The 263,224-nt window shown below is 41.3% G+C and overlaps 18 protein-coding genes and 2 long non-coding RNA genes across 32 annotated transcripts; 12 read left to right on the plus strand and 8 right to left on the minus strand.

Moving 5' to 3' along the window:
• Positions 1-411: 411 nt before the first annotated feature.
• On the minus strand, positions 412-34,803 carry hs2st1a (heparan sulfate 2-O-sulfotransferase 1a). The gene is made up of 7 exons (XM_082513162.1): positions 34,113-34,803; positions 11,314-11,564; positions 11,132-11,217; positions 10,738-10,876; positions 9,862-9,959; positions 7,712-7,869; positions 412-2,209 (listed from the first exon to the last, which is right to left on the minus strand). The coding sequence occupies exons 1-7, from the start codon at positions 34,234-34,236 to the stop codon at positions 1,986-1,988; spliced, it is 1,080 nt and encodes a 359-aa protein (XP_082369288.1). The 5' UTR covers positions 34,237-34,803; the 3' UTR covers positions 412-1,985.
• Positions 34,804-35,006: 203 nt separating this feature from the next.
• Positions 35,007-43,272, plus strand: selenof (selenoprotein F). The gene is made up of 5 exons (XM_082513165.1): positions 35,007-35,131; positions 37,598-37,765; positions 41,494-41,557; positions 41,963-42,012; positions 42,132-43,272. Exons 1-5 carry the CDS (start codon positions 35,084-35,086, stop codon positions 42,261-42,263), a joined length of 462 nt encoding a protein of 153 aa, XP_082369291.1. The 5' UTR covers positions 35,007-35,083; the 3' UTR covers positions 42,264-43,272.
• Positions 43,273-44,137: 865 nt separating this feature from the next.
• On the minus strand, positions 44,138-48,158 carry cldn18 (claudin 18; the record flags this gene model as incomplete). The annotated part of the gene is made up of 5 exons (XM_082513164.1): positions 44,138-44,440; positions 44,599-44,712; positions 44,819-44,957; positions 46,395-46,559; positions 47,939-48,158. The coding sequence occupies 5 exons, from the start codon at positions 48,156-48,158 to the stop codon at positions 44,344-44,346; spliced, it is 735 nt and encodes a 244-aa protein (XP_082369290.1). The 3' UTR covers positions 44,138-44,343.
• Positions 48,159-49,844: 1,686 nt separating this feature from the next.
• Positions 49,845-50,570, minus strand: LOC309694779 (transcription factor Sox-14; the record flags this gene model as incomplete). The annotated part of the gene is made up of 1 exon (XM_082514983.1): positions 49,845-50,570. The coding sequence occupies one exon, from the start codon at positions 50,568-50,570 to the stop codon at positions 49,845-49,847; it is 726 nt and encodes a 241-aa protein (XP_082371109.1).
• A 9,414-nt stretch (positions 50,571-59,984) lies between these two features.
• On the plus strand, positions 59,985-68,912 carry septin2 (septin 2). 2 transcript variants are annotated; one of them, XM_082514205.1, is made up of 13 exons: positions 59,985-60,130; positions 60,918-60,960; positions 61,633-61,747; positions 63,851-63,937; positions 64,033-64,156; positions 64,346-64,480; positions 64,601-64,718; positions 64,979-65,080; positions 65,624-65,769; positions 65,932-66,054; positions 67,126-67,186; positions 67,584-67,678; positions 67,810-68,912. In XM_082514205.1, exons 2-12 carry the CDS (start codon positions 60,937-60,939, stop codon positions 67,668-67,670), a joined length of 1,122 nt encoding a protein of 373 aa, XP_082370331.1. In that variant the 5' UTR covers positions 59,985-60,130; positions 60,918-60,936; the 3' UTR covers positions 67,671-67,678; positions 67,810-68,912. The 2 variants fall into 2 exon arrangements, with proteins under 2 accessions (XP_082370331.1, XP_082370332.1); XM_082514206.1 differs by having other exon boundaries at positions 59,988-60,130; positions 65,932-66,015.
• A 3,719-nt stretch (positions 68,913-72,631) lies between these two features.
• On the minus strand, positions 72,632-78,274 carry stk25b (serine/threonine kinase 25b). The gene is made up of 11 exons (XM_082512774.1): positions 77,857-78,274; positions 76,922-77,152; positions 76,767-76,823; positions 76,542-76,650; positions 75,069-75,226; positions 74,757-74,942; positions 74,195-74,340; positions 73,976-74,081; positions 73,824-73,895; positions 73,062-73,198; positions 72,632-72,967 (listed from the first exon to the last, which is right to left on the minus strand). The coding sequence occupies exons 1-11, from the start codon at positions 77,884-77,886 to the stop codon at positions 72,928-72,930; spliced, it is 1,272 nt and encodes a 423-aa protein (XP_082368900.1). The 5' UTR covers positions 77,887-78,274; the 3' UTR covers positions 72,632-72,927.
• A 749-nt stretch (positions 78,275-79,023) lies between these two features.
• Positions 79,024-90,840, plus strand: LOC309693505 (mitochondrial fission factor homolog A-like). 2 transcript variants are annotated; one of them, XM_082512779.1, is made up of 7 exons: positions 79,024-79,585; positions 80,217-80,399; positions 80,490-80,668; positions 83,156-83,247; positions 83,383-83,553; positions 88,924-88,999; positions 89,442-90,840. In XM_082512779.1, exons 2-7 carry the CDS (start codon positions 80,228-80,230, stop codon positions 89,571-89,573), a joined length of 822 nt encoding a protein of 273 aa, XP_082368905.1. In that variant the 5' UTR covers positions 79,024-79,585; positions 80,217-80,227; the 3' UTR covers positions 89,574-90,840. The 2 variants fall into 2 exon arrangements, with proteins under 2 accessions (XP_082368905.1, XP_082368904.1); XM_082512778.1 differs by having other exon boundaries at positions 79,226-79,585; positions 80,179-80,399.
• A 41-nt stretch (positions 90,841-90,881) lies between these two features.
• On the plus strand, positions 90,882-96,499 carry LOC309693504 (putative flap endonuclease 1 homolog). 3 transcript variants are annotated; one of them, XM_082512775.1, is made up of 11 exons: positions 90,882-91,182; positions 91,911-91,977; positions 92,795-92,897; positions 93,089-93,143; positions 93,254-93,315; positions 93,413-93,549; positions 94,796-94,856; positions 94,982-95,113; positions 95,201-95,346; positions 95,479-95,623; positions 95,733-96,499. In XM_082512775.1, exons 1-11 carry the CDS (start codon positions 91,101-91,103, stop codon positions 95,787-95,789), a joined length of 1,047 nt encoding a protein of 348 aa, XP_082368901.1. In that variant the 5' UTR covers positions 90,882-91,100; the 3' UTR covers positions 95,790-96,499. The 3 variants fall into 3 exon arrangements, with proteins under 3 accessions (XP_082368901.1, XP_082368903.1, XP_082368902.1); XM_082512777.1 differs by having other exon boundaries at positions 95,027-95,113; XM_082512776.1 differs by having other exon boundaries at positions 93,089-93,113.
• Positions 96,500-96,666: 167 nt separating this feature from the next.
• Positions 96,667-120,837, plus strand: agfg1b (ArfGAP with FG repeats 1b). Of its 4 annotated transcripts, none has more exons than XM_082513154.1 (12): positions 96,668-97,027; positions 112,788-112,881; positions 113,147-113,262; positions 113,919-114,057; positions 114,216-114,369; positions 114,563-114,673; positions 117,526-117,670; positions 117,944-118,023; positions 118,128-118,220; positions 118,431-118,589; positions 119,137-119,231; positions 119,351-120,837. In XM_082513154.1, exons 1-12 carry the CDS (start codon positions 96,861-96,863, stop codon positions 119,408-119,410), a joined length of 1,413 nt encoding a protein of 470 aa, XP_082369280.1. In that variant the 5' UTR covers positions 96,668-96,860; the 3' UTR covers positions 119,411-120,837. The 4 variants fall into 4 exon arrangements, with proteins under 4 accessions (XP_082369282.1, XP_082369280.1, XP_082369281.1 ...); XM_082513155.1 differs by having other exon boundaries at positions 114,566-114,673; XM_082513156.1 differs by lacking the exon at positions 114,563-114,673 and having other exon boundaries at positions 96,667-97,027.
• A 255-nt stretch (positions 120,838-121,092) lies between these two features.
• Positions 121,093-124,555, plus strand: fbxo36b (F-box protein 36b). The gene is made up of 4 exons (XM_082512437.1): positions 121,093-121,201; positions 122,160-122,268; positions 122,979-123,151; positions 123,797-124,555. Exons 1-4 carry the CDS (start codon positions 121,106-121,108, stop codon positions 124,289-124,291), a joined length of 873 nt encoding a protein of 290 aa, XP_082368563.1. The 5' UTR covers positions 121,093-121,105; the 3' UTR covers positions 124,292-124,555.
• A 4,270-nt stretch (positions 124,556-128,825) lies between these two features.
• Positions 128,826-135,530, plus strand: grk7a (G protein-coupled receptor kinase 7a). Its single transcript, XM_082514390.1, has 4 exons — positions 128,826-129,581; positions 130,808-131,263; positions 133,507-133,787; positions 133,942-135,530. Exons 1-4 carry the CDS (start codon positions 128,985-128,987, stop codon positions 134,279-134,281), a joined length of 1,674 nt encoding a protein of 557 aa, XP_082370516.1. The 5' UTR covers positions 128,826-128,984; the 3' UTR covers positions 134,282-135,530.
• A 2,537-nt stretch (positions 135,531-138,067) lies between these two features.
• On the minus strand, positions 138,068-147,089 carry atp1b3a (ATPase Na+/K+ transporting subunit beta 3a). Its single transcript, XM_082512309.1, has 8 exons — positions 146,950-147,089; positions 144,252-144,421; positions 142,915-143,043; positions 140,979-141,077; positions 140,630-140,820; positions 140,403-140,453; positions 139,773-139,859; positions 138,068-139,682 (listed from the first exon to the last, which is right to left on the minus strand). The coding sequence occupies exons 2-8, from the start codon at positions 144,361-144,363 to the stop codon at positions 139,515-139,517; spliced, it is 837 nt and encodes a 278-aa protein (XP_082368435.1). The 5' UTR covers positions 144,364-144,421; positions 146,950-147,089; the 3' UTR covers positions 138,068-139,514.
• Positions 147,090-148,475: 1,386 nt separating this feature from the next.
• LOC309694266 lies at positions 148,476-151,539 on the plus strand. 2 transcript variants are annotated; one of them, XR_014272832.1, is made up of 4 exons: positions 148,476-149,299; positions 149,463-149,592; positions 151,085-151,216; positions 151,334-151,539. It is a non-coding gene; the product is annotated as an uncharacterized lncRNA (long non-coding RNA). The 2 variants fall into 2 exon arrangements; XR_014272833.1 differs by having other exon boundaries at positions 148,482-149,592; positions 151,334-151,538.
• Positions 151,540-156,502: 4,963 nt separating this feature from the next.
• Positions 156,503-167,881, minus strand: gk5 (glycerol kinase 5). Of its 2 annotated transcripts, XM_082513159.1 has the most exons (17): positions 167,814-167,881; positions 167,185-167,482; positions 167,005-167,098; positions 166,410-166,485; positions 166,209-166,302; positions 165,887-166,018; positions 163,880-163,955; positions 163,423-163,484; positions 163,259-163,332; positions 162,171-162,231; positions 161,812-161,938; positions 161,637-161,741; positions 161,385-161,479; positions 160,906-161,009; positions 159,392-159,451; positions 158,964-159,097; positions 156,503-158,371 (listed from the first exon to the last, which is right to left on the minus strand). In XM_082513159.1, exons 2-17 carry the CDS (start codon positions 167,308-167,310, stop codon positions 158,199-158,201), a joined length of 1,593 nt encoding a protein of 530 aa, XP_082369285.1. In that variant the 5' UTR covers positions 167,311-167,482; positions 167,814-167,881; the 3' UTR covers positions 156,503-158,198. The 2 variants fall into 2 exon arrangements, with proteins under 2 accessions (XP_082369285.1, XP_082369284.1); XM_082513158.1 differs by lacking the exon at positions 167,814-167,881 and having other exon boundaries at positions 167,185-167,807.
• Positions 167,092-177,050, plus strand: LOC309693695 (nucleolin-like). Of its 2 annotated transcripts, none has more exons than XM_082513160.1 (14): positions 167,092-167,144; positions 168,402-168,459; positions 170,830-170,982; positions 171,653-171,715; positions 171,803-171,926; positions 172,640-172,797; positions 174,282-174,353; positions 174,440-174,563; positions 174,668-174,825; positions 175,129-175,255; positions 175,773-175,933; positions 176,016-176,105; positions 176,223-176,346; positions 176,441-177,050. In XM_082513160.1, the coding sequence occupies exons 1-14, from the start codon at positions 167,124-167,126 to the stop codon at positions 176,574-176,576; spliced, it is 1,569 nt and encodes a 522-aa protein (XP_082369286.1). In that variant the 5' UTR covers positions 167,092-167,123; the 3' UTR covers positions 176,577-177,050. The 2 variants fall into 2 exon arrangements, with proteins under 2 accessions (XP_082369286.1, XP_082369287.1); XM_082513161.1 differs by lacking the exon at positions 167,092-167,144 and adding an exon at positions 167,875-167,996.
• A 1,980-nt stretch (positions 177,051-179,030) lies between these two features.
• On the minus strand, positions 179,031-179,517 carry LOC309693700. Its single transcript, XR_014272692.1, has 2 exons — positions 179,429-179,517; positions 179,031-179,180 (listed from the first exon to the last, which is right to left on the minus strand). It is a non-coding gene; the product is annotated as an uncharacterized lncRNA (long non-coding RNA).
• Positions 179,198-210,878, plus strand: LOC309693691 (polyamine-transporting ATPase 13A3-like). 3 transcript variants are annotated; one of them, XM_082513149.1, is made up of 33 exons: positions 179,198-179,966; positions 182,836-182,905; positions 190,326-190,499; positions 190,633-190,812; positions 190,930-191,000; positions 191,746-191,829; positions 191,948-192,017; positions 192,106-192,240; positions 192,357-192,429; positions 192,538-192,669; positions 197,001-197,168; positions 197,284-197,441; positions 197,515-197,703; positions 198,507-198,568; positions 199,928-200,078; positions 200,230-200,352; positions 200,442-200,459; positions 200,700-200,850; positions 201,011-201,131; positions 201,774-201,898; positions 201,993-202,156; positions 204,954-205,082; positions 205,178-205,257; positions 205,334-205,376; positions 205,822-205,931; positions 206,035-206,131; positions 206,466-206,538; positions 206,643-206,820; positions 207,148-207,329; positions 207,500-207,588; positions 207,764-207,844; positions 208,102-208,197; positions 208,813-210,878. In XM_082513149.1, exons 1-33 carry the CDS (start codon positions 179,908-179,910, stop codon positions 209,050-209,052), a joined length of 3,876 nt encoding a protein of 1,291 aa, XP_082369275.1. In that variant the 5' UTR covers positions 179,198-179,907; the 3' UTR covers positions 209,053-210,878. The 3 variants fall into 3 exon arrangements, with proteins under 3 accessions (XP_082369275.1, XP_082369277.1, XP_082369276.1); XM_082513150.1 differs by lacking the exon at positions 179,198-179,966 and adding an exon at positions 181,585-181,666; XM_082513151.1 differs by lacking the exon at positions 208,102-208,197.
• A 7,756-nt stretch (positions 210,879-218,634) lies between these two features.
• On the plus strand, positions 218,635-220,300 carry LOC309693196 (transcription factor HES-1-B-like). The gene is made up of 4 exons (XM_082512215.1): positions 218,635-219,007; positions 219,099-219,194; positions 219,290-219,377; positions 219,585-220,300. Exons 1-4 carry the CDS (start codon positions 218,900-218,902, stop codon positions 220,034-220,036), a joined length of 744 nt encoding a protein of 247 aa, XP_082368341.1. The 5' UTR covers positions 218,635-218,899; the 3' UTR covers positions 220,037-220,300.
• A 10,835-nt stretch (positions 220,301-231,135) lies between these two features.
• Positions 231,136-232,817, minus strand: LOC309694398 (uncharacterized protein). Its single transcript, XM_082514467.1, has one exon. It carries the CDS (start codon positions 232,735-232,737, stop codon positions 231,178-231,180), a length of 1,560 nt encoding a protein of 519 aa, XP_082370593.1. The 5' UTR covers positions 232,738-232,817; the 3' UTR covers positions 231,136-231,177.
• An 859-nt stretch (positions 232,818-233,676) lies between these two features.
• On the plus strand, positions 233,677-237,104 carry cldn1 (claudin 1). The gene is made up of 4 exons (XM_082514207.1): positions 233,677-234,086; positions 235,327-235,491; positions 235,700-235,784; positions 236,478-237,104. The coding sequence occupies exons 1-4, from the start codon at positions 233,864-233,866 to the stop codon at positions 236,632-236,634; spliced, it is 630 nt and encodes a 209-aa protein (XP_082370333.1). The 5' UTR covers positions 233,677-233,863; the 3' UTR covers positions 236,635-237,104.
• Positions 237,105-263,224: the final 26,120 nt, after the last annotated feature.

The following is a 263,224-nucleotide window of genomic DNA, read 5'->3' on the forward strand; positions in this document are numbered from 1 at the left end:
TGGGTGAATAACGCTGAGTGGCAGCACTGGCTCACATAAACTTTCCCTGGCCTGTGGTGGCTCCTGTTTCAGTGCCCTCCGTTTATGAAGCTCAGCTGCAGGAACTACGAGAAGAGGAGGTGCTGAACACGTGCTGGGAATATAAAGAGGTTGGCACACAACCACATGTCACTGCAATCATCAAACACTGTTTGGAAGAGTCATGTGAAAATGATAAACACACACTCAGAGGCAGGAGTGAACCTGGAGGCTCTTTATCGCCCCCTGCAGGACACCTGAAGTAAGCCAGCTCGACTTTTCCGTTTATGTGTATCACCTCGCAAAATCCTTGCTTTGCTGTACACAGTGATGATGATGATGCAAAAACATTTGGAAAAGAAAAAAAACACAACTAAAAACCAGTCATGAACCTCAGGTAGTTTTTTTTAAAGTCTTCTTTATATTGTTTGTCAATCAAAAGATGAAAACAGACATGGCAGCCGTGTTGTCTTTATGTTCAATCAGAAAAACCTGCAAAACAAGGCGAACTCTAGAGAAGGCACACAAGACAGAGTGGTTAACTACAGTATGTCCTCAGATGGCAAGGGAGCATCCATTCACCTGGATATACAAATACAGACAGTGACAGCACATCCAGGAAGAAGCTGGGGCTCTTTCCCATCATAACAAAGTATACTTTTTAAAATACTTGTAATTTTCATCGTTTCCCTTACACGATTAAAAAAATAAACCCTATCAGAGCCCAAATAAAGCCAATTTATCAAGTAAATGAATGAAGACTGATCTCTTATCAGCCTTTTAAACATACTGTAATGCTGCAGCTGGTTAGGTTAGCTTGGCATAAAAATCAATGAGAAACAGTCTGGCTTTGACTGGGAATGCTCTTCTGAAGCTCCTGAATTAATGCATAATTTCGCCACTTGTAAAAAAAAGAAAAAAAAATGGAAACGTTTGGCTCATAGTGGAGTTAGGGGACACCCAATACAGCAGGGGAACTTCCTCATGTCCACTCTTCATGCTTTAGTTGCTAAAAGTCTTAAATTTACTGGTACAAAAGTCGCATTGAAAACAAGGAAAAGCACATTTCCCCAAACGGATTTTAGCAGCCTCCCGTGTTTAAATGCTTCTACGTGACAAAAATAAAACCAACAACACGTCCAGACTTCTGTAACCTATCTGCCAGGAAATGCAATGGATTTAAAAAGTTGTAAATATTTACAGAAGCAGCAAGTTCACCTCACTTCAATAAAATAAGGTGTAAACGTTTCCTCTGTTACCCTCCAAAGGAAAAGCTGCACATTTACAAGAGTCACACACTTAGTATAGTATAAAACATACACGCGTGCCCCGGGAAACAGTCCGCGTTCACAGGACTTTTACTCATAAAAACCTCAAAAGGCTCCATTCAAGTCCAGCAACACAGCAACGTTTCTTACAGTACCGTCTCTTTAAGTTAGTAGTGGTGATGAGGCGTGAGGCATGTAGTTTCACCGTCAAACGTCTTTACGTACAAACCAAAAACGTAATAAAGAGATAAAATACAACCAAACACAACCAAACAGTACAGAGCCAATGAGAATCTTCTGGATAGAAGAACAGTGAATCCAATCAGGAGTGGAGGGATGATCAGCTGTCGGCCGGTCGCCTTTAAGACGCGAGCCGGGAGAGGCCCTCGGCATGGACGACCTTCGGCGTTGAAGTGAAAGGGAGTGGAGCAGCTGCCGGTAGCGATAGCAACCTGCCGATTGAAACGCGAGCTCCTCGTCCAGCTGGCCGGCACAGCCGCGAGTAGCAACTGCTGCCAGTCCGGTCGCTGCGTCACAGCCGGATTGCTTCTCCAGCTCCGCATCATGCTCTCAAACGAGGCACACGGTCAGCGGTAGTCCTCAAGTCTCACCTCACTCCCACTTCTGTTTGTCTCAAGAGCGCATGACTGAGCATGGACGAAGTGTTCCGTCCTCCTCCAAAGCACTCCGCTCTCTTCTCTAGTTTTTGGGGTAGATTTTTTCATAGAAGAAATTTTGGGCCAGCAGGTAGAGTTCCCCGTCCTTTTCCCGGACAGCATGCGCCCTGACGAACTGGAACTGCTCCAGGGCAAATTCATAGAAGTCGTTCTCCATCTTCCAGATGGTGGACTGCTGCAGCTTGGCAATCGACTCCTTTGTGGGTGGCTTCTTCTCGCTGGTCTTCCTTAGGTGGGACTTCTTACCTGTGATGCGAGTGGGAGGAACAACATGGGATTAAAGGACATGAACTCAATCATTCAGTACTTAGTACACAAGCGGCCTGTTATATTTACTGGTAATGCATTTAAGTGTTACTTTTGCAGAAGCGATTGTTGCAGTTCTTCTGTTAATCCACTGGCATTAACAACAAGCAGCTTCAATCAGAACGACACCTTTTCTTTTTTCCGAGATCTTTGAACAGTTGCCATTTTCACATGAAACAGCAGCAGCTTCTTTTCTGTTTAGGCGCGTGGCCTTCATTAAAGTGACTTCCTGCTGCTTCGTGTCAAAATGGCTGCCGTGACAACAGCAACATTAAAGCATACTTAGTGTGAGCTTTTTCTAATATAAACTACACAACCGACAACAACAAAATCCTACATAACACTGCTATCTGTATGTCCAATAAACAGCTAACACTAAACATGTGTCTCTGTGTGTGGGGGAGGCTGTCTTAAAGGGCCAGTTCACCTAAAAATAGGACTTTTATTCATTTAGATTGTGCTGGTGTGTGACGCACAGAGGTGTGGACTCGAGTCACATGACTTGGACTCGAGTCAGACTCGAGTCATTAATTTTATGACTTTAGACTTGACTTGAAAAAATGTTCTAAGACTTGTGACTTGACTTGGACTTTTACACCAATGACTTGGGACTTGAATTGGACTTGAACCGGTTTACTTGAAAAGACTTGATATTTTACCCCAAATATAAAATTTAACATGCATATTATATAGAGATTGAAAATGTGACGTCATTCACGGGTAGAACCGCAAAGGATTCTGGGAACTCGTGGCAAGCGGTACTAGCGCACGCAGGCTTTCAATTAAAATCAGTTAAACAGCGATAAAAAGAAACACAAAAATGTCAAGAAGCTGTTGTATTATTAACTGCAATAGCCGGTCGCATGACAGCCACGGGAAGCCGACGGGTAAAGAGATCGGTTGTTATCGGATTACGTCGTTGAAGAGAAATTGTTCGAGCCATGTTTCCGAAGTAACAAAGACGCGACGGATGGCCTGGATTGCAGCCATTCAAAGATAAAATATAACGTCCCAGAACCCTCCAGCTCACAGGTTAGTCTGCTCCAAGCATTTACACAAAGGTCAGTCTGCTGTTGTAGTTAACATAATTGGTGATATAGGTTACAAGCAAGTCTGGCACTGAACAGAAATTGTCGCGCTATGCTCCTTTATTTATTGTGCATAAATAGTGAATTGTCCTGACACAATATTGCGTTTCGCTTCTGTTATTATGGTACATTGACAAAAACATATACTTTTATTCACAGGATAAAACAGGTTTTTTGTATCACTAATTGCCCAGTGCGATTACAGACTGCGGTAAAGTGAGCCGTCATTTGTGAGCCGCGGTCAAGCCAGCCGCCTCCTATCCGCGCGGTGATTACAGCATACAATATTGTTGTCACTGCTACATTTCTGTGATGCTACCAGAAATTATTTCCACTACTAATTAATTACCGTTGAGCTCAAAGGTCCTATTAATAAACGGTTAACGAATGTGTATTTATGACGACAATTTGTGAGACTGGTAAACTTATGATAAGTACGATGGTCTTTCGTTCTACACAGTGCATTTCAAGGTCCTGTACCCATCCGTCGGTAAACTGTACCTGGGCTTGTTGCAGTGACCTGAAGTTACTAAACTTCATGAGTGTATGCACTCACTCCAAGAACCGTATGATTATAAATATGCATATAAATATGCTAAGATGAGATAGCTGACTTCATCTAACTAGCAAATGTTGTCCAGGCTACGTTGGTGATACAGTTTTTTTTAATGTGTATGATATTTTTGTCATGCGATTTTAAAGCCGGTCCTACAACCGCATCCAAGAATAACATGCAGCTTATCTCAGAACTGTCGGTGAAAATTATTCTTGGAGCTAGGTTTAATTGAGCTGCATTTTAAAGAGGTGCAATTTCACAATTTGTGTATATTTTCTAAGTTCACTATTTTGTCATGTGTTGAGAAAAACACAGATTTTAAAATTACATGGTCTAATATTTACATTTAGCATAACTGCAACATTATTTTTTCGTTTTTTTTTTTTTAAAGACTCGAAAGGACTTGAAATTCAAAGTTTCAGACTTGTGACTTGACTCGGACTTTTACACCAGTGACTTGAGACTCGACTCTGACTTGCCTGACATTACTTGAGACTTGACTTGAGACTTGAGGATAAAGACTTGAGACTTACTTGAGACTTGCAAAACAATGACTTGGTCCCACCTCTGGTGACGCACAGTTATTTAAGCCTTTTCTTCAGAAATGTAAAAATAAAATACATAAGTGTGGGTGGGGGGGGAAATTGGGGGCCACCTCCTTGTAGGCAACAAAAATTGCTTCGACAAGCAATTGCAGGTAGGCATGGTGACCACTTTCTTTTGCAAAACATCAAATAGGTCACCGGTTGGGAGGCAACTCATCTCCAACCCGTCTCCAAACAAGACTGCAGTCACTTTCAGACCGATCGGCAAACGTTTGAAAACAATTGTTGTGTCAACTGTCAGTCTTTGCAGAAGGGGGACTTGAATTAACTGCTTATATTTTGGTTATATTCCTATATTTAAGCAAAGCATAATCAAGATGGATCAGACTCAGCAGATTTTATAGCCAGTATCTCCAAAACAAGGCAACCTGCACCAAAAAGACACTATATTGCCAAAACTATATGCTCGTCTGCCGTCACAAGCACTTGCGTGAGATCCCAATTTAATCCATTGGCTTTAATATGATAAACCCATTCCACAAAGCTCTCTACATACAGTTCTTGAGCTAATCTGAAGCCCACATGAAGTTTGAAGATCTGTAGCATTGACTCTACAGAAAGTTGTCCACCTCTGCACATTATACATCACAGTATCTTTTATACAGCTGTGGCCATGAAAGTGATTGGAACACCTGAATTAGAAGATTTGGATGGGTGAATGAATACTTCTGGCAATATAGTGTATCTAAAAGGAATAAATAGCCCTACAATAAAGATGAATAATAGATAAATATGACTTTGCAGTTAACTGTCCGTTTAACTCTGGAAACAGGCCACTAAATAGTGTCAAGTTTATTTGCTCTGTATTAAAAAAACCAAACAAACCCAAAACAAAAACCACGCACTGTAAAATAAGTAGTTCTTTAATTAACTGTTAATTGCCTGACACTTGACTAGGCACAGTGACTGTGCATCATCACTGTGCAGTAGTCAGAGAAATAAAAAACAAACAAACAAACAGAAAGAAGCACCACAAACGGTCATGCGTTATCTACAGTCCTCCGGTTTGACCAGATTGAAAGTCACAGATAACTTACTAATGCCAGAAACCTGGCAACCAGGCGCTAGCTGAGTAATTTAGTAAACATTAGCTGTACCCGTGCACAAAGAAATGAGACAGATCAAGACGACGTGACATTTGAATGTGAGACTTAGTCTTCAGATTAATTGTTTAATGCGCTCGGGTATATTGAATCATTGTGCATCGGCGTGATTGTCACACCGGACCCTATTGTGCTGCCCATTATTCATTCTGGCTGCACTCATTATAACTAATCTGTAACTACATCAGTGAAGCAGCACGACTGCATTTTGATCACAGCCGATCACAGGAGAGCGATTCAAAGCGCTAATGAACAACCGCAGCACGTAAACACACAATATTTAGCCCTGAAATTGCAGTGAGAGGATTGAAGCAGCAAATTAATTATATATATATATATATTAGGGGTGCAACGATACACAAAATTCACGGTTCGGTTCGGTTCGATACTTTGGTGTCACGGTTCGATATTTTTTCGATACAAAAAAATGTTCATGCATTTTTAATTTGTCATTTATTAAAATTATAAATATATATTTTAACTCAAAAGTACAGTTTTTAAATTTAACCCTAACCCTTGTGCGTGTTTTTTATTTTGACAGCGAATGCGCACCTGCGGACCACTTATGTGCAGCCCTGGTTATTTAGCTCGTCATATTGCAGCCACAGAAATTCTTTTGTCCATGAAACCATAAAGCTGCACTTTCTTTTTGCCTTATAGTCTGATTTGTCATAACTTCTCCGTTTTGTGGTAAGCTTTTCTTTGGCTGTCACTTCTTCACCCTGACCTGTCTTATTTGGCTCAGCAGAACTGAAATGCTTTTACACGCACTCACATAAGCTCAGCGATTCTCTGCGCGATCAACCTCTCACATGTTTAAGCTGCGGGAGATTTCACTTGTCATGTTTGCATAGTAAGCTAACGATTAATAAGACGATGTCAGAGGAATTGGTGCACAAATTATCATCACTCACAGATCAGTGCTGTCGCTCTCTATACACAGTTCGCACGATTGCAAAGTGAAAGCAAAAAAAACAAGCGCAAATTCAAACGCGACTTCAATATGTCACATATTGACAGTGGCTCACCGATGCCAATGACATAATTACCCAGCTACATTTCCGAAAGAATGCAAAAGCATTGACATATATTTTCCTTCCTACAATAGCCCGACGGGCAGGGAAGAGATAGATTTTGGTAGCCCGACTGAAAAAATCGCTAGCTCTGGGACGTCGGGCTAGCGATATTGCGAGCCCTGTATCTGATTGAGGAATCACTCATCTTTGGAAAAGAGAGTTTATTACAGAGAAATGGCTCTTTCCAAAATAAAAGCTGTACTATCCGCTTCTTCTGGGCTATATTCTCAGCAGCATAAGGAGAATCATGTGCTAACAGCGGTCTAAATGACTCGGCTAAAGTTAGTAGCATGCTTGCTTTTTTTTGTCTGCTTTCACTTGTCTTTGCACTAGGATGATGTCTGCGTAAATGTGCAGTCATATTTGTTGTGTTCCCACTAGTGCTTTCAGGTTAATCTCGTTGAAATGACCTTAACGCCACAACACGGCAAATCTCCGTTAACGAGCTACCGCCGATCGCTCCGTGCATGGGGCTAGACGGCCAACATGTTAACGAGCTAACTGCGCTAACACACTAGTTCACACCAATGTAATTGAGCATTGCATGGCACATCCAACATACTGTTTTACTTTAGTCCATGACTCGCTTACCTTCAGGGTCATACGTCACATGAAAACCAAAATAATTCCAAACGCCAGATCTGAATGAAGTTCAATTTGCCTGTTGCAAGTAGAGCTTAACTTCTGTCTCGCTAGCTTGCCCTGCCGCTCTTCCTTCTGACTATGCTGTCTGTGTTGAGCGCTCAGTGGATCTGCGCTCAACAGTGCAGCCTAGGCGGAGTAGTCGAACACAGATTCACTGAGCGCTCAACACAGACAGCATCGTCAGAAGGAAAATTGATAAAATAAATTACAAATGTTGTATTGTTCAATACATATGCGTACCGAACCGAAAGCACTGTATCGAACGGTTCAATATCGATACGAATATCGTTGCACCCCTAATATATATATATATATATAATTATTATTATTATTATTATTTTTATTTAAACTGTGTGGCAGGAGCAGCACCTGTTTTGTACAGCTCAGTGGCTCCTTTGAAGAAGCGTGGCAGCGCGGCCTCCAGCATCATGACAAAATCTTCCAGCTCTTCTGTTACGCCGACCAACATGTACTCATTCACCAGGTTGTACTTTGCCTGCTCCAGAGCCCACTGACTGCCCACGTTCCTACACACAAAAAAAAGAAAAAAAAAAGTCATGTTTTTCTTTTCGATGTGGATATTTTCTCTTTATTCTCAGGGAGTCGCTGCTCTGCTGGATGGGAAAAAAATATCCCACACAGCTTGGAAAAACTGAGCAGAAATGGAGGGGAAGAATGATGTAAGGCCTGACACGGAGGAAGAGGAGGTGATGGAGAGAAGAGCAGCAGAGAGGAGCTGAAAGACAGACAGGATGAACGATTAGGTGAGCCGTGAGTCCGGAGAGGGTTGAGACAACAGGAGAGCGGAGCAAAAGGAAAAAAAAAAAAAAAGCTTGGTAGTGAAAATAAAATAAGGATTGTTTAAACCTATAAAGTAAATTGTTGGCAAGGCCTTCTTAAACACATCAATCTATGACTGGCTGCACTGACCTCACCTTTTTGTCTTCACTATTTATTTAATGTTTCCAAGGGCCTTTCCATTACTTTAATATACTGCTCTCTAAATCCCAGACACTCAGACCTTCAGTCAGCAAGAGGGTAGATGGATTAGTCAGGGTGAGAGGGAAGAGTAGGGTCAGCGAGAGACTGATAAAAAAGGAAGAAAACACAATGTAGAGAGAACGGCTCAAGGCAGTGAGAGGGCTACTGGAGACCTTGAGGAGAGAGTGTAGCAAAGCAGAGAATGACTGAATGTGGTGCTCTACTGAAGAAGACTGATACATCACGTCTTTTTTAACAATTTCATCTGCATGCACCGAGGAAAAGACAAGGTCAGTGACTTTGCTTGTTTGTGTTGTTGACAACAAACCCAGAGAAAAATATCTCACCGCTGCATTTATTCCTACCCTAACAGTGGTGTTAAATCTGAACCCAACCGAGCATATTTAACATTTGATACTGTGTAAATGCATCGAGCCAATCCTGATTTATTCTTATTTTGCTCCCAAGGAGGCAGAATTATAATGCAGTTTTTTTTAAAGTGCTCTTGAGCAATGGTACTCTGGGCTTTCAGAAGTTTTTCTTCAGACATCGGCTGCTTTTTCGCTCACTTTCAGTCAAGTTCTTGTACCTGACTGTTTTAGGAGGAACCGGTTTTCTTTCGGAGGCCAAGGAGCAGACCCAGGACACGCTGGAGGGATTATGTCTGTCAGCTGCCCTGGGAATGCCTTGGTGTTCCACCGGACAAGCTAGAGGAGGTGGCCACGGAGAGGGAGGTCTGGGCTTTTCTGCTAAGACTGCTGCCCCGCGACCCAGAAAAGCGAAACAAGATGGATAGATGTTTTAATAGTCTGTCTTTAACCACTCTTTTATGAAAACATTAAATCTGCCCTGTCAACCAATTTCTGCAGTTGAATCCGTAGAAAATGCTGAAGATAACACAGTTAAACTGGCATAAAACAGTACTTTTGCACCAACAAGGTGATTCCCAAAAGAACTATTAGCCAAAAACTCAGCATGGTGTGCAGCGTGTCCTTAACCCCCCCAAAAACTGGACATTGGAGGATAAAAGAAATGGCAAGTTTAAAATAAACAACCTCCCTGTGACTGATGAACAGTATCTGAAAAGTCATGTGTTTAAGAAACAGTTAAACACCCAGCACAGGCCTGACACAGGACCTGCAACATTAGTTGATCCATCCACTGATTGCCAACAGCAATAATAAAAGCCTGACATGACTTTGGGATACTTTACTCTCTGCTGTAGTTTTTTCAGGTCTGCTACTTCTTCTTTTGTTCTCATCTTGTCTGCTTTGCTCATTTAAAAAAAATTTTTTTTTTAAAACACACAATGCACACCTCGAAGAAAACAAAACAGTGTATTGATTTATAGCTACACTATTTTATTAGGTACATAAGCTGTATCATTAAGCCTGTTCATTCCTGTTTTTGGTTGCAATATAACCAGATCTCTTCTGTCAACATGCAAATGTATAAAAAAAGGAGACACGTTTGATAATCTCAGACTCAGTGTGGTCTGAATGCGACACAGCAGGAGCAGCAGGTGTTTGAATTCTCACCAGCATTCGGAGTAGTGACCACAGAAAAAGGGAATCTGGAGCCAGAGCTTCTCGGGAGCGCAGTCCGAGCCACCAGCTGATACACATTCATCGAACGTCTGAAACACAGAACATGAAAAACACCAAGAAAGCAGACGAAAAGATAAGTGTTCCTTCATATTAGACCTTCATATCCCTTAATGCACTGAGAAACAAAAGAAAGACGACAACATTCCGAAGTAGCTTTATGCACAAATATAATCCTGAAGCTACACGGAGCCTTTAAAAGGTACTTTAAGTGGTTATTTTCCACAGTTTAGTCAGAACTTCAATTCTCCAGTAATTTTTTCTTCTAGTTCAAAAGAAAAAACAAAACACACATTTGGGAGAAATGAAAGAGAGGGAATTTTGTTTTAACTGGAATTACCACCTCACAGTGGTATGCTAGTTAAGTAGCTGGTAACAACCCAGTCTGGTGACATTTTATGTCACCACTTCATCGGATTTTCCTGTTAGAGGCATTTGTGTGAAATTTAGCGATAATTAAACTGCGAATTCTCGACTTTGGTGAGGTGACACTGATCTTGACTACTAACTTTTAATGAGCTCATCCTTGAGTCCAAATGAACATTTGTGCCAGATGTAATTAGATTGTTTTTGCTAGCATTCCTGATGTTTTTCCATTTATAACCACGGGATTCAACCACGGACACCCCAAAACCACTCAATGCCTTGATGACTGTCGGCAGCACAGAGGCCTCGAAATGCTGAGCTCTGGAAGATAAACGCTCGGTTTGATCACTCAAGCCAAATATTAAGTGAGATTTCATCCACAGATCCCTGTTATTTAAATGAAAATGAATCCATTCTTTAAATAAAAGAATAAAGCTGTTTTACCTTCTTGTCTCCTTGTTTTCTGCGTCTCAAGCCGGGCCTGTAGTCGTCCCCGAAACGTAAAAAGTAATAATAGGACACCAGCCTTTCAATTGGGTCCCTAATCACATTTATGTAGATGGGCTTCTTCTTCACCCCGAACCTGAGGAGAATTACTCGTTTCAGAAAGCTCACCAGGAATGAAATCAAAATGCATGAAACAGAATTTTTGTTTTTATGCAATTTTGTTTTCTTAAACATTCAAATGGCTACAATTTGCTTTTCACTCTGAGAGTGAACAGCTTTAAGTGACCACAAGGTGGAGTCAGCTGATCAAAGCCACAGCAGGGTGGATTAACTGGTTACAGGGCTGTGGAGAAAAAAAAAACAACACTATGTGAAATGAAGGCTTCTTTACTTGGTGAAATCCAGGAAGGAGACGTGTCCGTGGTAGAAAGCCGGCTTCATTTCCCTCCATTCAGTCACATTCTTTACAAACCGCACCTGAACAAACCAAAATCAACATATCACAATAATGACCTCCGTAGCAGACAAAGATGATCAGGTGTAGGAAGATGGAGGAAACGCAGGTCCCCTGACCTGGTCCTGGAGGGACATGACCGGGTTGTTCTTGGTGGTGTTGATGTGCAGGACGTGGTAGTGGTTCTTCCCGCACAGGTCGTAGGCGATGTTGGTGAAGGAAGTGCTGGCTGTCTTGGGCACCCGGTTGTAGATGATGACCACGTCATCCTCGCTGTCGGACAGCGCTGCGGCTGAGTCCCGCTCCCGCAGGCTGTCTTGCGTGTGCCTCTGCTCGATCTCTCGTACCTCGTGTCTGGCGATGGCTCGTTCTGGGGAGACGAACGGAAATTAGAAAAAGGCGAGTTCAAGATGCAGAAGTTAGATTTTTTTTTTTAAAATGAGAGTTGCCTGAAAGGAAAGATTAAAAAAGTCCTTCGGTGAGTTACTGATTACTCAAGCTCCAGGTGAAGCTGTTCTCAAGCTGAACTTGACCTTTGACCTCCCTGTGAAGCAGAATAACAGCAGGAACTTTTCCGTGAAAAAGGTCCAGCTCATTTGTTAAACTACTGATCGATTTAAGAGAAAAATAAGAAGACCACATGCTCCAGTTTGATTTCAGAGCATCCCAAATCCTCAAAGCTTTGTGTTTTTTTCTTACAACTATGATCCAACACTCACTGTACTTGATATGCATGCTACAAATATAGTCTTTGATTCAAATCTGATCCACTTACACCTTAAAATATCGTGTTTCCTTGTCAGAAGCGTCAGCGCTGTGTGAGAGACTAAACTGTAACTTCATTAAAAATGGATTTTCATTTCACCATCTGTCGGGAGATCTTCAAGATCTTTCCCTGCTTCACGCCGAGGATCAAGAGTAATGTCAAACAGGAATATTAGGTAATCATTTTGTGAGCAGCCCATTTCACACTGTGGTACTGCTTCTCTTGTTCGCTAATCAGATTCATCTTTAATATCAGTCCTCTACCTTTACTTTCACTCTCCTCATTTAACTGCAGAGTGGACTGTGTGTTTGCTCATATTTTAGATCAAATAAATGTACCTTCATTTGGACTAGCATGGAGAACAGGCTCAGGGTAATGGCAAATGATTCTTCTGAGAAAGGTGTCACATAAAGGGGAGTGGGAAAGGGAACAGTAAGAGGTGGTTCAGGGTTAGAGGTTGGCAGTTATTTTGTGGCTAACTGGATATTTGCAGGACATCAATGTAGCTTAAATGAGAAGGGTGGAGGGTTTTTTGTGAGGCGTGGGGGGGCTGTTTCCACCTAAACACTGCACGAAGCTGCAGAAAAGCCAGACCCCAGTAGCTCGGTGTGAATAGATTGAACACAAAGAAGGCCTGGCTTTTGTCGTCCTTGGGCTTTTCTTTATCTGAATTCGCCTCAGATTGACGGGTGTTGACAAAGCCTCAGAGTGCTCTGCAGGAAGCATGGAGAGAGAAGAAGGGTGTTTGTACGAGGAGGGGAGGCAGCACAACACTGGAGAACCTAATACCCGTGGGAGCTCCCAGCGGAGCCACTAGGCTCCTAAAAACCTTTCCTAATGCCATGCCTGGCAACTGAGACACAGTTACAGCTTGGACCTGGCCTGGACGTCTTTCCAGGCTGGCATCTGGCACCAAAAGGCCAATTAAGATGTCATCTGCGATTCCAGCAGCCTCCCCTTCATCTGTGTGAATGCGAACATACTCTCAGCCCCTGCTCTTACACCTTCCCGAGCAGCTGTTAATGTTCCACTCATGAAAGCGAGATCTGGTTTCTGACGGTGCCTCGTCGTTTCCGCATGCTCACAACTGGACTGATGGCGTGGAGACGTGCCAGGTGGCTGTAATGGCTGAAGGCTGTCAGCGTGCAGAACAGCTGTAATGGAGATACTCATTCGCATGTCCGTCCAAAGAGCGCCTTGGCCAACAACAACAGAAATAACAGTTGCTATGTTGAAACTTTCCCAACGTGGGATCAAGTGTCGTTTTTGGATTATTTTTAAAATGGAGTACTGCGACTGCAGAGAGAGAATGGCAAAGACAAAAGAAGAGTTTTACGGGTGTGCAGTGCCAGGTGTCTTAAGGACACACTCTTTATTCTCAAAGGTTTTGACAGAGAGTTGACTCATATGAATGATGGGAACCTTAATATAATGGTTATTCCAAATATTATCTTACATTAGGGCTGTTCGATATAACGATATATATCGGATGACGATATAAAAACGTCTATTGTTTCATTTTACGCTATTGTTTGTTTCGTGGTGTCGCAAAATAAACTGTTTACTGTAATATTTTTTTCATCGTTTTGATGGTCACTGTAGTGGCTATATTAATTTCTTAAAGTTCTCTTTTTCTCTTATATTTAATATAACCACACTACGGACGGACACCGCCTGTTTTTATGCGTTGTGGTTAGCAGCAACGATGGTAAAACCATCTCGTGTCCGCTTGTTTATGTTCCACATAAACCTTTCACAATAAAGCTCAAGATCCTGTTGAGACTTTTCAAAATAAACCGAATCACGTGAAAGAGCAGATGGACAGAGTTTACGGATGAGAAGTAAAAAAAGAGCCGTCAGGTGCTAAAAAATAAACCTTAGGCTCAAACGTTAGAACAGGCTTTCCCCCGCAGCACGCCGTGTAATAAATACTCACAAAGAAAACGGCGGGCATTACAACTTATGTCTAAAAATGTCTAGTTTCATGCATCTGTTAAAACACTCGACTCCAGCTACATGATGCGCAGCTGGAAACACTTCCCGCAAGTCGAGCTGCCCGAGATTCACAGAATTTACAGAAAATGTTACATTTTAGTGATTTATATCGTTATCAGGACGATAGAATTCTTATATCGGGATATGAGATTTTGTTCATATGGCACAGCGCTATATTACATCTTAGTTATTTTTCCTATACTTCCCACAATGAGGTCTATATAATTTTGGACAATGACATACTTTTTGTTATTTAAGGGCTGGCAACCACCGACCACAAGGGAAAAAGAAATAATCCCTGACTGGTTGCAAGTGGATGAAAGAGGTAGTCACCGTGAAATTGATGACCCATTGGCAACCACCTGCTTCTAGGGAAAAATGTGCATTCTGCCTCCAGCTGGCAAGTGGTTGCTGGAGGTTGCTGGCAGTTGGTGGTGTAAAAGCTGTCACAAAGAAGTATTCGGTGCTGCGACTATTTGGATCACTAACAGGTTGCTGAGGTCGCCAGGATTTTTTTATGGAAGATGCCGACTTGTCTCCAAACACTTGCAAACTAATTACACGATGGCAGTCAAACTCTGCAAACTTAAAACGTGGACCTTTTGAACCTTTTGAAATGTGTCGGTTGCTGTGCAAAGCATAACTTTTATTTCGAAGGTGAATGTTCTCCGTTTCTGGTTCGTGTCACTGAGAGAATCACCTTGTAATTACTTTTAACCTGCAAGGGTTTTTTTTAGACCTGTGTGACCGAGGCCTATATGGACAAAAACAAACAAACAAAATGAAAAAAAGCATAATCACTCTCAAGTTTTATGACAAATATAGACACATGTAATTCCTCAATGGTTAATCTAATATTTTCATTAAACCTGAGAGCTTGCACTTTAGCTCGTGCTCATTATATTTCTGTATTTTCAGTACTGTTTGGAAAATAGCTAAAACAATAAAATAACCTGTTTTGATAGATGGGGTCACATGACTGTTGGGGTTTTCTCTCTGATATTGTAGGGTCTTTGCTTTACAATATAAAGTTCCATAAAACTGGCAATTCATAAATCAAAATTAATTAACCTGTAAATTTGTGTTTGATTTGTGCTATTCTTACTGATTATTCAGAAAACGTTCATCATCTGAACTTAAAAGCAGCTTTAATCCACATATCTACCTCACTTCTCACATGCCAAATATATTATGAATGAAAACGTGTTTCCAGTGCTTACAGCTTAAAGAAAGAAAAAGAAACATCTGAAATATTCAACAGCAACTTTTTCCAGTGCTCCAGTTACTCTAAATAATCCACAGGCCTCACTGTCAGGAGTGTTTTACTGGGACTACTTTCCATTAAATAAAATACTCCCAGTGAGAACTGTTGACAGCGAGGTCTGTGGATTATCCAGAGCAAGGAGTAAGTGCTTCGACTGCAGCTGCATATTTAAAACAACACGGTTTGAAACTGTGTGCGCATGGCAAACAAAACCCCGTTCAAAGTAGAACCAAATTAGCCCACATGGTTAAAATACAAACACAAATAAATGGAGGTAACTGTTAAAATGTGTTCCCACAGGCTTCAGCTCTGTCCGCCTCGAACCGCAGACATCAGAGAGAGAAGAGAAAGAAAGAGAAGAGCGTGCAATTTGCTTTGCCGTGGAATAAACACACTAATGGAAGAGTATGTGCAGCTTCAGCTTGCAGGGAAGTCTTTCAGTGTCTTGCTTTTAAAACTGAAGGATAGAATAGTGAGAAAACACCGGGGGCTACCGTGTCCCTAACTACAGTGTCTTGAACTATGTGAAGGGGCTGTGAGCCACTTGTTAAAGACACGGCGTTTTGTGCCAAATTTCCAACAGTTAACAAGGAGGCGAAGGGGACACGGAGAGGGCTTCTTGGGCTTTGTAGTAGACGCCCTATTCATTGCAAGATTGAACACACTTGGCGCAAACCTCCTTATCAGAGGGCGCCCCACACACAAACTTAAGCTTAGCGCTCCCTTCTGAGGTCATTTAATTAGAGAACAAAAGCCTGAATTACTATGGCCACACAGCAGGCCTCTTTTCATTCCACATTTCCGTCGATTTCCTCCCCTCAAGCCGACTATGTGCATTAAAAGCTAATTATGAACCGTGACGCCAACACGGGTCTTAAACATTGTGACAACTACAAGCCTATTACTCTGAGCTTCATTCAAAGTCAGAGACAGGAGGAAGACAGAGTGCTGGTAGCTGAACATATTTACTAAAGCAATTTAACGCCGATTAGACCCAGGCATTTGAAATCATCATTCATATTCGCCGCCAGATCTGCAGAATGTGACAGGCCGTCATGTATTATTGCTATCACGTCAGATCTGATGGGATAATAAAAGTGGGGGAGAGAAGATGATCCGTTCTCCAAGCAGCTCATAAATTTACCGTCGCTCCGTTACGCCAGTTGGAGCTCTCTGCCTCTTCCCCTGAGAAGTTTAGCCCCTCGAACCGAAGCCTTGAGCTAGGTGGGTAATAGAGATCGGCTATCAGCGGCAGACTGAGGTCTATGGGCTTGTATGGTTCTGCTTGGATGCCGCTGGATTGCAAAATCAATGAAGGATGACAGGCAGGAGATCTAGGTTGCTGCTGTATATATAAAAAAATTGAGTTAGTCTACTGCTGCTGTTTCTCCTCGTCCCCCTCTATATAGACTTGGATGCATGCTACTGTTTTGCAGTGCCAGGTTTCCAGGGGGACAGTTATGTCACCACTGCAGCACTCACGAACATTTGGATAAATTGTGCACTTCTGAATTTCTAATATAATTCAGCCTTTGGACACATTTAGCAGAGGGTGGATTATCAGAGGAAAAAGGAGTAAAGTCAGACCGACAGGGAGAGATTCAGGGATGACCAAACGGAGCAGAACCTGCATTGGCACTGTTAGTTAAGCGATGACAAGGAAAATGAAACATGCTGTGAGAGGAATCGGTTGGTGCAGCTTTTCAGCGCTGCTGGCAGCCGCAGAGAACCGAACACAGAGACAGATAAACAAGGCCGCTTGCACTAAGTGGCTGTGAAAGGTGTTGGGTGCATTCAAACGAGATCAGAATGACAGACAGGAACAGAGACGTGCAAAACCCACGCACACTGCAGCGCATTATAAAAAAAGGAGAAAAAAAAAGCAACCTTCCTTTAAACTTTAAAACCACACATGAAAACTTTTATTTAATTGCACATTACTTCAGTGGGAAAGAAACCAAAACAAAAACAGAGAAGTCTCCAGCAGACTGAAGTGCTAAGGAAATGGGGGTAATTGCTAATGCCGTGGAACTTTTTCTCCGCTAGATTTGACACATAAGTGCAACATTGACGCTCAAAGAAAGGTTTCATTCACTCGTCGCTTCTCCGCAGTAGCGTACAGCTGGGGGAGACAGAAGGAGGCGGGGGCTTTGTGGAGAAGGAGGGAGGCCAGGACGAACCAGGTCTGAGATGGAGACAGACAAAAATGTGGCCAGAGAATCTGCTCACTGTTTATTATGAGGCAGAGCTGGAGTAGCAGGGATGCCACCAGCCTTTGGTCTCCTCAGCATTATTAGATAAAAGAACCGATATTATCCCAATGAGCTGGTGGAGCCCAACTAGAGGTAAAAGAAAAACGACTTGGATTTCCATTTTCCATGTGGCCAGATACATGATTTTATTTCTGATTGCTAAGATGTATCTGCTGGCTGACAACCTGTCAGTGGTGTGTGAACAGAATAATGAAGGCACTATAATAAATTAACAAGTAGCTTTTATGAGACAGAGCACTAACAGAGTTTCCCAAAGTGTGGGGAGCAGAGCCATTGCGGGGGCATGAAAATAAAAAAAAAATGTTTACAAATATTCTTGTAAAACAAAGCGGGGCCTAGCAAAAAGAAGTTTGCAATCACAATTAGCTAATCCAGTGGTTCCCAAACTGGCAAAAACTGCAGTTCCTCGACTGGCCACATGAGGAACTGCATGGGACCGACTTTAAGCGAGTCGGTCCCTGCAGAAACTAAAATGTTTACATCCTTGAGCAAATAACGGGTTTGCTCTTCAACTCTTACTTTTCCATTACAATTTATATAAGAGGAGTGCTCTAAGTGACAGCTAGGTGTAATTTATGTGTTAGCACTAATTAGCAGCTACAGCAGTGTGAAAAACTAAGTACACCTTTACTACTTCCATAGAAATTAAGGCGATAAATTGCAGATCTGTTCTTTTAATCCAGTGCACTTGATTAAGTGTGAGCATCTCTATAAAAGCAGGCGTGGAGCATTCAGGAGGGTTAAGAAAACACCATAATCTTCCGAGGTGTGAACATCCCAGCAAATTTAGACCATGCAATGTTCAGAGAAACTAAAAAAATGAAGACCTAGATTTCAGACTCTACAGGTCTGTTAACATGTTACAAATTAAAATTCACGACAGTACGATTAGAAGAAAAAAAAAATGACTGAACTAATTTAAAGTTTGTTTGGAAAGATTTCCAGGAATAGCCTTTTCCCTCTTACAAAGTATCATCTGACCAAACCTGAAGACTTCTGGAACGATGTCCTCTGTAGTCATATCTAGAGTCAAATCTCAATCATCTGTGTGACAGCTAAAGCTTGGCACAAACTGGCTCATAAGACAGGACAATTAAGCCATGCACAGCAACAAATCAACAACAGAAAATCAAGCTGCTGCAAAGGTCCGGTGAAAGTCTGGACCTTAACTGAAATGCTGTGGTGCAAACCTCAATGAACTGAAGCAACGTTATAAAGACGAGTAGGGCGAAACAAGAGTCGCACAGTAAACGATAACTTTAAATTTTTGTTGCAGAAATTGTATTTAGTCCAAGCTTAAAACTTGCTAAAGCAGCAGCTTGCTAATGGCAGAACATTAACCACAGGATAGCTGCATGGTAGCTAATCTATACATCTACAGTCCCAGTATGAGCGATGATTTACTGGTATGTGTTTAGCCAGGAGAATTCAAGTCAACATTTGAGGGGATGTCAGTGACAGCAGCAGCACAGAAACACACAAAAATTTATTGTCTACAAGAAGATGTAATGAGCCTCCGTTTGGTCTGTTGTCTAGATTGATCGTAAAAGGAGGGGAAGTTTGATTAAGAATGCTTTAAATGATGGCGAACAATGCATCAAAGTCAGATTTTAATATAAGTAACAGGAAGGCTCCACTATTTCAAACCAGCCAGGGAGGTGACGTGTGAAAATAAAACGTCTGGCTACACTGCAGATCCTAATAAATAACAAGTTTCACAGTGACGCGATATTTCCCGCCCAGGACCTGGCACTGCTGCTTTGCGAGGCTCTATAAATGCTCACCAAAGAGAGTTTCTCTGTTTAATTGTTTGTTCTGCTTTTACTAGAAGGTGCAGAGACGCACTGTTAAGGTCAGATTTCCACCTATAACGACCCGAGGGCGATGGAAGCGCCCTCTCTGCTGCTTCTGCGTCGGCTCTGGAATTGAATTAATCAAAAACAGTCCACGTAAAGGTCACGTATCCTCCTGTAAAGCTTCAAAACGACATTTTTTCCCCGCTTCCCAACAAAAGTAGCTGAAAACAAGGGTATCTCTGTCATGAAAATACCCACAAAGCATCCCTCAGATGGGGAGACGACAACAAAACGCACCCTTGTCAGCGCAGACAGTGGTTAGGTGGTATGGGTCTCGAGTCCACAATTACTCCATTGAATGTCATTTAGGAGGAAGACGTTCAGACTACAAACTACAAAAGTGCCCTTTTTTTGGCAGAAAATGCTTTGAAAGTGTCGGCTTTAACTGGGGAGTTGAAATACAGATGATGATGATGAAGAAGCAGGATCAAATTCAAATAGTACACCGAGTCAGCCGCAAACACATGCGGGCCGTTTTTATCTTCTAGTCTAAATGCGAAACATGTCTCCACACTAATGATAACAATCCAGGATAGATGGAGGTGATAATCATCATGGTTCAACCTGCCATTTCCCACCCTAATATGTCTTTGGCGCGATCGAAGCCAGTAGTGCTGTCTGACAGGTGAGCCAATAATGTCTGGGAAAAACCGAAAGAGTAAAGGCGGCCACGTTCTGTCTGCTTCATCAGAAAACAACCAGTCAGATGAGATTATGGAGCAATTTACACAGATGGCAGATCCCATCATTCCCCTGCCTTGTTAAGTAAAGGCGGTTCGACAAGTTGCAAAGGAGTGGGGTGGGGGGCGATTGATTGGAACAGATCTCATCTTGGCACAGATTGTCAGTGACTAAGCAGTGGGAATTAGCCAACATTTTCAGAGGCAGCTGCGCTTCAAAGGGAAGGAGAATAATATGTGGGTAACTCGTGTGTTGTCGAGAGGATGAGCCAGTAAATGCATTTGCTAAAAGGAGAAAAAAAAACCACGGCAGGAAGGTCTCTGTCACTGCTAAATGCTTCCTCCACTCAAAGGCTCACAAACGCTGCAGTCAAATCTGTGCAGAAACCTGAAGCGGCTGAATGCATATAGATTTGCAGTCTTCCTCAGAGCAGTTGTATCTTGATATAACAACGATGTTTGTATAACAGTGCAGATCTGGTTGCAAGCACAACTCAGATATCCTGTGTTGACTGTGCTTCTGCGCCTCTTCGCCCCGTAACACGTAATTAATAATGCATGTATGGGAGTCCGGGGAAAACTCCACACTCTATTAGATGGAGCTGACAACAGCTATTCATAGGTTTAATAATGATAAGTGGGTGGGACAGGTGAACATTTATGTTTGTCTTCTTCTTTCATCTCTTCACGTAAAGCATCTGCAGGCCAAGGATGAAGAACCGAGTTCACCATCAGGAGATCAGGTCCCACTCCGCTCTTCAGCCGCAGGTCTAAACTCAGGATTTTCAGTCAGCATTGAGTCTCTGTTTTCTATTTCCAGTTTGAAGTCTATAAACCTCACCGTGTTGGATCGATATGAAACTTTCCGCTGTGTGTAAGGTCGTCCGAGGATATAAATACACATGACTTCTCAAGATGCTGATAAAATAATCCTGCCCATTTTTCGGGTCTGTCAGAGTTTGGATTGCTCAATAAAATCTTTCGCTCGACAAAACCATAAGCCAGATGGCAGAAACTCGCAATGGACATAAAAGAATAAAAAGTCATTGATCCTTTTGATCAACGTCACCAATTCTTATACAATGTACACATCTGAAAACATCTTTCCAAAGAAAACGTCTTTCCCCAGGTGTAAAAGCATAAAAATGGATTTTCAGGTTAGCAGATGTGCAAACGTTCTGATTTTAATGATGTTTTTGTGTAAAGACTGCAAATGAGGTGAGCTGAAAGAAGCCAGGCTTTCTTTGTGTTGACTGGCTTGACAAAACCTAAAAACCTAGTCGGAGAGAATGAGGATCACGACGATGGTTATTAGCTTTCTCCGTTAACTCGGGCTTTCTGCTTCAGTCTCCGTGCTTCAGGCTGCATAAGAAGGAACCATTTGAAGCTCTTCTTCTTCACAAAACAGATCAATTGAGTGCTGACTACTCCAATCAGAGACCTTACCAGGGGAATGGGTGATCGAGATCTATGCAGAATATTACAGTGTAACAGTAAAATGCAACACTGGTGCTGCAAAAAAGGTGAAAGAGAGTAATGCTGCAGATTAGTCCTGAATTCATGAACATTGCAAGCTCAACCAGTTAGATAAATATAAATTCTTGAGTTAATTAATTCATTTATTTTTACTGCTAGGCGCTGTAGTTTATTTCTAGCTCTGAAACTTTTATCTGTATGCATGCAAATGTTAAATGTCACTCAGTGTGTTCAGATATGACTAATAAAGAAGATGTAAAAAAAAAAACAAAAAAAAAAAACCCCAAACAATAAGAACTGTTGCTTTAGTTTGTCACCAGATCAAAGTAAAATTAAGTTTACTGATTAATAATTACCCTACAAAGATAACTTATAAATTTGGAAATCAAAGCTGTAGATCAGGTCAAAACATTAAAACAAAAATCATTTAAGTATTTTCTGCATCTCCAGCTGAATGACTGCGAATCCTCTGATAAAGAAAACCACAGTTTGCACTGCAGTAACTTCAGTCAGCGGTACCAATAACATCAACAAGTGGTCTATATAAACTGGAATTCCTCAGCAGAGAACGTATATCACACTTGATGCACACTGAGAGTCAATTTTAAACTCAGACTCTGAACGTAGCCTGAACCTATATGTTACCATGACGATCTAACTCCTTTAGCGACTCAGACTTTAAGCTAACGCGCTAATGCCCACCCCTGTAACCCGCTACCCATTTCTGCTAGTTACAACTAGTGCAACACCTGTGTCCTTGGTTAAACCGTCTATGGCCGTGATGCATTGTGGGTAAACTAGGTGAAAATCAACAGTGTGGAAATTAGAGTATCTGAGATGGCCACATGAGGCCAGCTCCAAAAGAAAGTCAATCCTCACAGAGCACCAAAATTACCCAACATCACAGCAGGAATAAACATGTTTACAGTCGGGTACAATAATGGTTTTGGTTTCTCTGAGTCGTTTTCTCATTTGTGCAAATCTGTAGGTTCTGTGGGTGGGACTGGGATATTTAACTCCCCAGTCTGAACTGGACAAACGCTTAAAATTTACATCACCATGGACACAGCAAAGCGTAGTCAGTGAACTGGACCTTTCAGCAGCATTTGGGATGTTGGCGTCTTCTGGACCGTTTTTACTTAAATCAGATATCAAATAAAATAAGAAGGTTAATTATGCTGACAGGTCGTCCAAGAAGTCTGTGCTCAGTTTTCAGCGAGAGTAAGCAGCTGAGCCAGCACTTCACCCTGTCATTCATGCAAAAGTCAAAAATGAAACTAGACTGTAAAATGGGAGCTTCCCAACCAACGAGACCAGCTTCCTTCTAAAACCTATGATGCAGAATTCATATAAAAGAAATAAACAGCTTTAGGTCTACTAGGGTTACTCTTGGTACAGCCTCTCAGGCCACTTGGATGCATTTATAGTCTGATTTACTGATTAAAAAAGGAACAACACACTAGGGCAGAGTGTTAAAATCCCTTTAATGCTGTTTTCAGTGAGGGTTTCACAGGGCTGCATTCCTATTTTATTTAGGCCGCATTAGAATACCAGTTTAATGATGGTATTTGAGAGCAAAATGCAAAAATATGTAAATGGAACCCGAATGAATTAAGAAGCGACTGTGGGTGGCATCCGTAATAAGTGTAAACGTTAATATAGCAACAGGCTTTTGAAGCTCGTGCACATTTTAACCATGTTGTTCACGATTTGAGGCAGCTGTGGTGGCTGGTGGTGTAAAAGCACTGAGTGCTCAGTGAGGGTAGACGAGGGCTGTATAAACAGTAATCCATTTAATTTACATTTTTAAAAACAGTGCAAGGGGAAGGGATTGTCACGTGGAAGCCCCGTGACCTCTGAAGAGGCAACAGGCTGTTGGTTGTTTGGTCACAACAGTCACTTTCCCCACACCGTGCTTGTAATCAGCACAGATTAAAGGTTAAACCCTTTTTATTTATTTGCTTACGTGTTGCTGTCAAGGTTACGCGCAGCTCTGAAGAGAGAGAGGAATATCAAAGTTTTAACTTTTGCTGCTTGAAAGCCTTGAAGAGCAACTCTTGAAGGTATTTTTCTGAACTGAGCGGTTTCTGCGTCGAGAACAAAATGACTGGGTCAGTGAGGTGGCCTCTGTGCAGCTATCATCAAACTGCATCTTTATTGATATACACTTAGGTGTCAAAACACGTCATGGAGGCTGCAAATGAGGTCGTAAAATGATGTCTTTATGGAGGGAAACGGTTAACATTTGGCAGCACGGTGGCTCAGTGGTGCAGGCCCTTCATGTCCTTCATGTTCTCGCGTCTCCTCAAGACTGTACTCTAACCTTTAAACAACCCATCGAACTACTCCATACCCAGCTGGACTCCTTTTACCCAAGTAAGTCAGCTAAGATGCTGCAAGTGTGGCATGAAGGAGATTTGGGAGTTGTTTGGGGGAAGTGTTGAAATGCCTAGTAATGTCTACACTAAAGAAGCTGCACTGATCTGCTCCTGTAAATAAATTTAAAAAAAAAAAAAGAAGGGGGAATGAAAGGACACTTGACCTGCACAACAGGCCCTTTATTACTCGATCCAGGCAATGCTCACATGTAGCATTGAATCAATCGTGTCAAGCCGGCATCCAGTCTGTTTGATAAGGTCACAATTAGCAGGAATCTAATCCGGTGCACTGCTTTAGCACATTAGTATTGGTCAGGAGGAGCAGGGCGCACAGAGACACTACGCTAACGAGAAAAAACAAAAATGCTCGATCAATCAATCTGGTGCGTGGCGTTCACTGCCTGAGCAGACGTTGATGAAAAACAGAAAGGGACGCAGACACACGAATCTACTTATCCTCCGAGTGTCGGACCTGTGCGTCCAGCAGCCCAGATACTTCATTAGTAAGTGTTGCGCACGCACAAACACACATCTCAACCCAGGTGTTTGTACTTATTTGTATTCTGCCTAAAAAAACCCAACCAACCAAAACTTTCTAGCTGAATGTCAGGCGCTCCATCACTGACAGGAAGAAGGGGAAAAGTGCAAAAAAAAGGGAAATAAAGAAATGGATGAGAAGAAGCCTGATTGGAAACAGCGTGGTGGCATGAAATTAGCAGCTCTTCCCCGAGGACGCGCGGTGCTGGACATGTCACAGGTGAACGCGCTGAACGGCTTTGAGCCCACTCTGCGACAATTAGAAGCAAAGATGAACCGGAGGCTGAGGAAGAACAAGGGCAGCGCTGCTCAGCCTTCCTTCCTCCTACATCCCTCTGTGCTCTGATGAAATGGGTTGTAAAAATGCTGCAGGCTTGCTTTCTTCATTCCCCCCCCGCTCCGTAGAGGCTTACGATTTCCACCAGCCATGGCTTTAAATATTTTTGTGTGACAATGAAAATTAAATCATCTCTTGCGTTTCACCCCCCTCCACCTCACTTCCTCTTCCTTTGATGGCGCCTTATTTTCCAAATCCGGCAGCAGATATTCTCATTTCATGCGCTCGTCCAGTGGGGTTCGTAAAACACAAGAGGGATTTGAATATCACAAAAGGGGCTCAGTGAGCAAATGAAGAAGTTGTTTACAAGTATTGATCCAGAAAGAGCTGGATGAGAGCAGTGCCATTATAAGTCATTATCACGGCGGGGTTTTATTAGCCCCTTGCTGTTTCTCCTGTCAGGAGGAGGAGAAAAATGAAGCCCCGCTAAAGGAGAAGCAAGGAAACTGACACCTGCTGTCACGTGTTTACAACCACAGGCTCCGTTGTCTGTCAGAAGCGCACAGGATTAACTAAGTACGCCTCCGGTTTTTACGCCTCCGGTGTAAATTTGTTCATGTAGCATTTAATATCATTAAAAAAAAAAAAAAAAAAAAAAAGTAGAGCGACGAGTAAAGGACAGATTATTTCTGAGATCAGCAGGAGGAAAAGTCACATTAGTACATGTTAGCATGTTAGGGATGTCAGCGTAATTACAGGTGAACAGAAAAAGTTAATGGAAAAGGAGGCAAAGCTCCAAGAAAAATCTCAATATTTCCATGTTGTAAATGTAGTGGGACAAACCTATTCATTGAGATTAAAGTGACAAAGGGGAAAATTGTATATAAACAGATTTTAAAGACAGAGGTACCAGCGAATGTAAACAATGTAGATGTATTTTATTTTATTGAGGAGCTGCAACAGAGTGAAGCCAGGCTGCTTCTGACTAACAAGAATCTGTGTTTATATTTCGGAAAAGTCCCAAAACATGACGTCATCTCAATCGGCATATCCATTAGAGCCCGACTGATTTATTAGTGAACCAATATTATCGACCGATATTAGCTAACTATGTTCATCAAAGAAGAAACCCAAGAAACACCCTTCAGGCATGTTATGGGTGTTGATGTTGCAAAGTTTGGCCACCAGAGGGCACCTTTCCGCTCCAAGCCTGAGTTAATTAATTAAAATCATGCGATAATGATCTAAGGCAGCGGTCCCCAACCCCCGGGCCTCGGACCGGTACCGGTCCGTGAGTCGTTTGGTACCAGGCCACGAGAGTTGAGGCTCAGGTGTGAAATGTATGGTTTTCAGGGTTTTTATCGGTTGTCAGCGTTATTTTGTTATCCTTTTTATTGTTTACTCGGTTGTCCTGGATCTTTTCAATAAATCTTCTTTTTTTCGGTACCGGTACTACTTTTATTTTGTATTTATCCGCGACACCTTAAAGGCCGTTCTGTGAAAATATTGTCGGGCATAAACCGGTCTGTGGTGAAAAAAGGTTGGGCACCGCTGATCTAAGGTATGTGTGTACGACTCCTATGTTAATCAATCTGGATGAAACTTTCTTTGTTAACTGCCTCGGTTTTAGGATGAACAATATCTATAACTATAACCGGATACTTACTAATTATATCAGCAAATATCATTATTGTCATGATCCGGAGTCTGCGACTCCGTGTTTGTTTAGTTTATTAGTATTCTGTGGTTTTGGTTACCTTGGGTGTTTATACTCTTCTGTTTCATGGTTCATGTTCCTATGTTCTGTGTCCCCCCAGTCTGTGTTAAGTTGGTGTGTTATGTCATTGCGTGTATGTGTTTCCTGTTTTATTGTGAAGGTCTGCGTCTTATGTGAGTGTTTCAGTTTGTCTCCCTACTCTCGTCACGTGATCACTCCCAACTGTGTTCCCACCTGTATGTAATCTCCCTGTGTTCTCTGAGTGTATTTAAGTTGTGTCTTCTGTCATAGTAATTGCTGGTTCGTCTGTGTTGTTTCCCCTTGGTCTCCCTGCGTCTTCCCGTATGTATTTCTCCGGACCTCCCTGCATCCTCGTTTCTGGTTTGTCTTATTAGTTTACCCAGTTTAGGTTTCCAGTTTCATGTTTTGTCGCCACCGTTGTTTGTACTTACCCACCTCTGTGAATAAACACTCACCTGCACCAGAGCTGCCGCCTTTTGGTCCCTTTCTACAATTCCACACGGCTTGCCCCGGCAATCCGTGACAGTTATTGGTCTTAAAAGTGCCATATCAGTCAGATAAGGTGACTATGAGCTAAAGAACCAACTATTTTCTTGACACTGTGTCTGATTTACTTACTTAATAAAATAAAAACTGTTTATTTCAAGCTCTTTTTTTGTCAAATCATGATTTTTCTTTTACTAAATTTATACATTTCACCTTAAATGGCCTTAAACACGTCGTTATACATCATCTCTCAGAGTCAGTGTTCACTTCCATTTTAATTAAATAATATCTCAGCAGCTGTCAGTCACACCTCCCGTCGTCAAAATGAGCTTGGCCGATATAACATGACCGGCAGGCTTTCCGCGTCGCGTGATGTTCAAAGCCAATTTTATCACGTTGAGTGAGCTGACACCTTCCCCCGGCAGTGACGCCGGAAAATATGAAGACAGTGAGGAGGGAAGAGCCTGAGAGGAGGTAGGAAGGGAGTACTGGGGACAGGCCAGCCGAGCGGTAGTAGAGTGGGTTGCTCTTCTAGAACAGCTTCCAATTACATCCAGGGTGTGAAACCGTCCATAACACCCCGATTAGCCTGTCTGTCATCCTGCTCCGGCAGCAAAGGCAGAGCCGGCTCCGGTTGCTGCTGCGTGCTCCACTTTGCAGGAACACATTTCCTGTCGCACAAAGTGCACGCCAGGGGCCATAAATCCTCGGCCTCAATCAGAGCCTGCTTCTAACAATACAGCAAAGAGCCCAGTATGACCATTAGTACACTCTGCCTCCCAGTCTCCCATAACAAATCCATCCCTGACACCTATGCCCATCCCTTCAGCGGGCTCCTCTCCATTAGCTGCTCAAATGGCACGTATCAGAGAGTGACTGAGCTGGCAGGTCCGGGCAATAGGCGCTACCGGCTGCTTGGTAGCAGATGCCAAGGTGCAGAGTGAAAGGAAATGACTTATGCACCCTCCCCCCTTTAAACTAAAAACAGAGATGCAGGGTGTCAGGGAGAGTTCAAAGGGAATCTCAGCGGCATAGCCAAAGAAAAGACGAGAAGAGATGAAGAGAAGCTGGAACTGACACGTTCAAGGAGGTTCAGGTTTAAACGGGTCTAGTTGAGCGCTGCCAACGCGTCACCAATTAACTTTAGAAAGGAAGCCACTGTTTGGTGTCGAGTGATTCACAGACACCGGCTGACATCCTCTTGACAAATGTGTAGGAGTAAAGGGAGACATAAAAAGAGTGACATTCAAACACAACTGCAGCTCGATCTCCAACATAAGCAGCAGGAGGAGGAGACAGCGGCAGGCCGGCTCAGAAAGCGATCAGGCCGTCTAATTAAAGTCTGCGAGGGCGTGCGTGAGGACAGGGTAGCGGTGCCTGACCGATGTCCTTCCAAGAGCAAATTCCTGACCATGTCCCCCTGTTCCCCGAGCGCTGGAGTGTGAGGGTGGGCTGTGAGTGCCCGGCATAACAATCAAAGTCAAATTCAAACGCGGGCCCCGCAGCGATGGGCTGCGGCAACAAATGAATGCTTAAACGTCTCACGTCAGCTCTGCAAACACGCCGACAATGAGCGCGAGGCTTCCTTTTTCTGCATTCAACAGCTTCTCTCTTCTCTCTTCAGAGCTCATCACAGAGCCGCTTGTGTCTGGAACTGAATATCACCACGCAACAGATGGAAATTGAATTCCTTTAATCAGGGTGAGTAACGGCCAGTAAAAAAAGAAAAAAGCGATGATGCCGATGGGGGGAGAAAAAAAAAAAGAAGAAAGTCTTTGAGCATGTGCCCTGCTGGGAGACACGCAACCCTCACATGGCCTGCAGGGCAGAGAGCTGAAGAGGTCTTTTTGTTTTTTCTCCAGTTAGAAGGGCCACGAGGTGACACCCTAATAAGAAATGTGTCTGTTTCCACAGCCCTCACTATCTAACCCTAGAATGAAACTGCGACATATAGCTGCGCGGCCACGGCTCGGTTCTGATTGATCTAAAAACCTTTAAAACAGGCACAGAAGCTGCTGAAAAGCCGAGCCTCTCCACGAGGAAAATACGTTTAGCGTGGCTTCAATTTATAAAAGCAAGGTAGCAAGGACAGGCACAAATAATGATGCACTCAGCTATGTAATGAACATGCTTTCAGGCAGAAAAGATGGGAGAAGAAGAAAGTGTTCCTGAAAGTGAAAGGCACCGCTATCCATTCATCGAGACATTTCCAACAAAATAAGGAGGCACTCACAGTTTTGACAAATAAAAATTATTCAGCTGTGTCACGAACCCCAGCAACGATTTACACTTACATCTTTGTCACCATCAGTCATTTTTAGCACGGGATTCTCTCTGGTTTAAGGTGATTTTAAAAAAAAAACTCCAAAAAAACATGTCGTTTGGCTTTTAACCACCTCATTACATTTTGTCAACTTCTGGAGAAGATCCAGTCCCTGCTGAATCAAACTGGGCGCTTGTCTCCTGTTAGGGAAACATTACTCCTGATTTTCAGTCTCAAACCTGAGAACAAAGCAGAGTGATATTCTTCAAGGTCAGGCGTGAACTGAGAGGAAATTAATGACAACTCTGACGGGGCGAGAGAAGCCTTGGATGCTTCTCTGTTTGGCTCTTTATTACAGAAACTTTATTTTCCATCCATCCCTGCACATCCCGTCTGCGTTACCGTCAACCCGCTCGGCAGCCGAGCCGGTGAGAAGCCGGAGAGAGGAATCCTGTCAGAATTATGGATCGGGGCCCACAGCGGGACACGCAGTTGCACCACAGCGTGTTTCTGATGCAGGAAGCTCCTCTAAGTGAAACCTTGGGATGAAGATTAGCTTGGAAACAAATCACAGCTTGTCCGCCCTGCGGGTGGTGTCTAATGGGAGAAATGATTCAACCTGGATGCTGCGTAATTCGATCCCATGCTGTGAGGCGCACGTTTCCGTTACTCAATCCCACAAAAATTTCACAGTGAACAAGTAATAGCGTGACACGGCATGATCACATAGATCTTCATCTTTTCAAACCCCTATCCCCATTTTCAGTTACATTTAGACCCCCACCTTCTTTTTTCATTGTTGCACAGATGCATCTGTAACAGGCGTACCTGGTATTGTAACCGGCCCCCTGGCTGTCTGTCAGCACATGAAGGCATCAGTCACAACTATTTGGCTATGCAGCACATAATTCAGAGCTCCGTTATACAGACGTCCACCGAGTCCAGTCATCCATCAGACTGCTTTTTGCCAAGTCAACAGATTCTCATGGTGGTGGGCGGTCAGGGAAAAGGCCTCTCAGGTTGTGTTTCAGCTTTCGCTGTGTGTGTGTGTTTGGGTTTTCGCTGGGTGTAAAGTATAGCTCTTTACGGCAGCAGTAAACTATGTCACAGACCAATATAGCCATCTATTCCTGCAGGACTCCTGATTGTTCCAACATGGGAAATCTCAGCTTTGTTCAATTAAGATTAAGCCTCCGCTAAGGAGGTCGTGGTTTTTGGTTTGCGTACATGCAAGTCATTCTGCCTGTATACACGATAGCTCCTAAACTTTTGAACAAATTGCATGAAATCTTTGTAGGGGTGTAGAGTGAGCTTATGTTCACAGTCCATTACAAGTTAGCTTAAATTCAACAAGGTATACAAGGTCAACTTATTGATTTATTGGTTAAAAATTGGCAACAAGCATTATAGCTTAGACACTATGATTGAAGAAGTGTGGTGTGTGCTGTCCATATATGGAAAGTACCATATATCATGCCGCATTTGACCTCTGACCTCCCTTTAAGGTCAACAGATATAGTTGAAGGTCAAATTGATTAAAAAGTCCTATAGGAGTATAAAAAAAAAGAGCAAATAACAAACCCTACACATTGCTTTAGTTTTTAACTACACTAAAAACATCTTGGAGCACAAAGAAAACAAAATGAATATATAAAATAGAACACCATTACCTTAAAAGTAAATACTGCACAGGGAGACTCCGCTGCCTTGGCGGATGTTAGCACCCTCTGAGTGCTTCTTGTTTATAACCTGGCCAGAACGCCTTCCAACATCAACTGATCTGATAATATCTAACTATTAATCAGCTGCCCTAAAGGTGGACCTATTACGCCTGCCTTTTTCCCCCCAGACACATAAATACTGCTGCGGTGCTAAACATGTTTAAACACCGAGGTCAGTATATGTGAAAGTAATCCCAGTAAGCCAAAAGCTCAGGCTTCAGAGAGTTTTTATCCTACTCTTTGATCTATATGATGTCAAGGAGAAGACATATCCCTATTATGGTTATCACAGCTCTGGCTGTGATCACAGAAGCTCCACCCACCAGCAAACCTGTTTATGAAGGGCAGCCAATCAGAGGAAAGTTTTCTCAAAGAGGATCTATACAGTTTGTTTCAGACACCAGAAGAGTCTCTTCCACTTACTAGAGCACTTACTCCACTTGGTTTCGTTCTTTTTCCATTATAATTGAGTACCACCAAATGTGCGTGACGCCACATTTTCTACTCAGCTTGCTTGGAACCCCGGCCGAGCAGCTAGTAAAAAAGTACCCGTTACCAGGTACTATCACCTAATGGAAAACCCTAAACACTGAGTCGAGTCGAGCCGACTACATACTAATGGAAAGGGGCTTTAAGAGGCTCCAACACGATTCAATATCAGGTAAATAAGGATTATTTTGAACTGTGAATCATGCAAAGCTACTCTAGTAGAGTCCAGGGTATAAACATAAAATGAAGTAAGTACTTTGATATGCAGGATTTGAGCTGTCAGCATCTAATTAGATTTTTTTTAATCCAAGCAGATTGTTGTGGTCTGCAGCAGATGTCATATAATCTCATTAATAAAGTGAATTCCAAAAAAGTCCCCTAACACACACGTTTCCAAAGACAAATGATATAAATATGAAACTACAATATTTTTTATTTTACACCTTCAGCCTGCCAAGCTAAGGTAGTGCTGATAAAGCTACTTTCAGCTGCTGTTAGTCACCGGGAGTCACCTCCGGGAGATTTGTGTCTCTCCTGGGACTGAACCAGGCATCTCACTCATTAGACAAATGCGTAAACCTCTACACTATAGAAGCACTTAGGTTAGGCTGGTTATGACCAGAAAAAACAACAAAGAAAAATACTGACAGCTTTGACTATCAACAAGGCTGAACTAACATCCTTCCCAGGGTAACAGCTGCATGACGTTCTCTCTCAGAGGACTGTGTTTAAATTCTAAGGTCAGCCTGGGCTGACAAATGGTAAACGTCCTGCTTCTTACATAGCACGTTTCTACTCTGTGTGAGCACTTCTTAAACAACATCACTCATTTACCCACTCACACACTGGAAGAGCCAGAGATCGAACCACCAGCCGTCGGATAAATAGATCACCTCCTCTAGTCCGTAACACAAAGGAGACGTGACCACAGAGCACATGCCATACAACACGTGACCGGGATACACACACAATGATCAGTATATTACTCAGTTTCACAAAGCAAAGGCGACACACTCAAATGATGGTTCTCTGCCCAGAAATCGAAGCAGAAAATATTCAGGTGGCTTCATAAGTCGATCCACTCATCGGTAAACCTGCTGCTCACTAGTGGAATTGGAGCTGACTTCGAAAAACCCACAGATGTTCGAACTGCTGTCACGCAAGTGTTAAAAAAAACAAACAAACAAACAAAAAAAAAACAACTCTCATTTGAGAAGCTGAAATGGAATTTTTGCCTGAAAATACGTTTTCATTTTTAATTTACAACCCTTAAGTGGGGATTTGCTGGTAACCCACAGCTCTGGGATGTTACACGGGCCATATTTTACCTTCTGAACAACTGACTGATGAAGGTTGCAGTTGTGGGACAGGGTCCCTTGTCGTGGGCTAGATTTTCTAAAAAACAGCTCAGAGGAGGTGAGGGAGTCTTGCTCCCTCTCAGACCACTTAAACTTAAAAATAGTGAAAAGTTATTACAGGTTCCTTTGTGTAATGATGCCAAAGAGATTTTTCCTTCACCAGTTTTAACTGTAAGCCGTGCCTGAGCCAGCCCACGCGCCATCAGGACCCCCAAACTGCCTCGCCTGGATTGAATTCATTCCTGCTATCACCTCTGCCACAGAATTACACCTGTGCTTTTCCCTGCTGCCACATGTCAAAAGGTCCCCCGGCTGCCTTCCCTTCAAATAGATGTGGTGTGAACCCCTGAGGTACGCTGGCTGCACTCTCACAGTGTCTGCACGGCTTTAAAAAAAAATCCCCAAAGTGGAAGCACCAGAGAGATAATCCTCCAATGTCCCAGATCTTTACTGGGACTGAGCCCCTGGTGGGAGCCAGCGAGGGGAATTGAAGGCAGCGCCGGCCACGTTTCAATCAGAGGAAAGAGTTTGGTGATGGGGGCATGAGAGGATTTGCAGCAGTGCGGTGTCCCCCATGAATACAAAATATTACTAAGAAGTACTTTAAGCAAAGAGCTGCTTTCTGCCCTGTGAACACTGGGATATATTCCTCACTCACCGCCCTGGCCTTACAGTCTGCGTCCAGCACCATTAAGACCCAGGCACAGTTTACGGTCACATCTTTCTAAATTAGCTGATCATTCCTCTGACAGAGAGCTGGGGGATTTACACATATAAGTCATTTCGCAGGGAGAAGAAATCTCTGATTATCTGTGTGTTATTTAAAAAAAAAAAAAAAAAAAAAAGAGGAATCTTGGATCTCTACCTGGACTTCTGAAAACTCTGAAGGTCAATTTTCATCACTTGCATCAACTCTAACAATGGAAAGGCCAAATCATAAGCACAGAGAATACCTGTCAGGTTAACCTCCAATGAAAACAATACTGTGTAAACACCATTATGCATCAAGTCAGGGACAAAAAGCGCCCCAGTCTTCTGTCTCACACTGGACTGCATAAAATGAGATGAGAGGTTGACTCAATTTGCATGCACTGCTTTTACTGCACATACTCAAATTCGTTCAATATTTTTGCCTCACAGTCATGCAAAGTTCAGCAGGACAGCTCCCAGATACGAAAACACGTCCTTACTGTGAACCTTTGTCTGGACCATGTGAAGCATATGTGCTGGAAGCTCTGATTGACCCAAATGCAAAACAATGGTGATGCCCACATCTATACAGGGACCTCACTCTCACACACAAGCCTGCAGTGGTCCCTGACAGGACGGGATCAGAGGCTCGGAGGGCCCCGTAAACTTACCGAGCTTTCCCCGGGACTCCTCCAGCTTCTGGATCTGGTTCTCCAGGAAGAACATGGCCACTGCGAACGCCAGCAGCGCCAGAAGCTGCAACTTGGGCGGCATCATGACTCTGAGCAGCCCCATCAAATCATCCAGAGAGAGATGATGGTCAGTCCATGCTCAGAGGAAGAGGAGGAGACACCGAAAACACACACACAGCAGCGACGATGGTGGTTACAAAGCGGCTGAGAGTGTGTGCATGGCCCTCTCTCTCTCTCAATCTCTCCCCCTCCGTGTGTGTGGATATCTCCCAGCGTTCAGATCCTGTGGTTACCTCAAACGCGACGTGTTCAAACTCGGCTTGGTTATTTTATTCTGTTAAATCTCGGCAGAGCGGGAGGAGGGGTCGTAGAGCCTTAGAGATTTCTCCAGAGTACGTATTTGTCCCTCCGGGATTTGTTCGCGATGGTACCAGCCGCTGTCGTCTGCGTCCCCCACACAGAGGTGTCCCGTCCCATCCAGTGTGTTCACAGCCGCACCACGGACACACTGTTACTACCACTCAGGCCATTGGGTGTATTAACAGTCCACCACACAGCTGAGATCTCCCATTCGTCGACTCTCTCTGCCTTTTCCTCTCGGATTGGACCGTTTTCCGTTGTGGGACCCAGAATTGGACACCAGGGGTCGCACTTCCATTAGCAACCATGAAATGACCGAGGTGAGGAAGAATTTCTTTAGGCTGGCTTGGTTTATGCCAAAATACAAAAAAGCATAAAATTAAAAAGAAATATTATTTTTTACTTCAAATATTTACACAATATGCTTTCTAAGCTTTTTGTATGTATTTTATCATTAAAGGTTAAAAATGATAAATAAAAGTCAGAAATGATTATCACTAACGTTTATCGGACAGGCGCGACCACGGACCGGCCTTCAGTGGAATAAAGAGGTCCTAATAGTAGTTTTCGCTAACAAAGCAGGCTCCAAAATGTCGGGAGAGGTATATCTCCTGTGGCTCCTGTCGCTGTTACAGACGGTGAGTTTATTAACTGTGAGAAATGGCAGCGCTGGCCGCTGTCACAGCTGCTTACAGTGAGTGTGAGCGGCTGCGGGGCTGTTTTTTGGCGATCTTTAGGTTCAGCTTTTAATGAGCCACATCCTGCTGCACCCGGAGCTTCAAACTGACGTGGCTTATCCTGAAAACAGCTCCGAGTCCCGGGGGAAGTGATACCTTTATAATGTGCTTGTTAGATTTTTGCTACTTATTATGTAGTTACTTTTTCGAGTCTTGTGTATTTTTAGGAGAAAGTCGATAACAAAGAGAAGACTTCCGGTGTACTAAATTTACTGTACCTGAGCGCTTCTCAGTGCCGGTGCCGTGCTGAAAAGTGATTGGTAGAATTTCAACTGTTGTAAATGATTTATTTTCTATCAAACATACATCTTATAAATGATATCCAGTCGTTTTGAGCTACAAGGAATATTTCTGTCACAAGGTAGAATCTGCAAGTTTTTATGTGCCCTTTATTTATTTGGGTACAAAAAAGCTTCATTGACATTAGCTGTCTTTTTCTTTGTAGAGAGTGAGATGTAGCCAAGATGGCAGCACAAATAGCAAGAAATATAACATATTTCTATAACGATATTAAAAATGACTGGATTGGTTATAATGTAGATCATAGAGTGGGTACAATAAAGCCGGGTCATAAAGATGCTTGTGCAACAGGTCATTTTATATAGAACTTCCTTCATAGACCCTGTTGACTGCAGTCTATTGAATAATATAAGCAAAAGCCTTTTACATAAAAAGACACACAGAATCATTGGAAATGACAATCGTTTGCGCTACAACAGTTTAAAATCTTGTAGTTTATTTAGAAGATAACCTTTCATGCTAAAGTTAAAGGGAGACAATCATCAGAATGAGATCTTCCTCGACCCAAATATGAAAGTGTTTGTGGGGTGGTCGAATGTAAGAGGACACTGATGCGAAAGCGAATCACGTTTTCCTGCCGGGGGCGTCTTCAAGGAAAGCTGACAAAGTTGATTAACAAACAGCAGCCCGGTGGTCTGTTATTCACAGGCTGATTTAAGCAATCTAACCCTGAAATCTTCCACGCAGAAGACTTTTGCTACTTCAGGTTATTGTTATGTGTTTTAAACTGGTGTGTTAGGTTCTTTGGAAATCTCGTTCAAAGGCATCTGGCGTATGAAATGCGTGATTTTATGTTTGTTTCTGTTAGAGTAAATATGCATCATTTACAGTTTAAAATGATTCTTATTTTATCTTATACTGGGGGCTTGGTGGAAACCCCAGTTCATCCTTTGATGATAAAAGCCCGTCCTTTAAGCTAGCTTTCTTCTGATTGGCTGCCCCTCATAAACAAAATGTTTAATCAGCTGGTAGGTGAGCTGCTGTGCTGTAGCCAGAGCTGCTTGCCTTAGACGACCATGTTAGGGCATCCTCGCTTTATGACAGCATACCGAGCCAATAATGGAGAAAAAACCAAACAAACTGAGTGTTTGGAGCAGTGTGAAGCCTGAGCTTGAAAGTACCACACACACTGTCAGGTTGGGTGGTACTCTGTCACGTTAAGGAGACACACAGAAATATAGCATGGGGCAAAAATCATGTGACATAATTTTGCACTACGTAGGAGCTGACAGCAGGGTACAAGAGTTTCTAGCAGAGTTTCCAGTCCATTTCAGAATTCAGTTGAATATTTTATTACTCATTTTTAAGAGTCTGACGCCCACTTAAGTGAACTTTTGAGACCCTACACTTCTATCAGAGCACTGAAGTTTACAAACCATCTGCTCTTGGATATTTCTAGATCCAGGTTTAAAAGCAGAGGCGATAGAACCTTTTCACTGTTGGTTCCTAATCTTTCTAACAACTTACCTTTTCACAAAAGAGCTGCCTGCTCTTCCTATCATTTTCAAACACTTTTAAAAACCCATTTGTTCTTGCTTTGTACCCTGGTTTTTATTCTGCAAACAGTCTTGTGTACTTGTTTTATTAGATTTTTAGTGTGTACACATTTTAGTGACTGTTAAGTGTATATTTTGTATAACCTGTACAGCACTGTAGCGTGTAGCATGTTAATGTGTTTCACTATACAAATATTACACAGATAACTCAATGTTCCCTGAGTGACAGTAGTATTAATACCATTTGAGGTACTCATTTAGATTGTACTTTGGATAAAAGCTACAAATTATAATTGGTGAAGTGTATATACTTTGGTTTTACTCAATAATATAATTCAGCTTTGCCTAGAATAATAATTAATAATATATTTTCCAGTTACATTGATATCTAAATTTGTTTTGAGATGGCATAACTGTCCTAGTACTCTAAAATCTTATATGACAAAGTACTTAATTGTTGCTAATTTGAACTTTTTAGTTGTAGTTGTGCCGTTGGAACCTAACACTTCTGTCCTTTATGAAAACATTTGTTTCTTCCTCCCTTTATCGTTGTCCTTGTACCTCCCTACAGCTGTCGGCATACGGTGCCGATCTTTCGTCTGAGGCTTGCAGGGAGCTGGGTTTCTCCAGCAACCTGCTGTGCAGTTCCTGTGACCTGCTCGGGGAGTTCAGCCTCGCCAAGCTCCAGCCTAATTGTCGGCAGTGCTGCCAGCAGGAGGCCCAGATGGACGGGCGCAAGGTAAAGAGAAAAACGGAGGGCTCACAGATCGGGTCGACAGAAAGCAACTGCCTGTCTAGATTAAGGCACAGCGTGCAGTGTGACACAAGGAGATTCAATCAGAGTAGATGAAGTGTAACCACAACTAAGGTTAAATAAAGAGCATATAGTGACATTAAAAAATTCATGTTTCTTAACTGTGGGGGTCTTGAGCTATGAATGAATACTTAGTTTTAAAGAAGACATTTTGTTCTGTTCCTCAGTTGTTTGCAGAAGGGTTTACAGGACCTCTGTCGAAATGTGTCACGTTTACTGACAGGGTCATGTCCCTCAACGCTCGAACTGCTACTAAAAACAGCCGAGCTTTATCCAGCCTTCCGGTTGACACTGTTTGCAGCTGTGCCACACACAGCTTGTTAGTAGCTGTCCGTCTCAATCTTTCTCAGATGTTCAAAGTCGAGGCTCCTTAACCTCAGCTCGGGGTCGGCGTGTCAGGTGTTACCCTGTCTAAGCAGTGAGGGCAAGTTACTGTATGCTCGCTGCCCCGGATATTACAGCTTGCTTGGGAGGACTCTCTGCTGTGCTCTGGCAGATCAACACTGACTTAAGTGATGGTGGAAAAACAATGTAATTTTTCCCTGATTAAGCAGGGCCCCCAGTGCGTGCGTGCGTGCGTGCGTGCGTGCGTGCGTGCGTGCGTGCGTGCGTGCGTGCGTGCGTGTGCGGTATCCTAGCAACAGCACCTTGGAAATGTGCAGCACACACCTCATTACACCTCTTGATGATAACTGTGTTTCAGACAGACACTTAGAGCAGAGATTACTCCTCTTCGGCGTTGGAGTGAAAATGTCACTTAGAAGAGCAGTTGCCCATCTCTCGCTGCACTCAGAGGTCTCCGATGGAAACGACGGCGTCACTAAGCACATTTTTATCCTCAGACGGCGACAATTATCTGCCTTAAGAATTCCTTTCAGCATCTCAATTGCCATCAGCGCCGTATTGTTAAAGCCTTCGGACAAATGGCTTACTGCACAGCCTGGTCGATTAGTAAGATTCACTGAGCACGGAGGGCATTTCGCTTACTCATCTTCGAATGTGCTCTTCTCTGCAGACCACCTGGGTGCAGCAGCACTTCAGCTCCTCTGGGTGTGAATGATGTATTACATCTCTGTAGAACAGCTAAACCTTTATGAGAGTGTCTCAGACCTCTGTGGTGCACAATTGATGATGGTAACACTGGAGGCCTTAGTTTCTTGACTTGTGCTTGTTTCCAGCTCGATTTATTATTAAACTACACTAGACCACCTTTAGGAAATTCTCATTTCAAAATAATCCTCTGTCAGAGATTTACAGTTAACAAACAGTCAGGTGAATAAACAACACTGAGACACTTGATACTGATAATGTGCGGCACGGGTGAAACTCAGACAGAGAGTCACCCCGAGCTGCAGTATTCGTTTATTTTTATAGCAGAAGCAGGGTGGGACAAGCATAGCAGTTTCCTTTAATTCTGCATACGTGGGTGTATGTATCACTAAGTTCGTGTGTGTGTGTGCTAATCTCTTTCAGTAAAAGTCACAGGGTCAGCTTCCTGTTTCTACAGAAAGCTGTGTCTGGTGAAATATGTGAACATAAGCATGACATAACATTTGAAGCATAATCAAATAAAACAGTAAAAACTCCGTGACCTCCTCATTTATATACTGCTCAAAAAAGTAAAGGAACATTTTTTTTAAATCCCTGTATAGCATCAAGTCAGTTAAACCTCTGGGATATTGATCTGCTGTTAAGTTGCTGAGGGGGTTGTTAATCAGTTTCAGCTGCTTTGGTGTTAATGAAATTAAGAGACAGGCAGTTACTCTAGGAGGGCTGGACAGGACGGTTAAAGTCCTTACCCCAGCAGCAGGACAGCGGTCTGCTTCTTTGGGCAAGGAGGAACAGGATAAGCACTGCCAAAGCTCCAAAATGACCTCTGGAGTCAAACAACTAGAAACAGACTTCATGAGGCTGTGTAGTCAAATTGGGATTTGCCATAGAGTACCAGAACTGGCACTGGTGCCCGGTGCTTTTCACAGATGAGAGCAGGTTCACCCAGAGCACATGTGAAAGACCTGAAAGGATCTGGAGAAGCCGAGGAGAAAATTTGGTGGTGGGTCAGTGATGGTCTGGGGAGGTAAATCCATGGAGACGGGCAACAGCACCCTGACTGCCATTAGGTATCTGGATGAAATCCTTGTGCTCGTTGTCAGAACTTACGTTGGTGCAGTGGGTCCTGGATTACTCCTAATGCATGACAGTGCCTGACCTCATGTGGGGAAAGTATGCAGGCAGTTCCTGGAAGATGAAGGAACTGATACCACTGATCAGCCCCGCACTCGCCCGACCTAAATCCACCAAAACACCTCTTGGACGTTTTGTTTTGGTCTGACACCACTAAGTTGCTCCTCAGACTGCCCAGGAGCTCTTTGCCACATCATAGTTTCAGTTAGATTTTTGGGGTGTCTTTGAATCTAGCCCTCTGATTGCTGCATTTGATGGAAATGAAAACAAACACATTAGCCAGTCCATATCCAGCAGTATTTGTTTTCTCATTCAGATCTGATGTTTTCAACTTTTAGCTTTAGTTTTCTTGAGAAGTGTATTTTACTGAGCCTCCCTGCAGCCCCTCAGATCATCATCGGTCTGAAACAAGCTATTTTAGCTGTTTTCTTCATTAAAAATCATACTTTACAATACACTGGCTGATTTTTGAACAAGATTCCTGTTGGCTGGTTACGTAGTGTTTGGGGCCCCCACAAAAAAGCTTTTCTTTGCTGGACAAACAGCAAAATGTTCTGAGATCAGCGACTAACTGATTACTCAAAAAGAAGTGTTAGAATCAGGAACGGTCCTGATCATCGTGGAAAATATGGATTATACGTTGGCTGTATATTCCCTGTAAACTTCTAATGTAATCTGTTCAGATGAGATGATTTTATATTGATCTATCGAAGCTGACCTCTAAGTCAGCTTATTTTGACAGGATAACCATTAGATTAAGACATGCCAGAGGTAAAGTTAAGCTTTTAAAGTCTGATTCTTTCTTTCTTTATTCATTTTTAGCTTTGAAATCACTGATGGAGGGGGTGATTAGTTAATTAACAACACTTTGAAATGTTAAAGTGCTGCAGTAGGTCTGGATAAAGTAATCCATCATTAGCTTTCCCGCTCCCAACCGAGTCGTGACTTTCCACCGATCTTCTGATCTGCCATGTGTGGTAAAATGAAAAGCTTGGAAATTTAATTTAAGCTGTGCCGATGGTTTACAGACACACAGAGGAGGACGGGGAGAGAACAGGAGAGGATCTTAGCCTTGCATGCGTAATTTAATTTGCTGTGCGAACCGGCCAACCAGGCCATTTACCACTCTCCTCCTTGAAAACAACACGCAGAGCGTGGCCTTGAAATACTGCTGTGACACTCCAATTTCCTCTAACTTATTGTGTGTTGGTGCCGGAGGTTTGATTACAAGTGAGCCCTGCACAAACCGCCATCCATCAGCCCCACTCCATATGCACAGGCTCACAGCTTAATGACCCCCAAGGAGTCGCCCGGACACATTTATGAATCAGTCTGCCTGAATCAAATTACTCCTTCGGGCAGACAGTCCATCCCCAGTGGAGCTTCGGTCCTCTCAGACTGTGTGCAGGCGTTAATGTGTTGGGAGGAAATCTCTCGGACTGCCTCATGTTGCGTTTCTCTCTGTGCAGCTCTACGCTGGAGCCATCCTCGAGGTGTGTGGATGAAAACTGGGGAGGTTCCCTCAAGTCCAAGGTGAGTCCTCAGTTGGGGCATCATTACTTTTTTTTGGAACAACAGCTTTAACTGAAACTGATCTTCCTCCGTTGTGTGAGTCTGTGTTTTAATCAGTGGGAGGGACAACAGCACTAAAAAGCCAGCAGGACTGTTTTCAAACAGCCTTTTGAAGCATTTGTTTATCCTTTGTCTCTCCCACATGGAGACGTGTGGTTAAACCTGGTGTCAGGTTGCAGCGGTGTAGACGTCTGGAGCCCCACTTGTGCCATATGCTTGCTTCAGCTGTGTCCCTCCTGTGTTTACAACAGTCTCTTCTGCTGTTAAAAATCTATTTCGGGGATGTTTTGCAGTGGTCACTCATTCCAAACCTCTGAGCTAAAATATAAAGAGTTAACTGACTCATTTGTCTCTTTTTCTCATCAGCTTTTGTTAGGAGTGAGAAGCCAAAGATGTTCAAGGGTCTTCAGATCAAGGTAGCCATGATGAATCGTGTTGCTAATGTACCAGCATTGTTTGCCACAGTAATTATTCTCAGGAGATGTAAACCAGATTATGCTGATCAAATGAGCCTTTCTCGTTCTTCTCCCCGCAGTACGTCAGAGGCTCAGATCCTGTACTAAAGCTTTTGGATGACAACGGGAACATTGCTGAAGAACTCAGCATCCTCAAGTGGAACACAGACAGCGTGGAGGAGTTCCTGAGCGAAAAGTTGGACCGAATATAGACACGAGTTTTATTTTTTTTTGTTTTTGTGTTTTTTATAATTTGGAAGACTCAGTTTCCCCAGATTACAAATAATGATTTATTCACTGCTTGTACTTGACTCTAGCTGTGCAGATAGTTTCGCTGTGAGGTCTGTGCCTCCACCTTCAGGTGAGAGGGATTTTGTTTGTGGTGCTCCGACACATTCGTACAAATAGCCATCCATAACTCGTCTGTGATCAGGCTGCTGCTGTAACAGGTGAACTGTTGAGGCTGTTAATCTGATTTCCCACGTTTTAGTCACGACAAATGAAATCTAGTTCATCTGCGTTTTATTAGCTCGTGGCAGAAAAACTCAGGAGACGTGAAAAATTCATCAAAATCTCTCGCCCTGGTTGGGGATTACTAGAGGAGTGAGCAGATATGATTTGTATTTTGTGTGAACTGAGATGTCTTAGTTATTTACCAATTTGTACACAACTTGGCCTTGATAGATGGTTTCTGAATCTCTGATCTGTACGACTGTTTGTTTTTTGTTTTGTTTTTTTGTATCTGAAAATCACGAGTCATCTGGATTTCACCAAACTGCTCACGTGAGAGTGTTCAACAGGATAATGTGAGCTTCAGTTCAGTTTTACTCATTAAGTACTGATCATACATTTAGGTTTGAAACGACCTTGGACATAATGAACTGTATTGTCTGTATGTGGGACTTCCTGTTCCCGTCTGTTTGATATTCTTGTATCATTTTAAATTTTTTTATTTTTTTTTTTTAATAATGCTCAGCATTGCGACTGATCGCATTTATAGTCGGAGTGAACAAATTCTAGGTCCTCTCCAAATGCAGATGTCTTTGCAGAGGCACACGTTAGTGAAGAGCTCACAGGAAACCAGTTTTGGGATGTGAAATCTGATGTAAATTTGTGTTTTTCTGCACCATCTGCTTTGAACAGAAACTGCATTTGTTTTTGGAAAGCTTTTTATGTCCAGGTGATGGGTCGAAATATGCAACAATAAACAGTCACTGATGATTTTTCTCTCCATGCTCTGTCCTTTCCATTAGACATTTCCATGCCAAGTCATTTGTAGTCACCAAACATCTGACTGTACTGTGGGTGCAGGTTTTAGATTCATAGGTATGACTTTACTGACATCTAGTGGTTATTTATGACATCACATCAGTCCTGTGATGCATTGCCATTTTTAAAAATTTATTTTATCTTTACAAATTGTGTTCTTATTGAATGGCCTTTTTTGTTATTATAAAACTGTAAAAACTTTTTTTTCAGCTGCTAGTTTGGGTTTCAGTAGAGATGTTTCCATGTCAACACCAAAAATAAAGATACAGTTACAGAGCCATTAAAGCTCTGGATACTGGACTGGATCCAGCTGTCTGATGGTTTTTTACAGCAGAACCAGTTGAAGATGGGGCACCAGCACAATGTAGGTGGATTTCAGACAGCCTGAGTCCAGGTGCAGTAAGCTTCTAAGCACTGTTAAAATGAGCTCCAAGATATCTGCCTGGTTGCTTGTGTCAGCTTTAAACTTGGCTGACCTTATTACAGATCTCCCTTTACAACAATACATTTGTTTAGGAAACAGTGATACAGTAGCTGATTTTACCAGGTCTGCCTGTTCCTTGGACTTATCTGCAAAATATACAGCTTTAGTAAAAGTTTCTATACATACGTCATACTTTAAATACCTGCATGTATAGTCAGTAAATGCTTGGAGCGACCACAACCACTTGATGCACATATTTTAGGAATCACTGTTTTATTTTCAGACAGATAATGATTACACAAAACTCAAGTAAAAAAAAGAAGCTTCAGTTACATGCAGCATCTGAGCATCACATAACTACTGTTATGTCCATGTAAAAAAATAAAAATAATAATATAGCCAAAAACTCTTTCCTTGCACCTGCAGCTGGACAGACGTGAGACACTGCTAACTTCTACTATCAGAAAATAAGAATGCACAATTGAATGCGTATATGAAGCAAATGAAAATAAATCCCCTTATAAGGCAAACTGAACGTGTAAAGCTGGAAACACATTTCTATAGTAAAGTCACTACACGTGTTTACGCTGTGGCTGAGGTTACACATACTGGTGCTCTTTCTTGCCTCCCTCTGAGCGGTGGTCCATCACTTCAGTTTTGTTGTTGGACTGAGGTTTGTACACAACCCCTGGGTAACTGCAAAAGAAACAAATGGCAGGAAAAAATCTGTTGTGAAAATGTTTCTCTTGTAAATGTAAATGAAAAATTGAGGGGGGCATTTGTAGAGAACTGCTCCAGATAAAACTGCAGCAGAAAGTAATTTAAAAACATGATACATCTGTGAGGGGACTTACCGTGGTTTCTCATCTTTTATCATCTCTCTGAAAGCGAGAGACTTCAGGATGCCACCAATGAGCAGGACGCCCCCGCCGATCCAGCCAACGAACAGTGCTGGGCCAAATGTGTAACTGGTAAAAAAAAAAGAAGAAGCAGAAAACAAAAAACATTACATTGCACACACACTATAGGAATTATTTGGTGAAATAATTACATGCAAGCAAAACAGCATCATACGTGGTTATTCCTACTCCGCCCATTCCCATGTTCATCCCCTCTCCCATCATTTCTTGTGTGTAGCTGGTGTAGGTGGACGTCCTGAAACTTTCCACAATTTGATTGGCATACACAGAAGCTCCTGCAATGCCACACACACCTGAGAGAAGGAGAAAAACAGGAGCTCAGTGATTTATTTACCTCTGCCACACTCTCAGCTTGGTCAAATACTGCTATAATGACTGCAGTGGATGCTCATATTAAATATGAGGTGTTTTAACTAATGAGGTGCAAATAATTCCTGTGGAGCCCAGACTGATCCAAACTGCATTCTGGGAGCCCATATCAGTTTATTTGACCATTAGATCAAATATACAGTCTGTGCTGTAAATTTCAGATGTCAGATGCAGTTAGCTAGAACTTTAAGAATACTTCCTGCAGTTAAAGTTATCTCCTGGATATGATGAATGTCAATACTTCTTTGCAAATACTGCAGTTTCATGAAAGAAATTATCATAGAAACTGTACAAATTAAAGTAAATACAACAAAAGCACAAGATTACATTAGTGTGAAAGAACCTCAGTAAAATTAAAGCATCACAACATTTGTGCAGCATTGTCCTGTACAAATGTTAAATAAATTACAGCATGGTTGCTTTAAATGTTACAGCAACTTGCTGGCAACACTGTAAGTATTTTACTTACTCTTACAGTGTAGCTCAGTATGGTGTCAGTGGATGGTTTTATATAAAATCAGCCAGGTCTGAGGAAAGTTTACAACCGACCCATTCAGAATCTGCTACTTTTGGTGGTCCCGTAACTTTAACATAATCTAATGAAAGTGTACAAAATTTTAACTTCAGTTCACATATTGTTCCAGTTACAGGCCCTCAAAGTATTTAAGGGTGGGTAGAACTTGGCTCTTTTTAGGTAGCATACATTTTTTCAGTATATTTGAGCCCTCATAACTTCATAAATACACCACATGAATATTTCATGGTTGAAAAAAATCAATAACAAAAACCATTTAAACTCTATTGAAAACTGAAACCAAATGGAAAAAATGTAATTTGGGTCAACTTCAAGGGTGGTTCACACAAGCTATCTCATATGAAAGAGCTCCGTTTGACCTTTTTACCTGTTCAGGCCAGGCTCAGCTTCAAGTTGCAATTACTTCTATGTCAAAATAGTTTTCTGTAACAATGATTTTAAGCCATTTGCATTCCTTGAGGGGCCTGTAACTCTGACAATCCTGTTAAAGTTACTGTATAAAAAACAAAAATGGGATATTTCGACAAAGTTTAGGAGAAACATTCACTGATTTGAATGACACCAGTCACAACGGATGTCCCTAATTGTATGACTTTCAGCACAGAGGCCCCGCCCACCTGCCTGTTTGTGAGGGGCATCCAATCGGGTTTTGCAATGTGCAAGATTAAAAAAAAAAGATGATTTTGAACCATTGGTCATACAAAGATACTCTGGGGGTGTCCAATAATAGACACCCCCCCCCCCCCCCCCCAAAAAAAAAGAAACAAAAAGACAAAAACAATTCAGTTTAGTTTGTACTAGAAAGTTCACAGAGGTAAATAATGACCTGCGATGACGAACATGATGCCAGCAGTGAGGCTCATGTTAGCCTTTGCGCTGTCTGCCATCTTGTTCATTGTGAGGCAGCTCAGGGAAAAGACTGATATCAGCATCCCGAGCACGCTCAGCACCACACCCACTATCATCAGAGCTCGCACCGCCTGGAAGGTACCTGGTGGACAGAAAACACGGAGACCTTAGCGCGTTACATTGACTCTAGTCAACCTAAGACCACTGATGAGTTCAGTTCAAGTCTTATTATGTCAAAAACTGTAGATGGCTTCACAAAAAACACTCAAGGTAGGCTTTTATACTGAAATGACTAATTCTTCAAATACAATGTGTCTAAAGATTTGAAGTGTGTTCTCTTACAGTAGATGTGCTGTTGGGAGGTGCCTTTGCTTGTTGTTTGTTCTGCTTTCTGATAACCGAGTCTGGGCCTGGCCTTTATGATAGAAATGCTAATGCAAACACTAATAGGTGCGGGCCCAACCCTCACAAAAACCAAGGGTTTGATCTCTTTCGGTGACACTTTTTTTGTTTTGTCTTAACTTCCTCTTTACTTAGTTTGAAACGTATCTACATCCTACACGACAGTTCAAAACTTCTACAGACACATTTAAAAACTCAGGTTCATGGCTGATGAACATGGTGAGGTTTTCACCCTATTATTACCAGTAGGGCATTTCACTTCTTAGCACTTTTCCTTTTTTATTTTTCATTTTTGTCCTCACTTCAGTTTGAGTTGGTTTCCAGTTTGGATTTGCTTTTTAAAATGATCATTATTTGTTTGTTTATCCATATGTGTATTTTTTTATTTTAATATTCAGAGTCTTTGTTAAAAGAAAATTTCAAATAAATGTAAAAAATAAGTTTTTACAGACATGATAATATACCTGTGAGTCAGGTTTATCAAGTTTTTATGTTGACCAAAATGAGTTTCCGAAGTGCAAAACATATTTTTTTCCCTACAAGTTCTTCAACCTAATAATTACATTTTACTTTGCAAAGAGTTCAGGGAGGTTTCTAAGTGAGGATGTTAATCAGCCAATGTAGTTCACTTCATTATTTTACAGTTTTGTTTTGTTTGTTTTTTGTTTTTTTTACAAATTTGTTGAATGAAAGAGACGCAGAGAGGAAAGCAATCTTTTTCCAATGCTGTTGCTTTTACATGTTTCATCATGGCCGAAATGTTGATGTGAAACAACCTCCTCCTGGGACATTTGAGAGGAAGCATATGTTGGATCTCGACATACGGCCTTGTCCTGAACGTCTCCTGAGCACTCAAGACATTTTAAAATAACCAAATTACAGAATTGCTTCTATGATCAGTGAAAATGTAACATCTCCTTTTAGAGCAGAGACGGAAGAGTGTTCATTTCCTTGTTAAGAAAAACTCCTGCGGCTGTGGCCTTGTCAGTGAGGGAAAAATAATTCCCAGCCTGAATATGTTCAGTGTTTAAGACAACAATGATTTAGACTAATTTGAAAGCAAACAGTCAGTCACCAGATAGGATGTGAAAATTAAGGCTTGAGAGAGCCTCGCCATACCTGAGTAACCCAGAAGGCCGTAGAGCGGGCGGCACTCTGTGAGTCCGGCGGAGGTCGTCTCACAGTCTTGCCACAGACCCTTGTAGGTATAAACGGAGGTCACGACCTGCTCCTGCCTGTCCTTCACGCTCCAGTTGTTCATGGCTGTGGCCGCAATGAGGGCAGCTGCACCGATGAGACCCAAGATGAATCCACCATTTTGCAGAACTGAAGGCGCCATTGTTGTGTGGTGGTTCGGAAGCTGGAAAATATACACCTCGGAGATGCAGTGTGTGTGTAGATTAATAGATACTACTTAAAGTATAGCTGGACATATAACTGAGTGTAGATTAAGGTGTCACAGGTGTGCCGTGTGATGCAGAGAATCAAAATGTGCAAAGAGGTGCTTTGTAGTCATGGTGGTAGTGTGGTGGGTGGAGGAGACTGGGTGTTACCCCTGGGTGATACGGCAGCATGGGTTGGGCTACCAAGTGGTGTGAACGCAGTGGTGATAGGAACACCTGACACCTGAGAAAGAACGTTACTATTCCTGCGAATTACAAACTGTTTGTCAGTCTAGAATCGTTAGTAACTCCCTCACACCAGAAAAAAGTCTGGAAAAACAACGTACAGATACACACAGGTGAGCGGGAACCGATCAGGGTGGCCAAAGATCACCATCAGCTACACAGGAGGACTTAAGAAGTTTAAGAAGATTGCAGGCTCTCCTCTCTCTTGAGCTGCAGTGTCCCTGCTAAAAGTACAGTGAGGAATATTTGATGCATTTCTACCGTGTAATGCTGAACAAATGCACATTTAGACAATAAAGGACACCTTGTTTTTTTCCATTTACACTTCCAAATACAAGAGATTTGCTTGCTGAGCTTTTGTACATGAAGACCAGAGCTCACTGTGAGTTCTCTTTCTTGTATATTGTAGACGTGAAACAATTTTGTACCTCATACAGTTTCCATGATTCTGCTTATCACTTGGTCAACAAACGGGAGAGGAGATAAGTTCCTATTATTCGCTTATCATCACCCTGGCTCACTTTTGCTTAAACACACACACACTTACACACACGGAGTCATGCAGTAGTCAAACATGACTGGACTGGAAAATGTAATTTTGTAATGTTTGCAATGTTTGTCAGTTGCTGTGAAGTGTCTGTGATGGTTTAGTATCTGTTTGTCTTTAGTGTAAGTCTGTAAAACAGCTTATCAGGAGATATAGGTGGTTAGAGCTTAACACAATCGCAACAGTGAAGTAATTATTACAGCTCATGTGTGATGTAAAATATGATTAACAGGGTTGTGAATCACCCCCAGTGACTACAACTACCAGCTTCTGCTTAATATTATTCATCAAACAGAAACTGACCCACTGCTTTACCTGGTTTAACACAGTCTTAATGCAGTTCTAAACATACATATATAGACAGTCCCTCTGAAAACATTTATTATTCCCAATTCAGAGTACAAATCAATCAATCAAACAAAAACAGTCCCACTTAATGAAGCAGATATTCTGTGGAATAACTGTCCAAGTGTGAGAACTAATGAAAACCTGACTGTTTTGGAAAGGGGGGAGGAGACAAGTCTATAACTTCAGCATGTTGGTCCTATGTTATGCATGTCCACTGTATTTAAACTGAAACGATTTTCCTTACAAAAGAGTAACAAATTAGCATCATCACCACCCTCCCCCTTCTCTAAATACTTTTTTTTACTCTATTTACATGGAATAAGGAGTAATACAGGGACTTTTATAGTTTTTTTTTTTAATCAATCCGTGATTGAAATATCTGCGCTGACACTTTAATATTTAAATGTGGTCATCTAAGCCTGAGTCTCTAAACGACCTCTTCGTCTTTCTGTGCGCAAACTTTCCCCCTCCTGCCCATGCGTCTTTATGTGTATCCAGTCTGTCACACACTGGAGCTGGGTGAAGCGTACGAGTCCATGCCGCTCTTGGTCATCCCTCCAGGAAAGAGGATATATGCCACCTGGGGTTGTAAAGTAGCTGCAGACCAGGCGCCACAGTTACACGGCATCATGTATCCCGGGCCGGAAGGCGATGGGTGAGTGTGGGTGTGCTGTGCGGGGCAGGGCAGACCCCCAAACCCTCCAGTCTGGTATCCAAAGGTGTGCGCGCTGTAGGGCACGGCGCCTGCGGTCAGAGAGTGCGGTATCTCCGCCATCCGCTGGACAGCTCCGGTGCTGAAATGTGCCACCGGCTCCAGGAGAGAGAATGAGGAAGCAGCGGAGGCGGGAGCCAGGAGAGCTCTGGCTTTATCCCCGGGGACGAGAAAAGAGTCGATGGAAAATCCTTTCAAGTGTTCCGCTGCGTCCCCGAGTAAAGACGGCAACGGGAAAACGAACCGGTCCCTCTTCAGGAGACTCTTAGGTTTGCGCCGGGGTCTGTACTTGTAATCCGGGTGCTCCTTCATGTGCTGAGCCCGCAGTCTCTTGGCCTCGTCGATGTAGGGACGCTTCTCAGAGTCAGAGAGCATTTTCCACTCCGCTCCGAGTCTCTTGCTGATTTCAGAGTTGTGCATCTTCGGGTTTTCCCGGGCCATCTTCCTCCTCTGACCTCTGGACCAAACCATGAAGGCGTTCATAGGTCTCTTGATGTGATCTAAAGGTTTTGCCATCGCAGGGACAGACGCATTAATTAAAACACCTACTGACCGCACTTTAAATTCACCTACTCCTTCAAAAAGCTCATGTTTCTCTAGTGAGTAAAATGGAAAAGTGCGAAGAACTCTCGGGAATAGCCAGAGAAATATTTTAAGCTAACACTAAGTCCAAATTGACTGAAGCGTTTACACAAAGTGGAGCTGAAAACTACATAAAGCCAAAAGGCTGGGCGTATGAATGGAACCAAGAGGAAGCTTGTTATGGAAGATGCTGGGCATGTCATCCTCCTCATCATCACACCACTGTCACGGCGGGCCAAGCCAATGGGAATGAGAGAGCGCACTGTAATCCTCTCACAAAAAAACTGACTGTTAAGGCCTACAACATTTGAGGGGCACCCCCTCTTCTCGCTCTCCAACAGTTTTTAGTCTCTTCAAATCTCAACTGAGAGAAGCAGGGATGAAAACCAGCGAAGAAGCTGGACTGCAGAAAACTAGAAGCTAAAAGGATTTGTATGAGGGGGTTGAAAGGTGCGGCTGCTTGTGGCCCTGAATGCCTCATTTGCACAATAATAATCTTCATTTCAAAGGAAGTCAGCTACCCTTATTTTATTTTATTTTATTTTATTTTATTTTATTTTATTTTATTTTATTTTATTTTATTTTATTTTGACAGGTTTTCTGAAACTGTGCCACAGTTAGCACCACAGTTGTTCTTGGCTACAGTGTTTTCTTTTTCTACTCTTAGTTCTGTTCTAAATTTTGTGCTGTCCATTCAAAGTATTCTTGCATACCTCTTTTGTTAATCCACGTTGAACCAGCTCCTATTGTTTTTAAATGCATGGTGGAAAAAACACAGTGTCTAAAACCAATGTAATCAGCCCAAAAAATCCAACTGCAGCTTGTTAATTCCCCTCAAATTGCTAAAACTTCCAGATTCCCCTCCAACACGGATGACACGGCTCTTGAAATATGGCCCTGTGTAAAACTAAATTAAATGGGAATGCCTGCAGGTCTTGGCTGTTGGGCCAAACCCCAACAAGCCCTTGCATAATAAGCTGACACCTTTAAAATGCTTCCACTGGCTTTAGTGAGGAAAGACCAGTACATTTCCAAACAGGTAAGTGCTATTTCATTAGTATGCCTTAAAGATTTCCCCATATTCAGCTTGGCTGACTGTCTTTAGAAAGAAACTTGTCGGCAAGGGTCTTTGCCTCTTTGCCTCAACATCTTACTTTTGCATGCCATGGTTGTAAAACTGACAATGATTCAGACCTCAGTCCGATCTTAACAAAACGCCCCCAAACTCTCACCCTCCCTTTTTCCTGCAGTTTTCCCACTTTGCGATGCCACCCACCATGGCCCGATCTCTGTTCTCTCCAAACTCGCTTCCACATTTGCCGCAAAATCAGTTTTTACTCTTACCTTTTACATCGCTCATTTGAATTCTGTCCAATGACACAATGCAGGTTTATTATATATCAATATGTGCGTGAGTGGCTCACCCCTCCCTCCTTCGTACTCTGTGGGATCAATATTAATCAGAGCTGTAATTCACAGGTCCTGGGTGACTCCATTGATTGTTACAGGTTTTATCATTACTACCTTATCTGATCAAATGTATGCTTCAGCTTTCTCATCTGTTATTGAAATGACATTTTTAGAAACTTAGCAGCAACTTAACTATGATTTATATGTAGTTTATGTGCATATAATTTATTATTGCCTAATATAAAAGGTAACCCTAATGGTTTAATGTATAGAATACATGTACTGTAGAGGCTCAACATATAACAGGGTTTCCAGGCCCAAAAATGACTTCTGCGAAACGGATTATACCCACGACAGAAGCAGGATGTGTTTGTCTGTGAGCAGACCTGCGGTGGTCAGCTGAAGCTCAGGGTTTAGGTTTCGGTTGCAGCGATGAATTCAGATATCAGGGTACCAGCGAGAAGGGGGGGGGGGGCTTTATTTCATTTACCTCCCACAATCAAAGGCGCCGCAGGCCTCTTCAAAGGCGAAATAAATGGACATAAAAGATCCGATAGGGCACAATGCGTCGGTGGTGGAGATGATAAGACGTTTTCGGGGAGTGTTTTTTTCCCTGTGGGTTCCCTCGCAGCAGACGGGCTGGAGGGACAAAGTGATTGGCAGCAGGGGTCAGACAGCTGATCTGTCTCCTCATAGCTGTGCTGTTATCTCCCATGCGGTAGGTTCAGACGGGCCTCGCACGCAGGAGGCACCCGCAGCCACACAGAGACAATTATTGCTTCTGCAGAGGGACCATGTTTTAGAGAGTTTTCCACTGTTTGAGAACAACAACGTGCAAGGTAGACTGCACAAAGGGCAGCGCGGGGAAACTATCTTTGTCACTGGTATATGTCTTTTTTCTTTATCCTGCAGAAAGCTCTCTCTGTTGTTTTAGTTGGGGGGGAAATAAAAATAAATAAAAGAAAAACGTGTATTGTGTCTGTGTTTGGAGTGACTTCTAAGAAAGGGCAGTGTTTCAACTCTGGAGAGATGATGGGGGGGAAATGGGTAATAAGAAAAACTGCCAGCAGCACAAAATGGCTGTCGTAATCCGGTTATCCCCAAGGCTCTAAAGATACCGGTCCTCTCCTTAGGAGTCTATCTTTTCTTCTTATGTCAAAACTGTCCTCTATGCACTCAGGTGGATTAAGGAGTCACACTGTAGAAAGAAATTGACAGGTACAAAAAGACCTGGGGGTGAAAAGGAAATGAAAGACGACACGGAGAGGCAGGCCAGGCACTCGAGCCGGGGAGTGTGCTGGCGTCTGACAAGAAAAGAATCCATCAAGTCAACTTAATGTTGAGGGAAGAGCAGTTTCCTGCTTATTTACCACATTAATTGACTGCATATTTATTGGCAGAGCTGATTAGTAATCACATAAGTCTTTAATCTTATGAAATAGCTTTTTAAAAAGATGAAACACTCATGGGTTTGACAGGTATATTGTTCACTGATGTTCCAACATAGTTTGTGTTGGGCTTAATAGAAGCTCCTCCAGGCTGTCCCTAAGAGAAGATTACATCCCGGATAGGTCATGTCACGGTGCATTGTTAAAATAAAGCCCCCACTTCGAATTCACTGTTTTAACTGGGAGTCAGTTGGCTAAAATCAGCCTGTTTTAATCGTTTAATCATGGTTCAGAGGAACCTTCTTACAGTCATTGTTGGGATGTTCTGGGGATTTTTCCTTTGGGGAAAAGGGTTTATTGGAAAATTGCATGAATGGCTTTAAAATCCTTACTACAATCTGCCCAACCTTGTCTGCTGGGAGGTGGATCAAAGCTGCTGTAAAGGCTTATTAATAGGAGAGTTTGGGCTGCTCTGACAAGGCTTGGAACTACAGCACGGCCTGATTTTACTGACTGGGTAAAGCTCGTGACGTGTAAACAACGGCTCCTTTTCAGCTCGTGAGAGCAAATGAAAAGTTGAGCTGGGGCGGATCACTTTCTTAATGATATGAAAGGTAGTTACAGGAGCCCGTAAAATATGAAGGGAGAAACATTGTTACTTGAATTTATCCATCATCCCCTCCAATCAGCCAATCAGACGACAGCCCCTCGATGCATTTAGGCATGTAGACATTGTCAAGATGACCTGGTAAAGTTCAAACTGAGCATCAGAATGTGGAAGAAAGGTGATTTAAATCTCAATCTCTGCCATGACATTCAGATGGTAGCGTCATAATTTGGTGTAAAGAACATGAATGCATCAACAGCTCAGGCTGCTGGTGGTGTAATGGTGCGGGGAATGTTTTCTTGGCACATTTTGGCTTCCTGTAGTACAAACAGAGTATTGTTAAAACGCCACAGCCTACCTAAATATTGCTGTTGACCACGTCCATTCTTTTATGACCACTGTGTACTCATTTTCTGATGGCTCCTTCTATCAGTGCACCATGTCACAAAGTTCAAATCATCTCAGTCTGGCTTCTTGAACAAGACAGCGAGTTCACTGCACTTAAATGACCTCCACAGTCACCACATCTCCTTTGGTGTTTGGTAGAAAAGGAGATTAATATCATGGATGTGGAGTCCAGCCTAGTACTAGTGTAGCCAGTAAAGTGACTCGTACATGCATTTGGGCAGATGTATGTTTCTCAGTACTTTCAGCCCAAATCCACAAATGAATTAAATAGATTAAGCTGTGAACTCCCCACCCCCGACCTAATTACTTAAATAGTTTGAGTTTCAGTGACTTTTCTACCCTCTCTCTCTCTCTCTCTCTCTTTTTTTTTTTTTTTTTTTTTTTTTTTTTTGCTGATCAACAATTTTAATCAATTTTTTGTCAGTTAATGTTGTAGCTTTCTAAGTGCATGCACCGGGGAAGTACCATTGTTCTCTGTTTGTTGAATTGATTTACAGGTCAGTTCCTCAGCCTGTGATTTTTTTAAAAATACATTAATATAATGAAAGCTGAGACACCATAAGTGCAGTGGGTTGCTGGGTTAATGTGTATCATTGTGTCAGCATAGATGGGTCTGTCTAATGTAATGTTATGTTCACTGTAAACAGATAAGAAGACATCTTAAAGTGATTTACCAATGCTGTTAATACTAATGCTGGTAGTCATGCAGCCTAAAGAGTTTATGCATGAGAAGTCATGAGCAATGGTGTCATTTCAGTAGTGGGAATAATTATTTCTGCCTAACATGGTGGAATTACAGCACTCCACTTTGATGTAATAACTATTTCAAAACCAAAATAAATCTTGGATCAATATCTTAATATTTACGAACATCTACCACAGATATTCTACTTTATGCCCAAGATACAGTAATCGTGGCATCAAATGGATTCAGACTGCAAAACAAATCAAATAAACCTGTCATGAACTTTTCTCTTTTCTGTAGACCAAACAATGAATAAACTCAAAAATACATTAGCAGTTTAATTGATGGTCAAAATGAAATTCCCATAAAAATGGGGAAAGTTTGCGTAATAAATCAAAATGCTGAGCTTGTAATCTCAGTCATCACTTCTATCAACGAACAAACTCAGCAGAGAAGAGTGGGAAAATTACTGATTTATTGACAAAAAGTCCCCTGTTTACTTATTTATTTTTAAGATCTCAGTGAAGGGTCGAAGTAGCAGATAAAGATCATCATATGGAGAAACTGCTCAGGTGCTTTACCACATTAATCTGCCGTGCTTTGCTGCACATCAGTGTGCGTGATCTGAGTGTGCACTGATGGTGTTTGAGAAAAGGTAAGCTGAGTTTATCTAAGGTTCTGTTTTTTTCTGCTGGTGAATTTGTTTCCATCTGATGATGTGGAAAGCTCTGACGCACAGACTTAAAATTTTGTCATTTCAGCTGCAAATAAATACACTGAAATCCCGAAACATTCAAGTCTAACAAGAGTTTCTGACACTTCTGAGCGGCCCATTAGGAAACGTTTCAGCGGGAAAATCCCCAAGATTTTCAGTGCTCCAGGGAGGATTTCACTAAATCTTGTGCTTATTCTCATGATACTTAGGAAAAGTAAAGCGGTTTTAATAGCTTTCCCCTGACACATTGATGGTAGAATATGCTTTGGCTCTGTGGCAGATAGCTTCAATCCGAGGTCGACGGAGAGGGGGGTGGGGGATTGGCTCGTGTCTGCCTGCCAGTACGCTCTCATAAGGCCCCATCTAAACCAAATTAATACACTTCCTCCAACATCTGAGGATAAACCTGAAGGCCACATTACTGTGGCAGCCCCTATCAGCCAGCTTGTAATACAACCGAGTCAGCAGTCAATGAGATACATTTGCAACCAGGCATTTGTCAGCGACTCAGTGCCATGGAGGCAAGAGATTTAAAATGTCCTCCAGTAAATTAAGTGCTGCTTGAAAAGTGAAAGGTGCCGGCTAAGCAGGCAGCTGCTTACTTTAAATAACACTCTGGTTAAAAGGCTGTGGCGACGGTGGAGAGAGGAGAGGAGTGCTTGCCTGGGTTAATATTGTTGACAGAAAATGTTAAACATCTGTAAAATATCTACATATCTGCTGTACATGTGACCAAAAACCAGAGAAGAATTTGTTTCCCTGTTTGTCTCAGATTCTGCTATGAAGTTTGTTTTCCACTGAAAAAACATGATGCTGAGAAAAGAGAAGCTGTGGCTCGTTACATGGATCTCTCTTGTTTGCACTCTCTCACAGGAACTTTTATTCTTATCCAAAGCATAACTTTAGCTTTTTGCCATGTTGTCGAGTCGAGGAAACAAGCACATGAAATATATTTTTTAAAAAACTTCATAAGACGCCTCATCTTATGAAGCCAATACATATGACAGACTGAGCTGCCACTAAGGAGCTTATAGAAATAATGGAAATAGTGTAGTTTCTGTAGCGATGATGTGAGTGCTGTTACAGAAAGGGAAACAGGCTGGTATTTCCCAAGACGTCTTCTGGACTCAGCCTAAGCAGAGGAGTGGCTTTCTTGGGTTACATTAAAAAGGGGAGAGCTGAGGTGTTGGCACAATGTAAGGTTTGACAAGCTGCTACTACTGGCTGAATACAGAAAGACAGCCTTCAATCCACATGAATGTTTTCTAAACTACCTTTATTTATTTATTTATTTTAACCAGGAAGGCATTTAAACTATGTTTCATCTAAATTTGGTTCAAATGTGTATTCATGACATTAAATTTTCTAAATGATGTTTGAGAAATATTTTCAAAAACAGTATTCGGCACACCTACCTGCAGTACTCGCAGTAATCCACAAGAGATCAGTATATCGCTGAGTGATAGCAGACTCAGGAACGTACACACACACAGCCCGTGTCTTTTGAGAAAAAGCCTTATTACTAATATCAGTTACTTTAGAACATTATTAAAAACCAAAAGTTTAACGTAATACACGTCTGTAAGAAACTGTGGAATGGTGCGTCAAAAATAATTGTGATTTACGGCACAAAAACAGTGGGCTCGTCCGGGATTTGAACCCGGGACCTCTCGCACCCAAAGCGAGAATCATACCCCTAGACCAACGAGCCACATGTAAAGGACGGAAGAAGTATAATTTATAAAACTATAACAATCACAGCTGTCAAACTTGGTTTTTACCAAACGTTCTATAAATTCACTATCTAGCATGTAGCATGTAACCTTTGCTTAACATTCATGTAAGAACTAGTTCCTGTTAGGTAACGTTACTTTAGCTCGGTGACCCACAAGCATGTCCAGCTACCAAAGTCATAATTAATTGGATTTGACACATCATTGATTAGGTATGACTTAATTGAACTTCATTACGGAAGCCATCGGTGCATTTTTATTCTACATTTAACATGAACTGGTGTAGCTGTAGCTGTGTGCTGGAATGGGCAATATGCCTTTGACATGATCCTGGACATTTGCAGAAATGTGCAATTAGAGCTATCACATCATTTTCATCAAACCGTGATCTCTCTTTTTTCTTTTTCTCAAAGGTTCCATAAACGAGATGTAATATGGAGTCATCCATTAAAGATATCAGTGCGTGACTGCATCAGGCTGTAAAATTCTGTCAAAAAAAAATGTAACGAATCCCCATTTATAAGCAGGATATGCAGGATATGCAGGATATGATTCTCGCATATTTCATGATAGCCTTACATGTACTGCAAAGACTTTATGTTGTGACTAGTGAGAAACCTCCTTTTAAAGCAAACTGACACAAGATAATCAGCGATGTTTTCCTCTTGAACCTATGATCGGTGTGCTTCACTGTTTATAGGAACAGTTTAGGAATCGTCGGTATAGAAATGTGACCCTTCCCCCTGAGAGTGCACCCACGCTTTACCCAAACACCCAAAGTGCTATCAGGTCCTCTCAGCCTGTAACTGTAGATAGAGAAGTTAGACAACTCAGATAGATAAATCAGACAACAGTTATTTGTGAAAGCCATTTTGTTCAGAAGAAAAAGATCAGGATTGTCCCAGCCTGACTGTGATTGTTTACATTTTTAAGCTACATTCCAGTGTTATTCAGACAGCTCTGCAAGCTGGGACTGGTATTAATGAGTAATTGATTGTAGTGCCATATCAAGTCTGCTTATAACTTACATTATTTACTGATTCCCTTACAAGGACAATCAGCATTGTTTAACACGATCTCTCTCAACACTATCTAATAACAGGAGTTTCTGACTCAGTTGTGCAACAGCTGCATTGCATTAGTTTGGCATCATTGAGGAAAACATACCAGCAATGACAAGTATTTGAAACAGGCTGACACATGGAAATGCTTCTCAGTTTACACCCCTATCTTCAAAATAACCTACATTACCCAGTCTCCTCAGTCTAGAGGGTCTGCTGTTAGGTAACATAACTGAGATAAGGAGATGGGCAGACAATAGCGGCATATTAATCCCATTATTAACATCGGTGGGAATAACTAGAAGTTATGCTGATTCCTTGAAGCTGCTCCCCATTGAGGGAGAACTAGAGTGTGAAAGAATAAATATCTGAAAACATCACAAAAATATATCTTGCTACAAAGCCTGTCTCTCACAAGATCTTCCACCTTCATGAAACCTCAGCTAATGAAATTGTAGATGTTTCACAAAATGTAAAATATTTTATAATTTATTTACGTTGGATTTATTAACTTTGGATGGTTTGGACAAGTGGAGAGGAGGAATAGTAGGTATAGCGGACAAAAGGCCTCAGTTCATGAGTGTAGTCAAGGAGGACCTGCAGACATTGGTGTGACATAAGTGAAGTCTAGAGATAGGGTGAGCTGGAGGCAGATGATCAGCTGTATGGTGACACCCAATATGTGCAGGTGGAAGAAGAAAAAGACTTCCCTATGTTGAACTTACCATAAAGGCTCAATCTGAGCTGCATCACAGACTGGACTATATTAATAATTCAGGGTAGCTCCTACTTATTATATCCCCTTTGGGAGTCTAGTCTGTTAATAACCCCCATGCTCTGTCTGATGGGCTTTTATCTTTTATAATGCATTTCTAATGGCCGATCTTGTACATGACACAGGCTCCTGCTGACTCACAGGGGCAAAGTCTTTTTTTTCTTTTTCTTTTGTCAGTTTCAGACTTCAGTGTTTTCGGTTCAATTAAGTTTTCGTTAGAATCTGTTTATTTTTTCCAGTTTAGTTTCTATAAGTCTGAACATGTTAAACATTCACCGTAGTTTTCATTAATACGAATGTTAGTTTAATCCTGTTATTATATCATAGAGGACATTTTTCAAGGGCAAAATTTAAAAAAAAAAATAGATCAGGTATTACAGCTAAGTCTTGTATTAACCTATTCTTACTGAACATCTGCAGCAATGACTTAACTATATTGACAAACACAAAATAATGTTCCTCTCTGTTTTTATTATTCTGTTTTCTATATTTTCTAAAGTCTAGTTTTTATTTGATTTACCTTTTTGACACCTAGTTTTAGTTAGTTAGCAGTCTCAGTGGCTCGGCTGAGGGCTGAGCCTGCTGCGCTCCTCTCGCCCAGTGCATTGTGGTCTGTGTGCTAAAGGAAGCTGCTGCAGCGGAATCTGAAGAATTTGAGGTGTCCGCCAAGTCTGCTGCTCATCGCTCCCTGTACTTCCATCTACTCTGCAAGGTAACCGTGTACTTTTCAGCATTTAACCAGTTATTTATCACCGAGTGTGTCGGCGCCGTCGCTGTTAAAACGACGAAGCTAACATTAGCTTATTTGATTTCCTGCCCGGCTAGTTAATAGTAATTAAAGCTTAGCTTAACAGTGTCCCGAGCTGCTAGCTCGGGCTGCTAGCTTGTTAAACAGCGTTCAATTGACCGTCGATAATTACCGCTATAGCAAAATTTTAAAATACCCGAAGCTGGTTTATTAAGTAATATCAGTCACATTTAGAAAATCGGAAAATCAGCTGACTTGTAATGCTAACTCAACTAAACTACCTCGGAAACATATTTAGTTAATTAACCGGAAAAGAAATGCTCGGTTATATGCAGAGAAAACGTCTTCTCCCTCGTACTGTCGGTGTGTTTCTCACAGTTTCAGTTCATTCAGGGGGTTTCGAATAACATACAACAGCCTACAACACAACTAGCAAAAGAGACCGATATGATGGTAATTACAGAAAGGTTGGGTTTGAAGGCTTAAGCTTCATCTCTTCCCTCAGATCATAGAGCTGTAGTGGGATGCAGCTGTAATGCAGACACCTAGAGCAGGAAAGCAGTTTTTTCTGTGGTGAGACACATCACTCTCACAAGCCACTCCGAGCAAAAACAGACTTCCTGTCTCTCATACTCTGAAGCCTCTGAGTATGTGACTGCATGAGTCCAACCCCCATTTTAGAAGAAGGGTGAGAAAAGATTTTTTTGTATTGGTTGGTTTATATCTGTCTGTTTTTTGTCTTCTCTTTCAGCCTAAACAAGGAGGAAAACATGTCTCAAGCTGACAAAATGAAGGTAAATCATATCAAACAAACAAACCAACCAGTTTTTCTATCTGAACCAATAGGCATGCTGTAATACTAGATTCCTGCCTGTACTTCAGTGACTGCCTACTCCATTGCAGTAGCTTTAATGGTAGTGAAAAGGAAACACAATATGCCCACTGAGTTGAAACTTCTTGTTTTTTAGGCATTGATATTACCGTCCTGTTAATGGGTACATTGTCTGCGTGCTGCTCATTATCCTCATGACTCACTCATGCAGTTTTCTTTGTACTGAAAGGGCTAAGGGCAGTGTAAAAACACACTGCTTATCAAGCTCGCTCATCTTGACCTTCTTCCTGAAAGGACAAGGAATGGAGGCTTTGTCCACCTTATAAACTGAATAAAGAAGGTGCTGCTTTGTATTACATTTGAATTTTCTGGTATACAGCCTGGCTAGCTGCAGGGATTGGTAAATGGCTTCCTTTTGATGAGCTGCGTGTAGAAAATGCTGGATGAATGGGGTGGTGCGAGATCTTTTGGAAATAGCCTCTTAAATAACCCCGTCACAGTCAAGCCTGCTCAGTGATTTAAGCTCGCTCGCATATAATTAGCTGTCGCCTCACATTTATCCTGCTCAGTTTAATCGGAAGTAATAATCATTTTACACTCCTTTCTTTTTACTTTTCCTCCCTTTTCGCTACAGCAGGGGCAGTTCTCAAACCCCGAGACCCCGGGGTATGTTGGATTCGCCAACCTGCCTAATCAGGTTCATCGAAAATCTGTAAAAAAGGGCTTTGAGTTCACCCTTATGGTTGTAGGTGAGTGCGCTAATGCTTTTCCCACCACATTTTTCATGTTGCTGTGACGTGACGCTGTTTTTTATTTAGTCTGGAAAATGATAATGTATCTCAGTGATAAGAATGTTAAAGCTAGAGTAAACACGGCCACTTTGTGGAATGCATTTTGTCTTTTTTCGCTCATGTTATTGGGTTAAATTCATGTTGGGATCTTGGATGCTCGCTTGAACAATATGCAGTTTTTGCAGTCTGAGCTCTTTTTGACTTCCGTAGATTTTTTTTCGTTTGTGTGTCACGAGCACACCGGTTGTTTTGTGTTCTATAATTCGTAGGCTTGCACTTGACTGTCTTACTGTGCATGAAGTTTTTTTTCTGCGCAGACGTAGTCATCGGTAAAGCTGCTCAGCTGATGTTGGCAGCAGTGTAAACTCTTACTCTGGTTCCTGTGACTGGGTGAACCCCTGTGCTTGCTGGGAATGGGGGAGGGTCGAAGCTCCCCTCAACACTGCTCATCCTTCTTCTTTAAAATAAACCAGAGAGGAATGTAGCCTGTGTGCCTCCAGGGACCCATTCAAACAGTGGACAGCGAGGCCTGCTGGTTCTTGTAATGCAGTAATATACCCTCTGTTTAACCCCCCCCCCGTTATTAAATTAAATCAGTGTTTTCCTGGGTGAGCGGCTAGATGCTGCTCTTCTCCACGTATAGAAATAATAATGTTGCAATGAAAATGAAAAGCATTGATCTCTGTAGTCTCTTCCTTTCCCACATGCACTTGAACTTGCAGTGTGCATAATAAATATGTCAGTTTGCTCCCTTACAAGACCTCCTGGCAAATTGCCACTAAAGAAGACCTCAGTAAATCTTTTGTCACAGCCTGGCGAGAGCAGCTGTTTAAGACTCTGTGTCTGTGCTCGACTTCTGTTTTTAGCTGGATGTAACCAAGAAACTAAACAGTAGTTTCTTGTCTTTACGGTTGCTTTGAATCTTTTTTTCCAGACAGCAGGCAGAGTGTTAGACTGAAGCGATGCGGCAGATCAGATCAGATGTTTGCGTGGTGTGCAGGAGGTTTTTATTGGCCTGATTATCAGACTGAGTTACTATTGTCTTTCACTTGAGGAACACCTACTATTGGTATTTGGATGCATGGTTTAAATTTTGTCCTGTAAAGACATTGATACTGATGTGTAGTTCATTCATAAATTATATCGACTGAAGCATTCAAATAACGTCATTCTCATTAAATACAGTTTGTTTACCCTTTGTTTATTTTATTAAAGAGCTGGACTAATATAGTTTTAGAATCACATCAGTCCTTTCCCCTGTGATAGACTGGATACCTGTCCAGGGTGTACCTTGCCTGTTCCCCATAACAGCTGGGATAGGCTCCAGTTTCCACCTGACCCTGAATTTGAAAAGTCCATAAAGAAAATGGAAAAATGGAAATTTCACCACACAATTGGTGTCATGTTTCCTGTTTAACCTGCTAAATTTGGAATTCTGTAGATTTCTATTTGGCTTTTGAATGTCAGGTCTCTTTTGTGTAACCTCTCTGGTCAATTTGAGGTTCTTACCCTTAACTCATGAACAAACTCGTATCCTTCCCAGCTTCTGACAAGGTTTCAGCCACCTGACGGCTGGGGAAAGATTAATGCTGAAGTCAGATTTAGAGTTTGGTTGATGTGTATTTCTATCTTGTGTGAGATGCAGTGTGTGTTACACACTGCGTTTCCTGCGGCGCACTGAGGACGTCTTTGTTCTTTTGGTTGAAACTGAGCTCTGCATTAGAAGAGCCCTTGCACTAACCAGAGCCTGACTGTGCATTTGTAATTATTAGCATTGTGTTAATGCTAATAATTACGGGCCGTGGTGGTCAGAGGGCCCGGTGGCGCCAGTGTCCGGCAGCCTCGCCTCTGTCAGTGCGCCCCAGTGTGGCTGTGGCTACAATGTAGCTTGCCATCACCAGTGTGTGAATGTGTGTGTGAATCGGTGGATGACTGGTTGTGTAAAGCGCTTTGGGGGCCATAGGGACTAGTAATGCGCTATACAAATACAGGCCATTAACCATTTAACCATTATGCAGCCCTCATTTACTTGTGACAGCTTTACCTTCCTGTTATCTAAAGGTGAATCTGGACTTGGAAAATCCACCTTGATCAACAGCCTCTTCCTCACTGACCTGTACCCTGAGAGAGTCATTCCTGGAGCAGCAGGTAAAACACACACACATTTACACGCTGAAAACACTGATGATTAATTTTTTGTGAAGCAGTTTGAGAAACCTGCATTTGATCTTTCCCTCTCGTAGAAAAAATAGAAAGGACAGTTCAGATCGAGGCATCCACTGTAGAAATCGAGGAGCGAGGAGTGAAGCTCCGCCTCACTGTGGTTGACACACCAGGATACGGAGACGCCATCAACAGCCAAGACTGGTGAGAAATCATTGTAGGGTGGAGGCTGATGAGTAGATGAGGTATTTTTGGATTTGAATTGCTATCTTATTCCTGTGATCTGTGAGTGGTGATGATAGGAGAGGATAGGAGAGAATCTATTATTAGCCAGGCTTTGTGGTTGCCTTTGCTCAGTATAATTTCTAACTTTTTCTTTTTTTGTCCATCCAGTTTCAGCACCATTATCAGCTACATTGATGACCAGTTTGAGCGCTACCTCCACGACGAGAGCGGCCTAAATCGTAGACACATTGTTGACAATAGAGTTCACTGCTGCTTCTATTTCATCTCCCCACTCGGCCACGGGTGCGTCCTGCTATCCCCACTTGCACAAATACTGTATAGGCCTAAGTCATTACAGTGAAGGTCCTCTGTTCACGCAGATTCTTTGTCTCTCGTTGACCCTCTGTTTCCTTTCCCTCCCAGCCTGAAACCACTTGACGTCCAGTTCATGAAGGCCATTCACAACAAGGTCAATGTGGTTCCTGTCATCGCTAAGGCCGACACACTCACCCTCAGAGAGAGGGAGAGGCTCAAGCGCAGGGTGAGGACGCCAGAGTTACCCATTGTTCGGGGACTTTTTCCATTTCCTGACTTGAAGAGTAGTTACAGTATCATGTTATCATACTCACTGCTTTATCCATCGGGTGCATCAGAATTTTGCAGGTACTACTGTATCAGCTGATCCTGAGAAATGATTCTGAGGATCGTTATCTCGTGTCTGGAATCAAAAGAAAGCAGAAGATCATCATCAGTTTAACATAACTGCTAATAACTGTTGTTTTACACTCTCGTGTTATCAAGATTCTCGATGAGATCGACGAGCATGGCATCAAAATCTACCATCTTCCCGATGCTGAGTCAGATGAAGATGAAGATTTCAAAGAGCAGACGAGGATCCTCAAGGTACTGACTTCATTATCTGTGCACGATTTCAACCTTGGAGAAAGGTTTCTTTCTGTCTTCTTCCTACGCAAATAGCGATGGGAGATTTGAACAAAACCCAGTTTCTATCTCAGTGTTTTCTGTGAGTCAACTTGTGAGATGGCACGTGTGCTTACAAACAAACGCATCAAAATAAACTCTGGGTCAAGGTTCAGTGTGTTAGCCGGTGCAGACCACAAAAGCAAAGAGGAAAGCTATCAGACAGCCCTTTCCAACAAATATTAATTTTTTGTAAAAACAGTTAGTTTATATGTCATAAATGCAGGATTTGCTGGTTTAGTTGGTTGGTTAGTTAGGGTGAGGTGGTAGACAACCCAATCCTACTCTCCTGGTCATCTTGTGAAGCTTTGATTATTCACTTTAGAAGCTTTGGTACTCGTTTGGGACAGCTCTGCTTTTGTTAAACTTCCAACTATCAATTTAGGGATTGGTTTTAAGTATCATAATTATCCATGGTGTGTGGTTGAAACATGATAAATATGAGCTACTGCTCCTCTTCTCCAGGCTAGCATCCCATTTGCAGTGGTAGGTTCCAACCAGCAGATTGAGGCCAAAGGGAAAAAGGTCAGAGGTCGTCTGTACCCTTGGGGAGTGGTGGAGGTGGAGAACCCGGAGCACAATGATTTCCTCAAACTGCGGATCATGCTGATGTGAGTGGTGAAGTTTGTGAGTTGACAAAACTGTGTAGATAACGTAGTCTCATTTTGAAACTGCTGTAACCAGACGGCCTCCGCCTGCCTTTGGAGGGAGTATGGCGGTGCCTGAGCTCTCTGCAAATCTGTTTATTGTTTGACTTTTCCTCAATCCCACAGAACCCACATGCAGGATCTCCAGGAAGTAACCCAGGACCTGCACTATGAGAACTTCCGTTCGGAGCGCCTCAAACGGGGTGGCAGGTTGTCCTCCCATGGTTACATTCTGCCTATGTCTCCTGCGTACGTACTTCCCTGTCTGCTTGCTTTTCTGCACCTCCCCCTCCTCAAACAGCAAATCTCTGAGCTGTGTGTACATTTACATCCAGTATTGTGGAAAAAACACACACACACGAGGTGAAACTTAACAAAACCCAGCTAAACCAACCAGAAAAGGAAAAATAAAGAGTTATTCCTGTTCATTGGGTAGTCCGGTCATTCATTTCCTTTTTTCCAGTATCAGTTCTGTAGTACAGTAACTCTAACCCGTGATTTTTGCATGTGAACTGTAATAGGTAGAGGTAGAGGTAGTTGGAGGTGAATTTAGTGCTGTTTGCTTTAGTGGGTTGTTTTATCTTGTGTGTAGCAAATCTGTGCAGGTTAGAAACAAGATTACTGTGTGTGTAGCATTTAACATAGTGTGGGTAGCTCATTATTTAACCCCTAACGTTGACCCAAAGGACTGTTTTTAGACTTTTCTTCTAAAGGCAACACAGAATAAGGGAGTGGTTTTACTGTCTTCATATTTGCCGTGCCATCTGTCCAAAGATGGTGTTTGGTGTTGAATTGCCTTATTCCCAGTGAGTGGACTGATGGAGGTACTGTTTTATTTTTGGATTTTCTTAGTTTGGGGGAGGTCCTGCTCTTCCCCTGACCTTTGCACCCACTGCTTCTCTCTTGAATCTTCATGCTTTCACCTCTGTGTAGTTATTTGTTGTAGCTGCCAACTCTTCGCTGACAAACCTTGTCCCTGCAGACAAACCTTGTCCCTGCAGACAAACCTTGTCCCTGCAGACAAACCTTGTCCCTGCAGACAAAACTAACCCACTGACCCGCTTTTCTACTTCCTCAGTGTGGCTTTTGTCGTGTTTGCTTAACGCTGCTTAAAATGGCAACACTCTCTCATGCAGAGAAAACACAGTTTCTCTGCTGACTAAATAATCATGCTTCAAAAATCACTACAAGAGCATTTATAACCTCTCCAGTTGTGTATTTGCTTTAATGATTATCTTTTTAATTGTGTCCTGCATAATTAAGTCATTGATTTTTGCAGCGCACAGCATTGCAGTAACTATAGTTGTGTCTGTAAAGCAGAAAGGGACCTGAGCCGGAGGAAATGGACAAGGATATGATCCTGCAGGAGAAGGAGGCTGAGGTGAGATATTTCAGACACTAGACTACAAGCGTTGTTTTCAAAGAAATGTGTTGTTTAGGTTTCCTAAAGAAAGTTTTTGGGCCAAGATAAAGATGAGGCACATTTATTGCTTGTGTTTGCGACGGGCAGCCAGTCAGAAGATTTGTTGACTGTTGCGAACAAGGAGGCAGGTTTTAAAGGGAGAGGAGATGAAACGGCATATTTCAGACAGGGGATGGAGTGAGGGTGTGCACCAAGGTCCAGTTTAAAACAAATAAGTAGACAACCTTGCAGAAACAACAAACAATATTATACGATAGACTCTATAGAAAACCCCCCCCCAAAATGCCTTATGTCACTTCAAAGTCGCAGCCATGAGTGTCCTGATTCACACCTTTTGATGTTCTGTGTCGTTCAGCTGAGGCGAATGCAGGAGATGATTGCCAAGATGCAGGCCCAGATGCAGAAACAAGGAGACGGAGAGGGAGAAGGCCAACATGTGTGAAACTGATGGTAAGAGGCAGACCTGTGGAGACCCGAGGGCAATTCTGCTGCAGACGCATTATCAGTTATTTTACAGCGTGCTAGATTTCTTCAGATGTCCAAATATTAATATTCTTACTTTTCTTTTTTTTCCGGATTAGATATTTGAGCCACTGCTCGAGTTTGACCAGAGAGATGGAAAAGGTGTAAAGCTGCCTGGTCATGACTCCTCTTGCTTGCCACTATTTTATTATTATTATTTTTGTAATTTCAGCTCCACATGGGATCTGGAGTCTTTTTTTTCTTTTTTTTTTAAATGCATACAGTAAAGTATATTCAACAGTGTTACATTTATATATTCACACACGGTTCCATTTTTTTTTTTTTTTTTTTATTAATTGTACCACTTTAGAAGAAATCGTTTACTGAAATGAAGTCATATGACCAATATTTTAAAATGCTTGCATATTTTATATTGGGAGATAGTTAATTTTTTTTCCTTTTGTTTGCTGTTCAGAAAACCAAAGTATTGCTGCTTCTATGCGAAGACTTTAGTGCTGAAGCGTCTGTCGGAGCACATGCTAACACATGCTCTGTGAAGGAGTGTCATTGAGAGAGAGAGAACTGTAGTAGCAGACGTAGCTGAAAAACCTCTTTTATTCCATTGTTACATGACTGTTTCAATGTTATTCCTGTCAGGAGAAAACATTATTTAACAATTTATGAGTTCACCATACATGCTTGCCATTAAATGGAACCTGTCCTGCTCAGTATTGATGTTAACCCGCTCATGTGCATGCGATTCTCAACCCATAAAAAAAAATTATGATAAATTTTAGGGCAGCGTTTCATCCATTTGTGCTTTTCTCAGTATGTTCAACTGCCTTCGAGTGTGGTTAAGCTCCTTTTGATATGAATTAAACTGTGATCCAGAACCTTTTATAGTCTTCCCCATACGCCAGACAAATGAGGCGCGAGGCCTCTTTGGTGCTTTCACTTAACTAAATGCATTTAGTCCTTCACGTGTGTCGTCCTCGGTGTAAAGTGAAATCATGTGACAGGAGCAGTGAGCGAATTTATTGGTACAGTGAGATTTAAGAAGTTGAAACTTCTACCAGTTTAAAGGCGACCTGATGAGGTCAGTGTAGCCAACGATCCCCTCACCAGCCGAGATGTGAGTTCTGACATTCCTTTGTGCTGTTTGTACCTGACAGATTTTGTTCTTGATACATATATTGTAATAAAAGTTTTATTAAGTATCAAACGTTTTTTTTAGTCTGCTTTTTTTTTTTTTTTTTTTAACATTTCCCCCCTACCTTTTTTGTTTTTTTGTTTTATTTCTAAGGGAGAACAGTTCAAATAATAAGATTTAAATAACAGAAAGAAATGTGGGTGTTTGTAATCACTGCGTTTGTGTGTATACGGAAAGACAATGGACACAGTTTCAATCATTTTTGTGCAAGATTTAACGTCTGTGAGAATAACTTACCAGGTAAGTTTGCAGTGTTAGGGAAAATCAGGTGACTGCCTGATTACCGTTGGCTGAATTTAAGCTGCTTGTGTTAAAGCATTTTGCCAGATCCCATTTACAGACTATGACTAGACGAAAGCAGCCATGAGCCACAGAGCGATTGGTCATGCAACACTTTGTAAAATTAATTTGTCTAAATTCATAAAGAAAGGTATGCCTCAGAAGCAACACAACTCTGCTGATTACTGATTCTGGGTGTATGATACACTGGATCTTAGACAGGCAACACTTCCCATTGAAACCTAATCAGTGCCTGCTGGTGTTCAGTTAGACCATAAACTTTATAAAATTAGAGGAGCCCGAAGCTGCTCGTCATGCACATCAGGTGATGCTCTGCTACGTGTTTTATTTCAGTGAGATTAATTACCTCTGAAAGAACCACCGTGATTCTGCCCTCACAGTAACAGGGTGTCACTAATTACTGAGATACTGTGAGATATAGAGGTTAATTACCAAACCTTCAAGCTTATATTCCCATGTGCAGCAAGAGGCGTGGAAACTGGATCAAATGATAGTGTAACAACATTTTTTTTTAAATAGAAGATTACTTTTAAAACATTAATGAAGCATCTGCAGCACTGGACTAATGTGAACCTACAGGGAGTGCAGAATTATTAGGCAAGTTGTATTTTTGAGGAATAATTTTATTATTGAACAACAACCATGTTCTCAATGAACCCAAAAAACTCATTAATATCAAAGCTGAATGTTTTTGGAAGTAGTTTTTAGTTTGTTTTTAGTTTTAGCTATTTTAGGGGGATATCTGTGTGTGCAGGTGACTATTACTGTGCATAATTATTAGGCAACTTCACAAAAAACAAATATATACCCATTTCAATTATCTATTTTTACCAGTGAAACCAATATAACATCTCCACATTCACAAATATACATTTCTGACATTCAAAAACAAAACAAAAACAAATCAGCGACCAATATAGCCACCTTTCTTTGCAAGGACACTCAAAAGCCTGCCATCCATGGATTCTGTCAGTGTTTTGATCTGTTCACCATCAACATTGCGTGCAGCAGCAACCACAGCCTCCCAGACACTGTTCAGAGAGGTGTACTGTTTTCCCTCCTTGTAAATCTCACATTTGATGATGGACCACAGGTTCTCAATGGGGTTCAGATCAGGTGAACAAGGAGGCCATGTCATTAGTTTTTCTTCTTTTATACCCTTTCTTGCCAGCCACGCTGTGGAGTACTTGGACGCGTGTGATGGAGCATTGTCCTGCATGAAAATCATGTTTTTCTTGAAGGATGCAGACTTCTTCCTGTACCACTGCTTGAAGAAGGTGTCTTCCAGAAACTGGCAGTAGGACTGGGAGTTGAGCTTGACTCCATCCTCAACCCGAAAAGGCCCCACAAGCTCATCTTTGATGACACCAGCCCAAACCAGTACTCCACCTCCACCTTGCTGGCGTCTGAGTCGGACTGGAGCTCTCTGCCCTTTACCAATCCAGCCACGGGCCCATCCATCTGGCCCATCAAGACTCACTCTCATTTCATCAGTCCATAAAACCTTGGAAAAACCAGTCTTGAGATATTTCTTGGCCCAGTCTTGACGTTTCAGCTTGTGTGTCTTATTCAGTGGTGGTCGTCTTTCAGCCTTTCTTACCTTGGCCATGTCTCTGAGTATTGCACACCTTGTGCTTTTGGGCACTCCAGTGATGTTGCAGCTCTGAAATATGGCCAAACTGGTGGCAAGTGGCATCTTGGCAGCTGCACGCTTGACTTTTCTCAGTTCATGGGCAGTTATTTTGTGCCTTGGTTTTTCCACACGCTTCTTGCGACCCTGTTGACTATTTTGAATGAAACGCTTGATTGTTCGATGATCACGCTTCAGAAGCTTTGCAATTTTGAGACTGCTGCATCCCTCTGCAAGATATCTCACTATTTTTGACTTTTCTGAGCCTGTCAAGTCCTTCTCTTGACCCATTTTGCCAAAGGAAAGGACGTTGCCTAATAATTATGCACACCTGATATAGGGTGTTGATGTCATTAGACCACACCCCTTCTCATTACAGAGATGCACATCACCTAATATGCTTAATTGGTAGTAGGCTTTCAAGCCTATACAGCTTGGAGTAAGACAACATGCATGAAGAGGATGATGTGGACAAAATACTAATTTGCCTAATAATTCTGCACTCCCTGTATAGGCTAGGTTAAAGCTGATACTGATACTTGGCAGAAGTCTTGAGCCACCCCTCATTTCTTCATGGTTTTCTAGGAAAACTAGAAAAAGGTGCAACACATTTTTATTAACACAATAAGGCAAAAAACAGTTCTAGCAAGTCTGAAAGATGAAATGTAATATGTACCTTTATTCTTCTTTATGCTTTTTAGATAGGGTTACATGTTGGAACAAAATCGGACTTTTCCTGGTTTATAATTCCATCATTTATGACACAATCCCATTGCTGCTGGTTGAAATGCAGCCCTTGAATGGTTCATTGGTGCTGGTCGTTAAAAAAAAAAAAAAGAAAACGTTCCACTGGCAATGAACAGGTGCAAGGACTGGACTGAAAAAGCAGCCAAGGTCCAAAATATGTTTTTGAAAGACGTCCTTGAGAACTACTGCTCAATAGCACTTTTGAAATTACAAAAGTCTGGCTCCTTGGGAGCAAAATATAAAGAAAAGAGGGGTGACTCAAGACTTTTGCACTGTATTTAAAATTAACCTATTATGTTTCTAGGTCCATACTTTCATCTTAGACCATTATTCCAATATCTTTGGAAATCATTGTTACAAATAATCCTCAACCATCTTGTATTTGAAACAACCTCTTCGTTTCCTTCACCCTCCCCTAAAACCAGCTTTCCTCTCAATATCGTTCTCATACACAGGCTTGTATGGCACATGGGTGGGGCTTCTGTGCTGACAGCTAAATGTATGTACCTGAAAAGACCATAATAAGGATATCGCAATGCACCATACAGAATCAAGAGTAGGAAAAAAACGTCTGAAACTGATAGCAGTCTTAAGTCTGGGCTCTTTTTAGCTCACTGATGTAATTACACTGCTCAAAACAATGAAGGTAGTAACCTTTAATGATCCCAGTATAACACAGAATAGTACAGGAATGAAATCCCCAGAGCCACTGTTGGACTTTATGCTGGTGAAGCAGCCAAATACTCAAATACTGCCCAGAAGCTCAGCATCACGCTATCATTTTCATTTCTAAAAGCACACAAAATGAATTCACAGTGGTTTGAGGTTCCAGCCTGGCCAGGTTGATACTCCTGACGTGAGTTGGTGTTATACTGCGAGGACTAAGTGTTCCTTTTTGAGCAGTAAACTTAAACTTTGGCCAAGTGTAATCTGAGCATCAAGCGTGTAACAGCATATACATGAGAGAAAATAAAGGAAAGTATTATAGGTCCTCTATAAAAAAGAAACACGAGCCAGTAGTTAAATTAATGACATATGACAGCAAAGATAATGGAACATTTTTCATAGAATTTATTATAGTTGGTTTTTTTTCCACTAACATGGATACACAACGCTCTAACTGTCATGGCTTTTTTGTCTTAAATACTCTCCGCTCATAAAGAAAAACTGTAAAAATATTTAATTATAACTAATTAAAAGATCTCTTCAGGGGCTGGACTTGGAAGGGTGTACAGGTATGAGGGGATGGAGGTGGGTGGGGATTTGTCTGTGGTCCTTATCTGAGAAGCTGTGTGGATTTGGGGGGGACTGAAAAAGGGTCGAAGGGTCACGTTACATCCAGCGAGGCTTTCACCGCGAAGACGGGGTGGTGTTGCCATTTAAAGAAAACCTAAAAGAACGACATGAAGCAGCAGGTCAGAATACGATAAGTGTGTATTTGCTGTTTAATATTAAACAGCCCGGCTGAGACGGCGGTACATCACCTGCACACTCTCTCCATCACATGTGTAACGAGACGGTCAGAGATGCCCGGACAGGACTCCTCTGCCAGGTTGAAGGCATTCTCCAGTTCCTCAATGGCTCCTACTCCGCCGCCACTTGCCCGCCGCTTCTCCTTCAACTGGTGGTAAAGGAAAAATCAAACAGGAACGATTTAGTATGCCGTGCAGTGAGAAACTTAAAAAAAGAAAAAAAAATCCTTCTGTTTAGAGTAAATATAATGAAACAGGTTATGTGGGGGCAAGCTTTTTATTAATATCATAACAAGACCCACTTCACTCTTACCTGTTAATGGTAAAAAACAAGGCAGAGATTCACGGTGTCATGATGTTGGCCCTTTGTCTAAATCAGAGGTCAGCAACCTGTGGCTCGCGTTAGTCACAGGTTACAATTACTATATATATATATTGATTTATCCTCTCCCAATTTCATCCGCCTGTTTGTGCCCCGTTACCCACGTGTGCTTCTTTTTTTATCCAACTGTTTGCTAGCAGGAGCTAAAATGCCTCTTGATGCTGAAGGTTGCCGACGCCCAGTCTAAATGAATCTAAACGCTGCTGTCGGCTGCTTAATTGCCACAAGGGGTCGCCACACTAGGTAATGCTGCGTGTTTGATTTGGCAGTCTTACATTGGATGCCCTTCTTTTTGGACCCTAATGACCTTTCAATTGTCAAGCAAATATTCCGACTACTACATTTTATCTAAATGAATCTGAGATTGTATAAAAAGCAGCAGTATGGCCTACCTCTCTGAAGGTGGGTGTTACCAAAGCAGACAAGCACTGTGACTTTGGTTGCCTTTTCACAGAATCTCCTGACTGCAAAGAGAAAACAGAGCGTAAGAAGAAAGGAAAAAAGATTCGACCTGGTGTTTCCGTCTCTGCTCAGTCTGCCTTACCTCTGAATCTGTGTGCGTGTAGCCCTTCTGTAACTTGTTCATAGAAGTGGGCCTGACTGTGGGGAAGGTCCACATGGGACACTGATCTACATCACCATCAGCATCCCTGAAAGAAGCGGGGACAGGAAGAGGAAGAAGATTGAAAGGACGAGTAAACATACCCCTGACAGATACACCCTGATTGTTAATGCAAATAAGTGTGATGTTCTTGAGACTAACATGTCCGAGTCGTCAGAGCTGGACTCCTCCCCGTGTCCCTCTGATTTCCAGCGGCGGTAGCGGTCAATCAGCTCTGTCAGATAAGCTGTCTTCTTGGTGTAACGTGTGATAAACTTGTGTTTCAGAAGCTCTTTGGCTGTTGGTCTCTGTGCAGAGAAGAAATTCAGTTCGATTCAATTCCATTTATACAGCGTCAAATCACAACAACTGTTGCCTCAAGGTGCTTTATATTGTAGTGAATAAAAACATGAGGAGCATAAAAATGTACAACCAAGGGTAATATCACTCAGCCCATACAAGTTGGAGTGCTGTTGTCTACAAACACATGCTAAAGCAAGCTTCAGTGTCAAATTACTTGGAAAGGTTTTGGCGCCTTTCAAGAGCGCACTTTGGATCATGTTGGAATATTTGAGAAACAACCAGAACAATCTCTAATTCCTATTAAGGACCGGACATGCTAATCCAAAATACTTGGTAGGATAAAGAATTCATGTTCAGTTTCTCTCAGTGCAGCAGTTATTACCAGATGTATGATACTCATGTATGTTGGTGTTTTACTCACAAAACGGGGGTCTTTATTTAGACAAGCCTCTACAAATTCTTTAAAGGGTTTGCTGTAAGGGCCTTCCAATGTGGGTGGAGTGTTTTTGGGGATTAGGAAGAGGACTCTCATGGGGTGTAGATCAGAGTTGGGGGGTTCCCCTTTGGCCAACTCAATGGCGGTGATTCCCAGAGACCAGATATCAGCCTGAGTGGGTAAAGACATAAAGAGCTGTTTAAGGCATCAAAATTCAGTTCCCGTTGGTTAACAACAAAATGATGTCTCTTCATGCTCTCAGTGTACACACAGCTTGTTCACAAACGTTTGCCTCACCTTAAAGTCGTAGGCTGACTGCTTAATGACCTCCGGGGCCATCCAGAAAGGCGTGCCGACAAATGTGTTCCTCTTGATCTGAGTGTCTGTCAGCTGCCCCGCCACCCCAAAATCTGCCAGCTTCACATCACCCTGCTCTGACAAGAGCACATTGGCAGCTGGGAGAAAGGCAGAAAAGACAGACCGTTAAAATACAACCTAAAGTATCTGGGTCTGCTTTTTGTATCTGTTACAGCAGTCTGGTTAATATAACGTGCTAAAAATAAGATGAGGCCAGAACATCTGAGATAATGAGTAACAATGTTGTTACAGCTTATTCAGGCCAACTCTCACTTTTGAAATCCAAAATCATAATAATTAATTTTGGATTTTGGAGACTGGAGTGCTGCATTTAATTTCACAAGCAACTGTAGATAAAAGGAGCACAAGAACACAAATAATACGGAGAATAAATCCACCCCACCGAGTAATACACCAAAGTTTTAAACTCCTTATTTGTGCGATTACTTAATTACAAAGTGTTACACTTTTTTATAACAAGGAAAGAACAGAGCAGAAAAGGCTCCACACACAAAATATGTAAAAGTGTATACAATTCGCACACGCAGCATGTTGTGAGATTTCAAGCTCACAGATGGTGTTAAAAATGTACACAGCTCGTTGGCATATTTCAGTGTGTGCACTTCTTCTCTGCAGCATCTGGTTAAGGCCGGCTGTGCAGCAGCTCTCTATCACAGCGTTCAGTTGTTGACATAAAACGTTGGATCACAGCATTGAGTCTTGTACTCACAACAGCGTACACTACAAAACAGCTCTGAATTATACCTGAGTTTGTACCAGCGCAGAACTTGACAACTATGTTAGCTGTTAGCTGATACCTATGAGACTCTTTGGGTGAGTTCACACCTATAGTTTGTTTTCTCTGGTATAGTTGGTGAGTTTGTAAACTTTGAGTTCTTCCCTATGATTTGGTATCTTTTCACAAAGAGAAAAAAAAAAAACACGTCAGGATGTTCAGTCCGCTCACTGGACAGATGTGTAAATATAGAAAGAAGGTGCTGTGTCCTGGACTATTAGAGAATATACAGAATTTACTTTCATTTCACGGATAGCTGCTAGCCCATACAGACCTTTGCACATCTCTAGTACCTTGCTGTATCTCTGAAAACAAAGCATACGTGCCTACAGGAAGTTTTTTTTTTTTTTTTTTAATCTCAAACTTGTAACCTGGTAGTTTGTTTGGGTCAACTACCAGGAACATATTCACATCATAAATAAACTATTCTGGAGTTCATTTAGAACTGCACCAAGACAACCTCTTCCAAAGGGTCTCTGTGTGGCTGTTTTGGTCTGTGCCCGAGTGTGATAACTGGGTTCACATCTGCACAAACAAACAGCACCAAGGAAGAAAATGAACCAGAGTTTGATTTAAAAGGACCGAACACCGTAAAGATCGAAGTGAGTGCTCATTACCTTTGATATCTCTGTGAATCTTCCTTTCAGAGTGCAGATACTCCAGCCCCTTTAGTATTTCCCTCAGTATAGTAGCAATGTAAGTTTCTTCAAGAGGTCCTGGACGGAGCTAGGATGGTGACAGTGTGACAAAAAGATGAGTTTTCCCTCTCGAGTATGAAAAGTGCACTATTGGAGGAGTTGTCTAAAACTTTGTAAGCTGCATAAAAATAGAAATCTACTTACTAGATCCAGAGCAGATCCTCCACCTAAATACTCCATGATAATCCACAGCTTTGTTCCCTGTGGGAGGAGGAAACAATTGAAGGAACAAACCACTGTATGTGTTTGTATATTTAAGCATCTGGGCAAGTATCACTTCAGTATTTACATTATCTCACCTTCAGATATGAGCCATAATACTTTGTAACATAAGGACTGTCGCACTGGCTCAGCACCGTGATCTCCTGCTGAATGTCTTCTATCTCGTCCTCTGCCTCCTCCAGGTCTATAATTTTAATGGCCACCACCTCCTTTGTGCGGTTGTTGATGCCTTTGTAGACCTCTCCAAACGAACCCTTGCCGATCCGCTCCTGCTTGGTGAAGTACTCCTCAGGGTCCAACCGAGTATTCTGGCCCAGTGAGAGCAAAAGAGGGATTTAAGTACAGAGTATATACCACAGTGACAACCCCCTGTAGTTTAATGTGTGTGCTTATGAGTGGGCGAGTCTCAACACAGAAGCCATGTTCACAGTTGTCCCTTATCTCCATATTATAGTGTTTGCATGCGCTGCCCAAATATAAAATATGATTTAGAATTAACCTTCTTATCTATGTCAGTGCCCATCTATTCAGTCACATCCCTATACAATTAACTAGACTCTAGATCGAGCTTTGTGCCAGGATGTAATTTAAGAAGTGTGACTCCTGAAAGTTCAGTGGTTTTGTCTCTCCATAACAGCAGGAAATGAGCAATGATTTGCGAACAAAAACGCCTTCAAAGAAGTCACTAAGTGCAAAAAATATTATCTTAATAAAGACTTAACTCTAAACGCCCAACTCTGAAAAAATAAAATGTCATTACACACTCATACAAGATCAGAGATTATTATTACATATTTGTCATTTGTTGATGGCAGTCAATTGTACACCTGACTGTGACACCGACAAGAACATTATATATACATAAATTCACATCTGTGCATATTAACACTTGCTTTTATGGCCTAGCCCACCACCCGGGTTATTCATGGAAAGCCTGAAAAGCCATGGGGGTTCGGCTGGTCTTGGTTAAGAAGCAGGGAGGTGACAGTTGAAGAAAAGATCATTTCTTTACCTGGTTCTGCATGTCTCGAAGGTGTGCCATCCCCTCGGCTGGTTGGACGGGACAGGGACGGCCACAGTCCTGTCTTTCAAAAGTCAATAAATTGTCCTTTCGGGTTTTTTCTCCCCTCGTATCTGTCTAGGAAGCTAGCTAGGCTGGCTAGCCAACTAGATAAACAGCCAGTCTGCAGGCTTTAACGGGGCTGTCACTCCGCGCACTGTTTTCGGCCTCCGGGTAAAACGGAGGACTGAGCAGCCGAGCTACTGACCGAGAGACTCCATGAGTGTCGGTGGTCCGAAATAGAGGAGAAAAATAGCTCTTTCCGTGAATTAATAATTAATTCATTTCAAGGAGCGCTTAGCCCGTTGTTCAATTGAAGCTTGAGGAGGACAAAATAATGGCCCAGCTCGAGAACGCATGCGCGTTTTTTTCTTAAATTCGTTGGAATTGTGGGAGTTGTATTTCTCCATGCTTCAGAGACACGCTTCTTCAAACCTTTCAAGTTTTTTTTCTTAACACGGTACACGGCAAAAATTAAAATAAGATAAAACTACATTCACAATTTTAATTTAAAAAACTACAACACGTGATCTCTTGGAAAATGGTTTTACCTACGTTCAGATCTAACCAAAGTCCCATATATATATCTCACATAATACCATACAAGCTGCCAGACAGCATTAGAACACCACTGAGGATTCATTACATACAAAAATAGAAAATGAACAAGTTCAATTCAATTTAAAGCTGAAATAAGTTTAAATTACATTTTGTGGAAATGATTGTGTGTGTTTTCTGCGTATGATTGATAGCAGATGAACTGGAAATTCAAATTAGGGCAAATCAAATTAACCATATGCAGACAAGTGTTATGTGGGAGTAAATCTTTGTGTTTGTCTCTGTGATGAAGATATAATAGTATAAATTTGAGCACAGTGGATAGTGTGGACAAAGACGACAACACACATATTAACAAGACTGAGTAATATCTTTTGAATGGATGAATGTTTATATTTTGTTTTGCTTTTATTTATTTAATCAAACCTTTATGCACGAGCTGTCATACATAGACATCATACCTAAAGACATCATCCAGAAACTGCTGACAATCTACAATATCTATCTACAATACAAAAGGTCCAGCTTCATTAAAATGCAAGTTTCATTTCCATCAGACTTTAAACCTGCACTCGAAGTAAACCATCTAGCCACCAAAACACCCCAGTAACAACTGGCCGGTTGGTGCATTTTTAACCCAGACATTGAAGCAAAGTCCCGCATCTTAATCGGCCCTAGTGTGACCCACACACAGACTATTTACCCCACACACTTTGTTGGGATGTGGTCACCCTGACCACCCTGTTTTCTTTTTTTCCCGTGACGTTGGCTACTTTTATTTGAAATACATTTTATTTTTGCAGTTCAGACAAATTAACTTATGTGACAATAAAAATAAATAAGAGACGACCAACTTACGTAAATAAAGCAGGTTAAACTGCCAATTTTAAATGTCCATTGGTTTTCACCAACTCCTGCGGCTCTCGGTGCACTTCATAGTAACCGCCCCGGCGGTCACGCGGGGTAGCGTTAACAGCTACACCCACACTAACTAGAAGCGTTGAGAGCTTTCGCTGAGTCCGTCTCGGTTGGTCCTTTGAGGAGCCCCTGATGCTATTTGTATGACAGCCCGAACAGCGTGTTGGCGCATGTCAGTTTAAACCCAGGTGGTAAAACCATAACGGTGAGTATTGACAGGACAGACCTCTGGCTAACCAGCATGTCAGTGCAGACAGTCAGCGGCTTACAGCGCAGCGTTTAATAAGCTAAAATCGATAGCGTCGTCTGTTAACGCTTTTCAAGCATAGCGACAAGCTAGATTGCTAACATACAAGCTAGACATGGCGTCTTATGTGGATTTTCACTCAGTGACATTGAAGCGACGTGCCAGCAACAGCTTCACCTCATGTCGCTGTTATGTAACGACGTAACATGAAATGCTATTTCTCGTAGTGTACTCATTAGCTTGGACCTAAACCCACTACCTTACACCGTCTGGAGCAGATGCTTTTTGCACGGGCTAATGATCGTGTTTAAAGTTTAGGTAGCACCATTTGCTACTGAGCTAATTGGCTAAATTCAGGGTTAACTGCAGCATGTGTTTTATTGTAAATTGGCATGTAATAAAAAGGTCAGGCAAGATATGAGCCTTGATGTGTTATTTAAAATGGGACATTAAGTTGAGCTTATATTTTTGAACTCTTAGCTGCAGTCACACCCACACTGTTTGGTTAGTATCTGTGCGTTTCATTTGTTTCCCATTTTGTGGGTTATCAGCTGGATGAGTGGGGCAACTTTCAATACCCCCTCTGCAGAGGTGGCTGAGATGAATCGCATCCATTTTGAGCTGGAGTATACAGAGGGCATCAGCCAGCGCATGCGAATCCCAGAGACCCTCAAAGTGGCCCCAGAGAGCCAAGCGGGATCCATACCACTTCAGCAGCCTTTGCCCACTCACACAGCTCTGATGCAGGTTCCTGAGAGGATTGTTGTTGCAGGTGAGGATGACAGTTGGCAGTCATGTTTGAGGTATTATGTTTAAAACATGTATATGCTGTATAAAAATTTCATGGCCAATTTTTCTGTAGGGGATGAAGGGGATCCTCGATTTGCATGTCCAAGAGACTTGGATCTGATTCAGTCCATTCCTCCTGTGGACCTCCTGAACATGAAGGCCCCTCCACGTGTCCTCACCCTTACCGAGCAGCCTCTGGATTCGCTTGAAACAGACCAAACTGTCAACTCGCAGCGCAATCCCAGCCAAGCGGTACGTTTTCTTTCAGAGTAATCTCAGCTTCCTTCTCAGAATATTGAATTTTCTTCTCTCATTATATTCAAAACTTTAAGTGGATCCATAATGTAGTGGTATACTATATTTGCCTTATGCTGAAATTATGGTTCAGCCGTGTTAGTGCATTGGGACTATGCTGGCACTCCATTGGCTTGTCTACTTGCAGAGAGTGTCTATTGTCGATTGAGGCACTGTACAAAATATGTGGTACAACCGGTCTGCGGGCTACTTTTGCTTGTGCTGTTGTTGGTATGTCAGTCAGCTGCTGAGAAGCGTGAAGTTATAATCTACAAAGAGCTGAAGTGGTACTGAGTGTTAAACAATGTAAAGTATTAACTGCACCCACTGTCTGTACTTCTCATGCGCTATCTTTTGGTCTGTGATTTTTTTTTTTTTTTTTTTTTTTTTTTTTTAATTTTTTTTTTTTTTTCCTCACAATCCTCCCATTCCTAGTGAACTCCATTGCCGCTCCCTTCCCTGTTCCAGCCCACTTGTCAGTCAATCAGCATTTGACTAATGCAATTGGGATTTTGGAAGACGGCACATAAACATGTTTGCACACTATTTATAGCGTAGGGATAGTCCTGGTAACTAATTTCTTAGTCAAATGAACAGGGGATAAAAATGTGATTAACTGACTCGTCTAAAACTCCGATATCAAGTTATATTTGAGAACTGTATAAGGTCTAAAACTCTAAACAAAAGAGTTTTAAATCATAAATCCCATTCTGGATTTATGAATCAGCACGGTGGCACGGTGGTTAGCACTGTTGCCGCACAGCAAGGTGGTCCTGAGTTCAATTCCACCATCAGGCTGGGGTCTTTCTGTGTGGAGTTTGCATGTTCTCCCCGTGTTTGCGTGGGTTCTCTCCGGGTACTCCGGCTTCCTCCCACCGTCCAAAGACATGCAGCTTGTGGGGATAGGTTAATTGGATAATCCAAATTGCCACTAGGTGTGAATGTGAGAGTGAGTGTGAATGGTTGTCTGTCCCTGTGTGTTAGCCCTGCGACAGACTGGCGACCTGTCCAGGGTGTACCCCGCCTTTCGCCCTATGACAGCTGGAATAGGCTCCAGCGCCCCCCGCGACCCTGAAAAGGATAAGTGGAAGCGAATGGGTGGATGGATGGATTTATGAATCATGCTGCTTAATTGTACGGCACCTCGCATCGTGCATTATCAACGTTACATGTTACACTCCAGACTACGAAGAAGGAAAAACACTTAAACCTATGTTAAATATAATATATAAATGCATTACTACAAAAGCAAGTTCACGTATTATTAAAATGTGACAAATTAACAGCAGAAAAACCAATGAGTTAAACAGAAAAATGTGGTGCATTTTGTTGATCATTATGAATGATGCACGCTGTTCAAAAATTCATGACAGTGGTTGTCATGAATTTTAATAAAAGTTAAAATCTAAAATAACAAAACAACAAATAATCCAGCCACCCCCCTCCCAGGCCAGGTGATTAAATATAGTCTGTACAGCAGGTCCTGGTTCTACCCCCGGGCCTCCTCCCATTAGGAAATGACCAGCAGAGCACCTTACCCAGGAGGCGTCCTCCTCAGCTGGATGCTTTTGATGTGGAGGAGCAGCGGCTCTACTCTGAGCCCCTCCCAAATGACTGAACTCCTCATTCTATTGCTAAGGAAGTGCCCACTGACCTTTTGGAGAAGGCACATTTTCACTGCTTGTATCAGCAATCTCATTCTTTTGCCTTTAAAAAAACAGTAATAGTGTTAACAAAGAGATCAGGCCGAGATGAGCAGATTTATGGCCTTTCTCAACAACGATACGCCATCTGATGGCAGGTGGCTGCATAGCAATTTACCTGCATTTGGCTTCAATCAAAATTTAAAACAATTTAGATTACACTACTAGTACGTGTGATAATAGCGAAGAGTAGTTGTCTAGTCAAATAGTCCTGCAAATCCCAACTTTAGGGAAATGTTTATGCAAATGGACATGGTTGCAGTACCATATATTACACATCTAAAGTGAAAGATTCCCCCCCCCCCCACAGCATTATTTCTACTTTATTAGTAATATCAGTTTAGATATTCCTTGATGGTGGTCTTGAAGGTGTTGCTGACATTTTTTTACAAAAACTGCCTGGAGTCGTGGGATTTATGAGACGCAATGAAAACTGAACGTGATTATTTATTTATTTTTTAGCTTTAAGGACTGTCTTTGTGCTATGCTGCACTTCTTCCCATTTTGATTTCTCCATGGAATATGGTTTGTGGTTCTTAAGACACAATAGAAAAATAATGCATTGGTAATTGGTGAAGAGTCATTAATAATCACACATTCTTCTGTAGGAAAAACGTCAATCAGGTGGCCAAAAATTATTTTTCCAGTCAGTTTGGCTGAACTAAGTGTGGTTCATCAATCAGCAATCATGCGTTGCTGCAAACTGAGCTTAATGTTATTTCAAATTTGTATTTAACAACAGGCCAGCTTTCATGGTCGGCCTCGAAGGGAGCGCAGCGCGAGTGAGAACGTATCCGGCCGTCACAGCAGTCAGATCAGCAGAGGCGATGTAAGGTACGACCACAGCCACGTTTGAAACGCTGCTTCCCCACCGCTGCCTTTCCAATGTAAAGCTTTCTTTCACTCTTGGTTGATTTATAAAAATGTCTTCTTTCTTTTAATGTTTCTCCCCACCTATCTCCCTGCCAGTGTAACCCCTTCCCCTTCTGCCCCCCCAGTCCGTTTGTGTCCTCCCCTCTGTTCCCCCGAGGATGCAAACATCAACCTGTTTACAGCTGCTGGGCTCCTGTCGTACATCCAGTCAACAACACGCCGTGCTTACCAGCAGGTCCTTGAGGTCCTCGATGACAGCCATCGCAGGTATGTTTTTTCTTTATTCATTTCTTTTTGGCTGAATTTATTACAAATCTTTGCACTAAGAAAGATTGTTAAAGAAACAGATGATTGTTGTGGGGAAATTCAGGAAAAAGTCATGAGCATGAGTTTCTTATTAAAAGAAGTGACATTTAAAACTCTCATACGTCACACTCCTGACGTCCTGACTTGTGTACATCCCCCTTTGTTCAATGTGTAACTTACATGTTTGACGACTTTAGTTCACAAGAAAGAAATAATAATTATTTTTCCTTAACGTGACTTCAGCAAATAGCAAATACAAGCCCAATTCCAAAAAAGTTGGGTCACTGCTAAATAAATAAATAAATCGAATGCAATGACTTGAAAATCTCAAACATGTGTGTTTAATAGGGGTGCAACGATACACAAAATTCACGGCTCGGTTCGGTTCGATACTTTGGTGTCACGGTTCGATATTTTTTCGATACAAAAAAAATGTTCATGCCTTTTTAATTTGTTATTTATTAAAATTATAAATATATATTTTAACTCAAAAGTACAGTTTTTAAATTTAATGTTGCTGAAACAAAAAAGTAATAAAATAAATATATCTCAGGGCTCGCAAAATTTCAAAATCCCTGGTAGCCCTTCAGGCAGGGACTCTTCAGTTTTTGGTAGCCCAAAATAAATTTAAGTAGCCCAAATAAAAAAGAGAGCAATTTTTTGATTGATGTTTTGTTTCCTGTTTTGTTTCCTTTACAATATTATACATTAAAGTATAATATTGTATAATTATATAATGTTAACTTCTTATCTTGTGCGTGTTTTTTATTTTGATAGCGAATGCGCACCTGCGGACCACTTATGTGCAGCCCTGGTTATTTAGCTTGTCATATTGCAGCCACAGAAATTCTTTTGTCCATGAAACCATAAAGCTGCACTTTCTTTTTGCCTTATAGTCTGATTTGGTAAGCTTTTCTTTGGCTGTCACTTCTTCACCCTGACCTGTCTTATTTGGCTCAGCAGAACTAAAATATATATCCTGCTGCTTTTACACACGCACTCACATAAGCTCAGCGATTCTCTGCGCGATCAACCTCTCACATGTTTAAGCTGCGGGAGATTTCACTTGTCATGCTTGCATAGTAAGCTAACGATTAATAAGACGATGTCAGAGGAATTGGTGCGCAAATTATCATCACTCACCAATCAGTGCTGTTGCTCTCTAACACAGTTCGTGCGATTGCAAAGTGAAAGCAAAAAACAAGCGCAAATTCAAACGCAATTTCAATATGTCACATATTGACAGTGGCTCACCGATGCCAATGACATAATTACCCAGCTACATTTCTGAAAGAATGCAAAAGCATTGACATATATTTTCCTTCCTACAATAGCCTGACGGGCAGGGCAGAGATAGATTTTGGTAGCCCGACTGGGAAAAATCGCTAGCCCCGGGACGTCGGGCTAGCGATTAGGGCTGAACGATATATCGCATTTGCGATAATATCGCGACATGATCAAGTGCAATTTTCTAACCGCAAAGGCTGCGATTATACTCTGGACATGTCCAAATTCATGGGCTGCATCCTCCTGAGGCCGCATTTGTAGACCGATTACGTCACAGCGACGCGCCGAAGGCTGTCCAAATTACTACCATATCCCAGAATTCATAGCGCGGCCCAGCCAAACTCCAGTTTCCAGCAATGGCGGCCGCTACTAAGTTTTAAAATTACTCATACTAATCTTTCTGGGTCACAAAATAAACTTTTAACATATTTTCAGGCGAGAAAGTAGTTGTGTAAACATCAAATATCTGCTCGGTTTATCAAGATATCCCATATTTGCAAAAGTGCTTCGACGTTTTCAGAGGCGTCTGCTACCCACCAGCTCGACAGCTAGCCGGGAGCTCGAGGGTTACTGATGCGGCCGAGAACGGCACAACTCCCGGCACATCATTTTCAGATCACCGCGGAGTTTCGCTGCTCGGGTTAAACGTAATATATAAGTCACTTAGACAACCTAAAAATGTTATTGTTGGGCTTTTTTCAGTGTTTTGTTTGTTCGTGAGTAAATCGGTTTGGCTGAGATTAAAGTTATTAGATTAGATAAAATAAAACTTTATTAATCCCCCGGGTGGGTTCCTCCTTGGTTTTCACACAGCTGACTAAACGTCAAACAGAAAACTTATTAAACAGAAGTATGAGACAGTCGAGAATTTACACCAGTGTCTGGTTATATTTTAGATAGCAAGAAGCAGACGGCCGAGTTTATTAAACTCCACCGAGACAGCGGTGACGCTAATCAGAACTAGACCGTCCAATTTCACGCCTTTAAATTTTAAAGGCGTGTTTGTGTGTGTGTTTATACAATTGCTATTATGTTTGCACTTTATGTGTAATGTTACTGACTGCAGAGATCAGTAAGATGTGTGTATTTTTTATTTATTAGTTTTATTTATTTAATATTATTTTTTAATTGAATGACTGTCTAGTAGTTCACAGATGTCGAAAAACTGAGTGTGGTAAAGCCACTGATTTTTTTTTATGTATATTTCTGCAATCTGCACATTGTACTGACTTTCATTTTAATGTTTACACCAGGGTTCCTTGTCAGCACTTTATGCTCAGATGTTTGTAAGCTAAAAATAAACTATTGTGTATGTTCAAATATACTGTTGTGATTGAAGAAGTTAAATAAAAATGTCAGTCATCAATTCATGCATCACCTCATGTCATCATAACAGAGGTCTGTCTTCCAGGAAAGAACAGTTTAAAATTAATGTAATATAGTATTGGCCATACTATATGATGTATTGCTTGTCTTTGTTTAATAATACAGAAGACAAAGACCTTAAAAAATAATCGCATATCGCATCGCAATCGCAATATTGGGGCAAAAAATCGCAATTAGATTATTTTCCATAATCGTTCAGCCCTACTAGCGATTTTGCGAGCCCTATATCTGATTGAGGAATCACTCATCTTTGGAAAAGAGAGTTTATTACAGAGAAATGGCTCTTTCCAAAATAAAAGCTATACTATACGCTTCTTCTGGGCTATATTCTCAGCAGCATATTAAACATATCAGGTCCCCATAAGGAGAATCATGTGCTAACGGCTGTCTAAATGACTCGGGTAAATTTGTAGCATGCATCCTTGATGTTTTTGTCTGCTTCCACTTGTCTTTGCATTAGGATGATGTCGGAGTAAATGTGCAGTCATATTCGTTGTGTTCCCACTAGTGCTGTCAGCGTAAATCTCGTTGAAATGACGTTAATGCCACAACACGGCAAATCTCCGTTAACGAGCTACCGCGGATCGCCCCGTGCATGGGGCTGGACGGCCAACACGTTAACGAGCTAACTGCGCTAACACACTAGTTCCCACCCATGTAATTGAGCATTGCGTGGCACATCCAACATACTGTTTTACTTTAGTCCATGACGCGCTAACCTTCAGGGTCATACGTCACATGAAAACCAAAATAATTCCAAACGCCAGATCTGAATGAGGGTGGGGGAGGTTGCCATTTTTTTGCCATGTTGCAAGGAGAGCTTAACTTCTGTCTCGCTAGCTTGCCCTGCGCTCAGTGAATGTGCGTTCGACTACTCCGCCTAGGCTGCACTGTCGAGCGCAGATCCACTGAGCGCTCAACACAGACAGCATCGTCAGAAGGAAAGTTGATAAAATAAATTAAAAATTTTGTATTGTTCGATACATATGCGTACCGAACCGAAAGCACTGTATCGAACAGTTCAATATCGATACGAGTATCGTTGCACCCCTAGTGTTTAAGTGTGGCACCAGTGTCTCAGCACGGTCAGCTTTTCACCTGACCTCACACACGCGTCTCTCCTTCTGGTCTTTGACATCACTATAAAGAAGGGAAGATCTCATTAGATTAATAACCTTTACCTGTCCCTCCAACCTCTCTGGTACTGCCCCTTGAGCTCACTGCACCATGCCTTCCCTGCAGCTGAGCCAGGGGGAACCACACCTCCGCCACAATTAGTTCATTTTGAATTTGATGGCAGCAACACGTTAAAAAAAACCAAACGGTTGAGACAGGGTTATGTTTATCACTGTGTAGCATCCCTCTTCTCTTAATAACAGCATGTAAATTTCTGGTGATTGAGGACAGCAGTTACTGCACTTTTGGGAGAGGAAAGTTGTCCCATTCTTGTCTGATAGAGGATTCTAGTTGCTCAGCAGTCCTGGGTCTCCTGTGTCACATTTTTCATTTCATGATGCTCCAAATGTTTCCAGTCAGTTCAACACTGGTTTAGCATCGTCTTGCTGAAGTAAACAAGCATTCTCTGAAAAAGATATTATCTGGATGGGAGCATATGTTGCCCAAATACCTGTATATACCTTTTAGCTGTAACTGTGCCTTTCCACATGTGCAAGCTGCCAGTTCCATAGGCACTGATGCAACTCCATACCATCAGAGATGCAGGCTTGTAAACTGAAAGTTGATGATAAGCCAGTTGGTCCCTCTCCTCTTTAGTCCAGTGGAGGTGGCATCCTTGTTTTCCAAGTGGAATTTCAAGTTTTTCACCTGATCACAGGTTTCCACTTCTGCCTTAAGTTACTTTTGTGAATGTAATGGTGAATTACACACAGTGATTTTAAGTGTTCCTGAGCCCAAGCTGTGATTCCCATGACATGTCTGTTTTTAATGCAGTGCTGCCTGAAATTCTGTATTGATTTTCAGCTGTTTGACTTGATTGGAGATTTTTGTCAGAATGTCAGATTTTTTTAAAATGATAATGAGTAGTTCCTCCAACGGTTTCTGTTTAGTACCACTTACATTTCCAGCCTTTTGTTGATGCTGTCTCAACTTTATTAGGATGTGTTGCTGCCGTCGAACACAAACTGAGCCAGTTTTTTTTTTTTTTTAAATGAGTTTGTTGGAACATTTGACATGTTTTCTATGTTCTGTTGTGAATAAAAAATGGTTTTCTGGGATTTGCAAATCATTGCACTTTGCTTTATATTTTACACAGCGTCCCAGCCTTTTGGAATTGGGGTTAAAGTTTTAATACAAGAACATCTTTGTAATGTGTTCAGTTTCTGAGCTGAGAAAGAAGTCAAATATAAATGTTATTACCAGGGATGAACCAACTTTTAAAAGAACAATTTGATCATAGCTGTTTGTTGTTGTTGTGTGTCATTGTTTCAAAGTCTGTGAGCCCTTTACCACACTGTTTTAAGCACAAATTCAATCAGATTAACATATGAAGCTGAGCACATTCACCTATGGCTGAGGCCAGCAGTCATAGGTGAATGTGATCTGCGGGTATATAGTGAGTAGGCATCAAGTTGAATACTGGTCACAAAATCATCGAATCCCTCATTAAGGGCCTGAATGAAGATGTGTTCATCTCCACAGGACACACCTGGATCTGGCCCTGGATTTAAACCCTGATGAGTCCGGCTTAGTGGATGCCTCCTCACTGAGACGACAGGTAATGTCTCATATGCTTGCTTTCTGCATGAATGAAAAGGGGCAGGTGATGCATAATTTATGTATTGTCCCAATGTATTTATCTTACTTTCAGGTTTACGGTAAACTCTGATATAATGTATAGATATGGCTCCTTTTGAAGGATGCCGACAGAGCTGCACGCAGCAAGTGTTCAGTTACAGTTATTAGACCCTCGACTCTAAATAAACAAAAATAAGGAACACAAATACTAACTGAAGAAGTAAAAAGGTATACAGAGATTTTATTTGAGAGTGGGAGTATTGTTTAATTGTTAGTGGCTATATTTCTCTGTGCACTGCAATGAAACACAGCCAAATGTGGAGATTTCGCTGCGCATGTTTCAGTAAATCTTAGTTAGGCCCAGTACAGGGAGTGTTTCGCCTTTTTTAAAATGTTTTTTAAAAAAAAATGTTTTTTTTCAGATTGTGAAGTTGAATCGGCGTCTGCAGCTGTTGGAGGAAGAAAACAAAGAACGCTCAAAGCGAGAGGTGATCCTGTATTCTGCCACTGTAGCTTTCTGGCTCATTAACACCTGGATCTGGTTCCGTCGCTAGATGGAGTCTCCCAAAACACTGGAAACCAAAGCAGTTCCCTGTTAAAGACGTGATCACTGATTTATAGCAAATTCTGTATGGAGGTTTATCCTAAACAGGTCAGTCTCGGCACTCATGAGGTAAAACATGAGGCAGAAAAACATTGTTTTCTGTTTGTCAAGTCGATGTGACAGAATTTCACAGTAATCGTGGGCCTAGTGTCTCGCAGCACTAAAATTAGAAGTAAATGATTTTTTTATAAACTGCCGAATGACTGGAAAGCTAAAGCACAATGACAATGCAGCTGAACGATTTAGCAGCAACAACAACCACTTCAGTTAAGGTAATGCTATCTCCAGCATGTGTCCTATTTGTGAAGTTTACTCCACTGTCAAACCTATATTTTTGGTTGGTTTGGATCAGCCGTAAATGAAATACGGTACAAATTACACAAACAACTGTCAGCTCCTACTGATAAATAGTTTATGCAAATATTACTGTTTGCACCTCTAAACTTGACAAATCCATTGCACATAATGAACTGGTGTTACAGTTGTGTAAATGAAATCTTTTAACCTGAACAAATTATTAGATAAGTGACAAATGTTTTGGGAACCATAGTTGCAAAACTGAACCTGACTTTTCTGTTGAAAGCAGGTCATAAACTACCATTCTTCCAGAAGTGTCAAACTGAACCGATTGACTCTAAAGATGCCATAACGCTGACCCTTCGTTACTGGAAAAACTTCTTGTGTACATTACAGCATTTGAAAAGCCTGTCTAATCTGTCTTTAATGTTATTTATTTTAACGTTTTTGTCTAGGGGTTGTGTCATCTTGATTATTTGCTAACCAAAGTAACAAGGGTAGGGTACTGTGAAGTGCTGTTTTTCCATGCTGTTAACTCATCTTTGTTCCCACTAAGTCACCTGCAATATTAAAACATGGAATATGACATTTTATACATAATTTAGTGTGATACAAAGAGCCAGTGTGTGTGTGATCGTCCAATGAGAAGAGGTCGATCTGGTTGAAATTATTAAAAAAACAAAAAAAACCCATTTTATTTTGATAGTAATATAAACATGTATTTAACGCAGGTTTATTTATCACATATACTACTGAGGTGTCAGCAAAGAGTTGCTGTTAGTTTTTCTTTGAAGTCTGTACCTACATGTCTCACTTAAAGCTGGATGTTGGAGTTAAAACTTTAAATTATTTTGTAATATAAGAATACACTTGATGTTTGTAAATATGTTTGCTGTAATAAAAGATGGATGTCAGTTTCAGCCGTGTGTGTGTTCAGCGCTGACTCCAACACTCTCCATTAGGTGGCAGGCATGCAGCACCAGGAAGAAGAAGATGATGATGTGTTTTTAACTTGAAAGGCATAACTTGAGAGACGTCTTCAATTAAAACTTTATCGACAATCTACTATCCAAGGGATCCTGCTCTAATTATCTGGGAAACTCGACTTAACTCACTTTAAATCACTTTTTCGCCTTTTTTCCTGGAACACGAAGAGGAAACTGTCGGTGGTGACGGCACAATGGGGATCACTAAACTGGCTGATTTAATACGCTCAGATGCTCCTGATGCCATATCGTATAAGGATATCAGTGACTACACAGGTACAGACACGATCGGTGATGGTTTCAGCAGCAGGTCTGACTCTGTTAAGGAGGTCAGCTGCTAGCCGCTAATGTTAGCACTCTCCCCCTAGCTACTAGCATCGCTAGCTGTAATTATAGCACCTGACATTAAAGAAACGTTTTTTTTAAGTATTACCAGTCCACGTACCACGAATTAAAAGCTACTGCTATAATAATCAGGCTTTCCGAGGTAGTAATTAATAACTTACCCGCGTCCGCACTATTTCTCTTATGTTAATCAGCTAACTCGACAGTCCAATCAAAACATCTGTATCTTAGTATTTATTTTAATTCAATGTAACTTTATTAGTGCCGAAAACACACACAGCATTGCGTGACAACTGTGTTATTAATACTATTCGCCTCACACTTTGAGCACCATGACACAAGGAATCAAATGTTATCTGAACTGTATATGAAGTTGTCCATAGTCCAGCTCTGTTTACTGCTGAGAAAAGCCATAAAAGAATAGGCAAAGCTAATCCTACAAGCAATTTATACAGTACAAATCAGCGCTGCACAAATTCCTGACAAGTAAACGGAGTACAGTATTTGACTTGGCTTAATAGTGTAGATCATTTCAAGTGCGTTTAGGTGAATTTAATCAAGTGTAATTTGAGTGGATGTTACTGAAAAGTAATTAATGTCTAAGGGCAAATTTAAACTGTTGTGTATTCACGCTGCTGTTGTATTACTATACTCCACAGGAAAAGTAATCGCACTCGATACCTTTATTGTTGTAAATCAGTTCCGTGCAGCAATGCCTACACTGAGGTAAGCATGATGTGATGCTGTTCTGTTCTGTTAAACTGAAGTAAACGTTATTTTTTCTATCTCTTTACTGTTTATCATGGTGTATTAATTCCTTATATCAAACCTGGTACACTGGGTGCCTAGAAAAATACAAACACTTGTAGAATAGTAGACATTTGAATTAAAATAATCCTGCAATAACATTTCTAAAGATTTTAATTTTTTTTCTTTCATTCATTTCACTTAATTTGTTCTTTTAAAGGTTGCACTGTGTTATCAGTGCATGAGATTAAAAATATTAGAAAGGGCTTACAAAAATCACCACATCCTGCAACTATACAGCCAATTAGTGTAAACAAGACCTCACTGACACCAGTAAAATACACTCACTGGTCACATTGTTAGGTACACCTTGCCAGTATTGGGTTGAACCCATGTTTATCTTCAGAAAAACCTTAATTCTTTGTTGCATAGATTAAAGAAGGGGCTAGAAACATTCCTCAGAGGCTTGCTGACAGGAGCGGCACCTTGTGTGGTCTTCTGCCTATCTTCTTTAAGGTTCAGCGTGTCATGCTCAGATATGTTCTTCTGCATACCTTGGTTTTAACAAATGATTATTTGAGTTAATGTTGCTTTCCTATGGGAAGCAGTCTGGCCATCCTTCTCTGGCCTCTGGCATAAATAAGGCGTTTTCACCCAGAGAGCTACTGCTTTTTGGATATTTTCTCTTTTTCAGACCATTCTCTATAAACCCTCGAGGTAGCTGTGCAGGAAAAAGTCTTTCTATTCTTATTTGTCTGTGTATATTTGTGAAATGCTCTTGATTTCTCTTCTTCAGCCCCCTCACAGGTCTCTTCTTTCGCACACTCACTTTCCTGGAACATGGCATAAAACCGGTCTTTGTGTTTGATGGAAAGCCTCCTGGAGAAAAGAAGGCTGTTGTAAGACACAAACCTGCATGTATAGTTTTTGACTTAACATGATACTAAACATTTCCTGGCATGTTTAAGAACACTTTAGGTCAGAGAGACTAGTCTACAGTAAATATTTTCAACGTGTAGGTAAATTTGATCACTGCCAGATAACAGAGATACAGACGGCTGTGACTGATTGAAAATTGTTGTTTCTGCAGCTTGAGAAGCGAGCCCAGACAGCAGGTAGGAATTACTCAAACTGGACGGGCACAGGTAGGTCTGTGCAGAAAATGCACAAAGACTTGAGTTTTCAGTGGTTGTAGAACAGGGGTGATCTACTGGGAATATTATTTTGATGTGTTTTTCCTCTGTGCTCACTGCAGCGTCATTACAGACTAAAGAATGTCTTCAGCTCCTGAAGTATCTTGGTGTACCTGTTATCCAGGTACGACCTGCTAAGTAATGAAAATGTTTGTGCAATATTTCATCTCTTCTTCCTCCTCTGCAGATTTCTCTTCATGCATGTCACTTTTGTCTCTCAGGCTCCAGGGGACGCTGAGGCACTGTGCGCTCAGCTGGTGAGAGAGGGAACTGTGCACGCTGTGGCCTCAGAGGACATGGACACGCTGCCGTTTGGAGCCAATATTCTTATTCGTCAGCTGAATGCAAAGAAGGACAGGTAGAAACTGTGCAGCTCACTTTACTAAATTTGTTTATATTTAAAAATAAGAAATATTTCAAAGGTTTGCAATGGTTGTTGCATTAATTTAGTGTTCATGATCAGATCCAAAGCTTTATGAGGCTCTCATACGTGTTTTTACGTAAATTATTATGTCAAATGATTAGAATCTCAAGTTATTGTAATAACCTGCTCACTTGCACTAATTTTCTGTATTTATAGTAGATGAGACGGAGCTCCATAATGACTGTACTTTCTGGCAGCAGGTGGTGAACTATTTTAAACCACAGCCACAAGTCTCACAAGAAAAGAAAAGGAAATCTGCTCCTTACTTTTTCTTGCAGACAGCAGTGGACTGTCAGACAGAAAAGGGCTGCTCGCAGCTCATTAGCAGGTAGTTTACACTCAGTTTCTAAGCCAAGTTGAGATGTGGTGTAAAATATAAATAAAAATAGAAAGAAAACATTTGGAATTCTTATAAGTATGATATTAATTTCAAAATGGGTAAATATATAATGTTGAAACTTCATGCTAGCAAAATCTTTTAGAAAAATTAGCACTGCTGCAGCAAAAGACTGGTTAAAAACAGCTGGTGTAGATGCATAAAACATTATGTAGGAGTAGCCAGTGGATAATGGATTGTTGAAATGACTCCACTCTACACCCCTACATAGTTTTATTCATTCAAGACATTTCGAGTTATCGTTTTTACAGACAGAATATCGCGCACGCAAATGCTACCAAAAACATGACCTTGGCGGAGATAACAAACATTAATCCACTGAATTTGCTACACAAGAAAGCTGAAAGCTTTATAAATGGATGAACTACTACACGTCTTAAGGTTTTCTGATATCGTTGATCACTCACTTTGCTGATAACATACAAAGCACAAAATAATCTACTTTTAAACTGTACTCAGAGAGATACAGTATCAACTGAGAACAAATGGCATGTTTGATAAAAGCAAATATTATTATTTTTTAAAAATCTATATATGTTACATGTATGGAATAGTTGTGTATTTCGCTAAAATGTTTAAAAATATAGGGGTAAAAAATATAAGAGACGTTATCATTGTATATGAAACATTCATTTTCATGTCTTTTGTTTGGTTACTTATTCTTAATGTATTATTTCTGCTCGTCTTTGTTTTGGTTTTAGATTGTGACATCTAGTTGTGAACTAGTTGATCTAGTTGAACTTAATGTTTTATTTACGCTCTTTTTTTTTTTTTTTTTTACAGTGAAGTCATTGAATACTCCTTACCTAAACTATTAGAAAAACTCCAAATTGGTCATAAGGAGGTAAGATTGAAACATTTAGATTTCTCTGAAAGTATGTAATTTATTATAATATATCTGTATTGGACATACTGCTATAGAAATGCACTTTAGCTGTCTTATTCTCTTATTTTGTATTTGTCTGCCAGTTTGTTGACTTGTGTATTTTGCTCGGCTGCGACTACTGTGAAAAGATACCCGGTTTGGGTCCTAAGAGAGCTCTGACCCTGATCCAGAAGCACCGTACCATAGAGGATGTGGTTTTGCATATCAACAGAAAGGTATCAGATGGTCTTTGTAGCTTTGGCTTTACCTCTCTTACAAAAGAACATGTGACGTCTAACAAGCCAGTGATATCTGGCCTTTAGACCCATCCTGTTCCAAATATGTGGAAATACAGAGAAGCAAGGAAGATTTTCTTGGATGGACCACAAAGCTCAGCTCCCGAGCTCATCTGGACCGAGCCAAATGAGGAGGCCTTGGTTGAGTTCCTCTGTCACACCAAACGAATTAAGTACGTTTTTTATTGAGCTTTTCTATTGTTCTTCTTATAGTGTGTGTGTATATATATGTATGTGTATGTGTATATATAGAATGAATGAAACTATACATATGAAAATTGAAAGTCATCTTTGTTTGATTTTAGGGAGGAGAGGATCCGTAATCGAATGGTGAAGTTCCGTATGATGCGGGAAAATAAACGGGAGGAGAGGGAAAAGGAAAAGGCAGAGGGTGGTGGGAAGCAGACTTGCATTAAGGACTTCTTTAGGGTTACCAGAAAGCGAGTGCAGGTGAGCTCAGAAAACAGTGTTGCAAATATAAATCAAAATGTGTGCGTTTTTAGGAATAAAATGGTAAAAATAACTTGAATAAAATTAGCTTTTCTTACTTTACCTCTAGCCTGTGGACAATGCAAGCTCCCCAACCAGCAACAGAAAGAGACCAAAGTCAAAATAAGCATGTGCCAGTTGTCTACGCCACAAGGATGGGAGTGTTCATCTCTCAGTTCATCTCTGTCTGGACATCTCAAAAAATTATGGACCATTTCAACATGCGGCTTATCTGTCATCCCAATCTTGAATATGCACCATAAGAGAAATGTTATTCTGTTCATTTGATCTTGGGTTACGGTAATATTTTTACAAATGTAAATATTTTTATAGGAAAAAAATCTTTTTTTACAGGATTTATCTCATCAAAGTGCCTTTTACTTTTTAAGAAGAACTCAAAATAGGCATCACACAAGACAGCTCCTCTGACAGTACAGTAAAGTGATCTCATGTGAACAGTATGATCCACAACAATGGAAATCACTGGGTAGTTCTTCAGTGTGTCCAGCAGTTTCCTGCAAAGCCACCAAGAAAAGCAGAGCAGGAGGTGGATGGCTATGAAAGGGAACAGTGTGATCACTGTCAGGGAGGCCAAAACTGGAGACAGCGGATGTCTCATCTCTAGATATTCAATGAGCACCTGTTGTGTAAAGTGTGCCAAGGCAGGGACCAAAGACTTGAATATTAAAACATGTACAAGTGGTATCATGTCTAAAAGAGACACTGAAGTGTTTGAATAAATGGAAAAATGTGTAGAATTTATGTTCATGCTCTTTGTTTTGTATTTTTATATCAGTTTCAGTTTGCCTTTTTAAATTAAAGCAATCTTTGACTGTGTTTTGTTGCGCGATGTGCTTATGAGCGGATGGACACTGTAAAAGTGCTGTGTTTTCATAGCACATTATTTTCTGAAGCACTTCCAAAGGCAAGTGTTAATTTTAAACCACAATACGAGGCGTCATTCCAAACCAACAGATGGCGCCGGTGGATGAGGAGCTGCTGGGGCTCACTTTTTTCGCGTGTAGGAGAAGAAGTGTGCCAGTCGGTCCGTAGACCTCTCACAGCAAGGTGTCTCTCAGACCACAGTTACCGCCGTAGTACGCGGCAAGTTTGTCCTGAAGACACCCGTCCTGCCCCGCGTCCCTTGACCAAACTCCCCCCATCCCTAGGTAAAACAAGCCGTTTTAGTTTTTCGGTCATGGCGACGAGTGCGAAGCGTAAGCAGGAGGAGACTCATCTGAAGATGCTCCGGGAAATGACTAGCCTGCCCGCGAATAGGAAATGCTTCGACTGCGACCAACGCGGCCCGACCTATGTCAACATGACAGTGGGCTCCTTCGTCTGTACCACCTGCTCCGGGATCTTGTGAGTGTCCTTTTTGGCCAAAGTGTTGTATTTATTCTTTAGTGTCCCACGGTTGGACGGCGGTGGGGACACCGGCGCTGACTTGGCGGTACCGTTAGCTAGTTAGCTAGTGTTAAAGTGAGGACAGGTAACGCAGACGTTACCTTCGGTTCAGCCCGGAGCTGTCGGGCTGGGATGGGCGGTGTTAGCAGATTAGATTGTTTACATCGCTGCTTTAGTGTGATAACATGTGCTATTACAAAACACACAGGGTGAGTGAGGGGGCTGTGTCAGTGGCTTGATTGTGTGTGTGTGTCTAGGGTAGCACGCCTAACGCTGGGTTCGTAACTTTGGCTGACAGTCAAATATTTGACCACCGGGTTCAAAAACGGCACGTCATGGGGGGGAACCTCCTCTAGTTGAACTTTAGCTGGACCTCTGAGAAGGCTTGTCGCAAGAACACACACACATCCAGATAAGCAGAAGCAGGGTGAGTCTCTGAAGTTGGAAAGTAACTGAAGAGCAGCTGGGCCAGTGGGTCGCCTGCAACTGCGACTGAACCACATCTTCCTCATAATGTCAAATCATTGTGAAATCGCAATTCAGGCAATAAACCGGATCAGCGCAATATGCTGTCCCCCCACACCCATTAAGTTGCTGATACTGAGGAAACATTTCTGCGTATCCTGCTATCAGTATACAGCATGGTAATTACTTAAGACAAGGTGTTGCCAGCCACTGCTTACCCTTTAAATTGGACATGATAGTTTTTAGCCCTGTATTCAATTATTAAATTCTATTAGAGTAGCTCTGCATGATTGACAGTTCAGCATAAAGCTTGTCTGTCTTATGCCAGGCTTCAGTTTATAACAAGTCTGTCTAAAACAAGTTTAAAGCTAATTTTCTTTTAATTGGCAGCTCCTCACAAACAGAAGGTTTGGACAGCAGGTGGGTGGGGCTTCTATACTCACACATTGTCCTGACCATATTACCGTATATCTGGTTTCTCTGACATCATATGCATCCCAAAATGGAAAAAACAAGCAAACAAACAAACAAAATGCAAATGGGATTTTAAATATGTTAAAGTATTAGCACACCAACTAAAAAGTGATATCAAAAGACTGGGGACTTGTATAGGGTGTACTCCCACCTTTTGCCATATGGTAGTTGTGTTAGGGTTAGGGTTAAGCAGCTACAGGAAATGTTCGTTGGAAGTTGTTGCTGCTCGTTATAGAGTTTGTCATGTAATTTTTTTGTACAGTCTGCACTTCAAGTGATGAATCATTGTGTTGAGTAAATATGTGTTCGTGAGTTAATAGTTTAGTCAGATTGTGAGTGTAGATGATTGTGACTCAGAAGAACACAATTTATGAGGAGTCGCTGTAAGAAATCTTGGTATTCACATTTTTTTTTTCTGGCAACTGGAAATAATTAGATGAATAATCAGTTTCTCAAAATGAGCTTTGTTCTATGTGGACAGGTCTATACAATGATTTGGTATGTGCAGACCAAATACTAACTACTGTACTTTTCCCCATGTTTAGACAAAGTGTTGAAGGTCTGTCAAGTTGCAGTTTACATCAATTTTTACATCAATCCTGGTTTCCAATGACAGTGTCTCTTTGTTGACGTGAATTCAGTTTGTTTTAAATGAATTTTGTTTTTCTTCAGCAATAGTTTGGGTTTGAGGACGTTCTGCTTGAGGCAGATTTGGATGTATTTTTTTTAATTAGTGTGAATGCTTGAAAAGCATTCACAGTATTGTTCTTCTAATTAGTGTGAATGCTTGAAAAGCATTCACAGTATTGTTATTCTAATCTTTATTAGTGTGAATGCTTGAAAAGCATTCACAGTATTGTTGTTGTAATCTTTATTATTATTATTATTATTATTATATTTTATTCTGTATTCCGTACGTTTTTTGTAATCCTACTCCTTCAAAACCGTTCAACTTAGAAAAACCATTCCAACACCGTTAGATTCCTATTCTTTTGGACAACACTGCTTCCATTTTTCATATTTTTAACATTTATATTTTTAATTTTATTCAACTTTATTCAACAAAAATTTATAATGTATTTCAATGGGGAGACCCTTCAAATCCTCATTCAACTTACTCATTTTTAAACTCTTACTACTTCCACATACATTGACATAGAGCAACCATTCAAACTTTAAAACGAAGACAAGACATTCAACTATTCAACTTGCATTTATCTTTTCAATATCTATTATACTTTTTCTTCAGTTCCAGTTTAAGTTTCATGATGTTTTTTCACCCGTTTCAGAGTTTATAATGGGTGTGTATGGGACGGAATGTTGGGGCTAGAGTGAGGCAGCTCAACTGCTAGAGTGAGAGGAGCAAAAAAAATAATCTTAAAATCTTTTTTAAAACTGCTGCTGTGTCCGCAGCGTTTGCTCTACAGGTATGATTTTACCCTCAAAACGTAGCCATGGCTGTCCTCTTTCATCCAATGTGTTTACTATTGTACTAGGTGTTATGGTTCTTTCATAAATGTCACCAATGCACAGCCTCCTCCCTCCAACTCTTCCATAGACTCTAATGTTAAAATGGCTCAGAAGGTTCGTTTGAAAATCAGAAGAGCATGGTGTCTTTCCACTGTCACCACGTCCATATAATAAACTCCACAGACATGAAAACTGAGAATTTGGTAGACTAGACATTGCTGTCGCTCACAGTGAAAGAATTTTGTCAATACGACTTTTACTTTTCATTTGGGAACGATTTGTTTCGGCCTGACTTTTCTGTTCATTTTAAGCAGCAAAAGTGAGGTGCATGTCTGTGTACGTGTGTATGGAGCCATTGGGTGCGGTCACTATAGCAACCAGGCTCACACCTGCCTGCTTAACGAGCTCTGCCTGCCACTGTGCCAAGATTCATCTTAAGCACTTCTCTTTCAACTGCTGCTGTGTCCACAGTGTTAAAGCCATCATTTTACCCTCAAAACGTCGCCATCGTTGTTCTTTTTCCAACATCTTGTCTTTCAAAGCTCAGAGATGTAAACTTTTTAAACTGTGTGGGTCCAAGTGGAGGGATCACATTTTAGTCATTCAGTGATTCAAAGAATATGACCTTTTAATATTCTTTCAGATGTTTTCTGACTCTAAATGTTCTTTTCTCATTTCTTAGGTTTTTCTAATTTACAATTAAAACATTTTCAGCTTTTTTCCAACTTCTTCTTCTGTGTAACCTTCAGCTTTTAGCAGTTCAGCACTTTTGTTTTCAGGTTAAATTCGGGTTTTTTTTTTTATCTCATTCAAAATTTTTAACTTAAATTCAGTAATTATTTCATTTCAATGCATACATTCAGATTCAAGCATTCACACTGCAGTTTCTTCAGAAAATGCACTTTCTAGTTATTATTGTGTGGATGCTTAAGCATCCACACTATTGAGTTCCTGTTTCTCTTTATTCTTTATTATTATTCTAGTTGCTTCCGTACACTTTTTGGCACTTAACTACTTCCACAATTTTCAGCCGATTTTCACCGTTCAAATTTTAAACTATTCTGCTATTTCTGCTAATGTGCGCTATGACTTTTGCTATTTTTAACTATTATACTTTTTAAAATATTAAGCTTTTTTCCTTTAATTTGTCCCATTGAAATGAATGGGAAACTTCAGCAATTCTGCTAAAATTTGCTTGTTTTTGAAACTTAACTACTTCCTCATATTTTCACCTAGAACAACCATTCAAACTTTAAAATGTTCACAAATTATTGGGCTATTCAGGTATGATTCAGCTTTTTCAAATCTTTTACTGTTTTACTTTTATGCCTCTTAAAGTTTTGAGTTGCAAAATTGTGATTTTTCACAAAATACATGTGTTGTTATGGTTGCTATGCTCTTGGCTTCCAGTGTGCCACTGAAGGTTTTGCAATTTTCACTTCATGTCCGAACAACTTCCTGCTACTTGCTCAATTTTCACTCAACTTCCACAAATTATACATCAAAACGTAGGTATTTTTGCTGGCTTTCAGAAAATGTCACCATCATTGTTGTGGGATTTATAGAATTTTTGCAAATCTCCTCAGACTAACACAAGGTCAGAAAACTCTCCATATAAAGTGAATGGAGAGCTTGTTCAAAATCACCGCTGGATTTCTGTAATGAGAGGCATATTCGAATCGTCATATCTCCTTAACGAAGCAAAGTTAAGACATGAGGCTTGTCCCCGAATATCTTCAGACACCCCTGACGCTCACAATTCAAGAATTTCTTTCTCACCTATTACCGTTCTGAAATGAGTTGGACTTGTTTGAGGGTAGGAAATTCGTCCTTCGCTCAGATTTCTTCAGATTTCAAACTGTGGAAATGAACCACTTTTTTCTCTCGTCATAACTTTTTGTTGGATTTCCACAGAGACCTGAAAATTTCCATGATTGTTCACCAAAGCCTGCTGTCTCTTACGGTGAAAGAATGATATCGATACTCCAAATAGATTTCGAGTTAGAAAGCGTTGTTTGAGGGCAAGTCAAGGCAGTTTTTGCTTCGCTCTACTCAGTTATGGTGCATTACAAGTCAAATATCTTTAATAATTCATATTTTAATGATAAATTGTAAACACTGGAAGATTCCCCCATCTCTTCTGAACAAAACGGTGTAAGAATGACCGCTCTAGCCCCTACGGTTTGGAAATTATGGTCATTTGTTTGAGGGGAGTCCTCACTATGAGAAATAGGCTGCAATAATCCTGTGCCTCTCTGTGCTGCGTGTGTAAAAAGAGGCACATGTTTTGGCGGGAAAAAGTACACAGCCTCTCTGATTGGTGGATTCAAATTCAGCAGCTCCCAGGCTGACCTAGAAACTTACTTCTCTCTCCCTGTGCATTTTTTTTGCTGATTTTTTCATTTAACAAGTATATTTGAGGGACCCTCAGCATGTTCAGCATTTTTTCAGCTGTCCATTTTGCTTTTCCAATTTTTCTGTTTAACTTATTACTATTGTGCTAAATAATACTATTTCTGCTATTTTATAAGATTTGTGCCTAATATAGTATTTCTGCTAAATTACAATATTTCTGCTTTTTATACTGTTTGTGCTAAAACATAGTATTTCTACTAAATGTAGTATTTATGCTTAATCATACTATTTCTGCTTTTTATGGGATTTGTGCCTAATATAGTATTTCTGCTTTTTATAGGATTTTTGCTCAAACATAGTATTTCTGCTAAATGTAGTGTTTATGCTTAATCATCCTATTTCTGCTTTTTATAAGATTTGTGCTTAATATAGTATTTCTGCTAAATTATAGTATTTCTGCTTTTTATAGTGTTTGTGCTAAAACATAGTATTTCTACTAAATGTAGTATTTATGCTTAATCATAGTATTTCTATATATTTCTGCCAGGTCCCCAGGCAGCCAATCCTCTGTGAGGACTTAGACATTCAAATTTTCAAATCAGGGCCTGCACGGTTTCCCAGCCAATCATATATGTGTCCTGAGGCATTCAAATTTGCATATTGGGGCCTTCATGGCTTCTAAGCCAGCCAATCATATCTGAGGGCTGAGGAATTCAAATCCACAAATCAGGGCCTGCACAGCTTCCCAGCCAGCCAATCATGTATGTGGGCTCCAGGTATTCAAATTTGCATATTGGGGAATTCGTGGCTTCTAAGTCAACAAGTCATCCATGTCATATATCTCTAAAAATTCATATTTTAATGATAAATTGTCAACACTTGAAGATTCCCCCATCTCTTCTGAAAAAAACGGTGTAAGAATTACCGCTCTAGCCCCTATGGTTAGGAAATTATGGTCATTTGTTTGAGGGGAATCCTCACTATGTGAAATAAACTGAAAGAAGCAGGTCTATGTCTCTGTGCTGCGTGTGTAAAAAGATGCACCTGTTTTGGCGGGAAAACGTAAACAGCCTCTCTGATTGGTGGATTCAAATTCAGCAGCTCCCAGGCTGACCTAGAAACTTAGTCCTCTCTCCCTGTGTGTGTGTGTGTGTGTGTGTGTGTGTGTTTAGTGGGAGAGAGAGGACCCTGCCCTTATTTGACAGCATGTCATTGTAGGATTTAAATTGAACATAGTTAGACTGGTTGACTGGATTAGAGCCTGTGTTTGTGTGTCCCTCTGTGCATTTGTGTTTCAATAAGTTATTACTATTCTGCTAAATCATAGTATTTCTGGTACTTTTCGGTACTTGTGCTAAATACAGTATTTCTGCTAAATCATACTATTTCTGCTTTTCATAGGATTTATGCCTAATATAGTATTTCTGCTAAATTATAGTATTTCTGCTATTTTATAGGATTTGTGCCTAACATAGTATTTCTGCTAAATTATAGTATTTCTGCTTTTTATAGGATTTGTGCCTAACATAGTATTTCTGCTAAATTATAGTATTTCTGCTTTTTATACTATTTGTTCTAAATTATAGTATTTCTGCTTTTTATAGGATTTGTGCTTAATATAGTATTTCTGCTAAATTAGTTTTTCTTCTTTTTATAGTATTTGTGCTAAAACATAGTATTTCTACTAAATGTAGTATTTATGCTTAATAATAGTATTTCTATATATTTCTGCCAGGTCCCCAGGCAGCCAATCCTCTGTGAGGACTGAGACATTCAAATTTTCAAATCAGGGCCTGCACAGTTTCCCAGCCAATCAAATAAGTGTCCTGAGGCATTCAAATTTGCATATTGGGGCCTTCGTGGCTTCTAAGCCAGCCAATCATATCTGAGGGCTGAGGAATTCAAATCCACAAATCAGGGCCTGCACGGCTTCCCAGCCAGCCAATCACATATGTGGTCTCAGGCATTCAAATTTGCATATTTGGGAATTCGTGGCTTCTAAGTCAACAAGTCATCCATGTCATATATCTCTAAAAATTCATATTTTAATATTAAATTGTCAACACTTGAAGATTCCCCCATCTCTTCTGAACAAAACGGTGTAAGAATGACCGTTCTAGCCCCTACGGTTAGGAAATTACGGTCATTTGTTTGAGGGGAGTCCTAACTATGAGAAATAGGCTGCAATAATCCTGTGCCTCTCTCTGCTGCGTGTGTAAAAAGATGCACCTGTTTTGGCGGGAAAAAGTACACAGGCTCTCTGATTGGTGGATTCAAATTCAGCAGCTCCCAGGCTGACCTAGAAACTTACTTCTCTCTCCCTGTGTGTGTGTGTGTGTGTGTGTGTGTGTGTGTGTGTGTGTGTGTGTGTGTGTGTGTGACAGAGAGAGAGAGAGAGAGAGAGAGAAAGGCTTTTAATGGGATGATCTCATTCTAAGATTTAAATTCAATATATTTAGACTGGTTGACTGAATTGGATCTTGTGTGTGGGTCTCTCTGTGCATGTGTTTCCTCATGTGTACATATTTGTGATTGTGTGGCTGTAATAAATTTTTTTGCAGATTTTTGTCATTTAACAAGTATATTTGAGGGACCCTCAGCATGTTCAGCATTTTTTCAGCTGTCCATTTTGCTTTTCCAATTTTTCTGTTTAACTTATTACTATTGTGCTAAATCATACTGTTTCTGCTATTTTATAAGATTTGTGCTTAATATACTATTTCTGCTTTTATAGGATTTGTGCTTAATATAGTATTTCTGCTAAATGTAGTATTTATGCTTAATCATACTATTTCTGCTTTTCATAGTATTTGTGCTTAATATAGTATTTCTGCTAAATTTAGTATTTCTGATTAATTATAGTTTTTCTACTAAATCATAGTATAGTATTTCTGCTTTTTATGGGATTTGTGCTAAAACAAAGTATTTCTACTAAATGTAGTATTTGTGCTTAATCATACCATTTCTGCTTTTTATAGGATTTGTGCTTAATATAGTATTTGTGCTAAATTATAGTATTTCTGCCAAATTATAATATTTGTGCTAAAACATAGTCTTAATTTAAAATTACAATATTCATAGTTCATCACAGTGTCTCTGGTAAATCACAATATTTCTGCTCTGTTGTACTATTTTTCTAAATCATAGTGTTTCTGTAATGTTTAAGTATTTTTGGCTAAATATATTCTTTCTGTTATCTTATACTATTTCTCCTAAATTCTTGTATTTTTGAGAAGTTATCATGTTTCTGGTAAGTTACAATATTTCTGCTAAATTCTGCTATGCTATTGTATTTCTGCCAAGTATTATGTTTCCTCTAAGATATTGCAGTTCTGCTAAGTTATTCCATTTTAGCAAACTTCTTTTGCTTCTGCAAAGTTTTTACAATTTCTGCAACTTTTCAGCTTTTTCAGCTAGTTTTTGCATACAGCTTCAGCTTTAAGCATCCACACTGCATTTTCGCAGGAAATGCAAATTTTTCTAGTTATTAGTGTGAATGCTTGAAAAGCATTCACAGTATTGTTATTCTAATCTTTATTAGTGTGAATGCTTGAAAAGCATTCACAGTATTGTTGTTGTAATCTTTATTCTATTTTATTATTATTCTGTATTCCGTACGTTTTTTGTAATCTATCTCCTTCAAAACCGTTCAACTTAGAAAAACCATTCAAACACCGTTAGATTCCTATTCTTTTGGACAACATTGCTTCTATTTTTCTCATTTTTAACATTTATATTTTTAATTTTATTCAACTTTTTTCAACAAAAATTTATAATGTATTTCAATGGGGAGACCCTTCAAATTCTCATTCAACTTCCTCCTCTTTAAACTGTATCTACTTCCACATACATTGACATAGAGCCACCATTCAAACTTTAAAACGAAGACAAGACATTCAACTATTCAACTTGTATTTATCTTTTCAATATCTATTATACTTTTTCTTCAGTTCCAGTTTAAGTTTCATGATGTTTTTTCACCCGTTTCAAAGTTTATAATGGGTGTGTATGGGACGGAATGTTGGGGCTAGAGTGAGACAGCTCAACTGCTAGAGTGAGAGGAGCAAAAAAATTAATCTTAAAATCTTTTTTAAAACTGCTGCTGTGTCCGCAGCGTTTGCTCTACAGGTATGATTTTACCCTCAAAACGTAGCCATCGCTGTCCTCTTTCATCCAATGTGTTTACTATTGTCCTAGGTGTTATGGTTCTTTCGTAAATGTCACCAATGCACAGCCTCCTCCCTCCAACTCTTCCATAGACTCTAATGTTAAAATGGCTCAGAAGGTTCGTTTGAAAATCAGAAGAGCATGGTGTCTTTACACTGTCACCACGTCCATATAATAAACTCCACAGGCATGAAAACTGAGAATTCAGTAGACTAGACATTGCTGTCACTCACGGTGAAAGAATTTTGTCAATACGACTTTTACTTTTCATTTGGGAACGATTTGTTTCGGCCTGACTTTTCTGTTCATTTTAAGCAGCAAAAGTGAGGCGCATGTCTGTGTACGTGTGTATGGAGCCATTGGGTGCGGTCACTATAGCAACCAGGCTCACACCTGCCTGCTTAACGAGCTCTCTCTGCCACTGTACCAAGATTCATCTTAAGCACTTCTCTTTCAACTGCTGCTGTGTCCACAGTGTTACAGCCATCATTTTACCCTCAAATTGTCGCCATTATTGTTCTCTTTCCAACACCGTATCTTTCAAAGCTCAGGCATTTAAACTTTTTAAACTGTGTGGATCAAAGTGGAGGGATCACATTTGAGTCATTCAGTGATTCAAAGAATATGACCTTTTAATATTCATTCAGATGTTTTCTGACTCTAAATGTTCTTTTCTCATTTCTTAGGGTTTTCTAATTTACATTTAAAACATTTTCAGTTTTTTTCCAACTCCTTCTTCTGTGTAACCTTCAGCTTTTAGCAGTTCAGCACCTTTGTTTTCAGGTTAAATTCGTTTTTTTTTTTTGTTTTTTTTTAATCTCATTCAATATTTTTAACTCAAAATTCAGCAATTAATTCATTTCAGTGCATACATTCAGATTCAAGCATTCACACTGCAGTTTCTTCAGAAAATGCACTTTCTAGTTATTATTATATTTTATTCTGTATTCCGTACGTTTTTTGTAATCCTACTCCTTCAAAACCGTTCAACTTAGAAAAACCATTCAAACACCGTTAGATTCCTATTCTTTTGGACAACACTGCTTCTATTTTTCATATTTTTAACATTTATATTTTTAATTTTATTCAACTTTATTCAACAAAAATTTATAATGTATTTCAATGGGGAGACCCTTCAAATCCTCATTCAACTTACTCATTTTTAAACTCTTACTACTTCCACATACATTGACATAGAGCCACCATTCAAACTTTAAAACGAAGACAAGACATTCAACTATTCAACTTGTATTTATCTTTTCAATATCTATTATACTTTTTCTTCAGTTCCAGTTTAAGTTTCATGATGTTTTTTCACCCGTTTCAGAGTTTATAATGGGTGTGTATGGGACGGAATGTTGGGGCTAGAGTGAGGCAGCTCAACTGCTAGAGTGAGAGGAGCAAAAAAATTAATCTTAAAATCTTTTTTAAAACTGCTGCTGTGTCCGCAGCGTTTGCTCTACAGGTATGATTTTACCCTCAAAACGTAGCCATCGCTGTCCTCTTTCATCCAATGTGTTTACTATTGTCCTAGGTGTTATGGTTCTTTCGTAAATGTCACCAATGCACAGCCTCCTCCCTCCAACTCTTCCATAGACTCTAATGTTAAAATGGCTCAGAAGGTTCGTTTGAAAATCAGAAGAGCATGGTGTCTTTACACTGTCACCACGTCCATATAATAAACTCCACAGGCATGAAAACTGAGAATTCAGTAGACTAGACATTGCTGTCACTCACGGTGAAAGAATTTTGTCAATACGACCTATACTTTTCATTTGGGAACGATTTGTTTCGGCCTGACTTTTCTGTTCATTTTAAGCAGCAAAAGTGAGGCGCATGTCTGTGTACGTGTGTATGGAGCCATTGGGTGCGGTCACTATAGCAACCAGGCTCACACCTGCCTGCTTAACGAGCTCTGCCTGCCACTGTACCAAGATTCATCTTAAGTACTTCTCTTTCAACTGCTGCTGTGTCCACAGTGTTACAGCTATCATTTTACCCTCAAATTGTCGCCATTATTGTTCTCTTTCCAACACCGTATCTTTCAAAGCTCAGGCATTTAAACTTTTTAAACTGTGTGGATCAAAGTGGAGGGATCACATTTGAGTCATTCAGTGATTCAAAGAATATGACCTTTTAATATTCATTCAGATGTTTTCTGACTCTAAATGTTCTTTTCTCATTTCTTAGGGTTTTCTAATTTACATTTAAAACATTTTCAGTTTTTTTCCAACTCCTTCTTCTGTGTAACGTTCAGCTTTTAGCAGTTCAGCACCTTTGTTTTCAGGTTAAATTCGTTTTTTTTTTTTGTTTTTTTTTAATCTCATTCAATATTTTTAACTCAAAATTCAGCAATTAATTCATTTCAGTGCATACATTCAGATTCAAGCATTCACACTGCAGTTTCTTCAGAAAATGCACTTTCTAGTTATTATATTTTATTCTGTATTCCGTACGTTTTTTGTAATCCTACTCCTTCAAAACCGTTCAACTTAGAAAAACCATTCAAACACCGTTAGATTCCTATTATTTTGGACAACACTGCTTCTATTTTTCATATTTTTAACATTTATATTTTTAATTTTATTCAACTTTATTCAACAAAAATTTATAATGTATTTCAATGGGGAGACCCTTCAAATCCTCATTCAACTTACTCATTTTTAAACTCTTACTACTTCCACATACATTGACATAGAGCCACCATTCAAACTTTAAAACGAAGACAAGACATTCAACTATTCAACTTGTATTTATCTTTTCAATATCTATTATACTTTTTCTTCAGTTCCAGTTTAAGTTTCATGATGTTTTTTCACCCGTTTCAGAGTTTATAATGGGTGTGTATGGGACGGAATGTTGGGGCTAGAGTGAGACAGCTCAACTGCTAGAGTGAGAGGAGCAAAAAAATTAATCTTAAAATCTTTTTTAAAACTGCTGCTGTGTCCACAGCGTTTGCTCTACAGGTATGATTTTACCCTCAAAACGTAGCCATGGCTGTCCTCTTTCATCCAATGTGTTTACTATTGTACTAGGTGTTATGGTTCTTTCATAAATGTCACCAATGCACAGCCTCCTCCCTCCAACTCTTCCATAGACTCTAATGTTAAAATGGCTCAGAAGGTTCGTTTGAAAATCAGAAGAGCATGGTGTCTTTACACTGTCACCACGTCCATATAATAAACTCCACAGGCATGAAAACTGAGAATTAGGTAGACTAGACATGGCTGTCGCTCACGGTGAAAGAATTTTGTCAATACGACATGTACTTTTCATTTGGGAAGAATTTGTTTGGGCCTGACTTTTCTGTTCATTTTAAGCAGCAAAAGTGAGGTGCATGTCTGTGTACGTGTGTATGGAGCCATTGGGTGCAGTCACTATAGCAACCAGGCTCACACCTGCCTGCTTAACGAGCTCTGCCTGCCACTCTGCCAAGATTCATCTTAAGCACTTCTCTTTCAACTGCTGCTGTGTCCACAGTGTTACAGCCATCATTTTACCCTCAAATTGTCGCCATTATTGTTCTCTTTCCAACACCGTGTCTTTCAAAGCTCAGGCATTTAAACTTTTTAAACTGTGTGGATCAAAGTGGAGGGATCACATTTGAGTCATTCAGTGATTCAAAGAATATGACCTTTTGATATTCATTCAGATGTTTTCTGACTCTAAATGTTCTTTTCTCATTTCTTAGGGTTTTCTAATTTACATTTAAAACATTTTCAGTTTTTTTCCAACTTCTTCTTCTGTGTAACCTTCAGCTTTTAGCAGTTCAGCACTTTTGTTTTCAGGTTAAATTCGGGTTGTTTTTTTTTTATCTCATTCAAAATTTTTAACTTAAATTCAGTAATTATTTCATTTCAATGCATACATTCAGATTCAAGCATTCACACTGCAGTTTCTTCAGAAAATGCACTTTCTAGTCTTTATTCTATTTTATTATTATGGATTCCGTACGTTTTTTGTAATCTATCTCCTTCAAAACCGTTCAACTTAGAAAAACCATTCAAACACCATTAGATTCCTCTTCTTTTGGACATGACTGCTTCTATTTTTCTCATTTTTAACATTTATATTTTTAATTTTATTCAACTTTTTTCAACAAAAATTTCCCATGTATTTCAATGGGGAGACCCTTCAAATTCTCATTCAACTTCCTCCTCTTTAAACTGTATCTACTTCCACATACATTGACATAGAGCCACCATTCAAACTTTAAAACGAAGACAAGACATTCAACTATTCAACTTGTATTTATCTTTTCAATATCTATTATACTTTTTCTTCAGTTCCAGTTTAAGTTTCATGATGTTTTTTCACCCGTTTCAGAGTTTATAATGGGTGTGTATGGGACGGAATGTTGGGGCTAGAGTGAGGCAGCTCAACTGCTAGAGTGAGAGGAGCAAAAAAATTAATCTTAAAATCTTTTTTAAAACTGCTGCTGTGTCCGCAGCGTTTGCTCTACAGGTATGATTTTACCCTCAAAACGTAGCCATCGCTGTCCTCTTTCATCCAATGTGTTTACTATTGTCCTAGGTGTTATGGTTCTTTCGTAAATGTCACCAATGCACAGCCTCCTCCCTCCAACTCTTCCATAGACTCTAATGTTAAAATGGCTCAGAAGGTTCGTTTGAAAATCAGAAGAGCATGGTGTCTTTCCACTGTCACCACGTCCATATAATAAACTCCACAGGCATGAAAACTGAGAATTCAGTAGACTAGAAGCTGCTGTCGCTCACGGTGAAAGAATTTTGTCAATACGACTTTTACTTTTCATTTGGGAACGATTTGTTTCGGCCTGACTTTTCTGTTCATTTTAAGCAGCAAAAGTGAGGCGCATGTCTGTGTACGTGTGTATGGAGCCATTGGGTGCGGTCACTATAGCAACCAGGCTCACACCTGCCTGCTTAACGAGCTCTGCCTGCCACTGTACCAAGATTCATCTTAAGCACTTCTCTTTCAACTGCTGCTGTGTCCACAGTGTTACAGCCATCATTTTACCCTCAAAACGTCGCCATCGTTGTTCTCTTTCCAACATCTTGTCTTTCAAAGCTCAGAGATGTAAACTTTTTAAACTGTGTGGATCCAAGTGGAGGGATCACATTTTAGTCATTCAGTGATTCAAAGAATATGACCTTTTAATATTCTTTCAGATGTTTTTTGACTCTAAATGTTCTTTTCTCATTTCTTAGGTTTTTCTAATTTACAATTAAAACATTTTCAGCTTTTTTCCAACTTCTTCTTCTGTGTAACCTTCAGCTTTTAGCAGTTCAGCACTTTTGTTTTCAGGTTAAATTCGGGTTGTTTTTTTTTTATCTCATTCAAGATTTTTAACTTAAATTCAGTAATTAATTCATTTCAGTGCATACATTCAGATTCAAGCATTCACACTGCAGTTTCTTCAGAAAATGCACTTTCTAGTGTAGCCTTGTTTTACTCCTTTTATGTTGATATTGTGTGTGTGTGTGTGTGTGCATATATTCTCTCTTAGCATTTAAATGTGTGATCTTTGTCCTACACAATCAATCAATAAATCACAACATTTTTTTGGTCATGTTTACTCTTTATGCTAAAGTTCACAAACCAGTTTGTACAAACTTACATTTGGATTTATGTGTCGCAATCCCTGAATACTCACTAGTGTTACTACACAGTTATTTTGCACTGATTTTTGCACTTGATTCAGATCAGCTGATCGAGATTTGTTTGAACTTTTTTTTTTCCATGTGTCCATGGTAAATATGGACAGGGACTTTCTTGTTTCAAAACATTAAACCAAAAGTAAGTTTGGGTTTACAGATTATCCATCCATCAGTTAATTTTTCATCCATCCATCCATATTCTTTCCTTTATACAAATCAGGCTGGCAGGGTGGGCTGGAGCCAGTTCCAGCTGTCATGGGGCGAAAGGTGTGGTGCAACCTAGACAAGTCACCAGTCTGCAACAGAGCTAATACAGAGAGAGAAGCAACCATTCACACTCACATTCACACCTATGGACGGTTTAACATTGCTGATTAACAAACTCCTGCATCACTTCTGACTGTGGGGGGAAGCTGGAGTGATTTCAGAGAGGGAGAACGTGCCGACTACACACAGATTATTTGTTGATATGTTGATATTATTGCGTCTGCTAGAAATCCCTAATAAATATATGTCACGTGTAATTAAACTATGTCAGTAATGTTTAGGATATCAGCGAATTTACAATTACAATCCTAATATTTGAACCTAAAACTATACTAAGTGCAAACATACTTTTTTTGTTGTTGTTCTGTATTTTAGAAATGTCTGTCTGATGTGCTTGGCAGGTCCCAAACAAAGCTGCTTTCTAAAGTTGTCCTTACATGTACCTCCTGTCTCTAAGAAAATCATTTTCAGATGCGTTGGAAATGCTCTTCTTAGAGACAGGAGACACGATGACCACTCTGTCTCCCTGTGATTTCACTGGACATTTTCGCGCAGCTTTTCTCACGCTGGTGTAAATCAGCACTGTGAGAAATCACACAGACTTTGCACAGGGAGCTGAGGGGTTAAAAGGCATTTAATGTCTGGCTCCACGGGACGTGTGTTCTGCATCTATTAATGATATGAAAAGCCCAGGGCTGCTGTTGTGCATGTGTGAAAATGGCTATAAAGTACTCAAGGGTGCGTTCACTCTGACAAGAAGATGTAATGAGGCATCTGTGGTTTGTGTTTCTGTTTGCTTTTTCTTTGTAAACGAACAGCACTGGTTGGCATCCTGCTTCTTTTGTTCTTTAGCTAACAACATATACCTCCTCCACCCACAGGCGAGGACTGAATCCCCCACACAGAGTGAAGTCCATCTCTATGACCACATTCACACAGCAGGAAATCGAGTTCCTACAGAAACACAGCAACGAGGTATCGCGCACACTTTACAGCAAAGCGCTCAGCACTGTCATTTACACTGTCGAGCATTATTTTGATAATCATGTCCTAATTTAGCAGTAGCCTTCTTTATTCAAGTTATTGGCATTCCTTTCTCTTTTTTATATACTCACATTTCTCTCCACCCCTTCCCCCCTTTTCCCTTTACTCTCCCTCACCTCGTTCGTGGCTGTGCCACCACCCCCACCACTATCCTCTCCTTGCCTCCCACTCCCTTCATTCCTGTGCCCCCCTGTAGGTCTGTAAACACATCTGGTTGGGCCTCTATGACGACAGAACATCAGTCGTTCCAGATTTCAGAGAACCGCAGAAAGTAAAAGAGTTCCTCCAGGAAAAATATGAAAAGAAGAGATGGTAACATAACCTTTTATTTGTTTTATCAGGTTTGAGCAGTGATATTTGCATACTTTATTTCACTTTTATATATATCTTTTTTTTAACTGTGTGCAAACATTGGGTAGTAAATACTTTAGAGTGCTAAGAATTCACAAAGTTCTTGTTCAGTCCTTGCTTGTTACTGTCAGCAAAGAAAATGATTGCTGAGCTTTACCTTTGCCAAAAACCATTTTGTTGCTGTGGACTTGGTTAACCATATGTTTGAGTTTGGCAGCACATTCTTCATTGTCTAAGGCTTTCTTTTTCTGTATCATTTTGCTGCTTCTTCTGCAGAATTTTTGGATTTCAAGCACAACTCTCAAATACTCATGTACAAAGCGCGGGGTCAATTTTATCTTCTTTTGAAATACTGTCCTTCTGCCTTTGTCTCAAACACTTACCCAACTTAGTGTCACAAGGGTCATCAACCCTACCATTTATCCAGCACGATAACTAAGTAAATTAAGGTAACAGAAACCATATATGTGAAAATCATCAGACCATATGCTTCGTTTGAGACCTAAAATGATATGTTCCAATAGCTCTTCAGTATGACCATCATGTTATCAAAGCTGTGTGTGCTGGGACTAAACATGGCTTTTGTTTCGTGCTGGTGCTCTTCCCTGGATTTTTAGGTATGTTCCTCCTGACCAGGCAAGGGTAGTAGCAAATGTTCAGGCTTCTGTGTCCGGCTCCTCAGCAAGCAGCACTGGCAGCACACCAGAAGTCCAACCCCTCAAAACCCTGCAGCTCAATAAGACCCCTCTGCGCCAGGTGAGACGAATGCACACAGAGCTTCTTTCAACCCATCGGCCACTCTTTTCCTTTCTCATTCAATTTTCAGCTGAAGAAAAGTCTTGTTTTTTTTGTGTGTGATTTTTTTTTTTTCTTTTTTTTTTTTTTTACAATTTTTTCCTGACTGCACCACCCAGTCTCCAGGGCTAGCTCGTTCCCAAGCTCAGAGCGCTGCTCAGGAGAAGAAATTTGACTTGCTCTCAGACCTGGGTGACATTTTTGCTGCTCCACCCACTCAAACTGCCACCCCTACCAACTTTGCCAACTTTGCACATTTTCCAAACCAGTCAGGTAAGATGTCTTTCATGATTCTCATAACATGTACTGTTATTGTCGTTGTTGTTGTTTTTTTTAATTGACATCCAACTAGTATATACAGATATGCGAACACTGCGTTTTGTCATTGTCCCTTACATTTTTCTCCTGCCATTGTTTTTATTCCCACATTCATTGTCTGTTGTTAATTTTCCCTTGTGTATGGCAGCAGCACCTCAGGGTAATTCAAATACCAACTTTGCCAACTTTGACGCATTTGGAAACACTGCAATTCCATCCCATCAGAGCACATCACCTCCCTCAAAGTCCTTTTCATCAGGTACCACCCTCCCTGCCATTTTCCCCTCCATCTTATCCACATGTATGCACCCTTACTACAGTTTTTCTTTATTCATCTCTCACCTGCTGTGTCCTCTGGGCCAGCCTGCTGTATGCAGGAATGCACTCTGGATGCTCGAGGTTTTTGTTGGTCTTTGTTACTGTTGCTATGGTTATCTCGGATGAGCAGTTGTATTTATTGTACTGCTTTCTGGTCTGCTTGGAGGCCATTTAGAGGATGCGTGCACAGGCAGTGCCCTATAGTGTAACGGTCAGCCTAAACTGGAGGGTACATGACATCTGCACAGAGCTTGCATCCATCCTTTGCTGACAATAGTGCACAACGTGTGGACGCTAGCAGACCATTGCCAGTGTGTAAAGTATAACGCTGGGCTCAGACTGCACAATATTTTTCTCTCCTACCATGGCCATCGTTTCAGCTTAGGGAGTTACAAACTCATAAAATCCTACCTTTCCTTAACCCTTTCTCGTGTCGTGCTTGCTGGACACACTTCACCAAGTGTGTGATATCATCGGGAACCAGGCTGCAGGCTGGCAGGATTCAGAGAATGTAAACAGACGGGCGGGTATGTAAAATACCGTCTGTCTGCTCCATGTGAGCGTTCCAGCCAGAAAAACTGGCAACATCACAGCTGAGGGGCAGAAAAAACTAAACAGTTTGTGGAGAGCTTGTGTTGTTTAACCTCACAGAAGAGACAGAACTGTTGTTGACGAGCTTCTAACATCTTAGTGTTCAGGTTGGTATAATGCGAGGTGTCCCAGAAACAACCTCAGTTTTTATTCAAGATGACATGTTATTAGACAAGAATATAGCCCGTTTTCCCCCCAGACTTAAAACAATGTCCCTTATTGTCCACTAGGACCAAAGTCTCATATCCCAATATGAGACATTTCTCATCCCGATAATGATATATATCACAAAATAGTGCTTTTTCTGTAAATTCTCTGAATCTCGGGCAACTTGACTTGTGTGAAGTGTTTTCAGCTGAGCGTGGCGTACCTGGAGTCGAGTGTTTTGACTGATGCATGAAACTATATATTTTTAGATTTAAGTTGTAACGGACGCACATTTACCGACGAGAAGCAAAAAAGAGCCGTCAGGTGCTAAAAAATAAACCTTAGACTCAAACGTTAGAACAGGCTTTAACCTGCAGCACGCCGCAAAGAAAACGGCGGCCGTTACAACCTATGTCTGAAAATGTGTAGTTTCATGCATCGGTAAAACACTCGACTCCAGATACACGACGCCCAGCTAGAAAGACTTCAGCTACCCGAGATTCACAGAATTTACAGAAAATGTTAAATTTTAGTGATTTATATCGTTATCGGACATAGATGTTTTATATCGGGATATGAGATTTTGGTCATATCGCACAGTGTGCTGTGGGGAAAAGGCTGTTCTAACGTTTGAATCTAAGGTTTATTTTGAGCACATGACAGCTCTTTTTTTGCTTCTCATCCGTAAACTCTGTCCATACTCTTTCATGTGATTCTTGCATAGGTGGTAGTAGGACTGGGCGATATATCGAGTTTTTAAAAAATATCGATATATTTTCATACGAGATATAAGATGTGACAATATCGTTTATATCGATATAGTATATATATGTTACGTTATAATTATACTTGTGGAGCCGCAAGTTTGCCTCGCTTTCGTCCACTTTTGTCTCTATGCAACGTTATTGGGCCTCGCCTCTCCTTCACTGAACACAACTCCCCCTCCCCCATCGCTTCACCTGCAGGCAACGACAAGATGGACACGGCAAATCTCCGTTAACGAGTTACCGCGGATCGCCCCGTGCGTGGGGCTGGACGGCGTCAATGTGTTAACGTGTTAACGAGCTAACCGTGCTAACGACATGACGGCCTAAAATCCTTTCATTTTCTCAAAAATCAACAGTGCGCCTTATGTATGAATTCTGGTTGTGCGTACTGACCGCGAACCGATTTTATGTTGAACACGGCGCTCAGCAATCTGTCAAAAATGTTTTAGTTTGACTTTGGTAAGCTACGGAACTGCACCGCTTGATGGATTGTCGGAGCATTACGGCTACCGTAGTCCGGAGCCTCGCGGAGTGATACGTACTGTGCTTCAACGTAATATTACCATATTGTGTGTGTATAAGGACCATAAATGGCACCTGTTAAGAGACACGGTTACGAAGTGGATTTCAAACTCCAGGCTGTCAGTCACAGCTTTGACTAAGAACTCTCTTTCTGTTCTTACCTTATGGCTTAAAAAAATATATCGAGATATATATCGTATATCGCCATCCAGCTAAAAAATATTGAGATATGAATTTTGGGTCATATCGGCCATCCCTAGGTGGTAGAAGACATTTGTCGTGTTTGAGTCTGTGGTGGGGACCAGTTTGCGGCATAATTTGCATAGTACGGTTTCCTGGTCAGTGTCAGACTTTTCATAACCAAACCAAGGTAGCCCCTCGTTTAGGAATAAGATCCTCGATTTTTTTTGACTGGTCCTTCTGTTTGGAGCTACCTGGTTCTACCTCATCTTCACAAATATTGCTCTAAACCGTGTATTTTGCAACACCACGAAACAAACGATAGTGTCGTTTCGTCATCCGATATATTTCGTCATATCGCACAGCCCTATTGTCCACGTAAGGCCATTTGACAAGTGTTGTGAATACGCATGCACGTCTTTTTAATTTGTGCTCATTTGAAAAAGACTTCCCTTAAGGACAGCGAAGGGAGGTTCCCAGCGAGAGAATTGCTCTTGATCCTTTTAATTATTTGGGTGTGTGTGTTTATGCACGTGGCACTTGATGTTTGATTAGTTCTTTTATTGATGTTAATATTTGTTGAAAGGGGGAGGAGTGCCAATTCCGTCAGTGTCTAGTGCTGCCACTGCCCAGTGTCAGACAGGGAGCCAAAGAGAGGACCGCTATGCTGCTCTGGCTGAGTTAGACAACGAGCTCAGCTTCTCTGCCTCCACAAGCAGCAATGTGCAAGGGTGAGAAAGTGACACACACACACACACACACACACACACACACACACACACACACACACAGTGAGATTTACCAGGAACAGTGAATTTGTTCATGTGGCCTCTCTGCTAAGCTGAAAACACTCTGAAAAGTATTAGAAGAGTATACATTAATTTGATAAGTGTATTTATCAGTGTGATGAACACTTGATGCGGATGCACAAGTGTATGTTAAAAAGGCTGGTAATGCCTCTCGTATCCTTTATTAAACATTCAGTGGCATCATGTTTTTTACAGGAACATATTTGGACCAGCACTGGGTTCATCGCCAGCTCAAAACCCGCCTGTGTTACCCAGTATGCAACCTGGCTTTGGAGGTGCTCATGGTGCTCACTACTACAATGATGCATACAGAAATAAAAAACATTTACCTCTTGTTCATTTAGCTTAAACACTCATTTTATGGCTGTTTTCCATCTAGCCGTCCCATCCACAAATCCTTTCGTTGCTGGAGCCATTCCTCCAGAAATGGCCACCAACCCTTTCCAGACCAATGGCAGAGCTCCAGCTGCAGGTGTGTACGCACTTAGAGTTTAACGTACTTCACTATAAATGTTTCTGTTTTACTTAGACATTTGTGTTACTTTGATGTAACTCAGTTACATTGCCTATTAGCTTTGTGATTTGCCAAAGTATCTAGAATTTACTCCTTGTGTGTGTGTGTGTGTGTGTTGTGGGTATGCGTGTACACTGACCGTGCACACATGCTGTGTGTGTCTCGTAGCCTCGTTTGGTACTGGCTCTATGAGCATGCCTGCAGGCTTTGGGAATGCATCTTCCTACTGCCTCCCCACCAGTTTCAGCGGAAACTTCCAGCAGCAATTCCCTGGTCAGGCCCCCATCCCTTACTCTCAGCCAGGGGCCTATCACCCTCAGTCTAATGGTTAGTGGTCTTCCACATCCCTCCGTCCTCTTACCCTAAGTGTCTGTGCAGTGGCGGCCATTAATTTAAAGGGGTTTTTTTTGCATGCTTTTCTTTTTTTGTTCTTATTTACATAACAGCTCTCTGCATTAAGAATTAAGTTGAAGCCTTGCTGCCTCAAATTAAAGTGCAGCCTAGCAGTGGCAGCTACTGCACAGTGATAAAAGATTGCATTTAGTGTACAAAGCTTTAAGGTCTGCTGTAGTCCAGAATGATGACAATAAATAAAAGTCATAAGGCTCTGTTTACACCTGAATGCAATCCAGCATGCCAGGCCGCGGCTTTCTTTGCAATTTAATTTTTTTAGACTCCCGTAGAATTTTTAAAGGTTTGACTCTTGTCATTAAGTCATTGTAAAGTGGTTGTCTTTATGTCTTTATGTTCTTATCTTTATGGCATGATGATATAACTGTTGTAATAAAATAAAAGGAAAATACTGGCTCTGCAGAGTGCTGGACAGAGCAGTCCCAAACACATTTAAACCCCTTTACCTTTTGTATTCCCCCAGGCCCTGGATACCCAGTCTACGGTCAGAACAAGCCCTCGATCACACCATTTGGGCAGCCCATAGCTGTCCCTGGCATGTCCAATAACCCATTTGTGGTGAGCATGTATTGCGTTCTCAAAAAGCTGTCACACTAATTAAAAATGGCCTGATTGGTTTTTCTGAAAGACTCAATTTTCTCAAATCAGCAATGTTTTTGGACTCTCTCATATTTCAGGCAGGAGCACCAGCCGGGCCATTCCCTTCAGGGGGTTCATCCACCAACCCTTTCCTGTAGCACAGCTCCTGGTCCTCTCCACCAGAGGGCAGCATGCAGCACATATTCAAGGCACCCGTTCAGTCACAAGTGGCAGTACATTTCTAAAAAAGACTTACATTTTTTTTTCTTTATAAAAAAAGTTTACAACACTATGAAGGACTGCAAAGGACTTTATTGAAGACTAAGGGACTGTTATGAGGGCAAATGTACTGTTTGATTATATACATTATATGATTTTATTTTTTTGTTTATAACTGTACGCTCTGTGCATATCACCATTTGTAATCACAATTAAGTACATGTATATGTATAACAAGGACTGAATTAACAAAGGTGAGTATACAGACACCTTGTGGAAAAAAACAAAAAAAAACCCCACTACACACTATCTATGTAGGGTAAGGTAAGGGTATACATTTTAAGACTATTAACAGGGTTCCATTTAAGTCCATGATCTGTACTTGATGCAGGTGCTTCTTTTTCAAAAGGGATATCTCTTTATTCTAGCTTACTGCTACTATACTGGCACTAAGGTGTTTCCTTTTAACATGCAGATCCAGAGTGCAGTCCGTAAGAAACAAATGTTGCCTGTATACCCAGAGCAGCAGCGTCTTTTTAATTTAAAGTAACATCTCACACAGGTTAATGGGGCACAGCAGTGATCCTACACTATTAGTCAAAAGTATGGCCTAAATTTTAGTTTGAAACTAAGTGCAAGTCTTTAGTTAATTGGGCCGGCAGACAACTCAAGATGTTTACAGCTGAAAGGATAAAAAGACAGGCATGTCTGCTAGAGCACAAAAGGCCTTTAATTAAGTACTTCTTGTTTCTGTTACTTTACCTAATTGATAAAATATTTAGTATACTCTCGCAACCTCACTACCGCAGGTGGAATATGTCAGAGGAGATGCTTCAGATATTATATTTTAGGAATATTGTAAAGAGAAAAAGAAAGACTGTTAATGAAAGCTTTGGCGTGTGGGTGTGATCCAGAATGGTTACCTCAAAAAACAAAACAGAGTTGTTCACATGAACATAGATGACTTGTCCTATTGACAGGTTTACCAGAGCCTGCCTAGGCAAACATATACAATATATAAAGTAAAAAAAAACAACCCTGTAAGCTATTCAGCGCACTCCCTCAGTATCTGTCCTCTTCTTTGCCTTGTTTTTTGAAAAGCTTTTGGAGAGAAGGACAGAATAAGGAGATTAATAAGGATATAAGTGACCAAGTTTGCTTTGGAATGAGGCAAAAGAAAAGAACATTAAATCAGGGACTACTACATTACTGGATCATTACTGCGACTCTGGAGGGTCTCAGTTGTACTGCTTATGACTAACAATGAATTTGACAATGTGTTTCTTGTTTTTACAAGACTAGGTAAGTATATGTGTACATATATAAATATATGTATAAATAAATTAAAAAGATTTTTAACTAGAAATTGTGTCTTATTTATTTGATACTAAAACATGTAGGACTGTTTTAATAAGTCTCTGAAACCTTTGATGATTTACTAATTTCTTGTTTGTAGAGTGTAATAAAGACCCGTTTTTAGTTTTTTTGAACAAAAATGTTTAAGCAGCTAAGTTTATACTAAGGTTTCTTTAAGTCATTTAAATTTTGTTTAACATGAAGCGAAACGCTTTTTTGCTCTCGGTTGCTTAGACCGTTTGGCAAAGTTCCGTTGCCATGCCAACATATAAACTGACATGGCGTCCCTTCTAACAGACCCCTTGTTTGAAGTCTCTGGACGGGGACCTGCACCCATTCAGAGCTTTTATCATTTTTCTGTCACTAAGTCAGATGTAAGTAATGTCAGCTTTGATAAGGGCTAATGCTCATTAAAATTTTGCTTAATTTTCTATTTTCTAAGAAGCCGTTTGCGCCCATGTAGCGACTTCGTGGCAAGAATAAACGTTCAGTTAAGGTTATAACGACGGTTAGCTAACTTAGCTGTAGCCAATAAACTGAAATTAACATTAGCAACTCTATCGGTTTAGCATCCTCACCTGTTTGCTACTTATTAACAGCAAGTTACAACCTACAAGGTAAAACAGGGATGTCAAACATAAGGACCGGAGACCAGAATCGGCCAAGACGAAAACTCAAATTAGGCCCACTGGACAGCTTTGGAATAAGTGAAGGGACACATACATGTTGGACTTTTAACTTAATTTGCATACGTTTACAACTTTTTCTATTTCTCCTGATAAAGCCCTTCTAGTCCAACAGCAATGTTCCCGTTTTTTTGTTTTTTTTTTGTTATTTAATTAATTTCTGAAAAAATCTTGTGTTAACCGAGATGTACTGTTGAAATTGCACGTATTCTTCTTGTATTAAGGTATCCCAGGGATTAAATATGAAGTTAAATTTATTTACAATGACTGAAAGGGGAGTTTCACTGGTCCGGCCGATCAAGATCAAAATCAAAGTGCACTGTATGTGGCTCACAATGTAAAACATGACACTCCTGCATTAAAATGTACAGATGTCTGAATAGGTGTTGTTTTTACTGCATTGCTTTGCTTTTCTACTCGGGACATAATAGTATACAGTACAATAGAAAAAGGATTATCCCTCTTTACAGCAGAACTGGCCCATGGGCCCCTCACCTAACTGTTCAGTATGTGTTTCTGAATTGTTTTACTCAAATTGTTTTACTTATTATATGTAAATACCGTAGAGTTGTATGTCTATAAAAATGGAAAAATGGTGGTTGTAAATATCATGATCATAAGTCATACTTTGACCTGCTATTCCCAGGTGATATGGAGATGGTGGAAGATATCTCCAAGAATTGTAGACAGGTACTCCAAGCCAGGGGAGCTGAAGCAATCCCATGAGGACTTCTTGGATGACACTTGGCTGCACAGTAAGGCCTGATCACATAAATCATAAAGTACATCACATAAATATAGCTAACCTATTAGCTTTTTCCTTAAGTAAAGAAAGGTAAACACAATGGAAAATATGCATCTTATGACTGAACTTGGTCATGTTCATTAAAGACTTTTAACAGTGGGAAAAAAAAGACACACACACAGGTGTAAAAAAAAGTTGTTGCCATACTGACAGGTTAGAACTTAAACACAACAGATGGTAATGGTGCTTTTCCTACAGGGAGTTTTTGTAGTTAGGGTTACTAGAGATTTTTTGCGTGTTTGAATTATCATTGCAGGAACAGCACAGGCCAAGCAAATTTGTTAACAATGGCTCAGTCAGTCAGCAACACCAGGATGATGGTGTTGTGCCACAAAAGCGATTGTCTGCCAAAAGAAAAAAAAAGAAAAAAGTCTTGTTTTTTTCAAGAGGGCAGAAGAAATTGCTCATAACAAATAACAGAACAGTTCTAAAAAGATATTTGTGTGAGTGTCCCAAAAGAACTGGATTGATTATAATGTGGAACGCAGAGTAGTTATAAAAACAGGTAATTTCTCTGTTTTATATGTAACCCTTTTGTAAATCCTGTTGTCTATAGCCTGTTTACCAACATAAGCAAATATATATCATACACTGTATTTACTGTATGTGAAAACAACCTTAATGCTTGTATATGGATGACAAATAGAGGCTTCTTTCTAGGTGAGGTCCGCATGGTTTTCGGCCTTCGAATCTTAGAGTACACCACAGCTTTGTGCCGAGGCCATTATGATTATCTGGAGCACTTGTCTGATTCCTTACTTCTGCGGATAATAAATTATCTGGAGCTTGAGGATGTGGGTCAGCTGGGACGAACATCACGCAGGTTCAGAAAGGTGAGTTTAATAAACATGCAAATAAACTTGCTGCCAAAAATAAACTGCATCATTGGATATTAAATGTGACATCTGTTTACCCTTGCACATTTTGTCTTCTGCCGTAATAAATCATCAGGTCTTAAACTGATGTTGCATTTTATTCCTATATTCAGGGGTGCACATAAGTGGTCCGCAGGTGCACATTCGCTGTCAAAATAAAAGACACGCACTAGATAAGAAGTTGCAACGCGCGTTCGTGTACATGTAAAAGGCACTGTTTTTGTCCGCTAGAGTGGGATTTTCACGCCACATTCTGCACCACATCTCTGTGCGTTCATCATTTGTTTGAAGCCAGCTCACCTCCTGCAACCACTTTTCCGAGAATACACGCTTCTTTTCCGGTTCGGACTCCTTCTGACATTTCTTTGGAGGTGGAGGAACACCAAAGTAATTGCTTAAAGGAGTTTGCTTTTTCGACATCTTTAAGAGTACTAAACAAATGTCTGAACATTAAACGCGCGTTGCAACTTCTTATCTGGTGCACGTCTTTTATTTTGACAGGGAATGCGCACCTGCGGACCACTTATGTGCACCCCTGCCTCTATTGTTTTTACTGTCTCTTATGCTCAACACACAACATATTTTGTTATGCCTGGTCTTCAGCTGTGTGGATCAGAGGAGTTTTGGGAACAGGCGGTGCATCGGCATTGCAACACCGTTTCGGCTGAGGTGGCATCTCTGGCAGTAGAAGTGGGGTGGCGTACTATTTTCTTCACCAACAAGTTACAGTTGCAGAAGTTGATCAGCCGCAGGAGGCTCAAGACCAAGGGGCAGACTCCTGACTCAGACACGAAAGAAGAAGAATCTCCTGGCGAAAGCTTGGAGACAAATCAGGCATTCTGTTCTGAGGAGTCTGACCTTGACATCTGCAGTCTTAAACCTGGCACTGGCACTGGCAGTGGCTTGGATTCCAGCTCTCGCTGTGATGTTGACCCTGATCCTGGTTCTGAACCACAGTCTGGCTCTGATTCAAGCAACTCTGTGACTGACCAGTTCTTGGAGGGCACAAGGTATCAGGTTGAAACCCTTACTCAGAGCAGAGTACTGAGCAGTGGAGTAGGAGACTACAGTACAGATCCAGACAAGATACTGAGTTAATCCTTTTATCAGATGTCCCCTAGTCATGTGGTTTAGGTTTACTGTTAAAGTAATATGCTGTCTCTGCATATTCAGCGTCCATAAAATTAGTTGTGTGTAGTTTATCTAAAGATGTTTTCTTTCATTGATAAAATGTAAACTAATTTGTGCTTGTTTTATCATCTGCAGTTTGTTGTTCCATAACTTTTCTCACTTAGCAATTGAGCATAGTCCAAAATTGCTGTAAAATACATTGTGGAAGTGTGTAGCTAATGTAAAACATTGTAGGTTGAAAATAGAAATAAATTTAATCTAAAACATGCAGTTCAATTGTCTGACTGTCATTTAATTTTGAGTCTCAGAATAAACTTGCTGCTTTGTTAGGATAAGGATCAGCTTTGCTCAGAGAGACGTGTTAAGTAATGATGAGGTAATTACACAATTATTCATATCTGGTAATAAAGCAATATGAGTTTTAACTTTAACTGGGGTAGATGCTGTCACTGAGAAAAACTAACACCTTATTTTGTACCATTTTGCAGGTGATTCAAACATTTCTTTGACAATGCAGTTAAGTTAGCAATTATCATAGGTTAGCAGTAATCTAGGAAATAAATGAGCCTGATTTTATCAGCTGACATCAACTGGATTCTGTTGTACTTCAGTTTTACTGTGAACATCACATTATATATTAATGTTTATCCTGTCAGTGTTACATTCTTAACAAGGAAGAGTTGCTTCAGCCCCTGTGAGGTCACGTGGTGTTATCCAGCTAGCCAGGAGATGTTTACTTGTTGCTCTCCTATTGGTTGGGGCCTACAACACTGTAAAAGGGAGGAGCTATGAAATCCTTGTCAGGTACTCAAGTATCTGTCCAATCATGCTAGTCCTTTTTTTTCTTTCTTTTTTAATTAAAGGGACACAGGCTGCTAAAGCTAATGGTCCATTCTGGGTTCATTTTGGGCATTGTTCTTCTCTACCTTGTCATGTAAGGTTGACTAGATTAGTCACATGACAAAACAGGACTGTTTCTGCAGCTTTTGGGTCAAGTTGCAAATGAACCAAAAGCAAGAGGGCAATAATTTAGCAACTTTCCCAAATACATCTGTGCAGATGGATGCCTGTATTTGTAACTAAAACTTGAATTGTTTTTGGGCAGGAAACTGTGGGCAGGGATTAGCCAGAAGGAAGTATCAACCACCTGTGCTTCTGACCTGCAATGTGTCTTCTTAAAGGGACACTACTGTGTCTGTTCTCTTGTCTCTGCTGGTGATTTTCCAAGTCTCTGAGTCCTTTTGACTCTGACTTACAGCTTCTAGAAGTCACGTTCATCATCTTATGGGGTTTTTCCAAGTGACTCTACTGTCTGATGGATGCGTGATTACAGAAGGGAATCTATAACTCATTTTGCTACAATCAAGGTTTCAGGTCATAAAAGTTAGAACTCTTATTTAGTAATCTTCCCATTGAGTCTTGAGTTCATGATGTCATTCAGACAGTTTTGTTTTAAAATTCCTCGGTTTGCAGATGAGCGCTCCTCTGATTGTTTTGCTTTCTTTAGTCTTCCTGATAAAATCATGATAAACAATCAGAATCACAAAGTCACCCGTGTGAGCTGACGCGCTGCCAGATGGTAATCTGGTGGTGAACTCATTTCCTCTCTTCACCAGCAAATTCAAACCTTTGGTTCACATGAAGTGAGTGTGCCTGAGTAGGCAAAATTCTTTGTTAGCTGGTGACTGCCAGGGTCTTTGCAGATGTTTGCATGGCTGTCTGTTTTTGTGACTGCACAGACTTGTGTCAGAGACACTCCAATTCAATGCACTAAATATGGATGGTGGGCGCAGACGTTTAATAGGAAAGACACCTCCTCTGTGATTTTTGCACCTGTCTATCTGTGTCTTTGTTCACAACTGATGATGCAGTTTATGCTGCATTTTTGATAGGGTAGTTATTTGTTTCAGTCACACACATATATATCTATATATTTTGACTGGATCACAGTTGATGTTTTCAAATTTCTGTGAAATCAAAAGGCTTAAGCAAACTTCACCACCATCATCCAAAGTCCGTTCCCTCTTCTATAAGAAGTGGTCACTCTTTATAGGGGCTTTCATGTGCCATTACCTCTACATCAGGCTGCCTATAGAGTCTCCATCTAAAGCATCTACACCTCAGCTTTTGGTTTTTGGTCTTGAAGCTTTCTAAGAAGGAACAGAGAGGACAATAGACCATGAAGTCTTAATATTTTAGGGTTTTCTATATACTTCATGTGTAAGCTGTCCCAGAAAACCACATGTAACCACATAATTTCTTTAGGGATTAATAAAGTATTCTGATTATGAAAATAAATTCCCTCCCCCTGTATAGCATCTTTGTTTTACGGTATTCCAACCTGCTGTTCTGGGAATATTATCTATCCACTTCCTCTTTTTGTGGAGTGGTTTGAAAAGGCGGTAAGAGGATTGAGTCAGACCACGTTAAAAACCACATAATGGACCATGTGGGAGACAGGATGAGAATGCTCTGCCTATCTTAACCTTTACTACCTGAGGCCAGGCTAATCATCCTAAGGTTCAAGGAGCAGGCTGCTCAGAGATTAATTATGTAAACCAGAGAATTTCAAAAGTAGAGTAATGAAAATAGTAAAAATTGTATGTTCAATACAATACAAAACATACAAAATAGAAGAATGTATGTTCTTCTGCTTTATTTTTAATCTCACTTGCATACTTGGTTATGGCTGGTGCCATACATATGTTTGTCTAAATGAGGTCATGAGCTCCGTGACAGTTGGCTGGATCAGGAGAGATCGTTTGTAAAGTAAGTGGGAACCTACAGAGTGGCCGTAGATCTTTCAGCTTACCTTACTCTGACTTCTCTGACCTAGTAAAAGATGAAACCTTTGGTCTCTTTTCATCCCCTCAGGAGGCTTAAAGTACTTCAGTGACACTGATCCATTTACAAGATGATTGACTTTTGACTTGCTGAAGTTGTCTTCAGCAGGTGGATCCCAATATGATTATTTTTAGTTAGAGTTTAGTGAATTACCAGTGAACAAGATCTAAGTTTAATTAAGGTCTTTCCTCATTGTAACTGCATACAAATTTAGATGGCAAATACAGCAAATTGAAATTTCGCTAAGGAAACTACTGTTTTCGCTGTGAGATTTCCTGCCCTGCCACACTGCTTGCTCTTTGTGGTCTTTTTGAAAAACAAAAGTTTAAAGATTGGAGATTTCAAACACTAAGCAAAGCTCTTGATCTTCTGTGGGGCACTGAGAGCTTGAGGCCATTTGAGAAAGGATTAGCTAATATTATCCAAGGTTTATTGTACTGAATTAGCCTGCATTATCATAGCTGGCTGGTAGGACTCCTGCCAACAGTAACAAAAGGAAAATACAAAACTTTTCTTTAATTTCAAGAAAAAGTTGCAACAATTAAATTAAAATGTTGAATTAATACATTTATTATACCATTTATAACATATGCATATTATTTTATGGTATAAATTATATATTCATCTGTGTTGTATATACATATCTATGTGTGTGCACTGGAATGTACCCTAATATAGCAAATTTATCGCAATTAGAAAAATATCAGTGGTTGGCTAATATACATATTTGGCCTTTCCTTTGTTGTCTCTCTGTTAGGCAGTAGCCAAGTCGCTCACACGATTAAGGTCGTATTTGTCAGGCTTTTATAAAGTGATCACTACCGAGCTACTGGAGCCACACTAATCCAATCCTGTATGTTTCTTTGACACGTGTACACTTCCAAAGATGGGACCACTGCTGATGTATGTTTTTCTCTCTGTTGACTTTTACTCATACAAAAAGTAATTTGCATTTTACATTATATACAGCAAATAATGTACATGCTATAATTTCCAAGATTCAAAACTCTAGCCTTCACATGCAACAGATTAATTTATGATGGTCTGCTCCACATGTCTGTTCAACAGCTCCTCAGATCAGTGAGCTATACAATCGTATTGTGGATAAATGATAACACCCTAAACATGAACTAAGTAAACATTTGGCTGTTGTCTAAGAAAATAGAGTCTTGTGGTAAGCGTTCTCTTGAATGTCCTCAGTAGGTGTCATTGTGACGTGCTGATCAGTGATGAATGAGGTGAATCGTGAGAATGAAAGTGTGAGGGCAAAAAAAGAAGCAGACAGATTAGCAGCAAGCTCTCTAATGTATCTGCTCTGTTGAGTCTGGATGAGGGGAAAGAGAAAAAAGTAGGATGCTGATGAACTACATTGCTTGATCGTGACACACTCTTCCCAGAGTACTTTATGCTTATTTCTGATCTTTTACTACCTCAACATTAAATGCATAGTCAACAGAACTCACTGAACTACTCAAAGACTACTGAACACCATGAATAAATATATAGGGCTACAAAGCCTCTTACCACAGAGCCCGCTTACGATTCCCTTTCCGTGCTCAGCATCCTTGAATAGACCACACAAAGATCCTTAAGCCAAAATCCCTCCCTGGTATTTAATTCTAAATGAGTAATTACTGGGTGTGTCAGTGTGTCTTAGGTTTGCAGGTAGACTGGGTAAGGAAGCTCATTTGCACGGTGGCTTTTGAGCAAATTGCGCCATCACACAGACACACATTCTGAAAGTGTCAGGGTATCCATCGGCACCCACTGAAGAACCCAGTTTCTCAGAGGGGACAGACAACATACAGCTGTCAAGATGTGTGACATGGGGGGACTGGATAACCTGGTGGCCAACACGGCCTACCTAAAAGCTCAGGGTGGCGATGACAAGGAGATGAAAAAGCGGCGTCGCAGCTTGTCTCTCCCCAAACCTGAGGCGTGCACGTCAGTACGAGCTACCATTGAAAAGGACTTTACATTGCTTTGTGAAAGGCAGCCTATTGGCAAAAAGTTTTTCCGCGAGTTCCTTGCAAGTAACAATGAGTTTAAGCTTGCCGCAGAGTTCTTGGATGAGTTGTATGACTGGGATCTGGCTGAAGGAGCAACAAAAGACAAGGCACTCCAAAACATCATGACCAAGTATTGTAAGGCTGACTCCAAGAGCTTTCTGACATTTCTTACTGGAGAGGCTGCTGACAAATGCAAATCTGTCACCAATGCCAATTTCGAGGAGGTGATGAAAGGCAAGGTCCAGGACGGTGTAAGAGAATTTCTGAAAGAAAAACCCTTCACAGACTATCAGGCCAGCCCGTTCTTTGACAAATTCCTCCAGTGGAAGGAGTACGAGAAACAGCCCGTCAATGACAAATACTTCTATGAGTTCAGAACTCTAGGAAAAGGAGGCTTTGGAGAGGTAAGCATGCAAATACATCTCAATTAATTTATTTGAGTTGCAAGAGTCATCCCATTATGACCATAGAGTATGGATAAAGCTAAACTAAGCTGTAGAGGTGTGCTCTACACATAATTACACATATAAGTAAATCACATCTTTAAGTTTTAACATGTCTGAGACTGACCATGAAGTCATATACCACACAGGCATTACAGCTTAAATTTTGTCTTGCGTTTCACAAGGTATTACTTTGTTTAATTGGTTTAGGGATTGTGTCTTTTCAAAACACCTGAGGATTAAAGAACATATGAAAGCTTTCAACCCAGTAACTGAAAGTGCACTTTAATTTAAAATATTATATTTTTAAAGAAAAAAAACTGCTGTGTAAGCATATTAACTGAGCAGTAATTATATTAGTGGATTAGTGGAGAGCAGTATGAAATTATGTAAACGGCAAAAATAAAATGTATTGAGAGGCACCAAAAATATATGTGTGTAAAAATGCTTTCATCATGGCTTAGGCTGACAGTGTCTAATGCACTGATAGAGGACCCACAATTGAACCCTGAGGAACTTTTTTACTGTCAACTCAAGCTCTGACAAACAGGCTTAAATAAACAAACATTTAACAATGCAACTTGCTCAGAAAATTAATACAATAGAAGTCCAAAGAGCAATTTAGTCACCAAAAAATTATACTATATCTGTTTAATGTAAATGTGGAGATTTTGGCGATAACCTGGTGAAGATTTGCTGTGACTGTTATTGCTTTGTGCTAAATCAGCATACACAGTGGTTGAGAGTTAAGCAATGAGTTCAGTCTTTTCATTTAGCTAGTAAAGTAGAAATCACCTTTGAATTATAAATAATGATAAGTGAAGTGAGTTTTCAGATAGTGGGCCTTGACTGCAAGAGAGGTGTCAGATTTGTCAAGGCATCACTGGCAAGGGTCAAGCTAGATTATCATCTTAAACATTAAGTCCTGCACCACTCTCTGGATTAAAAATTATTTATGATCATATTTAGTGTGAAATTCTGAAATAGGAACATTTAAGTTTTAAAGGATAAGTCACATCTATTTTCTTGTGTACATTTTGTTAATACTAAAGTAGAGAGTGGGAGCTATCCGATCAGTCAGTAAGCTACCAAGAGACCAGGCTTTTTTTTTGTAGTAAAATAAATTAAAATGATTTGATTAACATCTGGAAGCTAACATTCCTAACAAGTAACGTGTTTTCCTCCAGGTATGTGCTGTTCAGGTCAAGAACACGGGCCAGATGTATGCCTGCAAGAAGTTGTGTAAAAAGCGTCTGAAGAAGAAGGGAGGTGAGAAGATGGCCCTGTTGGAGAAGAAAATCTTAGAGAAGGTTAACAGCCTGTTCCTGGTCAACTTGGCGTATGCTTATGCCAACAAGACCCACCTGTGCCTTGTCATGACCCTGATGAATGGAGGAGACCTCAAGTACCACATTTACAACATAGGCTACGATGGCAAGGGTGTGGACAAGGGCATTGAGATGAAACGCATCATCCACTACACAGCGCAGATCACCACTGGCATTCTACACCTGCACGACATGAATATAATATATCGTGACATGAAACCAGAGAACGTGTTGCTTGATAGCCAAGGCCAGTGCCGACTTTCAGATTTGGGTCTGGCCATAGAAGTCATTCCAGAGAAGACTGTCACCCAGATGGTGAGTAGATGTCCCACACGACAGTGATGTTATAAATTTAGATGGCAGGTTTTTCTTTTCCACTTTTAACAAGATGCAGAACAACAAGTACACTGAGTTTCACTCTTAAGCTCTTAGAAATCTGTTAGCTTTAGAGCCACAGCTATATGATGCCAGGACTGATTATAGGATTTCATAGTAGCTCCACAGTGTAGTGGTTTACACATTTCCCTAACAAGCAAAAGACCCCTGGTTTAATTCCAGGAGGATTGCATCAGGAGCAGCATCCGGTGTAAAAACTCAAACATGTGGAACTACCCACTGTGGTGACTCCTTGTGAATGAGTGGGCAGTCAAAGTACGGTAAAAAATATCTACCATAAATGGGCTGTTAGCATAAGGCATATTTTGCTGCTCGCAAAATATCCTGTGCTGACTCACGCTCTTATAGACATATTTTTGTCAACTCATCATAAACCACACATATACATACACAAGCTTTGATTTCCACTACGTCTTTTTAAATTATCCGAAGACAGGTGGAGGTAAGATACTGGGCAGATGTCAGTCCTGGTTTGGCGTTTACTTTAAATCCGGACAGGGATTACTGGATTCCTTAAGGATCTGTGCGATGAGAGTCTCTGAATCGATTATATAAGTCATTTGATCCTTTAGCGGTCAGATTATAGCTGGGCTATTTATAGCCACCATTTTGTGCTGTGGTTATGTTAGAGATCTTGCAGGTGCAGTGCTTTTAAAAGTACTGCTTGCTAAGTGTAAGAAGGTCTCCCTGAAGAATCTGGTCACAGGGATTTAGTTATTTCTGACACCTTAGCTGTGCTGCACTGTCTTTCAACAGCACATACATAGCATATCAGTCTCTTGCTTTACTCCCAAGAAAAGGAAATAGAGATACAATGTTCTCACTGAGTTCACGATGCCACACCAGTAGTTGCATAATTAATTAAAATGATAATAATAATTGTGATTTCCTGACAAAAACATGTTTTTGACAAACGGTAGGTAATGCTAACACTAAATTATACCCCACTGTACACATCTAAGGACCAGGGTTTCTTTAGGACTTACTTGCTGCAGCAAAGAGTAAGCTCTTGGCTATATGAAAGTCCAGTAAGCTCATTATCATGTACTCTGATGCTCCTCAGCCAGCCAAAGTGACTAGGCTAACCTTTACAGGCAAGGCTGGCTTTGGACCCCTAATCCTCTTAGTGGAATTACACAAGTCTGTCCCAGATTAGATTGACAGATCCAGGTAAAATGTACGCTGAATATGTTTAGATGTGCTAGTTTGCAAACACGTCTGGAATGGTTCTTTAAAAACACTAAAAACACACTAAAACCAGATGAACTTTGATTTCAATTTATGACATGAGTGGTCATACATGTTTTGTTTTTTTAAAGTTGCACAGGGAACAAATTGGAAAATGAATGCATTTTACTAGTTTTGCATGCTTGGTGTCTTGTAATATAAAATACATAAGTAATGTTTAAACAGTATATAGCGTGCCAGTCAGTCACAGGGCCGACATGTAACAGGCAATACTTTAGTTTCCATTCACCTAGTCTTTCTATCTTTGGACTGCAGGTGGAGCACCTGGATATACGTGGAGGACATCCTAGCTCCACACAGAATACTTTCAGTACATAGTAAATGCATTTTTGGTGTCACTATAGCAGGACAGTGAATCCTGTAGTTCCTACTGTTTGCTTGCAGTAGCTTTTTAAGTTTTATATCAGTTTACTGTATATGTCCATTAGTAATTCATGGCTATGTGCTGTCTGGTATTATTTCTGCTGGTAGCTATAGTATCCAAAAATGGCTGTCCCTTATATAAGAGGCCAGACAGCTCTGTCAGTGCATAGACATACACAACTCTTGACAGGTAGTAGGCTTAGCAATAGGATTAAGCTCCTGGTCCGAGGCTACATGTGGGGTCATATAGGGAAAGCAAGGATGACATGGGAGCAGAAGGGCAGGAAGAAAGTAGGGAATAGAGTGACAGGTGAAAGTTAGAGACAAGATGTGAAGACTTTATAAAGATTTTTAGCTCTCTTCTTCTGTTGAGGGGTATGGCCACATGCTGTATAATACTATACCTACTTTTTGCTTGGTGTTAAGTGCTTCCTCCTTAAATGGTCTTACAAGTTTCAAGTTTCGTAATAAATATGAAGCACCTTCCATTAGGTCAGAATATCTAATGAAGTGTTTTTTGTATTTGAATCTCATATTCGTCCTTTATCCAGGCTGGTACTGGAGCCTACATGGCCCCTGAGCTCCTGACCAAAACCCCATACAGGACATCAGTGGACTGGTGGGCCCTGGGCTGCAGTATCTATGAGATGGTGGCTGGCTACACACCTTTTAAAGGCCCTGAGAGCAAAAAGGAGAAGGTTGAGAAGGAAGAGGTGCAGAGGCGCATCCAAAATGAGGAGCCAAAGTGGGAGCACAAGTGCTTTGATGCACTAACCAAGGACATCATCCAGCTGTTCCTCAAGAAGAAAATGGATGAGCGTCTGGGCATGAGGTAAGTGGCTCTTTTATCCAAGAAGTTTATTGCCATTTGTGAACTTAATGCTAGTATAATGGATGTCTAAACGCTGCCCTTGAGTTGCCACATGGATCGGACATTGCAATTCACAAACTCTGATGGAGAAGTGTATTTTTTGTCTTTTCATTAGGAACAACATGGAGGATCCCAGGAAACACGAGTGGTTCAAGACCATCAACTTTCCCCGCCTGGAGGCAGGGCTGATTGACCCTCCATGGGTCCCCAAGCCCAACGTTGTCTATGCCAAGGACACTGGTGACATCGCCGAGTTCTCTGAGATCAAGGGCATCGAGTTCGACGCCAATGACGAGAAATTCTTCAAGGAGTTTAGCACAGGCGCTGTACCCATCCCATGGCAGCAGGAGATGATCGAGACTGGACTATTTGATGAACTCAATGATCCCAACAGGAAAGAAGGTGGAGGAGGTCTCGATGATGACAAGAAGTCTGGCACGTGTACATTGCTGTGAGCAGCCACATTTGATACGAAACAACCGTGTTAACATTCAGTATTTTGTTTTCTAAACTCGTGTAAAAAAGAAAAAAGGTTTTACGAGAGGCGAACACGAGTGTGTCTGTCGAGAAAGGCGCACCGTCCCTCTCTTGTAAGGATGTCCATGGCATAGGGAAGCAGTAAAGTATGAAGGATTTGACAATGTGTTTCGAGCACTGTCGCTCAGGTTCACAGCTTCTTTTTCTTTTCTAATGTTGTAGCTTTGCAACGACTTTGACCATAAATGACTGCTAGGAGAAAGTGTTACTAAAGTTTTCATTAATGACACACATTAGAGGAGTAAGAGGAGCAAGTTAACGCAATATGTTTGTGCCAGAACTACCTTATAAAGTTCCTGTCTAAGAGGTTCAGTGAGTGTGGTTTTACCAGCTGAAGCAGTGTTGTGTTACAAGCAAACAGGAACAACCACACATGTAGACATTCAACAGAATTGGAGGAGGTTCATTGGTAGCAAACTGTAGAATTTCAGAGCACTTTCCTTGCTGTCATCAGATCACGCTGTTTCTACGACGAAAGTGCTTTTTATCTAACACCATGTGGAGGACATAATTGTGTTTTTTTAGTCACCTGTTGTGATCCTAAATCTGACAATTAGGATTGCATTTACACTGAATGTTTTAGTTTTATAAGATCAACTGTTACAATTGTATGTATTGTATATAAAGAAATATATATATATATATATATATCTATGCACAGAGAGAAAGGAAAATATTGTATGTAAGTAATTTATAATATAGAATTAAATGAAAGAGAGTGAAGAATACCAAAAACCTCTTCAGTGAGTCCCTCTGCTGTTGGTGCTGTGAGCCTCTGCTTGTAGTGAGAAATGGAGACTCTCGCTCTGGGATTTTGGGGGAGAGATGAGTGCTGAAAAAGCAGCTCATTGCTGCACATAAAAGATTAAAATTTAGACAGATTGAGCAATAAATTCCTGAACCAGGAATGCACAGGTTGCTTTATACTGGCCCTGAAACGCTAACTCGGGGCTCCTTTCTTAGTTTGAGGTTGTTGGGCTGAGTCTAGAGACTCTAGAGAGTTTTTAAATTTCCAGATCTTGTGCAGAGGTCAGTTTATACAGGTAATTTTAATAAGTACACGATGCATGTAAATATAAAATGAGAGGAATTGCTACACTAGATGAAGTACAGCACAGCAGACGTTTCCTTGAATCGTGACTCATTTGAATAAATTAAAATGTCTTTTAAAAAGTGTCTTTCTTCACTCATGAATATTCATGTGTTTGTCATTTGTTGTCACCTTGAAGCCTGAACATTTCCACCACCAGCGTCAGAGAGCGGCCCAAATCGAGTCATGCCGCGCATGTTCTCTGGGCTAAATATAACCACAGGGAAAGTGCTGCGGAGAACTCTGGAGTAAAACCTAAAAATATCAGTCGCATTAATCCCTTTAGGATGCTGACTACATTCAGGCTGTGCTCCAAACTGGCAGATTTAGCTCATAGCTGATAAGGCGATAACCAGTGTTATCCTTGCGCCTTCTTTGCTCAAATCAGCTTCAAATCCCTTCAAGTTCTGTAGCATCTCAGAACTGTAAAACATTTCACAGCTTCATCACGTTTGGTCTCTCCTTTTTTAGTGAAATATGAATGAAATTAAAAGTCAACCTTTAAATGTATCGGGTGGCTGTGATGGCTAGAAGGGGAAAATATGAAATGATTATGGAAGACACTAACACATGAAACACTCATTTATGTGTGAGTTCTTCATGTCAGAGCGGTTTATTTTACGTTTGCCCACCTCCTTCGTCCATACAGCTGAAGAAGTGTACTTTCTTTTGTCTCCAGTACCAGTTGTTCAGCCCAACTCAAGGACGGTAAGAGCTTAGCAGAACTTAAGGTGGATTCTTGCTGCAGCTAAACCCCGACAGATTATCTCATGTAGCAGGACTTGGGTTCAAACTGCTGTTGACAACGAAAGAACTGAGCTGCTGCAGCCCAGGGGCGCTGCAGGAGCCGGGCAGATGAAGGCGCTGTGAAATTAGAGTGGACAGGTGTGATCCGAATGCCTCTACTGATGTATTCTGACCTCTACAGCCATTTCAGACTCAGTTGCAGGTCTGGCCTTTTGCACAAATACCAGGCTAGACTAGGTTTTTGAGAAATGAGGAAAAGACTGTTGAGGTTATAAAGATGAACAAATCTTTACAGACTAATGATTGTTTAGATTTTATTTAAGCATGTACCTGCTAAGTTCAAATGCCACACCAAGACCTGCTCCCTTGCAGTTCGTCATCCAACAAGCAGCACTGTGTTAGTGCCACGCGCACGCCTAAACTATTCTTGCTTCTGGCTCCCTCGTGTGCCAGCAAATATGTGCTGCAACTGCGGTGAGAGTACTTAGAGGCTGAAGATAAACAATCCCAGGCTTCAATAAACAACTGCGGTCCCTCATTAGCTCTCTTTCCAGTCCCAGAGGTATGAAGCAGAATTGGGAATTTAAACAAGTACAATTATGTAATTTTATGATGCATCCAAAAATACAATTAAACATTCCTTTGTTCAGTCACATGATGGGCGAAATCAAGATGTGCCCTAAAAATGAATTGATACATGTATGAAAACATGTCCTTGTTAAAGATTAAATAAGTGTTTCGAGGCCTTTTGGGGGGGGGGGGGGGTTGTGACCCATTACAACAATGGTGTCTGGGTTTGGCTCTGGGCATCAGGTGTCTGAGTTGTTATCAGTTCCTCCAAACACAGAATCCCCCTCCATCTTTACACATGGCTTCATTTATGTAACTGTCCCTGGACAAAAGAGGTCAGATCATTGTTATTTCACAAGAGGAAGAAAAGCTGCTTCTGTTTTCAAAAATCTCCCATTTCACTGCATCCCAAAGGTGCTCTGTTGGACTGAGATCTGGTGACTATGGCGGTTTGAGTACAGCGAACTCACTGTCATGTTCAAGAGCCCAGTTTGACATCATTTGTGCTTTGTGACATGGTGCACTATCCTGCTGGGTGCAGTCACAAACACAAACTGTGGTCAGCAACAATGCTCGGGTAGGCTGCGGTGTTTAAACGATACTCAGCTGGTAATTTTGACGATCAAAGTGTGGCATTAAGTGCAGCAAGAAAATGCGGCAGGTGGCTGAACTGTTGATACAAGGAAGGATGGATCCATGATTTCATCTCATTTAAATTCTGGCCCTACCATCTGAATGTGACTCAGCAGATTGGACAGCGTTTATCCAAATCTTCTCTTTCTCCAGTTTTGGTGACTCTGTGCAAATATTAGCTTCCGTCTCCTGTTCTCAGGTCTTCTGCTTCAAGGTTTGACATGTTGCACATTCAGAGATGGTCTTCTGCATACACTGGTTGTAATGAGTTATTTAAATAGCTGTTACCTTCTTATTACCTTTAGGAATCTGACAATTCTCTTCTGTCCTCTGGCATCAAAAAGGCATTTTCTTCCAGAGAACTGCTGTTCTCTTATATTTTCTCTTTTTCAGACTATTCTCTGTAAAGAGATGATTCAGAGTAATCAGCTCAAACGAGCACATCTGCCACCAACAACCATGCCTTTCTTCTCCATTCTGACGCTCCGTAATCAGAACTTCAGCAGGTCATCCTCCATGTCTGCACAGAGTTTACTATATTAGATATTGGTGCAAAAAAGCAAGTTGTTGTAAAGAATCAGAATCAGTGAAGTTTGACTTGGATGCTGACAGAATTTAAGGTAGAATTTGAATGAAGGAAAACAAAACACAACACAGGACTCCATTTTTTCTTCAAAATCACTTATCCCACAATTTATTTCATCAGGTCTTAAGGCACCCTGAAGAGATGTTACAAGTTGTTTGTTCAAATGCGGGTTCCTTTTAAGACTGTGTAAACATAGCTTTGAATAAGATATTTTCCTGTAAATCTTTGTTTAAATTATTTCTTTACAGTGCACAGACATTGTGTTTTTGTGACAAAAATACAGTGTGAATTAAGTAAATATGGTAAGATAGTTTATATATATATACATTGAAGAGTAATAGATCGGCAGACAATCAGATCAACAGGCTGAAGAAGAGAGAAAAACTAACAATCTTTGAGACCCAGATAGATATACAGATCACGTATAGATATACAGTACATAGTTACAGTGAACTTTTGAGTTTTGCAACAACGCTTCTTCCAGCGCCTCTCCGCCTTAAAAGCTAATTTTTACACCGTACCTTCTCGCGAGTGAGTGCGCGCCCGTGTCGCCTTGAACCACAGTCGACACGACGGCACCCCCCGCCCCCTGCCCCGCGAGGTGGTCTCAAGTCCCGGAGGGCTCACCCACGTGTTTGCTATTGCAGTGGAGAGGTGAGTAAACAGGAAGACGGGCAGACAGACAGACGGACATGCAGACAGACGGACACACAGCACAAGACTGGGTTGTGGCTACGCGGACCACAAGACAAAGATCTATCTATAATTCCCCTAAATATGTTATAGCATCACAATGTATTTATAGTAGAAAGGGACTTTGTAATTGGCATTTCATATACAGGGATACAGTGGCTATACTTGATTATCACGGTATGTTTCCATGAAGTCTTTGTGATGTGCGACGAATAATACTCTGGAGATGTTCTACTTTCTCAGTTATACTATACAGCAAGATAAAAATCCTCTCCACACTGATGATAATACTGAATCCATACAGTTTAAGAGATGAAAGCAACACTCTCTTCCCTGGCAGCGGGAAGCTCTAAAAACAAATTTAAACAAAATTGTTTCATCAACAATTACACAACAGCTCCAAATGGCTTGGTTGCAATGGCTATAAGTTATCGAATCACGTCAATACAAATAAAGAAAAAAAAACAACAACAACAAACGTAACTGAGCGGAGGATGAACAGTGCAATAGGTGAATGGGGAAGGGGGGGAAGAGGGGGAAAGGGGAGGGAGGGCGTGTGGATGGACGGACTCACGAGCGGAGCCTGTGCTTTGTTATGAGGGTCTTTGAGGAGGTCAGCGAGGAATCGTTAAGAAAAGAAAAGTCAGAAATGTCATGAAAGCAGCATGTGGTACCACTGTCTCGCTGACTGTGTTGTGCCACATCCCAAAATGCCGCCTTTGTGACGTTTTGACGATTCCTTCTTTTTCTTAAAAAAATAAAATAAAATAAAGATAAATCCTTAGTGGGCAGCTTCAATTAGATTTCCTTTCACAGGCTGTATATTTGCCTTTTACTCCACCACCTTAACCCTGAACGTTACGCGGCCCAGGAATTTATCCCGCTCGTCGTTGTTGCGCAGGTTGGTGCCCTCTACCCTGCACTCCACGGCCAGCTCCTTGTTGTAGTCCTCCTTGGTGAGCAGCAGCTTCACAGCCACCAGGGGCTGCATGTAGTTCTCCTGCATCAGGACCGAGGCGATCATTTATTAGTAACACATCACTTATTGGGCAGGTTAGTGGATACTGTCCGGCTGTAGTTAAATACTTACATGGGCTTTCTTGCCGTAGTAGGGGAAATACATCTTATCAATGCGGCCCTCACTTGGGAAGTAGTGCATTTGGACCGGGTGGTCTTTCTGCAAGGCAGGACACGTCTCAGAGTAAAGATTTTACAATGAAGGAATTCATTTAATGTCGAATTAATGAGACATATTCCGAGACCACATGAAACGGGACGGAACAAGACAGAAAAGTGAGGACTCTCTGCTGTCAGCGAGGAGGTTTAAATGAAGTGGAAAACACGATGCGTTCCGCTCAATCCAAAAAAGTGACATTTCTGGCAGAAAACGTACACCGAATAGATTAAAATAGACTTTAGAATGGCACTAAGACTGGTTTAGAGTCACCTGCATAACGGCATGTTACATAATGAAAATGTGTTAACACCCCTACTGGCCTTATCCTGTAAAATTTACATGTTTATCTTACCCTAAAGCCATCAGTGACAGCATGCAGGAAGATATCAGACACAACACAAACAAAAAGAAGGAAGAAATGAAAGCGAGATCAACAGAAAGAAAACAGTGAAACTGTTATGTTTTTGTATGAAAGAAATAAAAAAGACAAAAAATACACATACAAGCCAGCAGGACAAGTGTAATGTAGAGAAAATGCTTTACTTTGACCGTGCAGTTGATGTAGGGATCCCCAATTGGCTTCAGGCCAATAATCTACGAAAGGAGAGAAACAGGAAGAGAGGTTGAAACTGTGCATGGCTGCTGCTTGCGTGGGTCCAGAATTAGAAATCATTTATTTTTGGGAACAAATAAGTGGAGAATAGAGGCTGTGCGGAAAACAGGAAAAGGACGCGTGTTTCCCTGGATCTGTGAGAAATAGCGAGTGTTACCCTGTTCATCTTCAGCAGCACACAGGGTTTTCCTTCTTGATATCCAAAGTCGGTGTCGGAAAGGCCAGAGCACAAACTCAGGGAGGTCCTCCTGAAGGGACAAACTTTCTTTGTCATCTCACCGCCATCCTGCATGTAATACTCTCCCGGAATGCACTCCTCGTTGTTCTCCTGCATCGAATCGTTGTATCCTGATGCAGAGACAGAGATGGATTGAGGTACAGCGTATTCAGATATTTGGCAAGAGTTAGTGGAAAAAGATCGGAGAGAGGGAGAGTGGTATTCATTTTATTACAGCTCGCTTTCAATCTGTTTAATTTATCTGTGCATTAGAGCAAAGTGCACTTACTTTGCAGGAAGGATTCCAGATGGTTGACATAGGTTTTGTAGTTTTTTGAGTCAGATTTGTTGAAAGTAATGTCCAGTGAATTTGGACGAATCACCAACCCTGTAACGAGACATAAGGTAAACGAAGGAAAGCGGTGAACACATACTCACACACGCCCTGAATGCGTTTCAGGTAGGTGGTGCTGTGGGGATGGCACTGTGAGTTGGACAGGCCCTCTCAGCACTTGAGCCAAATAAAAAGCCACTTTCAGCTGCTCCCTTATTCACACGGGGTCGCCACAGCAGGTAGCTCCGCTTATTTGATTTGGCAGATTTTTTTACGCTTGATGCCCTTCCTGACACAACCCCAAAGGGATTTGTGTCCCTCCCGGGATCAAGCTGGGAAGCTTTCACTCGTTAGGCCAATGTGTAAACCACCATACTACGGAGCACTGAAGCCAAAACGACAATAATATTTGCTGCAAAATTGAGATCATTTATGAATGTTTTATAATCTAATATGATTGTGAACTTTTAAATAAAGAATAATGTTGGTCTCTGAAAGCTCTGTTAACTCCTCCAATCCAAGATGAATCACCACAATACAATCAATCATCTAATAAAAATGACTGGAAACACAAACCAGACACAGCCATCAACTCAGAGGAAGCCAGATTTACACATTGAACATCAACACAAAAATCGAAACTATCAACAGCAATCAGCATTGATTACTGTCAGAGATGACACCAAAAACACAGCGCCTGCACCTCAATTTTTATCTTTCAAACACTGTTATGTCCTGCCAAAGCCATCGATGATCTCGTAACAAGTACGCCACATTTTATACAACCACACTGTCCAGCAGCAGGTCTGCATCAGCGGTTATGAATAACAATCACCCTGTTATTAAGTGTCATTTATGCTGACGGTATGTTGGCAGAGCATAAAAAAAAAATTGGTTCTGCGTACAGCTGAGAGTTTAAAAAGTACATTTTCAGGATTCGCCCTGAAGCCCTTCATCATGGCATTGATGTCCATCTGGTAATAAATGTTAGCCTTCTGTTTGTCAGCGAAGAAATAGCAAGTAGCATAGTTGGGCTGTCACCATGAGTACTGTAGTAGAACATTGCTGATTCTGATAATCTATTAAAAGGATTCATTTGGAAATCTGAAATTCACTTCTGCATGGCCATCTTCATGCTGCACTCCTGCTTACAGGTGTGGTGACTGCACTGTGGGCAGGCAGATCAACTGAACCCAAGTAACCTTAGATCCATTACATCTGCTGTTAACTCTTTACCCCAAGCCTACCAGGATTAACCTTTAAAGCTCAGAAGTTAGTGAGGGTGGTCTCTTCCTGTCTACCCTTGGAAAAACCTGGAAACTATTCTAATGGTCATCAAACCACGCCTATGCAGAGTTATCAAAACTCGTCATTAAAGGTGGAGGTGAATGATGTCCTAATACGCAGATATAGAAATAATCATGGTGAATTTATGCTACAAGGTTGTGTCTGTTTGGGTTGGTATTCAGTGTGGAACCATGGGTTCCTGCCAAGCAGTCCTCCAAAATCAACAACACCTAGTTCAAAGTAGATGAAGATGCTGATTGGTTGTGGGGGGGAACAGGGCAGGGAGTTCACTGTGAACGAGAAAGGGGGGAAAAACATTGCGACTTTTGGTTATCTTTGATCATCTGTGGGCTGTAGAACCTCTTTCCCCTCTTTATACGCTCGGAAAGAAAACACTCAGCCAACAGCATCCACTGGTGATATCACACAGGAAGAGTCTTCAAAATAGATCGATGTAAAAAGCAGCTGTTATGCAGCGCTTTATTGTGACAGCACCTTATTGGTGCAGGCATTAATAATGAATGCCTGGATGATTGATGCTGCCAGGAACAGAAAAGGAAAAGTCCAGTTACGCCTGTGTATTTTAATCTTGAGAGATACTAACCTGGCTCTGGAACGCGGTCTCTGTACCTCGGCACATAGTCATCCAGAGTGAGCAGCATCACCCACATGGTCAGAGCGAACATGCCGGCCAAGAAGCAGTAGAAGACCAAGTAGAACAAGAGGATGAGTGCTGGAGGAAACACATGAGAGAAAGAGAAAGAAGACGGTGATGAGATAAAAAGGGATTCACTGCGATTAACTGCACATTTTAGCCATAGCCTTACGCTTGATTGCTTTACATTTCCCCTCGTCTTCAGGTCATTTGAATGAACTGTCCCTTCGAGGGAAACCATTTTGAATATGGGAGGAAATTTCACCGGCTGCTAACAAACGTGAGGCCCCATTTCACTTCTTTTCAGCCCAAACGTGATTCAAAGATTGCTGCAGTTTCTCGGGGCATCTGCTGTCTCATTTATATAACTGCAGGGAGAGAAAAAGCTGCATTTATGGGAACATCTGACTCAAAATGGTTCACCATCATCCAGCCTGCACAGCACGGATGCCCTCTAAGTTGCCAAAAACGGGGGGTGGGGGGTGGACCCCTCAGCTTCCCGCTGTACACCCCCCCCCCCTCCCTCATTCCACTCCAACAGTATCCCACAATGCACCTGCCTGGTGCATAAAAGAGAGAGAAAGAGGAGAGAGGGAATCCCATTTGACCTTGACAGGCATGCTAATGTGGGCGGCCATGCAACTGCAATGGAGCATCCCACTGCACAGCAGCACAGGGGCGCAGGCAGCCTGACAATCTGCGCTAGCCTATAGGAGCCGGCTGCTGGAGGGAGGGTACCCCTGTTACTACCTTACTCTGGAAATAACTGGGGGATTATTACATAAAATGTATGGCCTGATCAGATATTGATTGTGCCTGTGGCACATTCCTCAGCTATGATGAGCATCTTTCTCAGCTGGGCTCTGCTGTGTCAGTGCAGGTCCCGGATAACTCTGTTAATGCAGATGCTGATCATTCATTAAATTATATATATATATTTTTTTTTAAAAATGTACAAGGCTGCTGTGACTGATTATCGCCTGCTTGGCTGTTTTCCCCTATGCAGCAGAGACAGACTGCTGCACACCTCTGATAGCATCATTTATCTTGGCGAGCCTCTTGGTACAGGCTTCTCCTTTAACACCTTCACACAGGCCCGTGATGGCTTCTCAGCCATCTATGTGGCACTCATTTAAATCCATCCACACAAAGACATTTATAGGAGGCTTTATACCGAAGAGACACGTGGCTATAAATGCTTTGAAAATGAATATAAGATTAGGTATAAGCTCCGTGAATGTCAAAGCGCGGCCACTAATTGACTGCTGTGTAACGGGGATCCTTACCCCAGCTGCTGGCAGTACGACCCAACAGCTCCCCGGTTCTCGGGTTGTAGATGGAGTCCTTCCAGCTGGACACGTTCTCCTTGTTGGCCGCTTTATCCTCGGTGCTCGCCATGGTGATGTGTTTTTTCTTTTTCTTTTTTCTTGGTCCCAAAATGTGCCGTTTCTCCTCCCTAAAAAAATGCAGAAAGCGCAGCGGGCGATGTAATGAGGCAAAAGAAGCCGGCGAGGCGGCAGTGAGTGGTCGGATCAATGATTGGGGAAGGAGTGGGCGGTGTAGAAAGAGAGGGAGAGCAGAAGGAGAGAGAGAGAGAGAGAGAGAGAGAGAGAGAGATGCTCTGGTGGAACAGGAAAAAAAGGTGAGGAAAGAGGGGAAAAAAATCTGTGACGTCCACACTGGGCCTAACGTGGCAGCTGATGCAGTACGAGCAGATGGATGCAGATTGGCTAATCACGGGGAGACGCACGGAGACGCAGCGTTACGCGCACTAATTATAAATGGAGCACGCGCCATCATGCTTAATCTCTCGTTTTTATTATGCACCTTAATGGCAGTGCCAACTAAAGAAGAGCCTGGGATCTCCATTTATTAAGTGAGAGATCTTTTATTATAATTATTATTATGATTATTATTATTATTATAGCTAACACGAGAAAAGCGCAAAAAATGGCGCACTGATTACGGATTGTTGGGCACAAAGTGCGTCTGTGGAAACCCTAAAATCACAGTACTGTTAAAAATAACGTGCATCTTTTGCTTTATTACGAAAGTATTCGGACCTATTATAGATGAATTACCACTCTTCTGCATACAAGTCGTACACGGTGAGTCACCAAACCAATAACCAATCGGGATGAGGTGTGTTCGAGCAGCACGGGGCGCGCTGCTAATCACTCAGAAAGCTCTGGACGATCACGCTCGTTCGCATAAATATGTAGGAGCGTGTGAGCGAGTGATCAAAAGACCAGAAGCCGATCGGGATGCGATTTGCGACCAATTCCCCCCTACAGATATTTGCCTCATTTGCTAACCCTTGTTGCTATGGCAAAATAGACTGCGTGTGTGCGTGTATGTGTGAAAAAGCGAAGGAGGAGGACAAGAAGATTCAGAGTGCGTGATTGTAAACAGATGTGCCCTATTTAACAAAGAAACGCTTTTTTCCACCGCAGACTGAGGCAAGGATGCCATCCTATCATAGCTTCAACCATATCTATGGAACGCCAGGACTGCCATAATGAATTAATTAAATACACCATTAAATAATTAATTAAATGTGTCAATAATTAATTAAAATTGGAATTAATTAATTAAATAAATAGTTATGGCACATGTAATTAATTAATTATTGCCACATTTAATTAATTATTTATGTGTTTCACATTTTAATTAATTATTTATGTGTTTCACATTTTAATTAATTATTGACACATTTAATTAATTAATTATTGACACATTTAATTAAATATTTATGTATTTCACATTTTAATTAATTATTGACACATTTAATTAATTATTGACACATTTAATTAATTATTTAATGATATATTTATTTATTTCATTTTGGCAGTCCTGGCGCCTGGCTCTCATCATGAAATAATTTTATCTGTCAGCCTCACCCATCAAACTCAGGGGGCGGGGTTAACGCTGATCGAGTCAAAACCATTGCTTTGGCCTGGTGGCCATTGTTTCTAGTGATGGGATTTCCGGCTCTTTTTAGAGATCCGGCTCTTTCGGTTCGGCTCACTAAAAAGAGCCGGCTCTTTCGGCTCCGAACCGGCTCTTCAGGTTGTTTTGTTGCTTTAATTTATTTATTATTAACAATAATATAAAATTATGCACAAAAGGAATTACTAACGTAAAAACAAGTGGTTTTATTTATATATGTTTATATATAAATATATGCGGTGGCCCCTAGAGACAAAACACGTATAAACTCCAAAACACATTTCTAGCATGAACTGAACTTCCAAAGCAGAGCTACTAGATCACTTAAATCACACAATTGAAAGCATGTGTGTATTGTTTGTGTATTTATACACAGGCACTCATATATATATTCAAATAATTTAAAAAAAAGTTCATTTACCTGTTATTACCACACACCAAATCCGGTCGTTGGTACTTGCTGGCTTGTGTAGCCACAAGATAACAAAGGCTCAACACTGTGCCCAGCATCCTGGAGCACTTCTGTTGTCTTTTGTACGTGTTTTGAGTTTTTATGTGCTTCTGAGCTTTTATATGCTTCTGAGTTTTTACGTGCTTCGGAGTTTGTACGTGTTTTTACGTGTTTTGGAGTTTTTACGTGTTTTGGAGTTTGTACGTGTTTTTACGTGTTTTGGAGTTTGTACGTGCTTCAGAGTTCGTACGTGATTTGAAGTTTGTATGTGCTTTGTCTCTAGGGGCCACCGTAAATATACTTTGATTTATTCACTCCACATAAAATGTAATAAATAAATCATATAATACAAAAATCAACTATTCACATTTCAAGTTTTAACTATTTAAATTTTCAGCTTTTTCCTTTCACAAATTTAAAGTGAAAAGAACACAAAACACTGCAAACCACAACACAATTAAATATAAATTATAATATGAAAACTAAAAGAACATGCATGTTCTCTGTCATATGGACCTGCATGAATAAACTTTCTCAATCCTTTATCATCTGCAACCGAAAATAGTTGTGGATGATTACTATACCTTTCTAATGTTGTTGTCCCTGCCTCTCTTTCTCTCTCTCTGGCTCTGTTCCTGTGCTACTGAGTGTAACTACCGCCCCCCCCCTCTGCCCAGCGTAAAGCACAAGGCTCGCGTGCAGAGTGAAGCGGAAAAAAAGTGCGAGAGAGAGGCTGAGAGAAAGAAAAAAAAAAAACCCACGTGACGGCTCGCGATAAGGAGCCGGCTCGCGTCGTTCACGTCAAAGAGTCGGCTCTAAGAGCCATTTCGTTCGCGAACGACCCATCACTAATTGTTTCTAGCACACAACAACCTGCATGTGGAAGCTAACAGAACTGAGCTTTGAAAAACCCTGTTTGTGTGTCACCAAATACCGTTTTAATATTTTTTTAGCCGAGAATGTAGTGGTTTAATCTTCATGTGTCTGGTCAGTTTGTCAAGATACAGCCTCTTTGCAAAAGTGCTTCGATGATTTCGGAGATGTCTGCCCAGTCTCACGGCAAAGCGTGGGATAGACCCGCTCGCCTCGCAAGCAATCCCACCGACAAAGCGCAGGCCCCGGTACACAGCTGTAGTAACCCCCGCTGACTTCTTTTACTGAGGTTATATTTATCGGTGTTTTATTTCCTGAAGTTCTTATGTGTCCTACGTGTTTCAGTCGCCAATTCTGAATTATGACTAACATTAAAAACATGTTTAAGGAGGAGAGAGAGCAAATAAATCTGTTTAACATCTGATCTTTGGGTTTTTGTTCAGTAATCAGCCTGACCTGTGTATAAACGCATAAAAGAGATAACGTTGGTGTTTCCGTCATGTAGTAACTGCTGGCTTTAACTGTACAAAGGTTGTTCGACACTATGAAACACATACAGACTTAATGATGTTCGGCTAATATTTTTATTGTGAATATTAATCATGAGGGTAAACGGCCCTGTACACCACGGAGCGAGGTCAGCATATCCACGATATCCTCAGCTACATGAGTTAACACAGAGTTTCCCAGCTGACTATCTAACTGCCAACTATTCCAGAGACATGAAAATATACAGCATAAAGAAAAGTGTAAGAGACCCAGCAGCAGATTAGAATAACAGTTATAGATTTAATAAATCACCAAATGAATCCAAGAAACGAGCAAACCTGTTCCGACAATTTGAGTTTGTATTCCCTCAGCTGCAGACTCGCTGCTGTTTAAATGTTTGAAAAGGAAGATTAGATATAAACAAACGTCAAACATAGACTCAGTCTGCCTTCACATTTGATATGAGGCCAGCACGTATAGTGGCTGTGTCCTGTTTTAAGATCATACATGTAAAATTGTTGTCTGACCTCCGTCGATCCAGCCGCTCAGAGTCCGTGGTTACCATGGTTACTGCATAAGCAGCTATAATGTTAACAGCTGGCACTGAGGAAACCTACCGGCAGCATGGGTGTTTATGTTTTTCATTGCAAAAGAACTGTCTGAATGGTTAACTGAAGTTAACTTGGATAAATTATAGTTAAGGAATATCACAGATAACGCCTACACTGTAAAAAAAAGTCAGTAAAATATACAGCAAAACACCGTCAAATTCCAACGGTAATGGAGCGTAAAACCAAAAACTTCCTTTTACTGTATTAAATAGATTGAATAACCGTTAATTGTGAGACTGGATAAAACTTTGTTTTTTACTGTAATAAAATGTTGAAATTATAAATATTTTCTGTGAAAACAAATAAATATGCATACATTTTACAATTACATATTGTAATGTTGAAAATGTCTGAAAAACTTAGATTTTACGGTATTATTTGAGTAAAACTACATCTTTTGGGGTTGTGCACATTGGAATTCACAGTATAAAGCTGTAGATTTTTAAGCAAACAAAAACATTCATTTTTACAGAAACAAGATGTTAAAAAATAGGGTCCACCGTAATAATACAACCAGTACATACCATTAAAAAAAAAAGCAAATATCAGCAGTGAAAGACAATAAAACTGATAGTATTTTTTTATTTTAAAATTCAGATACTGATATACAGATTAAAAGTTAGGCCTGCAGTATATCATTGTTAACCTTCTGATAAAAAAATCAACAGCAAAAGAAGATGTTAAAAATAAAGTTTATGGTTGTGAATAAAATTGATTTCAATAATCTTTTTTAATTATTATTTTAAAACAACTTTATGTTGTTGTGTTTCACGCCATATTATCAGACCACCTTAAGTGGGTCGGCCTTAAATTTTGAATTTGTGTGATCGCTGTTGATTGGTAGCTAAACTGCTGGTAAACTGTGTACAGACGTTTTACGTTCGAATTGCAGAGAAAAAAAATCTGGTAGCAACATTGTGCAGTATGAGCGAACCATTTCACCAAAAAAAGGGGAAGCAAGGTAAGACGTGGCTGCAGCGGTCTGCAGACGTGACTTCTGATCAAATTCGAACCTCCTAAAGAAACAAAGAGCGACGTTACATTGCGGGATGACGTCACCTGAAAATGACCAATAGCGCGGCGCGCTGCTGAGCTGTGTGCCAACCGCTCTTTTTTTCATGCAGGAGACTCAAGTTGGCTTCGCTAACGGACACAGTTTTGAACTCGTATATTAGCGCCATTTATTGCTGCTTGGACCACAGCATCTTCGGAATTTGTAGACATCCTGGCAGCTTACAATTAGTTCGAGGTGAGGTGAGTACATGCAACTTCAAGTTATCTCTGTTATAAAAATCCACCAGCCCAGCGTTTATAGATAATTTTAGCAGTTCGTTTTTTATGAGTGAGGTTGTGAATTTAGTTAGCATTTGTGAGTTGAGTTAGCATTACTGTTGCGAGGGAAGCATTGCTCTGGATTAGTTTCTGTATATGGCGTGCTTAATTCGCTAGGGAGGAATTACCAAAGTACATGGAGTTATGTTAACGTGTAATTTCTGTGGTAAGGTAGTTCAGTCATCAAGGGGCTACGTGCTTCATTGTAAACTGCATCGGAATGAGCCACGTTGTTTCTTTCGGTGTATTGAAGCAGGCTGCAAGCAGACATACACCAGGTATGGCGCGTTTAAGGCTCATTTTTACCGAAGACACTGCCCCCACCCATGTCACTGGTGTGGTGGTGGTTTCTTCGTTTACATGTGCAATGGCGATGTGTGAACGTCAGTGTCAGAACTCTAAAGAGTTAATAGCTCATCTGAAGAGCCATATTGTGGAAGGACACGTGGTCACTTGTCCAGTAAGAGGATGCACAAATACCTTTAGAGTTAAATCATCTTTTACTGCTCACATGTCACGTAAACACAGAGTTTTCAGACAGCAGCATTGGTGATTTATATAGAGAGTCTGCATGTCAATCATCATCTGTTCCAACCACATCAGATGACTTTGTACCCTTGATTTCCGAGCCTGCTGCACAGTCTATTACACATGAAGATAACATGGAAATGCCCCCTGAATTCTGTGATCTTTTTCTGAGAAACGTTTCACTATTCTACTTAAAATTGCAGGGTCAGTTTCTACTGCCTGCTTCAACCATACAGAACATTGTAGAGGAAATGCAGAACATGCATGAGTTGGGACAGACATACAGTTTGGGTAAACTTGCATCACTGTTAAAAGATGACACATCATTATCAGAGGAGGACATCAACAAAGTCTGTGAGTCTGTCAAAAGCTATGATCTTTTTTCTGCATGTCATACCGGGCCATTGAGGACAGTGCACTCCAGAGCTCAGATCTTTAAAAAAGCCTTCAACTATGCGGAACCAAAGAAAATATTTTTAGGGAGAGATGAAAACAGAAAAGATAGGTTTGCCTATTATGTGCCTTTAAGAGAAACTTTGAGATGTCTGCTAGAGTCTGATCTGTGGCAGAAATCAGAAGAGCCCTCTACTGAGCCTCCTGCTGATGTTCTGTGTGACATAAGTGATAGTAAGCTGTTTTAAATAAAATGATTTTTTTGGTCAAAACCCATTGACTTAATTGATTTCTATCCATTAACATCTTACATGAAGTATGGGTACCAAATGGTTCCACTGAAACACAGTGTGCTGTCACAATAATGGTGCTGTTAGTTTGGTACTTACGAAACACTGTATAAAAGTGTAGTATCAAGCAAGATCAGCTTCATATTTTAAGACCAAAGGTACCACTTGGTGTAAATTGACCTTTATTCACACTCTTTTATCAGACATCTTGGAAATGGGGGGCAGCATAAGGAGTTCCATTACTAAGGTGCTGCCGGACCTGTCTGCCTCAATCCTTGAAATTGTACTGGAGGCACTACAATCATTAGGAGTGGAGACATCTGAGAAACAAACCAGTAAGTATTATGATTTCATTGCACAATAGCCATGAAGGACTTTCTGTTTTTTCTATTATGCTTTGGCCAAGGTCCAAAAAGTACAATTAATCTATTGTTTGTGATATTGTTTTACAGCACCAAATATGGAAATTTCAAGCCAGGCCAGCATATCGTCTCCATCTGTTTTAAGGTTTAAGGGTGGTGGCACAGCTAAGACCCAAGAGTCTCTTTCAAGGTTAGTAAAGTAAACAGATTCAAGAAGATATTTTACACATTTCTTTGTCGTCTGTCTCTAAATCTTATTTTGTCTTTATTATGATTAAAAAGGTTTGTTTTGTTCCTGCCCTTTTCAAACACTGAATTTGAGCAGAAACCATAAGGATACTCAAAGGACCTGTGACTCTCAGGAAATGGTGAGATTTCAGGTCATAATCTTTTTTTTTTTCCATTAAATTAATTTCCCTTTTTCCCTTTACAATATTGCTGTTTTGTTTTTGTAAACAGCATCAAATGAGAGAGACAGATGAAACAGTTTCAAGACAATGGCAGGAAAAAAATGCTGAAGATTGAAACAAACCTTGGCTGGAAATATTTGGTATGTGTTTTACCGTAAATCAAATTGTTAAAAAACATTCAGCTACACTGTAACACAGGGAAACTTGATTTGCACTTATTTTGTTACTTTAATTTCTTGTCTCATTATTTTTGTCAGTTATTATTGTTTATGGTGTATGCCCTTCTTGTTTTCCTTCTGAATGCAGAAGGTATCTAGCCAGTCCACAATGAAAGCTTCGTTGCACCCAATGAGTCTTCTGGCAGAAATGATGGCGGCTGTATTCTTTGGTTTCCCTAAACATCACACCCTGCCTGTTTATATGAGGCTCTTCAATTAAGTCTGCACCCAAAGATTCAATAAGAGGTAAGCAGTGGTATTATTCAAGTTTTGCTAAAGAAAGATGGACAGGAGACACTAATCTTAATCAGCCGAGCTCAGGTTCATGTCCAGGTGAGCAGTTTCATACGCTATAAAATGTAGATTGAATGATAGGTCTCATCACCATGCATTCAGCCATTAACTTCAAGTTCTATGATAAATCAATACGAAACTTAAATACGTTTTCCAACAAATTATGATTGTGATTAGGGCTGCGTTGTCTATGTATAACTTTTACATAAGTAGATTTAAAGTATAACTATTGCCAAAACGCAACCTGGGCTGTTTTTTTTTTTTTTTGTTTTTTTTACTGTATCGATTTTGATGTGCTCAAATTTATGCCCCGGCCCCCTAGTATTCCCATTCACTGGCTATTGACCACAAAACAAAATCACGGTCAATCTCAAAAACGGCTTGTTTGTCGTAATTATGCTTTTAGATATATGTTTGTCTCGTTTACAGTAAAAAAAAAACAACTGAAAAAAACAGCCCAGGTTGCATTTTGACAATAGCTATCCTTTAAGAACTGTATATTTTACACTTAAGAAATCATTTATCATTAGATCTGGTTTTGGCAGCACGTTTTGTTCATTTCTGTGCATTTTGCTCAAGCACTGATCAAACTTTGTCCATTTTTTTTGCTGCAGAGGGGATCCTGCCAGTCCAAAGTGAACTCCTGATGGACATTGAAGTACTCCTGCAGAGCTTGTATCTTCAACACCATGCGCATTAGAAACTCCACCGAGTCCTTTCCTTCACCAAGGCAGGACCCAGTGACTCATTACTGTTGATAGGTCAGGGGCAGGTAATATTTTGTTTCATGTTTATTCATTCCTCCATGGATTACCAGCCATATATATGGACACATGCTGTATTCTCAAGATCTATGCTGTTTTGTAGGAATAGAGAAAATAATATGTTTAGTCTGTTTTCAAATGGTATGTCAAATTTTCTCATTGTTTATCAGTAATATTCTCTACCTTGGTTGTATATGAGCATCTTTAGATTTTTCTATATTTAGCGGTTGCAAATGTAAAATGTACGGTAAACCATTTATGTTCCTCATATTGTACTGTATTTTTAGCGGTAAAATACCGGCAGCTGTGGTTGCCAGGAATTTACCGTAAAATGTATCTGGTCAAAATAAAATGCTGTAATTTGTTATACAATTTCACTGTGTTTTTTACTGTCAAAGGTTTTAATAAGGTTTAACATATTTCTGTTGTTTTTACAGTTATTTACAATAATAGGGTCTATCCTATTACTGTTAAATTAACAACAAATTACTGTAAATATTATTATATTACTTTTTTTTTACTGCAAATATCCGTAAAAAGCTATGGAAAGTTGCATTTTTTACATTAAATTGCTGTATAATTGACAAATATATTTGGTTTTTTCTATCATGATTTTGGTAAAATAATACGTTGTCTACCTTAAAAATTAGGGTTACAAAACCAGTATACCGTATTGTCTTTTACAGATTCCACATTTTTTACACGGTACATTCCTGGCAACCACAGCTGCTGGTATTTTACCGTAAATTTGACAGATTTTTTTTTTACAGTGTACGTGAGCTGTGCGACTGTTCACCACTACACTGAAATCAGCAGGCTATTACTGAAATACACATGCTATATCATAAACTATGATATAAACAGGGAGGTCCTATTAACATGTTTAGTTTTAAAGGACACCTTCCTGCCTTTAGTCTCATTCATGAGCAGTATTAGTTTTCTTCTAACATCCAGAAGTCTGCACCATGTGTTTCATAGTTTGTAACAAGCCTTTGACAGGTAAACATAACATGACCGAAAAAGCAAAAAAAAAAAAGAGAGAGAGAGAGTTGACATAAGAAGAGAAAATGCTCTCAATTATGGAGACAGGCAAATGGTTCATTTATGTTTGATGTGTGTTTATTCCTCCCTAAATATCGTAGGTGAAGTTTGCCATGCACGTCAGATTTTCCTGCGCATTTTTATACCTCTGCCAACAGACAGAAAAAAAATCGCATTCTAACAGACAGCTGGTGCTTAGAATACAGTTGAATAACTATTAAAAAACAGATGATATTTAGATGATAGTTCAGTCTAACACATGTGCCAGTGAACCATTAAACGTCTGTGAAACTATGCAGTTATGAAACGTAACTTTAACCTCAGCCAAACCGATTTGCTCAGTTGTAAATAAAACAGCGAAGTAAACGTGACCCGACAGACAGAACCTGAGTGAATGAAGTCCAGCGTTTAACCACTGAGAGCTAAAACTCAGCTGAGGTTTCAAAGCTGTGTGCTGGTGATTGGACATCAGTCGCTGATGAAGCTGGTTCGCCTATAAAGTGCTCTGTAAGGAAACAAGCTCCAGCAGCTCTGCGCTCGGGGAAAACACTATATTGACTTATCTTGTGCAGAAAAATGCGCTGACATTGCGTTATATCGAGTACCGGCTGCCCGGTTAAACTGTGACTATCACCAGGTAACTAGGCGTGTTTCTTGAATTAGCAGCAGGTGTTAAACAGCCGACAGATGAGGAGGAGGATGCATGCAGGTAAACTGAGGGTCTGTTGAGCTGATCGCTGGTTTCGTGAGAAAAATGTCAGCTCGTTCTTCATGTTACAGAAGCACAGAGACACAAGACCAGGCGGAAAGAGACGATCGTTCGGTGAAAATGAGAATCTGCGAATGCAACATGTGGAACACGGAGAGTGGAATATGTAAACAAACCGGTTAACGTACCCCCTGGGTGCGCTCTGCATGCTAACTGTTAGCAGAGCTAGGGAAATCTCTGAAAACATCTGAGCACTTTTGCAAACATGTTCTATGTTGACAACCTGACCAGACATACGGCGCGACATTCGCGGCTAAAACACTGTTAAAAGTGTAGCTGGTGACAGAAAAACGGGGTATTTTAAAACTACACCACCACCATTGCTGCCTGTGATTTGATCTGCATTCGGGGATACCTGGCTGCCCCAAGTCTACACAAGCAATCGATTATCTAGGATCGACCTGTTTTGACTTACTTTGCACTGCAACCAATCAAATGTTAGAGAAGCTGCATGGGCCGCGTTAACCCCGCCCCCTGAGTTTGATGGGTGAGGCTGACAGATAAAATTATTTCATGATGAGAGCCAGGCGCCATGACTGCCAAAATGAAATAAATAAATATATCATTAAATAATTAATTAAATGTGTCAATAATTAATTAAAATGTGAAATACATAAATAATTAATTTAATGTGTCAACAATTAATTAAATACATGTGTCATAACTATTTATTTAATTAATTAATTCCAATTTTAATTAATTATTGACACAATTAATTATTTAATGGTGTATTTAATTAATTCATTATGGCAGTCCTGGCGTTCCATACTCAACCAGTCTCTGTGTCATTAAAAGGAAAATCCTCGCGCCCTGTGGGAGTCCGTGCTTTGCTAGAAGATGACTGAAAGGAGGTTAGATGCCTGTGCATAAGGGGAGAAGTGGGGCTCAAACAAAAATCCGAAAGCTTAACTTCCAGCCCCCCCGACACTCTGCTGAACACTCCCAGTGTGTCACAGGGAGGGAGAGAAAAAGGGAGTTATATAATGACCCTTGATGCAGGGTTCAGTTCACGCGGGGGGAGGGGGACTGGAGTAGTGGTCGCACTACATACAGTTCCTGCTGTCAGCTTGAATTTGTTACAAGGCAAAGGGTGCACCAGGATTTCAGGCACAACACACACACACACACACACACACACACTTTACTGATTAGCGTGAGAGCCACCAGCAGCACTGATTGATGCTAGTCCTCTGTCACACACACACACACATTCGATTGCAAGAAAAGCACAGTGGCAATTAAATTATAAGAATTGAGTGAGAAAGCTGAGCTCGAGTTACAGTAGAAGAAGCATTTGTAGTGCTGTGGTGTTATGCAGACCATGGATCCGCATGATGTACACAAAAACTCACGACTGCTCTTCCTCCTGGCAAACACACACATACACACACAATCCTCCCATTGTTTAGGAAATCCCCCTTGTGCTCACTCAATTAGCACCCCCTTCGCCATACCAGCACCATGAGCACACACACACACACACTCCATTTGTTCTCTCAGTCACTCCATCCCCAAGCTGCCATAGCAACCCTCACAGCGAGGTTGCCCACATCAATGGGACTCAATCCCCAGACTCATCCGGCAGCCTGTGTTTCTGATAAACCCCCCCCCCCAAATCTCAGGCATGAGGCAGCAGCATTTCCCCAGAGTCCTTGTGGAGGTAAACACTTTCGGGCAGCATCTGCTCACTCACTCAACGTGTGTCACAGACACCTGTGCAGCTTGAGTGCGCAAGGCACCCAAATCACCACGACCACAACAGCTGATAATTCAGGTTTTTAATAGAAGCCCATCCCCAGCAACAAAAATGCTAGAGCTTCTCATCCAAATCTTTTTACAATTACACACATTGTATTCATCTGCTAGGCCCTAGCATGTTGGAATGACACGTGCCATTCAGAAACTGAATGAAGTACAAGTCATGTCACACACGTGAACTGGTGTTAACTTTAGGGTTAGGCACAGTATTACACTTTGCAAGAGAACAGATCATCACACGGGGGAGCAGAACAAGTCAGGAAAGACATTCACAGTTTAGATCTAGTTAGTCATTTGGGCTTCATCATAATGCGATCAGAATTTTAAACTATGTCATCAGAGTTCATCAAGTCGAGATCAAGACTCGAGTCAAAACATTATCATATGACATCCCCATGGTTGTACTCCACACTAACAAAGAATAATCATGAGACATGGACTGGTTTGAACCCCTTATGACCTCACTCACAGCAACAAAATAACAGATCAAAGCATCAAACAGTACAAAATTAGACATTTTTGTGTTTATTACAGTTAAATCTAATACTTTTTCCAGCTCTTGTTGCCAATCGAGAGGTATATAATCGACTAATTGGAAGCATAGAATTAACATTAAACACTTAACTCCAGTCAAATTCCCACATACAGAAAAACAAACACATACAATTCGTTTTTTGTTCTAGTCATATTTAAATCTCTGAATACAGCCACTGAATATAATTTGTTGATCACACAGTAATTAATTTAAAAAATAAAATAAAAAAAAAGGCATCATGTATGACTTTACGAGGTCAACGTTCAGATTTAAAATTGGGAGGCAGCTGCTGCAAAAGTGAAACATTAAGCTGCACATATCGGATCTGGGCTTCCTTTTGTGCAGTCTGAGGTGTCATGAACAGAGGCTCATGTGTGAATCTGGGATGAACGCTTTTAACTCTATAGCTGCTGATGAACATTTGGCATGCGGTTGCTATGGCGACCTCATGATTTTTAAAAAGCTGTAAAAGGTGGTCGTCAGCACCCCCATGTGGGAAAATGTAAAAATCTTATTTCCGCTGCGGAAAAAAAAAAAAACCAACCGACTGAAATATGAAGCAGCACCAGTGACGTCCATCCTGGAATGAATGAAATGTGCTTGTAAACCAGCTGCTGTGTGCAAGAAGAGGAAATCAAGTCAGGGAACAGCAACTCCTGTTTGTGGACAGCAATTCAAGGCTGTGGCTGGGGAATCCTTTGGCTTGGATCTGACCTGCACTGCTGTGTGAAGTTAGTACAAGCGTGCCTTCAACTGTATTAATCAGTGCTGCAGCATCATGTCAGTGCATTTGTCCTTTAGCTTTACATTAGAGGGGCACTTGGAGAGTGTATCCTATGACAAGATCAATGCCCTGCTGCGGTCCAGAACGGTTTCCTTCCTTAACTGTGCTACACCTCTTCAACAAGTTTCTAAAAACGAAGCTAGGTAGATTATGTGCAAACTTGCAGACAAACAAGTGGCTGTGAAAACAGATCTTGGAAAAATAAAAAAAAATCTGCTGTCATGTTCCCTAGGACGACTAAGTAACTGCTGGCAACGATGTTTTCCTTACATAAAAAAAAAAAATTAACAAAAATCATCGGTTTACTTTCAAATGTCATCAGATCTGACATCCCCATCCTTCATGGTCACCCCATGGACTCTCCGTGTGTGTGCTTCAAGTGTCAAGGCTTGTTGTACCAATTCATGGAGCGCCGCAGAGCTCTCTCCCAGCTCTGGAGGATGGGGACGTACTCCCCGTTTGGGCTGCCGGTGCACTCCTTGTCTGCACATCGGGGCAAAAACTCATCGTCTGCACTCTGCAGCTTTTTCAGCTCCTCGCGCGTCCTCCAGAAACCTGCGTACAACACCGACACAAATATAAATGCAGAATCTAGCACCGCATAAGGTACGCTGTGGTGCAAAAAGAGCAATAAATGCTGGACAAATGATCTAATTATCTACATCACTGTGGACTGATCCACTTAAAAGCCATGTTCCTCATGATTCATTTTATTTTTCAGTCGTCAGCACCACCTGCTTCTGGCCTGTTATGAAACAGCCACAACAAATCAGCCATATTTTCTGGTTGATTTGATTAAATGCTGACTAATATATAACAATCTAATTACATAATGTGAATAATTAAATGGAAAACAGGTTATGTAACAAACAGCAAGGCTTTTTGCCTCTCCTGCCAGAGTCAGCAGGAATAAAAATAGGACTTTTGATCAAAACTTTTCAAATGGGCCTGTCAGGAGCTGTAATATTTTTAGAGAAAAACCACAGTGAAAGTAAGACCAGAGTGTCAGAGCATGATAGATCACTCCGTTTGTGCTCAACGTCATTTCTAAGACATCTTATCTTCACACGGCCGTGAATCAAATGCTCCTTCAAAACATTCGACTACAGTGCAAATATTTGTTCTGTTTAAATATTTATTTCCATACCGACTTCAAGTCCAGCGACAAAAGCAGCCCCGAGACATGACATCTCATGGTGCTGGGGTCTGGCTATCTTTTTACCAAACAAGTCTGAGGTCAGCTGCATGACGAAGTCATTGGAGGAAACACCACCGTCCACCCTGAGAGAGAAAGGAGCCGAGCACTCAATTAGATTTTCCTTCACTTTACTGTAACAGTATCAGGGAAACATAAAGCCATAATGCAAAGTCAATAAAGAAATGAACTGCATGAGTGGAGGCAGAGAACACAAGAGTCTATTCTGTTACGCCCAGTTTGTTGGCTAAAAGACAAACACTAAAATAAAATATCAAACGGGTGTCTGGTCTCTGTATGAGTTAAATGCCAACACACAGAGTTTTTATTGCATGTACAGTTACTACCTTCAGACTGACGAGTTAAAAGAAGTACTGTACCTTATCTTTGTGATGGGAATACAGGTTTCTCTTAACATTGTCTCATACAGCTGCTTATTTCTGGAACAGAATGTAAATAAGCATGAATGAGAATAAACAGTAAAGCAATAAGGAAACTAGAGTGCTGTGCAATAGTCTTGAGCCACCCTCATTTCACTACGTTGGACTCGAAAACTAGGAAATTGGTGCAATCATACATGAGAATACAGCTCTTAAGGCAAAAGAAGAGTTTGTACAATCCCAGCGTGATTGTAAGTCTGACCACCGTTAATCTTCAACACAATTTTTAATCTCTTTAAACACTCTTCAGGAACAGTTCTCCACAAATAAATAAATGGTAAATGGCCTGTATTTATATAGCACTTTACTAGTCCCTAAGGACCCCAAAGTGCTTTACATATCCAGTCATTCACCCATTCACACACACATTCACACACAGGTGATGGCAAGCTACATTGTAGCCACAGCCACCCTGGGGCAGACTGACAGAGGCGAGGCTGCCGGACGCTGGCGCCACCGAGCCCTCTGACCACCACCAGTAGGCAACGGGTGAAGTGTCTTGCCCAAGGACACAACGACCGAGACTGTCCAAGCCGGGGCTCGAACCGGCAACCTTCCGATTACAAGGCGAACTCCCAAGTGTTAAGGATCATTATCAGGTTAGAAAATGAAGCCACTGAGGCTTTCCAGATTTTTAAAGATCTCTAATTCCACCGTCTGAAATTCAGCCCCAAACCATGACACAGTCTCTCCTGTGTTTTACAGATGGCTGTGGACACTCACCTCTCTCCTGAACTCCTTCATACATTTGGAACCAAAAATGCCAAATTTGCATTCATCACTCCATCGGACCTGTTGTGGCTGATTTTTACTCCAGTACTTGTGTAATTTGGCCTACCTCAGCCTTTCTTCCTTTTTGAAAATACATTTTTTTCTCATGTCTTCAGGACATGACTTTCAGATACACTGTATCTGCTAGATAGTTATTAGGTCGAACATTTCTTATTCTGTCCTCCACTTATCCAGTTTCCTCAACATTTCTAAGGATATACTTGCGCACTCTTCCAAAATATGCCAAGGTTTCAGCTAATAGCTCTTTGGGAGTTATTGTGTGGTGCAAAAATATTTGATGCCAATATAAGAAGTGTGTTATTTAACATTTTCATAGATTCTTCTACAGAAATTGAAAAAGATTACGCGTTTTTGTGACCAGCTGCTACTAACAAAGTTGTCTGCTATGAGTAGACACAACACTGGTTCCTCCCTTGAGTTAGGTGCCTTTTTAATACTTGAATGATTTACAGATCAGTTTTAAGCAGCTTACCAAAAACTCCAAACACGGCTAAAAATGGTCGGGTACAAGGACAGGACTGAGAAGGAGTTAAAAAAAAACAAAGTTTTTCAATAAAAAAAACTTTGAAACTTGCTCTTTGCTCTTGGAAGCAAAAATATTTACCAAATGAGTGATAGCTCAAGTCTTTTGCACAGTATTTAATCTTTTGAAAATGCCTCACCTGAAGGCGACTGACTCCAGAATGGCCCGGACCAGGTGGCGTTTAGTAGTAGATGGTTTTAGGCCCATGAAGGAAGCGCATGCTTTTGGATCATTCAGAGGAGCCTTTAATAAAACATTTACACCAACAGTTAATAAACTGCAGTCGTTAAAGAAAGGATGAAAGAAAAAAAAGGTCTCTAAACGGTCTTTGTGTCTTAAAGTCAAGCTCAAAAATTGTTGGTCAGCAGACGTGCTGTTACGCAGCTCCTGCAGGGTTACTGTCGAAAAGTAGCTTTTGCGTGTCTAACTATAAGCATTTAGCATCCAGCATAAACACTTACAAGGGCGAGTTCACAATGGAGGGCAGCAAAAAAAAAAAAGAGACACCATGTTACAGAGAGATAAATAAAATAAAGAAATGAATGAGTGTTGAGTTAAAAGAAACTACACGTAATAAGAAACACACGCTTACAGCAGAAAAACAAAAAGTGCACAGACCTGCAGGCCGCTGAAGGAAGGAACAAAACACACTCCATCTGAATCACTGACACTGTAAGCCATGGTGCTGGTCTCTCTGACATCAGAGAAGAGCTCTGAAACAGCACACACACAGGTGTCACACACAATCCCTGGTTCTGTCCGTCACTGCCACGCTCAGTGTTCAGTGTGGAAGAGGAAAACCGACTATGATTTAAAGATGGATGAATTAGTCCTGCGTGGTGTTTTCACACAATACGCCTCACTGCTCACCCAGCTTCTGTGCCCATTTGATGGCGGTCCCTGTGTCGGCTGCATTTCCCTCTGCCAGGTACACCACCTCTGAGCCGATCTTCCACCCCACAAGAGGATACAGACCTGTAAAGAGAGGTCAGAGGTTATGATTAGCCTGAATGGGTGAATATGAATGTATGTGTGGACTCTTTACCTGCTACAGATGTATGTGGTTTGCTCCCAGTGTTTATGTCCATGAAGGTGCCTGTTCCCATGGTGATCTTCACATCACCAACATCAAAGCAGCACTCTCCAAACATGGCTGCCTGTTGGTCTGCCATCTAAGGCACATGGACAGAGGAGATAATTGAAAGTTTTGATGACAATGAATGTTGAAAACTTGCAATTAAGGGAAGTGAAGTAGAGTGCAGGGATGACGTGCAATCAGCTGCTGATTAGCTAACTTTGCAAGACATCTTTGTTACAACATAATGGTGGTGAAATCCCAGGTTTAAGCAGTTAGAGGTTTGCAATGCAGACAAGAGATTGTGTGACGGTCAGATGTTGACTCACCACTGACATGATAGGAATGGGCACGCCAAAGATGGATGGGTCTGTGGAACCAAAGTCATGGCTGTGGTGTCAAGACAAGAAACCGGAGAAATCAGACACAATGCATCACGATGCTTCCTTCTCTCACCCCAAGCGGTCGTGGCTGGGGCCGCCCCTCCCTGAGCCTGGCTCTGCTGGAGGTTTCTTCTCGTTAGAAAGGAGTTTTCCCTTCCCACTGTCTCTAAAATGCTTGCTCATGGGGGGAGGGGTCATATGATTGCTGGGGTTTTCTCTCTATGTACTATTGTAGGGTCTACCTTACAATATAAATCACCCTGAGGTGACTGTTGTTGTGATTTAAATCAAATTGAATTGAATCGTCTCACAGTCTCTTTCAGAGCTTTACTCTAAAGGCAAACTGAAGGCAAAGGACATAACGAGATGCTCCGCTTTATGCTTACTGTATATTGCAAAGGTTGGGTTTAATTGAATCTTTAATTATAACTCTCTAACTAACATATTGAAGTGACTGTTGACAGTGTACATTTTCAGTCAGTGCATTTGAACTTTAATGTATACATTTTTCTTATGCACACACATGTTTGCTTCCACCAGCTGCAAGAAAGCAAACATGTGAGTCACATTAAATGTGATCATGTGGGATTGTGGCACACACTCAGTGTTTCTCAAGAAAAATCTTTTAGAGAAAAAACAGAAACAAAATGAACACAATCTCTTTTCCCCCACTTCCTTGCATATTATAACACTGTGCATGGATAAAAGTTGGGACCCATTGATCTATATATAAATAGGTATAAAAAGAAGGACTCTTGGATTCTCTGCCAAAGTCAGCGTCTCATATGGAACCGCATTAAACATTGATAGGTTCTTCCTTTATTGATACTCACTGTCTCCACAAAGTTTCATTAAATTTAGACAGATAGACTTTGAATCAAACAAAAAGACAAACAATAACAAAAACAAGCATGTCTCAGACTCAGCAGGGACATAAAAAAAACATAGAATACAAAGACAAATGTGATCATGTTTATTAATATGAGCGACTTTTGCTAAAACATGAACAAACTGGAAGCGAATGGTCCACTCACCCTGTATTTTCTACTTTGGGGAAAATAGAGAGCGGCAGGGACACAAGAGAGGAAAGAAACCCACTCCAGCACATCTATGAAACAAGTCACATTACAGGGATATAAAAAGACAAACTCAAACCAACCACAGAATAAACAGTAAATAATTATGACTGACACCAGACCTGATAAGAGTCGAAAATCCCTGTTGAACTGGCATTAGAGTAATCGGTGGCATGCAGGTGTCCTGAAACAGATTAGGAGATGCATATAATCATTCTCTAAAAGAAAGGTTAATTAACAAAAAACTCGAGCTGCTTGTCACTTTTCCAAATCTCCTCCCCAGGAGTGAGCCGAAACATTCCTGAGGAATTTCAGCCAATCAGTGACTCAGTAGGATTGATAAGACAAAGGACATTCTGTCTGGGGATTATTATCCTGTTAGGAACTGTACAAAAATCACAGTTCACTGCACAAATCTTATATTACTGAACTTGTTTTAGATGTCACTGAGTTCAAGAGACTAAACGAGAATAGCTAGAAAAAAAAACTCTCCCCTGAAAGGAAAGAAAAAAAGAAAAAGTGTTTTTAGTCTAGGCTTACTCGATGTCTGGGAAACCAAGCTAAACAATGCAAACCCACCTTTTGTGAGTTTAAACAGGAGCCAGCTGTCTATTGTCCCAAAGCAGCAGTAACCTTCATCTATTGCTTGACAAACCTGAAAGAAGAAAGAAACACGACGAGGCTGAAAACAGAAGAATGCTGTGGGCCATCTAATACTGAGGCTTCTCCTTTCCTTTTTTATTAATCAACTCTTTGGTTCATAAGGGCATCAACACAAGTTTATTTTTACATAAATAAAAACCTCCCTCCTGGGGCGTAGCATGTTTGTGTTTCTTAAGAGGGACAAGCTGGGAGCGAGGGTTCTGCGCAGCATCTCAAGCGTAATTTATGTTCCTGTAAATGTGTCAGTCTGCGTACACGTTTCTGTTCGGACAGCGAGACCTGAAGGCTTTTCTCCCATCACAGCCGTGCTCCCATGCAGTCCTCCAAAATCCTAACTGCATGTCGCTGGATGCTGAATGCTGATTGGTTGATAAGTGGGCCAGAGCAGGAAAGCGGAGTACACCGGGAACGGGAGAAGCATAAAAAAAACAACCAAACGAACAAACACAAAAAAACGTAAAAAAAAAATAATAATACAGAAGCTTTGAGAGTGGCTGCAGTGGACTCTTTGTTTGACTTCAGCGCTTTGTATATTTGAACCTTGCTCTTCCCTGCAGGTGGCTGACGGACCACAAACAGCACACAGCAATCAGCCCACAAACCAGTTATACCACATACTTTGTATTCTGCCTCCATTAACAACAGAGTTCTCTGTAGGTAGACGGGCCATCCCCTGATTGGCGGTGGACTGTGAACATGCAAAGCATAAATTCCGCTTTAGCCGAGCTGTCCTCGGACTTTACTCTTCTGGACAGAAATCTCTGATGTGTCCTCAATCTACTGGAGCCACTCATCCACTTTTAGGGTTATAGCTCCTGATGCTGGTGTTACCACTGGGACCATTTTGAACTGTATCTTCCACATCTGGTCCAGTTGTTCCTTCAGCCACTGGCACTTCTCTGTTTATCTCAGAATCTGGTGCTTAGGGTTTGCTCTTCTGCCACCATTATCAGAGCTTCTGTGCTGTCCTTAAAGCCAACATTTTTCTAGCCCCTGCTGGGATTTCTTGATGTCAGCCACTTCCTCTACCTGTCGATGGTACATCCCAATGCAGGCTTTTGGTCTTTTACAATGCTTCTTCCTCCTTTCCCTCACCATCATCTTTCTTCAACTGCCTGAAGTATTCTTCATCTCAAGTGGAACCATCTTCCTAACCTACTCATGCATCCTCCGTCACCGTCTAATCCTTGCCTCACCTCTTTCCGCTACTTGCACAGCCTCAGGGTGTCAGATTTTGGGTGGAGACCTCCGTCCATTGTGAGCAGGTTTTTTGTGTCTTGACATATCAGTGTATCTCCTCCTGTTTAATATTACAGTTGAGTATTAAATGACTTGTCTTAGATCTTCATTGTGGAACCCAAAGGACTGTGGGTACTTGTAGCTGTTCTATGTGCTTGTCATCCTGCATTCTCGAAAACCTTTTGGTGTGGATCACCTTCCCACACTCTGACACCACTGAGTCACACTTATTCAGGCTGAGGATCAATGAGTCAATGTCTCACTCATGCCGGTTGTACAGCTTGATGTTATCCATGCACAGGAGATAGCTGATTATTACTCCACAAATCTACTTTGAATATGTATTAAAAATACATACAGACTAGTGGTTGGAAAATCCTTTACAAATGGTAAATAGTTATTTATTCTCTTATACTGATGGTAACAACTGTAAGAGTCTAACCCTAACCCTTAATAGTAATGAATGATTTGTTATATTCCGTCAAATATGAGGGAACTTCAACTTTTCAGTGCATTCACTGTTCCTGAATTCATCGTTTAGTTGTGATTTTTCACACATAAACAAATTGTTTGATTGCAATTAAACAGTGGCCCACATTGTTCCCAGTTGTTATGCATGCAAATGTGTGCAACTGTGTTACTCTACTTTTGAGCACAAGCCCGTTAGTTAACCCTTCCACGCACCTGTTTGTAATGTGTCAAGACCCAGACGAGGCGAAAAGTGACATGCTGAGTGGAGAAGACGATGAGACTTGCTGCAAGCAACCGTTTCTGCCTGGTAACAAAGTAGAGGACCTTCATTGCACCATGGATTGCCTGAGATTTTTGTAAAAACAAACAAACAAATAAGATGGATAAACAAAAAGCACATCCAGCACTGGTTGAAAAGAATTTTGAGTTTACATGGGAACATCATATTTATTTGAAATTTTTTCCTGCCTTTGCCTTTTAAAGTCCAATCTATTGACTAAAGATCATGAAAGATAGAAATGGGGAGCAGCCTCACTTTCATGGTGCAGGATCTGTTCCAGGACTTCACCAGGTCTGCAGCTCTCTGATCCTGCCAGCTGATGAAGTTGTGGAAAGGAACCCCAGTTCTCCTGTCAAAGCGGAGGAGGAGATGAGAAACAAGCTAGAGGAAAAGCCAGCGTAGGGCATGAATTATTCAAAGATGTGCTAAAGTAGGTATGTGAGCAAAGCTATTCACCTGTCCCATGTTGTGAAGGTACTGCGCTGAGTGGAGATCCCAAGGGCCTCTACCTGGTGCATTTGTATTCCTGCATCTATATGATCAGGACAGCAACACGAGCACAAAACGGTTAGGCAGAGAAAAAGAAGGACAAGGATCGTTTTTCTAAAAAAATTCCAACATAAGACATTCACATTGCAGTAAATGATTAAAAAAAAAAGAACAATTAAAAAAAATCTAAAAGCCAAGTGTGCTTAACTGGAATATCAGTATATGATCTTTCGCACGCAATTTTCTCTTTGACAACAAAACTAAATGAACTATGGGAAACTTCGGTAGTGTTTTTATCTATTATGCTTGTATTACAACATGCCTAGAAATGGTTACAAAGCCATTTCTAAGGCTTTGGGACTCACTGAACCACAGTGATAGCCATTATCCACGAGATTTCCAAGGTACCCTGACCTAGTGCAACAATGGCAAATAAAAGAGTTTATCTTTAGATTCAAGTGTGACCAATATACAAAAAACCTTAGAAATCAGGAAGGGGACAAACACTTTTTCATGGCACATCTCCGGATTGACATAAAAGTAGGAATTGGAGCAGATGTACCTTGCACGGCTCCTTTAACCACAGAGATAAACCCTTTCCACAGGTCATCTGGGTCCATCTCCACATGTCCTACCTCTGGATAGAGGAGCACAACCTGGGGAAAGATCAAGTTTGTGTGGATGCTGCATTTAATTTACCAAGTAGGTGGTGAGGAATTAAAAAGGCAGAACAGATGAATACCTTTGTAGAGCATGATCCTCGGATCTTTGCCTCCTTGTCATAGACGTGGCATCTGATTGACGTTGTGCCCACGTCCACCGACAAAATGTAGCTTTCCTTCTTGAAACCGTTCCTGTGGCTCCCCATTGTGGGAAAGTGTGTCCTATTTTGTCTCAGTGCTGTCCCACGCCATTTGTGATCAACTCATTGTGGTCTTGTGTACAACCTGAATTGCTCGTTTAATCCGATAGTAGCTTATCTGCACCGGGTTTCGTGTTGGGACTGTAACTCCACCTTTGGACTCGGGTTCCAGTTCAGCCTGTCTGAGTCAACAGATTGCTACAGCCTGATTTTCCAGCAGAGCAAACATTCGCATCACAAATTTTTGTAGCTAAAAGTGAAAATGGGTCCAAAGTTTGGCTGGAGCCGAAATGCTTTTCACAAGTTCACCAAACTCAAAAGTTAAGCTAGGGCTAACTGGCTAGAAGACATTTAAATAGTAATTAGCTTCCCCAAATCTGTCTAACCGCTTTATTCTAACCTTCTCTGTTTCCGGGATCTACTCCCCTCACCGTGCGGTAGCGCAAACGGTAGTCTAATTATCAGCAAGGAATAACGAAAGTAGTAGTCGTAAAACCGCGTAAACTTACCCGAAAGCGTGTTTCTGTGCGGGCATCCGTAGAGTACATCGTACGCATGCGCAGTACGGTACTCAAGTCCGGTAGCATGTGGATGTTTTCATCCTAGCACGCGTGTATGGTTCTGACTGACGCTACAATTGTTTCAGCCTGTGATTTTGTGCTATTTAAAGGTTTAATATGGCAAAAACAGACGTAAGAGTTATACCGCATTTGTGCAACTTACACAAACAGGCTTTGATGTGATAATAATGCATTGTGTTAAGCGTTTATATCACGTTGTTTTTTGGGGTCAGTGCGAACTCAGGAGCTAGCAGTCGGTTAACTTGTGAATTATCATAATTAAAATTGTACAAAACATGAGTCTGATTATAGTCGAGTACTCGGATATAATACCGTTATTACATTAGAAAGGCCAGCTATTTAGGGAAGAGTTAATTTTTCTGTCTTTAATGATAAAAATGCTAAAAGTAACACGAACATCTCTGCCGTTAGCACAGTGTTTTGTCAGACATCGCAAAGGAATTTACAGACTTCAAGTTGGGTTTTTGGTAAACGTAAATGGTAAATCGTTCACTGAAACTGTTGTGTTTGTTTCAGGCTACGAGACGGAGAAAAAAACAGAGCAAAGTTGTACAAGAGGACACAGCTGACACTGGCAAGTAAATCCCTATTAATATGTAGAAATTCACAGTAAACATAACTGTTTGAGCTGAATAATGTTAGTAACTATAAGTCCTTCAATCTTTATGATCTCAGCGGACACTTTATAAGGTACAACTGGCGTATAGTTTTGCCTGCACAACTAACTTACTGTTTTGTGGCACAGATCCAACAAGGCGATAGATACATTGCTCAGAGATTTTAGTCCATATTGATATGACAGCATCACGCAGTTGCTGCAGATTTGTTAGTTGCACAGTTGATGTGAATCTCCTGTTCTACAACATCCCAAAGATGCTCTTTTGGATTGAGATCTGGTGACTGTGGAGGCCATTTGGGGAGTGCAATGAAATTACTGTCATGTTTAAGAAAGCAGTTTGAGATGATTTGAGCTTTGTGACATGGTTTGTTATGCTGCTGACAGCAGCCATCAAAAGATGGATACACTGTGGTCATAAAGAGATGGACATGACCAGAACAATATTCAAGTAGGCTGTGGTGTTTAAACAGTCCTCTGGTACTGGTACCAAAGTGTGCCAAGAAATTATCCCCAACAACATTAAACTACCACCCGCAGCCGGAAATTGTTGATACAAGGGAGGATGGAGCCATGCTTTCATGTTGTTTATGTCAAACTCCGTCCTTTCCACCTAACTGTTGCTGCAGAAATAGAGATTCATCAGACCAGGCAATGTTTTTCTTACTTCTATTTTTCATTTTTGGTGAGCTTGTAGCCTCAGTTTCCTGTTGTTAGCTGACAGGAGTGATACCCAGTGTGGTCTTCTGCTGTTGTAGTCCATCTGCTCCAAGTGTCAAGATGTTGTGCTTTCAGAGGTGCTCGTCGGCATTTTCCTGGTTATAACAACTGACTATTTGTGTTAATGTTGACATCTTATTATCTTAAATCAGTCTGGCCATTTTCCTCTGACCTCTGACCCCAACAAGGAATTTTGACGCAGAGAACTGCCGCCTACAGATATTTTCTTTTTCAGACCATTTTCTGTAATCATAGTGATGATTATGTGGGAAATTAATAATTAATCAGCAGTTTCCACTCAGATCCACCCATCTGGCATGAGCAATCATGCGACATTCAAAGTCACTTAAACTTCAAGTTAAGATGACTTTACGTTTCCCAATTCTGGTGCTCGGTTTGAATTTGAGGGCGATCGTGGCTCAAGAGTTGGGAGTTCGCCTTGTAATCGGAAGGTTGCCGGTTTGAGCCCCGGCTTGGACAGTCTCGGTCGTTGTGTCCTTGGGCAAGACACTTCACCCGTTGCCTACTGGTGGTGGTCAGAGGGCCCGGTGGCACCAGTGTCCGGCAGCCTCGCCTCTGTCAGTGCGCCCCAGGGTGGCTGTGGCTACAATGTAGCTGCCATCACCAGTGTGTGAATGTGTGTGTGGATGGTTCAAGGTTCAAGGTTCTTTATTTGTCACATGCATAGTTATACAAGTATAACACACAGTGAAATGTAACCGGAGCGGAGCGGTCAGGAAGGCGTCTGGACGTGGCCGCGCCATCTTGTTATCATGGGTGGATGACTGGATATTGTTACAGATTCAATATATTGGGGATGGATACAAGAGGAAAAGCCAAAAGAACAACACTGGTCCAGCCGGGTTGAGTCAAACGATGATTTTAATGATCACACGCGTGGGAGATGGACACCGTACGCAGACAGCATCAGATCTCAAAATGGTGGAGCATTGATCAAACTCTTATAGCCTCTAGTGGCCCCCACCTAATCATAAAAGCCTAAACATTCACATTCTTTCTCTCACACAGCGCCTAAGCTACGACCTTGGCTCCCTGTTTATCTGCTCCTGCTGAGATGGGGCAGAAAACTCCAGTATGTTCTGTTCTCTTCTAATCAGACAAATAAGGCGATGACTTTCTGCGAACAGTATTTCTTATAACTCAGCAGTATAATGCATCATAAAACAATATCATTCATTCACAATAAATCAGCAGTCTAATGTAATGCAAATCAGTTTAACAAATGCAATAGTTATCACCTTCTTCTAATTCAGGAGAATAATGCAAACTAAAACTACATAATAATTCACAATCTTTAATTAGGGGTCTAACATGGCATAAAATAATATTATAATCCCACAATATGTAAAGCGCTTTGGGGTCCTTAGGGACTAGTAAAGCGCTATATAAATACAGGCCATTTACCATTTCAGCAGGACATCTGGATCATGTCCACCTGCCTAAATTCAACAGCGGTGCTGCCATGTAATATTTGATTAGATATTTAGTGGACAGTTGGGCAGGTGTACCCACTGAGGTGGCCGGTGAGTTACTGTCACACAGGGTGTCTGCACTTGAGCTGTGTGAGTAATTAAAATATCTTTTCAGATCGTCAGACGGACACTGTGATAAAAGTTAAAGGAAATGCCCCCACAGTAACTGTATCCTGGAAGAAGAAGAATGAGGAAGGAGAGGATGATGACACACAAACGACACTTGATGCAAGCGATCAGATGACTGCCGAAAAGATGACTGGTTGTGGTAAGGATGTTCACTGGATGTTACTGCTGCATGACCAAAATCTTTCAATATCCTTTCTCCTCTGAAGTGTGCATGTGTAATAATATAAAATAATAAAGTCTATCTGTTGCATTTCATACAAGATTTTTAGAGCGCTGCTTCCGATATGAAACACGAACCCCTTCCACTGATGTCACAAAAGATCCAGTCACAACAGTTAATTTACAGCATCTTTAAATGATGGCAGGTCTGCTTTTACTAGATGAAGAGACCCCAATCGACCCCAGCCTTTGTCAAAGTATTTTCAAAGACATAAATATTATTCTTCAAATGATAAAAGCTATTGCATGCTATAAAATTGTGATAACAGGCGTTTAAGACCAAACCCTCCAGAGACCATGAAGCCTTAGCTGGCAGAAGTAGTTGTGTTTTATTGGCTGTGGCTCAGGAGGTAAAGCGGGTCGTCTGCTAATCATAAAGTTGGCGGTTCACTGCCTGCCTCCTCTGGTTTTCATGTCGGAAGTGTCCTTGGGTTGGATACTGAACCCTAAGTAGCCCACACTGCATCCATTCACCCAGTAACCGTGTGTGTGTTACTGGGTGAATGAGGCTTTTGGTAAAAAATGTTCTTAGAGTGCAGTTAAAGTAGAAAAGTCCATTTAACATCTGTAATACTTTCTGTCCTGTGCAGTAAATGGGAAACAAAAAGCAGTTAAGAATCGCCCATCCAAGAAATCTAAGGTGAACAACGATGGTGAGGACTCATCTTTATCTTGTACATTACCTCGTATTCCTGGAGAGGCTTCGCCTTCACATGTTTCATCCCTTTATTCTTCTTTAGGATTTCGTATTTGTGTTGGCAACCTGAACAAAACTAAAACCTATCAAGAAGTCAACGTGTCACTAGAAAAATACTTCATGTCGCAAAGCCTTCTGTTTCAAGACATTCAATTAGCCCAATCCAGGTGAGTGTTTCTGTTTGTTTCTTTGTTTATGTGATTTGTTTTTTTCATGTTAAGTCCTCTAAAAGGTGTGATGAAAAACCTCTTTGCCTGTGAAAGCAACAAATGTGCCTGATCTGAATTTAACGGTCTTCTCCTGCACTGTGGGACAAATTCCAGTGTTATTTTTAGGTTGCTGTGAAAGTCCTGTGTGACTTCTTGGAAACGTATTTGCATTCTCAAAACTGACCTAAAATTTGCACAATATTCATCTTTTGTGTTAACGTAACTTAACAGTTTTGCTGACGGACATTGCTCATAAAAGGAGCCGACTTTTTGGTTAAATCACAAAGACAAAAATGTTCAGCATGTAGCTGCTGTGTTAAATCTAAGCTGTAAGTTCATGGATAAGGAGAAAGGCGGTTCGTCCTGAGCTGTGTCAAGGAGAGCGGTGATGATCAGTGAGCAGCAGTATGGCTTCATGCTGAGAAAGAGCACTACAGATGTGGTGTTTGCTTTGACAGGCTGACAGTTGAGAGTGCATTATAACTTGTCAGGTTAACAAGTTGCATATTTAACACTTCATAAAAGCCCCCAAAAATTAGCAATGTGGAAAATGAAAGTATGCACAAGAAAAACATCAAAACCTTTTCTTTGCCCCTCCTAAAAAATATTTTCTGTGTTTTGTAAATTTTGCTGCTAGATGAAATAACTGATATGAATGTGTGCTGTTGTAGGAAACATGCTTTTCTAGATTTGGCCACCGAAATGGACTTGACGAAAGCGTTGGCGTTAAATGGAGAGATCCTTCTCGATAAGCCAATGAAAATCACCAAAGTAAAGATCAGAAGTGAGGACAAGGCGAAGGTGAACGCACGCTCACTGGACAAAAAAGGTAAAATAGTACTGTTAATTGATATCAGACATGACGTTTCAGACATGAGTTTTTCATGGTTGTTTATTCTTAAATAATCTTCATTTGGTTCTTATTTAGTTTATTTAATTTTTCTTGCAACATTTCCTTAGTTGTTAGTTTAATTTGCTGTTTTTATTAAGAGTTTTATTGTCTCATAATTTCCTCTTTGCCTGACTTCTGCATCTTTCCTTTATGTCAAGTTTACTGTTGTCTTTGTTTTGCTGTTTAGTTACAGTTCTCACTTCCTGTTTCTTTTTGATAGTCACTTCTTTTGTTTAGCATCTACGTCCTTTGAAAAATTCCTGATAATTTGCAGCTGTGTTTAGTTGCCTTCCTGTTCCCCTTTCCCTCATTACTGTCTGTGTTTTTATAGTTTCTCTCTGTCATTATATTAATGCTGCTATCCTGTATATATTGTACATACTATTGTTTGAGTACTTACGATTGTTTTTTTTTGTACTTTTTATATTTTACATTTATATTTATTATTGAAACTTGCACCAAGGGAGTGGCACTCCAATTTCATTGTACTCTGTACAATGACAATAAAGGCTATTCTATTCTATTCTATTCTATTCTATTCTCTCCTCTTGGTTGCTTGTTGTCTCATTGTGCCATATAGCGTTAAATGAGAGGACTCAAATACACTCTCTGCAGACAGACTTAGGCTACGTCCACACATACCCGGCTATTTTTGAAAACGCAGATTTTTCTATGCGTTTGCGCCTTCTGTCTACATGTAAACGGCGTTTTCGGTCACTGAAAACTGAGATTTTTAAAAACTCCTGCCAGGGTGGATATTTTCGAAACCCAGTTTTTGCATTTACGTGTGGACGAGGTAAATGGAGAAAACGCAGCGTCAAAGGTGTGCGCATTTTTTGACGTCACACTGTGCGTCACGTTATTGTTTCGGTGAAATGAATATATACAATGGCGGACGTAGACAAAATACAGTTAATTTTACTCTCTGCAGTGTTTAAATGCTTACATATGCATACACATTCTGCTTCTATGCGCCATCTTTGTTTACGCTTTCCCACCCAGGCTTATTGACTTCTGATTGGCCAACATTTCTACACGGATAGGAATATAGCGCCACCTGCTGCTTTGGCATGTTCCTAGCAGCGTTTTCCTTCATTTCTGCGTTTACGTGTGGACAGGATTATTTTTTAAAACGAAAACAGAAAATCTCCGTTTTCAAAAATACCCGTGTACGTGTGGACGTAGCCTTAGTAAAAAGAAAGCACCGCTGTATTGGTGAGGTGGGTTGTCCAAAGAAAATGACAACATCCTCACAAATTCCATCAAAGAAAAAAGTAAACTTAATCCAAAAATCAGGACTCAAATTACTAAAGGAATAGAAGATGAAAAAATAAATAAACAAGAATACAAAGTCCATAAGCTGAAAAACCTTGACCAAAACCCAGGACGATGGCGGTTACCACATTTTCTATCTCTTGCAGTAAATGGTAAAAGGAAGGCAGAAACCGTCATTGAGGATTCCCCATCAAAGAAAGCAAAGCGCATCAATGATGGTATGAACTCATTACTGCTTGTCTTGTAAGATATCCAGTGATCCTGAAGACGCCTTTACACATCTCGCTGCTTTATTCCTCTTTAGGATTTTGTCTTTTCGTTGGAAACCTCAACAGCTCTAAAAATTCTGAAGAACTGAAAGAGTCACTAGAAAAATATCTCATGTCACAAAATCTTCTGTTCAAAGACATCAGATTGGACCAATCCAGGTGAGTATGTTTTCTTAATTTATGCTTTATTTTTTTATTTTCATTTTATTTATTTATTTATTGCTGCTACATAAAGTACATAAAGTGATTTTCTGCTGTTACAGGAAACATGCATTTGTAGATTTGCTCTCAGAAATGGACCTGACTAAAGCCTTGACATCAAATGGGGAGGTGCTGCTCGATAAACCAATGAAGATCGCCAAAGCAAAGATCAAAAGTGCAAAAAAAGTGAAGGTGAAATCTCCTGAACTAAAAAAGCAAGGTAAAAATGACCAAATAGATTTGTTTAATGTGCGTTGATTAAATTAATGAACTTCTTATCGAACTTTAAGAATGTGCATTTGTCACATAGTATAAGAGATGGATCTGGCCTCTGGTAGTGAAAAACCAATGTGGAAGTTCCTTGAGCCTTCCAGTCCTATAGGAATCTGTGGCAATGGTCATTAGCAGGAACCTTTGTAAACACTTTCTTAGTGAGTTTAAAATATAAAACATTGTGAGGATCAAAATAGTAATATAAGCTTTATATATTTAAAAAAAGTGGAACTTTCCTGTATTTTTGCAGCCAGAGATGCCAGATGTTTGTTTGTAAAGAACTTGCCTTACAACGTAACGAAGGAAGACATTCTGAAGGTCTTCCACAAGGCCATCGCCATCCGGTTTCCTGGTGGAACTGAAGGCCCAACCCAAGGGTGAGAGTTTTGAACAGGAAGTTGTCAGATGAGGAAGTCATTCATTACTTGTTTATGCTTTGAAAGGGGGACCTATTATGCTTTCATGTTAGAATGGTGGAAGTTTATATTAAAGCTGAGATTCTAATGATGAGGTCATAATGTGTACAAGTAATCCCTGTGAGCTAAAAGTTGAAGCTTGAATCTGCTTTAAACTCGTAGTATGATGACGCCACCAAGAGGGGATATCCTTATATGGTCCTCTTGCAATGGCTATGGCAAAAGCCCCACCCACCTGCTGTTTAATCCTTTTGTTTATGACGAAGAGCCAATCAGAACCAGGTTAGCATAAAGGCTGTTAGTGAATGCGCTAAGGCTTAGTATTAGATCATTAATGGTATTTTTAAAAGGGAATCAGGCAAAGCTTTCTACGAGAGTTCAAAGAGATAACATTAAAGATATTAAGCTGAAAATTAATATAATAGGTGCATTTTTAAAGATTGTTTATAACAAGTGAAATGTCTTTATTTTTCAACAGAATTGCCTTTTTGGAGTTCAAAAACACAAGCATTGCTAGGAAGGTACAGAAGCAAAAACAAGGAGTGACGATCCAAAAGAGGGTTTTGATTTTGAACTGTGTAGGAGAAAAAGGTGCTTGTAGAGTCACTAAAGCTGATGTGGAAAACAAAAGGAAAAAAGGTAAGTGAAATCAGTGAAGCTGTTTGAATATTCTTTTTTAGTAAATTTAATGTGGACTTTGCATGTTCTGACCTCCTTACAGATAAAAAGGCCTTGCAGTCATCCCAAAATATTGAGGCCGGCAAAAAAGAAGCCAAAGAAGAATCGTGTGAAAAGCCAGAGAAAGCAAAGGGTATCATCTCATTATCTTGATGTTTTCAGATTGGCTGCTTGATTACAGAAGTGTGGCGTTTGTGATGTCAGTTTGAGTAAAACAGCGGCGTTAAATTATTAAATGTTTCTTTTCTAGTCCTGTCAAAAACACTGATCGTCATGGGCCTCGCTGAGAAGACGAGTCCAGAGATGCTCAAAAGTGTCTTTGAAGGAGCCGTCAACGCAAGAGTCACTGTAAATAAGAAAGACGTTTCAAAGAGGTCTGTAGTGCGAAGCTGTCTCTTTACTGTGTTAACTGCTTAAACTGAGTTCACGATTCTCACTTGGATGCATTTTACATTTCATTTTCGTCAGGTTCGGCTTTGTGAACTTTGGCAGCGATGAAAGTTGCAAAGCTGCTAAAGAGGCTATGGAGGACTGCGAGCTAGATGGCTGCAAAGTGACTATCGCTTATGCATATCCCAAGGGTAAAAAAAGTCGGCGAGCCTAAGGAGGCTTGGAGGGGGATCCCGATGGAAAGTCTGCAGGTCTGTAAGCTGGCAAAGAAGGAAGAAAGTTGACAGGTGGAAGAGCGAGGACAGGAGGAAAGACGTAACCTACTGCCTCATAAAATGCTCATTATGGAGAGGTCAGCAGACTATAGTGTAGACTGTGTGATCACACACAGAGGGATGAAGTCCCCTTTAGCTTCACTGTAGCGCTTTACTGTCTTTTACTTCATTGTTTTGTTTTTGTTTTGCTTCTTTGCTCAAACCCTGAATTAAATCCACTGTAGTCCACAGAGTTTTTCTTCTTGTTTGTTAGTGAGTACAACTTGATGATGCTATCTTCACTTTGGGTTAGATTTTCTACACCGACATGAAAAGTATGTAAAGAATAATGTACCTAATTCAATTCCAGTACCAAAAAAGTTGGGCCACTGTGTAAAATGTAAGCAAAAAAATAAAATCCAGTGATTTTCAAATCTCGTAAATCTATATTTTATTCAGAGTAGAACAATTCAGTTCATTTTTATTTTTATATATCGCCAAATAACAACACAGAAAAAGAACATAGAAAACCTGTCAAATATTTAAACTGAAGACATTTATCATTTTAAGAAAGAAAAATCTGTTTGAGTTTGACGGCAGCAACGTGACATGTTCGTGTTTACCACTGTGTAGCATCCTGTCTTCTTTAAGCAACAGCGCATAAACATCTGGGAACTGAGGAGACCAGCTGCTGAATTTGGGAGAAGAATGTCGTCCTATTGTTGTCTCGGTGATTGTAGCTGCTCAACAGGCCAGTCCAGATCGTCACTATGGAGCTGCGCTGCTGTAATAGATGCAGCACGCGCTTTAACATTATCCTGCTTAAGTATGCAAGACTTTCCCTGAAAAACACGTCTTCTGGATTGGAGCATATGTTGCTCTAATACCTGTATATAGCTTTCAGCATTGATGGTGCTTTTCCTGATGTGCAATCTGGCAGTTCCAGAGCACTAATGCACCCCCATACCATCAGAGCTGAACAGTAGTGCCGCCTGAGGTCCATTCGCAGATGGTGTATTATAGTTTGCACACACACAGATTTCTCCAGATTATTTTGAAGATATTATGTACTGTAGATGATGAGATATTTAAAGAATAGAGAATTTCAGAACGGTGAACCTCTGCCCGTCTTTACGTCTGAGAACTTCTGCCTCTCTAAGATACTCTTTTTAAACCAAATCACGTTACTGACCTGCTGCTGATTAACACAATTCATTTTAAATTGTTCCTCCAGGTGTTTCTTTTTAGTACCGCTTAATCTTTTAGCCTCTTGTTGCCCTGTTCCAATGCTTTTAAAACATAAAACTCCCATAAAATTCAAAATGACATCATTTTGCACTTGGTGCTCACTATGGACCGACTTTGTTTTAGACAATCATTCTGTGCGTCCTTCTGATGATCTGATGACTTTTGCAGGTTTTAACAAGCGCTGTGCTCGCTGCTGGGTTCGGCATTCTGAGGGAAGAATAGAGCAAAGCAGGCAGAGCTTTAGTAGATCTGCAGAGCTTTTTGGAGTAACACTAACAAATTTAAGCTGTTTACACACATTGCTGACCCGCAACAAGCTACATGACTGAGCTGTGCCTAGCTTGCACTTTGCTTGGTGCTGGGACAGACTGCTGTGGCACAGTGAAAAATGACATTGCACAACATGTGCCAGACTACAAATGGAAAGCTTGCAGTACTACAAATCTGCAGAATCATATGTAGATATATTCAAGACAACAGACTAAGACTGTTCAGCTATTCAGCTATTTAATTCAGCTATTATTAAACTTAAACTAAAACCTGTCCAGATAAGGATTTAATTTGGAGTTTACTTTTTTATCATTTTGTGCTTTGACCTAAATTTTAATTGGCTATTTAGCTTTGATTCAGATCAAATGGAAACTAAGTTAATGTATATGTTTGTTTCAGGAAAAGGACGCAGAGGTGGATCGCAGGATGCTGAACTTTGCATATATGACTTCTTTTCTCTTGATTTAATGTGAAGCCTGTGTGTTTCTGTAAAATGGTCAATACTCGTGCATCTGACAGCTTTAAATTCAGTTGTCATATTTTGCACTTTAAACCGTTCATCTTATAAATATATAAAAACTCATGAAAGAAGCCCGCCTTGTTGGCACTCATGTAACGTCATTTCATGTCAAAACGTCTGTGAAGGTTCTCAGTCATCCAGGTCATCGTAGTCAAAGGAGCTATTTCCAAGCAAAGGAGCTTCTTTCCAAGCTCCTTTGACTTCATGTCAAAACGTTTATTACGATTTGATAAGATGATGAAATAGATTTTTGAAACAAAACCAAGTTTTTTTTTGTGTGTGTTTTATTTTTTATTTATTTATTTATTTATTTTTCTAAATGACATCAGAAACAGCAGTATGCGACATTACGTGATGGCAGAGCTTCAGTTCATCCTTTGTCATTTTTTTTTTTTTTTTTTTAATAAATAGGACAGGGGGAATGAATGAGAGAAAGAGGGGGAGAGAAAGAAAGAAAACCACAGGGGAGAAGAGACGGTGAGAAGGGGGGGAAGAGAGAGAGAGAAAAAAAGAACTCCTGGGTCACCTGTATGGAGAAAAAAAAAAAACAAACAAACAAAAAAAACAAACAGAGGAGACAGCAAACAACAAAGAGCAACATAATAATAGAGAAAACAAAGCACCATCACAATAAACTAGCTAGTCATAGATATCAATATTTACTAAGTAATAAACGATATTGTGCAGCACGCAAGATAGACAGCGCACAGTGTGCTTTGAGGCAGCAGCCAAGAAAGCTTTAGTCCGCGTCTGTGAATACCCATGTGTGCATACCTGTGTGGATCAGCATGCTTGCATTCCAAAGGTTTCTCCATGTAATGATCAGCTAGGGAGTGTGGGGGGGCCACAGCCCCGTCCTCCAGGGTGTGAAGCGGTTGTGTTTTATTTTTAACATCTGCAATAAAGAGATAAAAGGTTAACTTGGTGAAACTTCTTAGCGGCCTCCGTCCTGAAACAACACCACCCTCACGGCTAAACGTGCCCCAATATCAAACCACGAATAACCAGTCTGAATACTGCGAGTCAGCCTTGCACACGATTCGTTGCAACTTGCAGAAATTCGCCCCAAAAGCGGTGTCCTTCAGTGACCTCACATCCTGTTTTCCCCACTTCCTTGTAAATGGACCGGTTTGGGACGGTCCGGGTCGCCTCGCAGCGTGGATCTCTTGCTGTGTCCACCGCGCGTTTCTCCAGACACTCGCTGCACGATCCGCAGTGTTTGCGGGCTGCAGAGGGCATCCAAGCAAACTTTAATGCAGCAGCTCCACCATGCAGGGGCTGATCTGATCCAGCAGAGAGAGTGGAGGCATCGGTAAGTCGGCAGCTCGCATGAATCCACGCTCGTTTACGCGATGATTGTAACGTTTTTGGACGCTTTCAGCAAAAAATGCGCCAAATCTCAGTTTAGCGACAGCTTGCGAAACTTTTTTACGACTTTGAGCCATGTTGGTGAAAGTTAGAGAGACTGGAAAGTGCTTTGCGTCCACTGATCATGCCCGATAGGCTGTGATTTAAACCGTGGAAATCTGTGTTTTTTCTGCTCTTACACTCAAACATCAACAGTTGAAATTTTCGCATTTAAAGCAGCGCGTTTATCGCTTTGGTTGTCGGATTTGTTAAATATGGCTCAAGTGGGGCTGGCATGTGGTGGAGACACCTTTTAGAGGATTCACACACCTGGGTCTGTGTGGGCTGCATGTGCTGAAGGGTTTAAGCTGTCATGTTGCACATGTGTACTTGAACAGCTCGGCTAAATCCCTGCTACACATTCAGGACTGGCTTTGATTTGATTTGGACACTCCAATATATTTAAGATCAAGCCATTGCTTACATAGAGTGTCAGATTCTTGCAGAGTGCAGCAGTGTTTCAGTTTTATTTATTTCATATCTGCCCCTACAAGTTTTCCTGGCACAGAGAAGCACCGTGTGTTCACTTTTAGTGACTTTTTAATGGTGATAAAGTGGTTTTATATACAGATAAAGGGAAAGTTAAAGGAAAAGCCAATATAAAGGCTGTTGGTAAGGTGTTTGGACAGAACTGCTTTTATGCACATCTGCTGGTTGTCCACAAGCTCCACTGGAGGAATTAACAACTTTAGCTAAAAGATATTGTCTCATATCAGATCTGATAACTATGAAGGGTGTAGTTTATGATTTCTATCCTTATCAAATCTGGAAGAGACCAATCTCATCTCTTATCGTCTTCATTTATGCACTCTACTTGGTTTCTGCTCCTTTACCATGAATTTGTGCATGTGTGAGTTCAGTCTGTGGCAGTGCTGAGGTGTTACTGAAGCCCAGGTTGCTTTGATAGTGGGCTCCAGCTCCCCTTGTTTTTGGGTTGTCTCACCTTCTTCTATAGATTCTTTGTGGTGTTTGAATCAGGTGAGTTGGCTGGCCAATCAAGCTCTAATAGTAGATGGCTGTGTTGACCTTGAATCTGATAAAAAATAAAGTGGACCAACCACCACCGATGCCAGCAGATCACAGACTGCAGAAACTTTACACTGGATTACAAACACCTCGGGTTCTTTGCCTCTCTGCTCTTCATCCAGACTCTATGCCAAATTTACTTCTGTTTTAAAAGAGGATTTTGGACCGCTGAGCAGTTCGTTTTCTCGTTAGCTCAGGTAAGACATTTCTGAATCCCTGGTTCAGGTGTGGCTTCCTATTATGACTCTCGTCGCTCCTTTCCTGAGGACCTCTGTTCCCGGTGGCTGTAGATGCAGACACCAGTCTAAGTTCACTCCTCTTGAAGCTCTCCCAAGTTCTTGAATTAACTTTTCTTCACAGTCACCTTAAGGCTGAAGGTGCTTGTGCGCCTTTTCCCTTCCAGTCAGCTTTCTGTTGATGTGCTTCTATACCGCACTCTGAGAACAGCCAGCCTTTTCAGCTGTGACCTCCTGTGGTTCACCCTGCTCGTGGAGGATGTCGATGATCATCATCTGGGCAACTGTGAAGTCAGCCGGCTTCCCCATGATTGTGGTTGCGTGTACTGAATTAGACCAAGAGGTACACAGTATTATTCACCCAAACCCCAAATGAAATCTTTGAATACTTTTCATTCAATAATTCTTTGAGCTGTAAACTCTGAGTTATCACATTGCAGTTTCTGTATAGCGAGTCTAGAATACGTAACAATTTCACTTTCTTAAATAACTGAGAGAAAACTTTGAATTTTTCCAAAGATATTGTGAGTTTTTGAGATGCATCTGATCAGAGCTGATCAAAGCTGAGGTCTATTTGTTTTCCTTTTTTTTTTTTTTTTTTTTTTAATTAAAATTTTCCATGGAATAAAAAATGCACTTTAATGTTAAACCTTTAAATCAAAATTGCAAAGAGTGCTAAATGAAAAAGTACATTTTAAATATTAAGTACTGTATTACAGACATGGGCCAGGTCAGGCGGATGACGCACACAAAACTGCAGCTGTGACTGTTTTTGAACTTAACAATAGTGCAAAGGTTTCTGTGTATATTGCGGCCTATCATGCACTGATTGTTGCTTAATACTATTCTTATATTTATTATAAGTAATTAACAGATGTGTTTGGACTGGGGTCATGCAGAGTGAGTAGGATTATGATGTGCAGATTGCACACTGTCTGTTTTTATTACATTCCTGATTATTGATTTGATAGATAAATAAAGCAAGTGTATAAAGTGCTTCGAGTCATATTGAGTGCATCAACAATACTGTTCCGGCAAACTTGAAAATCGGCAACATTAAGAATGAACTGTCAGGACTTAATGAAGGTAGATGTTTGCAGAAGAATCACAAGAGGCTTGGAATACGTTGGAGCATTTTTCAGTTCAGGCGGGTTCGGTGACAGATCTTTCTTCCACACAGACACCTCATCGGTTATCTCACGGATAAGATTTTTGTCCTTGTCGTGATGTTGTTTGACTTGTATCTAACTTTATTTTCATCTCCAATGATGAAAAGCCAAATAGGAAAAAAAAATAAATAAATAAATGGCTGACTTCATTATTAGTTTAGGTTGCTATCTCTTGAGAGACTATAAAATGAAGTCATTTTATGCCCTTGACTGCTATTGAAGGACCTTTATCGACTACACAGAGTTGAAGAGATCCTTGATAGCTGAAGAGCTTCCACTAGTGATGACACACCTGCGGGGTATACAGTGGTGACAAGTTATACTTTTTTGCATTTCTTCGTAGTTTCGGGACTTCTGAGAAAATGAAGGCGAACGAGGTGAAGCTCATCAGCCCAGGCCTGGAGGATGAGATGGTGAGTATCATTTCAGTTATTTCACTTTTTGGTTTTCTCATATCATCTACTTTTGGCATGTAAATGCACCAGTGTGTGTAAGTATTGTGTAAAAGAAGAGTGAGTTTCAGTCAGATGGGTACAACTGTTTTTTGTTTTTTGTTGTTGTTGTTGTTCTAAAGGAAGCAGGTTGTGTTTACTACAGATGGACATCAGCCAATGGTCTGTGGACTTGGCGTGTTAAAGCCTCAACTGTGTTACTGTTGGCCCGTTGGTTTACTAGATCCAGAAGTTATAATATTTAGACATGTGGGTGGAGAGCTAAGTTATCACCTAACACTAGGAAGCCATAAACTATGGGCAAAACGCATGGACATGGCTAACTGGCGTTCAGTAACAGACCAATAAATACTTGGATGGTCTGAACCACTAAGCAGACAGTATTATTTGGCAGGCCATTGCATTAATCCAATATACTGATAGTTGTAACTCGCTACAAAGTAACATGTTTTTTGGTAATGCACTAACTGAATGCAATGTGATTACTGTATTAAAGTTGCAATTATGCCGGTACTTAAATTACAAAGGCTCTCCAGTTATCTGCACGTCAGGCAGGTAGAACTAAAACGGCATATTTTGTGTATCATTTTTGTCTGCTGGGCTACAGTCAGCTGATTTCAGTTAATGTGCAGAGAGCTGGAAAACCGGAGTGGTGTACAACATTTAAAGAGTGGAAATTTGGGCATTACCTTTTTTCTTTGCATGAGGGAACAAGAACACGATGCAGAAACAGTCGCATTATACTGACATCATCAGCTCCTTGCAAACATTAGACAGCATGCTAACACAGAGCTAGCTAATAACCCAGAGTGTTAACGCTGAATGTTTGCCTACGCCAAAACCAGCAGCCGCCTGAACCTCAACAGGTAACAAAAGCAGTGATTATCGCTATTTTTGAAATATAAATGTAGCATCCATTCCTACCTGTACGTGTTTCTGAGGTAGAATCACCATAGTGATCGCTTTCAAGATTCTTTGGGCTGGTTTACATTATTGCTTTGTGTTCAAGGATCGTGTGTGTGTGTGCGCGTGTGTGTGTGTGTGTGTGTGTGTGTGTGTGTGTGTGTGTGACTGGAAACTAGAGATGGCACGATACCACTTTTTTTATGTCCGATACCGATACCGATATCATAAGTTTGGATATCTGCCGATATCGATATGAATCCAATATAGTGTTTTTTAATCAACAAAACTGTTTTTTAAATATCTTGCTGCAAGTTCATACTCAAGTTTAAAACAACAACTACACTAAAGCTATTCTGTTAAACCTGTATGCAAAAAAAAAAAATTTCATAGTTCAGCAATACTGATCAATCTAATAAACTTAAACCTACACCATCCTCCCTATTCTGGTATTTTAAAGAGTACTTAGCATAAATATTAAGCAACCTAACTAATAGGGTTCCAACTCCCAGCAACAACAAAAATAAATAAATAAAAAATAGGGAACCACCCCTCACGCTCCACCTCATGATGCTTAATCGACATAATCAACCTTAATTTGATGCAGTGTGAAAAAAAATGCACAGAAATCAATTATTTTTCAAGAAATATTAAATAGATTCAACATCTTTCTTCAACAAAATTGCAGACTGCACAGATGGTACCTTCCCAAAGGAAAAAGTACTATAGCTTACTAGGGTATATTAGACTTAACAGTTACTATATACAATAATGGACTTCTATACATTTTACATCAGATTAAAACTTTGGGTGTAAGATTCAGATAAATATTAAATAATTAAAAGCTCGACATTTTAAATGAGAATAAGAAAGAAAAGTATGTCTTTGTGCCCCCTTTTCCCTGTTCATGCCCTATCGGCCCCCCTGGCTAAACTTTGCTAGATGCGCCCCTGCACAGTTACCAGCGTAGAAAGTAATATTAAATACATTCTAACAACAGCTGATCAAGCTTAAACGTGCTGCTGTTGTTCAGCCGCTGGTTTCCTCATTCTGGTGCAAAGTGGACCAAAAGCAAACTAGAGACACGGACTCGCGACAGAAAAGCCGATCAGCTGATCGTTAAGCAGTTTCATGATTGAAGTAGCAGCGAGAAGAGGCAGTCGCTCCATATATCGCTTGTTAAGCTTAACGCAGGAATGCTTTACAAACATTCAGAGATGGACTTACACACTTGCTTTACTTCTCTCGGGGATAATTTTGTCGGAGATGAAATGCCGGGTTGCTAGCGAAGCTCCAAATGCTATCCAGACCACCGACAGGTCCCGCATGCCACAGCCGCTCTATCACGTGATGCATACTGCTCCGACGTGCTAACGTTCTGAGGTGAGTTACGGCGTGTTGCAAGTTTTGTGAGGTGCTTTCGTGATATTTAATGGATCGGATTACATTTTTTATTTTTCTCCGATATCCGATCCAGTAATTTAGGTCAGTATCGGACCGATACCGATACATAATATCGGATCGGTCCATCTCTACTGGAAACTAAAGCTTATGTTGTTAACTGGTAATTATGTGAGAGTGCGAGTAATGCAAAAGGAATGTAGTGATTAGCAGAGGTGGCAAAAGTACAGAGATTTTGTATTTAAGTAGAAGTACAGATACTGTTTAAAAATACTCTAGTAAAAGTTGAAGTACTGATTCAACTTCTTTACTCAAGTATAAGTGAAAAAGTACAGGCTCTGGAATGTACTCGGAGTAAGAAAGTAGCTCTTTGAAGAACCTTTCTGCCAGCTGTTTCATGCAAAGTTTTCAGTTTAATTTTTATTTTTTGCCCATTTCTTCCACATTATCAGTGTGGTCACTGATTTTCCTTGCCGGTTTGAGCTGTGTTTTAGCTCAGTGAGATGAGCAGCCGTTCTCAGACTGCGAGGCCCGGGTTCAAATCCCGCTTATGGCAACATTTCTTTCAGTTAACAGTTAAACTTTTTTTTTTAAACACTTTTCAGCAGAAATTCTGCTCATTCACCGCTTTTCAGCGCAACGTTCTGCTTCTTTCCATCTTTTCTGCAGAAATTCTGCTCATTAAACTCTTTTCAACAAAATTTTTAGCCTTTTCACCTCTTATCAGCACAAATCTCAGCAGCTTCTGCTCATTTCAGCAGAATTGTCAGTCTCTCCACCTCTTCTTTGTGAGAATGAGTTTGGCTCAGTGAGCTGAGTAGCTGCCGTGAGACCAGAAGGGCCAGGTTCGAATCCTGCTCACGGCAAAAAAAAAATTTCAACACTTTTCAGAAAAAATTTCTCCGTCTTTACCCCTTTCAGTAGAATTTTTTGATTTTCACCACTTTTCAGCAAAACATTTCTGCTTCTTCACCTGTTTTCAGCAGAATTTTCAGTTTCTTCACCGCCATGCAACTTTTTGCAACTTTTCAACCTTTTCAGCTTTTTTCAGCATTAAGGCATCCACACAGCATTTTCGCAGGAAATGCAAATTTTTGTAGTTCTAATTGTAGTCAGCCTGAATCTGTTTAATAGAATATGAATTTAACCACAACCACAATAAATTCAAAATACACAACTTTATTCAACCAGATGTCAGCAGATGTTACTGATTTCCATCCTCGATACAGTACACAGTTTATGCTGTCTTTATATTAGACACTATAAAGTTGGTATGAAGGTGAATTCAGTGAATGGATCTCAGCATCATCATCTCTGCCACCCTTCATGTAACCTAACTCTGACCATGAAACCTTAGCCACTGTGCACCGGTCACACACTGTTCTTTACTTTAAACTCATCACAGTGCAGCAAACAAACCTGTTTATCCTGTGCTAACTTGCAGAGGATTTTCGTGTATCCTTTAAATAGCACAGTTAGTCTACCTCAGTTTGTTTTTCATATTGTGCAACCTGCTGCAAAACATCATAATGTGACATGTACAGACCCAGTATCTGATTTAAAAAAGGGGACTTACATGTAAGATTTACATTTCCAGTTAGTCAAACACCAATGAGCCATCCTTACCTTTAAATCTAACCTCTCTTCCTTTCCTGTCTTTGTCATCTTTCTCCATCTCTGAGTGAAGTTGGCTCTCTTTCTTTTCTCTCCTTGTGAAAACCAGCAGCTCGACCTTTAGTTAGCAGATAAACTGCACACAAACTGTTTGTGTGTTTGCTGATAGAAATGCTGTATTTGAAATTAGCTGCCATTTACAAAACATTACTGCCTTTATGCTCGCTCATCTTTCGTGGGGCTAGCTAGATGCTGAAGTACTGCAACTTCTGGACACCTGCAGTCATTCTGGTACTGTACCAAAAAAAAAGAAAACACGCCTCACTTTAATCCCTTTAACTTTACCAGGCAGTTTTTTTTACATCTTTAATCTCTTTTTATGGCACATCACTTGCCGAATAGTACTGGAACAGGATGGCCTTTCATGTGTTACTGTTTAGGCTCAAGTCGGTTTGATATCTGAAAGTCATGAAATAATAACTCTCCTCAAATGCCTTAAACCTAAGGTAATGAGTCTGTTTTGAAAATATAAGGATTAGAAAGTACAGATATTTGTTTAAAAACGTAGAGCGTAAAAATAAAAAGTTGTTTAAAAAAAAAAAAAAAAAACTCAAGTAAAGTACAGATACCTATGGAAGCCCGTTTCCGCCACTAAACCCCCCCCCCCCCCCCCAAAAAAAAACAAGTATCCATAGGTCAAAATTTCGAGTTATTTTCTCGAAATTTCGTGTTAGCTCTGCCAATCAGTAATCTAGGTGAATGAGGTCACTTTCTTGTTACCTGGAAGCATATGGCGCAGAGTAACGCGCACTATAACCGGATCGCAACAAATTGGCTCTTTCGCGAGTACGTTTGCTGATAGTAACGCCATGTGATTCAGCTAATAACACAAGGATTTCATCATTTTTGAAGCCACGCTGAAAATACTCAGCAATCTGTGGATTCATGACTGGATGTAATACTGGTAGCTTAGCTGTAGCATTTGTAGCTGAAGGTTTCAGCTTCCGGGTAACAAGGAAATGACATCATTCACATAGATTACTGATTGGCAGAGCTAACTTGAAATTTCGAGTTACTTTTCTCAAAATTTTGAGTTAATAAGTTGAAATTTTAAAAAATAACTCAAAATTTCAAGTTATGGATTTATTTATTTATTTATTTATTTATTTATTTTTTTTTTTACTTGCGGAAATGGGCTTCCATAGATACCTGAAATTTCTACTTAAGTACACTTAAAAAGTATTTGTACTTCGTTACTTCCCACCCCTATGATTAGTATTAACAATTTCTTTATACTGGGAGCAATTAAGTATGCATCCTTCTTAAAAAAGGTAACTAGTAATGGGGTGGGGGGTAATTGATACAGCATAGCTGCATTTTGTGTTGCGATATTGTATCGATATAGACACCAAAAAAATTTTTTTTTGTTAAATTAATTAAAATACGATGGAAAAACTACAAACTTAAACTCTGATAATTAAATACACTCAACAAAAATATAAACGCAACACCTTTGTTACTGCTCCCATTCCCCATGGGATGGACGTAGAGACCTAAAATTCATTCCAGATACACAATATAACCATCCCTCCCAAACAGTGGTCACAAATCAGTCCAAATGTGTGGTAGTGGGCACATCTGCTATATTGAGATAATCCATCCCACCTCACAGGTGTGCCACATCAGGATGCTGATCTGACATCACGAGTAGTGCACAGGTGTACCTCAGACTGCCCACAACAAAAGGCCACCCTGGAATGTGCAGTTTTTTTGCGCTATTGGGGGTCTGGGGACCCAGAACCGGTCAGTATCTGGTGTGACCACCATTTGCCTCATGCAGTGCAACACATCGTCGCATGGAGTCTATCAGATTGTCAATTGTGGCCTGTGGACGCCATCGAATGTGAGCATTTGCCCACACAAGTCTGTTACGGCGACGAGCTGGAGTCAGGTCAAGACCCCGATGAGGACGACGGGCATGCAGTTGAGCGTCCCTGAGACGGTTTCTGACAGTTTGTGCAGAAATTGTTTGGTTGTGCAAACCAATTGTTCCAGCAGCTGTCTGGGTGGCTGGTCTCAGACGATCTTGGAGGTGAACCTGCTGGATGTGGAGGTCCTGGGCTGGTGTGGTTACACGAGGTCTGCGGTTGTGAGGCTGGTTGGATGTGCTGCCATATTCTCTGAAACGCCTGTGGAGACGGCTTATGGTTGAGAAATGAACATTCAATGCACGGGCGACAGATCTGGTTGACATTCCTGCTGTCAGCATGCCAATTGCACGCTCCCTCATTGCTTGTGGCATCTGTGGCATTTTGCTGTGAGACAAAACTGCACATTCCAGGGTGGCCTTTTGTTGTGGGCAGTCTGAGGTACACCTGTGCACTACTCATGATGTCAGATCAGCATCCTGATGTGGCACACCTGTGAGGTGGGATGGATTATCTCAATATGGCAGATGTGCCCACTACCACACATTTGGACTGATTTGTGACCACTGTTTGGGAGGGATGGTTATATTGTGTATCTGGAATGAATTTTAGGTCTCTACGTCCATCCCATGGGGAATGGGAGCAGTAACAAAGGTGTTGCGTTTATATTTTTGTTGAGTGTATGAATTACTGTTAAATGTGAATTTCTTTTTATGTAGACAGCATTGATGTTCTTTTTTTTTTTTTCAGTGATTTGTCGCAGTTAATTGGTGTATTATCAGAAACAGATTGCACGTAATTACCATTCATTCACAGACTGATAGCAGACTGTCTTACATTTAAAGCAGGTTTTAAGGACAGTGTTGGTACGCTTGATGATCTCATTTTGCAGCCAAAAAATAACTGACGTGAGATAACTTTATCGTATTGCAACAAAACAGATACTGATAAAGTTTAACTTTGAGGACATAATTTGTAGTTGAACAACATATGTCACTGCAGTGCTCAGCAGGTCACACAATGTTAATAATCACAGTAATATTGTATTGTGGGTTGTCTACTGAGTCCCACCTCTAACTAGCTGTGCATTAACATATAAGATGTAAATCGGTGTTAGACTCCAGATTAGAATAAGTCACTAATATGTTTTTCCAATTCTCTTAGTATTTATTACACATTGAATATCTTTGATTTCAAATTCAGTTTCAGTTAGATGAAATAATGCAGGTTTTGTCCGTCCATCCCTGGTTTGAGACTGGGGGGAGGCACCAGCTTCAGGGGGGGGGGTCACAAGCTAGCGAGCTCCTTGTGCCGGTCCCAATCACAGATAAAAGGGTGGATTGCAAGAAGGATGCCATTCCTGATGCATTCCAGTGCACACCATCCACCTGCTTTGGGAAATACTTAGTAGAGAATCACTTGTCTATTAATTAATCTGTGGCTGAAATAAGTCCTTGAATCCAGCATATTACCAGGTGTTTTACAGACAAGAGACAACTACGCAGCCATGTTAACATGTTAGCGTATCTGTGCAGGAGGTGTCGGGTTACAGACCCTGTCTGTGGAAGATGATCCTGGTGGGCGCAGGTGTTATTTGCTCTGGTGGTCTCCTGCTGCTGCTCCTCTACTGGTTACCTGAGTGGGGTGTGAAGAGCACCTGTACTCACACCACGCTGAAGGACGCACACACAGTGCTGCTCAGGACAACGGTATGTGCTGTAGTTTAATATTGAAATGAAGCATTTTATTTCTGTGGCACACATACTGTTCCATACTGTGTCTGATAAATTTGGTGTGGCCTCACGAACAGGAAAACTGTGCTGCTTTATATTGTTACCTCAGGATGAGTTCAGACAGTGGTTTCGAGCCAAAGTGCATGTGATGTTGGCTCCTGGGAAGAAGCCCTTTGACAGTTTGGCTTCCCAGCCTGAAAGCCAGGTAACAAATGGAGACGGAGACCTTGGTGTCAGCGCTGTACACGAAGACTGCTACGGACAGTTTTCTCACAGGCAGCTGGTTCAGGTACTTTAGTATGAAGCCGTGTCTCCTGTTACCATTTGATAGTTTTCTAACTAACCCATTTTAAACAAATCTGTTTCACAGACTAAGTGTTTGGATTCTCCCCTCTCCCCCTCTCAGGTTCACTATTTCGTCCACCACAGCGCTCGATACTACTGGAATGATGTGATGCAGAACTTTGAATTATACAAGTAAGCATCCCACTGAGTATGTGTGCTGTAGTCTTGTGTTCAGAATATTTGATGTGCTACATGTATTACAGCTTTTTTTTTTTTTTTTTACAAATTCAGTTAAATTATATGAATATATAAATTTATATATATATATATAAATTATATATGCTATATATATTATATATGCTTTAAACGTAAAAGCGTGAGGAGGTGTAACAGAATAGTTTTTTTGTTGATTGCATAGTTTTTGCCAGGTTCTGCATGATCAGATACACACCGATAAGGCATAACATTATGACCACCTGCCTAATATTGTGTTGGTCCCCCTTTTGCTGCCAAAACAGCCCCCACCAAACAATGGATCCTTTAGGTCATGTAAGTTAGGAGGTGGGGTGTCCATGGGTCCGACTTGTTTCTCCTGCACATCCTGCATACATGAAGCAGTGACCCCTGCAGACCGAGAACGCCCCACGATAGCTGCAGCTTTGGAGATGCTCTGACTCAGTTGCCCAGCCATCACAATTTGGCCCTCGTCAGACTCTTAAATCTTCACACTTCCCAGATTTTCCAGCTTGTAACACATCACCTTTGAGGACAAAATGTTCACTTGCTTCCTAATACATCCCACCCACTCACAGCTGCCACGATGAAGAGATAATCAGTGTTATTCACTTCACCTGTCAGTGCTCATAATGTTATGCCCGGTCGGTGTGTGTGTTGCTCTGCTCAGCTGCAGTTGACATGAATTGTATTCATTTTCTAGAGGCCTGGAGGATGTGAATGTGAGCTGTGCAAGCCTTCACTCTGAGCACAGCTCTGGGCTTTCTAAAACATTACAAGACTACAGGTACATGCTGGGCTTTCTTACAGGCTGTTTTCTTAAGTTATTTGCTCATTTAAAAAAAAAAATGAAGAAGCAGCAGATGGATTTTTCATGATGGACAAATTGGATTCTTCTTTATCAGGAGGCTGTTTTTTGGGGAGAATGAGATTGCAGTGAGAGTGCCCTCTCTGTTAAAGCTTCTGGTAAAGGAGGTGAGTTTCAAGCTCTTGCATAACATATTTTCTTACAGCACATCTATCATTTCTTCTAATTCCCCCTGTTTGCATGTTTTTTTTTCAGGTCTTGAACCCATTTTACATCTTCCAGCTCTTCAGCATTATTCTCTGGAGCTTTGAAGATTATTATTATTATGCCTCAGCCATTGTTTTAATGTCCATCATTTCTATCGCTACCTCACTGTACACCATTAAAAAGGTGGGTCATGCCTGAGACGGCTCTGCTCTCGGTCACCCGTTTTCAACTGGTGACCGACTGGTGACTGGTTGTAATGTTCTGGTGCCTTTCAAGAGCTGTTTTTCTTCTCCTTTCAGCAATACGTCATGCTGCACGACATGGTGGCAGCCCACAGCGTGGTTCGTGTTTCTGTGTGCAGAGGGAATAAAGGCATGTTTTCATCTCTGATCATGACACACAGCTAATAGCTGCTTTGCCTTGTGACTGGCTACAGAGACAGTGTGTATCCAAAGTCTTCTTTCATGATCTTGACCACAGATATTGAACAGGCCATGTCAACGGAGCTCGTGCCCGGCGATGTCATCGCCATTCCAGCGAATGGGATGATAATGCCGTGCGACGCAGTGCTCGTCTGCGGAACCTGCATTGTGAACGAGAGCATGCTGACAGGTGAGACTGCTCTTCGCCGCGCTCGCCGTGGAGAAAAGTTACTACCGTTCTTCCAGGAATCAGTGGTTATCTCTCGTCACTTATCTCTTTACACTTTATGACTGTTCGTGAGAGGCAGCTGGTACTTCCGTCACTGCTACAATATATCAAAGATTAAGCTGGCTTTGATTTTTAGCTCGTCTAGCTGAAGGACTGATTAGCTTATGCCACGGCGAGGCGTTCTTTGCCCGTCCACAGTTCAGAAGAACTTAGGTCACATTTGTCATTTTACAGGGAATAACCTGATGAGCTATTATGTCATCATTACATTTTTTTTTTTTCTTCTTTTTTTTTTTTGCCCACATTGTCATACATTACTTTATTGTATCATCACTGGTCCTTTAAAACAAGTTCAGCAGGCTCTAACTTATGCAAAGTTCATCTGCTTTCCTTGAATGAATCCATAGATTTGGACATCATATCCTTCTCTGACCTTTTGCTCTCAGTTAGAAAGCTGTTAAGGCACCTCACACTTTGCTCAGTTTAAGATAATTTTACTCTGATTGGCTGGCGTTCACAAACAGGAGGTTTTTAAGAGCATGTGGGCGGGGCTTTGCAGTAGTCACATTAGAACGTAGAAGCTCGTCCTGAAAACATGGACCCAGATGTACCTGGATCCAAGGCAAGCATCTTCTAACATTTGCACATTATTGTTTACCAACTAAAGGAAAACACGCTAATATACTTTGAAATTGGACTTTTTCCACCCCAACCAGTGAGTAAACTAAAAGCATCGTCCAGTCTTTAATTAGCGCTACGATTCATGGTTTGGAAAAATTACAAAAGTTCAAAATGCCTTCCTTCTTCACATTTTCCAAAGCTGTCCAGCGAGGTGACTTGAAGCCAGGTGGACGCTGAAGCCTGCCTATATGTGAATGGGAATGATGCGAGCTCTGAGATGTTTTATTTTCTGCATCTCTAGTGTTCTCATTTTAAAAGTCAAGTCAAGTTTATTTATAGAGCACATTTAAAAACAACCAAGGCTGACCAAAGTGCTGTACAGTAAATACAGATAAAAATACAATAGAACACAATTTCGTAATAACACCTCGCTGATAAAAATAAAATAAAAATATATAAAACAAATAAATTAAACCTTTCTAAAAGCCAATGAAAAGAGGTGAGTTTTAAGAGCGGTTTTAAAAGTTTCTAGGCTTTTGGAGAGTCTGACGTGAGGAGGTAAACTGTTCCACAGTCTGGGTGCAGCCACAGCAAACGCCCTCTCTCCCTTTGTCTTTAATTTATACCTGGGAACATCTAAAAGCATCAGGTCGGCTGACCTCAAAGATCTCCTGGGGCGATAAGTTCTAAGGAGTTCTGACAGGTAAGAAGGTGCAGTGCCATTTAAAACCTTAAAAGCCAGCAATAAGATTTTAAAATCAATCCTAAAGGCAACTGGGAGCCAGTGGAGAGAGCAGAGAACCGGAGTGATGTGGTCTCTTTTTTTTTTTTGAACCGGTCAACAGGCGAGCGGCAGCGTTCTGCACCAGTTGAAGGCGATGTAGACAGGAACGATCTAGGCCAGCATAGAGGGAATTGCAGTAGTCTAGCCGTGAAGTAATAAAAGCATGGACCACTCTTTCTAGATCGTTCCTGCAAAGGTAAGACTTGACTTTGGCTAAAATCCGCAAATGATAAAAAGATCCCTTAACTACAGAGCTGATTTGTTTATCAAGTTTAAAAGCATTGTCAAAAATAACACCAAGACTCTTAATGGAAGAAGTGCAATCGGAGGTTAGGGGTCCCAAAAAGTCAAGAGAGAAGTTGGGATCTTTAGGAAGCCCAAACACAATGACTTCAGTTTTGCTTTCATTAAGGTGTAAGAAGTTAAGAGTCATCCAAGTCTTAATGTCAGACAAGCAGGAGAGTAGCGGCTGCAAAGAAACATTGCAGTTCAACCTCAGAGGGAGGTAGATCTGAATATCATCGGCAAAGATGTGGAAGGACACATTATGTTTACGGAGCACATCGCCCAGAGGGAGCAAGTACAGAATAAACAACAGGGGGCCTAGTATGGACCCCTGAGGTACGCCACAGGTTAAAGGAGCTCTGGGAGATGACAGTTCACCAAGGTGAACAGAAAAACTCCTATTATTCAAATAGGACTGGAAAAACTTTAAGACAGTGCCCTTTAAACCGACACAATGTTTTTTTTTTTTGTTTTTTTTTTGTTTTTTTTCTAAATGACATCAGAAACAGCAGTATGCGACATTACGTGATGGCAGAGCTTCAGTTCATCCTTTGTCATTTTTTTTTTTTTTTTTTTTTTTTTAATAAATAGGACAGGGGGAATGAATGAGAGAGAGAGGGGGAGAGAAAGAAAGAAAACCAAAGGGGAGAAGAGACGGTGAGAAGGGGGGGGAAGAGAGACAAAAAAAACCCAAAAAAACTCCTGGGTCACCTGTGTCTGGGGGTGGGCGTCCGGGTACACACCGGCTCACTCCTTGGCGGCCGCTTGTCGGGGCCTGGGGCCTGGGGCTCGCTCGGGCCCCTTTGGAGGTGGGGTGCCCCCGGCCTCTCGGCCTAGGGCTCGGTCACTCAGGCGCAGCTGGGGGCCGGCGGAGCTCACGGGCGCGTCACTGCAACTCCCCCTGACTTCTGCTCCGCGGCTGCTGGGCGAGCCCTCATCTGGGACTCTCCTCAGCTCTTACTGGGACAGTGGCGCGGCTGCCCCTCTGTTGGTCTTCCATGGTCTCTTGTGTTCTGGGGGCCTCTGGATGTCTGGAGTTTTGATCTCCTCCATACCCGCTTCACACCCTGGAGGACGGGGCTGTGGCCCCCCCACACTCCCTAGCAGATCATTACATGGAGAAACCTTTGGAATGCAAGCATGCTGATCCACACAGGTATGCACACATGGGTATTCACAGACGCGGACTAAAGCTTTCTTGGCTGCTGCCTCAAAGCACACTGTGCGCTGTCTATCTTGCGTGCTGCACAATATCGTTTATTACTTAGTAAATACTGATATCTATGACTAGCTAGTTTATTGTGATGGTGCTTTGTTTTCTCTATTATTATGTTGCTCTTTGTTGTTTGCTGTCTCCTCTGTTTGTTTTTGTTTGTTTGTTTGTTTGTTTGTTTTTTTCTCCATACAGGAAACCGACACAATGTTGAAGGCGGGATAGCAGTATGTTGTGATCAACAGTGTCGAAGGCTGCTGTCAGGTCCAGGGTTACTAAGACAGCAGCACAACCAGAGTCAACAGTTAAAAGCAAATCATTAAAAACTCTCAGAAGGGCGGTTTCTGTGCTATGCCGAGCTCTAAAACCAGACTGGAACTTCTCATAGAGATTGTTATTGTCAAGAAATAGCTGGAGCTGCGTGAGGGCAGTCATCTGTTTGCCTATCATCTGATAATAACATTTTTTACATCATAGAATTTTTATATTTGACGTTTGTTCCTTTTATTTATGTCTGCCTCGTTGTATTGCTAGGTGTTGTTTTTGTTTTATGACTATTTGTCATAAGTAAATATCCCATGTAATTAAGTACAGTCATGTGAAGAACGTTTTTCACATGACTGTAAACGGTCCTTTGAAAAACTAAGAATACACTATGATTCATTAGCCTGTAAAACCACTTTTGGCAGCAATAACTTATGTATGACACGTGTGTCTTACATCATTATGGGGGATTTTGGGCCACTTATTTCACAGTGTTTAGCTTTTTAACGTTTTTGGGCATCGAGATATGCATAGTTCTCCTGTTAAAGTCCTGCCGCAGCATTTCAGTAAGTTTGCGGTCTGGACTTTGCCAAGGCATTCGCAACACCCCAATTCTCTTCTTTTTAAGACATCTTGATGCAGATTTGCTGCTGTGTTTGGGATCGTTGTCCTGTTCAATGACTAGTTGTTAGACAGATGACATCACATTTGACTTATCACGAGTTTATGGTCGACTCAATAACTGCAGGGTGCCAGGTCGTGTGGATGTAAAACAAACCCGAATCATCACGCCTCTACCGCCGTGGTTGACAGTTTGTTTGAGCTCTCTGTGCTGATATGCACCAGACAAGGTGAAATGCAGACTTTGTTTTTCACGTGACTGTATGTTGAAAGCTGGATCCTGTCCACATATTGTGATGTCCTGGTAGCCATGGTTTTTGGCACCATTTGTTTTTTCCCCTCCTGTAGGTCACAATATGTGATGCCCTGGTGGTTAATTGAATAAATATTTTGCTGGGATTCTTCTGCAATATTTCAGTAAAAGCCATTCTGGTGTTCTGGTCTTCATTTCTGCATCTGTTCTTTTTGATATTTTCTTTTGATTATAAAAAAAATCTCTTTTAGGAGAGAGTGTGCCAGTCACCAAGACCAGTCTGCCCAGTGCTGGCGAGGAAGGAGCCAGGAGCTACAATATAGATGAGCATAAAAAACACACCCTCTACTGTGGTACCCACGTCATCCAGACCCGCTTCTACACCGGAGAACTGGTGAAAGCTGTTGTGGTGAGAACAGGTAAACTGGAGAGAGACGGACTGGGACCCACTGTGGTGGTTTAGCTTCTGCTTTAGACTGAGCACCCTCAAAAGGAAGAAAATAATCAGAGAGTATTACTTGTGTGTCTCCACAGGCTTTAGCACAGAGAAAGGCCAACTTGTGCGTTCTATTCTTTACCCTAAACCCACTGACTTCAAGCTGTACCACGACGCATACCTGTTCCTGTTGTGTCTTGTTGGGGTGGCAGGCATCGGCTTCATCTATACCATCGTCCTGAGCATCATGAACAAGGTATTACTGCTCTTTAAGAGGCTTATGAAGGTCTTCAGTGAGCTGAATCACAGTTGCTGTCTGTTCTCTCCAGGTCCCAGCTAAAACCATCATTACTGAATCTCTGGACATCGTGACCATTACCGTGCCCCCGGCCTTACCGGCCGCCATGACGGCCGGCATCGTTTACGCACAGCGGCGTCTGAAGCGCGTCGGCATCTTCTGCATCAGTCCACAGAGGATCAACATGTGCGGTCAGCTTAACGTGGTTTGCTTTGACAAGGTGAGTTAGAAAATGTAGAAGCTGAGGATCTGAAGTAGCTCAGAAATCAGTCCTCAGACAAAATGCATGGAAATTGGTTTTCAACACATTCAAACCCACTTCCAGTTCAAGCACAAGTTCTTTTTTTGAGAGTGAGTGCATGATTTAATGACCGTAAATGTCTCGAGGCAGAGCTGTGGTCGTGCAAATATGCTGTTTATTCATAGCACCGAGCTTTATGCACTCAAAAGAGTGATGCTGTACAAGTTTATAAGGACTTAGACGTATCTAAGCAGGCTGTGCTTGACATGTAATTTTCCTTTTGTTATCACGAGCACCCAGTGAGCACAATGAGAAACGGGTTGTAATGTTGTTAGTTTGAGAAAAGCATTCAAAGTTGATAAATTTGATTCATTATTCAGTGAAGTCTGTTTTTCCAGGCATTTTCCAACATTTTCTAGATTGTATAATTCATTAAGAGAAGGAACAAATTCATCAGTTCTGAAAATAAAAAGACACAGACTTTATTCATAGTTTGTTTGGTTGTAAAGGAGCTAAAGGTTGTTGTTGTTGGTTTTATTTATTTTTAACACTGACCTCAGTTGGTAGAAAGATTATGTACTAAACAGCTAAATGCTTCCACACAGACATGCTGGGTCACATCTTTGTCCTTGTTTTGTCCTTTGAGGAAGCTGCTTAGTCTTGTTCCGTTCCACTGTCTAGAATTATGGGCTGTTCAGATTGATTTCCTGCTCTTGCTGATGAGATGTACGAGGCCTGAGTTGGTAGCTTCGTAATAATGTGCAGTTTTTGTTTTCCCTCAGACTGGTACTCTGACCGAGGACGGTTTGGACCTGTGGGCCATTCACAGGGCTGAGGATGGCAGGTAGGAAGTGGCAACTTTGGGTTTATTGCCATTCGTGTGCATATTAAGATCAGAGCTCCGAGTATAACCAGAAACAAATAGGAACTGCTATAGCTCACCTCTTTGTGCAAGTAGCAAATATGCCAAAGGCAACTGCAGGTGCCTTAGTTCAACTTGCCCCTCAGTCATTTCCTGCATATTGCTCCCCCCCACTCCATCCATGCTTTACTGTCTAGTCTCTGTAAAGTTCTCTCAAAATAAAGACGGCACATACAAAACGGTATTGCATCACTGCATCATAGCTTTAAAATGCTTCATTTAGCGGCTTGTTGATTTATTGAATAACAAAGAATGCATCTGTATTTTACTGCTGTCCGCTAACAGTTTCTCTAATAATTTTGTCCTGACACATCTGAAGGAAAAGTAATTGTGTCTTCTTTGGTCATAGACTGTAAAATGGTAAATGGCCTGTATTTATATAGCGCTTTACTAGTCCCTAAGGACCCCAAAGTGCTTTACACATCCAGTCACCCACCCATTCACACACTGGTGATGGCAAGCTACATTGTAGCCACAGCTGCCCTGGGGCGCACTGACAGAGGCGAGGCTGCCGGACACTGGCGCCACCGGGCCCTCTGACCACCACCAGTAGGCAACGGGTGAAGTGTCTTGCCCAAGGACACAACGACCGAGACTGTCCAAGCCGGGGCTCAAACCGGCAACCTTTCAATTACAAGGCGAACGCCCAACTCTTGAGCCACGATCACCCCAAACTGTACATAGTAGATGGCAAGCAGAGGGCGTATCTGATCGTGAAAGTCTGAGGCTTTCGTACTCACAGTCGTGACAGTCGTACTCACTTTTGATTTTGACCTTGCTAAATCTTTTGTTGATGAGTTTATGGGCAAAGTCAATTATTTTAAATCTTGTTAAATATATAAAAAGTCTGTTTTTTTTTTTGTTGTTTTTTTGTTTTTGTTTTTTTTTTTTAGAAAATCTTTCTTTGGAGTAAAGCCGCGTATGCTTTAGGGTGTGGCTAACATGTTGCTACAGTAAAGATCCTGAGGACTGTTTCTCGGTTGAATCCACTCGATGCTAATTTCTTCTGATTTCAGAAAACCAACCAAACAACGTCCGCGCTTACATTAGTAGCCTGTGAACCAATAGTTCCATCTTTTATGTACAGTCTTTAACTTTGCCTCTATGAAACACTGGACAGAGAAATTTAGACCTTTACTATCAGGGCTTCTATTAACAGATTTGGAAATGTCACAGAAACTTTGTGTTGTTTTCTCACACAGTTATATAGAGTCACGATTTGCTTCTTTCGCACCTACAAAGAATCGAGTCGTTGAGTCAGACCTTCTCTCTTCACTGCAGCTTTTGTTCACCTGAGTCTGAGGCTGCTAAAGTCAGTCTTGTAAACACTACATTCGTGGCCTGCATGGCAACCTGCCACTCACTGACCAAAATAGAAGGAGAGCTCTCTGGAGACCCTTTGGACCTCAAGATGTTCAGCGCTACAGGCTGGGTAAGCAGAGATTTTGAGTGTTTAGCGTGGTTAGTTACTGATAGCCTGTAAGTGAAATCTCCAGCTCCAAGCTCCAGGAAAAAAAAAAACCTTTATTTACAGCAGCCTTGACTCAGTGATTCAAGGCAGAAAGGTGATGTTTTTGTTTTAGATCCTAGAAGAACCCACAGAGGAAGAAACCGCGCTCCACAATCCCATAATGCCCACAGTTGTACGCCCTCCAAAGCACATCGCCCCTGAAGCCCATCAGAGCAATCCACTACCTCAGAGCATGGTACCGTGACCTCCGTATGTTCATTGATGACTATAAATCAATGCCGGATTTTCCTAATATGACACATTTTGTTTTTTTTTCTTTTTCAGGAGCTTTCTGAATTATCTGTAAGTTGCCACTTCATGAAAACATCAATGTTTTTGTATTCACTTTGTTACTCAGTGTTAAATCTTGTAAATCTGACGTAGCTAACTGAAAATTATAGCCTAGCATGAAGCCTGGAAGCAGCTGTCAAACTGTCTTTGAATCACTTGTTATGAAGAGAATAAATCAACACATTTTTAGAATCGGAGCAATTTCCCCCCCCCCCCCCCCCCCAGTTCAAACATGTGACTTTTGCTCCTCAGGCCTGTGAGATGGGCATTGTGCGTCAGTTCCCCTTCTCCTCGGCGCTGCAGAGGATGAGCATGGTGGTCAGGAGGCTTGGGGCAAAACACATGGACGCCTTCTTAAAAGGGGCACCGGAGGTGGTGGCCAGCCTCTGCAGACAGCACACAAGTCAGACATGGGATGGTTATTTCCTCCCTTTTAATTTGACTTTGCTGTAAAGAAATACAAATGAATAAAATATGTCCTCCCTGTCCCACAAAATCATTTCTTATCTTGTCTCATGTTATATAATAAGGTCACACCAACATAGCTCTGACCTTCTGTTTAGTCCCACAGACGTTCACAGAGACTCTGGAGGCCTACACCAGGCAGGGCTTCAGGGTTATTGCCCTGGCACATCGTCAGCTAGAGTCCAAACTCTCCTGGCACAAAGTCCAGAGCCTCAGCAGGTACTGTACGCCCGTATCCTCAGATAATACTGCCCACAGTGCATGTGGATACTCCCACCCTGAAGAAAATGCTTGTAATGTGGTTTCTCATCTTGCTGATGACGCTTTTAGAAGCTCGAAACTGCTCTTAGAGTAACTTAGCTCAAAGTCCTTCTATTGCAGGGCAGAAAATGTCCTTGCTAAGTGAAACATGAGGAGGAAGGCTTGTTTGAGAGCTTTTATATTGGCAGTATTTGAAATGACTAGCAGTTTTGTCATCTGCCACAATGTCGTGCTGCCAAAAGGCACAAAACTGTTTGAGGCGACTGCAATATGAATGATTTATTAAGTGACTCTATGCTCAAAGACGTGCTCGCTGTACAGCAGCATATTAGTGTTTGTTTCCGGGTGTTTGGGGTCAGTGTGATAAAAGTAGGAAATCATTAACTAAACTTAAAAACAGGAAGAATGTTATGTAAGTGAGCTGAGCTCTTAAACTGCTTTGATGCAGCGATAACCTCAGATTTATGATGTCTAAAAGTCAGAAGTCACCGTGTGTCCCAGATTCATCCTGATATCTGTTTTTCTCTAAATGTGACTTTTTGTGGATTCCTTAAAAAATGGCAGCACAATTTATAGAAGTCTATGATTTTTCTCTCATAGGGACGTAATAGAGACCAACATGGAGTTCCTCGGTCTGATCATTATGCAGAACAAAATCAAACCAGAGACTGCTGGTGTTTTATGTGAATTACAGCGAGCCAACATACGCACATTGATGGTCACGGGTAATGCAGCTCAGTCAATTTGTCTTTTATTTGCGACGCAAATTCAAATGTTTGTGCCTCTCATTTCCCTCTTCTCCTCTGTATCTTCTGATAGGCGACAATATGTTGACGGCCATATCGGTGGCTCGAGACTGTGGAATGGTCCGTCCATGCGAGAAGGTCATAATAGCAGATGCTGGGCCTCCCAAAGATTTCCAGCCTGCGAGTATCACGTGGCATTACACTGAAAACCAAGCTCAGGCTGTTAAGGACAACGAGGTAAGAACCACCGAGTAATCCCCGGTTAGTGGACGGTACTGGGAAGAAGGTTTGAGCCAGCCCTTGTAGTTCTCCAGACTTCTTGAAGGATGTTCCAGAGCTCTTCGTTGGATGTTGACTGCCTTTTGTTCCTTTCTCTGCTTCATTAAAGTTTGAATGATCTCTCCATCAGATATGTTGACACTGATTTTCAGTCCAGTTCTTGTGTAATTTTCATACCTCAGCCTTTTCTCTTTGTTTCCCTTAAGAATGGCTTCTTGACAGTCACCCTTCCACTGAGACCATTTCTGATGAGGCTTCAGTGAACAGTGGATGGATCAACTGAAGGCCCATATTTATCTCTCAGATTCTGTGTCAGCTCTGTGCTGTTGTTTCTCAGACATGACTTTCAGATACTGTTTATTTTTAATGGTCTGCTATTTCTTCTTCTCTTTCCTCAAATCTTAAGGCAGGAATATCAAACTCATTTACATACAGCCCATCTTATGTGGTCTAGACCAGTAAAACTGCCCTTTCTGTCTGTGTAAAGACAGCTGCTTGCAAAAGTATTCGGCCCCTTGAACTTTTCCACACTTTGTCACATTACAGCCACAAACATGAATCAGTTTTATTGGAATTCCACGTGAAAGACCAACACAAAGTGGTGTACATGTGAGAAGTGGAGCGAAAATCATACATGATACCAAACATTTTTTACAAATAAATAACTGCAAAGTGGGGTGTGCGTAATTATTCAGCCCCCTGAGTCAATGCTTTGTAGAACCACCTTTTGCTGCAATTACAGCTGCCAGTCTTCTTTTAGGGTATGTCTCTACCAGCTTTGCACATCTAGAGACTGAAGTCCTTGCCCATTCTTCAGCGTTTGTGAACAGTAGTTTTCAGATCTTGCCACAGATTCTCAATTGGATTTAGACACCAGACAGGTCAGGGATAAAGTTATTGAGAAATTTAAAGCAGGCTTAGGCTACAAAGAGATTTCCCAAGCCTTGAACGTCCCACGGAGCACTGTTCAAGCGATCATTCAGAAATGGAAGGAGTATGGCACAACTGTAAACCTACCAAGACAAGGCCGTCCACCTAAACTCACAGGCTGAACAAGGAGAGCGCTGATCAGAAATGCAGCCAAGAGGCCCATGGTGACTCTGGACGAGCTGCAGAGATCTACAGCTCAGGTGGGGGAATCTGTCCATAGGACAACTATTAGCCGTGCACTGCACAAAGTTGGCCTTTATGGAAGATTGGCAAGAAGAAAGCCATTGTTAACAGAAACCCATAAGAAGTCCTGTTTGCAGTTTGCCACAAGCCATGTGGGGGACACAGCAAACATGTGGAAGAAGGTGCTCTGGTCAGATGAGACCAAAATGGAACTTTTTGGCCAAAATGCAAAACGCTATGTGTGGTGGAAAACTAACACTGCACATCACTCTGAACACACCATCCCCACTGTCAAATATGGTGGTGGCAGCATCATGCTCTGGGGGTGCTTCTCTTCAGCAGGGACAGGGAAGTTGATGGGAAGATGGATGGAGCCAAATACAGGGCAATCTTGGAAGAAAACCTCTTGGAGTCTGCAAAAGACTTGAGACTGGGGTGGAGGTTCACCTTCCAGCAGGACAACGACCCTAAACATAAAGTCAGGGCAACAATGGTTTGTTTTAAAACAAAACATATCCATGTGTTAGAATGGCCGAGTCAAAGCTGGTAGAGACCGACCCTAAAAGACAGGCAGCTGTAATTGCAGCAAAAGGTGGTTCTACAAAGCATTGACTCAGGGGGCTGAATAATTAGGCACACCCCACTTTTCAGTTATTTATTTGTAAAAAATGTTTGGTATCATGTATGATTTTGGTTCTACTTCTCACGTGTGCACCACTTTGTGTTGGTCTTTCACGTGGAATTCCAATAAAACTGATTCATGTTTGTGGCTATAATGTGACAAAATGTATGTATTTATATATAATGTATTTTAGATATTTTAATATAAGTTAAGTTTTAAGTTTTTAACACATTTATATAGTAGGAAAGTATCTTTTTATCCTTAACTACTTTTCCAAAGCCTTCCAGAGGGCCGGCTGAAGGCTTTGCTGGGCTGATTCTGGCCCCCAGGCCTTATGTTGACACCCCTGTTTTAGGGACACACTGCACACCATTCTGAGACATTAAAAGCTTTCAGCTATTAGCTCTTTGGCATTCATTTTTGGTTAGTGCAAAAATACAATTTTATGCCTGTCAAACTGTGTTTTCGTTGGCATTTTTCATAGATTGAACACAAGAAATGGGAACAAATGTGTTTTTGTGACAGGCTGTTGGTAACAAAGTGCCTCAAGATACGAATATTACAGGAAGGTCTGGCTCCTTGGAAGCAACCATTAAAAGCGCTGACGTGTGTGTCGAGACACTTTCATGGTACTGTAATTCAAGGAAAACAACACATGCCTGGACAGATGATTTACCTTCTCTTGTTAAGGCTGGTTTTTAAATACTGTTCCAAATCCTGTTCAACCACTCTGCTGTTTGCAGTAGGTTTGACACCTACATGTTGAGGCATCTCTTTACTTTTACAGTATTTTTGCCTTTGAGTTCATATAGAATGCAAGAACTGAAGCATTTGTCAGTGCAGAGCTCGTTTTATACATTTATATATTTTTCAGTCGTTCAGTTGCATGAATCACTTTAGGTAAAAAAAAAAAAAAAAAAAAAAAGGGGGAGTAAAAAGGTTTGTTTGGCTTAAATCTGATATTTTATTCTCCACATAAAATAGTACCATGGTATGACTGGCTCATCTTTACTCCTTCAGATTGTGGAGATCGAGCTGGATGAAGGGACCTGGGATGGGGAGGTTTCTCAGGAGCAAAGTTATCACTTCGCTGTAAGCGGCAAGGCCTTCGCTGTCATTATTGAATACTTTCCCCAGCTGGTCAAGAAGGTACACGTACTCTTTGTCTGTTACTTGGTCCACGTTAGCTTTGAACATGTGTAAAGCTGTGTAATTCTCCTTTTCCCCTCATGGTGGCACTGCAGCTTGTGCTGAGAGCCACCGTGTTTGCTCGCATGGCTCCAGACCAGAAGACTCAGCTGGTGGAAGTCCTGCAGAGCATGGAGTGAGTCGCTCCTCTGTTTTGTGGTTTTGCGTTTAATCCGTTTCATGTGTCTTCACGTGTTTTATTTATCTTCCAGTTACACCGTTGGGATGTGTGGTGATGGTGCTAATGACTGTGGAGTAAGTCTGAGTCAGCTTTATAATAAAAATGATATTTTTCATCGTCTCTTATGCTTTTTTGCAAAAACAAACTGAAACACTGTAGCCTCTTAAAGCTGAACAAGAGGCTACAGGTGGTATAAAGCAACCTGCATATCACATACTTGGACTAAGTGTAAAGTAAACCACATGTATGCATGCTTTAAAAGCATTTATGTAGGTTTACATTTTACTTGCAGTCATGGTTCCTTTTGACTTTGTGGTGTTTTTGTTTTTTTTCTCTGTTCCCTCGGTGCCCACAGCTGTAGTTTCCTTAAATATTTTATGTACTGACAAACAGTAATTGATCTATTTGATGTATTGATGAATAAGTTACTCTTATCAAACTGAGTGTTTTACCTCTGGTTTTGCAGCGTTACTCAAACCCAAAGTGAGTTATATTAATTTAGTCCTCTCTCCCTCTCAGGCGCTGAAGAGAGCTCACAGCGGGATTTCTCTGTCAGAGCTGGAGGCGTCAGTTGCGTCACCCTTCACCTCCTCTACCTCAAACATCTCCTGCGTCCCCAACCTAATCAGGTAAAGGAGTAAATGTATCTCACAGCTTTATTCACACTCCGAGAGCATCTTCAGCTGAGAACAGCTTTGATTTGAACTCTAAATCCTGTGTTTCCTTCTAAAGGGAGGGACGGGCCGCCCTCATAACATCGTTCTGCGTGTTTAAGTTCATGGCTCTCTACAGCATCATCCAGTTCATCAGTGTCATCCTGCTCTACTCGGTGAATAGATATTTGTCCTTCCAAATTTTTTCTCTTTGTCACCTGCTGGGAAAACATTGTGTCATTTGAGACACCATGAATAAAATGGGGGGAAGGGTCCCAAATAGGAATGTATACCATATCAAACTTTGATACGGTTCCCACAAGTTGCGTCTTTAAAAAGAAGTTTAGGTGAAACAAAGGAACGTGACAGCAAAGTGACGCGCCGCTGCTGGGAAAAGGATGACAATGACACAGTGTGACACAGGAATGTAGGTTAGCTCTAAAGTCAGCGAGTGTCAGCTGAGATTATAGAGCCATTAATTTGTCGCTGTGTGATCTTTTGATATTTTAGGTTCTCAGCAACTTGGGAGACTTCCAGTTTCTCTTCATTGACCTCATCATCATTCTCACCATTGCCTTTACAAGTGAGCAGCGTGGCGACGAGCACCAATTTAAAAAATAAAAATAAAAAATTTCCAGTCGGTGTTTAAAAAAAACAGCTCTCTAATGACTATATCCTCTCTGTCAGTGAGTCTGAACCCAGCCTGGAAGGAGCTGGTGTGGCGTCGCCCGCCGTCCAGTCTGATCTCAGGCCAGCTCCTCTGCTCAGTCCTGACCCAGATCCTCACCTGCCTGGTCTTCCAGGTCCTGGCTTTTCTCCTGGTACGACAGCAGAGCTGGTACGAGACATGGACGCCTGAGTCAGAGTGAGTGATGTAGATTTATTTATTTTTTTAACATATCTGTGGTCTGTTAGGATTATTAATGTGGTGATGGCACGTGCTTAAAAAGAAAAAATCTGCCCAATATTTCTTTCAGACACACTAAACATAAACCGATTTCTCTAACAGTTGTTATGTGAAGCTCTTTATTTACTGCTCAAGTTGGCGGCGTGCTGTTTAATATCAGTAAAAGAACAGAGACGTTTGAAACGTTTGCTTTTCACTTGCCTTTATCGTGTTTGATTTTTGCATTCTTTGTTTGTAAAAGGAGACATTTGTCCTCATTTTCTGCATTTTTCTCTTTTCCTGCAGCGCTTGTAATGTTTCCAGGTCCATCTTCTCTCTCGGAGTTAACGTAACTGATCCTCAAAACCATAAAAACATCAGGAACTATGAGAACACGTCCCTCTTCTACATCTCCACCTTCCAGTATTTAGCTGTGGCGATCGTTTTTTCCAAGGGAAAACCCTTCAGACAACCAAGCTACAAGAACTGTAAGGCTAAGACTGTTTTGTCAGCGATGCGTGTTTCAAATTTTAAGGAAACACAAATACACTTTTAAGCTTTAAAAAGACAGAAAAGGAGTGTAAAAACAGTCACAACTTAGGAATTTCCCCGTATCCCACATATAAATTGATAAAGATTGTAACTTTTCTTCCACGAGGGCTGTTCATGCTGACCTGCATCGGTCTGTACACTTTTCTCCTCCTCATCATGCTGCATCCCTTCCCTGCTGTTGACAACTTCCTGCAGGTAAACGTTGTTTCTCTCATTTTCTCCGCGTGTTACTGTCACACCACAGGCTTTAAGTTGCCTCGTGTTGGGACCGAAAAAGAGAAACATCTGCGCAAAAGCGTGAATATCTGAGATGTTGCATTGGCTCAGAGGTGCCGCACTCACCGCTCTCCATCCTCTCCTGCCTCCCCAGATCGTGTGTGTTCCCCATGACTGGCGTGTCACTCTGGTGATCATTATGATCGGGAATGCGGCTGCTTCTTTCTTGTTGGAGGTACGGCTCAGAAACCACCACACCCTGCCTGCTTGCTGTGATTGAGCTCCTTTTAAAATTGCAAACTGTGATTTGCATGCTTTAATTTAGTTTATTTTGCATGTGATTTCTTGCTTTCTTTCTTACCGAGTAAGTGTCGGTGGTGCATCACTGCTAAGTAATGAAATCAGTGAATCATTTTTTTCTCCATTTAAGATGTTTTCGACTTTCTGATTTTCATAATCAGCTGATTCTCAAGTTCCTGAAATCTTCCATAGATTTTGATCCTTGACATCATCTTGTGGAGGCTAGTTTTCAGAGGCAATCACAGGGCAAGTCGCCCCGCAGAGTCCTCCTCTGCTCACACGCCGCAGGTTGGGAAGCTTTTCACTACACTTTCTGTTCTTTCACTGTGTAGACAGTAGCATGTTATCCTTAACCTCGATTCTCCTGCTTTTTTTCTTCTCATTTTACAACAATAACACGGATTACATAGCCAAAAAAAAGTTAACATTTACACCATTGAGCAGGTCATGAATGACCAAGTCTAGCTCATTCTATGAACCCATCAGCTTCAAGCTCTTTTTTTCAGTCACCAATGGTTATAATGTCTTATTGGGGCCATTGTAGGCTTAGATACATAAATATGGGGCTGGGAGTGTTGGTAATATTCAAACAGCCAAAAACAACAATTTTAATCCATGATTAAATCCATAAATTCACAAAAAAGTGACAGAAAATGACGCATTGGAGATGGTGGTGGTCAGAGGGCCCGGTGGCGCCAGTGTCCGGCAGCCTCGCCTCTGTCAGTGTGCCCCAGGGCAGCTGTGGCTACAATGTAGCTTGCCATCACCAGTGTGTGAATGTGTGTGTGAATGGGTGAATGACTGAATGTAGTGTAAAGCGCTTTGGGGTCCTATGGACTAGAAAAGCGCTATACAAATGCAGGCCATTTACCATTTACCATATTTTCCACCTTACATGTTCAGGTGGCCAATGACCGCTGGGCTTCGTCCGTCCTCTCCTGGTTGTTCTGTCGGAGACACAAGGCACCAAGGGCGCTGTATATGCAGCTGGCTCTGGAGCTGCAGGAAGGCAGTGAGTGGCCCCCCCAACCCTCCGCTGTCACCTATGCCAGTGACCTAAAATCCAGCATCTCTGACCTCAATGTGACTGCCAACCAAAACTCAACACAGGCTAAACCGGAAGCTTCCCTAAAGCTTGTATGATGGTTTAATTCACCTCCTCAAAATGGGCAAACACCCTGTACTTCTATCGTAGCCGTACTGTCGTATCTCGCTACTGAAACTTGAGCCAGAGGATTATTAAAGGAAAAGCTTGGCATTATTTGTTTTCTCGGTCAATGTTCAATGTCTCATTAAATTTAGCCTAGCACCAAGCCTGGAAACTGGGGGGAATAGCTACCTTAGCAAACATGCTACCTTGGGCCCCATGAGCGGTTACTGTGGGCAGTCACATGGGCCACAGTGTCTGAGAACCAGTATGAAATGTAGGACGCATCGGGGCCCCGAACTGTAGAGCAGAGTGTGGGCTTACTCACTGCAGGCCTGTAATGGGCCACACAGTTGGTTCCTCTCTGCACATAGTACTGGCTGCCCCACTGGGGCCTAACTGTACCTGACAGTGCAGGTTTAAGCCATGCATTTCGTGTGAGTCCCAAGGTAGGCTGCAAAACTGGGCCCCTATGTGCTCTATCAGATACTGAGATATGATATAATTATAGCTCATTGAGTACATATTTTCCACCTCACATGCATCAAACTGGAGTGAAGAGTGGACCAGAATGTCACTCAAACAAAAAACAACAAACTACTTAGGGGGTCACCACAACAGGCAGCTGCTCATATTTAATTTGGCAGATTTTTACACGACTTTCCTGAAGTCCATTCCATATCAACAACATCCAGCCATTGCAATTTTGCCTTTGAACTACCAGAGTTTTATATGGGCTATGTGTTACCAGAGAAGACCCTTATGGAGACCCAAAAGGGAAAACTGCTATGGGCTGCACTTAGGCTTTCTTTAAGGAAGCTCAAAACATGCATGTGTGGTTTTTCCTGCCCACACAGCACAGTTCACTCAAATCTGCCCACTATGGACTCACATGGTGGCATTTTTTTGTTGGGCATCCTGTCTCTGTGCAAAGCTAGGCTCTAATAGGCATTCCCTCTTGTTGCTACACTTGGTGTTAAGCTAATATTAATTGCTGGTTGCTGTGCAGGCATGGTACTGGTATTGTCTTGTAGTGCCAACCGTTAGTAGCTTAAAAGAAAATCAAGTACTGCTCTGGACACTAGACACTGGGAATGGTCAGATTAATCTTTCCATTGTTTTGAGTTTTTTCATTATGCCCCACTCTTTGAAATATCTGAAAGTCTGACACTGAACAAAAGATCAGCTCTATCACATGGATACACTGCCCTCCTGCTGTTTTTACCATTCAGTTACATTGCTGCTGGTAGAACTTCAACGCTGTACAAATTCAAAGAAACTTTCAAAGAAACGTGAGAGATTTAACGCCTGTTCATGGGCGTAAATGGTACTTTCCGATTTCTGAGGCAGAAAACATTCCACTGTTGGATTCTTAGTCTTTTTTTTTCTTTTTTTTTTTTTTTAGTTGCTTTGCCTGAATTTCTTCCTGTGGAAGTGAAAAGCAGAAAAATATCAGTTGAAATTCTTTTTATTGCGCATTTCACCATTTAACATCACAAAGGTACTGAAGAATAATAATGTTTTGATTAATTAATCAAACCCAATCATTAAAACACTTGCTGCTATAAAATGTTTTAACAGCTAATTTTAATGTCTAATTTTGTAAACAAATATATATATTTTAAGCAGTTTTAAAATGTAATTTTAAATTATGTGATGAAATGTTCTTTCTTAATGCAAAACAGAACATTTTTAACAGAAACTGTAACATGTTTGTGCTTTCTTTCTTATCTGGATCATGCAAAAAAAAAAATGTTTTGTGTTTGCTCTGCAGAACTTCCATTTCAATTTGCAATAAATCTGTATCTGAAGCCACTCTTGCGTGCTTCGTGGGGGGCTGACCTTGGTCACACTTTTTCAGCCTAGACTTACTGATCAATTATGGGCTTTCCCAGCCTCCTCGCTGCCTGGCATATGGGTGCTTAAAGGCGCCAGAGTGGAGGAGAAAGAGGGGTATCATTTCATGTGGAGATCAGGGCCTATAGGCAGTGAATGGGTGGATTTAGAGGAGACTGTGAATGAGAGAAGGGGGTCCTCGCTTGTACCAAAAAAAAAGAGAAAAGAATCTCCCACAGATCAGGGGAAGAGCCTTTTTGGGAATATTCATGATGAGGATGAGGAGGCATCATGAATTCATGTGTGTCTGTGAATCCCGCGGATCATCTTTTCGGTAAACACGATGTCCACAGAGCCAGGATGTCGTGCTTTCTGTCTGTGTTTGCGATGTAGTTTCGTGGATAGTGTTGCCTCTCCACAAAGCAATATGGGTTTTTGTGTACTCTCTGCTGTATTCCTTTTGTATCAGTAGAGGAACAGATGGAGAGTGGTAGAAGGACATAAAGAAGCTAAAACACACAGTCTTTCTTCCTCACAGCTAGCTACTCGCTGAAAAAGGTTTTCTCAAGCTTGCACTCAGACGTGCGCTATTTCAAGCATTTTAGACTTTTTCTCCCCCCCCCCCGCCCACATGTTTTGTTTTGTTTTTTTTTTCTTTTTCTTTTGGTGTTGTGTATTTCCAAGACGTGGGCCCGTGGTGCACAGTCTGTCTGCTGATTGTAACAGTGTCTGCTCAGGATATTTTGCATAGTAACGGCCCCCAAAGGCACACTTTTCTCCACCATACGTTGTTCTTTTAGGTGTTACGCATGTTTTTGCACATCACTGTCCTGCAGCTTCTTCAACGTTGTTGGACCCCCCTTAAGACCCTTGATTAATACTCGGGACACAAGGCCAACCTGATGCTCGCTTACTTACGCCTGGCCTCATTTTACAGATGACACAAAGGCTCCCATGTTCGGTAAAAGGTCCGTGACCCACCAGACGGTCACAAAGCCCTTCTCCTCCCTCATGTCACCTAAGCATGGGTTCCCTCACTGGGCCTTGGTGGTGTTCCTGTCCCCCCTTCCTTTATCAGTCCTTCCAGGCCTGAATGGGCTCTGTGGTTGGTCAATAAATTCAGTGATTCAGGGGGTGGACAGTTGCAGCCGTGTTAACGTTTGTTCACAGGCTTGTCGGAGGGAAGGGCCCCGCCCCACGGCCCTTTGTCTCCTGTGGTCTCTCATCAGGTTAGAAGTCAATGGAGGGCCTTGTGCGGAGGTGGCAGGGGCATGGATGGAGCCGCCTCTCACATGGCCTTCACACAGGGGGAGGACCGGTTCGGATCACTGCGACACTTGTTAGAGTGAGGCCGCACAACATTTGCCGGGGTTGCTCTCCCTGAGGGCGCTTTAAACAAACTAATGGTTAGAGGCTGCAGAGTTGCACTGGGGTAAGATGATCTGCACTCGGAGGCCTGCGGTGGCCAAACTGAAAAGGAGCGCACAAGTGTATCTTACAATCTCCATTTACAGATCTGACTGAGAGCAAAAAGAGGTCAGGCCTTCATTTACGGTGACACTATTTAAATTTGGACTAGAATGGAACCAATGCATTTCAGTGGCCCCTGAAGGTGCCACAGTGTTGCTGAGTTATGGCCGTTTTCTCAGGCTCAGCTGGGCCGAAGCATGGGAACAGACACAAACGGGAGAAAAGGGAGACAGAGAGCCATAGATGGAGCAAGACACAAACAGTGGAGGGCTTTAGGAGACAGAAAACAGTGGACAGAAAAAGACGCACTGTGACTGAAGAGGGACTTAGAGGCATGACTGAGGCCTAACTGTCATGAGAAGATGAGAGTTGCCATGGCCACCCAGGAGCCACCCAGCAAGCATGTGAGCAGGGGAGACTCGGGGGCCAGGGGCCTGGGCCTGGGCTGGTGGATCACATGCACTAACCAGGGATTATGTGCATAAGTGATGAGTGCTAAGCCGGCAGGTGAAGAAGGGAGGCCCGGGGACAAGGAGCGGGCCATCCCTCAGGACGGCTCCCTCTGTAAAGAGCAGGGACTTTTTTTTGCCAAGTGAGGCTGATCTGCTGTGTGAAGGGGACTCAGCCAGAGGTCCTCGAGTGCTGAAAGGGCATCCCCCAGGCTGCTTTCACAGCATAAGTGGCCAAAACGCTGGTCTTGTGAGTCATCTTGAGTGGCAAGAATGGGGCATCTTCACATTCATAAATCCCAACACAAACACACTCATGGATATAGACTAAGCTTGGGTGAGGATAAGCGCCACATGGTGGGACATCATCAGGGCTCTTCTTGAGGGACGCTTTTTGATTGTTGCAAATATTAAAAGAACAGATCACTCAACACACAAACAGAACAAAAAAAGATCCAGTTTAACCCCTAGCTAAGTTTATTTTACGGTATATTTCTAGACAAGACGCTCTTTTTCTAGGCAGGATCAGAAGGTTCACAAGTTGCTTTACTGCAGCGAATCAGCGCTCATCATATCAATGGCCTTACAGGAATGTGTTTGAACCATGATGGCACAAAGAAATCACATTCCCAAAGATTCCACGGAGAGAAAACAGTTCACCAATCTACCCCCAGTACCTTTTCAAGACGGTGGTATCCCTGAACATATTAACATGTAAATACACTTAGATACTTTGACAATGCACTGAAATGCATATAATCTACATGCTAACTAGCGCTTTAAAGAGTTTCCACTGCTGAATGTGGTTTAGGCAACACTTTCATGTCTGGGTTTTAAAAATTAAATGTGAGGCCTCTCTTAGAATTTCTCAAAGCGGTTTTCAATTTGATGAGGGATAAGGCGATGACTGGGTTTCCCTTTCAAAGGGGGAGACCCAGATTTCAATAAGACTTCAGTCTCCTTGCCTTTGGCTTCAAGTTGAAGATCTAAATGATGCCTTTTTCTTTTATGAGAAGAAGAAGAAACCCTATGTTAGGTAACAGATGGCAGGTTGTTGTGCTGAAATACCAGTTGCTATGCTCCCCCTTTTCCTCCGCAGCTTCACTTGCCATAGCTAAGCATCCCATCAGAAGCTGGTGTACTGACTTGGAATAAGCTGACTTGAAACTGCTCAGGTTGTTGTTGACAAACATGAGCCTAGATGAGTCTGCTAATCTCCTGGTCCTTTATCTGCTCTTTATTGCCGTATAAACAGGGCTGAATACACCAAAAAAACTAAACCTCTGTTTGCAGCCTTCTCTTATCTCACGCAGGGTTTAATCTGATGCCCTCTCCCTCTTTTTACATCTCTGCCTCTGCTAAATCTGCTAAATTCAGCCATATTTTTGATTCAGCACATCACCATGACAACCGGTTATTTCCCATCCCGGAGAAGCCGCCCCCCACCTCACTCCCATGCTCCTCTTCTCCATTGATACTGCTACCTCCCCCCTACCCCTTCTTTTTTTTGTCCAAATAAAACAAAGCAAAGAGTGAATGCTCTCTGAGGTAGGTAAATGTATTCAGTGACATCAGCCAGGACTAGTCTATTCTGCTGGATTCCTGTACCACTTGTTTCCAGCCTTGTCTGGGGGCTGGACACTCTGTTGGCCCCATTGTCCCACGTGTATTCCTCACAGGCCTGCAATTAATGGAAGCCTTGTCTAAGGCCTCTGGAGCAGAAACTGCTGTTGGGGAGGGGGACAATAGGCGGGCCGAGCTGGGGCTGGGAGTCGCAAAGGGTGGGAGGGCCTCCCCCTCCTTCTTCTTTAAGGGGGAATTCAAAGGCCGAAGACGGGACGGAGAGTAAGCTGAGCACTGGATGAGATGTTTAAGCGATCCCTTCTGTCTGTGCCCTCCCCTCCTGGCTTGAGATGTTTTCATGCCAGCAGTTGAAAGGGAATCTTTGCAGTATTTGATGATGAGGATGGTCATTTCACTGCCCACACAGAGGTGGCGGCTGGGTGGAGGAGGAATCACGGCCGCAGCCTTCAGGTGAAGATGGGAGAGGAGTGTGACTGCTGCCCGCTTTCTAACCTCTACCTACAAAGACATTTCATCCATACGTGACTTTTAATCACTTTTACTGTTGTTATTTTAATGCTTTACATGTGCCGAGAAAAGAATCGCTGCTATGTTTTGTGCTGATCGTGGTATAAATCTCTGGACAGGGGACAGCTTCACATGCCAGAGCTATATCTTTATAGAGAGGTTAAACTGCTGGACTTAAAGCATGTTTGAAATTATGTTGTGAATGAAACAATGTTTTAAGGAAACATGGGAGGGAAAAAATTTGTTTGTGCAGGTAAAGATAACTCTATACTTGTGTCATAGGGTGTAATTAGCTACATCCTCTAATTGAAAAGGAGGCAAATCTTCCTGAAGGCAAAGGCTATTGATCATAAGTAGTATTTCATTATATTCATTCTTCTTGTATGATATGTATTAAGTGTTATATTATCCGCTTTCCAAAGAAATCTCATAAAGTTTGAACATTTCTTAATGTTGAACACTGACCAAACTCCCCCTTGATAAACACCTGACTGTATGATCGCTGGCATCGACATTCTGTGTGTTTGCAAATGTAAGCCAAATGTGGTCAAAGTATATAAGAATCAAGAATAATTCATACATTTAAGGCCCTGTTTTCCTCAGCTTGTCACTATCTGTCACGCGTTACACCCGGATAGCTCGGACCGCCCCACCCTAGAGTTCCCACACTGATACAGATCAGGATTGTGCTGTAAACCTAATTTCTACATCGCCATCTGCACAACCGGGGCCTGTTTATGTCCCCCAACAGAGCTGGTAGGATGTAATTTAGTGCTGCACCAAGTGTCTCATCTGCTGCATGCAGAACCTCTTTGTAATTTAGCAGCTTTGAAAGCATTCAGCTTCAAGATTAACAGAGCATTTAATGCAAGCAGCCACTGAATCTGATGCTCTGATGTGAGTGTTTGTGTGTCACGGATCAAAAGGTTTTGTGTTTGAGAGCATCTGAACTGTGTGTTGTGGAACAAAAATAATCTTCAATAATGTTTCCATAAGGACAAACATGCAACAGCACTCTGCTGACAGCTTGACAGTGACTTTATTACTGACAATGAAAGACTGGTTCTACTTCAGGTTTCATCCTGTTATAAGGGAGTTTTTCCTTCCCACTGTTGCCAAGTGCTTGCTCGCAGGATTTCGTCTGATTGTTGACATTTTCTCTGTATTATTGTGGTGTTAGGGAGTTTTTGTTTTATTTGCTTATGCTTCAAAAGTTATGTTACACATATTCCACCAGACACAGTTTTCCGTAGAAACAGGAAGCTGACCCTGTGACACTGGGATTTACCATAAGAGACCAGCACAGAAATACATATCCGTAGAAGTTGACTTGCATTATATTATTCTTAGAAATTGACTTGCAACACACATACTTTGTGACACACACACACACACACACACAGCTTGCATGCAGACAGCATCAGGACCTGCGTAACAGAAAATGTGATTATATTTGCATATTGACGATGTAACCTATAAAAATAAACGAATACTGCAGTTCGGTGTGATTTGCTCTGAGCTTTTCACCCGTGCCGCACGTTGTCAATCTTAAGTGTCTCAGTGTTGTTTACTCACCTGACTGTTTGTTAACTGTAAATCTCTGACATGTGGGTTCTTTCAAAAATAATCAATAAATATGAAGCATATTTTATATAGATTTTATATAAATAAAATTGAATTTAACTGAGCGAACTTTCTTTTAATTCTGAGGAATGGGTATAATTAGGTTTATATGAGGTGATCCCAGTCTTGGCTGCAGGTTTGACAATTTCATTTGACTTCACTTGATACCAGCTCGTGTCAGGAAGCCAGTGGTGCTTGAAGTTTGTCTGGCTCACACAGACAGGAAGTCTTGGATGCAAACGATGACCTGCTTCTGGGGTCATTTCACCTCTGAGGACTCTATCTGAAAGGATCGAGCTAACTCCCGATAGAAACCTGGACTAGATGGAGATGTCTCTCAACATATATGTTAATGAAACACGTTACAGATGGCATGTGCACTGACACCAGGAGATGAGTGGTTTATCACAGAGATATTGAGTGTGCTTGCAGGTAAACAATTGCAAATTCAAGACAACAAGCGCTTACAGGTACCAGAAAATTACAGAAGCTACTTAAATGCCACACAAAATGATAACTGATAAAAATCTGCATAAAATCTCTTGTGTTTTTATACGTGCAGAAGTATGATTTATCACAGATATAAGCTTTGAAGGAAAAGATGAGAATATAACATATTTAAAGATGAATAACAGTCAGTAATAGGTATAAATTAGGATTAAGAAAATCAGGACAGAAGGGTAAAAATATCAATTCAGGTGTTTGTCATAAAACACAAAAGATTGTATTGTTTTTCATCTTCAGAAGGATTTTAAATACGTCTTTACTTTCTGCTTTAAACTCTCTGATAGTAGACACGAGATGTCAGAGGTCAAGCCAGTGAAGACAGCTCAGTGCTTCAGAGATTTTCTTCACTGGACATCAGGCCTGGAGTGTGTCAGAAACTCTTTACTTCAAATTCAGAAGCACTCAGTGAACAACCCCGTCCCACCCCTCCCCAACGAAACTGGGAGTGTGAATGCGAGTGAGATATTCCTCTCAGTACACAAAAACACACAAAAACACATGTACAGTCACGCAAATACACATCAAAGTCCGGAACATTGAAACTCCACTTTCTGTCAGTGTTAGGAAGTTTAACAATAGACTGAATCCCGGAGATATCTTAATATAAGAAAGCAAGTGCCATTTCAACAGCACATGTCAGTTCTTCAGCATGACAAACACACAGACAAACAGATATTTGTATAGTAGACAGTAAATAGGGGCCATCCATAGGAAATGCCGTAAAACCTGAAAATCCAGCTAAAAGTTCAACATTTATGCCATAATATTTTTCACATTTTCCTTTGCTGACTGATTCTGGCTTCTGGGCCTTACGGTTAACACCCCTGATCTAGACACATTTTAAAGTAACTAATTTAAATACAAGACGGGAAAACGTAACCTCCTCTCCAATATTTGTTTTAAATGTCAATAATAATGGACACAATCAACGCTCACCTTCCAAACGAAAAGGTGTAGAGCAAAGACAGTTTAGGCTCAGGAGAAAAGTGCTGACTGATCGCAAATAAATGAAATTAATGATTGCTCTTTTTTTTTTTATAGTTAAACGCACAGACAAACGCCAAGTAAAGAAACATCTTTGAAACCTTTTCTTTTAAAAAAAAATATGAAGAGAATAATTAACAGGAAGAAAAGTAAGAGACGCTTGACACAGGAGAGGTCTTATATTAATCTTAAAATTATTATTATTAGATTAGTCTAAAGCAAAAAACAAACAAACACTGAATTAATTCGAGGAGAAACGAAATTAAGACAATCAAACTGAAATTTAATGACTACATATTTTAGCTGTAAGTTTTTATCCAGCACAAGAGAGACACAAACAAAGCGGAAAAGCAGCTTTAATTTATGTTTTACAGTCTCGTTTAAAAACAGATAAAACAGCGTGCTGTTTGTTTTACCCCGAGAGCACATCAGTGGCGTCTTTAGTGGAGCGGGACGCCTCATTTGCAGCAGGAGAACTGGTGCTCAGACATTTCTCTCCTCACTCACGCTGCCTTTGTAAAACACTCTTTCAGCATCCTGACAGGTAGCCAATGAGAGCGTCCTGTCGCACGAGCCCGCCGCCTCCCCGGCGCCGTGTCCCGCGCGCTCATTGGACAGACGGCTGAAACCCAGGGAACCCGCACACGAGCCGCTCGCGTGCAGGCCCCAGCTGTATAAAAGAAACCCGAGGAGCCCGTAACAGGAGCGGTCTGGATGTCAGCTTGGCGAGTGGACAGAAGTCGCTTTTGAGCGGTGGTGTTGTCATCGACGAGGATCTCCGAGGTCTGCCAGGAGAAGGCGGGACACACTGAACTGGACTTTTTACTGCTGGGTATTCGCAGACCGCTTCTGCTGGTTTTCTTTTACTGATACTGAACTGAAGATGCCAGCCGGTACTTTAGAGAGAGCATCTCCGTCCGCTGTGGCTGCCACCCCTACAAGTGGCGACTCCACGCCCGAGAAACCCCGGGCTTTGACAGAGAGCAGAAAGGTCGGTTAAATGAGCTCTTTACACCGGTGTTTAATTGTTTGATATTTCTACGAAAAACTGTCTAAACTGCGTTCCCCCCCCCTCTTCCAAGTCTTCCAAACCAATCATGGAAAAGCGAAGACGCGCGCGCATCAATGAGAGCCTGGGTCAGCTGAAGACCCTCATCCTGGACGCACTCAAGAAAGACGTAAGGAGACGCACAGGCTAACAATCCAGTTAGATGTAAACATCTGTGAATTAAAAAAGCAAATTTTAAATTTTCAATATTTTTTTTCTATTTAGAGCTCCAGACACTCTAAACTGGAGAAGGCTGACATCCTTGAGATGACTGTGAAGCACCTCAGGAACCTGCAGCGACTTCAGATGACTGGTATGTAACTGCCATTTCTGGATGTTTACTGGAGAGCACTGAGTCTTGGAGGAGTAACTTTAGATGGCACACATGGCCCATCTTTCTCCAAGATTTATTGCCCAACCCGCATGTATGTTTGCCCTGTAGTATTCATTTCACATGCATCTCTCCATCTATCTATTTATCTGTCTGTCTGTATTTATGCATTTTTCTTTTCTTTTCCAGCTGCTGCAAACACAGACCCCTTCGTTCTGGGTAAATACAGAGCCGGATTCAGTGAGTGTGTAGGAGAAGTCACCCGTTTCCTGTCCACGTGCGAAGGGGTGAACACAGAGGTGAGGACTCGCCTCCTCAGCCACCTGGCAGCCTGCGTGGCCCAAATCAATACTCTGAACTTCTATGGACCTCACCTCGGTGCGGTTGGACTCGGACAGACCGGCACACAGATTCCAGTCGCTTCAGTCCCACAGATACCCTGCAAAAGCAATTCGCTCATGCACGCTCCCCCAGAATCGATGAAACTCTATGGAGGCTTCCAAGTGGTGCCCACGCCCGATGGACAGTTTGCGTTTCTCGTGCCCAGTGCAGCCCTCGGACCTCTGACCGCACAGAATGGTCACCACGTGTCACCTGTTGCACCGGCTGTCACCTCAGACTCTGTGTGGAGGCCGTGGTAGGAAGGAGTAGATTTTGAGGAGAAGAGGACTTTCACAGTGTAAATCATATTTTTGTATATTTTGTACATTTTGTTATTACACTGAGGAAACTTTAGACACAGTTATGTTTTTTTATATGGACTATAAAAGTTATTCTGGGCCTCTTTTCTTACTGTGGGGTTTCTATTTTTGATACTGCACAGTTTATTTTGCCTCTGGGCTGAGAAGCTCCCGAAAAGCACTGTATTTTCTGAAATAAATAAAATGGTTTTATGTTTACAGCAATACTTGCAGGATTGGTGACTTTTTCTTTTTCTCCAAAAAAATACTTTTACATTACCCATCACACTTGAATGGCTTATGATATCAGTGTTACTGCATTCCCCTAGTTTAGGGTCCAGTTCAGTCTATGTTGCTTACAGAAAATGCTGTTAATTGCTATACTTATAACTATAAATCATCTCAAAGCAGTCCTCTAAAAATAGACCCCCTCCTGTGTGTCGTGTTATCACTTGTCATCCCTTCTGCAGTTAGGAGAAATCTGTTTTCTGCTGGAACTAAATACCTCTCTAAGAAGGTGTGGAACCTGAGAGGCTGTGTTGAATCTAAAAGGCGTGCTGCCAGCCCAGAGAGGAGGGCGTGTTGGCTTCTGCAGACACGCGCAGCCCTGCTTGTGCTGCTGCCAGATGGGAAATCATGTTAAAATAAACTGGAAGACCAGTCATGATAAGATCCCGGTATTACTCAAGGATTAAATGCGGATTAAATTTCGAAAAATTTGATGCTGTTATTTAAACTTTTTGACAAAGCAGGCTGTAAATGTGTCTGAAACAATTTGATGATGTGAGTACGATGATGTAAAACACCCTCTCTGCAGCAGCCCTGCAGAGACGCTCCAACCCCTGTGGTGGACAGTTGAAGGCCTGACTGTCCCAGCGTGTGTCCTGAGCGTGGTGCTCGCACAGCGGGCTGCAAGCAGAGCGTGACCAGAGGTCACAGGTGCCCCTCATTCACACTCCCAACACAACGCAGCTCCATCAGCATGTTGCCTTAAATCTGGCAACCCATCAACTGACCTGGGAGCCTGTCACCAAAAGACGGGGCCTCTCTTTGACAGCGTCACACAGTGGCACCTCTGAAGGCAAACACTCACACCATCCATAGTCATTTGACGGCTTCTGATTTCAAATCCATGGAATTTAAAGGGATTTGATCCTAACAGAGAAGCATTTAGATTAACTAAATTTAAGGAACTGAATTTAAATCTGAATTTCTTACTAAATGAACCAAATTAACACGTCTGCCACCCTGTCAAAAACATTAAACTCAACTTGTGCAAACGACTCAGTCGTGTTAAGTTCACGTCTCTGTTTTGGCAGAGCTGCAAGAAGATCGACGCTAAGGAGGACTAAAAGACAAAAATAGAGCTGCCCCCTCCTATCAGAGCATCCTTTGAGAACACCCTCGGAAAGACAAAAACAAAGACGGGCCCCTCGGTGGCTCAATGGCTCCTCTCTTTGTGACCCTCTCCATCTTCATAAAGGGCCTTTCCCCTTGTTTATCCAGGAAGAGGTTTTATGGCTGGGAGCGGGGGAGGACCATGCTGTCACTTTCACCGTGCTAAAGAAGGCTTATTGTTGGCTGTTCCCAAAGGTCCTGGTTTTAAAGGCTTTCTGACAACTCTTCAGGCAAAGCTGTGCCATTCAGATAAGACGAGCTCTGAGGTGCTGACAGGTTATCGCTGTGTATATGAGACAGACTCTGTGAAGGGGCTTTGGACAGAGCGGCTTCAATAGATCATGACTCCTGCTGGTGTCTGTGCCTTCATCTCATGTCTCGTCTTATTGTTGCTTATCTGCCGCCCCCCTCCCGAATCAAAACCCCACGTTGTTGCAGTTTCTCCAAAACGCCGTAAAGCATAGACTGGTAAACATGAAGACGGGTAGACCCTGCCCCTATTACTTAGCTCCATGATTGATGGCCTCCCCTCAAAATCAGAGTGGCAAAAGTGACAGGTTCCCTGCTTCTCACAACCGTCTCCCTCTGACACACACCGGAAACCTCCAGCGCCTCCACCTCTGTGGGTGAATCGCCTTACTATTGTTCTTAAGGTTGTTATGGTGTTGATGGGGGTCGAAGTAGTCACCAGTGGTTCACATCAAGGCTAATGAATAGATTATGCGCTCAATATCAATGGTGAATGAACAATACTCTTTGTCGCCACGCTCCAATTCATCACTTTTTGATTTAGCTGGTTGTTTTTGAAAATCTTAACAACCCAGAGGGGGGGAATTTAGGAAGAACGTCATGCAATAATAGTCCTTTAAAGTCAAATATCAGCTACATCAGATCAAAAGCAACAAAAACCCGACAGAACAAGCTTATGAAAGCCCACCATAATTCACATGTTTTTAATTTTGTCTATCTCTCTAATGTAACAAGAGCCTTTAATAAGAGTAACTTTCAGTTTACCCCCGAAGTTTGTGCTATTACACAGGAGTTTGCTGTTTCACCATGAGTTTGAGCAGAGCCAGAAATACAAATGCAACGTTGAAAAACAAGGACTTTATAGCAAATGGGTATACTGTTAGATTTAGCATATAATGAGCCACGCTGTTAGAGAGAACTCTCAGTAATCCAAGTGCCAAAGAGACCTGAAACAAAATACATGAGCGATGAATTCCACAGCCAGATATCATAGCCAGCACCAAAAAATGAAGCTCTTAAAGTGGAGGATGTGGTGCTAGAATGGTGTAAGAAACAGTTGTAAAAGTGATTGCAAAGTGTCTAAATTTGAAGGTATTAGGCAGAAATGTAATAAAGGTGAAATTCTGCTCGGCCCTGTAGTTACTGCGAGTCTTCAGTGAGACCGTCGTTTATGAGACTTTATTTGGTCACCTGAAGGCCTCAGGTTCCCCCCTGTGATGTGATCCCATCTGTCGTGAGGTTATTAACAGCAGCCTGTCCTCAGGTGTTGTTCCTAAAATTTTTAAGGATGCAAACAGTGCAACCACTAATAAAAAAAAAAAACAACCTTGCCTTGATCCTACCCTGTTATCTAACTTTAGGTCTATTTCCAAGCTTCCTTTTCTTTAAAAAATTATGGAGAAAATTGTTCACAGTGTATTTGTGGCATTTTTAGTGAAACATGATGTTCTTGACGGTTTTCAATCTGGTTTTAAGTCTCTTCATAGCACGGGCAGCATGGTGGCACAGTGGTAAGCACAGTTCTGGTTGTTTTCCAACACCCTTCAAGCACGCTGTTGTTCAACCTCTCCTTAAAAAGCCTAATCTAGATCCATCCCTACTCTCTAACTATAGGCCCATTTCCAACCTCCCTTTTCTGTCTAAAGTACTGGAACGAGCCGCCCTCACGCAGCTCCAGCTATTTCTTGACAATAACAATCTCTATGAGAAGTTCCAGTCTGGTTTTAGAGCTCGGCATAGCACAGAAACCGCCCTTCTGAGAGTTTTTAATGATTTGCTTTTAACAGTTGACTCTGGTTGTGCTGCTGTCTTAGTAACCCTGGACCTGACAGCAGCCTTCGACACTGTTGATCACAACATACTGCTATCCCGCCTTCAACATTGTGTCGGTTTAAAGGGCACTGTCTTAAAGTTTTTCCAGTCCTATTTGAATAATAGGAGTTTTTCTGTTCACCTTGGTGAACTGTCATCTCCCAGAGCTCCTTTAACCTGTGGCGTACCTCAGGGGTCCATACTAGGCCCCCTGTTGTTTATTCTGTACTTGCTCCCTCTGGGCGATGTGCTCCGTAAACATAATGTGTCCTTCCACATCTTTGCCGATGATATTCAGATCTACCTCCCTCTGAGGTTGAACTGCAATGTTTCTTTGCAGCCGCTACTCTCCTGCTTGTCTGACATTAAGACTTGGATGACTCTTAACTTCTTACACCTTAATGAAAGCAAAACTGAAGTCATTGTGTTTGGGCTTCCTAAAGATCCCAACTTCTCTCTTGACTTTTTGGGACCCCTAACCTCCGATTGCACTTCTTCCATTAAGAGTCTTGGTGTTATTTTTGACAATGCTTTTAAACTTGATAAACAAATCAGCTCTGTAGTTAAGGGATCTTTTTATCATTTGCGGATTTTAGCCAAAGTCAAGTCTTACCTTTGCAGGAACGATCTAGAAAGAGTGGTCCATGCTTTTATTACTTCACGGCTAGACTACTGCAATTCCCTCTATGCTGGCCTAGATCGTTCCTGTCTACATCGCCTTCAACTGGTGCAGAACGCTGCCGCTCGCCTGTTGACCGGTTCAAAAAAAAGAGACCACATCACTCCGGTTCTCTGCTCTCTCCACTGGCTCCCAGTTGCCTTTAGGATTGATTTTAAAATCTTATTGCTGGCTTTTAAGGTTTTAAATGGCACTGCACCTTCTTACCTGTCAGAACTCCTTAGTACTTATCGCCCCAGGAGATCTTTGAGGTCAGCCGACCTGATGCTTTTAGATGTTCCCAGGTATAAATTAAAGACAAAGGGAGAGAGGGCGTTTGCTGTGGCTGCACCCAGACTGTGGAACAGTTTACCTCCTCACGTCAGACTCTCCAAAAGCCTAGAAACTTTTAAAACCGCTCTTAAAACTCACCTCTTTTCATTGGCTTTTAGAAAGGTTAAATTTATTTGTTTTATATATTTTTATTTTATTTTTATCAGCGAGGTGTTATTACGAAATTGTGTTCTATTGTATTTTTATCTGTATTTACTGTACAGCACTTTGGTCAGCCTTGGTTGTTTTTAAATGTGCTCTATAAATAAACTTGACTTGACTTGACTTGTTGCCTCACAGAAAGAAGGTCCACCATCACGCCAGGGTTTTTCTGTGTGGAGTTTGCATCTCCCAGTGTTTGCGTGGGTTCTCTCCGGGTACACTGGCTTCCTCCCACAGTCCAAAGACATGCATTTAGTGGGGTTAGGTTAATTGGTAATTCAAAAATTTTCACAGGTGTGAACGTAAAATGGTTGTCTGTTTCTATGTGTTAGCCCTGCAACAGACTGGCGACCTGTCCAGAGTGTACCGCACGTCTCGCCCAGAGACAGCTGGGATAGGCGCCAGCCTCCCCGTGACCCTGACAAGGATAAGTGGAAGAGAATGGACGGATGGATGGATGGATGATGGATGATCCATGGAATCTGCACTGCTGGTGGTTTTTACTGACATCCTCCTGGCTACAGATGCAGGGGACTATCTGATGCTAGTTCTTCTAGACTTAACTGTCACTTCTGACACAGCGAATCTTAATATTTTAATGTCTTGTTTAGAGCTCAGGGTAGGCATTTGTGGCACTGTTCTGGAGTGGTTCCAATCCTTCCTTTCCAAGAGAACCTTAGACTACGTGATTTCAGATGTTCCTCTGCTCCTTTGTCTTGTGGGGTTCCGCAGGGCTCGATACTTGGGCCTCTGCTATTTTGTATATCTGCTGCCTCTTGCTTCTAATTTTAGCAAGTACAAAATTGCTCTCCATTGTTATGCAGATGATACTCAGGTTTATGTTCCCTAAAACAGAAGGATGCCTACTCCATGGAAACTTTAGCTGAGTGCCTTGAGGAATTAAAAACCTAAATGGTGCTAAACGTCCTAAATTTTGATCAAAAGAAGGCAGAGGTTATTGTGTTTGGGCCTAGCGTCACTGGTGAGGCTTGTTCTGTCGACATAGGCCCAGTGGCTCAGTATGTAAAGCTTATTGTCAGAAGCATGATTTTTAGGATGGACAAGAATTTTAGATTGGACAGTCAAATCAGCGCATTGGTAAAATCTAGCTTCTTTCAGCTGAGACAGCTGGCTAAAATAAAAAAAACATTCTATCAAAAGATCATTTTGAAACAGTAATCCATGCCGTCATTATAACTCACTTGGATTACTGTAACTCTATATGTTGATTTTAGCCAGTCTTCCTTGTCTTGTCTGCAGATGGTGCAAGTACTCTTGGATGTGGAGGACACAGAGGAGCTGCTCAGAGGAGAAAGGGCTTTTGCTGTAGCGGCTCCCAAATCTTGTATCGTGCTGATGCTCTTATTTTGTGTAGTAATTTTAATTCAAATTATTTTTATATTTATTTACTTTTACTTATTTAAACTTTATTTAAGTTGTATTTCAGTGCTTTGTCCAGCACTTTGGTCAGTGGTTGCTGTTTTTAAAACGCTTTCTAAAAAAAGTTGGCTTGGTTTGGCAACAGCCTCAGGCCTCGATCTACTTATTCCATCTGCCATCCTAGTCCAAGGGACACTGTTGAACAACTGACGACAATAAGTGTCCTTAGTGGGTAGGTACGTACATCTGATTGTTTTCTCTGTTGTTTGGTGTTCACTTCTAATAAAAACATCTTTGAAAGGGTTTAAATGCAGTTACTAATTACATTGCATGATGCAGCATGACTGATTTATAGGTGGTTAAAAATGATAACTGCATTACATTTTCTTAACGCTTTTAGGATTCTCTTTCTCCTGTCACTCCCAACCAGTCCTGACAGATGCCTGTTCATCCCTGAACCTTGTCCTGCAGAAGGCTTCTTCCTGTTAAAATTGAATTTTTCCTTCCCACTGTCACCAGGTGCTTGCTCAAAGTGGATCCTTTGATTGTTGGGGTTTTCCCTGTATTGCTATTGGGTCTTTACCTTGTGGTCTTGAGGTGACTGCTGTTGTGATTTGGTGCTATGCAAATAAAACGGAATTGAACTGATAGGAATTGATGTGGCCTGCAACACAAGCAGTGGCCTGCAATCTGTGAAATCCACATTACATGTACAACTGCAAGTGAAAGTAGGTTTTTAATCAAAACCTGGAAACATGACTTGTCTGCATTGAATTCATAAAATAAATCAGGGAAAATAAACTGGCAATGTTTTAACAAACCCAAATGTGTGAAACACATATTGTTTTATAGGATCTTTGCTGCTGGAGGATGGAGCATAGAAGGTATTTCAATGTCCGACCAAAAGTATAGAATGAAGTGCTGCTTGCAGGCATAATAAAACCAGCTGGGCACAAAACAAGGATAGCTATTTTTGAGGATGGGGGTCCAGAGGGCCATAGTTCCCGATTCATCCTTCATAAATGTAATGTGATGATAAGGAGCTTATAGCCTCTTGTTATCCTCCAATAGGGACTGACGAAACAAAGGGCAGTGTACCAGCATGCTAAAAGATTTCCATTCTAGTAACATCTCCCCGTCCACTTAACACCCACATCAGGTCAGCTGTTCTTAATTTGGTCAGCACCACCAATTAAGCTTCCATCCAGGGGTCTGGGTGCACTGAGGGGTAAATATTGACCCTTGTTTGTAAGCAAGGTTCACAGTTTGAGAGTGCAAAATGGCCCATTTGTGTTCGCGAGATGCTTAGGTCATCGCATTCACCCTTCTCGGCTGTGTGAGAGAGAGGACCTAATAGACACCTGCCCACATGATAGCAACTGGTGTTGGTTATCATTTCATGACAGACTAAACTCATTTAAATAAGGCTGAGAGACAAAAACCATAATCATGGTGTTTGAAGTACAAGTAAAAAAATTTTGTCCTCAACATTGAGTTCAGTGTTTCAGATCAGTTATAAAATTTTATTCAGCGACTCTGTGTGAAATTAGTTAACATTTTCCCATCAAAAAAAGTAAAGTCCCAAATTCTCGCCACAAGCACTGAGCCTCAGATGACCTCTGGTCTTTGTCCTGAGGACCCTGCCCTGCCCTCGCCACCTCCCTTCTCACTGACCAGTCTAAACTCTGTGGGAAACCATCTTCCCCAGTGCTTTGTGTTGTTTTGGACATTGTGCGCCTCACCGGATAATGTCTCCCTCCCCTCTGTTTCTCTTCTCTTCGATCTGAAGAGCTGCTGTGTGGAGTGTGGTGTCCGGTGCTAAATGCCCACTAAGCTGGATACAGAGATGAGATGTGACCATGGGTGGGGGAAAAGCAGCTTTTCATTCCTACTCATTGGGTTGCTCTCAAACACTGCTGCTGTAACTCTGCTGAGCAATTACCAGTGATGGATGCTGGCAGGTGATTTAGTGTTGATAACTACATTAACCTCTTCATTTCTTGTGGCAAAACTTAAACTCTACCAAAACTTCCCAGTATCCCAATAATAATTTTTAGGAGACCTGAATTCCAGGAAGTTTAAAAAAAAAAAAAAAAAAAAAAAAAAGGATTTTCTTTTATGGTAGCCTAAAAATGTGATCACTTGAATGATAAACTGAGGAGATCTTTAATCTCATCTCTGTGCACAAAGCTTCAGAGTATCAGTTCATTGTTTTAGTTTTTGTAAATTGCAGTTAATTTATCCTGCTCTCATTTTTAGGCTGCTTTCAGCTGTTTTATTTCAAGCATCCAGTTTTCAGTGCTGGGTTTCGTTATGTAGACACAACTCTGACCCACTAGTTCTTCATCAAGTCTTCATCTGTTAGTTTAGCCGCTAAACTCCAACATCTAGTGTCTACCTGTTGATTGGCAACATTTTGCTTTCAAAAGGCCACATCAATACCATGAAATGAATCAGTTAGATTTGACTTGATTTACTTCACAATATAATTCCTGCATAACTCTAAGTAACCTTAATTCCAAAGGAAACAGCCTCAAAAACATTCTTCAGCAACTGCACTGCTAACTGTGACACATCCTATTAGTTTCTTTTCTATTCATTTAAATGCCAGCACGCTCACTGAACAGAGATATGCATTTAACGACTTCCATATCTCTTTCTGCTCATTAGCTGTACTTTTAACATTAAATGTTCTGTTTTCAGACTTTGAGTCAAGTGAGGATTACCTCCAGCTTAAGGACAACCCTCCAAACTCTGGAAATAAGTATGCCACCACTTGAATTGGGATGTCAGTCACCTCAAAACGAGGACCCAATTGACCCCTTGGCATTTGACCCTTATTAACCACGGGTGAAAGTGCTGTATTCAAGGTGTAGCCATCTGTGTGCCTTGTTGCGCTGGGGCTCTCCTCCTCCCTCAATCTTTATTATCCCTCCCAGTGTGCAGCAGCAGTGAGATTGATCAGAGGATGGCTGCTTGATACCGACATACTTTTGAAGAACTGCAATGAATAGTCCACCCACTCCACAGCCAAGTAAAAACCTCAATGTATGTGCGTGCCAAAGGCAGTGGTGAGATGTAATGCACACTGCAGCTTAAATGGTTGGGGTCACTTTGAAATATTCCTGTTTTTAAAAGAAAGAGAAGGAAATTTTTTTTGAAAAATAAATAATAATATTAAAGAAATGCTTTAAGTGAAAATGAATAATTACTCAAATCATACATCATAAATTCAGTACATAGTTTATGTACATAGACACAAAGAGGCCTGTTTTCAGTAAGATCGCCCCTGTGATCCAGTGGTATATTGCGTAACCTAAAGCAAGTTTATCAAGTTCATCTGGTGACTGATCTTTGGCTATTCTGTGGACAGTCTGTGGGCGTTTTGTGGGTGTGATCACTGTCTCTTCTAAGAAATGAAACCCGTTCTATGTGGGAAATTTCTGAAAACAGTGTAATATTTTGTCACTTCATCTCCACTGAATAGGCTGCACTTCTCTGAGCAATCAGATCACACAGAAATGCTGTAAATAGATCAGTTGGAACACTTGTAATCATTTTTTGTTATTGCAAATGAAAATAAATTGTCTTTTTCTTTTGAATATAAAAACATTTTTCAAGACTTTTGAGCAATAGTGTAAGTATATTCATTTAGCTGCTTTGCCCTTCTGCTCCACTGCAGAAAATTACTGCACTACTTACTGCCGGCTGCTATGATCATATTCTGATGATGATATTAGGTAAACAAGCCACAGTTAGCTTATGACATACACCGATCAGGCATAACATTATGAGCACTGACAGGTGAAGTGAATAACACTGATTATCTCTTCATCGTGGCAGCTGTTAGTGGGTGGGATATATTAAAGAGAAAGTGAAAATTTTGTCCTCAAAGTTTATGTGTTAGAAGCAAAAAAAATGAGCAAGTGTGAGGATTTGAGTGACAGAGTCATAGGTGCCCAAGGCTCAGTGATACACATGGGGAGCAATGGCTGTCATGTGTGGTCAGATCTACATACAAGCTAGTGTAGTCAAATTTCCCAAAAGTTCACTGTGTTAGCCCTGTGACAGCCCGGTGACCAGCTCATGGTGTAGCCTGCTGCGTGATCTGATATTTCTGGGTTGGTGTTGTTCTGACATTATCATAGCAATGTCAGTCCAGGATCAGCATTACAACTGACCATCAGTCATGTTGTCTGAGAATTGAGTTAGCATTAGCCAAAAAGTTAGCTACCGCTATTAAAAGCTATCCCTAGCAAACCAACATTGAGAAAGCTAAATTTGGCTGACAGCAAACCTAGCTTGATAATACATACCAGTATATGATATTGTATAAATTAATAAAGAACACACCTAGAATTGTTTCCATTTGTTCTAGAAGACAGTTTTATATAAACAAAGACATTCCCCCCCCTTTTTTATTCCACATTTCAAGCTGACAGACAACAATTGTTAGTTAGCTGCAAAGTCAGTCCTGGAGAAACTTATGATGATGATGATGCAGGAACAACACCGATACAGGGATATCAGATGGCCCTCACTTCATGGTAGTTCGTATGGTGATTTTTACACCACATGCCTTTCAAGACTCTTCATACAATTTCTATCCCTGATTTAAGGATTAATACATTTTCCTGCCTTGAAAATTCAATCCAGTAATTTCATGAAGCAAATATTACGTTTTACTCAATTATTTGTTCACAGGAAACTAACCTCAAACTTGCTGAAAACAAAAACATATTCATAACTACTCTGCACTGTGTCAGTGATGACTGTTCTGTTTGAGGGGACTAGCATTGGCAGTTTACACAGAGGAGAGAAGCACTGACGTCTACTGGAGTTTTAATCACAGGAAAAGCATGTGTTAGCAGATGACTGACAGCTCACTCATTGCTTCTTTGAGCAGTGACAGGATCTTTGGAAATTGAGTTGAACTTTGAACTTTTTTAAAAAAAAAGGTTCATCCACCTTTCTTATCATTCAGTCACATTTATGTATACTAGTCAGCTGGTGAGTTAGAGGTTTGTTTAGAGTATTGACTCTGGCAGTCACTGAACATATAACGTGACTCTGAGTGTGAAACAATTTGCACCCAGAAAAAGTCTGAAAACTACTGAATGGGGCTCTCGATCAGTGTCTCGTTGCTACATTGTGAGGGTTCATGCTCATTTTTCACAATATGTTCCTTAATGTTGCCATCTTCCTTCTGAAACTGTACCTTCACTGTCAGTGGAGAACATATATCTACTTTACACTTTATGATCATGATGCCATTTGATGCTTGTAGGCTACAGGTGCTGAGATCTGGCATCTCATCTCTGGACAAATGACAGACCAGCTGATCCTTGTTGATGGACATGACCGCCCGTTTTTTCAAAAAGTTTGGGCTCTCACATACCACCCTGTCCAGCATCTCCATGGTTTTGCTGTTTTCCAACACCCAGTCATGCAGGTACCATATGTGGCAGTCACATTTCCAAGGGTTTCCATGCAGCCTCACGGTGTACTGCAGGATAAAATGGTCGAAAAGGTCCTCTGGGAGACTCTCCAGTTGGTTGTCAGACAGGTAGAGCTGCTGAATGAATTCCTGGCTCTTGAACAGTTTGGCATCCAAAGTGCTGAGATTGTTCTTTTGCAGGTAGATTGTCCTAATCTCAGACAGATCATTAAAGATTGTTTCGGGCAGTGAAGTGATCTGGTTTTCAGACAGGTCCAGGATCATCAGGGCTGTAACATTTCTAAAAATGTCTCCAGTAAGGTTGGAGAGCTGGTTAGAGGACAGGATGAGGTTGGTAAGTAAAGTCAGACTGCTTAGAGAGGACAGCTCAGTTAGTCTGTTGCCTTTTAGGTTCAGTTCCGACAAATTTGAGCCCTCAAATCCAAACACTTTATCGCTAAAGGTTGTAAGAAGGTTCCCACGGAGATTCAGCACCTGCAATTCAGTTAACACAGCAAAGATGCCATCATCAAGTTTTGTTATCATGTTCCCTTCCAGATGAAGCTCTGTCAGCTGAGAAACATTGTGAAATGTGTCAGATGTAAAATTGCTGAGGAGGTTGTTGTTCATTTTCAAGATCTCTAACTTTTCCAGACCACAAAAAGTTTCTTTTTTTACTCCCTCAAGCTTATTTTGGGACAAATCCAGGACACGCAGCTTTTGAAGGTTCAGGAAAAGAAACGCAGGTAGATCTGATATGACGTTGCCCTTCATTTGCAGAGTTTCTAGCTGTTTCAAGGAGTCAAACATACCAGGAAGCACCGTCTGGAACCTGTTGAAGTTGAGCAGCAGTTTAGTCAAATTTCCTTGCTTTGAAAAAGTTCCTAGAAATAAATGATCCAAGGGGTTCCCGCTGATCTCCAGTTCCTGAAGCTCAGTCAGATGTTCGAATGCCCGACAGTGAATACTTTTCAGTTGATTATCCAGGAAAATAAGCTTGGTGAGTTGAGGACTGCCCTCCAAAGTGTGAGAGAACAGGTACTGCACAGCCGTAGTCATTACAATAAAGTCCTTGACCTCCCTGGAAATATTCTTTGGTAAAGACGTCATTGTTGCATCAGCACATAGCACCTGGACCAGAGTGAAACACTGACATCGGTATGGACAAAACTCTCCGCTGCCTTTGTGGCGGAGAAGCAGCAGGAGCAGGATCAGACCCAAATTTCTGTCCATTTTTTACTGAAAAAAACAAACAAACCCAACAACAAAGAAAGAGGAAATTCAAAAAAGCTCAGACTCATGCACTGCAAACAAAAACCTCTGTGTTACAGCGATCGAGGAACACTGTGACAAGTTTCTCTGTGGGCTTGGAAGTCAGCTGACAAAAAGTGCAAACAACAACACAAGTATGGGTTAGGCAAGAAAAACCTTTGCCCGCTGGTCAGCTCCGGCCACAAAAAAAAAAGATTATCATGCAATTCAGCAAACCAGCAAAAGCAAATGTTTCTTCACGGAACAAGTAAATCAGAGAGAAGTCGCACTGAGAAGATCATTCATGTGTGAAATAATGTAAGGAATCATACAATCAACTATGCTACTTCCTTCTTATTAAGATTTTAGGGTTAACGTTCCAAAGCTGGAGTACTCTGCTTTGATCTGCGGATAATTTGATAATAATTTGTATTTTATGGCATGTAAATATTCTGTTATTAGAATTAATGTTTGTATTGATAAGAAAAATGAATAAAAATCAACAGATAACTTATGGAGATTAGTGGTTTAATAAATGTGCACTTTGTCCCTTTTTTCATGTGTAAGCTGAATCAGAATAGGTAGAGTGCCAGTGGAGTGTATTTTGCTTTATTTTTTACAGTATTTCTATTTTTTTCACTAAATGAATTTCTGTATATTGCTTCAATTATAAAAATAAAGTGAAAACAAACAAACAAACAATGGGACAGATGATCACTGCTGCTCACAGTGCTCTTACTGACTGTTGTTACTTACTTTAGAAAAGATTTTATTGGAGTTCACTGCGTATGTGTGGGTTCATTTGGTTTTATTATTTGCAGAAGACCTTCACAGCCAGAAGGTGTCACCCTGCACCTCCTGACTTTAGCAGGAGTTGATGGCATTCGGGGATCCTCCCTCTCCTCCAGGTCATTCCTTAAAGATGCACAGGTGATTAGGCGCCTTTATTTGGGAGCAGGTCGCCAACACAAACCCACTGGGAACATCATTGAGCAACATTTTTTCACCTTTATATCTTTAAAAAACAACAACAACAACAACAACCAAAAAACTCCCCCAAAGAACTTTTGCCATTTTCATTTAAATTCTTATTTTAATTCATCAAACAATGGCAAACGCTGGAGTGCAGCTTCTCGGATTCATACTGGCCCTCATTGGCTGCTTTGGCGTCATCGCGGCCACAATCATGGTGCAGTGGAAAGCTTCAGCCTACGTTGGGGACAACATCATCACGGCTCAGGCGATGTATGAAGGGCTTTGGCAGACCTGTGCGAGTCAGAGCACCGGACAAGTTCAGTGTAAAGTGTATGACTCCCTCCTCCAGCTGCCAGGTACTGCTTTATATACATCGTGTTTTTACCTTTTGTGATATTTCTTCATTATTATTAAATGCTGATGACGGTCATAGCCAGAGAATAAGGGGTTTATGAGTAACACAGTGTCCAAAATCAAATACTTGTTCTATTTTTTGGGTGTGGAAGGGGGTAGTTAGCTGGGTGGGGAGCATGTCATGAGATAGTGAATGGTGCACATTCAAATAATACCCGAACAGTTACTTTCAATACCAATGCTAGAAGTTTAAGTAGAACTGTGGTTGTTCTATGAACAAAAAATATGTTTAAGTCTGTGGTCTTTCAAAGCCTCGAGGTCACTAAAGGGAGAGTGCACCTTTTTCCTTCTCCTTCTTAGACCTCCTGCATGCAAAGACATGTTGGTCAAATACCATAACCTACGTCATGAAAGAGACATGAAAGACAACGTTTAAACTTCATGCTGTTAGTGTTGCAAATCAGTCAAGTGTAAACATTTTTACAAAAAAACACAACTATCAGATTAAAAATAATCCCTTCGATGAACGTGTTTCTTTTCCTTTTTTTTTTTTTACACTTTTACCCTTTTTTTCTGAAACACATTCATTCAGTGGAAGTTAAACAAGGATTGAGACAATGTGAGGAACACTGCACTACAAGCCCCGCAACAGAGAACTACACAGCAACACACAAAAGAATAGAACAAATAAAAACAAAAACATGAAAAACAAAAACTAAAGGATCAAATAGGCTGTGAGTGAGCTCTTCTATTCAGAATCATATTTATTTGTTAGAAGTACAATTTTTCTGGTGTGCACTTAAATGATTTATATGTTTTTGTGATAGGACAGTCTGCAATGTTTCTTGGGAGACGGGATTAGAAATCTGAAGGTAACACTTGATGGGGAGTCTTCATCCAGATGAGGAAGATGCAGTTTTGATCAGTTAAATTTAGATTCTCAGTAAGTTTGTAGCGTGACGCAAAAAAGACGCAATCTGGCTTAAACGGTTGCCCTCGATTAGAAGAGAAAGGTAACAGAGGTGATGTGTGGTCTGTTGAGGATTGATTGTTAAAGAAAGAACAGTTAAACATGGACTAATAAAATGGCACTCGTGTAAAATTTTGTTTTCTGTGCTACTGCTGTGAAGTATCTCCCTGTTTGGAGGGATTTCAACTGTCTCTAACCACCCAGTTACTTCTTAGTGAAGTAAGCCTTGAGTGAAACCTGCTCTGACTAACGTACCCTCTCTGTGTCTGCAGGAAACATACAGGGCACACGAGGGCTGATGGTGTCGTCCATCGTGCTGTGCTTCATTTCCATCCTGGTGGCAGTGATGGGTATGAAGTGCACTACGGTCATGAGCGACTCTCCAGAGCTGAAGGATAAGGTGGCCCTGAGTGGAGGGATTATCTTTATTCTTGCTGGTGAGAGTTAAATCATCTTTTTATGGGTTTTTTAAAAAAGTGTAACATAGTACTTCTTTGTTTTTACCTGCATTCACAGCTACATTGGAACATCGTTTTAGAATGTGAGGTTTTGCATTCGAGATATGTCAAAGATAACACAACTGCGCAAGTAGTTACCTCTAAAATCCAACAATATAGAGAAGCTTTTGTGCTCGCAATTTTCCAGGTCTGCTTGCCCTGGCGGGAACTTCCTGGTTTGGCAGCAACATAGCAAAGGAATTCTACAATCCATTCACTCCGACTAACTCCAGGTGAGCATCTCCTCTGTCACACGAAACCCTCCACAATCCTTATCAGGTATCACTGAAGGTTTCTTTGGTGAATCCACAGACAGACATCAGATTAAAAAAAGTCTGTCTCTGTGACAGAGACCAAAAAAAGCTCAAGATTCAGCATTACAGCACACACAAAGGGAAATGAAAGAGTCCGGTCCCCGACAAAAATTCAGGCGCGTGAGCCGTGCAAACCCACAACATTTTCACACTTGGCACCAAAGAAATAGGTCTATTTCCTGAAATGTTTACCTGCTCCTTTGAGTTAGTGCCACATCGGCTCAAAGACAACACGTGTTGTTCGGACATTTTTTTATGCATTTTTAAAAACACGTTCTGTTAAAATTCACAAAAAACATGCTACACACATAACAGCGTATTTACTTTGTGTTATTTCTTAAGAAATCCTTCTTTAAGAGTGGGTACTCTGACATGTAGCACCGACTAAGTTTAGTGGGGCAGACTTAACCTTTTTAGTACCCAAATTTAAATGCTATGGTATATATATATATATATATATATATATATATATATATATATATATATATATATATATATATATATATATATATATATATATATACACACAGAAAGACACAAACATCTTGTATTGAGCTGGCCATGCGAGTCTTCAAACACTCAAGCACAATGCGTGTTGTGTTTCATCCACAGGTATGAGTTTGGAAGTGCCCTGTACGTCGGCTGGGCATCTGCCATTCTCGTCATCATCGGAGGGGCCTTCCTCAGCTGCCACTGCCCCAAGCAGGATGCTGGGCCGGCTCAACGCTACCCCCAGTCCCACCCTGCGGGAGGCAAAAACTACGTGTAGGAGTAGTCTTCCCACTTCTCCTGGCCTGGTCTCATTTAAGAGCGCTGGCTTTAAAGGGGCATATTTCAGACCTGTTTACTGTTTTCAGCATGTTTATTTGCAGGTGGGGTCAAAGTACCGTAGTGGGATGGGATGCTTCTTTATTAATAAACTGACAATTAATGTGACAACCTATGCAAATGTTAGAATTGAATGTTAGAAATAAGGTCCAATAGCATGTATTTAGATTTAAACTGGGATTATTGTAAAGCTTAAAAGACTTTTTCTTTTAGTTTAAAGAAAGTTTTCAGAATATGTTGGAGACATTCAGTTTTTGTGTCACTTTCTTTGCAACTAATTTCCATTTTTGTATAAACTCCCATGGTACCGTTTGTTATGATTTTTGTGTTGTTGTTGTTTTTATTTCTTCCCATTTATTTCTTATTTTACTGCATATGAAATAAATCCACTGCCACTTTTCCATGTGACAACCAGTGTTTGGATTCACTTCATGTTTTGGTTTAATAATAATCACTGCACACTCACACCGGGTGAAAGACCAAGACACCATTTCAAAGTGAAAGGATCTGAATGTTCTTTTCAGAGCTCCACCCTAACCACGCAAAATCTCTTTTGATTACTCGATAAGGTCATTTATAAGAATCTGGACGTAAAATAGAGAAGGGTGTTTCTCTTTAAAGAGGTGGCACAATTTTTCAAATCATAAAAAAAACTTTCATTGTGTTGTACGCGTTAAAAATCCTGTACAACACAGAGCTAAACATATAGAAATTTGTGGCCTCAGGCAGGAAAAAACACATCCAAACAGAGAGATAGGCAGAGGGTGGGGAGCGGGCATACCTACGGTCTCCTGCTCCTGTCCCAGCACGCCTGTGAAGTCGCATTTCACATAAACACGGTCGGTACCGCTTGAATGCTACGTTGGGAAGATGCGTCAGCCTGTCTTTGACTTTACAGGAAAGAATTTCAAAGGTTGTCAGCCCATCGTTCGTTCAGTCATGAAGGTGTAACTGATTTTATAACTAAATTAAATAACAACAAAGAAACCAAACCCCTCCAGAATAAGCTGACGTTTGTTTCCACCCAACACCGTTCAGCAGGAGAGGGCGCCACCTTCTGGTGATCCTTGAGGATGCTGCTCAAACACCAAAGAACTGTTCCCCTGTTCTAAAATACAAGACAACAGCTGCTAATATTTGCTTTTATGCTCTTATAAAGTTGTAAGCGTATGATCTGGATGCTTTTGGATATTTGGGCAGAATTGGTGAAGTTCATTTAAATTGTTTGGTTTTCTGGGAAGAGGCCCTAGGCCCTAGGACAAACCCAGGCCGGGGAGAGGGGAGTCTGGGCTTCTCTTCATAAGCTGCTACCTCATGACCAAGCTGTGGATAAGTGGAAGAAGATGGATGAATGGATGGTTTTCTCTCACTGGCCTGGCTTTTAAAATGGCCTGTATTTATATTTTTAAGTGCAGTACACACTTTTTTTTAATAGGGTAGAGGTCTGGGCTTTGGGAAGGCCTTTCCAGCAGCTTACGTGTCCAAGTTTAATATCATCCAGCTGTTGATTTGAGGTGAAGTTGAAGAATTTGAAGGTAGTCTTCATTATTCCATCCACTTTGTGCAGTGTATCAGTAACACTGGTAACAAAACAGCTCCAGAGCATGATGCTACTATGATTTGTTTCACAGCACTTATCGGATTGACCAATAAGTGCTGTGAAACAAATTCTTTTTATGCTTGCAAAGGGAAACTACCAGTTGTAGTCAATCACGATTACTAACAAGACATTATTAGATCCTGGCCTCGTCAGGTTGAAAGACATTGGCAAACCACTGTGTAAAATCCACCCATGATCAGTTTTAGCATGAGCATGTGGTATTGAATGGACTTTATGCCGCAGACAACCATTTTCAAACTTCAGACTCCCCAGTTTGAAATGACAATTTGTGTCACACCCGAACCTTCAGTCGCTGAATATTTCCTTTGTGTTTTTATTCATTAATCTTGATCTTCTGCTGTTTTACTTGTTAAAACTGATTTGCCATCAACAGATTTCCAGTTCTTTACAGCTAATTTTGAGATTTAAATGAGTTCAGGCTCATAAATAGGTCAGAAAAAGTAAAGTAATTTAAAACCTTGTGGCTTTGTTTCATTAGTTTCTGCTCTATTTAAAAAGGCCAAATAATGTATTTGAGTTTTAAACCAAATTACAAAACTATACTCAAAATTCCTTTAAGATAAAAAAAACAAAACAAAATACTAACATACAGTTTTTGGAACCAAAGCACGAGTGTAATGATTGTGTAATATGTGCAAGATCCCCGCCAGGAGGATGTAAAACTCTGCGCCAAATCAAATATGTGGATCCATCCGCTGTGGCGACCCCTTGCGAATAATAAGCCAAACCAGTCCGCCTGTAAAAATGCATCTTATTCTAAGTTCATCCTCTCTGGTGTTAAACTTTGCAAAAGTTTTAAAGACAAAAAACTATTTATCTATAACTATTTTGACTTTTGTAAAATCTTTTAAGAATTAAGAATCTAGCTAATCGATTAAAAATAGAAGCTGCTTATTGTAAATGACATCTCGAAGCCCACCTGTAGTACCTTCTAGGTCCAGTGGAGGGCGGGAGCCTACACCTATTTTGACTAGAAGATTGGGGGGGGGGTACTCTGTAAAAGCCCCCAAGCAAACCTCAAAAACAGACGCTGCAGCAGAGTCCAGCTCCTTAAAAACAAGACACAAAAAAGACTTAAACGCAGTCCTGTGGTTAGTGATAGTAAGATTATATGTTTTTTTTCATGCCATGCTGTGCTTAAAAGAAAAAAAAAGAAATAGACCATGAACCACATGCTTCACATGCTTTATAGCTCTTTACTTTTTTCTTTTGAATTTTATCTTACCTTTTTTTTGGGGGGGGGGGGACGACGACGACAAACTCTTGCACGTTTGACAGAAAACAAAAAATACCCTTTTTTCCTACATTGCGTAAAGAAACAACAGGCGCTCAGGTGGATGTCAGACTTTGGCCACTAGAGGGAAACAGACGCCACGTATGGGCTGACACCTCCGCCTCTTTAACTCAGTAACTGCAGAAATAGGGGTCAGAAAACAAGTTAGTATGAAGACTCATGTGTTAGTATCAGCTGTTGGAGAGGAGTCAGACTGTGGGAGGTGACACAGGAGATGATGAATAATGAGCTTTAAGGGTTACATGAGTTATTCGGAGAAGGTTAAGTCTAAAGTGCCTCAAATGACCTGCAGCATTACATAACCCAAAACACTATATATAATAGCTACTTTATGAGTATTAGAATGTGAGTAGTACTATATGATGGTAGTATGAGATTAAAGGATACACCAAATGAAGCCATCTATTTTCTTAACTTGGGGCCACGGCAGCCTACCCGAACCTCATCAGGCTGAGAGGCAGGATACGTTCAGGACAGGCCACCAGTCCAGCACATAGAGACAGATAAACAAACACCTACAGCAGATTTAGAATCACCGATTAGCCTAAATTGCCCGTCTTTGGATGCCAGAGTCAAACCAGTGCAGTCACAGGGGGCAGCACAGGAGAATCACCACGAGATTTGAACCACAAACCTGTGAGTCAGCAGTGACAGCACTGCTCCGCCGTGCCGTAATACCGTAATGTAATTATCGTCATTAATGGGCAAACGTGGCACCTCCACTCACTCGGCGTAACACATATGCCGTTAAGCTCTTTAAAGTCTTGTTTTACTCACCAGTGTTTCACTCATTCTGCCCGATGTGTTGATCGATTCATGGTGATGGAGCTGAAAGACGTCTCTGCTTCATGCTTTTATATCTTTATATGTGTTTGTGCAGAAAATAAGACTGTTGTTGCTCAGTTACGGGCGAATGAGAAAGTCAAATCATTGTAAACATTAATGTTTGGAGTACTTTAATGAGGAGAGCTAATAGGTCAACGGGTTATAGAAGCAACAACACACAGTGATCTAAAATATGCTCCTAGTTTTGCCCTTTGACCTTTTGTGCAGTTTATCTTTAGCTTTAAGAACCATCTCAGATGAATGCAGGCTGAACCCGAATCCTATTTTCACAAAGTTTCCAATTGGACAGCTGCTGCATGCCGAAAAAGGGAAGGCACATTTGGATAATAGACCTCAACAGCAATTATTTTGTCTGCATTTCAGCAAAGAATCCATCATATATGAGGATCCCCGGTAATGAAATTCATTCAGAATGACGTTTTTTTTTTTATGTTTTTTTGCATGACAACTCGACATTTAGACTGATGAAGCACACTGAAAGAGCAGCACTTAGCTTGAGGGCTTCCCCTCTTTTTAGTCCAGTATTGGATCGGGAGGAGATCCAAACTCAGGCTCAAAGTGCTGTGATCAGCAGAGTGCAGCTGCCAGACATCACAGAAAAATAAATGAGAAAGTGCAGAATCAATACTGGAAGCTAAACTGCTGTTAAAATAATTTCTGTCCCTGTGGCTTCTTGAATATGATAAACTGTCGTCTGGCTTCTCTTTATCGTCTTATAAACAACAGAAATCAGATCCCGAATTACCAAAGATTACAATAACCCTGTACTTCTGGTAGGACACCACATGAACTGAAGCTGAACTGTGTCAGATCAAGTCTTTAATCATTAACAGAGCATATAATGATATGTTACTAGAAAGAACTCAGCACTGTGGTTGAAGGATCATAACGGTGTTTTTGCACCATTAAATGGATTAACTTACTGAAATGTTAATACTCCCGTCTTTTTCAGGGCTCCTCTGAGTGTTGTGGATTTGTAGATTTGCACATTTTTTGGTCCTTCCTGTCTAAAATAATGTATTTAGTTCACAGTGTGTTTATTCTGTAAATCAACGTGTTTTTTTTTTTTAAACAAAAGTAAATAAAAAAGGCATTTATGAAGTCTAAGCAATCATCACCTGACTGCAACTATTTTTAATTTAAACAGGCTTCTCCTTGGACACTTGACTTTTATGATAAGGTAACATTTTCACCTTTTTATCATTTGACGTGTCACATGAAAAGTGTACCAGCATGCACATGAGTCTAATTCAGCTATTATTTTTTTAAATCCACATTTAAGAGAGCTACAAACCTTTTAATCTGCTCTAGAGACTCCAAAGGGTCCTCTTTATGATGAAAGAGCTCTTCACTGTTATTTTACTTAATAATCAAAGTCTCGTGTTTATGGTTCTTCCAATGTTCTCAGCAAGTGTTCCTCTGACTGTGAGGTGTCCACACTTGAAAAAGACCAGACTTTGAATTTCACTCAACTTTATTTAGACCAACTAGTTTGATAGCTGGTAGGTAGCAGCAGGTAAAAAAACTGATAGCCCGTCTTGTTCAAAAGTCTTCCTCACAGTGGAAAAGTGCTTTGTTTGCCGTCCTCTCAGTATGTTGCTCACGGGTCAAATGACTGCTGCATGCATTTTAAGGTCTACTAGGCACGCCCACCCTTGATTGCTCTAATGTGGCTCACCTGGCAGGGCGGCGCACACCAGGCCGTGCTTAGTTGATGATTGCACCCAAGGTCTAATCAGCGGCCATGCACAAACAGCAGCACCGAACAGGTAGTGGGCAGGAGGAGGAAGAGAGGAATAACAGCCACACCTACTAGGTCAGCACGACACCTCCCACTCGATCTTTGCTCAGCACTGTCTGGAAAGATCACACTCAGATGGGCTGGTCCCTTACTTGATCTTCCACCGGTAAAAGGACCACAAGACGCCGGATGTCCCGATGTAAAATGGTGCCCAGCTCAGGACTTGTGGTAGCAGATCTTGGACTCTTGATCGCAATGCTGGAACTTGGAGAGACCCTCACATGCACATCTCGAACGATCCCTTTGGAATCAGGATTCACGCTAATGACTTTTGCGAGTCTGAACTGCCCTCTAAGGGCATTTTGGTCGCAGAGCCAAACTATGTCTCCAACAGCAATGTTTCTCTCTGCAGTATGCCACTTACTGCGGATGAACAGGTTCGGTCCAGCGAGTTGGCTCCAGGACCTCCAGAAGTTGTTGACTATGGTTTGTATTTCCTTCAGCCTTTTGAAAGGATAATTTGTGAAGTCGACAGTTTTGAAGTCCCCACTTTGTGTGGCTCGACCAAGCAACTGATTATTCGGCGTGATGTAGTCAATGCGATCTTCTCGGCTCTGAATTCTGGCATCAATGGGTCTCTCATTTGCAAGGTTGGCGGCTAGCTGGAGTGCTGTCAGAAACTCACTAAAGGTAAGAGCCTCAGTATTGCCGAGAGTATGGAGGGCTCTCTTGGTAACTCTGACACCAGCTTCGGCGGCCCCATTTCGGTGAGGTGAGTCAGCGGGAAGAATCTTCCATGCCCAGGTGGTCTCATTTTTGGCAGAGTATTCTTCAAGCGACTCCTTGTTTTGTTGTCTCAGGTAAGCATACATTTCTTCCAACACAGGTTTGGCGCCGACAAAGTTTGTGCGAGGATCTGACCAGATTTTCCGGGGATGGCCTCGGACAGAAGTGAACCTCTGGTAGGCAAGCAGGAAGCTCTCTGTTGATAGTGTGCTCGCTAGTTCGACATGAATGGCTCGGCTTGCCATACAGCAAAACACAACTCCCCAAACTTTCATGGTCACTCTTCTCTTGACATCATCCCTCACATGATAGGGTCCAAACAGGTCAACAGATGTAAATTCGAATGGTGCAGCAGGATTTGACCTCTCTTCAGGTAAGTCTCCCATTACTTGCTTGCAGGTTCTTGCCTTTACCTTCTTGCAGATGATGCACTGGTCAACGACCTTTTGGGCAATAATTCTTCCTCTGACAACCCAAGCCTTCATTCTCATCCGCAGTAAGGTTTCTGCCACTCCGCCATGTCCCTCGCTGTGTGCTTCTCTGGCAAGGAGGGTGGATAACCAGGCTTGGAATGGTAGAAGGGGAACGGCTTTGCGGTCTTTTTTGAAGGTCTGGATTCTGCCACCACAAACTAGAAGTCCACTTGTTTGGTCTCTGTAAACAACTAGTCTGTCTGTTGTGGTGCTTGGGAAGTTGACGCCCTCTTGTGCTGCTAGGCAAAGGTCTCGAAAAGCATCTCGTCTCTCGCAGACTGTGAGGACACCCGAAGATGGTACTGCCTCCCACTTTTCTTGGTCTCTGGTCTTGGATCTCATGAACTTTTTGGCAACCCTCCAGACCCACGCCACGGTCCCAATCAGCCTTCTCAGGTTGCTGAATCGCCTTTCGTCGATTAGCTGTTGGGTTGCTACTCCTTGTGGTCTTCTCGACTCTACGTGTGCTGAGTCCTGAGCTGCCTTGATGTGGACTCTGGTAAGGACCGCAACAAAAGTCTTTTTCTGTAGCTTTGTGACCTTTTCTCGAGCTTGGGCAGCGACTTCTCCGGCGGATTTCTTCAGCCACTCATCTTCAGGAAGTTGGAGAAACTTTGGACCCGACTGCCACTCGGAGTCCTCGGTTAGGGCATCTGGACTGGCCCCTCTGGTGAGAATGTCTGCAATGTTTGCTGACCCAGGAGTCCACCACCAATCTTGGACATCAGTGCTACTCTGGATTTCACCAACGCGGTTTGCGAAGAAGGTCTGGAAACCATAGCTCTCACGCTGGATTGCACCCAAGACGGTCTGGCTGTCGACGAGGTGGTACCATTTTTTGACCTGGATTCTGCAGTGTCTCTGGAAGTAGGTCTTCAGACGGGCAGCAAAGACTGCGCCACACATCTCTGCTTTAACAGGATCGCCTTTGTGGTTGAGAGGCGTCAGTTTGGCTTTGGACTCTACTAGTCTTACAATGACACCATGGCTGCAGCTCCAGCGAAGGTACATCACTGCACCATATGCATGTTCACTGCCATCAGAGAACGTGATGGCACTGGGCTCTGCACAAGGATCTGGTGGAGTCAGGGCTCTAGTGAAATGCAGTTTTTTCAGGTCAGCATACTCTTCCAGAAGCTTTATAGCGTCTTCTCGGAGACCTTCAGACAAGGCTGCGTCCCATGTGTCTTCGAGGCAGTGCTTTACTTTTGCTTCTTGGAAAGCTCTCCTTACCAGGATGGCACCCTTTTGTTTGACGGGAGTCACTAGACCGAGTGGGTCGTATAGGCCGGAGACTTGGCTTAGCAGTTCTCGCCTGGTGAGTGGATCAGGTGTTTGCTCTCTGACTTCTTCTCTGAGCAGGTCTTGACCAAGGCGCATTTTCCTCCTTTTCTTTGAGAAGTTCACTGCAACCATGACATGAAGCTTGTCATCATTGATGGTGTAGCCAAGGCCAAGGGCTTTGTTGTCATCTTCCGTCAGCTGGTTCGGCAGGATCATAGTCTTTGGCTCTGATCGAGGCAACTCTTTCTTCGACTCCTCCCTCCCACTTTGACTGGAGTAGACCCAAGGCTTCATGTAGAATCCTCCAGCTCTCAGGATGTGCTCGATGTTGGCTGTTAGGCGTCTCAAATGGTCGAGGTCATTGTGTGATGTCAGGATGTTATCGACATAAGCATCTTCTTCCAGCACATGTTTCTCCTCTGTGAAGTGACTGAATGAAGGTAGGTTTGCAGTTTCTCTCATGGCGACTTGGGCTATGCAACCAGCAGGTTTGTCTCCAATGTTGACTCTTGTTATGGCATAGTCTTCTATGTCTGCATCTTCTGTGTCACGCCACAAGAATCTGTGCAAATGGACTTCTCGATCTTCCAGCCAGACGGAGTTGTACATCTTGCGGATGTCACCAAGGGCGGTGTAGACACCAGCTCGGAACCTCAGCAGGACAGCTCTTATCGGGTTCAGGACATCAGGACCTTTGATGAGGATGTCATTCAGGCTGAGGCCTCTGTACTTCTGGCTGCTGTTCCACACCAACCTCACTGGGGTAGAGACAGAGTGTGGATTTGGCGCGATGAGGTGGCTTATATACCATACTGGCCCAGTCCAACTCTGCAGGACTTCTTTGGACAGCTTCACTGCAGCTCTGCGGTTTACCATCTCATGAACTTGTGCAGCATAGGCCTTCTTCCATTCAGGTTCTTTAGATAGCTTCATCTCGGTTCTGATGAATGTTGCTTCTACTGCTTTCCTGTTATTTGGCAAGGTTGCTGGATCTTCTACCCATGGGTATTTGGCATGCCAATGCGGTTCACTGTTGTGGTCATCTCCAGTTGAGTAAGTCAGGCCGTTCCTCACGATCTCCATCTCCCTCTCTTCTGCAAGCGTCATTTCTTTACCCCCTGGCTGGCAGCTCCCACAACGACACCCTCCACATCTCGGCTGGCAAGCGGCTCCGATGCTTTCCCACCTCCACCACTTCAGAAAGTCTCTGCTGCTGGTAGCTGTGGTGGATAGAGTCTCAGGGTGATCAGGGTGCTGACAGGAAGCTAGGTCTTTAGTGAACTCTTGGTACTTGAGTGCAGCAGCTCTCATTGATCTTGCGAAGTGAGTTTTGGAGGTGTGGGCCATCAAAGTGACTTCCTCAAAGAGGTCTGGATGTGCGCCCCCAATTGTCTTGCCAAGTGGACCGTCCCAAAGAACCAGGTCACCGATGGAACGGATCTTTTGGGGCACCAGCTGGCCTTCTTTATGGCTGATTAGAAGCTGGATCTCTCTGGGTCTGATGAGGTCTTGGAGAGGGATGTCAGGGAAGATCTTCTGTAGCTTTTGAGGTGGAACATGTCTTGTCACTTCAGCAATCTTGTCAAGACCATAGCAAACTAACTGGTGAGGCTTTAAAGTTCCTTTTGAGGTGTTGACACGGATCTTGAGAAGGTAGCGCTTGGTTGCCACAGACACCTTCATACCTCCGATACCCTGGATGACAAGCATGACATCTTCACTGCGAAGGTTGAGCTTACTTGCAGCTTTATGGGTTATGTAGTTTGTGTCAGATGCTAGATCAATTAGTGTCCCAATTCTCTGCCCATCATTGGCGATGACGTCAAGGAGCATCAGGATCACAGGGTACTCTTTTAGACCAGTCTCCTCCAGTAGACCTCTCTCTGCTGCCATGGAGTTGAAGGCTCGTGATGAGACGTTGCAGAAAGCTTTCCGACACTCCTGCGCTAGCTCTGGCGATAGTTTAGAGATGAACTCTTCTTGAACCTCTGTATACCTCCTCCCCTCAGCTCTCGCCGGACCAGACTTGGGCCTTTGTGATAAGGGTCGTGGCAAGGGACAAAGAAGGTAATGATGCTGGTCTTTGCACTCTGGATTTCCACACAGGTAAGTAGTCTTTCTGCAGGGTTCATCGTGGATCTCGAGGCACCTCTTGCAGGCTCCAAGTTGCCGCACTGCATCTTCTTTCTCCTGTAACTTTGCGTTGGTTCTGAACCGTCTGCAGATGTAGAGCTTTCTCTTGTGTTTCGGGTCCCCACAGATGATGCAGCCTGCTGGATCAGTACTGGATTTAACTGACTTGGTACGGGCGTACTTTACTGGGAACTTTATTCTCTCCTTGGCAGGGTCGATGTCTCTCAGCTGGTCTAACTGCTCGTAGATGGACTCTTGAGATTGGAGGTATGCGAGCAGCTTGTCAAACCGGTTCTGATGAGTCACAGCATTCTTTGGATCAGCAGCGTGGGTAAGCCAGTCTTTCTTTAGGGACTCAGGCAGCTTGCTTTCAATAGACTTTATTACTAAGAGGTTCTTTATGGCATTTGCTTCATCCAGCTCACTCAAATCATAGAGGGCCTTTTCAACTGCGTGGATAAGCTCTATAATTCTTCTAGGCTGGTTGCTACGGACAGGAGGGATAGCTTGAAGCTCCTCAATGATTTCAATGGCGATGGTGGCTTGATTTCCATAGCGGTTCTCGAGGACTCTGAAGATCTTATCGGCCGAGGTGTATGTGGACAGGCGCAGATCTTTGGCCACTTTATCATCGAGGCTATCAAGAAGTTGGAATTTCTTTACTTCCACGGACCCGGTTGGTTCACCTTGCTTTTGCAGAGCCTCCCATTCCTTCCGCCATCTGTAGAACTCACGCTGGCTGCCGGTGAACTTTGGTAAAGCTGTGGCTTTCAGTTTTATGGCTGCGACCGAGGCTGCGTTGCGGACTGTGACAACTGCTTGGTCGGCATCTCTTTTAATCCTCTCTGCTTTGATCAGGACTGCCTTCCCTGACACCAGCTTTGGAAGGCAGGTTTCGAGCTCCATCAGTCGACGATCACAATCTCGCCTCTCAGCAGGTGGAGCCCAGCGGTTCCATGTCTGGTGTGCCTGCTTAGCTTTCTTCACCAGTTCTTCTAGATGGTGGAGCATAAAATCATATGCCTCCAGGGGTGTATCAGGCTGAGTGGATGTGACGTTCTCACACGCCATTTCTGCTGATTTTAGAGCAAGGGTCAGTTTTTTTTCACCATATGATGTCCACAGTGTCTCTCTGATTAGGTGCTTCACCTCCTTCAACTTCTGCTCACATTCTTTCTCCGTTTTTTCGACGTCTGCTCTCTGTTGGCCCATCAGCTCCGGTGTGCCCTCTGCTTCACACTGCGTGATGTAGGCGGCTTCAAGCTCCTCGTTCGCGTCAATCACTTTGGAGCCCTCTGCTGTGAGTCTCTTGAAGGAATCCTGCAGCTCCTCTACAGACATATCCATGTGGGTCCTTATTATATGGTTGGTGAGTCTGGAAAACAGTCTCTTTGCAGTGGTTCGCTCTATTTTCAGCTCTTCGAGTGACTTGGACTCAGCCATGCTGTTTTCTCGGTTATTGGTTGGACAGGCAAACGGCGTGCGATTTCCTCCAGGCCCCCAGGTGGAGTCTTCTCCGTCTTTGTGGTGAGCTTTTGTGGAGTCTTCACTGGTCGGTTTCTCTACTGGCCAGGCCGGTTTTTTACTGTCAAGTGTTCCTCTGACTGTGAGGTGTCCACACTTGAAAAAGACCAGACTTTGAATTTCACTCAACTTTATTTAGACCAACTAGTTTGATAGCTGGTAGGTAGCAGCAGGTAAAAAAACCGATAGCCCGTCTTGTTCAAAAGTCTTCCTCACAGTGGAAAAGTGCTTTGTTTGCCGTCCTCTCAGTATGTTGCTCACGGGTCAAATGACTGCTGCATGCCCACCCTTGATTGCTCTAATGTGGCTCACCTGGCAGGGCGGCGCACACCAGGCCGTGCTTAGTTGTTGATTGCACCCAAGGTCTAATCAGCGGCCATGCACAAACAGCAGCACCGAACAGGTAGTGGGCAGGAGGAGGAAGAGAGGAATAACAGCCACACCTACTAGGTCAGCGCGACAGCTTTAAAACTAATATAATAATTTGTATTTATTTTAACAATTTAAAAAAAGTGAGAATATTTTACTTGGAATTAATTAATTAATTCTGCACCTCTGGATGCTTTGGGGCTTTAGGTGTTTTAGATGATTATTTTAAACAGAAACAAATGGACCTGGACACAAACGTAAGCCAGCTATAGATATCTAATCCAGTCCAAATTTATGTATGAAGCACATATTAAAACAACAAAGTTGACCAAAGTGAACAAATAAACAGACTAAATAACTAAGCTCTCACTATGGGCAAGGAATAAAAATGAGTTTTAAGGAGACTTTTAGGGACTTTCTAAGACTTAAAAAGGGTGGTGTCATTCATTCCACAGTTTAGAGGCTATGGCTGGGAAAGCTCGATCCCCCCTGTTTTTAAGTCTAGTCACTGGGACAGGGAGCATGTCAGCAGATCTCAGCGACCTTGAAGGTCATGAAAATCAGATGTTAAGGGATCAGCAAGATTTGATGGAGCCAACCCATAAAGGGATGTAAAATTTTGTAGTAGAACATCCTAAAAATCACACAGGGGAGATTTGATCCACTTCACGGGTTCTGGTAAGAAGGACACCAAAGTAAATGGCATTAGAATACTCTCACAGGTACCTTTGCTGAAATAGGAAACTAAAATAGTAAATAATGTAGTTAAAATGACCTTCAGCGCTAGTGAAATGCCACTTTCCATCCACATGTAACTGAAACAATGCAACAGTCAGAAAAATACTTTAGTAAATGCATTTGTACTTCCTGTATTTGTTACTTTGTTCTGTTTTTTCTTTGTTTAATTTATTATTGTTATTAGTATAATTATAATTATTATTATTTCTGTAGCCTACCAGCAGAGGTGCGCTCTCTCTCTCTCTGGCTCAGTGTCAATTCCACATCCTGAGCTCAGTCACCACAGATCCTCTCAGTTCAAAATAACCCGCTCTGTTAATCCACTCTGCTCAGTGTGCCTGTAACCTACAGAGCTGCTGCAGGGCCGTCCCGGGACAATCAGATATCGTTAGACTTTTACTAAATTCTCATTCATCCAAAGCAGCAAAAACCAGAGAAATTAAGTTTCTGACAAGTTAAGTTTCAAGCCTTTTTTAAAAATCAGATGCAGCGAGAAGCACAGTGCAGCCATTTATTAATCTTGCTTGCAGCGACATTATTAAGATAAGATAAGATAAGATAACCTTTATTAGTCCCACACGTGGGAAATTTGTTTTGTCACAGCAGGAAGTGGACAGTGCAAAAGTTATGAGGCAAAAATTAGAATACAATAAGAATAAATACAGTACACAACTGTACAGAATAGAATAAAATAAAATACTATATACAGTAGAATAAAATAAAATAAATATACAATAAGATAAAAATAGAATACAAATACAAATACTATATACAACTGAGTAAAAATACAACGATGACAGAAAGGATTATTGCACTTAGTATTATTGCATATGTATGGATGTGTGTGCTTGATCAGTTAAAGTCTTTATTATGGAGTCTGACAGCAGTGGGGAGGAAAGACCTGCGAAATCTCTCCGTCCCACACCGTGGGTGCCGCAGTCTCCCACTGAAGGAGCTGCTCAGTGCTGTCACAGTCTGCTGCATGGGGTGGGAGATGTTGTCCATCAGGGATGACAGCTTAGCCGCCGTTCTCCTGTCACTCACCACCTCCACTGGGTCCAGAGGGCATCCTAGAACAGAGCTGGCCCTTCGGATCACCCTGTTCAGTCTCTTCCTGTCCCCAGCAGAGATGCTGCCGCCCCAGCATTGGCGGCGCGGCAGTAGCACGCAGCGGCCACTCCGGAGCCAAACTGGTGCTGCATTGTTTATTGTTTACTTGAACTTGAGCAGACCACAAATACACAACGTCACAGTGCTGACTTCAGTCATAACGTTCCAGCCCTTTCAGGCAATAATACATATACCATGCGAACTGTTTTTCCTCTCTGATATAATCCACTGGGGTCCAACTCCAGGGTCCCACTGCTGGATGCAGTAGAGGGAGAGAAAAACAACCTGCCTGCTGACGCATTTGTTAGGAGTGCGAGGAATATTCTCTATTAAACATGAGTTGTCTGCAGAGGGTTCGTCGGGTACAAGAACATTGGTGGCGGCTGGTGTCATTCTCAAGGTTTTTAAATGTAGCAATTCAATAAAAGCACTGAATGAATTATGGAGAATATTCACATAAAGGCACGCTCACATTCACGCACACACACGCGCGCGGGGTGCATACAGGGACACCGATATAAACACATTTGGAGGCAAGATGATCCTTGAAGCTTAAGTAATGAGCTCAGCTTGACTTAGAGATTTTTCCTTCAACTTGGCAGGAAGTCTAACTCTTTAATGTGTGTGCTTGTGGTTGGAGCCACGCTCTTCTGTGGAGCCGTGTGTACGTGATTTGCCTAATATGTGTGCGCCTGTGCGATATTGACATAATTAACTCTCATTGCAACTCGCCGCTTGCGACCGAGAGTCCAGCTTAAGTTCACTTATTAAGGCTCTGCCGACCTCCTCCAGCACCTGGACTGTGCTCTGTGCGCAAACGATGAGCGTCTCCATGGGAACAGGGTCTCTTCTTCTCCTATATTTGTTAGGATTAAACAGAAGCACTAATTTCTCCATTCTCTCCAGCACGCAGGCAACAGGAGGGAGACAGTTTTTATATGACGCACGCTTGAGCTACTGTGTCCGATTCATGTAAAATCTAAGCGGTGCAAAGTTCATTAAATCTGCAAAAGTGCAAGTTGATATGATAAATCCTGGGGAAATAAATGAAAAGCAAAAATAGGATACCGCATTCCAGCTGCGTGGCATGCTGAGTGTATCTGCATGTGTTTGTAAGCTGCAAATATGATGAACAACTCCCCCCACACACACACACATTTTCACTGTTTTCCACTGTCCTGTTGATGTCTTGCACTATAAAACACTTTGCAAGCCTCCTCTCTCATGTTTCCAAAACCTCTTCATGCTGACTGACGCACTCTGTGGTCATTTGGCTGGAGTGTCCAAAATGTTTAAATCACAGATAGAGGGGGGGATTGGGGGGGGGGGGGGGGGGGGGGGGGGGGCAGAGAGCGAGAGAGAAACATCACCAAGCATCATTGCCTGGTGATGTCTGGCTCCCTGCCTCCTCCCATCTGAAGGAGAGCAGTAGACAATCTAATTCAGGAACCTTCACCTTTGCCCTCCACTGGTGATGCCACTCCGTACCTGACGAAACATTTTTGAGGCAGAGCCACGAGGGCGTGATATTTTCGGATTGTGCCAGGTATGATACTTTGCTCTCAAGTGAACCATTTAATGTATGAAAATAAAGGCTTTAAAAAAATCCCACCCAAGAGTCCCGAAATGTTCAAATCAAAACTTTCTCAAGCTCTCGATATTATTATGAGTAACAATTCTTTTGTTTTCAAGTCTGCAATGCTGAAATTTTAGATGTGCTAATAATAAAAAAAAAGGTTTCCACCAGCCTTCAAACAAAAGTCAGTCCTTGGCCAGTCTTATTACAAACCTGTTTGTCTGGATCTGTGAATCTGACCATTTTGTTCCCTTTCTCCATCAGTTTAACTGCCATTTAACTGCAGCTTTCCAGGATTGGCTTCTAATGTAAACTGATCGGCAGCTTTAACTGGATCACAGACACGCAGATGGCATTTCACAAACACAGAAATATGCAGTGTTACGCTGCATGAGGGAGAGCTGCTCACCTTTTTTATTTTTTTTTCTCCTCAGAGAACCACTGACATGTTTTTCTTTCTCCAGCCTTGCAACTAATAACGTGAATCCTCCACGTGGCAGACACATGCTTCTGATTATGAAACATGGAAAGTCAGAAATGTCTCTCCTCCAAACACACTCTGACTTTACTGCCCTGGTTTTTGTACTTTGCCTTCACAAAGCATGAGACGAGAATGAAATGAAAAGGAGAGAAAGAGAATGAAGCTAGTTATAAAAATAACATGGCAGATCAGTATTGTATAACAGCCATATCATTTCTGTTATGTGCTTTAAAAGTGGGTTGGACTTACTCAACTTCATGTGTTTATTCATATTCCTATATTACACGCAACTTTTTAAACATTTTAATACTTTTTAAAAATCATTAATAACACAGTTGTTGATAGGAAGTTCATCGATGCCTTCCGGGGATTATTATCTCCCTGCAACTCCCACATCAGGGTCTCTAAACACAGGGCAGAGCTCCAGTTTAAAACTGTCACACAGACCCGGTTCACATGTTTTCAGTTACTCTAGTTGATTAAGACGCCTTTCAGGTGGACTTTGGGTGCCGCTCAGGTGAGGGTTGTGCATTTTGCCCTAACAGGTGCTGTCAGACACAAAGGTTGTTACCAAGGTAAGTTAAGCAAGACTGTCAGGCAGCATTATAACATGCTGACAGTCCACATGCATCAGAGTTTTTGAAATGCTTTGTAGGTGCGCCACCAAAATAATCCCAGTACAGGGACTGCATATGAACATAGTGTTTTGTTTTTTTTTTGGCTGCACTTCCAGTTGTTAGGAAGACACACTGGCTTCAGGAATCAGTTTGTGTTTCAACCAAATCAAACAGTAACACGTAATGTGACACAGGCAGCAGCGATCCTGAAGAAATATTCAGAGTAAGCATTTAGGTCCAAATGCACTTCGAGTATCCAAAATAAGCGCTCATTCTTGATAAATGCCCCAATTCAATTCATATCCCCCCAGGATAGTTGCATAACAATAGCTTCCTTTATTTTTGTTTTCGAACTGTATCTCCATGTTTGCTTACCTGCTAATCAGCTGCACAGCTGACGCACCTGTGTTGCTGTGAATTTACTGGAAATGTTCAAGAAAGTGCGGCTTTTATTTAGCCATGCTGATAAAGGAGGGTGACAGTGTGGGAGCGTTATCACTCAGCTCAAACACAGCTCTGGGTCTGTTTGCCTGAGGCCTTTTTGTTTCAATATTACAGTCTCATGTTTATTGTGGTTCCTTTAAAACATTTTAATCTGTTGTATATGTTTCAGTTTCTAAAAACTGGCCCACATTTTTTTCTTCTTTTTTTTCTTCCAATAGTCATCTGAAATTCGTTCCTTCAATTCATTCAGCCAATTTATCTGGTCTGCTGGCATCAACAAGGAGGAAAATGAATTCAGTGTGTTATTTAATTAAAAAAAAATCCTTTCATTGAGAATGTTCTATTGATTCCATACAAATCACTTTTCTTTTTAAACTACACACGCATGCCAAACATTTGGCCAGCTGGTGATTTGTTTTTGCTAATTGGTGGACAAATCCAAGGACATTGGCTCTGATTGAAACTGGAGGTGAAGGGGGATGGAGGAAGATTTTAATTGATCAGGTTAGCATCAGCAAATCATTGGAGCAGAGAGGTTTGGGCAAAATCATGTTAGTTTAACTGGAAAAGTGAACATCCGCAGTCAGCTGACAGAGCAAGCATGAAAATAACTGTCCTGACTGAACTTTTGCTGCGTCTAATATAAAGGATTCCTTTGTTTCAGGAGTCTGAATGAAATGAATTTAATCCAGTCTCGGCTCTCAGTCACATCTTAAAATGTGAAGGGACTCTTGAGTAGAAAAGGTGAAGCTAATAGTTCATCTTCCATTACCTAACTTTACCTTGACTGATACAGTGAACATCCACTTTATAATGGCCTTATTGTTCCTTCAAACAGCTGGAATACAGATGTGTGAAGTCTGTATTTGAGCAAGGAATCACCTTAACAGTAAGTGCTAGAGGAAAATTTAACAGTACTACTAATTATATGTACATTCTAAAAGCTATAACGGACATATAAGAAATATCTGTAAGTAGCTTCAATCAGCTCCACCTAAAGCAGCTGCATAATCAAAATCCTATAATCCAGGATATTCTGACAGGACTAAGTTTGGTTTCATAGTTGCCATAGCAAAACTGGGTTTACAGGTATACTACAATATTATGCTCCAGTAAATGTATCCAATTCATATGTGAAATTTTTGGACATTGTTTTTATGTCCAAAAAAGATAAATACAAGACAAGCAACAGATATTTACCTGCTCTGCAGCCATTTTTCACAAATCAATTCTATTTTTATTTTAACCATTTTTGCTATCATTTTTCAAAATAAAATATAAGGCTTGGAATTTCTTCTTCTTCTTCTTCATTTATTTATTATGTCTAAAGATCACTTCTTCATGTCAGTATGTGTGAAGTTGTTATGTGGAAAACTGTGTGATGTCTGTAACAGTGACACACAGAACAGTCCTTATATTGGTAAAAGGACAGCTGAGTAATAGAACATCCATACGTCTGTCATGCACATCTCAATAGTGAATATGTAAAAATAAAATAAATTAAAGATGTAAAAGTCAAGATTAATTAATTTCAAAAATATGGATTAAAAATTACGATGTAACATAAGGAAATATTGTTCACAGAATTTGCATCAATTTAATATGATGCACCATGTTAATCAAACAAAAAAGTAACATGCAGTATGTAGTGATAGCAACAGGAGATTACTCTCCAGTGCCGACTTGCTATCCATGGTAACATCAGGTGTAAACAAAGGCAAAACACCAAGCAACTGGGTGACATTAAAATGGCAACTTCCATCTCTTCTATACAGTATATGGTTATTTTTTTCTAAATATTTGTAGTAATAACTGAATCATCGAGTCGAAAGCTTAAACCAACAAGTTAAACAATCCGTTTAGGTTTCCATTTACTTAAACCACTGATGGATACTTGACTCCAGGCACTTTAAGAGTCACAAATCATAGCAGCTACAAACACATCTCAACTTTTAGTAGTCCTCTAAAACAGGATTATTTTTTGTGTGTTTTTGTAGCATGTGCTCCTTACTCTCATTATTACTGTGTTTGCAGATTGTAATTTCTCACTTTGTAGCATTATTCCTAAATGCGGCACAGATTTTGTTCTAAAGCAGTGCCAAGAAGCTCGCAGCACCCAGATCCATGCTGATAGTGTGTATGCCGTGTTCCCGTCTGATTCAATTTACAAGGAACATGTGACTGTCACTCGCAGGACACAAAGAAAAGTACATGGACATAATGGCTTGAGAGTACAGATGCTGTTATTTTGGTCTAAAGCTGCTCAAAATGTATCTGAACCTTTGACACAAATCACAGTGCACACCATAAAATCTGATTCCCAATTAAAAACTTTATGAATGCTCAAATATCAATAACAGTACAAAATGACAGCTGAACATCTACTTTTTCTCTTGTTTAGACAGGCTCCCCCAATTCTTGAGATATTTTTTAACACTAATCAAATGAGTAATTTAACCATCTGACTCTAAAAATATGATAAATATATGTCTTAAGGGAGTTGATTCATTAAACTGCTTAGATATTTCGATTTAAAATAGCTATTATGGTTGCTAACATCTGGTGGTACCCATTAAAAATTTCTGTCCAGCTTTACTTATTTAAGAAAATAAGTATATATTCCCTGCTCCCCCTAAATGTTGAGATATTCCTTTAAGCAGTTTTTATTATGTGCTTCTCTGATCCTCCACATTTTTGCTTCTGATTGCTTCATACCTCTTGTGACTTGGACTGGATGGACGGGAGCGAGCTCAGGTAAACAGCAGGGTGTTCCACAGTAAACATCGATTGTGGACCCCAGAGGGCCTCGGTTGCCAGGGCTAATCTTGGCCTTTAAGCTCTGGGTCACTAAGTGTTCATTCGAGAGTGAATCACTCTTCTGTGGAAAATCAAAGTGGTTGCTGCTGTGCCGGCAGTCTGTCCTGCTGGTTTTGCAGAGTTGGTGGAGATATCACATTATGAGACCACACACACGCAGCACGCCACGCAGCAACAGGTCAGAGATGGAACTTGTATAAACTAATACTCCAAATATCCTTTGTGCCAAACAAAGCCAAAGGCACACTTTGAGGCGAGATTAATGGAAACCTGTGAGCGTGCGTGGAGATGCGATGATGCCAGCAGGACTCGGCTTCCACGTTGTAAATATAAGTAGTCATCAATCCTCAGCTCCACTTAGATCCAAGGGCTGTCTGGATTTCTTTCTGGAAACAAACACATAAAGGCTTCTTTAATAAATGCTCCGTCTGTGGGTCTTTTAAAGTTTCGTGAAGGAGTTCCTCTAGAGCGAAAACACTGAAACTGCAGGTGTTTTCCAAAACAACCCGAGAAATGAGAGAGCATTTTATCATTTGCTCTCTCATCATTAATATATTGATAAAGCTTTATATTGTTAGCATAACTTAAATGGCAGTTGTTGCTTACACAAAAGTTCACGACTTGCCTCAGCTCCGTGGAGCATTTTAGCTTCTCTTTTAATCCTGTTGTTTTGCTTTTATGATTTACTCATCAGATTGAGTCTTTTTTTTTTCTCGTCAGCATCATTTCCTGTTGCAACAGGCGACTGCTTTCAGCCAAAATATCTCGAAATAACTCAAACTCTCAAAAACCAAATCTCTGCCAGACGGTTAAAGTCCTGCTGGCAAACACGGGGGAACATTTAACCACAAAGAGACTGATGGGGTTTTTTTTATGTTAAGAATCAGTGCACACAAAAATATAGTCAAAAAGAAATGCTGTGAGTATCGGGCTTACGTGTTATCCACAGAGGAAAGAAAGTACTTAAGGTGCATCTGAATGTGTTTCATGTGCGTGGGAAAAATATGCTTTGTGGTGTATCAACATTGACAAAATATGTCAGAGTGAAATAAAGCAGGTTTAAGGCGTGCTGGTTCAAATACTTGTTAAGATTAAAGAAAGATATTAGGATATTAGTCTAATATGTACCATTTATAACCAAAGCGGACAGCAAAAACAAAGCAGTAGATCTGTCTGTGAACTTATAATGGTATCTTGTGTTGTCTCTGAGTGGGGGATGCGTAATTCTTAAATACTATTTGTGAAGGAAAAGGCTTTGAGAAAGCCAAGAAAATAAATATTATTTACTGACATGTGCTAAATTCAAAACATGGATAAAATAAATCTTGGTTATGGTCAAAGTGATGTTTAACAGAAACACACAAAACACCAGATGAAGCCTAAAAATATCCAAAGTGCATGGGTGCATTAAAAACAAGATGATTTTCAAAGAAGTTGAAGTTTGAAAAACAGCTTTGAGAAAATGAAAACACACCATGATTTAATTCTGAGGTTTTACACATCAAGATGTGATCAAAAATCATCTGGTTTTTAGTATGTCTTCAGATTTGGTAAATATAACCTGAGATGATCAACAACACATGGCATATTAAACTGTGTCGTTATTTATTTAACAAAAAGCAAGAGAAAATGCAAAAAACACACCCCTGATTCAGTAGCTTGCAGAACTATCTTTAGCTGCAATAACTGTATGATCTTTGTCATTTGTTGAACCACTGTGGAGAGATTTTGGTGCAGGAATTAGTCATGTTGAGGTCTTGACATTGACTGGGCGACAGCAATGCTTGGACTCCTTATGTTGTGCTCGGGATCATCATCCTGTTGCATGAACCTCATATTTGACTCTAGAATACTTCGGTGCACAGAGGAGTTTCTCGCTGACTCGTGGACTGCAAGGTGCTCAGGTGCAAAACAAGTCCAAATAATCACCCCTCCACAACCGTGCTTGACAGCTGCTGTGAGGTGTTTGTGCTGATATGCTGTGTTTGGTTTTCTTTGAACATGGTGCTGTGCATATGGACTTTAGTCCACTTTAGTGTCATGTGTCTATAGGACATTGTCCCAGACATCTTGTAGCTTGTTCAGATGCAACTCTTCCAAACAAGCCATACTTTTTCAGTCTTTTTCTGATTGTATTGTCATGAACTTTAACATACTAACGGAGGCCTGCAGAGTCTGAGTGTCAGTTTCTCTGAGCATTGCACAGTTTGGCCTTTGGGTGGATTTGCTGGGACATCCACTCCTGGGGAAAATGGCCGGCTGTCCTGAATGTTTTCCACTTGTGAATAAACTTTCTCGTTGTTGAATGACACACTTCAAATTGTTTGGAACTGTGGAGCATCTGACTGCTACTTCCCTTCCTAAGCTATGCAAGCAGTGGGGTGTATTTAACTTGCTCCTGCATTTTGTCTTGGTTTTTGGTAAATAAAAAAGGCATTTGTGATATGTCATGCGTTATTTGTCCAATGTTGCATTGACCTCTTTTTAAGACTTTCCAAAGACCAAATACTTTTTTTTATTATGTCCTGATATGTAAACTCTTAGAATTGAAAGATGGTGTTCTTCCTTTTTACCCTGACTGTAAAAGTTGGTTATTGGTAGCTTTGTTTGCCTCCTCCCAGAAACAGTGTTTGTTCAGTTATAACTCAGTGAGGTTTAATGCTTTTGTGCGATTGTTTCACATGTTCTCTGGGAGCTCTGGCTAAGTGTGAGGTGAAGCTGTGGCCACTCTGAGAATAATCAAAATGGGAAATTTGATTTTCCCGTTAATATGAAAATCGCCTGAGGGTGTGTGAACGCGTTGACCACCGCAGCAGTTAACTAGTGCTGCAGCAAGGACTTTAATTTGATCTCACGGTACCCGAAATTGCATTTTCTCTGATAGGTGTGATTTTCAAAGTAGAAGGTAGAGCCACAGGTATTTTGAAAAGTGGAGTGAACAAAGTTAATAGATAAAAGTATTTTTAATCATGCAGCGAACAACGTGCTCCTAGCAACTTCTGTTCACATCACTGTGTGCGTCGGCGGTGGCTGCTGAATATGTCATCAAAGCAAATACGCAGTTAATTGCTGGTCCTATGGTCCTCATAATACTTCATCCATTTTAATCACCGTTTCATATTTACTTTCTACACTGTCAGCTGCACTGTGAAGCTACTGAGCCATCCTGCAAAGAATTACATGTGATCGGGGATGTTTTCTCATTTGAAAAAGGCAGTGCAAGCCAGCCGCTGCTGTGAGAGAAGAATGTTTTAACAGATAATTTCTCAAAAAATCCAAAACGGCGCTGCATGTTTAGTACGTTTCGACTTTGGTCAGAATAGTCGTTAGGGAGGTCTCGTAAAAGTTTATTTTGCACAGATTCGACCTCCCGTGCCGCTCCTCACCTCTTACCCTCTCTTTACGCCTTCAGATTGCGAAGTAACAAGCAAAACTGAAATGCTTTTAACTGCGATATAGCCCTGAGGTAATTTCGCAATATAGTTTATGTACTGTACACAGCCTGCATAAATGCAAAAATAAAACAAAACGAGATGTGTCTTTAGCCCATGCGATTTTGACCTTCTCCTCCACTGCATGGAGGAATGCGGTTTCTCAATCCACCTGGATCTCCTGGGCATCAGCTCATTCCGGTTAGACCTGGAGGAATGCAAGTGAATCAAATCTGTCATCCCCAGTTATGAGTTACGTTATGATTGTATTAATGTTCTGCTGCCAGAAGATTAAAAAGTTTGCTTCAGTCTTGTCTGCTGAAAACTTCCTAAAAAACAACAAATAATGTTTTGGATTCACCCCAGCAGGAGAGCAAAACAACATGTTTTCATCAACGCTCAGACAAAAACCTCTCCCTTAGAGACAGGACTAGGAGTTCTGTCATTCGAGAGGGGCTCAGAGCTACTACTCATCCACAATGGCAGGAGTAGGAGGAAGAGGTAGTTGGGGCGACCGACGAGGATGGTTGCCTCGTGGGTGAGGTGTTCTGGGCACGTCCTTTTGGGTGGAGGTGTGAGTGTAGACGCAGGACACACTGGAGACATTATATCTCTTGGCTGGCCTGAGAAGGCCTCAATGTTCTCCCAGATAAACTAGAGGATGTGACTGGGGAGAGGTAGACAGAGCCCTGCATAAAAGATGAATGGTTGTTGATGGGTGTTTTCATCAATAGTAGAAATTTGGAGAATGGCTTTCATTTAATGAGTGCCGGCTGGATACAGTATGAACAGTATGGATTACAGCCAGGGGCTTAAACTTATTATGTTTCTTCCTCCTTGTCTTTTGTCCATGTTATCGCACCTCGGAGAAAACTGATCCAGGCAGCGGACACTGAGTTGTCCTGAGAGTCTGTCACCTGCAGGTGTCAAATGTAGTGCCGAGACAGGAGGCCCAAACAACCCTGATGAAATGTCTCATGTACAGAACTACCCCCTTTCACACCTCCCCGCTCTGCTGTGCAGAGGACTTGTTTACCTCTCGCTCAGGTTACACTTGTGGTGAGTCTTGTGAAACCAAAGAGATGACTTGGAATTCTATGCTTTGACCCCGGTGTGAAAGAGGCTGTTCACATGATTTGTTTCTTTCTTTTCCTTCCTTCCTTTCCCTGTTCTCAGTAGTCTCTGACAGACTTTTTCCTGGTAATAAAATAAAATGTAAATATCTGCAATAACTAATGCATTTTTCACAGAAATCTTCCTATCAATACTCCAGGGTACACCGGCTGCACATTGTGCATGGTATCATGTTTCAGCTCGCGTTCCTCAAACTGGGTTTACCACTTAGGTGTATAACCCGACCTTGAAAGGTGGGAATTTGAGCCCGAGCTTACACAAAGGGAACAGAGCACATATCATTCAGAAACACAGCGGCCTCTTAGCAAAGGCTTATTACAGCATGTTTACAACATAATAAACAATCCGCCACTGAGCGCATAGTAGCAGTCAAATGAGCAGCAGATTAAACATTTTTAAGGTTCATATGACTACACCTGTAAAAGCAACAATAACAGCACCTGGCAGCTACTTCACAGACCAATGAAAACAGATGGATTGCTTTGAATATATGTCAATGTGTACACGATGTACTATATCCACGGCGGCCACATCAAAAAGTCAACGGTTTTCAGGTCAAGCAGTACTCTCTAAAAGAAAGCAGTGATGCAACAATAAGCATTACAATGTCTGTTATAATTACATTTAATCTGATTTGAAACTGCAGATAAAATTTTGGGCTAAACACTATGAAATGTGCCAATATGTTCCACAACGTTGGACAACAAACTTCATGCAGCACAAGTTGAATTCTTTTGGTCAGCTTTGGCTTCATTGAAGTTTTTGGCTGCCGGGATCCAATTCCTCAACATGCTATGATTTCCTCGGATCTTATGGACCTCATTTAGACTTCTGCGGCGATGCAAATCAAGCTGAAATGGTTTTTATTCTGTCGCTTAGAAACAGGGAACTCATAAAATCACTGCAAGAAAAATAGAACCCTCCAGGCTGCAACTCTAATAATTGTTTGCTAAACACAAAAGTAGACAAGTACACTAAAGCAGAGGATGGAGATGAGAGAGTCAGACGGTGTAAAATATAAGGCTAGTGGCGAAAAAGCTGTTAGCTTAGCATAAGGAATGAATTTCTGGAGAAAGAGCTTTACATTACCAGAAGCTTATTGATCTTATTAACTGGTAGCCGTATTGTATCTCATTTCAGTCCACAAAAGATTTCAGCGTAATGATGGCAATTTACCTTGAGCTTTTAGTCAGAGACAGATTGAATGTTTCCTGGTCTCTATGCTGAGGGCAGTATTCCGCCTGCTGTATATTAACTGTTTCCACAGATCAAATGGGGAACTGAGAGACATCTACACTTTTGGTGTCTCTCCTATTCCCATCTCCAAGCTTGGAAACTGCTACGCATATTTCATAGCATATCTCATCTGCATATCTGCATCTTATAATGATAAAAGCCAGTTTCAATAGTATTTGCTACTTTTATGATCATTATAGAAGATGAAAAAGCAGTTTATTTCTGCTGCTCCCTTGTTCACAGCAGGCAGCTCCACATATTTGATTTGGCAGATTTTTCCTGACACAAGACCAAAGAGATTTATTTCTGCTAGTGAGCATAAAACCAGGGATCTGTTGCTTGTTAGGTAAATATGTACACCATTACATTATGGACCAACTTTTGTGATCCTACTTTGCTAATGCAAATGTACATCGATGCATCGTTGTTTAGAAGCCAGTGTCGCATGAAAGCTGTTGCACTGGATGAAGACCAAAGCATGAGCTTTTCCGGTAGTCTAACAAATGTAAAGACAATTGCCGACAACAGCTGCAAATTAAAGGCTAGCCGGCTAAGTAGAAGAAGCAATGGCCTTGTTATACAGTCATATCTCGGTTATATATCTGATAGTGAATAAAATGTCAATGAGTGCAATAAACGAAGTGTTACGAGTTGTATGACTCATATATGTATATATATATATATATATATATATATATATATATATATATGACTTATCTAGTTATTCAAATCTACTCAATCTGTTACGTTGGGTGTGCATTGAAGTATATCGTGTTATGACCTGTGACATATCAGAGTAGTAGAAAGATTACCACCCCATGTGGGTCCACCTTTACAGATGTAACCGATAATAAAGTAATAAAGTCAGAAACTGCA

The sequence above is a fragment of the Aulonocara stuartgranti genome, assembly GCF_965226115.1.
Source record: "Aulonocara stuartgranti genome assembly, chromosome: 18".
NCBI lineage: Eukaryota > Metazoa > Chordata > Actinopteri > Cichliformes > Cichlidae > Aulonocara > Aulonocara stuartgranti.

What these genes read in the sequence shown, in the direction of transcription:
- septin2 (XM_082514205.1), top strand. Translation starts at nt 60,937, where the DNA reads ATGTCTCAAGCTGACAAAATGAAG. An exon ending in CTCAAGCTGACAAAATGAAG is followed by an intron (nt 60,961 to 61,632) that starts GTAAATCATATC and finishes TTTTCGCTACAG; the next exon opens with CAGGGGCAGTTCTCAAACCC. An exon ending in AAACTGCGGATCATGCTGAT is followed by an intron (nt 65,770 to 65,931) that starts GTGAGTGGTGAA and finishes TCAATCCCACAG; the next exon opens with AACCCACATGCAGGATCTCC.
- hs2st1a (XM_082513162.1), bottom strand. Translation starts at nt 34,236, where the DNA reads ATGGGGCTGCTCAGAGTCATGATGCCGCCCAAGTTGCAGCTTCTGGCG. An exon ending in GGAGTCCCGGGGAAAGCTCG is followed by an intron (nt 11,565 to 34,112) that starts GTAAGTTTACGG and finishes TCGTCTCCCCAG; the next exon opens with AACGAGCCATCGCCAGACAC. An exon ending in GAAAACAAGGAGACAAGAAG is followed by an intron (nt 9,960 to 10,737) that starts GTAAAACAGCTT and finishes TCTGTGTTTCAG; the next exon opens with ACGTTCGATGAATGTGTATC.
- cldn1 (XM_082514207.1), top strand. Translation starts at nt 233,864, where the DNA reads ATGGCAAACGCTGGAGTGCAGCTTCTCGGATTCATACTGGCCCTCATT. An exon ending in GATTATCTTTATTCTTGCTG is followed by an intron (nt 235,492 to 235,699) that starts GTGAGAGTTAAA and finishes GCAATTTTCCAG; the next exon opens with GTCTGCTTGCCCTGGCGGGA. An exon ending in TTCACTCCGACTAACTCCAG is followed by an intron (nt 235,785 to 236,477) that starts GTGAGCATCTCC and finishes TTTCATCCACAG; the next exon opens with GTATGAGTTTGGAAGTGCCC.
- LOC309693505 (XM_082512778.1), top strand. Translation starts at nt 80,183, where the DNA reads ATGAGTGGGGCAACTTTCAATACCCCCTCTGCAGAGGTGGCTGAGATG. An exon ending in TGAGAGGATTGTTGTTGCAG is followed by an intron (nt 80,400 to 80,489) that starts GTGAGGATGACA and finishes ATTTTTCTGTAG; the next exon opens with GGGATGAAGGGGATCCTCGA. An exon ending in CTCGATGACAGCCATCGCAG is followed by an intron (nt 83,554 to 88,923) that starts GTATGTTTTTTC and finishes TCATCTCCACAG; the next exon opens with GACACACCTGGATCTGGCCC.
- LOC309693504 (XM_082512775.1), top strand. Translation starts at nt 91,101, where the DNA reads ATGGGGATCACTAAACTGGCTGATTTAATACGCTCAGATGCTCCTGAT. An exon ending in TTGGTGTACCTGTTATCCAG is followed by an intron (nt 93,316 to 93,412) that starts GTACGACCTGCT and finishes TTTGTCTCTCAG; the next exon opens with GCTCCAGGGGACGCTGAGGC. An exon ending in TTTTGCATATCAACAGAAAG is followed by an intron (nt 95,114 to 95,200) that starts GTATCAGATGGT and finishes TCTGGCCTTTAG; the next exon opens with ACCCATCCTGTTCCAAATAT.
- LOC309693196 (XM_082512215.1), top strand. Translation starts at nt 218,900, where the DNA reads ATGCCAGCCGGTACTTTAGAGAGAGCATCTCCGTCCGCTGTGGCTGCC. An exon ending in TGGACGCACTCAAGAAAGAC is followed by an intron (nt 219,195 to 219,289) that starts GTAAGGAGACGC and finishes TTTTCTATTTAG; the next exon opens with AGCTCCAGACACTCTAAACT. An exon ending in GCAGCGACTTCAGATGACTG is followed by an intron (nt 219,378 to 219,584) that starts GTATGTAACTGC and finishes TTTCTTTTCCAG; the next exon opens with CTGCTGCAAACACAGACCCC.
- LOC309693691 (XM_082513149.1), top strand. Translation starts at nt 179,908, where the DNA reads ATGCAGCAGCTCCACCATGCAGGGGCTGATCTGATCCAGCAGAGAGAG. An exon ending in ACAACCAAGCTACAAGAACT is followed by an intron (nt 207,330 to 207,499) that starts GTAAGGCTAAGA and finishes TTCTTCCACGAG; the next exon opens with GGCTGTTCATGCTGACCTGC. An exon ending in CTGCTTCTTTCTTGTTGGAG is followed by an intron (nt 207,845 to 208,101) that starts GTACGGCTCAGA and finishes AATCTTCCATAG; the next exon opens with ATTTTGATCCTTGACATCAT.
- atp1b3a (XM_082512309.1), bottom strand. Translation starts at nt 144,363, where the DNA reads ATGGCGAGCACCGAGGATAAAGCGGCCAACAAGGAGAACGTGTCCAGC. An exon ending in TCTGGAATCCTTCCTGCAAA is followed by an intron (nt 140,821 to 140,978) that starts GTAAGTGCACTT and finishes TCTCTGCATCAG; the next exon opens with GATACAACGATTCGATGCAG. An exon ending in TGCTGCTGAAGATGAACAGG is followed by an intron (nt 140,454 to 140,629) that starts GTAACACTCGCT and finishes CTCCTTTCGTAG; the next exon opens with ATTATTGGCCTGAAGCCAAT.
- stk25b (XM_082512774.1), bottom strand. Translation starts at nt 77,886, where the DNA reads ATGGCACACCTTCGAGACATGCAGAACCAG. An exon ending in TAAATAAAGACCCCCGTTTT is followed by an intron (nt 74,341 to 74,756) that starts GTGAGTAAAACA and finishes TTCTCTGCACAG; the next exon opens with AGACCAACAGCCAAAGAGCT. An exon ending in ACACGCACACAGATTCAGAG is followed by an intron (nt 73,896 to 73,975) that starts GTAAGGCAGACT and finishes TTCTCTTTGCAG; the next exon opens with TCAGGAGATTCTGTGAAAAG.
- agfg1b (XM_082513154.1), top strand. Translation starts at nt 96,861, where the DNA reads ATGGCGACGAGTGCGAAGCGTAAGCAGGAGGAGACTCATCTGAAGATG. An exon ending in TATGCAACCTGGCTTTGGAG is followed by an intron (nt 118,024 to 118,127) that starts GTGCTCATGGTG and finishes TTTTCCATCTAG; the next exon opens with CCGTCCCATCCACAAATCCT. An exon ending in CTATCACCCTCAGTCTAATG is followed by an intron (nt 118,590 to 119,136) that starts GTTAGTGGTCTT and finishes GTATTCCCCCAG; the next exon opens with GCCCTGGATACCCAGTCTAC.
- grk7a (XM_082514390.1), top strand. Translation starts at nt 128,985, where the DNA reads ATGTGTGACATGGGGGGACTGGATAACCTGGTGGCCAACACGGCCTAC. An exon ending in AGAAGACTGTCACCCAGATG is followed by an intron (nt 131,264 to 133,506) that starts GTGAGTAGATGT and finishes TCCTTTATCCAG; the next exon opens with GCTGGTACTGGAGCCTACAT. An exon ending in GATGAGCGTCTGGGCATGAG is followed by an intron (nt 133,788 to 133,941) that starts GTAAGTGGCTCT and finishes TCTTTTCATTAG; the next exon opens with GAACAACATGGAGGATCCCA.
- LOC309694398 (XM_082514467.1), bottom strand. Translation starts at nt 232,737, where the DNA reads ATGGACAGAAATTTGGGTCTGATCCTGCTCCTGCTGCTTCTCCGCCAC.
- gk5 (XM_082513159.1), bottom strand. Translation starts at nt 167,310, where the DNA reads ATGGGGAGCCACAGGAACGGTTTCAAGAAGGAAAGCTACATTTTGTCG. An exon ending in ACCTTCACAACATGGGACAG is followed by an intron (nt 166,303 to 166,409) that starts GTGAATAGCTTT and finishes CCGCTTTGACAG; the next exon opens with GAGAACTGGGGTTCCTTTCC. An exon ending in TGTCGCTGGACTTGAAGTCG is followed by an intron (nt 158,372 to 158,963) that starts GTATGGAAATAA and finishes TGTTGTACGCAG; the next exon opens with GTTTCTGGAGGACGCGCGAG.
- fbxo36b (XM_082512437.1), top strand. Translation starts at nt 121,106, where the DNA reads ATGGCGTCCCTTCTAACAGACCCCTTGTTTGAAGTCTCTGGACGGGGA. An exon ending in TTTCTGTCACTAAGTCAGAT is followed by an intron (nt 121,202 to 122,159) that starts GTAAGTAATGTC and finishes TGCTATTCCCAG; the next exon opens with GTGATATGGAGATGGTGGAA. An exon ending in GGATGACACTTGGCTGCACA is followed by an intron (nt 122,269 to 122,978) that starts GTAAGGCCTGAT and finishes GCTTCTTTCTAG; the next exon opens with GTGAGGTCCGCATGGTTTTC.
- LOC309693695 (XM_082513160.1), top strand. Translation starts at nt 167,124, where the DNA reads ATGCTGCATTTAATTTACCAA. An exon ending in AGCAAAGCGCATCAATGATG is followed by an intron (nt 174,354 to 174,439) that starts GTATGAACTCAT and finishes ATTCCTCTTTAG; the next exon opens with GATTTTGTCTTTTCGTTGGA. An exon ending in ATCAGATTGGACCAATCCAG is followed by an intron (nt 174,564 to 174,667) that starts GTGAGTATGTTT and finishes CTGCTGTTACAG; the next exon opens with GAAACATGCATTTGTAGATT.